We start from the raw sequence: 288,358 nt of genomic DNA on the forward strand, positions 1-288,358 counted from the left end.
ACTAAGCTTAACGGAAAAAAATGTGTTTACTTATATATGGCATGAATAAATACAGACTTACAGATCCTAGCATGCAAATTTATCATCTTATATGACAGGGATAAATTCTGCATCCAAATCATGCATCAAAGTCATGAAATGGGCTACAAATGCAATAAAAATAAGGTATTCAAAAGTTTAACAAATGGAGGGAGGGCACCAAAGATGTTCTTTGTCTGGGATGCCATTTGGCCTAGGGCCATCCCTGACCAAAACAGTACCTTTCCCTCCAAGACCAATTCAAATTGCTACATGACTAAATTCTTGCAGCTAAAATATAATCCATTCCTACACATCTTCCCATGCTTCAGTAAAAAAAGCAACTTCAGCAGACACTGATTCTCAAGACCCTAGATCAAAACCTAAATATACCATTCACTGGATGTACAAGATCAAAAACTACAAATTAGATTGCTATGGATCCCTGAATAAAATTTTCATACTTGCTGTATCATAGTGAAATGTTAAAAACTCAGATATCTGCCTACCAAATATAGAATCAGTGATTATAAACTAGGAGTGGAAACAGAGACAGTGCAATGCAACCCAGAGAGGAATGTCTGTACGACAACTGTAACAGCAGAGAGAGAAATGTAAAGACATTTTCTGCTCCACTGTCCAAAGTATGAGAGAGTGTGAGACAGATATTTTCACAAATTCTCAGAAATATAAAAAGTCTTCTACTAAAAAGTGATGAGGGGAGCCGTGCATAACTCTGGGGGAAAGGAAAAAGACGATACCATGGCCACCAGATTGGGAATAGTCAATGATAAATGACTATAGGTCATAAACTCCAAACATGCCTGTGAAGTTGCTTGATGTGCTGTAGTTACCTTTCAGAGACCCAAGATTTCTGTATTTGTTATTTTTTCAGTAACTCTTGTTTATGTGCTATTATTAAGTTTTATTTATTTGTATTCTGGTAGCACCCTGGACATGCTAGCCACTGTCAATGCACATGGGAAGACGCACTCCTAGACCTGAAGAGTTTAATATTCTAAGAGTTAGTGTGTTACTTGTCAGATCAATATAATACTTCAAAGTGATTTGAGAGGTTACAGGATTCTAGATGCTATTGTAATACAAATAACACTTCCCAGCAGGCACTCAATAAAGAGACTAGAATTCTCACAATGCCATAGGGATTACTGTTACCAGCAAATTATAGGTCCCAGCATATTTTATGGGACAGGAAATACGTTACACAGGCCTGTTCTACACTCAGCTGTTGTGTAAAATTTGCAGGGTGCAAATCACACAGAAAATACCAGAGCATCATACATTTACTGATTGTCACAGTAAAAATATCATGGAAAATTAAAAGTCAGTGAAACTGCTCTGGTGAGCAAGGGTTGTAGGAACATGCCCAGTGAAACTGACTATAAATGCAAGTGAAACTGACAAGCCTGGTTTTATTGTTTAAATTGAAAGTAATGCAAAACAGTGTAATATAATTCTGGAGCCCAAGCCTGCAACCTCGTCCCATTGAAGTCAATGAGACAGCTCATGTCAATACAATCTGTAGGGTCAGGCTCTTTTTGGGATATCTTTCCATACCAACTATACATTGACAGAGGCCTTGTAAATAATAAAATGTTGTCTATATTAAATAATAAAAGCAACGGAAAAAATAAATTATAAGATAAAAGAAAAGAGAGATGTTTTATCATGAGATTTTAAATTAGATGGGAAGTTGGCTAGGCAGGGACATACAGGGAAAACTATTCCAGATTAGAAAAACTAGAATAAATATTACCATTTGTCCTTGGGAACAAGCTAACAAGAGAAGTGGTGTATTCTCCTTCCCTTGATGTCTTTAAATCAAGACTGAATGCCTTTCTGGAATATACACTTATTGGGCTCAGTACAGGGGGAAAATTCTCTGGCTTGTGTTAGAAAAGAGGTCAGACTAGTTGATCTAATGCATCTGACCTTAAATACTATGAATTATGAATATGTTTTCATAAGTCTTTGGGTGAGGTTAGTACATGGTAATTTTAACTCTTCCTATGGAGAGTTTCACCCTGGTGTTTACACATCAATTACTCTTAATAAGCAAAACACCTTTCAACATAACACTTTGTTAGATTAAACACAGAGATCTTTAGGAAGGGGCTGTTCCAGTACCTCTGAAATCAATAAAAGCCTCTCATTGACGTCAATGTGCTCTGGATCAGACCTTAAAAGCCTAATACAGTTCTCAATGAAGTGGGAGCTGGATTGGGTCCTACATTCTCATTCATAGGCTTTTTGAAGTCAACAGGGTGAAACATATCCCCACTGAAGTCAATGTGAGTTTTGCCATTGACTCAATGATTGACTCCTCATTGATTTCATAGGAGTTTTGACTGAGTAAGGACTTCAGGATTGGGTCCATGTTTTTTAATTCTGGCAGTATCTTCATCCACATAATAAACTAAAAAGATTTTTTAATTCTGCAGATTTAAAAAAGCAATAAATAACTACAAATTGATTCAAGTGGGCCAATTTCCACACACACCAACATAATTCCAGTAAATTTTAAAAGAACAAACATTATTCTCAGTGGCATTGCTAGCCTATTCTAAGGGAGGATTGAGAGTGGGAGGGACCATAGAAATACAGTCTAGGATAGATCAAAACCTGTTGTAGGGTTAAATATTAGTTCTACATAATTATAGCAGCAGCATTGTACAGTTCCTCTTAGCTGTCACTTAGCTAGCCATTTGCACACTTAGGACATCCAGATGTAAATCCAAGACCCGATGTTTGCATCATCCCTTCAATGACCACTAAATTACTTTGTCCGTTTGTGGCACTGAGAGGATGAAGTTAATATCCCTTCAGATCAGAACCTTTGTTCAATTTTCTTTTGTATATGTCCAGTTGTAGACAGCTGGCCTCCTGGTTTGGATAATAAGAGCCATCAATAGCTGTTGTGCAGTCTGTGTGTGTTTTGTCTGATTTCCATCTGCCATCTGGACAGACAGTTTCTGCCACCTTTGATGCTAACTTATTTGTTCTGGGTTTAACAAAGCATTGGTGTCTCAGTGTTGGTGAATGCTGCTACCAGCCAGTGCTCCATCCCAGCACCATATCAACACAGAAATCAGGTCTACAATTTTACATAAAATATATGACATTTGATTTTGATACTATTAACATTAGTACTTGGCTGGTAATTCTATAGCAACATCCATCTGAGAATATCAATGAACTTTACAATCATGAATGAATTAAGTCTCACAAACCCCACTCATCATCAACCACTTGAAGAAGGTAAGTAAAACATCAAATCTGTGGACCCCAAGATTTCCCATACATTACTATGCTGAGCATGTGAAACTTCATAGTAACAGCACAGACAGAACTGAGATCCTCAAAAAACACAGGCACACACATCCCAACCAGAGCTAAAGGAGAAGTTCTATTAGCTGTTAGGTATGTAGAGCCTATGACACACAACTAAGCAATTCCATCCATTCCAATTAAGTGGTGTAAATACACACTAGGCAATTCACAACAGTATTATTCAATGGATTAAAAAACGTCTAACTTATAGATCTCAAAATGTAACTGTACACAGGGAATTTTCATTGAGTGGGTGTGTTTCCAGTGAGGTCCTGCAGGGATTGGTTCTTGGCCCTATGCTATTTAACATTTTTATCAATGACTTGGAAAAAACATAAAATTATCACTGCTAATATTGGGAGAGTGGCAAATAATTAAGAGGGCACATCACTGATTCAGAGTGATCTGGATAGCTTAGTAAACTGGGAGCGAGCAAACAATATATATTTAATGTAAATGTATACATCTGGAAACAAAGAATATAGAGCATGTTTACGGGCTGGGAGACTCTATCTTGGGAAGCAGTGGCTCTGAAAAAGATTTAGAGGTGGTGATGGATAATCAGTGATGCAGTGGCCACAAGAGCTGATGCAATTTTGGGATGCATAAATGGGAATTTCGAGAAGGAGCAAAGAGGTTATTTTACCTCTATATTTGGCAATAGTGTGATAGCTGCTGGAATACAGTGTCTAGTATTGGTTCCTACAATTCAGGAAAGATGTTGATAAATTGTAGAGGGTTCAGAGACGAGCCAAGGGAATGATTAAAGGATTAGAAAACATGTCATCTAGTGATAGACTGAAAGAGCTCAGTCTCTTTAGTTTAACAAAGAGAAGGTTAAGTGGTGACTTGATTACAGTCTATAAGCATCTACATGGGGAACAACAGGCACACTGATTGGGGGAGGAGGGCACAGAGTGCAATTGTCCAGGGGGCCGGTGATTTAAAAGGGCCTGGACCTCAGATAAAGCTTCCCCTTGGGAATTCTGGGGAGGCTTCCTGTCCTGCCCCTTCCGCCTGTAGACCTGCCCACACTCCACCCCTACTCTGCTGCAGGACCTGCCCAGCCCTGCTGCTTGCTGAGTCCCTTCTTCCCCCATATCCTGGCTCCCTGCTCAGCCACCGCATCGTTGCTCGCCATGTGTGTCCCTCCTCCCCTCTCAGCCCTTATGCCCTCGCTTGCTACCTGGGGGAAGGGGGTGTGTGGAAGAGAGCGAGCCGAAGGGGCTCGGGCAGAAGAGGTGGAAAGAGGAGCAGCCTCCCCAAGGCTTAGGGAAGCTTCACCCACTGGCGCCACTTCCCATAGTCGTAAACCTCAGCCATCCCTTTTGGGGTGGGCATTGACTATTCTGCCCAGGGGCCCGGAATTGCTGTCGGCAGGCCTGGGGAACAAATATTTAATAACGAGCTCCTCAATCTAGCAAGGTTATAATCTAGAATCATGTGATCCAATGGCTGGAAATTGAAGCTGTAATATGGAATAGAATCCAGGTACCTTCAGTCCCAGAGTCCTGTAACCTAACCACTAGACACATGCCTATTTTCATGAGGATAATTCATATTTAATTAAAGATTCATTAGTTTAAGATCAATAAATCTTGATAGAGAGCAATGGGGATATATAGTATTTGCATGCACGCACAGGTGGCTATAGCTAGTAGTGCATTGGGTTATTTCCAGGAGGGTATTTAGCTGAGTCTTAGGGCACTTAATTGGCCACACAAGGATATTTGCACAGGAGTATTTACTAGGAAGGGCAGAGGGGCACGGGCACGGGCCCCTGGTGTTTAGGCAGTTTGATCACATGCAGCAGTAATTGCACTGAACAGTCAACACGGATTCACCAAGGGAAAGTCATGCCTGACCAACCTGATTGCTTTCTATGATGAGGTGACTGGTTCTGTGGATGTGGGGAAGGCGGTGGATGTGATATACCTTGACTTTAGCAAAGCTTTTGATACGGTTTCTCACAGTATTCTTATCAGCAAGTTAAAGAAGTATGGGTTGGATGAATGGACTATAAAATGGATAGTGAACTGGCTAGAGCATAGGGCTCAACGAGTAGTGATCAATGGCTCCATGTCTAGCTGGCAACCGGTCACAAGCGGAGTTCCCCAGGGGTCGGTCCTGGGGCCGGTTTTGTTCAACATCTTTATTAATGATCTGGAGGATGGGGTAGATTGCACCCTCAGCAAGTTTGCGGACGACACTAAGCTGGGGGGAGTGGTAGATACCCTGCAAGGTAGGGATAGGATACAGAGTGACCTAAACAAACTGGAGGATTGGGCCAAAAGAAATCTAATGAGGTTCAACAAAGAAAAGTGCAGAGTCCTCCACTTAGGAAGAAAGAATCCCATGCACAGCTATAGACTGGGGACCGACGAGCTGGGCAGCAGCTCTGCAGAAAAGGACCTGGGGGTAACAGTGGATAAAAAGCTGGATATGAGTCAGCAGTGTGCCCTGGTTGGCAAGAAGGCCAATGGCATATTGGGCTGCATTAGGAGGGGCATTGCTAGCAGGTCACGGGAAGTGATTATTCCCCTCTATTCGGCATTGGTGAGGCCGCATTTAGAATATTGTGTCCAGTTTTGGGCCCCCCAATACAAAAAGGATGTGGACAAGTTGGAGAGAGTCCAGCGGAGGGCAACAAAAATGATTAGGGGGCTGGAGCACAGGACTTATGAGGAGAGGCTGAGGGAACTGGGCTTGTTTAGTCTGCAAAAGAGAAGAGTGAGGGGGATTTGATAGCGGCCTTTAACTACCTGAAAGGGGGTTCTAGGGAGGATGGGGCTAGGCTGTTCTCGGTGGTGGCAGATGACAGAACAAGGAGCAACGGTCTCAAGTTGCAGGGAGGGAGGTCTAGGTTGGACATTAGGAAAAAGTTTTTTACTAGGAGGGTGGTGAAGCACTGGAATGGGTTACCTAGGGAGGTGGTGGAATCTCCATCCTTAGAGGTTTTTAAGCTGCGGCTTGACAAAGCCCTGGTTGGGATGATATAGCAGAGGTAATCCTGCTTTGAGCAGGGGGTTGGACTAGATGACCTCCTGAGGTCCCTTCCAACTCTAATATTCTATGATTCTATGATTCTATGAAGCAAGGAGGGCTTTAGTTGTAAGCAAAGGTGTGATTGGCGCTATTTAATCATTCACTGTTTGGGGCATTTGCACAGGGACGCCTTAGGCAGTCGCTGCTTTGTGCTGGACAGGCTCCTCCTGACCCGTAGGGGGCACCCTGAGGCTGAGACCACAGGCCTCTTTCCCGGAGAAAGCTAGACTTCATAATTGACCCCTCCTTCACGCATGCGCACAAGTGAGGCATGCAGTGTGGCGAATTATCGAATGCGCATGCGCCTATCTAGTCGCGCGAGAGCCAGCTGAGCGTCCCCCCCCCCCACACGGTCTGCTGGTTCAGCGCTTCAGCCGGAGGAGGCCGAGAGGATGTTACCGCGCATGCGCAGAGTGGGCGGTCGTTGGCTCGGTCAGGGACTGGCAGGGGAGGCGGCTCTCACTTCAGCCATGAACGGGTTCCGTGTCGGGGCGACCCCTTTGGGCTTCTCCGCGGCGGCTGCCCGGAGCGGCAGCAGCGAGAGCCTGGAGAAGATCGACATGTCGCTGGGTGAGGCGAGCCGGGCTGCCCCGCCGTGTTGGGGGCGCGGGCCGAACCAAGTGCTAGGGCCGGGGCGGGGAGGGTTCGTTCGGACCAGACCATCTGTGGGTCTCACGGGCGGTGCGGCGGGAACGGGGGCGGGGTACGCGGACTGGACAGTGGGTGACGGGGGAAGGGCTCCGGGGGGACGGGGGCCGCTGGGCCTGGCTCGGTGAGCGGCTCCACGGGGTTGGGCCTCCCTATTGCGGGGGGGGGGGGGCGGCTCCAGTCCGAGACGGTCCTCTTCGTGGAGGCGGGGCACCTCCCCATCCCCAGCCTGCCCCTCCCCTTTGTGGGCGGGGCCTCGGAGTCGGGCCTCAGGTACGGACCCATTGCACAGGCGGTGGGGGAGGGGCGAGGCTCGTTGTCTTAGTGGGGAGGGGGCCAGTTGGGCCCCAGTCTGCTGAGGCTGGGGGGGTCTGATCAAGACCTGTTCTCCCCTCCCCCCCCTCAAGGGAAGAAGGCCTGGCCGGGCCTGGGATGGTCCTCTCACTGCAAAGGAGAGCACTCAGGGAGAGGACTGGGCCCGGCACAACTAGTCGGGGTTGTGGGCCCCCCCCCCATTTTTTTTGCTGCTTTCTCATATGTAAAGCCCTGGCCTTGTTCCCCTAAAAAGAAAAGTTGCTGCTTGGCTCTCTCACTTCTGCACTCGGCACTGGCCAGCCCTGCCTGTTTCTGCTACTTGACCCATTGGCAGAGTCTCAGCAATGCGGGTGGGGTCATCACTGAAGTGGCCAGAGTATCATGGCTTTAGCAAAGTGAGCTTTTTTGTTTTCTTGGATTAGGGAGTTAAGTGGGGTTAACCGAACAGCTGAGTTTAAACACTCCGCCTAAACAAATCATATCTCTTCTCAATTCAATTTTACTTCGGATCTGTAAGGTCTTAATCCTGTTAGATGTCCTATCCTCAAGTCTTCCAATAATCTGGGGAGAATAAGACCTCACTTTCTATTGTAAAAAAATTTTCTTGTGGGAGGGGGGGACAACTTCATGCTATTTTTTTCATTGCTGGTCACCTTAAAATATGAGGGTGGCTACAACTTGCCCAGTTTTATTGCACATCAAAGGAAGTAGGTGGAACTGATTGGTAAGAGTTAACACGTTGCAAGAAACCATTAAAAATAAAGTGGGCATTTAACACTTCTGCAGTCATAGAATGAATGAAGCAGTTAGGGGGTTAGAGCTTGTTGTAATGAGACATAAAACCTGTGTCTCTATTGAGAACAGGTCTACATTTAAAATGTTGCATTGGTTCAGCTGTAGTGCTTAGGTGAAGATGCTCCTACATTGACAGCAAAGAACTCTCCTGTTGGTATAGATAAGGGGTTCTCAAATTTTTTTTTGCTGGGACCCCCTTTGAAAATATTTCAGTCTGTGATGATGACTCCAAAAGTGATGACCCTCTCCTGTGACATGCCACCCTTACCAGCATGCGTGGGGGCTGACAGCTTGCGACCCCCCCCCATAATAACCTTGTGACCTCCAGAGGGATCATGACCCCCAGTTTGAGAATCCATGGATATTTAATCCACCTTTCTGAGAGGCAGTAGCTATGTTGATGGGTGGAGGTCTCCCATCAACATAGTGCTGTCTATATGGTGGGTTAAGGTGTGGAGGGAAAAGAAGATGGAGTCTCTGTTTCTTATAAGAACTGGTCTGTAGGAATGGCTGCAAAAGCCTGAGGTGGAATATGCCTTTCTAGCAGATGTTTAGTCTTAGAATGTTTAGCAGTAACAAGATAGTTATGAGGCCTGGGCGCCGGCAGGGATGGAATGCGAAGAAAGACCTTGTAACTTAGATAGGGACAGTGGAAAAGTACTAGGCCAAAATATTCCTAAATAAGTAGTTTTTAGTATGTATTGCCATAGAAACTGTGACGTAAATAAACTTGTTTGTGTAAGGCTATAAACATACATTTCTAAAAGCTTTTAAGGTCGCCCCTAGCATATAGGGACCACCTTCTTTACGTAAAGAATAAACTCTTGACTTTGTTAACCTGCTGTCTGGCTTATTTGGACTATCCGCTGGGCAACAGACGTATAAGTAAGGACCCCTAAGTTTGGGTTCTTCCACAAAGGTTGGTATAACTACCTACCTTGTGGATTTTTCACATCCCTAAGTGCCATAGTTATACTGACATAGGTCTGTAGTGTAGACCTGGCCTGAGGTCTGGTGTAGACAGAGGGCTTCTTCTCTCTCGGAGATGTGGAATATCACCAACAGTAGAAGCTCTCCCGTTGGCATAGGTAGCATCTTCACTAAGAGCTACAGCGGCGTAACTGCACCACTGCAGTGCTGTAAGTGTAAACAAGGCCTGAGTTTATGATTTTTGAAGAAGAGCTCTATGGTGCTTGAAAGCTTGTCTCTTTCACCAACAGAAATTGGTCCAATAAAAGATACTACCTCACCCACCTAGTCTCTCTGTTTTCAGAAGTATTCTTGAGCTGTCAGTGGATCTGCAGTCTAATATGTCATCTTTTTAACCTTTAATTTTCCAAAATGATATGGAAGGTGGTCATCTGCTTTAAAATATGTTTAAGATGGACTAAATAAATGTTTGAAAGCTTAAAATTCTAGTGATAACTTGGCTGCTTTGTATGAATGTCATATTACCTCATCTTTTCCTGATTAAATATGTGCTTATAATATTATATATTGTAACATATGTAGCATAAAACATATTGAACAGGCAGTGTTGTAGAAGTAATATTTTTGGAACATTAAGTTTGGTATTTTCTGACTTTATATGATTGATTGTGCTGTGTTCCCAGACACTTCATTTGAAACAGATTTTTTTTTTGAGAAGCAGATTCTTCTGGGTCCTCCATGCAGTCAACCCAAAAATGTTATGCTTGATCTGTTTCCAGCTATTAAAGGCTCTCCAGAAGTTGGATTACTTTATTAGCTGCTGCAAATATATATATAATGCACTCACAAAGGAAGCAGTCTATAGCACAGGAGTATTTGCAAGATTGTATATGAGGCTATTGTTTTATGTGAAAGTTTAATTGAAATTATTAAAATAGTAGCATGAGAATAATGTCCTAAAGCCCATAGTAAGGCTTTTTTTTTTAACCCTGTTGCCTCTTAAAAATGGAAAAAATGTCAAATTCATATATCTATACTGAATACAGCAGTGCCAATTGGCTATAATACTAATTTACCAATGTAAAGAATGAAAATATAATTGGCACCAGTTTTTCTGCATTGTACACTCACTGAGCACTAAGCTATCCAGCAGAGTCAGCAGTTCATAATTTTCATTATTGGTCTTAGAGAACCTAATGCAAGAGAAATACTGAAAAGGATGATGAGTTGCAAGCGACATCCCCACCAATAAATCTGAAGGGCCAATTGAGTAGCCCTGGCTCCATCTTTACTCTCCCATTGAGAATTATTCCTAAAGAGATTGACTCTGGGAATTCGCCTGAGTAAGGGCTACAAGGCTTAATTCAAAACGACTAAGATTTTATTGCTACTTAAAATACTTAAGTCTAAAGTGTATCAAAAAAGCTTTACTTTTGCAGATGATATAATTAAACTGAATAAGAAAGAAGAGAGAAAGCAGTACTTCCCCAAAATGAACAGAAGTCTTCAACAGAATGGAGCTCGACAGTTCAGGACGAGGTGGACCAGGTGGGGAATCCAACAGCAGACAGGTATGTGCTTTATGAAAATACAGCACAGTTCTCATCATTGCTGTGTGGTGAAATGTCACTTACTAAATAAAGCCATGTAGTGCTGCTTTTTGTACCTTTTGAAAAAGTTTGGGTTGACTTAATAGTTCACTCAAATGTCTCTTTCAGATACAGTCATTTGTAGAGTTTAAATTTATAATTCAGCTCTAGTTTGTGATCTTAAATAAGTTTTTCTTGTCAGTGCTTCCGTGTGGGATCAGCGTTTGGATCTCCATGGAAAACGGGCTATGGATGTATCGCACACCTTCCATGAGTCAAGAAGCCTTGCTCTTTGCTCAGCTTTCTCGTGGAAGATGTATTGACAGTATATTGTGAACTACATTCATTTGCAGATGGGAAACCTTGCCAATCCATAAAACCTTTTGTAAACCAGAACCAAACTGTTACATTCATTAAGTTGTAACTATCTATCAGGCCTTTCACAAAGGCAACTGCTACCTGTCTGTCTTGTGTTTCAGGACCCTATTCCAGTCTGTGATACTGCCCATGCATGCAAAGTGAGACTTAGTGAAATCTGAGTTCTTTACTCTCCACAGTGCAGAAAAGGATGGAGCAGAGTGTTTCAGAGAGCTACTGCTCCAGCTACCTTCTTTGTGAACAAAGAGCTTGTCATGTCTCACTTTGCAGGCGCACAATATTGCAGTGGACTAGAGGTGTGGGAAATAGACCTATATACAGGCAGTAAAGAGGAGGTTGGATGTACAACTTAAAAATTTGTCAACATTGCTATTTAATTCTATTAAAGATTTCATCAGTAATGATGAATGTTTCCTATAGACTGTATTCAGATGCTCCTGAGGTGCTACCTAGATCCTAGGTGGCTATCTAGACAAGTGGCTGTGACACTGGTGGTTTGAAAGGTAACTTGTACCTGCTCAGCACTGTGGATAATGGAAGCTATAAAAAGTTAAACTCTCTAATCAAAAGCTTATTACCTCATCATAATTAATAATGCACTAAAGCGAATAATGAGGCGTTTAAAATTCACTTTGGCATTTATTCATTTAGCAGCAATGAATTAATTTAAGCTTGCAGCTGTGTTTTAGGAATACAGTGGAATTTTAGTAAGAAACAAAAGAAGACAATTGCTAATACAAAAATGGGAAACGAAGTATTCTTGGATTAAAGTTTGTATATTTCAGAGTGTTTGATTCGTTCCTCAAGTATGTTTAGTGTATGAGTAATGGGTGATGTGTTTTAGTCTCAAAACAGATGCTTTGTATGAAAACTAAACCTAAATCATAAGATTGATAATCAGTGAAAATAAATTCATTTGCGAATCTTTTAAAATGCACCTCTGCGGTGTTTGCAGCCCAAACATTAGAATACTTTTGCTAGTTCATGAGAAGGAGTAAGTGACTTTGACTGGAAATTAAACATAAACATACGAGCCTCCTTTCACTGTTCAAGCTGTGCCAAGTGCAAAAGTTAATAACAAAAGTGAAAATTAGAACTGAAAATATTACAAGTATCTTAAATGACATTTAGTAATGGAAATATTGAATTTTTAAATACAATTGTTGTGACAGTCCCTTAGTCTTTTGGGGAACTGCCCTCTTTGGCTTGTGTTCACTATTACTAGAGCTGGCTTAAAGAAAGTAAATGTGTTACAAAACTTTCAGTTTTGAAATCTCAAAAAAAATGTCATCAGCTATAACTTTTTTCCATGCACAGCTAGATATTTTCCCCTCTAGTGGGAAATGAGCCCTACTCATTTCGCACTGATGCTTTTTCAGGCTCAGAGCAGTTCTTCTCTAAAGCATATCAACAGCTACTTATTTATTGACTCATTGTTTGGGCGTTGCTCAGGCACTGTTGCCATTCACTGATCTTATTGTGTGGGTGTTTATTCCTAGAATATTAAATATCATCTCAGCCTTGATAGATCAATAATTATTTTTAATTCACCTTTAGTGTCACTGTTACTGGACTAGCTGTACCATTTTCCCTTCTTGGGGTCTTAGGCCCAAGGCCTGACTTTTGTAGAGTGCTCTCTCGCTCTCTCTCTCGCTCTCCTCTTTCCCCCCCCCCCCGGATGTGCAGCTCTCCCACTCTAGATCAGGACCTGAGTTACAGCCCCTTGGATACCAACCAAGATTATATCAGCAGGTCCAGCTTTGGGAGTGTGTGACAGCAGCTGATCAAAGTGCCTCAAAAACAACTTCTTCAAAACAATGCATTTATTCTTTCACCCAAAGGTATAGAGTGCACGGAGCTGCAATAGAAAACAAGACTACTACACACACTTCCTGAAACTTAATCTCTCGAGCCAGAACTTAGGCAGGTCTAGCTTATTCCCCATTTCTGAGCTGGGAAAAACATGCTTCCTGCTTACATTATACTCCCTCTGTCTCTGAATGAGTCTCCCCAGCCTGTTAGCTTTTCCACTGACATACTAGGTAGCCTGTCTGGCCACTCACTCAACCCCTTTCTGTCCTGTCTTTCTTTCTGTTCTGTCCTGTCTGTCCTGCCTTTCCCCCTCTCCTTCTTTCTGTAGGCTAGTTTCTTTAAGGTTTTAGTGTACTCTTTGATGTTAGGCTCAGCCGTGGAAAGGGGAAAACAAACCCTACCTTGGATGGAGCCATCTAGATGTCCTCCCCTCCCACCAGTTGATGGCCCAACCATTGTTATCTTAACACCCGATGCTTTGTACCTGAAGCTCTTATCTTTCTCATTGTTTTTCCTTTCTTGCTTGACTCTTTAACAATCCTTTGACACCCTCTTTTGATTTAACTCTATGCACTCAGGCAGCAGCAATAAAAAATTGAACAGTGAAACCAAGTCACGTAATATTTAAAAAAAAAAAAGAAAGAAAGAAAAGAAAAGTAGACATTTTTCTAATTTGTCACATCTAGTTCTTGGGTATTTCTCATTGCACAGGTCCTTTGAAACCAAAAGAGGAACCTAATGACTTAGAATTTTTCTTACTGTTAATTCCTTAGTAACTTGAATCTAATTCCTTTTTTGTTATGCTCATACATCCCAGAGTTATTGTTTCAAGCTGACAGATTTAAGACTTGCTGCATTGGTTATACTGATTTCATTTTTTCAAAGTGATCTTTACAGCCGTGAGGACTGGAACTTTAAATGAAAGCTTAGATTCTGGAGCATAATTCTGAGGCAAGGGGCGGATTCCGTAGTAAACTGGGACTGTAGAATCATGGAATACATAGAGCCTGGTGCATAAGGCTGCAGCAGATCCTTTGCTATTCATGGGCCACAGAAATGAGAGAGAGAGTGTTTGACTCCCGTCTTTTTTCTAGGTCCCTCTTGCTTCTGGAGGTCATTGTTAGGGTGCTGCTAAGCTTCTTCAGAAGAAAGGTCTTTAAGGAGAGGGGAGCAAGAGGTTGCGGGGTGGGTAGAAGTTAGTGGAGGACAGTCTAAAAAATCTTAACCCATTTTCTAGCTTTCCATACCACTCCCAATAGGAAGGAAGCCACTTTCAGGCAATCCTCCATGCTCTGGTCATATGGTAACTGCTTTAAGTGCTTCTGACCTAAAATGAAAGGATCTACCTCTGGTTTCTAATGTCCAGTCTATCAAACACTGAAAAATCTGTCCAGGAACATATTTCCAAGATGGTGTCACCCTTCAAAACAGAGCAAAAACATGGTTTGTTTATTACCGTATAGGAGAGACCAAACTGTGTTCTGAAATCATATTACAGTCTTTGTCTTTGCAGGGTTTAATATTTGGGTATATGATTAAAATGTAGTTCAGTCTCATAGCATAAAACCAAATTGTGTTATAATCCTGTCTGTGAAGCCCACTGCTGTAACTGGGCCCTCCAGCATGGTAGATGTTGATAATGTAGACTGCACCTGAGTATAATTTCTGTTCAAGCTGGGACTTTCCAAACTGCTATAGCTGGCTGTATGATCAGAAAGTTGAAATAAAATATGCCATTTTGTGCTGTTTGGCTTTAGGCTGAGATAGTTACTGTTTATAGACACAAGATGGGATGCTTCTGGTTCTCTATACCCAGCAGCAAAATTTGTCATCCTAACAAATGCCATAGAGTAGGGATACTCCATTCTTTTTAGTCAAGGTCCAAATTTCTTGGTCAAGGTCCAGACTCCAGAGAAGAAAATAGTAATAAAAAAAATAACTAAAAAGATTTCAGGGTCTGTTCAAAAGCATCTGGCAGTCTGGATTTGGCCTGCATTCCACCTATTGACTATCCCTGCCATAGAGTACTCAACTTGCTGGTTCAGTGAAGTGCAGCAAAACTGCATGGTCCACGTTGGGAATTGGTTCACTTTTGTTCTTGGTTTAGGGCCAGCCTTGAACTGACTTACCTGATGTAGCAGCAGCATCTGCAACATGAGGCCAATAGCTTTTGCTTTAAGACAAAGGTTCCCCAACTCTGTTGCTGAGTTCTCCTTCAGAGTTCCATGTCCAATGCATGCCCCCCTCTTTTTAAGAAATGGGGGTGGTGCCCAGTACAGTCAGGAGAGGGGGAAGCCTTCCACTCTCTACAGTGATCAGGTGGCCTTGGCTGCCAGGACCTGGCTCCCTGCCTGTCTCACTCCCACCTGTGCAGGGGAAGTGAATGAGGTCACACTGAAGGGCTGGGGTCAGGAGGGGAACAGAAGGATGCACCCCCATGAATACAGCCCACCCCCACTGGACACAATATCTTACTGCCCCCGTTCTTTCAGCATGGCTGTGTCTGCTTCCCCTGCACAGGCTCTGTCCGGTGCCCTGAAGCTGTGCTGAAGGGCTGGGCTTAGCAGGCGGCTCTGTCTGGCAGGGAAAGGGCAGTACTTCGGGGTTGCAGCCTGCTGCTCCCCACTCAGAGTCCCTGCCTGCCTCTCCCCTCAGCAGAGGAGGGAAACTTCAAGTTTGTGGCTGCAGCAGTGGGGGAGCAAGATGGGCAGGGAGCCTGATCCTGGCAAGACCATCCACATAGAGCCCTTGCCCTACTGGAGAGAGCCTCCTGGTGACCCTGGCCAATCAGCATGGCCACATCAGGTCCTCACACCCTTCCCTCCCCCCCCCCAATAACAATGTTGTGTCCCCTCAGGGCAGCATGCCTCATGCTTTGAAAACCTGTTTCATGGCTTACATTGTAACTGAACAGCTAGCCTTCACTGAATATCATGTGCCCAAGGCCAAAAGCTGTGGTGTCTCTTTCTGAAACAGTTTGGTAGTGTTTCTTGTTTTTTCCATTGTAGGTTTTGGTAAGAACCGTTTGGGACGCAGAAGGAGGGTAACTGGGAGGAAACGTCCCTATGGAGTTATAACTGGCTTGGCAGCCAGGAAAGTACTAGGTTCACGCAAAGGGATTAGTCCTCTGAACAGACAACCACTTAGCGAGAAGGTAGGAATGCAATTTTTGTATCTTGTATACCTGTCTGTGCTTGGCAATGGGAGAGTTATTCCTAACATAAGAACTGAATAATTAATATGACAAGTGGGTTATAAAAGATTCAGAATGACTTGTTGTTAAAATATCTAAATGTCTTTGTATTAGTACAATCACACAAGTATCTGGTAAAACCCATCTGCGTTAAATTAGGTATTGCAAATCTTGTCATGAGTACTCGTCCAAGACAGATTCTTGGAAAGATTTACTAGTCCTGAATGCATTTATACTGTTACAACATTTGTGGCTCTTAACATTACATTAAAATAGCCTAACTTTGAATACTATATTGCTTCTCTGCCCATCCCCCTTCTTCCTCTCCTCTCCCCCTCCCCCCCCAAACTGACATGAGCTTAGAGCTATAATGTCAAACACTTAAGGCAAGAATGTAATGCTTTGTACCATAAGAGGTCATTTTTCAATAGTCAAGAACAAGTGCAGGTGGCGTAGTAACAGAAGTATTCAGAATGTGGCTATGCACATCTGCTTTCTTGTGGTGTGCAAAAGTTAAGAATAGAAACACTCTGCCATTCGTTCGAAGTCTGAGATTCTCCTTTCTACAATGGTGTACAGAACTTCTACCTAGTCCTGGTAGTTCGTGAAGTAACAGCCTCTAAACCTCTTACTGATCACTTGGGCTAGCAGAAATCTTCTGGCACAGGTACAGGACTGAATACAGCAAGTCTTAGACAAATGAAGTAGATTTTTTTAGTTTAACAGCAAGGTTCTAATTTTGAGTTGACCTAGGCCAAGCAGTATACTCGTCTCATGTGGCAAGTATGCTAAAGTATGGAATTAATAGTCACTTCCATGATTTTGATTGATATTGTGATGTTCTTACAGGATTCAGGCAGGAGGAGCAGCAAGTTGATTATAAGGGGAAGGGAAGTGTTTTTTTACATATTGAGAATCAACAGTAAAGAAAATATGGTTGACCTGGTGTGACATCTTCTATTGTGACTATTTGCTGAAATAGTGGTGACTCTTTAAGGGTCCTAGAACTGCTTGTAGTAATACATTTTCAGAAGTATACAACAGACTTAAGTATATTTGCTGAATTAAAACATGTAACAAGGCCTTGGATGGGTAGTCATAATTTAAATGTGATCAATTTTGAGGGCTTGAAAGAAGGAAATACATAATCTTGATAAGAGGTAAAACTGTTGATACAAGTCTCAGTCCATCAGCTTCAATGAAGTAATCCATGAGACATTTAGATTGATATCATTAACTTTGAATAAGTTGTGAAAGGGCACTATCTACAGAAGTATACATCAGAAAACTATTACTTGGATAGCTAACTTTTTTTTTTTAATTGTAAAGAACACACAGCGAAACTACCCAGTTTTGAAAAGGAAAATGACTCTTCAGAGGCCGTTTGAATTGCAGAGAAAACAAATGCCAGCTCTCAGGAGGCCTGTCCCATTAAACAGGAGGTGAGATTTCTAATTATGCTGTTTTGAGTTGTCTTTTCCAGCCCATCCCTTTGATAATGATATGGAGTTCTGTTTCTGGCAGTGCTGACTTGGAACCAAGAGAGCAGTAGTAGGATAAAATCTTGTACAATTAGTAGACTTTATGCATACCCTGATTTGTGTGCTCTGCTAATTGTATTAGTTGTTCCCTGGAACTGTTAGGAAGCAGCTTTCTTCACTTACACCTGGAACTCTACTGCCATTTGACACAATAAAATATGTAGCTCGCATGCTCTAGCTCTATAAAAATGGTCAACACATGGAATCTAAGGTTCAGGTAACTTTAAAAGTGACATCTTATTTAAGTAATTGAGCTCTCACTGCAAGACACTTTATGGGAGCTGCTAACATCTTCAGTTTCATGAAAACTATATCATGCTTTGTTTGTTCCGAAATTATCCCAATGTACTGTGTTAAACTGCAGATATGTGTGACTTATGCTTCCACTGAAAAAACTATTTACCACACAAGGCAATGGTCCGTCTAGCCTAGCATCCTGTCTTCTGACAGTGGCTGGTGCCACATGCTTCAGAGGGAATGAACAGAACACGGCAATTATCAAGTGCCCTATCCCTCGTCCAATCCCAGCTCCTGGCAGATTTAGGGATACCTGGAACATTTAATGTTTCACCTTTTGAATACTACCTTTGCTTAAAGTAGTAGACTTTCCATTGAGAACAGGGCATGCTAATGTAAAGACTGTGGGAGATTAAGTAACTTGCAGTGTAAAATGTATGTTGTGTAGTCTCACTCTATTGTGAGTCAAATTACTTTGTCCATCCAACTCCTGTTTGTGGACAAGGATCCTCTGGTTTTGGCCAAAATAAAACAGGCACTTCTACTGTTCTGTTCAAGTGGAAATGCTAAATATATGGACTGTTCAGTCATGAGATGATATTAGGCTAAATTTTTGTTTTAGTGTAGAACATTTATCAGATTACTTTCTATTTCTATCCAGATATTGGCAGTAGCACACACTTCATTAAAGGAAATCAACCTAGCCTTTGTTCATAGGTTGGTTTGTGTTTTGTCATCCCCCCCATATCACCCTGTTTTATTCAGGAGTACTTAACTATTTGTAGGTGTTTTTGGAGGTCTCCAGATTTCCATCATTTAAAAAAATAAAAAGACCTGCTACCGTCTTCCAAAATGGATTTGGCAATTAGACCATAATAACTTGGTTAAACAGCTTTAGCAATTTTAATATAGTTCATCTCACTTAAAAATAGGCTGTTTTCTCTATAGAGGGCACAGCTGAATTTAAAAGATTGAATTATATTGGTACGCTAATCTTGAATACCATTTAAACAGGGCACATTGCAGAGAGGCGCAAGGCTGAGCACTAGGAATTCTTGATTAGATACCCACTTAGACAGACTTATGTGGATTTAGGCAAGCCACTTAACCCTTTTGCACTGAATCTCCATTTCCCCTATCTAATTAGCAGTTTTTGGAAGGATTAATATTTATAAAGTACTGTATAAGTGCATTGCTTGCTTTTGGAGCCAAGGGTTGCCAAATATAGACACAAGAACTGGAAAATCATTTGTAGGCTCTTGAGTAGATCAGTAAATCAATAAATTTCATATACCCTTCATGTTATCTGTTGAAATCAACCTGCCTTACTTCCAGGATTTAAATCAGAGAGGGCTATTAAAGGAGAAACATGAAACAAAACAGTGACACAGATAAGAATCCTGGAGGAGACAATGGAGAAGCTGTTTGTTGGGGAATACCCCGTCTGGCTCCATGAATGCTAGAATGTCTTACTTTTTCGAAGGCTGAGCCTAGGGCAAAGGAAATCCCAAACTGGAGGAGGGGGGAAGCCAGTTGTCAACAGACACAAATTGACCTCTAGCTTGACAGACACAGAGGGCATATGCTTTGGGCAGAACAGATTGGCTCTCCAAATCAACTCGAACATATGGGGATGAGCTGGACCTCCCTGAGCTATGACTAGAGAGTTTAAGATTAAGTAAGGAGGTATACATCTAGGACTACCATTGTTAGCCCATTTTCCTAAATACTTTTAATGAATGAATAAATAAATAATGCTTTGTTTCTAAGGTCTTGTCTACACTAGAGAGTGTTGCTGACTCAAGTTACAGCGATGATCAAAAAGCGCTATAATTCTGCTTGTGCCTATTCGCACAGCACTCATTGTGTTGCCTAAGCGTGTCCTCAGTTGGTGCTCTAGCATCAACAGTGAGAGCAGTGCACTGTGGGCAGCTATCCCCCTGTGCAGCTCACCATCTTGTGCTGCTAGGAGTTGTGGGAAAGTGGAGAGGATCTCAGTGTATCATGGGTGCAGGCTCAGTGTCTCATGATGCAGTGATTTCCGTCCCATCATTCCATGGGTTTCCGACTGTTTGATGGCATTTTTCAACGGCCCCAGTTTCCTGTGTGCCTGCCTGAAAGGATGGATCCTGCACTGCTCTCCACTGTTGTCAGCGTTCTGAACTCATTATGGCTACTTATGCAGTATACCATTAGCTCCCAATTGGAACAGGAATACAAGCACCTGACCTGCTGTGTGCCATGCAAACAAACAACGTTGGATTATTGTTTGCATTCACGGAGCATCTGCACACACTGCACCCCTGCTTTTGGGCGTGTGAAACAAGTGTGGGATTGAATCATTATGCAGGTCTGGGATGATGAGCAGTGGCTGCAGAACTTTCGATTGCTCAAAGCCACCTTCATGGAACTCTGTGTGGAGCTCACCCCTGCCCTGGGGCACAAGGACACACGAAGGAGAGCTGCCCTTTTAGTGGAGAAGCACGTGGCGATTGCCGTGTAGAAGCTGGCAACTCAAGACTGCTACCGGTCGGTCGCTAATCAGTTTGGAGTCAGGAAGTCCACCTCTGGCGTTGTGTTATCACAAGTGTGCAGGGCCATTAATTGCATTCTGCTATGAAGGACTGTGAGTCTTGGAAATGTGCGTGAAATAGTGAATGGCTCTGCAGCAATGTGATTCTCTCACTGTGGCAGAGTGATAGATGGCACACACATCCCAATTTTGGCCCTGGATCATTTTGCAACAGAATACATCAGTAGAAAGCAGTACTTCTCCATGTTACTGCTGGCACCTGTTTGCGGTGGTTTGACTCCCCAGCTTTTTGGTATCCCTGTCGCAGTTCCTTAATTTTTGCACGGCATTCCAGAATGTCCTGTTTATAGCCCTTCTCCTCCGTGCCACGAGAAATCTGACTGTAGGCATCAAAGTTTCTTCGGCTGGAGTAGAGCTGGGACTGCACAGCCTCCTCTCCCCAGATGCTGATCAGATCCAGAAACTCCGGTGTGCTCCAAGCAGGAGAGTGTTTTGGGCATGGAGCTGCCATGGACAGTTGGGAAAATGCATGTGAGCTCTCTAGGCCAACCAAGCAAGAAGTGGAATTTCAAAAATTCTCAGGACTTTAGAGGAAGAAGGGCAGATGGTTGCAGAGCAGTGGAGTTCAAACTGATGGCCAGAGTGGTCAGGATGGGCACTGTGGAACACTTCCTGGAGGCCATTTACCACGACATAACCAGGCACAGTGTCTACACTGACACTCTGTTGCTAAAAGTTTCATGCAAAAAGCTCTATGCCTCTTGTTGAGGTGGTTTTATTTTGTCACAAAATGTGGGGAGTTGGGTTGGCGGGTGGGAAGGAGGGAGGATTGTAGTGTGTACACCACCACTGTTTGGTGCAAAAAGTTGACTGTGGTTGGCAAGTATGTAGTGTAGACCAGCCATAAGAGACTGTTTCTGTGTCCATGCAAAATATGCTGTCCTGAGGAAAAACTCTTACAGATGTCAGACATGAGGTACCCTGTGTCATTAACACAGTTGGAAAGCAGGGGGCTGTAGCCCAGAGATCCAGTCTGAGTGTGGTGAGATTGGATGGTTCAACCCAAAATGAGATGTAGGAAGCCAGGCCTGTCACCTAAACGGTGCCCTTGAGAGACTAAAAGGTGGTCTAAGGTGCAGTTTCCTCGGTAGCCATGACAACTCCCTGTGTCTTTTAAAACAAGAATGTAGATTTAATAAACCCGCTCTACTCCATTTAAATATTTAGTTGGGACAAAGTTGAAAGGCTCAGTCTTTAAATCAGGCCACTGTGACTTCTCTTCTTAATGATGTATTGGGGAATATGACATTTGCTTTTTGACTCCATTATCCACCGTCTTGTTCTATTTTTCTCTAAAAAGTGGCTGTCTGTACAAGCTTTTGATAACTATATTGACTTTCTTTTGTAAAATGTTACAGGAATAATATACCATCTACTTTTGCCAGAATTGGAAATAAACTAAACCAGCAGAAAGACATGCGTCAAGCAACTTTCCTCTTCAGGAGGGGTCTGAAGGTACAATAAAAAATGTCTTAAATAAAAAAAAATACGATGCACTAAATTCTAAAATAAATGCTATTTTCTTCCTCAGTGGCGCCCCCTCTTCCCCCCCCCCAATGGATTAGACTATTTAGATCAATTCTGAATAAATTCACTTGATGTGTTTTCTTTGATCTCTGAGAAGACAACACTTCAAGTGGACTTGGAACCATAGACTTACCATTTCAGGGAAACCCTGGTCCTATCTTGAGTTACAAAGAGATATTGTAAAGCAAAAGGCAAGTTTTGCTGTGCCCCATATGCGGCTGAAATGTTCTGAGGTGTATGGAATTGGTGCGTGTTTGAGAATTTCAGGATGGTGGGAAGTATGGGCAGCTGCTTCTTGAAGGTAAATTGTTGAAAGCTATGTATGGGCTCTTAAAGCTACCTTTAGCTGAAGTATGAAAAGCAGTTCGTTTCAGAATTGCCTGATTTTGTTTAAATCAGCTTAACCCATAAACTGATACAGATTTATATGGTTGAACCATAAATCTATAACCATCAGCCTCATAAGTAACAGTCAAATAACTAAGAATGTAGAGAGAAGTGTTTTTTTAATTTTCACTATATATGCTTGTGCCCTAACCCTGCAACTGAAACTGCATGGGTAGACAGGAGCGCCACTTTCTTCAGTGGGGTTCTGCACAGATTCAGAGGTCCATCTGTGTGGCATCACTGCAGGATTAGGGCTTTAGTGAGGATTTTTCAAACTGCAATAGGGGTGATTAAAAACCATAAAATCAAAATGTGGTAAAACGGCAGACTGGTAGGGGGACTCAATAGCATTAGATCAGAAGTCTCCAAACTGGGGGGGAGGGGGGGGTGTTGGAACAGCAGGGTCTGGACCAGTTCCCATGGGGGCAGGGACGAAGCGCCACCCAGCCCTGCTCCGCCCCCATCTCTGCTCCAGCCTTGGCTCCAGGCCACGGCCCCTGGCTGTGGCTTTGGCCCTGCTCCTGGCCCTGGCTACTGATTCCTGCTCCTGGGGGTGGGGGGTGGTCCAGGTAAGGGGGCACAATCACAAAAATTTGGGGACCACTTCATTAGATACAGATTATCTTATAGTTAGATGCTATTCATGGTGTCAGTCTGTGTCTTGTAGAATGGATCTTCAGAAATGATTTTTCTAAAGTCTCTTTTGACCACATCCCACATTTGTGGCTCTATCTTCTCTATTCCAGCCCTGTGTGTGGGTAAGCGTCTAGCCCGTCTGTTCCTTATTGGTCTTGATGGAATCTCCCTCATCCCTGTCTTGCTTATTGGGTTGTTGTTTTTGGCAAATTCCTTTATTTGAATTCCTCTATAAAAATGGCTTATGCTCTAAGGGAACATGGGAGTTTCTATGGCCTATTGAGACCCTCTGCAGTTGAACGGTGCCAAAATTGCAGATCTCTTGTTCTTGATATACGTTTTATGGATGTGTTCATGGATTTTTGTTCATGTTTTAACCTCAGACTGCAAGATCAGGAAGTGAAACAGTATTCAAATCCTGTACCCATCTTTGTGTTTTCAGGTGCAGGCACAAGTGCAGCCAGTAGAAGAGCTTCTAGATAATCAGGCAGCAAAGGGGACTCGTCAGTAAGTGTCACATTTCAGCTGAAGAGCTATAGTTAAGGCATTATGCATTTAAACTGCTTTGATTTGGTTCTTCTGTAGCTAACTTGTTACTGATGTGCCGACTGGAATTTTCTCTTGTGGACTTCTGAGTTGAGTAGTGATGATGGTGAATTTGGATGAGGTACCATGTGTTTGGTGGGAAACAGCTTTCATCCCTTTCTCCCTCCTTTCCTCCTTCCTGCCTGCCTGCTTCCTGCAGCAGCTCTTAGTTTAACTGGAGGGATCACTTGCACAAGATGTTCCTAAGAAAGAGGGATCTAGTGCCAGTTTCAGAGCTACTAACTAAGCTCTGCGCCCACTATCATTTTAAAACTTTCCCTTAGGCTATATACAAAACAGTCGTTTCTCCCCTCCTGTCACTGTAACAGCTACTGTACCTAATTCATAAACTCAGCCTGTAAACCAGTTTGAAAATCAGTGAGACAGGCCATTTGCCATGCTAACATGTGAAAAGGGAGATAAGATAGGCCATGCATATCAGGAAAGAGGGAATCTCACTTCCCAAGCTCTTCATGGACAAGCAAAAGGGATTGCAGCAGGCTATTCTTGGAAGAATACTCAGCTCATATGAGAGCAGCATATGTCACAGAATTGCAGACTTCCTATTGGATTTGATGGAAGGACCTGTTTGGTCTTGTCTGTACTGAATATTTCCAGAAATTCCCACCATTGCTCTAGTAATGATTGAAATGCTAGGTTGGAATGTGTGTTGGCACTCTTCACCAATGTCATCTAGAGCTGCTCTGAATAGTTAGACAACTTAGTAGCTACAAAGACCGTGCCCAGTGTATGCCAGTGATCCATGTAGATGTGTAGCTTGACGGTTGTAGGTTGTCTTGGTATACCACCCTATACTCTGAAAACTCCTGTTTAGAGTTCTGACAGACTTTTAAAATAGCGACTAGTCAGGAACGTGCTTTTCACGTAAAGCTCAAATGGGACTCTGGAATTTCAGCCTGCATAAGTGATTCCTGTGCTTGCAAACTAGATGGCGAACTTCCACCACAAATGGAGGAATTCTGACTGTATCTATTGACAACCCTGGAGCAATCCCGTCCCCAGTGTGAGTAGAACATTCCAAATGATCTTCTTCCTTCGTAAGTCCAGTTACTGTTTCTGGGCCCCGTCTAGCAAACTCTCCCCATTTACAGCTCCCAGTGACTCGAATGGGAGTTCTGTCTGTGGAGGCTTTGCAAGATCAGGCCCTTTCTGTTTTTCAATCTGTGTTCAGATAATGTGTAATTGTTGGGATGCACTTGGGGTTCCTCAGTTAGGAGCTTGGTGGGGGCTTGAATGGAAAAGATTTTGTGGCAGCTTAGAATTACTAGGTGAGTAAACTTTCACCTACACCCTATACCCCATCATAACTAGACTGATTTCCCCTTCCCTTATTGAGTTTGAATGCTTGAGTGTCGGTACCAGAATCCTCCCTAGTTTATAGAGATAACTGTAGAATTGAGTTTAAATCAGACACATTCTTGTGTTCCTTTTAGTAAATTAGTGTTGAACTTCAGAACTCTGAGCAAATCTTTGATCAGTGGAACCTAGCCTCAAAAGGGAAACGAATCAGCCTGGCTTTTTGTAGCTAAAGCTTGTAAAATTGACAATGAAAAATCACTATATATCAATAGCACTATAGGTTTAAAATAAATATTTAATATTTAATTTAATTTTTAAAAACTTCCTCTCCCCTCCCCTTCCCTTCCCTAACTCTTTTTTAACCCATTGAAACTGCAGATAGGTATTGTTTTCAGTTAAGTCATGAATGGTTATACTCTATTGTGCCTCTTTGAAATCAGACACTCTCAACAATCCAGTCAGTGTTTCAACCACATTCTAATAATTCTTAAATTGTTCCTTCCACTGAGTTATTAGCAGTTTACTTGGAAGTGTGGGCTCTGATCTTTTCATAGTAATAGACAGTACATCTGATTATTGTTATATTAACCTTATTCAATGTGCCATTTTAAAAATAGTCGTCTTTCAGTTCCCAGAAGCCACCGTTAACTCGTATTCCTATGCCCCCATTTCTAATGAAGAGGGAGCAACCAGAAGAGAAGAAGACTCCCAAAGGAGTTACGTTACAGTTTGATATCAACAGTGTTGGAAAACAGGTAAAAGCTATTTTCTATCAGTTACTTGTAACGATTCATCATATAAATAAAAGGGTGTATGGTGTCCCTTGTTAATAAAGTTGTCTAGGGCTAAAGTAGTAGTTAGACTTATTGATTCTGCTTCCAGTTTTGCCATTTGATTGCTGTGTAACTCTGGACAAGTACTTCACCTCTGTGCCTACTTTTCCCATCTGTTTTAAAAAAAAACCAAAAACTTGTGTCTGTCTATCTCACATAGGATTTAAAACTTAATATTTGTATTGCACTCTGATGTCCCTGGATGAAGGGGATTATATTCCGTAATTGAGAGGACAGCAGAAATGCTTCTTTTTTTCTTAGTGTCGTCTTCTGCACAACACAGATAACTGAATCTTACTAATTCAATTCCAGATGAGGAATTGAAAACAATGACTTCAAAAACTTCTGTGCATATGTATAAAATTGAAGAATCTCATTGGGAATTTAGTTACGTTCCTGTTTATGTGCAATGCCATAGTGCCATGGTTTCTGAGTCTACAGAGTGGAGAAGATCACAATCTGACATTTTGGGAAAACAAAATTGTGCAATTACATGGTTTCAGAATTTGGGCTTTTTGTATCTAGCAAAGTTGCCAGACTGAATTACATCACTATGCAGTTATGCAACAGCTGTCTTCAATGAAAAGGAAAACTAAATATGGGGGAGAAGGAATGAAATTCAGACTATCAGGAAATACAAAAGTAAAAGTTCAGAATGGGGTTAACTCATCAATTTACAGGTGGTAAAACTAAAACCATACTGTAAAAATACACCATAAAAATGTCATTATTGCATTGTATGACTTCAGGGTTTCCAGATCAAATCTTCTTGCTTTACAAATAAAGGTGCTTTTTCTAAGTGACTCCCTGTTATCTAGAATAAGAAGATCATGCTGGGTTCTTCTGGGAACAATCATATGTAATGAATATTGCAAGTGTTCTTGTGAACAAAGTCCAATAAATGAATTGTTAGCCAGAATAGAATCCAGTTTGCTCCCTCAGCTGTGTGGACTCTGAAACAACAGGAATGTAAAGTAGTAAAAACCTGTATTAGTCACTGAAGTTGGCAGATGTAACCGAATACATATGGAGAACAGATCTGTGGAGTAAAAATTCCATTTTCTGCTTTTCTGACCTTAACTGAATTTCTGCATTTCCTGACTTGACTTACAGCTTAACACTCCATTAATGTTCTTGCATCTCATAAATATATCTGTTAAGATATATTGTACTCATCTGTTGTTTTTAAATATTGCAAAAGAGGGAAAAGAAAACTAACTTACCTTCGATTTTTGTTTACATACAACTCTTAGATGCCAGTTTCAGTATGGATGAAAAAATCTGATCAAGCAGCATTAGGCAGAAGTGATTCTCATTGTCCTAACTTTGCTACTGTAACAGATCGGTCTAATATTTTGCAAGCTCTACTGAAATGATTTTGTTTTGCAGACTGGAATGACTTTGAATGAGCGCTTTGGGATCCTCAAGGAACAAAGAACAGCCCTGTCTCAGAACAAAGGAAGCCGTTTTGTAACAGTGGGTTAGAGGCTGTCGAAAGGACACACATAAAGACTCCACCGATCTGAGAAACTGGGATGAAAGTAGGCAGAAGAGTATAGCGTACGTCACTGAAATTCTCCAGACTTTTTGTTAGGATGCTGACAGAGCTAAATATCTTTATTGATTTTACTTTTAATAGTAAAAAGACATGATGACCCAGGCAAAAATGGGGAAAGTGATCTGTTTGGTAAGTGGTGTCCATTTTCTGATCTAAACAGATTTTGTGTAACCCCAACTGGTGATTAAGGCAAGAGATTTGTTTTAGTTTCCCTCACAGCCAAAGTACAAACAGCAGGTAAAAATCAATTATTTTAGTTAGTGACATTCCATATCTGCTCTTCAACTCCTACTATAGTGAAGTTCGTGTCAACGTTTTCTTTACAGATCTCTCTTTTCAGAGGATCAGAGAGAGTCAGAAAACATCCCTCCAGACTGCAGTTAGGCGTAAAGCCTGAGTTCATGAGTATTTCTGTTCAAGATGTAGCTGCCTCTTTCTTTCATGGGGGCTTGGTTGTAATTCTTTGTGCTTTTGACATAAGTTTTTTTTCTTCTTTGGAGACTAAATTTTTTGCATCCTCATTTGAAAAAGTAAAACAATTGTCTGAAAGGCCAAGAACTTAATAGGCATGATGACTATACTACTCATCCTTAAAAGTGGTCCCTCCAATTTAGGGTTGAGGCATGTTGATTGGGCAGTATGGGAGAAGCTTGTATTGCAGCTGTTCATACCGTATCAGCCTCCTCAGTAAATGGACCATTCAGTTTCTTACATTTTGTTTAAACTCTGCCCTTCTATTCCTTTTTTAGGTTTTATTTTTGTGTTTGGTGTCCCTCTAAGGATAAATACTGATTTTCTTATAAAAAAGTGTAACATGCTAAGTTTCCTAACCCTCCCAGACTCTGGATTTTAATGTAATAAATCTTGCCCCTAAAGGGTTTCCTCAGTCTTTTAAGAAAAAGTCAGAGGCAAGCTATCAAATGGCACCTGTTTGTATATACCAAAGAGAAGTCAAGGATAAGCCTCATCCGAAATAAAGTCAAGCATCTTTACATTATTGAAACTGGGGAAGAGTTGCTGGGAGAAGAGGTCAACATTTTGCAGACACTTAAGCGCATGCTCAACTTTATGTACATGAGTAATCCCATTGGCTTCAATGAGACCATTAGCATGCATGAAAGCTATGCATGTGCATAATTATCTGCAGGATGATGGCCAAATTGGAGCATCCTCATTATGCATTCACACCCTTAATGGAAACAAAGCACCTGTTCACAATTGTACAGGTAAAATTACTTTCAGTCCAGGAGTTAGTGGATTTTCAGCTGTTTCATAGCAATGGGACTTAGGTATAGCCCGATTTAAAAGGAATTATTGACTTGCTGCATCCATAAATGCCTATAGGGCAAAATAGTTTTAATACTCTTTTGCTTGGAAGACTACGGATTCAGTTTTTTTTAAACTGGTTTCTTTGCACTTTTTCTTAAATTCCAAGTAAACAAGTTGTTCACCCAAGAGTTTAACATTGAGAGCACTTGACGGTGGAAGGACTCTCTTTCATATAGCAGTTTTAAAGTCAAAATGCATCCTTGACACTGTTAAGTACTTAACCCTATATTTTTAACTTGGAAAACGTACCTAGCAAAAACTAAATTAAATTTCATGTGTTAAGGTTTTTTAAATTACTAGTAGAAATTTTGTTGAAAAAATGTCCCTCGGTTAGAATTTAAGTAGATAATGTGGTGTTAGTCATCCTGTTTCAGTGCATATGTTTCCTGTGTACCAGGATGCAACAAAAAATTCCTTTTGCATCAACATAGATGCAAAACATTGATGCAGTGCATCATGAAAAGCTAATTTGTATTTCACGAGAAGATGGCTTTACACTGTAGCTTTTGATATTTTTTTGGAGAAGTTACCACATTTGGATCTATTCTGAAGCTTGTTGGGTTTTTTTAAATAAAATGTTACAGGTTTCACATTTTGTGTCTGTTTTATAAACCTTTGGCCAGTATGTTGATAAATTATGCAGATTTCTAATACCCCACAAGGGGGAATTCAGTACTTAACTGTAGCTGTTAACCTTCTGTGTGTTCCTTGAAACCTTGAACTTAAAGAAATCTGCACTCTTGAATCAGCACAGCATCCTGAAAAATGACAAGCACTTCCTGATACTGTATTGTCTGAACTATGAATTGCATTTGATGAACACATTAATTAAAACTGACATTTCTGAGCCTTCTATTAGCAAGTACCATCTAACTGAAAAGTGATGTAGTCTGTGACACACTGCCAGCTAAAGATCTGTCGGCACATAAACCACTTTTCATGCTGCTTTAGTATGGCTCACTAATCAGAAGATAAACTTTAATCTAAACCAGTATTATAGAATCAGCATGTTTGTCCCTGACAGATTCCCATTCAGTCTCAAATGAGGTCACTTTTCAGTGAGATGCCAGCAGAAGATTAGATTGGCAGTAAAACTGCCACTTCTCATTCCTGCTGTAGACAAAACATAGTCTTTAGATATGGTTGACAAAATGTCAACTGTGGTGAGTACCTGACTAGGCCCCTGGATTATCCAAATTTCATGCTTTTCCATTACCAGAAGGCCTGAATGATGAGCTTGTTCAGATGATCTCTGAGGAGACACATGCAGTGGTTTTACTGCAAAATAGCACCATCCTGAAAGATCAAGATGAGCTCTTGTGCAGACGTCCCAATTTATAGTGCTGGAGTGAGTAATTTGTTATTGGGGTAGACCTGAAAGGAATTTTTTTAAAGGGTTGCACTTATCCCTAGTTCACAAAGCAGCACACCTTATTCACATGCAGAATTCCCACCAATAGAAGCAGTCTGGAAAGATGTGTTGACACTGAGTAACCTAATTCAGTGCCTTTGCATCATCTGAATATTGCTCCCCCCTTTTTTTTAAATGCTTGTGGACCCAATATCATTAGTAATCAATGGAAGAAGTCACTTGCAGATACTGATAGGTGCTAAATAAGTATGTATTGAAACTATCCTCCTAGTGTTTTTTGAATAGATAGAATGACAGTGAACAGATGGATCTGAACATTGATAGAGCAAAAGTTTAGGATTTGCATCAAGTTAAAATAATCCTTGTTACTTTTCCATATCAAAGCCTGGGCAGAAATCTTTGCCTGTGACTAAGGGAATATGTAATCACTTCTCCAGTACAGAGTTGATTTAATTTGAAATGCCAAAAATAACTGCAGCCATATAAGGACAGAGCTTTTTAGTGTTTGGGAGTTAATGTGCTAGAGGCAAAGAATCGTGTAGCAAAATCCCTACTTCTGATCTGTAGCCTGAGAATGCAGCTTAGTGTAAAACCCAGATTTCTGGGGTTGCATGTTCATATCTCCTAAGTGTAGAAGCCCTGCAGGTGAATGCTGGCATAAAAACAATAGGCCACAGCCTCAGCTACTGTAAACCAGCATAGCTCTGCTGGTTTGAATGGAGCTAATCCCGTTTATACTATTTGAAGATCTAGCCCGCTATTCAGAAGTACTGTGTGGCCTAAATCTGTAAGAAACCTTATTGTTAAATCAAACTACTGTATTCTACACACACGTCTTGTCTAGGCTATGGACACTATAGCAGCATAGCTGCAGCTATGCTGATGTAGGACCCTACTATAGACTCTCTCTACATTGCTGTAGTAATCCCCTTCCATGAAAGGTGAGAGCTAGGTTGCCAAGTTCTCTTCCTGTCTCAGCCATGTAGCTGGGTTAATCTAAATTTTAAGTGTAGACCAGCCCTGAATCAGACGTGGTGTGTCTCAATGTTGTTATGGCTAGAGACCTGCACAGATGGCATGGCTCTGGGATTAAGGCATAAACACTATAGGTTTATATTTAGAACCCCAGCACTGGATGTGAGCACCTCTGTTTTATTTAAAAGCAAAGCTTTCAACATTATCCCTGCTTTGGTTATGCTGGCTTATCTATGTGATGGGCAGCCACTCAGGCCCACTAGCTGTGACAGGTGTGAAGTGGCCCCTTCCATGGCTAATTGAGTGGTTAACTGCAGTGGTCCTCTGCAGCAGCAGTGTAAGGGAGGCCTCCAGCTCGAGGAGATGCAAAGTGCAGCGGCCCAGGCAGCTGCACCCTGGCTTCTGTCCCTCCCTGACTTAGAGGCCCTAGGTTCCATTCCTGGGGGAAAGAAAGAGGTTCCCTGGGGCTCCCCCTGTCTCTTAGGGAGGAGGGGGGGGAGCAGGAGCAGAGCCGTAGAAGCCTCCCGCGCACTAGAGTGTCTGATCACTGTCAGTCAGTCCCACAGTGAGGCGCATGGCTTGCCAACCACGCATGCGCTCTCCATGCTGTCTGGCCCCGGGTCGTTGACTCCGCCCTCGCCCGCCGAGCATGCGCTTTCGTTTCTACTCCCCGCCCCTCCCCTCCCCAACCGGGCTTCTCCGCGCCGGCGCAGTGCGCCCTGCAGGGCTCTGAGGGAGGACCGAGGAATCCGAGCGGCTGTGGGAGGGGGGGAAATGGCGGCCGCGGCGCTGCTGGCTGTGGAGGGCGGCTCGGGGTTGATGCCAGGCGGGAGCCCGGCTGCGTGTGGGGCTCCCGCGGCTGCCTGTGGGCCGGGCTCGTGGAGCCGCTCCCTGGACCGGGCCCTGGAGGAGGCGGCGGTGAGCGGGGCCCTGAGCCTGAGCGGCAGGAAGCTGCGGGACTATCCGCGGGGCAGCGCCGCCAACCACGACCTGAGCGACACCACGCAGGCCGGTGAGCGCGCGGCGGGGGCGGGAGAGGGGGCCGCCGTCTGAGGGACCGTAACTGCCCGCTTCGGAGCGCCACACCCCCGCCCCGCCCTGCCCCCGAGCCCGGGCTGCCGGCCGGGGAGCAGAGCCCGCCGCGGGGTGTGTGTCGCCCAGCCGCCGGCTCCGTACGGGGAGCCCGGGGCACGGGCCGCCCTGGGCTTCGGCCCCGGCCTGTGGAGGAGGGGCGCGGTCGCGCTGCCCGCTCCGAAGTCACTTCGGAGTCGATGCGCTGCTTGGCCAAGTTCAGCTCTTGAGCCGCTCCCCCCCACCCCGGCCTGACTTTCCGCCCCCGAGAGGCAGGCTGGGGCGAGTTGGCTCGGAGGAGCCGCGAGTGCCTTGGCAGCCCGACGAGTTGTCAGGCTCGCCAGGAGCGTCCTGGTTTGCTTTGCTTTTCCCAGTCGATGGTGCCCCTTTTAACTAGCTAGTTCCTCAAGCAGCTACAGGTCCTCGGAGGCCCGCTGCTGCCTGTTGTGGTTTTATAATCACACGTTTAAAAAAAAAAATTTCTCCCTCCCTCCCTCCGGCTGCGCGGAAGATTCACCCCGACAAGTGACACTGACAACACCGTCAGATGTGTTAAGAAAAGTACCTGCAGACGTGTTTCTTGCTCTCTTCTCTTTCAGTTGCATGTTGCTTGTAACCAGAGGTAAAACAGGCAGAAATGTTCGTCTTGTGCCTGTCTTTGTTGGGTAAAATAAAGCATTGGCTGGGGAAAAGGTTATCAAGTAATATTTTTTTTAAGGAATGCTTGTCAAGTTTTTGCCTTGAATGTAGAACTTGTGTTTCATTAAAGCATCGCACAGAGGGAATTTCCCTGTCATTTATTTTACTGCCTGGTTGTATAAACAGTGTCCCAGCTAATCTTGGAAAGCTTCAGCTGTGCTTATTAGCCTTCAAAGTCTTTTATGTATTCATTTTTGTTCATTGTTGATATTTGAGCTAATCTCTTCCTCATTTCTCCATACATTAGTTAGTGGTGCCTTGGTTCCAAGGCTACTGGCTAAAAATAATCTGTACTGTTTTATTTTAAATAGCTTCCAAGTCTATCAAGTACATTCACAAGTGTATGACTGTGTTGACAGGGTGTTAGTTTATTTAAATCTTTCCAAGTAGAGGCCCTCTTTCATTTCATATTCTGTATGCCATGTCATATTTGGGGAAAAAAATCATTAAGGATGATTACAGATAGTAATAGAAAAGCCATACTGCTCAGGGAAAAATCTGGCTAGTTTATTTCATTTGTATACCTCAATGAACAGATAAAATGTTCCTTATGGTATAAATAACATATTTAATCTGGTACAGAATAGTATGTAGATATAATTAGAGAATGAACGCTCAATTGTCTAGTATGTATGTGTAAATACAACTAATGCATAAAGTTGAAAAATCTCTGAAAGGTTTTTTCGTTTTATTGTTTAAAATGCTGTTCATTTGCTGTACTTTTAAAAACAGTTATGGGAATTCTTGTTTCCATTAATGTTCCCATTTATTGTGATTAATATTTGCATTGTATTTGTTCAAGAACCATTAAATGCTAATAAATAGCAGTACACGCCATACACTCCTTGCATTAGCATAACAATGTGCCATGAAACTTTCTAAATTGTAAAAGGAAAGCTGTGTATATCCCTTTTTTCCTGAGTGAAAAACTATTTAAATCTCATTTGGGAGGGCCAGTATAGGTAATTTTATCTCATTCCATTTTTGGTGAAGCGTGTTCTATGATGATTCTTTGTTTTGGATGAAGCTTGAGCATGGGAGAAAAATACCATACAGCTGTTTGTAACATCTGAATACCAGTTGTGCACTCTGTATAGATTTAGTTCAACTTCTCTCCTTTCTGTCTCTCATCAATTTATTTTGGGAAAAACATCATACTTAATTCTATTAGATTCATGTGGAATCTACTTATACCATATATAGTGCCCATAGTGTGCTAGGAGCTCCACGTATATAAAAAGGACACTTTTTGTACCTTGAAGATTTACGCCAAAGCCCCCCAATCTTAGCGGAGTGCTAGGATATAGAGATTGCAGCTGTAAAATCAAATTTATTTGGGTAGTCATGTAAGTCTTGATATTGGTATTTTTTTATGGTAAATGGGAAGAAATCATCAAACAAATGTATTTTACTACAGCTCTAATTTGCAAAAAGGAAGGTTCTGTGAAACCTTGACTACCTTTAAATATTCACTCTTTAAAACCCTGTTATTTCTCAAGCTATGCTAATCAGAACAGTAGATGCAGTTCATATAACAGTATGAATTCATATTTCCCAATTCTTTTCATGGATTGGGTGAATGTAATAGTGGTTTTACGTTTGTGTAGTAAGTGCAGTCAGTCATTATTCACACCAAGTCTTGAGCTAAAAAAACATTTTATTTCCTAACGTCCAAAAGTAAGCCATAAATAAATAATGGCTGTGATAGCACAATACTACTTTGGTTAAATTTCTTCTCACTGTTTTATGTATTAAAATAGAACTTGAGGTAAAGCTATTCTGAGGCAGCTACCCTATCATTGTTAGTTTATAACATTCTAATCTCTTTTCCAAAAGAGATGTAGTGCTGCCACAGAATAAACATGGTTCCTTCTCATGGGTAGTTTGAGAGGTTTTTGGGGAGTAAATTGAAAGCAGATGTTCCTATTTACTTAAAGAATAAACATTGAAAATGTTTACACTCTGAGATTCTTAATATATTGAGTACACCCAATAATGTGTTGTCTTTCAGTGACAGTTCAAGAAGTTTTGTCTTACCTGGGAAGTAATTGCAGGTCATGCCCAAACTACATGTGTAATGACACAAGTAATAAGAAATGTCATATGTATAATGTTACTAATTTGGAAAGCACAATGATTTTGCATGCCATTTTCAAAACATAGTTTAGCAAGGTCCCTGCCTCAAAGGGCTGAAAATGTAAAGCCCTGAGTATGTGCATAAGTGTCAGCATAACAAATCTAAATTAGATGGATTCAATATGAATGATTAAAGGATGAAGTGCAAAGGTGGTAGCAGATAAGGTTGCAGTCAATTTAGTGGTTGAAGGTTGAGCAAAGTGGATTTTAAGGAGAGATTTGTTGAAGGAAGATGTCTGGCATATGGGAAGAGAGAGGGAGGTTGTTCAGGGGTAGGCAATAGGCGGCCTGCAGTCCAAATCTGGGCCGCAGGATGTGCCAGGGCTTAGGGCTTCATTCCCGTGGGAGGCATGCTGGTGTGTCCAGCAGGGGCTGAAACCCTGAGCTCTGGTGCGTCTGGCTGGGGTCCATTTAGGGAGGGTGGGGAGTACCTGCCACCCTGAGTTACCAGTCATCCCCAGGTGCCAGCTTCCCCAAGCCTGCCAGCACATGTCCAGTCACTCCTCTACCTGAACTAGCCCCTTTCCCACACTAACTGCCCATGACCCTCCCCTCCCCCCCAGAGTTTTGTGATCTGGTCAAAAGCCTCTCGCTGTCTGGAGTTGGCCAATGGTCCACCTATTGACTACCATACAATAGGCCCTGGGTATATTACACAGTATTGTATGTGTTGTTTGAACAGGGGCACTTGCAATGTGAAAAATGTTTCTCTGGAGTCCAGACCTTGAACAAGAAATCTGAACCTTGACAAAAAATAATTGACTACCTCTGCTCTTATCCAAGCATTTAGTATGTATTGTTTCAAAGTGAATGTGAAACAATACCATAGCAAGTCCTTAATTGCACGAGGGAATTCAGTATCTAAATCACATCAGACAATATATTTGGTGAAACTCAAAACAACAATGAAAACTGTCATTGTAGATGGATATGGTTTTGAGCTAAATTAAAGCTTCCATTATTTACTTCCTTTATTTTGATAATTTAATTTATAAAACATGCCTGTTACCTAAGAGACTAGGTACATTTTTAAAATTAACTGAACACTAAGAATTTGAATTCCTGAGACCAATTAAAAAAAAAAAATCAAGCTCCTGGTAGCACTGTGTAAACAGCGTTTGCAGACTGTTTTACGTGAAAAATAACTTGGGTTTTTCTGTTCTCTTCTGATGTAGAGAAGAATAGCAATACCAATCATGTACAGGCCCACCTTTATACCCTCCCATTCTTGTCTGCGCATAATGGAACCTTGCTGCTGCTGTTACTAGTAATACTCTCCTGTAGGCACACAAGCTCCCCTCAGAACAATGTGGTGGTAGACTGTTGTCGTACTAGTTAATGCACAAGGCAGGAAGTGAAACTGGTCGTCAATAAACCTGTAAAACTGACAACACACAATGTAAATGCATTGAAAAAAATTCTTTTTTCTAACTTCTTTCAGTTACACTAGTCTTGGATATTACTTGTAACTCGTATGTACAAAACTTTCATGTAGAAAAATGATTTTCAAGTTGACAGTGCTCCTTTAATCAAACAGATTAGTTTAGCATTGTGCTGTTCTCAATTGGCTGAAGCAACATTATTCTTTAAATACAAAAATTTGCAAAGTCACATTTAAAAACACATGTGTGGGTAACATCCCCAGCGCACTCCCTGAGCAATCATAAAAACAAAACACCAGTCAGATCTAACTTACCACTGGAAAACCACAAGATAAACAGGTGGAATTTTCACCATGTTCTGGAATCTAACATATTTCTGTTTTGGACTAGTGAGAGAACCACATTCTGAATCCAAAGGTCATTTGCCACCAGAGGTGCAAATCTGTTAGTGAAAATCTGTCAGCTGATCCCAAATGGTTTGGCAGTAGGACGATGGTGGTCTTTCAGGTATTTGTGACCTACATAAGGCTTTAAAGATAGAAATCCACACTTTGAATTGTACCCAGAATTGAGCAGCAAACTAATGAAGAGTTTGAAAAAAAAAAGCGTGTTGCTATTGTTTGTTTTTTGTATTTTAATCAGGATTAGAGTTCTTTTGTTTAGGCAACATGCAATTTATGATCTCATAGTAAAAGAAAGAGTCTGCCCCCAAAAGCTGAAAATCTAATTAAAGATGAGTCTAAACATGTTAGTTGCCACATCTGCCTAGATGTTCAAGAAGGGATAGAATATATTGTAATGCTCCAGTCTGGTGGTCACAAAAATGTGGATGATTTTGGTAAGGTTCACATCCAAGAAAGAAAGTGTGGTGGCAATTGACATACCAACTACAGAAGAAAAAAGGAACTGTAGTCAGTCTAAGCTTTCTGAAATTCAATTGGGGGTCCAGTAATCCCCCAAAATTACAAACCTCATTGATGAAGAAAGAACAGATTACCTTATTAATAGGCCAAGCACCATCTCTGTTCTCTCCAGATCTTTCCCCCAACCAGCCAGTATCATCTTCATTTTATATGAATTAACATTGTCAGTTTATGCTCATTCAAATCCTGTTCTCAGCCAGGCACTAGGGAAGCAAGGGCAACAAACCATCTGGATCACATGAAAAGGAGACTTGCATGTTGTCGTCACCGATGGCATCACAATCCGTATTACATAGATATCTTTTCCAGTGGCCTCAATATATCAAAGCCTTGCAAGAGCCACAATTACCCACACCATGCACTAGGATAACTTTAAAAGGAAAGAATGGAAATAATGTGAGTGATTCTAACATCTGCTAGGGTTTGAAATAGAGTCAACAAAATAGTAATATCATTGTTGCCACAAGGCAATCAGCTAATGAGATAAATATGTTCCAAGTACCGAACTCCAAAAACAAGATTGATCGTGTCAGTCTGCTTCCACCTTTGCAATAATTTTGCCTGGCATGTATGTGTGTCAGTTTCAGGGTAACTGCAACTTTGATCCACCTTTGTGATCCATTCCAGGAATGCCCTTTAGCTCTGGCGTATCTAACCTTCACCTCTCTCTAGACAGGGACCTGTGTACCACTCCATTCTGGTCTAGGGTTTTAGACTGCAGCCCCACGTTCACTGTGATTTCCCAAGAAGGCCAGGCTGTCTAGCAGCCAGCACTTGTGCTTTGCTTTCTCTCCATGGGCTATGAGTCTTGACTAATGTATGGCAGCAGTTACAAGATACCACACAGCTTTTTCTCAGAAAGCTACATTGATTATTAGGATAAAGCATTATAGTGAAAACATAAAAAAGAAAAGAGGTTCTGCACATGTGCTAAATCTACCAGAAAATTATCCATCTCTCTTATGGGGCCCTAGAGGGCCAAAGTCTTTCCAAGCCTTAAGCAAGGATTGGGCCCCTCTAAAACCAAAGCTCCAATTCCTTTTCTGTATCAAAAATACTACTCCAAGTCTTTATATCCTAAGTTCTTTCTTTGACTCTATCTACTGGGACTGTCCTAAATCAATATATGAAAACCACCCAAGGGACTGTTATCTGGAGTATTTACAATCCTCAGGCACTTGACTAATCCCTCCTTCCCCCTACTGTTTTTTGTGGAAGAGCTGTGGTAACACCTCATGGAGTTGCATACAATCCCTGGCCCATAATGAGGTATAAAACATTTATAAACTTAACACAATATGGTCCCCAAAGATATTGCATGTGATTGCAATCTCTGTTCCGATTTATTTTTTGCATTTTTATTTCCAAACAGTTGCCCAGATATCAAATAAAACCTCTCCAGGGTCAGGGCCGCCCTTGAAAACTGTATACCATTAACAAAGGCAGAAAAAATATAAGAAACAGGACTAAAATGTTAGCAAAGCACACTTTTATACATTATAAGGTTATATGCTCTGAGGAGGATTAATATAATTGACTGGCTTCGTTCTACAGCTGTTGTATTGGGTGTCTTCCGTATTTTTATCAGTTGCTGATATTATAGTTGAGATTATTTAATGAAATATAAAGTGTCTCAAGAAACATAGTATGGCTTATGTAGTTAAGAAATGTTGGCAAAAATATTCATTCTTAAAGCCATAAAACCAGAGTCATAATCCTCCTAACATTAAATAATTGTTTTAAATAAAACTTCTTTGGGGTACTATATCATGAATATTCGTTTCATAATACTTCTGAGATGGGCTGGGCTGGGCTTGGCAGGAAGAAGTGCTGGTTCTCTATTCAAACTGTGTTCAAAATGCTAGGATCATGTGGGTCTAGCTCACCAAATCCATTCCCTGCCATTGCACAGGCTGTTGGCATTGGTGCACCATAGCCCCTCCTGTTGTCTGCCTTTGGCACATGATAGTTTAGTTTTCTGGTGGCTGTAACGCTTGAGCCTAATCCAGGCAGGGTGGATTGATTTAAATCAAAGCAATCTGAATCACTGATTCTAAATCACCATGTGGAAAGCCTCGATTTGAATAAACAATTTTTATAAGTTTTTCTGTTTGTAATTCCTTTATTTTCTGAAGTAAGGTGCATTCTCATTGGTTGATATAACCATTGAAACAGTCTGATTTACTACTAAATAGATCCTTTATGCTAGATTTGGTGTATCGTTTTGTTACCTAGAATATACATTTATTTAAGCTATTATATATTTTATTATTTTCAGATTCTTATTAATTAATTGTATGTTTTTAGTGTGATACAAAACAGTGAATGAAATATTGCTTATTTACTAGATACTTAACTTTTTGTTCATGATTTGTGTCAAGCTGCATAAGGATGATAATTGGAATTTAATTAAACACACAAAACATCACATAACATTTATTTTTATTAAACAAAACAAGTCCTTAATACACTTCATGAGCTATTGTGCCATATTTTTAAAGCTTATCCTCAAAAGTTAGATGTTTTTCCCTGATTCATTCTTTATATAGAAAAGCAGCTTTTACCTCATAGTTTTTGATAGAGGCTCATGGATTCAGCATATTTATTTTGCTGTTTATAGGTTTTAAGATATTATATGTTTAGGCCTTAACATATTTTGTAATAAATTCAGATTTCATTTTAAATGTTTATTTTTTAAAAGAAAAACATATTATAATTTAAATAATAAAATCAAAAAATAAATAAATCTGATTTAAAAAAAATTTTCAATATCAAACATTGATTTTTATCCACCCTAATCCAGGTTATTGAGCTCAACCCAGGAGTAACTGGATGAAGTTTAGTGGACTGTGATGTGCAGGAGGTCAGATTAGATCATCTAGTGTTCCCTTCTGGCTTTTAAACCTAAACAAACCTTATTTGTTCAGAGGTTCTAAGCATGATTGTAGGAGGGAAAAAATGAAGAAGGACCCCCTAATTCTTCCGCCAAACCTGGTAACTTAGCAAAGGACAACTGCATAGTCCTAGAACAAGAATATGGGCTTGAATATGGTCACACTGGGATCTGATCTCCACAGTGTCTCTAATAGTGCAAATTGCTTTCTCCCCTGTCATTGCTTTGTGTGATGCTTCCAATTTCTGCTGCTGTGGATAATATAACAGAAATAACCGAGGGTAATGTTTCAGTAACTTAGACTTAGTTCTCTTGATTTCTCCTTTTACACTAAGCGGTACATGAAGAGAAAAGTGAAATGTGAGGTTTGAATGTGCATTGGCACATTTATTTAATGAACCCATATCATATTACTGTTTACTAGAGAATTGAGCTTTGCATTACTAGTCTAAACTCCTTGGGGCAGAGGCAATCTTTTTTGCATATTTGTACAGCAGCTAGTACAATGAGGTTTTGCTCTATGCCTGGGTCTCTTAGGCACTATTGCAATATGATAATAAATAATAATAGTCTCACTTCTGTATATTGTTAAACTGACCATCTAAAAAAATATACTCTTCTAATAAACTTCCAGATTTCTCAGTTAATTTGATTCTAGGCTGTCCTTTATGATTTGGTGCCACTATATATCAAAACTGGTTTTCCTTGATCAAGTACTTGCTGTCTACATGGTTGCTATAGATACATTATTGGAAGCAATGGGACAACCACGTTGGAGGTGGGGAGGAAGGGGGGAGAATTTGAGGATAGTGAAACTGGTATGAAAATGCATTAGTCCTGCAGCCATGTTGAGTGGGATATCAAGAAGAGAGGGGAAAAAGTTGGGTGGATGTTCCTAGGGTGATCAGATATCCCGATATTATCGGGACTGTCTCGATATTAGGGGCTTTGTTTTACTGAGGCATTTATTACCCCCCATTGTGCCCACTTGTCCCAATTTTCACACTTGCTGTCTGGTTACCCGAGATGTTCCCCTCATTTTTTCCAACCCCCTTTCCCCTTTGATTGAACTTATGCTCGAAGGCAGCAAATTTGTGTTACTCGAGCACTGAATATTTACAGTGTTTTGTAGCTATTTATTGTTGACCTTTTGTAAGTTTCCTGATAGCACATTGTTCTACAATTTATATGCTCTGGGATTACGGGCCAATGAGACTTTTAAAGGGTCTCTGAACTGAGGCTATGTTTACACTGACGGTGGCAAAATCGCCGCCGCCAGATTGATCTTTCAGGATCGATTGAGCGATCAGTGAGACCTGCTCAATCGATCAGGAAGTCGACTGAGTAAGTCCACCCCTCAAGTAGCGTAGTGCTGAGTCAACGGGAACGCTGTTCCCGTCGGCTCAGCGCAGTGTGAACAGCGCGCAGAAGGGAAGCTGAGCAGTCGATGTCAGTTACGCAAACTACTCTGCGTAGTTTGTGTAACTTCCGTCGACTGCCACCGAATCACGCGGTCAGTGTGAACCAGCCTTGAGTTGCATTCAGTGGCATTTTACTGATGACTGACTTGGATCCCATATGCTCCCATTTAGCAAAATAAATTATCTTAAGGAAGTAATTTTAAACTGATGGTTTAGGTTTAGCTCTAGACTGAAGCTGACATAATTGGTTTCTTCAATAAAAGAAAACAGCAGTAAATAATAAGACGTTTGTGGCAAACATTGCAAATTATATTGAATGTGCTAAAAATAACAGTATGTGATGTGGTAGTTAACAGTAAGGGTGCAACTCTATTCAGGGGTGGTTCTTTCTTTAATAATTAATCATGCTGGAATATAATGGTTTATGATATCAGCCAAACCCCTTGAATTTGTAGCTATCTATTTACTTTAAAGTTATTGGCTGTGCAGTATACTTTCTCCTTTATTCACTGGTGTTCATGCCTCTGTAGTAAAAGAGAAAATTATTAGCATTCATGCCATAAATGAGTCTGAGAGGGTTTATAATTTGGCTACAAGGGGTGAAAACTGAGTTAAAATATTGCTTTAGCTTTCTAAATTATAGGTATTTAGAAAAGCCATATAGTGGTATCATACAATGTTCTATTTTTATAAAATAGCTTTGCATAGAGTTATACTAGGGTTTTTATATATCCTTGTGGAAGTGGGGAAAAGAGCACACTGCTTCTGCTCTGAAACCCTGAAGATTCTGCATTTTTTTTTCCTTCGTGCCATCATTGTTCCCTCACTTAAGGTCCCATATTGCCGATATCCTCCTTTTATCATCAGAGGCTAGGACTCTCTTTACGGAGAGAGATTTATGATCCTTCACCAATCAGCGGTGTTACTGTTATGTAGCTTAAGACATTTACTTATCACTCCCCGTAGAATAGAAGCATTGCCCATATAATGCTCCCAAAACTTGCCTGCTCAGAAGAGAAATAGTTTAATGGGAAATGAATTGCTCTTTGTTTATATTTTTTGCGAAAAAGATATTGGGTTGTTGAGATTTTGTGTGTGTGTGTATAAAAAATTGGGTTGATATTACAGGTATATATGATTTTGCAACTTAATGTTATTTTTAAAGCTGTGTGTGTGTGTGTGTGTGTGTGTGCACGCGAGTGTGTAAACACTCAAAGAACTTCTTAAAAGAACATTAAAATTGCAAAGTCAAGCATTCAAAATTAAGGAAATGCCAAAATTAAGTCTGCAACCTGTGCAACCATGAATTCCGCTCCCTTGTGCATATGCATTATGATATGATCTTTAGTTACATGATCTCATACTATTTTTTCCATAAGATTCCTGACTTATTCAATGAATGGGAAGGCAGTGCTTCCTCACTTGGGGGAGTTGTGCACTTGACTTTAAAGTGGGAATCTACATGACAATAAACTCAAACCATGGGACCTGGTGAGTTAACTTTTTTTTCTTGGAGAACTGATTAGAGCCATCAGAAATTATACAAAATAACACTGGCTTATACTTTAGAAATCGATCGTTATATTATTGGCAAGAAAATATTCAGATTTTTATTCTTGTAAAACGTTTGCTTCTCATTTAGGATGGCTGTCTTATATGATCATGATGTAACGGCATCTCATATGTTTTCTTGTGGCTGTATCATCTGATGTGCAAGGAGCAAGGTCATGAACAGATGTAACACAGGAATGTGTGGTGGTGTAGGAAAGCTCAGGGCCCTCCTAAATAAAGACTTGAGTGCATAGTTCTTTGAGGCAGTTTATTACGAGCAGCTCGGAGAAGTGTCGGTCACACTAAGGCTCCCTAGGACTTCTACCTTACAGACTCACGTCACTAAGTTTTATACAGTATTCAGACAGAGAACAAAGAAAAAGATGACGTATTGCAGTACATTTCCATTAGCTCAACCTTTTTTACACTAAGATATACTAAGAAATTCCTCCATATTGCTAATTGAACAGGGCCCCTGATTATCATAACAACTACTTTTTGAAGCTAGCTAGCAATATCCCATTATCTACTGACAGCTGCAAAAACCTGCAACATCTGCAAAATGTACCTGTTTCAAGGCTGAGGAAGCTACTAAACATCCAAGATGGAATCTTTAGCATATAAGATGGAGTCTTAAAAGCTTAATACAAAATATAATATATAACTAGGTATAAAAGTAGAATACAAAAAATAAAGTATATAAAACTGTTCCTTCCACAGTGGACTCCCCTTGAAGACTCTGAATGATGCTTGGCCTTTTTTTCAGTCAGTTTTTTGCATCATAGAATCATAGAAAATTAGGGTTAGAAGGGACCTCAGGAGGTCATCTACTTCAACCCCCTGCTCAAAGCAGGACCAACCCCAACTGAATCATACCAGCCAGAGCTTTGTCAAGCCGGGCCTTAAAAATCTCTAAGGTGGGGGATTCCACCACCTCCCTAGGTAACCCATTCCAGTGCTTCACCACCCTCCTAGGGAAAAAGTTTTTTCCTAATATCCAACCTAGACCTCCCCCATACAACGTGAGACCATTGCTCCTTGTTCTGTCATCTGCCACCATTGAGAACAGCCTAGCTTCATCCTCCCTGAAACCCTTCTTCAAATAGTTGAAAGCTGCTATCAAATCCCCCTTCACTCTTCTCTTTTGCAGACTAAACAAGCCTAGTTCCCTTGGCCTCTCCTTATAAGTCACATGCTCCAGCACCCTAGTCATTTTCATTGCCCTGTGATGGACTCCAATTTGTCCACATCTTTCCTGTAGAGAAGGGCCCAAAATTGTACACAGCACTCGGCACTGGCGAGGCCACATTTCAAATAGAGGAATAATCACTTCCCTCAATCTGCTGGCAGTGCTCCTACTAATGCAGCACAATATGCCATTAGCCTTCTTGGCAATAAAGGCACACTGGTGACTCATATCCCACTTCTTGTCTACCGTAACCCCCAGGTCCTTTTCTGCTGAACTGCTGCCTACCCGGTCAGTCCCCAGTTTGTAGCAGTGCATGGGATTCTTCTGTCTTAAGTACAGGACTCTGCAGAGAGGGTACCTACAACAGAAAAATCTTTGGAAAAATGTTTCACAACAATTGTAAGAACATACCAAAACCAGATATAAAACAGATGTGGCTTTAATCATTTTGTAAAATTTGCAGTTTAATGCAGTCCTATGATGAATGACATGATGGCACCTTGTACTGAAAATGGAGCTCAACAAACTCATGTTTAATCAAAAACAGTATCCTCAAGGAGAACAGAAACTGCAGAAAACAGACCCATCTGCGCCATTTTGTGTGTGTGCAGGGGTTGGAGAATATAGATGTTTCACACTGTGCACTAGCAATAAACATTTTCATTAAAAATGTATTGGATTAGTATTTCTGTACTCTCTGTTGTTACATCATCATCATTGTATTTCCCAGCCCTGCTTGCTTTCTCCTCGGTTCTTTAGTGAATAACAATAATAGAAGGAGGCCCTACCAGTCCTCGTCGGATAGTAACAAGGGCCCTGCAAAGCAGCCCCTGGGCCCAAAACAAAACTTTTGAGGGCGTGCCCAAGGGCGGCATAGCAGTTCAGCGCTCGAATCCTCTACTCCTATTATTTTCAAACCGTTTATCCCATTTCTACTGTGCGTGAACCCAAATTATTTCAGAGAAGTGGGTCCTACGAACGGTAGAACTGGAATACTCTATCCAGTTCCACTCCCTCCCACCCTTACGCCGTCCCTCTGCCCGATTCCCCATCCCTTTTCAGGGACCCCTCTCACAAGCAACTTCTAATTCAGGAAGTTCAGCAGCTTCTGGAAGTGGGAGCGGTGGAAGAGGTTCCCATGAAGTTAAGGGGAAGGGGTTTTTATTCATGGTATTTCCTAATTCCGAAAGCCAAGGGCGGTCTCAGGCCTATCCTAGACCTAAGGAACCTCAACAAGTTCATAAAGAAGCTGAGATTTCACATGGTCTCCCTGGCATCAATCATCCCCTCTCTGGATCCAGGAGATTGGTAGGCTGCCCTCGACCTGAAGGATTCATACTTCCATGTGTCGATAGCCCAAAGACACAGACGCTTTCTCAGATTCATGGTCAGCAGTCACCATTACCAGTTCGCGGTGCTTCCATTTGGCCTCTTGACCACTCACAGAGTTTTCACGAAATGCTTGGCGGTGGTAGCTGCCTTCCTGAGGAAGCAGGGGATATAGGTTTTCCCGTATCTGGGCGACTGGCTGATCAAAGGGAAGTCCAGACAACATGTAGAATCGGACATAGTGTTCATAAAGTTAACATTCACCCGTCTGGACCTACTGGTCAACATTCAAAAGTCTGTCCTCACCCCCACGCAGAGGATAGAATTCATAGGGGCGGTTCTGGATTCAAAGAAGTCTTTCTTACCAAACCCTCATTTTCACAATATCCTATCCATCATAGACGAGTGGAACCGCCACCCTATGGTCACAGTCAAAATCTGTTTAAGACTAAGATTCAGGTGGTTCAGTACGCCAGGCTACATCTCAGATCCTTGCAGACCTGACTGGCTTCAGTCTACCGCCCCTCGGGATTGTATAGACAAGGTAGTGTCAATCCTGACATCAGTGTTAACTTTGCTCAGCTGGTGGCTAGACCAGGGAGTAGTCTGTGCAGAAGTCTCCTTCTTGAGTCCACAGCCCACCATGACGCTAGTAACTGACACCTCGGACGTGGGTTGGGGGGCTCACATAAGCCAGATGAGAACTCAAGGCCAGTGGTCACAGGGAGACCTGTCTGCTTATATCAGTGTGAGAGACTGGAGAGCGGTACAGTTAGCATGTCAAGCCTTCAGGGATTATCTGGTGAGCAGATGCATTGCACTAAAAACAGACAACACGACAGCAATGTTTTATATAAACAAATGGGGGTGCATGGTTCTCTCCCCTGTGTCAGGAAGCCCTCGATCTCTGGCACTTCTGTATAACTCACAAGATCCATTTAGAAACATCCTACCTTCCCGGATCCCAGATTGTGTTAGCAGACTTCCTCAGCAGGTTAATAGCGGCCCACGAGTGGTCTTTATGCCCAGACGTGGTGAACGACATCTTCCAGATGTGGGGAATTCCCCAAATAGACCTGTTCGCAACGAGGTCCAACAGGAAATGCAGGAAGTTTTATTAGTTGCAAGGACACAGTCAAGGCTCAATAGCGGATGCCTTCCTCATTCCCTGGTCAGGTTGCCTGTTTTATGCTTTTCCACCAATCCCGTTGATACACAAAGTCCTTCTGAAAGTGAAGAGAGACAAATTGGTGATTATCCTGATTGCCCTGGCATGGCCCCACCAGTATTGGTTCACCACGCTGCTCGAGCTCGCTGTAGAGACCCCTTTCAGTCTCCCAATGCTCCCAGACCTGATCACTCAGGATCAGGGTCGCCTTTGTCACTCAAACCTACAGCCTCTTCATCTCACGGCTTGGAAGCGCCATGGCTAAACCAGCAGGAGTTGCAATACTCAGAACAAGTCAGGGAGATTCTAATGGATAGTAGAAAACCTTCCGCAAGAGCTACCTATGAGGCGAAGTGGAAGGGATTCTCCATCTGGTCCCAGCAGAGAGGAGTTTCCCTGGAGTTTTCATCTGTACCGCTGATCCTGAACTATCTTTTACACCTTAAGAATCAAGGGCTTTCAGTATTCTCACTGAAGGTCCATCTACCGGCGAACTCGGCATTCCATCCGAGGATGGAGGGGTGTTCAATCTTCTCGAACCACATAGTGAGCTGTTTTCTCAAGGGCCTCGACAGATTGTTCCCTCAAACTCATCAGCAGGTTCTTCAATGGGACCTTAATTGGTACTATCCACACTGAAGAGACCACCATTTGAACTATTGGCGACATGCTCCCTCTTGTACTTGTCATGGAAGTGGCCTTCCTGGTAGCCATTACATCGGCTAGGAGAGTGTCAGAGCTGAACGCTCTGACATTGGAGCCTCCCTATATGGTGTTTTTCAAGGACCAGGTTCGTCTGCAACCACACCTGGTGTTCCTCCCAAAGATAGTCTCTCAGTTTCACTTTAAACAGGATGTTTTCCTCCTAGTCTTCTTCCCTAAGCCACATGCTAGCGACCGTGAGCGAAGCCTTCATTCGCTTGATGTTAGGAAGGCTTTGGCTTTCTACATAGAGAGAACGAAGCCTTTTAGGAAGACCCCCCCAGCTCTTTGTGGCAGTGTTGGACAGAATGAAAGGCCTACTGGTCTCCTCCCAGATGATTTCATTGTGGATTACGTCATGTATTAGGATCTGTTATGAGCTAGCAAAAGTGCCAGCCCCTATTTTGACAGCCCACTCAACAAGAGCCCAGGCAACCTCGACCTTCATAGCCCAGGTCCCAATCCAGGATATTTGCAGGGCAGCGATGTGGTCTTCCATTCATACTTTCGCGGCACACTACTCCATCACCCAACAAGCCAGAGAGGATGCAGCAGTGGGCAGAGCAGTCCTGTAGTCAGTTCTACGTTGAACTCCGATCCTGCAACCTAAAGGAATGCTTGTGTGTCATCTAATTGGAATCGACATGAGCAAGCACTCGAAGAAAAAAAGATGGTTACTAACCTTCTGTAACTGTTGTTCTTCTAGATGTGTTGCTCATGTCCATTCTAAACCCACCTGCCTACCCCTCTATCGGAGTCTCTTGGTAAGAAGGAACTGAGGAGACGGAGGGTCGGCAGGCCCTTATATGGAGCGCTATGGACACACGACTCTAGAGCCAACCATATGGATACTACTGGGGGAAAATCCTTCCGGCAACCATGCACGAGGCATGCAGACACCTAATTGGAATGGACACGAGCAACGTATCTCCAATAACAACAGTTACAGAAGGTTAGTAACCGTCTTTTTTCTTCACATAACTCTCAGTCAACCTATGGAACTCCTTGTCAGAGGATGCTGTGAAGGCCAAGACTATAAAAGGGTTCAAAAAAGAACTATGTAAGTTCCTGGAGGATAGGTCTATCAATGGCTATTAGCCAGAATAGGCAGGGATTGCTGTTTGCCAGAATCTGGGAATGGCTGACAGGATAGATCACTTGATGATTACCTGTTCTGTTCATTCCCTCTGAAGCACCTGACATTGGCCACTGTCGGAAGATGGGATCCTGGGCTAGATGGACCGTTGGTCTTGACCCAGTATGGTTGTTCTTATGTTAAATAGAAAAAACTGTTCTTCTTTCAGTTTTAGAGAGAGAGAGATTGTCTAACAATACAGTTAGATTTTCAGACAGAAGTGTGACTTTTGAGTTGACTGTGTCCCTTCAGTGTACAATTACTTTGTTCAATCCCTGAACATATTGAACACTTAGTAGCTGGAAGTGTAAAATTTCCAGTGGTAGATAAGAAATTTGCAGAAATGCACCAGAGAGATCCAGGGACAGTGCCCTGTTTAAAGGACCAATCTCCCAGCCCTGTTAGCTCTTGGGAATGGGTAACGTGAGGGGATTTTCAGCAGGGCGCTTGGGCGCTCCATCTTTCATATTATCCTCTGGCTAGTGCTCTGAGTGTCTGATTATTCAGGCTGAAATTTGAAGTTTGGCCTGCTCTAGCTGCTAGAAAGGAGACTTGTCTCTTCTCTCCTCTCTTGCAGTCTACTTCCTGCTGCTGTGGGGATGGAGGTAGGGTCTCAGTTACTCTACTCCATTACATCTATTCCATAAAATTACTCTGTTTGTGGTCCTCCCCACGTAAATAACTTCAGTGCTTGCCACTGCAGAGCTTTCCCAAACAGCAGATGCATGAAATTAATGTCCTTCTTGACAGTTTTCATTGCTGCTCATCAAGGATCTGAATTGCAGCCTTGAAACAGAGTCATGTTAATTTCACTGTGCTGTTGCTTGGTAAAGTATGCACCTGTCTGCATGTTGAGGAAGTCAGCACTGCATCATTTTAAAATCAGTTAATATGTGAACTATTGTCTTCAACAATAAGAATTAGTAATGTAAGCCTGTTTTTAAGCTCCAGATCTTCAGAAACTGATCGTTTAAGTGTCCGCTCTCACTAATCTGAGTACATTTTCAAACCCTGAATATGTCAGTGCACTGGAAATCTTGTCTTTCTATTTTTTTAATCACATTAAGAGATAAAAACCGAAGTTCATGTTTAATGTCCTTGTATTCAAAACAAACTGAAATTTCTTAATTTCTTCTATTCTTTCTCCCTATTCACTTTTTCTGGCTGCATAAAGAAATCTTTTACCATGGTATTTCCTGTTTCTTCATATCTTCTTCCTTGTCCTCATTTGACTGGCCCATTCTGCTTCCTGGTTGCTAATGCTGAGGTGATCTGTGGCCGCATTTGATAGGTTCAAAGAGGAAAGTGTTTGTCTGATCATTGTTTGGCTTTTGAGGCAAAGGTATAATACAGGCTTGTATTCTTTAGTTTTGAGTTCTATCAGGAAAAATGAATAAAATCACAGGTCATTTTCCTTCTTTTAAGGCTGAAATTTCTTTTCATTTTACATTTTGTTGTACTGAAATAATTAATTTTACTAGTTGTAGTAGTACTGGTTTATTAGAGCATTCTAGACACTTTAATGTTTGCTACTTCACACAATACAACAGTTTGAAGTTACACCATACATGCTGTAATCTCATACAATTTTATAGAGTAATCAAGGTCAGGGTTGATCAATACTTGGATGGGACACTTCTAAGAAATATCCCGAGATTGCAGGAATTGGCTTTTGTGGCTAATGAGGTGACATTTTTTGTTGTGAACCAATGCTTCAATATGATGTTGGAGAACAATGATGATGGCGGTGTCCGTTCAGGTGTGAGAGAAAATAACTTGCACACAACAGTGCCTTTCATCCAAGTGTCTCAAAGGTCGACAAAGGTGGCATTTTTAGAGATGGGGAGATTGAGGCACATAATGCTTAATGAGATGTCCAGGATCATGCAGTGAGTCAGTGATAGGATCTGGAATGGAACATGGGTCTCTAGACTCCGAGTCCTATGCTTTAGTCACTGTCTGGGAGGCTTAAAAATGTACTGGGTACCTTCTAGCCCCACGAGCGAATATGAAGGTTGGGACCCACCTTTCAGGTTCTAAGGGCTGTACGTTGGTGAGAAGCTCAATATGTTCCCTTCATACCACACAAACTCATTAAATTGTAACTTCTTAATGCAGTAGTTCCCAACCTTTTTGGCTCGAGGGCCACAAATGCCATTTTTACAACCCTGAAGGGCCACCACTCTATCAACTCATAAAATATATATTGACGTATACACTATTAAGGACTACAAATCACTACATATTTAAAGTAAACATTTTGAGGCTACTGTGTTCAATTTTACATTCACTATTTTACACGTACAAATTACTGTTCTTGCTTTACATTTCGTTTTCTGGTGACTCCTTTACAAGTCTTCTCAACTTGCTTTTAGTTTCAGGTTTGTTTGATGTACTTCAGTTGGTAGTCAGATATTATTTTAATAGAAATAGGTTTGTGCTTTTTTGTGATCTTCTGCTAGATGTCTTTGAATTGATCTAATCCTTTACTTTAACAAAAAGGTCAGTCATATTTCAAATATAAGTTAAGGATCTCACTTTTCATTTTGTATGTCCATTGTTAAATGTCCTGATTGGCTTAAATTTCCTTGTCCTTATCTACTTTCTCAGTGCCAGATCTAGTGCCTCCACATTTATATTTAAATTTGATAAAATTAATCTGTTAATGTTATGCTGAGTATGTTTAAAAATATTGTCTTCTAAACTCTTGCATAGTGGTGCAAATCATCTTGAGCACATTTGCCTTATGCTGCATATGCTTCGCTGGCTTCCTCTTTGCTTCTCAGTACAATTACATTTACTGGAGTTGGTTTAAAACATGAAATGACCTGTACCTTCACTACCCCAAAGACCATTTCTTTTTCCATGCAGACTTCTGAAAGCTGAGATCAGCAGAGGCATACCTGTTAAGTCTACTGATTTAAATTGTGCAATATTTATTGTAGGGTGTTTTTCTTTGTAGCATTTTATGGTGCTAGAACTCACTCCCCTGTTAGTCCATCAGAGCTTGAGATTGTTGGCTATCTATTTATACACATGTTTGTCTGAATGAGGTTTTGGATGGGACTTGGATTATTTGAGTTGATATTGAATCTAGGATTTTTTGTTTACTTTGTAGTAAGTTTTTGGTATTAATTCTCAATTTTTAAAGTTGTATATGGGTTTAGAGGCTTATACAATGGGCATGTGTTGTGTAAATGCCAACATAGCTGTTCTTTCCCACTAAGTTTTCATGTCTGTCATGTGACATTTTATTTAAACCAAGTAACTTTAATAAGTTTTGTTGAATAACTTCTGCTCCAAAATGACAAGTAAAAAACCATAAATTTTCATATGGCCTAAATTTAAATGGCTGTGATTGAAGTGATTAAGTCTTCTGTAACCTAAAGAAACTTTTTCTGGGGAAAAAAGTTGAGTTCATTTACTGCACACTTACTCTCACTTCTAGCTTAATTGCGTGGCTCACTTGTAAATTGAAACCCTGCTTTGTTTGAACACAGTCTAGTATTTCTCTAGCAGTGGACCTGAAGGGGATGTCAAGTTGCTGAGGCTCATTAATATGTTTTTCTAGAGTCATTATACTGATATTTTGGAATGCATGAACTAATTTCCCTCTGACTTTGTATTTCAAGAGTTTTACTCTGGGCTTTTGTTTTAAAAAAAATATTTGAAGAATTGTATTTTATTTTACTTCTAATTTGTTTTTATAATGTTAAACTAGAATAGTAGTGAAAACTGTGCTCATGAAAGGTGCCTGATTGACAGCTATGGAAACGGAAGTCCTTTATCTGCAGAGCGTGGACATAGCCATGTATCTTTCCACTCATCACTCCAAGTGTGTCATAACCTTGACTTCAAGGGAGCATCTTTAGCAGTGAGACTAGAGTTCTCATTTTCCTTGTTCTTCTATTCCTTGACCCTTTGTGCTGAACCAATTGCTCTAATTGCAATCATGTTTTTTGTGGCACGGAATCCTGCCCCTAGGAGCTAAAGTGACACCACCAACCCATTTCATATGGGGCATCAAACAACTCTCATGGTAACAATTCTGTCCTGAGCTTGATTTGAATCAGTCCCCTAGAGGTAAAAAGCTTGTCATCAGGCCTTGAATCATCTGTTTTCCTAAACATGGAATTTTTTTAAAGTCTACCATCAGTAATGTTTTAAAAAGGAGATTTTACTGTTTGTGATATTTGCTGCTAAAGATTCATTATAATGTTGGATTTTTATGAAAGAATAAGTGTCAGTGTATTATTGAGAATGTAGCAATTATTTTGATTATAGCATTTTTTAAAGAAAATTTAGCTTTAAAATATTCTGTATGAGTGTGAGGAAGTGGTACTAAACTTTTATGCTGACCCCATAGTCTGTTGATTATTGCTTAAATCTGTCCTTTGTGTTCTTTAGAACGAAGGGGACCTTTATGGCTTCCAGAGTCTACATTTATTTGGTATGCTTTGGCAATTGCCTTAGTTTATCTCCCCTTCTGGACATGTCTCTGTTTGACACAGGATATTCTTCATACATATCCTATATTGTTAATTTATGTCTCATCATGTGGTTTGTATTATACAGAGACTTGGCATATTTTCAGCTTTTTCTAGCATTCTGGCAATAATTGTCCTATTAAAAATGGCAGCACTGCGTATGTAAAGCATAATAGGCTGTTTGTTAAGGATGATGTCAGCATATGGGATGGCCTCAAGGAGTCCATTAAAAGGACATAAATAAGCCTTTTGACTACTATCTTTTTTTCTTTAATAAAATACAATATTGTTGAATACGTCTGCTAGTGTCTGCAATGGAATGAGATCGATCTGATGACCTAGTTATGCAGACTGATAAGTAGTATCCTGTAGTGTCATAATTATGAAGACACTATGTGGTAGTAACCACATAGAGTTGCATTCTAAAACTGAGCATTAATTCCTGTTTTTCTCTATTAAGTACATGGTCCTCTCATGTAAGATTGCACACTTAGTTTTAGGACCCTTGAATTTTCTGTGCAGTTCTGATTGGTTTCTCTTCATAATTTTTTAATAGGAAGATTTTGGAATTTGGTTCTGACTGAAACTTTTCCTTGGCAGTCTGACCATGCATTGTTGATTTTAACATTTCTTCAAAAATATATGTATTTACACAAAATGTGCACATGAAAAGAGCCTGACTTTTGAGCAAACATGGCACTTTAACCAGCTTGGTAGAGGTGGAGTGTTATAAAGGGGGAGGGTTAATCTGGGCCATCCACAGCACCATTTTGGTCTTTGGTGTATTAAGGCTAAATTAACCTTAATACACTAATCTGTTTATATTAGAGCAATTGCATTTTATATCCTCTGAGAATTTAAGTATGTGGAAATTAGTTTTTAAAACCCACAAAATCTCAAACATAAGCATATCTGTAGTGATTATGGAGTGACTGCCAAGCCCACCCAGCCCTTATCGTGCATCTGGTGCAGAGTCATGGAGACAACAGGTCTCATGTGGTGAGGGTCTGTGGAAGAGAGGGGCTGTAGGAAGGCATAGGAAATGATACTCTGGTTGGGGGGAGGGGAAGTTTTCTGGGATGACATGAGGGGGATGCTGGGAGCAGACGGGCCAAGGGAGGGGCAGACACTTGTGAGCAGCACAGGCCTGCAGGAGGAGAGAACTGTTTGTTGTGTGGGACTGGGAGCGCATCCAATTATTAGTATTCATTCTGTAATACCAGTGCCCCTCTGCCATGTACATTGGCCAAACTGGACTATCACTATGCACAAGGATAAATGGACACAAATCAGACATAAAAAATAATAACATCCATAAACCAGTGGGAGAACACTTTAATTCCCCAGGGCATTCTGTCTCTGACCTGAAAGTTGCTGTACTTCTCCAAAAAAACTCCAAAAACAGACTTCAAAGAGAAACTGATGAATTAGAAATGATCTGCAAACTTGACACATTCAAACTGGGTTTAAACAGAGACTTGGAATGGCTATCTCACTACCGAAGGTAAATTACTTTGCTCACCCATTCTCACCTCCTACTCAGTGGTAGTCATTAGGACTTAAGTACCGGACTCCACCTCCCCCATTGTTCTCAATGCACCTGGAAACATATAAGATACCTCTGTGTTTCCTATTTTCTGTATTACTGCATCTGAAGAAGAGAGCTAAGTCTCTCAAAAGCTAATGTCTTCAAATATTAAATTTGTTAGTCTTTAAAGTGCCACAGAACTCTTGTTGTCTTTGCTGTAATACCTTAGTTGTGCAATGGTACTGTGCATCTGAATTGGAAAAATAGGTCCCTGCTCCAAGGATCTTGTATTCTAAATTAGATCAAGGATAGGAGGGAAAGTAGGCAAGGAGGTGATGAGGTGCAGAGTATGTGAAGGACAAGTGTTATATTTTAAATGCAGACTTTCATGTAACACATTCTAGAATTGAGGTGTTCAAATCTATTTTAGAAAACCTGATGAAGTTTTTATGATTCTAAACTAATGCTATCACAGCAAAACTCTTACCAACCAAGATTAGTTTAATCTCCTTCAGTTTTTGATGTGATGGTAGTTTAATGCTAAAAGAAAACTGAATTTTGCTGTACTAGGAACTTCAGTCCAATATTCATTTCCAAATAACTTATCCCTTAATAATCTTATCCCTTAATAATAACTTATCCCTTAATAATAATAATCCCTTAATAATAATAATAATAATAATAATTTCCATCCACCTTTTTATATTTCCTTTATGCAACAGGGTTCTGTGATCTTGTCTGCATGCAGAGTTGCACCAGTTTAATTTAGGGTGTAATTTTAAATCAGTTTCACTAAATGGATCCAAAAGGCTATGGATACACCTCTCATTTTGGTTTAAACTAAGCTTATTTCAATTTATCTTAAATAGACAAAGAATAGATTTAAGACAAATCAAAATAAGCCACTTTTAAACCAAAATGAGAGGGTGTACACAGGGGTTTTACACTGTCTTAACTAAATTGTTGCAAGTTTGTGTGTAGATGAGGTCCAAGAGCTTGTTTTCTTGAGATGATTGTTTTATAGTCATTTTATGCCCAAGTAACAGTAAATAGCAGTGAATAACAGGAAGGGCTGCAGCTCAGCCTTCCATCTAAGAAAAGAACCTGTTTTCTTATATAATCAGCCTTCGTGAACCTGGGACCCTTGGTTCATTTCTCAGTGAAGCTTTCTTTCAGCTTACTTATTTTAGCTAACTTGGCTCAGTGTTTTAATGCTGCATGAAGACAAAAGATATAATCAAACTGTTGGCTGGGAGCCATATTAAATGAGGGAAAGAAATGAAACTATTAAACTGCTAGAGGAGAGGGGTTTTGCTGGAATTCCATGAGAGAAAGAGCAAATACTGAATTTTGTAACTTCCTCCATCATAAGGAAAGGTTAGGATGAAGCTATGCTCTCCACCTCTGATACTCATCTCCTCATCACTTAAACTTTCACTGCTCTATCAATTCGGGGCATAAGAAACATTCTCTGGATGGTCTAGTATGTCACTGTGCTCAGATTCTGCAGTGAAGGGCAGCAATATAAAGCCCCAAGATAGGATTTCACCTGTAAAATTCTCCTATTTTATCCTGTTCTTTACGTAGCCCACTTCCAAGGCCCAGCTTTCAGGTCATCTTTCTTGTTAAGAAATCTCTTTCGGAGCTACTGAATTCTGTGCCCTAATCATTTTGAAGTGGTTGTTGGAGTTCAGCCTGAAACATTTTCTTTGCTCCTCCCACTGCCTCCCTTAAAGGCACATGCTCCCTATGCAAAACATACATCCCTAAGGAGCAAAAGATTGGGATTAAGTCCTGTCCACCACCATAAAATAATTGTGCTGCTCTAAGGAAAACTTTGTGTGTGTGTTAGTTAAGTGTGTACATGAGTGAAAAGTAAAATTCTGCAGAACAGTTCTCATCCAGGTTGCTTGCTTTCCTGTTCCAGGTCCTATTGAAACAGAAGCAAGTGATGTCTAAAGACTTTTAACAGTTTTCTTTTCCTTATAAGGACCACAGTTCAATACCCTTGCCTGCTGTGCTTGGCAGCAGTTATATACAGTTGCTTTAGCTTTGTGATGTTGATCCCATTCAACCTTCCTTCTTTCAGCAAACAGGAAACAATATTATTCTTTAACAATGGAAAACGATATTATTCCTCAAGGAAGAGAAATAGCATTTCTCCTGAGTTATGATTCTGATTTGGATGTTTACCTCTTCTACTATGGGTATTAATAGTGATTGCTGGGTTTGTTACTCTGTAAATTGCATTCTCCACTTCAACTAGATTGTCTTCAAACTGCTATACGTAGCATATGATTTTATGCATAGTGCTCTAAAATGCATGTTTGTGACATACTATATTTCGTATTTTTCCATGTAGCACCCATGAGATTTTCACTAATGTGGAAAACAGGAGGTTATACCACAGAAAAAGTCTCATTTAAAATCATTAAAAACAAAAAGAAGGAAAATCATAGTTAATGCTGAAACTCCATCCATATGTTACTCTTTTGGTGCTGGGTATTATAGAGTTTTATATAATAATAACTTTATATAAAGGGGCTGTAATATCAATACCTAATGGGATGAGACTTCTTATGTTTATTAATTTTTATACATAAATTGCATTGGTTTAATAATAAGTAGTGCTGGTTGGAAAACAAAAATTCCATTTCACACACAAAAAATGGAGGTTTTGAAATTTGGTTTTGTTCTGATATGGAACAAAGCTGAGACTGTTTGAAATTTTTCATGAAAAAACAAAGGGGGGGGGGGAGAGAAAGCGAGTGAGCGAAACCCTTCCCAGAATAGCCAATGGCCCAGGTGAATGTCCTAATCATTGGGCCACTGGCTATTCTGGTGTGTGTGGGTGTCTCTTCAGGTCATAAATATAGTACATTAACTCAGAAAGGCAGCATGGTTACATGGGTGAGAGTTGGGTCTGCCGTATTAGACACAATGTTCTATTCCCAGCTCCGCCAGAAGAGATTGTGCAATGTCTTGGTTACCCCACTGGGACAGTGATACTTGCCTCTCTCCAAAGTTAGGGGTGCATGGCATTGCTCAACAGTAAGGGCTGCGGAGGGCACAGAATTAACACCAGTCGGAAGAACTTGCACTAGAACTCATAGTTTTCTCCTGACTTTCAATTCAGCATTCCTTTCCCTGACTTAAAGCAACAGCTACTTCTGTGTGTTGTCTGGTGTTCAGGCTGTGTGGGTCCGGGAGCATATTCTGTGTAGAGGAAGGTCAATGAGAACTAGAGCATGCTTAGTGTTAATACAATGTTCAGAGTTATTAGCACAGTGGTTCCCAAACTTTTTATTAAGGCAACTTTTGTGCATTGTGTGTTTGTTTGAGGTGTTTTTTTTTTTTTTTTTTGGATCCACCATTACCTATATGCATCCTCTGCCCCAGCACTGCAACCTAATCCCAGCTCCTTGTGAAGGAGAGGTCCCGGAGAGGAGTAGGGGATCACAGAGTGAACCTATCCCACTGTAGTGGCTCTTCTCCCATGGGGCTGGGCCCAGCTTTCTGCTCTGGCCATTGCAACCTGACACTTGGAGTCACAGCACCACACAGATTTGGCCCAGTCATCCCTCCATGATGTCACAAGCTGGGACAGGAGCCACCACTGCAGGGTGAGTATTGGGTGGGACCTCCCCTCCCCACTGGACCAGGAGAAGTGCTTGCTTGCCTAGGGCCCAGGGATGTGTTAGTCTAGCTCTAGCTGTGGTGACCCATCTAGAACCTTTGGTTCTAGGACAGAACCTTTGGTTCTAGGACGGTGGGTTGGGACCCATCGTTTGGGAAACACTGCTTTAACAGCCAGATTCTAGCAAGCTTCACATGTGCAAATGGTTATTTTTTGGATGCTTATGATTTAGCCAAATCTGGATAGATTTTTATAGAGTGAAAGGCACCATCCTGACCCCAGAACTATCTCTGTGCTAAATGGTATTTGCAGAGAGTGGAGGCACTAGAGCTTTTCAAAGAAATATTTGGCACTTGTTTCAACATTGGCGTTTGTGCTGAAATGTCTAAAACAAAAATTCAGCCAGGGCAAAGAGCAAACCTGGAAAATGTAAGCACAGACAGTTAGTTTGTCAAAAAATGTATAAGCTACTGAAAAATAGGCGTTTGTAATGGAAAGTATTAGTATTAGGAGTTTATAATGGAATGTAATCATAAGCATCACTACTTGCTCTGCCTTTAATAAGGTAAACCAGCAAATGCCTATTTAAAAATGTAAAAGTATATATGTCTTAAATTTATGACTGACACACTATATAATACAGTTTTAATGGACTGTATTATAGTGGACTGATCATGGCACTTGGAGCTACTACTGAGTTCCAGCCACAGAATTGCTGCAGTTTCCATTTGGGCAGATTACTTAACCTTTCTGCTTCACTTTCCCTAGCTAAGACATAAAGCCCATAATGCCTTAGGAACCAGCATGTAGGAGGTATTTGGTTACAAAATGGTAGTCCCCAAAAGTAGCTGAGGCATAGTTCAGTCCTATCTCTGCTGGAAGATTGAACTGTCTTAACCACGTTGAGGGGGCACTACTGTGTTTTCACCATGTCCCCCAGCACAGTTGTTCCTGCAGCATCCATAGATGGTCTCCTAGTTTCTGAGTAGTGGGAGGAGGAATTAGTATTTACCTGAAACAGAAAGCTGGTTTTTACTTTAATTATAGCAGACCGGGCGGTCTGTTCTAATGCAGTACTTTGAAGATATAAAGTGCTGTGTGCCTATTACTAAGTTATATTTATGGTCAACACCTATTCATAAATATATCTGTATAACATTGTTCAATTAATTAGAATTGCTGTCTTCAACATTCTTCACAGCTCTATTCACATTGCTCTCTTCAGCACCTAATTGTGTTGTAATTATACAATATAGGCTTGCAGGATAACACATTGAAGTCAGTAACTTGCGGTCAGATTATTACTAACTACCTGCAACAAGGTTTCTTGTTCCTTTCTTTGAAGCTACTGGTACTGGCTACTGTCAGTGACAGGACACTGGTCTAGATGGATCACTGATCTGATTTAGGATGGCAATTTGTATATTCAGTGAGGCTCTGTGCGGAGGCAGGGATCTCTGAATATGGAGCAGCTTGCGTCAGGGCTTAAATTTACAACCCTGCTTGTAGTTAGAATCCAATATCAGGTTCAAAGCTCCGGCAGTTCTGATGTGGGTCAGATTTTGTTCCTAATCATTGGAAACTGTTTCCATTAATATGGATTACTTTTAAAAAATCAAATACAATAACTCTAAACAAATTTTGTGGAATATTCTCTCACAAGAGTCTAAATGAAGGAGAGAGAAATTTAAAGCAGAAACAAATATTCCAAGTTAACACTTCTTCTGTTTCTCAGTTGTCATTTCAGGACTGACCAATACTGGAAGAGTGCCCCAAATGAATAAACACCAATATTTCCATTACCAGTATTAAGTATAGACAGAGAGACAAGTCCAGTACATTCTGAATTATATGCCTGTTCCCTAAAGCACATGTAACTGGCTCTTGTGATTAGTCATTGCAGCATGTACAGTCCATAGTGAAGATTCTCAAAATGTTGTACATACTAGTGAGAAAAATATCTCTTTCAATAATATGGGCTACTAGACAAGTCAGAAGCAATTGCATGTGACATTTCCTATAGGATTACAAGTCATAACTTTTACTAATGGAATGTATATGCTACAATATCACATTATGTTGGCAACTGTCACTTTTTCAGTGTAAACAAGAGAACTCCCTTTCCTTTGAGCATTTTCAAAATCTGCTAGTAAGGAAAAAGAGCTTTTTTAAGAAATCAAATCCAAGTGGCACATGCTGGACTTAAATCATTTGTATGGAAGCTGTCCTTGCCCTGTCGCATCTTTTTTCTCTTTCAAAAAAGATTTGATTGTATTCCTGAAAGATCAGTGAGACACTTGAGGCAGAATTGTGTAGCAGTTTTAAAAGGAGATTTAGTAACAGGCATTTTGGTCCTCCTTTTCTAGGGTCAGTTCACACATCTGTGGTTTATATATAACACTCGCCATCTGCAAAAAGAGCAAGGAAATTGTTCCAGCCAAAACGGGAACACAAGAACAGACCAGTTGTGTGAATCCTATCTTTCTAACACTGTGGAACATCTAGAATTGAAAATTGAAGACAGTTTTGTTACTGAGACATAAAAATACTACATTTAAAAGGAACATTGAATGTGACCACTGTTTATGTATTGCAACATGGGTGATGTATAATATTGTACTCACACCTGTGCAATGCCTAGGCAAAATGAGCTGAATTAAGAATGAATTAAAGGTTAAACACTGTGTCAGATTCTCCCAATCATGCCTTGAATTCCATTTCAGATAGATGCCAAGAACTTGCAGAGTCTCTCATCCTAAATGATGTCAACAAGTGATAAATCTAACCTGAAGAACTAACTTGAAGAAAGTTCATGCTTGTGGGTGCTTGGTGGGGAGGAGTTGAGTTAAGGAGAGAACTTTTGAATACACTGAAGGTATTAGTATTAGATTTTAGTTTTAAAAAATAAAAGGGACTGAAAATGTTGCTGCAGTATAACAGCAAGCAGGAAGAAATGAGATCAGTCCTCTTGTGTCAGGAAATCCTCCAGGTGTGAAACTGGATATTGTCAACAGAGACTTTCCTACTGCTTATAAGGTAAAAGAAAATATTCTAGTAGATTAAATAGTTCTCAGATTGACCTGGATGAATGGCTGAGTTCAGAGACCAAGAAATGATGTCCTTACATTTGAGACCTTCCAAATAAGATTTATACCGTTCAAAACAGTAATCTCCCATTCTCATACAGAAGAGAAAGGAATTGGTGCCATAACATCAGATATAATCATCCTGTTAGGATTATGCATTCCTTCTTTTTGTTCCAGTATCTTTATGAGAATAATCCATAAACATTTATTAGGGACACAGTTCATTGTATCTAATGAGCCTCCAAACTGGTAGAAAGACTTAAAAACAAAACAAAAAATCCATAATGTTTATTTACAACTAGACCAAAGAAACATTGGTAATTTCGGTAATGGATTTGATCATTTTGTTTTAAAGATACTGTATCAAAATTGAACTGTCAAACATCAAGAAATTCTTGAAAAGGAACAATCTGTGACCTAATCTAGAGGATGTTATAACCTAGGCAGGTAATCCCCAAAGGAGCAGGCTGGTGGTTTGGCGAAATGGTCACAAATGAGTTTATTCAGATCAGCAATTGAATTCATCTGCAGGGTACATCAACTAGTGCATGAAAGTTATACATTAATGTTATATGAGAAGCTGGTAACAGTAGGGTCTGTTCCTAATTACTGTCATCATTGTGGAAATATTGAGTCAGTCATGGTCTTAAAAGATGTAAACACGAGGGAACCAAAGTTATTTCATGTAGTTCCAGACTTGGAACATGTAATTCCTCACAGAACAACTATACTGTGTTTCCTTTTAGATCTTCATTCATCCTGCTGTTTTCCTCATTCCCTCGTACTAGCCATCTACCATATAAGTTTAGTTGATCATTTGGCTGCTGAAATGATACCTCTTGTCATCTTACCTTTATTGTTTATAGTGACTACTTTGTAGCATTGTGTTCCTTGGGTTGTTTACTTTAGATTCGACTTCTTTGAGAGTGCTTGTGAACTGCCTGACATACTGCTTCAGGTAATTCTTGTATACTGATGATTTTTAGACAAAGCAGAACATCCTCTTGCCCTTAAAAGAAAGTCATCCTGCACTAATACATTTTGATATCTTTACACCATTCTTCTTCGAGTGTAGTAAGAGCTTTTATCCAGTATACATGAAGCAACTGTAAATATATTGTCTGCGTGTCACATACAACATTTTTGGCCTTTCAGGACAAGAACCTGACTAAATGGGAAATACCAGCAATCTGATGCCGACACTTTATTTTTTATTCATATGGATAAGTTTTTATTATTCACAAAGAACTTAACTTCCAAAAAACATTTCCCCTTTGCTAAAGTCCCACATGATCTTCCCAGAAAATGGACCCATTTTTAGCAAACTAGATGAGCCTATTGTATGGCAGATTTCTGAGAACAGTAATTCTAATCCATGAAAGGTCAACCTGAATAAAAGTAATTCCCATTCCAAATTGCGATAGCCATATTTCACGAATATATTCACTCGCATTAACTGATGGGCAGTTGCTCTTTGATCTTTTATAGAAGAATTGATGGATAGTGAAACTTCACTGATTTATATCAGTGACTGTATTTATTACATATTTAATTTTGTCAAATAACAAGGAAGCGAACAAACATTAAATTAAGTAAAGATAATGAATCATGTAATATATTTTGTTTGCTTAATTTGACTATTGTCATTTGCCAAATAAATGAAACTATTGTTTTAATAAAAGTATTGCAGTTTGTCTTGTAAAAATACTGAGGTTTCAGTAATAACAAGACCTTCCTAAAACACATTGGTATTAAAAGTTTTGCTGAGAAATGGAGAGCCAGCTGTTTGTGTGAATTTTATGATGTGCAGATTAGAGAGGCGACGTAATTTCTGCTCTTTCTGTTTGTTTTCTGAGTTTATTTTTATGTCATCTTCAGGAAAAGAGGAATATTTGAGATCTTATATAATGCCCTTAGATTTTAGGACACCCCCCCCCCCCAATAAAATCCCTTAGCCTTTGTCTGTCATATTCTGCCATAAACACACTTCTTCCTTTTGGAACTGTACCGTGAAGTGCTATATTGCAAATCAATTTTAATACATGTATGACCGCTTTTTGTAATTCTTCTCTCCTGTTGTTGCTAGAGCTGTTCTCTTCATGTAAGGGGTTTTGTTTTATTAAATTGTTTCATAAAGGGACTACTGTATTGCCTAAACCATTTCTGAGTCTGATTGTTCGGGGGGGGGGGGGGGAGGAGAGGGTAATTTTCCAGTTTTCAGAAGAATTGGACAATTAGACTAATGATGCTATCATATAAAATGCAAAATTCCACATAACTGACAAAACTGAGATGTGGACATTGAGCTGGTTTGGATTAATCTGGAAGTTTAAATTAAGATGTATTGTGTGTACATTTGTTAGGCCTTTGTAATTAGCAAGTGAAACACTTCATTTGCAGCTTTTGCATTCACAAATGGCTATTTTTGATTTTCTGATATAACCTTTCCCCTGTCTGGCTCTTGAGATCCTCTCTCCAATTAACCAGTTATTATTTTATAGGCATCTTGGTCTCTTATTGTGGCAGTTCCCTCCTCCCCTCTCAAAATGTAATATCTTTGTGCTCTTGCTGAGGCTTCTTCTGGTTTTTCCATAAAGCAAGTCTAGCACAGAGGGTTGCAAATTGGTGACTTCCATTTGAGTAAAACTGCTGCCGCCCCATTAACTAATCTTAATTCATCAGGCCGCCTTTTGATGATTTAGAGTCAATACTGCTGCCTCAACTCAATTATGTTCTGAGGGTCTTGTAAAAATAAATCAGATTTCTGTTGAATTCCTACTACTCTAAGATATGTAGAGTTGTAAAAGTTACTTTAAATTTAGGCAAGCCTTGTTGAAAAATGTGAAGTCTTTGTTTTATATATGCTTTGGTGACTCTGTCATGCTGTGAATGAATTTACTAACTTTGAATGTGTTTTGCAAGATTCCTTATTTTTCAGTATGATGTTTCTTTACACTTACTTAATCTTGCTTTTGCAATGATTTCCTCCTTCAGAAAATATGGAAACAAAGCTCTTCAGAACTTCAGTATTCTGTACTATTTACTCATATGACTTGTGACCTGAACAACAAATAAAGCCTGTTTTGATTTGTGTTTTTAAAGGCAGGTTAATAAAATTCAGATACAACCAGAATCAATCGAGACTTCTTATGTCAGTTGTCAAACTCATTCCATTGCTGCCTGGTCTCTTCTGCCAGAAAATCTGACTTGTTAATTGAGAAAGCTGTTGTTTTGTTAAAATGACTGGTTATTAACAACTTATTTTCCAGCACAGCTATATGAATGACAGAAAGAAAGAAATGTGTGTGGAAGGAGTTGAGTATGTGGTTGAGGTAATGACAGTGGGATCAGTGGGGAGCAGAGTTTGCCCAAGAATCAAACAAAGTGTTTAACTTTGTAGGTGGTGATGATTTTGTAGTAATTCTTTAAGGGGACTAGATTGAACATAAACTATTTTAGCTCTTGGAATGAGTGGATATTTAAACGGGTCTTTCTGTATTTCTTTTAATAATACTCTGCTCCTATTACTTATTTGAACTTTTTAGTAATTGGAGGCAATTGGAATTCCCTTTCTTTTCCTGTGTTATGAATGTCACAGTGCAGTTTTGTGTATCTAAAATATTTTTAGTGTACTTCAGATTTTAGTGATTTATAATAACATAATTGACTACCCTCATGTATCACTTATGTTTATGACAGTTTATGATATTTTCTGTTGTATTGAGACACCTTATTTGTTTGGAAATAGCTTTTCTCGTTACATTTTAGGACAATATTGGCGCAGAGGAGTTCCTAATGAGGATCTAATAGTTTGGATAATACGCAGTATTATGTATCTGTAACAATTATAGAGCTCTTAACAAGTTTTCTTAGATGGTTGCTATCATTTAAAAAAAAAATTACAAAGACCCACCCTATTGAGGATCAAACAAATTGTGGGAGTAAAGAACAAGAACTCTTTGAAAGGGAAATGTCTAAAGCAAGGATTCCAAAACGTGGAACTTGTATCATTGGTGATACATAAGTTTGATGTTCCTTCCATCATTCACTTCACAACAATTTTTTGAGAAGGTGGTACATGAACCAGTAAAATTTGGGAGCTGCTACAGTTAGCCATACTCATACCTTGAGATTGGATTACTATAATGCACTCTACATGAAGTTATATGTGAATACCATTATGAAACTTCAGCTTATACAGAATGTAGTGACCCACTTAAATAGCAGTTTTTCAGGGTCTTTTTTTGGGGGGGGCGGTACTTTACTTCTGTACCCTGTGATCTGAACTGGCTTCTGGTTTTTCAGGGTACAGTTTTAAGTGATGATTTAGAGTAGACCTATAAAATTCAAATTCGTTCAGTGCTGCCTACCTTAGAAACTCTCTCTCATCATAGGATATGCACAATTGAGATAAACAGAGGCACTGAAGCTAAACAATCTCCTTGTTCAGCCAGGAAGAATCTGGTGGCAGGACATTTTCAGTATGGGGCCCTGTACATTGGAAATTTCTCTCCTTGGTCTGAAAGTGACCTTCACGACACACCGCAAGGCCTGCCTGATTTGCTAGGTTTTCAAGAACAGACTGGGTTGTTGGGTGGGTTCTGGGAAAGTTGAAGTGTAAACTGTTGATCATGACTATGTGAATAAAGAAGTTGTTGTTCAGATTACTGTGTAAACTTTGTATTTGTTCTTTTAACTTTAATGTGCCTTGATTCTAGGATGGGCATATTTTATAATTCACAATGACTAAATAAAACGTCATTAAATTTGTTTTTAATCATGCACAATAATAGTTCAGATTAACTAGACAGTCCTGCTTTAGTAAATGTTTGTTTTCGTTTGGACACTGAAGAGGTGAAATGCCATGCAGCTTGTTAAATAGGCAGCTTCTCTAAAGGAAATTAGGACTGTCACCAAATAACTTATTTTGCGTTTGGTGGTAGATATACCTCACTGTTGAGAGTGAGGGTGTGTAAGGAAGCCATATGTTCTGGGAACTGTCCTTTGGCCTTTTATAAGCACGAGTTTTTCCTTCCCTTCCTTAAAAACAAAAGAACAAACAAATCCAAAAACTGTAACTAAATGATATGTCAGAACATACCTTTGAAAAGACACAATGCAAAGACTTGATGCTGGTGGCCATTATTATTTTATATTTAAAGCACCCACAATGTACCAAGTACTGTCCACACATATGAAGACACAATCCCAGACCCAAAGAACTCAGTCAAAGGTCATTTGGTGATCGTTTCTCTCTTCTTTTCTTTTTTCCCCCCTTCAGATTTGTCCAGGAACAGACTCTTGGAGCTTCCTGCAGAAGCTTGTCACTTTGTTTCCCTTGAGAGCCTTAACTTGTATCAGAACTGCATTCGTTACATCCCAGAGGCCATTCTGAACCTACAGTCTTTAACATTTCTAAATATCAGGTACCTTCACATTTAAATCTTGAATTTAATATCCATATTCTAGACTCTAGCAACCTTTGGAGCATTAGAAGGTAACACAAATATAGTATATAACCTGTGTGTCTTGATATTACATGCCATCAGATTCACCAGTCTGGACCAGTCTCTACCAAATTACCTCAGTAAGGAGACATCAGACAATAATAATCTTAATTTTTGATACTTCAGGATTCATGTTCACTACCCGAATTCTCCTTTTGTATCCTTGCTCCAAATCTTGCCATCCGCTGCTTCTCCTTTGTGATCTCAAACATATCCTATCTGTCTAGTATTATGGATTTGAGAGCATAGGAAGGATAAATTGTCTACTTGTCATCATTAACTAGTCTGGAATCCATTTGCTCTCTCTCCATTTTATTTTTTTCTCCAGATCTGTAATATGAAGGGATTTGTTGAGTTGTTTTTTTTTCCTCCCCCCCTTTCCTGCGGGATCTGTAAATGAGAGCTCTTGATGTTCTGGACCATAAATGGACTTTTCTGAGTACTATAAATAATGAAAGGGAAAAGATAATCTTGTGGACAAAGCACAGGATTGGGATTTAGGATATCTGAATTGTGTTCCCAGTTCTATCACAGGCTTACAGTTCCACTGCACCTTTGTGCCTCACTTCCCTACTCTATAAAATGGTGATATCTATCTCATAGGGGTATTGATTGATTAATGTCTGTAAAGTGCTTTGAGATTTTCTGGTGGAAGGCTGTACAGAAGTAAAAGGTCATTTATTATTATTAGCACAAGTGTTATAAACATCACCATCTATTTATTACATGTTCTTCTTTCTCCTGTTACTGTATAAAAGACCCATGCAAATGGTTAGCAGCCTGGCTATGAAGGGAAAATGGTAAAAATAACTGTACTCAAAGTGCTGTAAAGTGCTCAAAGTAAATAAACTGAAAATATAAGATACGATTTCCTCTAATCTTTCAGCTATAATTATTTTAGGTGTAGTAAGTCTGAAAATATTTTCAGGCATAATTTGTCATTTTTAAATTGGCCTTGTCCCTTTAACTGGAGTTGCTGTCTTTTCTTTGCAGCTGAGCTGATGTTAATAGTCATTATACTTAATTTCAAATGATCACTTCCTAAGATGTCAGGGCACCTGTATGTCTATAGTAAAATATCCTTGCTCCTTATTGATAACACTTGAGTGTTGATAAATAATTGTGAATTGTGCAAAGTGCTAATTTTAAATAAAGTAGGAAAAATAACCCGTGGCTCAGTTTTTCTTGTCCTTTGAGACTTTTTCATATTGACTTTAGTTAGTATAAACAACGAAAATTCTGTAGCACTTTAAAGACTAACAAATTAATTTCAGCAGGCATAAACTTTCGTGAGCTTCAGCTCACTTCCTCAGATGCAGTTAGTAGTATGCAACTTTTATTTTTCATTGAGCCTTGGTAACTTCAATAGTATAACCAAAAAATCAGGCTTGGATGAGGAATGGCAGAAATGAGCTGCAGCTTGAATAATGCAGAAAGATTCTGACCCAAAATAAATGCAGCAGATTCAGTGGTTAAAGTCACATGGATGAATGCCTTTGAATCAGGTAGCTACCTGAGTAGCTGGAGGCCTCTCTTTTTTAACCACAACATTAAAGCAAGCAACTTTGGATCATTTTACACTGTGTTTATATCAAATCTTTGTAATCCAGTTTAGACTTAAATAATCAAAGCAAAGGTCATTCAAGAGTTATTAAGCATTATTAAGAGAAATTGGCAGCTTTGGCTTACATAATATCAGAAAATGGATGTCTAATTAGTTCTCAGTATGCAAAGACTTTTGATAAGAGAAGTGTGTAAATTTAGATATTTTACAATACATCTTTAATACAAAGAAAATAATTTCATGCTTGCTAAATTCCTAAAATAAAAGGAATGGACTAATGCTAGTAAAAATGCTGTTTTAAGAGACTAATTTGAAAATAAGAGGTCACAGACTGACATTGGGGAGATGACTAGCAATTGAGCAAATTGCTCAGAATTTCTTTATTCTAAAGCTAGTCGGCATATGGAACAAATTGCTGAAGTCAGAGGAAGTAAGCAGTATAAATCTACTCAAGACAGCTGGACAATCCCTTTTTGTGTGTGAATGAATAATGAGCAAGGATAGAACCAGTAATTAAATATGTGAGGCTGGGAGAAATAAATGTTTCTTGCGTTTGTAAGTTTCACATTGAACAGATCAAGGATATTTGCTCTTTTAAAACTGATGTAATTCAGAAGTAGTTTAAATTGAATGAGCAATGGAAGCATAATCTTGCCTGTTTCCTTTCAATGGAAAATGAAAATGGCTGACATAGTTAACTTAAAAAGCACTTAACTTTAAAAATAGTGGCCATTGACTATGTTTTAAGTACATTTTAAATTGTGAATACCCACCACATGTATATTTCAGAATGTAATCAGTGTTAGCTGTACATGCAATAAATGTTCTTGAATGCACAGTAATGATTGCACAGTATATTGTTTGTGTACCTTAGGCATGGGATAGGTGCACATTTTATATTTAATCAGCGAACAGACACCCAGGATTTATTGGCTAAAATATAGAATCTGGTGCTATTAATTTCACACATTCTTGTAGGTTTCCTTTCTTGCTTTAGAAAGCAAAAGTTGCTCTGTAAATAAGGGCCATTGCTCCTTGAATAACTAGATAAAGATCGGAAGTTATTGATGATAAATTGAGGGGTATGATAGGAAACTAATAACTGACAAAGGCAACACAACCGAAAATTCAGTTTAATTCTAACTGTATGGCATCTCTCTCATGAAATAGAATCCAGTAGTCTCTGGACAAAATCCAGATATATTGGTTTAAAAGAGAGAAGACTGATTCATCTGTTAGCCTGTTAAGTGTCAACACTTATTAGCTGTCAAGAGGTGTCCCAAGAAAGAGAAGTATTTAATTGCAACTTCTAATAAAGTACAGAATTTTCCTTTTAGTACTTTGTACGGATGGCTTTTTAACACTTCTTTACAAAATATAAATACTTTTGTCTACCTGTAATAAAACTTAATTTCCTGACCTGTAAATATACCCATGTTGTATCCTATTATTGACGTTCACCTGTATACAGCAACCTGTATTAAAACCAATGTTTTAAGAGGTATGTAAGAGCTGGTAATGATGTTAGTCATGAAAAAGATATTTTGCATTATATCTGGTGTTTCTCTTTTGCCAGATAAATTTTGCTTTATCTTCCTTTTTTGCTTTATGGCGTGAATTGTAGGAATAGGATCTGAGTCCGAGATGGATTTCCTATTGCTGTGATCTCTAACAGGTGTATTCCAAATTATTATCCCTTGGTACCAGTTGGCATTGGTTCATCTACTGCTCAAGAGTAGGATTTTATAGTGGGAAATCTAGACTCCATACACTAGAAGAACAGTGCCACATTTTGATAAATTTGAGTTTAATATCTTGTTAAAACCTTAATACGGTAACATTAACTTTCCCTTAGTTTTTCAGTCATTTTTCAGACTTGATAGCTTCCGTTTACAAATAAATCATAGCATTCTCATTTTATAAACCAGCCTCTTCCTGTCTGATTCATTCACTGAGGTTGCAGTCCAGTTACATGACCTCACATTTGCTTTGACGGTAATAAATTGTGATGTGTCAAATACTGGATTGTAACATATTTAAATTCATTGTAACAAGGATTTCTTAAATGCTTATCACCATGATAATTGGCCCTATTACAAATTAAATAATTAAAACACACTTAACATTTCTACTGAGCAAATAATAAACTGATTCTACCCTAAGCTGTTCCCAACCTGCTGACCCACAATAATAATAATAAAAAAGGTATCTACATGATGCTTAAAAATGTCCAGACTCTGACAGAGGAAGTAAGCTCCAGAGTCTAAAAGCCTCCTACAAAAATGTCTTATACCTCCATCCCCAGGAGTTCAAAAAAATCTCATACTAGAAGACTCAGAGCTTCTGTTTACAACACACCTTGGTTTTAGCAAAGGATAAGAAAGATTTGTAAAGAAGAGACTCCGAGTACCAGCTCACCTGTAAATGTGTGTTGAAACTGACTTGATGCTCTTACATCCTGTCAAAATACATTACATGATTTTGGTATTTTCTTATGTTGTGTTAAAATTGGTAAATGATCTCTTCCCATATTCTGACTTCCTTTTTTTCCTACTCAAAAGTCGAAACCAGCTTTCAACATTGCCAGTACACATGTGCAGTCTACCATTGAAAGTTTTGATAGCAAGTAATAATAAGTTGGTCTCACTACCTGAAGAAATTGGACAGCTCAGACACCTGACAGAGCTTGTGAGTATATACATATTGCTAATGATTGCTGTTCAATCCTTAATTTATAAATGACCCCTGCAGGCAACCATTTGAAGCCCTGAAACGTGAAATTTGATTATAGTTGTTATTTTAGTGCAGAGCTGGAAATGTTCTGAGTATGTTGAGTGCAATGCAGAGCAGTTCTCTCCATGGCCCATGAAGGGGAGGGAATGGATTCATAGGCTCTAAGGCCAGAAGGGACCACTACAGCCTTCCAGCCTGACACAGCCCTCCCTCCAGAAGCTGGAATTAAAGCGTATATTTTAGATAGATCCCTAATCTCATTGTAAAGACACCAAATGATGGTGAGTCCACCCCCACCCTGGGAGGCTGTTCCAATGTTTAATTACCCTCACTGCTAGAAAATTGTGGGGGGGTTTTAAGGTTGCGCTTGTCTAACTTAAGCTTCCAGCTGTTGGATATTGTTATGCCCTGGTTTGTAAGACTGAAAATCCCCAACTAGCAGGTCACTGTATCTAGGTACTTTTGCACAGAAAAGTTATCAGTCACCTCTCAGCTTTCTCTTCGATAAGCTGAATAATTAAGCCCCTTAAGCTTCACATCATAAGGTTTATTTTTCAGTCCCTGTATCATTTTTGTGGCCCTTCTTTAAACTCTCTCCAGTATTTCAACATCCATCCTGAAGTGTGGACATCACTAGTATTTGTAATGAATGCCTGAAAGCTCTAGCTAGAAATATTGCTCTGATACTTTGAAGTTATACTTACATTATTTTCCAGCTGTTCTTGACATGATCTGGGATAGCTTACTCCCTTGCTTTGTTAACTTCAGCAGCCTTTGCCAAGTTACAACAGTCAAAGCCAGTTGTGGTGAATGTCTTAGCCTTTTTGGGTACACTTGACGTGGACAGTAGTTCACATGAGTATGTCTGTTGGATGAACTTTACAGGTTGGCTGTCCAAACATGACACCTTTGGCTTGGAATTGGAGTTTTCTTTCTCCTAAGTGAGTTAACTTCCAAGGTTGCCGAGCCCCCTTTGCCTCAGCAAAATTTATTTTAAGGCAGCCTTTATTTGCCTGATCATCCTGATCTTAAGGAGTGATATTTTATAGAGATAGCCATGCCACCAGCTACCCCTGCTGTGATGTCTGCAGTTGGTCCGTGATGGCTTATTGAATATTCGCAGGTGTCCTGCATAGCTACAATCCGTTCCACTTATCTGCCACCCAGGGATGTGCTTGGTGGGAGTTGGTCACTCCTATACAGATAGCTGTCTTTTTTTTTTTTTTTTTAAATCAGTTTTTAGTTTAGTTTTTTCAGTGTATTTATAAACTTTTGGATTTAAAAAATAATGTAAACAACTTGACATGTTAGAGACAACTGCAATAGAATCTTGATGAGTGTGTAACTCATATTTGGGAATGGCATAGAATTATAGACGTACCTGTATTCTTTAATGAGAGAGACAAGAAAGGCAAGGTAATATCTTTTATTGAACCAACTTCTGTTGCTAAAGGGGACAAGTTTTTGAACTTCACAGAGCTCTTCTTCATGCGTGGAGAAAGTAACCAGAGTCTTTGAGCTAAATACAAGGTGGGACAGATTGTTAAGCATAAGGGATTCATACATGCATGTTTCAACCCTACAAACATATTTTCTTTAATGACCTACTATAATTATTCCTAGTGTGTGCGTACATTTGAGGGTTGTTTTTTTTAAAGCTCGGTACTCTTAGTGAAAGTAAAATGGCGATAGGTGAGGTGCACTGGTAGAGCTAAGGGCAATACCACATAGCTCTACCAGGGCTTCTCACTTTGTTCACTGGTGGTATGCTGCATATTGTGGATTTGTTGCCTGATAATGCCCAGATGTGCGTGGGGTTAATTTTATTTTGGGTGGATTATTTAGTCTGGACTGGCTTTTATATTGGCAATTCAGTATGCATTTTATCCTTTTGTATATTCTAAATGTTGTAAATTTGCCAGGAGATCTTGAGGATAGGCCCTTGAAAATATCCAGATAAAGTACATGGCAGGTAGAGTGTTTCTCCAGGCTCTCCTGCTTCAGACTCCACTCATATTCCTTCAGAAATGGAAAGTCTGTGGAGGAATGATTTAAATTTACGCTAATGTGCTAGTTTTCTAACTTAATATACATGGAAATATCATTGTATCTGCACTTTTTCCATAACATGTAACTTGTCTAAAGAGCTTTTATGATCTAGTGTCATTTCTCCTAGGTTCCTTCTTTTCTTCATTCTGCTGTTGTTGGAAGACTGAAAAAAAATTATTTTGTGCCTGTTTCCCTATCTGTAAAATGGGGATAATTAATACTTTGTCACCCATGCTGAAACTTAATGAATGTTAGTAAAGCACTTTGACAGTCTTTGGTGTCATAGAAGTGTGTGTTTATTTCAAATTTATAAATAAAACACAGCTGCCTGTCAGAGTTAATGTACCTACATCTACAATGCCAGAAGGCAGGAAATGCCTGTTATTACTGGGATTTATTTAAACTGGCTGACAGTATCAAAACAGTGGCTCACTTCATAGTTTCATATTGCAGGATGTGAGCTGTAATGAAATACAGACAATACCTCCACAGATTGGCAATCTGGAGTCTTTGCGGGACCTGAACATCAGGAGAAATCATTTGGTGCATTTACCTGAAGGTAAGATCAGCAAATGAAAGTCTGTCATGTGTAACAACTGAGATTTTTGACATTTTTATTCATTTTAAAGCTTGTTTCCCTAAGAGCTAGTAGTAAGCATACTGTTTGTTAAAGCTACTAGACTGAATGTTTTTTTTTTTCTATCCCCAGAGCTTGCAGAATTACCTTTGATTCGGTTAGATTTCTCCTGCAATAAAATCACAACAATCCCTGTTTGTTATCGGAACCTCAGGCATCTTCAGACGATCACACTAGATAACAACCCTCTACAGTCACCCCCTGCACAGGTGAATTATAGTTTGGATTTGGAATGACTACTATCTTCACCAGAGGGTGTAAAGTGATATTAGAAACGGAAGGGTTAAAACTTTCTTTTGTGAACAGTAAGATTTTAAAGAACCTGTATTTCTCTAGAGATTTTAAAGAAACCCATGGCAGAAATACTCTTCCGCTTCCCTTAATTTAGTTCTCCTATTGGTATTAGATATGTGGTTATTGCAGGAATTCCTTCATTAGCCTTTTGAATAAAATTCTCATTGTACAGTATAAATAAAATAAGCAAGTGTCTCTAGATCAGAGTAAGCTTTGTGGGAGAGGAAGAGCTATGAACAAAAAACATTTTTTGCCATTCTATTATTGAAGTAGTGAACTGGGAACCTAAAACTGCAATGCATTTTCATTAATTTTACAGCAGACTGCCCAAAATGCAGCCTGCAGTCTAAATACAATGTGGTCAATGACTGACTTCATCTTTAATATTTATGTATAGCCGTTGGAAACTACAGGTCCTGTTATGACCTCCTTCCTCTGAATCAGAGTGGGAAATGCTGTGACCTATAGTTTCCATAGATTCTGCCTCCATATTACTGATGGGAGGAAGCTGGAAGAGACTTCACTTGATTCAAATTAGGCCTGACTGGCAATCCGCCATAGCCACCCTAGGTTGGACAAGGCTTGGGTGCCTCTGCTATAGTGCCAAGTTTTATCCCTTACAAACATGTATAGATCCTTGGTCACATGATAAACCCATATGAGCAAGTTTACAGCAAGGGTACCACATAGTCCAGATGCGTTAGGAAGAAAGCTTCCAGTTTTTTATTATACATATATTCTGACACACTTCAGTATGATGGTTTGTTTGTAATGGGGGAAACTTAGAAACATGGATGAAGAGCTGTAAGGATGTTGTGAACATTTAAGTATTGACCTATTAGGCTGGTAATACATTGTTCACAACAGCTAGTCAATGTCTGTACAGTGCGTTGAAGAAATAAAGTGCTAAGTATGCGTATGGATTTCCTTTTTTGTAGATATGCATAAAAGGAAAAATCCACATATTTAAATACCTGAACATAGAAGCATGCAAGATAGCTCCAGACTTGCCTGATTATGATAGGAGGCCCATGGGATTTGGCTCTTGGTAAGTGTGCATATTCTATTTGATGTGGATTGGGGAAAACTTGTCCACTCTCCTGAATTCAGAAGTGGCAAAAAACTAGGTCCACTGATTGTTGGTCAGTGTACATTTCACCAGTGATTGTGGCCTTGAAAAACAATATGGTGTGTGTCACCCTGTAAGCCAGTCTAACAGGGATCCAGGTAAGACAGTTCAGAAGAAAAAACTAAGGGCTGGTCTACACTACAGCATTTTGTCAACAAAAGTCAGCTTTGACGACAAAACAGTGGAGGTGTACATTCAGCTTTTCCCACTGATGTAACTCCTCTGCTATGCTGACATCATAAAACCACCTAATAAACTAGAGGTGTACGGCTTATGTCGATGTAGTTAGGGTGATGCAGTGTCAGTTTAGACATTGCATCCCTTACATTGTCTGTTGGCTCTCATTCTTGTCAATTCACAGCTCCGTGAAATTGACAAGAAAGCTGCCCCTGCTCCTGTAGAATGAGAAGGAACTCTTCTCCTGGCCAGCTGGACCCCACTCTCAGCAGGGAATGGGGAGGGGAGAAGCCTGCACAGCTTCTCCATCCACTTTCCCCTCTCCTGTGTTCCGCACCTCACCCCTCCCCCCACCCCAGGAGCCTGAGCAGCCCTGTCAATTTCAGGGCTGAGCCATGAAATTGATGAGGCTGCTGGACTGGACAGGGAGTGGGTGGGGAGAGGAGGACAAGAAGCCGAGGCAGCTAGGCCCCATTCCTTGGGGGTGAGAAGCTCCTCCAGGCAGGTTCTTCCGGCTCCCAGCAGGGAACAGGGAGGGGAGAAGCCTTGGGTGGCTTCCCCCAGCTCCCGTCAGGGAACAGGTGATGGTGGGGGGCAGCCCACCAGGGCAGTCAGGCTCCTGGCAGGGAGCTGCCAGCGGAGCTGAGAGACCAGGCTCTCAGCTCCCCACACTGCCTCTCTTAGGTCAGTGGAAGTGCTCCTGGTGAGGATTCGCACCACAGACCCAAGGAGGGGAGTGTGAACATCAGCCACCCGCAGTAATTAGTGCAGTAGCTGTAAGTCGACCTAACATAGGTTGACTTATCTTTGTAATGTAGACAAGGCATGGGTAATATCACAATTCAGCTGGTGCTAAAGGGCACACTCTCTCTCGAGGAAAAAAAAAACCTAATATCTTCAGTCTATGGTAGAAGGAATTTCTATTTTTTTAAGACATTAACCTGTGTTTTTACTTAATAAAATCTTAGCGTTTTCCCAGTGTTTACAGTATAACATTGCTGTGATTTTTAATCTTTTGTACAGGATTGTATAACTGGTCTTCTCTAACCACGGGTGTAAGTGCTGATCCCTCCCCCTTAGTAAACTATTATTATTGGCAGGCTTTCATTTGGCACAAATGCTTACTACAGTAACACAAGTATTAGAATAGTCAGCTACATCAACTTCTAAATTAAGATGTCTTGAGATAAGTAAGAGTACACTGTATATTTATACTGCACATTTCAGAGAAAAAGTAATGAGATAAGAGGCTAAATAAAAGAAAAAGAATGTATTCTTAATGATCTTACAAAGTAACTCGGAGCCAGAGGGAATATATATCTAAAACTTGCACCACAGTCTGAACACAATTCATTGATTCGTAAATAAAACAAATAAGCCAATGTAGTTGTACCAAAGATTTATGAAGGAGAATTTGCATAACAGCTTCTCATCAAGTCTAGAATCCACATATGATGAGCACCTTTCTGGATGGGGTCAATATAAACACTTCCCGAAAGTCACTTGTCTCTTTAGAGTGTGAACTCTTTGGGACAGGGACCATGTTTGTACCACACCTAGCACAATCAGGTGCTATTCGAAACAAATAAAGCTGTTGCATATAAATCTTAGTATGTGATTCTAGCCTGTATGTGGGGCTAGTGAGGCCACATTTGGAATACTGTTTAGGTTTAATATTATCTAGGTCTCCTGTTAGCTATACAGGCTTGGTTTCTTATTATAATAAAGCATGTATTGCAAAAATGAAGCTGCTACAGGGATCTAAAGAGCATCTGTATTCAGAAAGGCTAAGAAAATTAGGGCACCCTTATTGTGACATAAATTGCTGCGTCCAGCCAACTGTATCTAAAGCTATTGATCTCCAGTGTAGTTTATCATTTCTTTTGAAAAGCATAACATTGATAAGTGGAGCATGTGCTTATTTAAAATACTTTCGTTTCATGTAATGAAAGAATTCACATATTTTACCATTACTCACAGTACCAATATAAAAGTTTGGACAGAATGCACTCATGATGCTTCCTCCAGACTGTCAATTTCACTTCACGCTTGTGTGGACTGTGCTTAGTTGGCGTGCTTTTGTCCATGTCTCCATCCCTGCCAGGCACCATGAAAGTAGACGTGAAGAGGATAAGAAAGATGGTCATAGAACTCTTTGTTGTTCATGTACTGATTATATCACTTACCAGCCTGTTTTAGTGGCTCCCATAGTGGTTTTAATGCATATTGAGTGAATATGTGTGGAAGAGAATAGATTTCTGTAGGAACCCACACAAAGGAGTCAATGGAACAGATTGCTCATTGGAATGAGATGCTGCCCAAAATCAAAAACAACAAGAGTCCTGTAGCACTTTAAAGACTAACAAATTTAATTTCTGCAGGCATAAGCTTTCGTGGGCTGCAACCCACTTCGTCAGATGCCTGGGTTGCAGCCCATGAAAGCTTATGTCTGCAGAAATTAAATTTGTTAGTCTTTAAAGTGCTACAGCACTCCCGTTGTTTTTGCTGTATACCGATTAACACAGCTACCTCTCTGGAACTTTTTGCCCAAAATCAGAATTTCTTCTAGAATTTCTGAGGTGAAAGAACAGAACAACTCATGCACAATATAGTATACCCCAGTTAATGTCCACAGGCAAGTCAACAGAGCCTTTCGTCAATGGTGTTAAAAGCTGCTGACAAAACTAAGTAATCAGCATATATATCTGACTTTTGTCTCTTGCTTCATTGAGGTTATACTATGACCCTGGGGAATTCGAGGAAGGATGGAATTAAATCTGAGTTGATATAAAGCTGGTTTCAAAGTTAGTGTGACAATTACCAGGCTAACTGTACCACTGTCCCTTCTCAGGGTCTCACTGAGTGCACCCCAACAGGTGTCAGGCCTTGGGGCTTTACCCCTTCTGGGGTGGAATTTGGCAATTTGCCCACTTGTAGACCAGGTGACCACAAGTCCCTTGGGTATCAACCAGCTGGGGTTTGGACCCTGCTGTTGACTTCTTTCTTTGGGCTGTGTCTAGTGTTAATACACAGGAACCACATAGCCTTCTCAAACAATATTATTTAAGATTAACAGTAAGAATACAGCATTCAGAGACATGGGTTAAAATCATACAAAAAGAGGCCTAACTTCATGGATCATACCTAGTCTGTTAGCTGCTCCTGTCCCAGATGCTTAGGTCCTGTTTAGGGAGAACCTGCCAGCTTGCAGATCCCTACTTCTCTCACAGTCTGTGTTTCAGCATCACAACACGTTGACCACTTTTCACCACTCCCTTCTGCCAGGGCACTTTTTAATGGGTCATGGTGTTTGATCTTCCGGGTTTTCGCCTTTTGATTTTAAGCATCTGCCAATGATAGCCCCATTGTTTTTTAGCTTCTTTAAAGGTGTGTGCCTATGGCAGTCTTATCTCTTAGGCCTTGTCTACACTGCAGCTGAGAGGTGTAACTCTCAGCTCAGGTAGACCTCCTTGTGCTGGCTCTGCTTGAACTAGCATGCTAAAAATAGCAGTGTGGCTGCATGGCAGTGGCTTGGATTAACTGCCTGAATATGTACATAGATCTCTGATGGATTGTACCTAGGCAGCTAGCCCAAGCCATCACCCATGCTGCAACTGCCACATTGCTATTTTTATTTATTTCTGCTCGAGCTGGCATGCCTACATCTACTCAAACTGGGAATTATGCCTCCTAGCTGCAGTGTAGATATAGCCTTAGTCCTTGTTGCATTTCCTGCCTAGTTCCTGCCAACCCCCAGCTCTGATCTGACTTAGCCTTTGAGTTCAAGTTCAAAATTGAAAAGGGAAACTGAGTCTCATACAATATTCATAAGAATAACACAGATATTTCCCAGTTCATCACATGTATTTTTACTGCAGTATTACACAAATGTAAAATTTTCTGATTAAGTGGACAGCCTTGTAGTGCTGTTAGTAAAATCAGAAGCACTAAATCATTGTAGATTCTGATAGGAGAAGATTTTGGCTTCTTTATATATAAACATTTCTAATTGAGAATTTTGCTGCTGGCCCACACTGCCCTTTTTTTTGTTTGTTTTTGTAGTCATGTAATGTAATCCTAAACACAGTGCCCTCTCCTATGTTTCACCAAGTTTTTAGAACTATTAATTTATTTAGCTGTTACTACAGTTTTCAACAACCTGGTTCCCAGCCTTTCAGGTGATTGTATCAGTTTCCCAAAGTAAGACACTGACTATACCGATCAGTGTCTGTAAACTCCTGGTGAGTTATGTGATCTTTAACTTTGGGCTGTTCCAGACCACTCTCTTACCTGTAAGACTGAAAAGTGGAGCACACAAGTTCAATATTGGCTCATGCATGACTAAATGGAAGGGAGACAGCAGCAGTGCCTTATAGGAGCTTAGAACTAGGTTCAAGGTTGAGGTAGGGAGGGTAAGTCTGTAATGTAAGACATACATGTTTGAAGTACTGTTACGAGGCTCAGTGGCATAGGAATCATTTGTACTAATTAGATTCTGAACGGCTCTGCTAGTTCTATTCTCTGAATAAAAAGCGAATAATGATCTCTTCATATCAGTGGCCACTAAATGAACATCTTATTTCTCTTATTTTTATGGATAAATTCATTTTCATTACAAAAAGGTACTTTAGATACTGCATTTCAGAATTAGTATTGCACTTCTCAGATGGTTAGCTACTTTGCCTTCAGCTTCATGCCTTATGCATTGAAACCCAGGCATGCTGTAGTCACATAGAAATGTACTGTCCACTGTTTTATTGCTTAATTATTGCTGCTTGCTAGTGAGGTATAGTATCTGCAGTCTCAGCTGATTTCATAAAGGCTGTTGTCTGTCCGCTATAAAGCCCTGAGCAGTCAGTAACCTTCCATTTTCAGATTCTTCTCAGAGTTCTGGACACAGACTGCGTCTTTCAAATTTAAAAGTAGGGGAGAGCGTGGGAACTGGGAACTAGTCTGTGAATTTTTGAGTTAGCAGACGATCTCAGTGATGGATGACATGCTTTTCAAAAGCTCTAATTGAATAGGAGGGATAGAACATGAAGAAAATGGAATCAAACAGTATTTTTCCTGTTGGATTAAAACTACTGAATCGACTAATAATTTTGACCCTCTTCTTCAATTTTAAATGCTTGTTCATTGCAAAATTGGTTTCTCTGTAGAGTCTGAGGATTCCGATGTAGTCATGATTAAAATGAAATTATTGTAGTGTGCCATGTGGGAACCAGTTTCTCATTTTTTTCTCCTTTTATAACTTCTTAAAAACAATGTTTTTGATCCAGTATTTGTGTTGTGAATTACTGGCTTAAATATGGTCACTGGGTAGACACAGGTTACCTGTGCTATCTGAAGTTTTCTTTCCCCAACTGATCTTTAACTGAAAAACAATATTACCACTGTCTGCATAATGTGTAGTACTTACTGTGACTTGTATCTATGTATTCCAGGGGCCACTGGATGCATTGTTAACTTTTTATAGAATGAAAGGCATGACACAGCTAATGCATTTAAAAATCCAGAGGGTTTTTTAAACTACACTGAGCAATTTCATGATTATTCTTTTCTCCTCTCACCCAAAAGTAGTTAGTTGTAGTTCCCTTCCCATCTTCGTTGCGAGAAGATCCCTAACATGAATATTATTTTTGTTTAGCATCGAGTTCCACTCTTGTCTTCATTTCAGATGCCCTGCCCAGGCTTTAGTACATCTTAATTCTTTCACAAACTCAGAGGAACAAACATAGTGGTAGATACTGCATATGGTACATACACTCAGAGCCCCATTGACTTAAATGAGGCTCTGTGTAGGTTTCAAGGTCTGCCCGTGTGGATATTTTTGCAGGGGTATACATAAAAATAAGCATATATCATATTTTGCTTTTGCAGCTCCTGTTCCCTCATCCTTTATCCCTCAGTTCTTCTTTGAGTAATGTCCCTCTGGGTGCTCCATTTTATGTGTGCTCACATCCCTTTCTCCTTACATTGGAGATTTTAGGTTGCAGTGCCTGTTCAGCCCATGCATGTGCTTCCTCATGCCATGCTCTGAGGCTATATAGGGCTGTGTGGGCAAAACGCCCTCGGTTCTTTTTCCGAGTCTCTTAGCATAGTTACCCTTTATTTTACTGTTTTTCTTCAATTACTTGATTACTTTTTATTTAAGGATTATGGGGATCTTTTTCTTGATCCCTTTCCCCTTTGTGGAATGGGACCTTCCCCTGCTAGACATCACTGCACTGGAGAATGCCAGCCTCTCTGGGCTTCAAATGGTGCATCTGTTGCCAGGAGCTCTAGGCTCAACAGAGAAAAAAGGCAACAAGCATGCCTTGGTACCGAGACCTTCAGTGCTGCACAAGCAGGATACTGCATCATCAAAGCATTCCATCTCTAAGAGAATGGTACCCACGATTCCTTTGGTACCATCGACATCTAAAACTGCCTCAGTTTTGGGGAGACGCCATGCCGCTCATATTGTCTCATGACCTTCTAAGGCATCCTCATCAGTACGACTACTTCAACCAGAGTGAATTTACCGGAGCAGCATATGGCCTCGGTACTGACCGTAGCCCCACTCTTCAAACAAACCTGGTGCCGTAGGAGTTCAGATTTTCAAAGAATCTACTTATTTCGGAGGAGCTGAAGTCTCCCTTGTTAGGTGGTAGCGAGAGGTAATCAGTTCCGAGCCAAGCACAGTCACTGAGGTGGAACCTTTTCTCAGTACCATTTGACTCTCCACTGCCTTCAGAGAGTGTTGAGACTCCCCCTCTTGAAGAGGAGGAATTTTCCTCCAATTCAAATATTTCAATCCAGGTTCCCTGACACTTCAGACAAGGAATTTCCATCCTGACACTTTTGACAAAAGTGGGGAGTTGTACTACAGATGGACCCATGTTCCCCCAACCTGGTTTGAGCATCAGTGGATGCCACCTGTGATACCTTTCAAATCTCTCCAGTGGCCATACTGGCTTCCTTGGGCTGCATATCATTTGCAATTGTCCCATGCCCCTAGTTTCTCTCATGGGGAATATAAGGGAAGATGCTCCCATACTCCAACTGCTCTTCTTCTGTTACCTCAGGCACAATAATCCTTTGAGGAGCAGGAGGCCAGAGCAGATAAAGAGATTTCTCCCAAAACAAATATTTCTTCATCTTCCCTGGAGGAAGCAGTTATGCCTCCCCAACCAACTGTAGCTGATGACTTCAGACACATCCAAGAATTAATGAAGTACATTTCGGATTTCCTCCAGATTCCTTTGGAAGAGATCAGGGAGTCACATCATAAGCTCTTAGACATCCTCCAATGGATTCCCTCCATCTGAGTTGCTCTGCCTATTCATGAGGCCCTGTTGGGTCCTGTCAAATTCATCTGGCAGACACCTGCAATGATTCCACCAACTTATAAAAGGGCCTATAAGAAATATTATGTCCCAGCTAAAGACTCTGAATTTCTGTTCACCCATCCAACACCAAACTCCCTGGTTGTGGAGGCAGTGAACAAGCATGGCAAACAACATCATGTGAAGATCATATGGTATAAGGACCAAAAATGCCTTGATCTATTTGGTAGAAAGACCTACCCATCCGCGACTCTTCAATTTAGGATTGCACACTACCAAATTCTCATGGCTAAATGCAATTATTCAAATTATGCCAAATTCACCACCTTTATTGAGCATCTGCTGGCTGATGAGCATAACCAGTTTCAGACTATTATTAACAAGTGTCAGCCGTTAGCTAAAATATCACTAAAGGCCTCATTGGCTACAGCCAAAACTGCCACTCTGCGGCAGTATTCATGCAGAGGGCTTCCTGTCTATACCCTGATGACTGGCTGGTCGTACAATCAGGTTTTTGATACCAAAAAGACAACAAAATCCCTGTTCCACAGGTTTACGGGTTTAAGCTCAACATCGAGAAATCCACGCTGAGCCCTGTACAAAGAATAGAGTTCATAGGTGCCTCCTTCAATATTCTACCAGCCAGGGCTCATCTTCCTCCCCAACAGATTCTTGGCGTTAGCAAATCTTGTCTCAATGATTCAAATCAGCCTACAGGCATCAATAAGAAATCATCTTCAATTAACTGAACATATGGCAGCCTGCGCCATTGTGACAGTATGTGCCAGACTCCACCTTCTGTGTTTCCAGGACTGTCTCAGACTGTTTATACTCCAAACAAATACAGCTTGATCAAGTCAGTGTTGGTTCCTCACCAGGTTTTAGACTCTCTCAAATGATGGGGGTACCCAGACAATGTCTATGTGGCGATTCCACCCTCTGTCACCATAACAGATGCATCTCTGATGGACTGGGACTGTGCACTTGCAGACTCTCACCATCCAGGGGGAATGCTCTGCCCAAGAGAGACAACTATACACCAACCTCATCAAACTGAGGGCACTCAGGAATGCCCGTATCCACTTCCTGCTTTTAAACAGGAACAAGACCATAAAGATTCTCATGAACAGCATAGCTTTCATGTTCTATATCAACCTAGAGGGATGGGCCAGGTCCCCTTCCCATTGTGCTGAAGCAATAAAGCTCTGGAAGTGGTGCATAGCCAATTACACGCATTCAAAGAACCACAATTACTGCACAAGGTGAGTAACCTCTCCTTAGTATGTCTACACTGTAATTAAAAACCCACAACTGGCCCATGCCAAATGACATGGGCTCGGGCTAAGGGGCTGTTCAATTGCAGTGTAGATGTTTGGGTTTGGACTGCAACCCGGGCTCTAGGACCCTGCAAGGTGGGAAGGTTCCAGAGCTCAGGCAGAGCCTGACCCTGAACCCTCCACCACAATTAAACAGCCCCTTAGCCTGAGCCTCACAAACCCAGCCACGGGTGTCTAATTGCTGTGTTGACATACCCCTTGTGCTAACTAGGACTGCAAACTCAGGGCTGTAGCCTGTCACTTTTTCTGTAAAACACCATGAACTCTATGGTGCTGCATAAATAATAGCAATAACAGTCATTTTAAAATAAGAGTTTCCTGGATGAAGGATTTTAAACAGAGGGATAAGTAGAGATCAGTACCAGTGAGAGAATGACCTGCAATTAGCTATGCTTGGGTGGAGCAATCAGCTTCCTGAAATTCCTACTTGTGTATTATGCAGTAATTGCTGTTTGGTGCAGTTTTCCCTCCGGCATCAAGTGCCAGCAGGACAGTTGATCCATTGTGAAATGCCATCTGCAGTGCATCAGACAAGTCCCATTGTTATATTTCTGCTATAGCTATCTGCAGCAGTTGCCAGATTCGACATCTGTGATGGCCACGCTGCTGAACTGTGTAGTCTCTGTACTCACTTAGAGCAGGAAGAGCACCATGCCGCCCCTTATGTTGTGGTTTATATTTCAATCCTTTATTGCACATATGTAATGTCTGTGTCTAGGCATGTCATTGACAAGTCAACTTAATGAGTGAAAACTAAACTTGTATTATCACTTAAGTAGGGATGTATTTCATTTGAAACATGTGTGATGTCTTTTATGGAGTATTTTAGATTAATAATGCATGATACAGAAAAGAGAAGTATAAAGTATACGTTTTGAATGTTGTCATACTTCTAAAAGAGGTGCATACTCTAAAAGAGGTGCATACATTTATATGTGCTTTATGTGTAATAAATATCCATGTATGGTTGTGTGATTTCCTCTGGGAAAAATGGTTTTGGGAGTGGGGTTTGTTGGAGTCATTCAACTAAAATACCTGAGTAACATAAAATGAACTGACTAGCTAAAGGAGAATTTAATAGGTCAGTTTGCAAAGAAATTACATTTATCAGGATTGTTTGGGGCATAGGCTTAGACCAGCTCTTCAAAGAACAAGGCAGCTGCATCATGTCAAACAGTTGGCTAACAGACGGGAATGTTTGTATCCTCTTAGATATCCTCTTAGAGTGTATTATGCATGGTGAATGCAATGTGACAACTTCTAATGTATTGAGTTGTGTACACCGCTCAGCTCTGTTCAGTAGTTTATTCTGTTTTCAACTTAGTCACAAATAAGAATTTTTCAGTGACATTTACATTATAGTAACTAAAATTATCTGCTTGACAGCCATGAGGAACTGTACTCCAGTCGTCCCTATGGAGCACTAGATTCTGGCTTCAATAGTGTGGACAGTGGAGACAAAAGATGGTCAGGGAATGAAGTAAGTGTAGTTGCTTTATTTTTGTTGGCTAGCAATATTTCTACAGGAAACAAATAATGAAGGCATAGATTTGGAAGAATATTCAGTGAGTGATGCTTATGCATAATAAAAAGTGTAATTTCTATATTCACAAATAACTTTTGATTTATATCCTGGAAAAAGAATAAGCACCGTTTTTATGTTAAATGGATCATTTGTCCTTTTACTAATATTTTTATTGAAACATTTTAAAAAATCAAAACAAAAATGTAAATCCAAGAGAAAATATAGAAGAGGACTTGGTAGAAATGAATTAATACAAACAATTTATAAGAAAAAATACAAAAAGATGAGCTAATCACTGCATTATATTATCATATATACTCTTTATCCATTACTCAAGAGCTTCTGTTTCACTAAAACAAAATCAAGTAAACAGAGAGATTAAAATTAACATGGATTTTCCAAATAAGAGTTTATATGTAGCTTTTTCAAATGGCCAAATAGATTATCTCTTTACCATTTAAAAGAAGCAAGATCAGATCTCCAAGGAAGAAGGGTACTAGGAGGAAGAGACAGGAGCCAGCTCCTTCTGTCCTTTTGGGGAAACTGTGCAAATGGCTGCAACCAGGTCTGGAGAACTATGTTCCCAGGCTGGTGTTTACAAGGGCCTTCAAAATTCCAGCCTGGGATGTTTTTAGCATAAGCATTTGTTTCAGAGGGAAAATGAATTAGAAATATAGACAGGCTCTTCATGGAAGAGAGGTTCTAAATAGACCTTATTTAAAAAAACAGTAAATTTCAGTTGTGTCCCTTTAAAATTAATAGTTTTAGGGAGCAAAATCCAGCAGGAGTGGTGGAGTGGAGGCTCAGGTTAGAAAACAAACTGAAAGATGATACCCAGGATGACAGTGTGTTTTTGTCTGTTTGTTTTGTAAAGCCTACAGATGAGTTCTCAGACCTCCCTGTGCGAGTGGCAGAGATCACTAAAGAGCAGAGACTGCGAAGAGAAAGTCAGTACCACGAGAACCGAGGGAGCACAGTTGTAACTAATGGTGGAGGTAAATAGCAATCTTTGGTAGCTATTTATTCAGGTGGTTGTTATAACTGAAGTCCCAAAATGTATATCTGGCTACTAGAGATAATTCACCATTTTCAGGGAAAGTGGTGGGGGCACAATATATTTATAATTATACACACAGACTACATTAAAAGAATATTATTCAGGTTGCAAAATCAAGCACTGAAAGGTTAGGAAAGACCAGAAGGTAAGGTTGCTTGTACAGCCTTAATTCAGCCCCTTTCTTGTATGCATTATGATACCGTCTTTAATTACATGATCACATACTGTTTTTCCATGATATTGACACTCTTAATGAGTCATCAGCAGGGTTGGAACCTTTAGATCTGGCGCACAGACCTCTGCCACTTGAGGTGACACAGAGTAACTGATAACAGTAGTAGGTTGTCATTCTCTATGAGGACTGAGAGAGGGACGGGAACCTTTGACCGTGTGTTTCACAGCTATTTGCTGACAGAAGAGGAATGGTGAGATGCAGGAATCTTGGGTTTAATTCCAGACTCTGGAGGGCAGTGTTCTCTCATGGGTGGTACGGACCCTCAGTGTCTCCCCTTCCCCTCCATCCCCAGTATTACTCCTTCTATCCTCTCCCTTCCATCCTGTCCCTGTCCCAGTCCTGTCTCTTCTCCACCCTGGTTTCTTGTCCCAGTTCTATTCTCTTTGCCTACCCAGTCAGTCGCCACTCCTCAGGCTTGTCCCTTCTCTGATTTCTCTGTCTCTTCCAACCTGGCCTCCAGTAACATCACTGAATTGGTGGACACAGCCACAAAATCTAATTGCAGGTATCCCATTCGCGCAAGAAACACCCTCAATCATGATGACTACCGATGCATCCCTCATAGGTTGGGGAGCTCATCTACAGGAACATATGACGCAAGGGAAATGGTCAGTACACGAAACGACTCTGCATATAAATCTATTAGAGCTACACACAGTTCGCAATGCCTGTTTCCACTTTCAACCTTTCATAGCGAACAAACATATAAAAATCATGACAGACAACATTGCATGCATGTTCTGCATCAACCATCAGGGAGGAGTGAAATCCAACTCCCTCTGCACGGAAGCTGTAAAATTATGGAACTGGCTTATACGCCACAATATCTTAGCAGCCTACTTACCTGGGATCCAGAACACAATGGCAGACTTCCTCAGCAGGACATTCACCAACGATCACGAGTGGGAGCTACACTCTGGACTTCTGGAAAACATTTTTCAACAATGGGGTTATCCCCCTTTAGATCTCTTCACCACAACATACAATTGCAAATGTCCTCTTTTTTGCTCACGAGCGGGTATAGGCAAGGGGTCAAAAGGGGATACATTCTTCCTCACTTGGAGCTGGAATCTCTTCTACGCATTTCCACCAATCCCTCTAATAAACAAAACCTTGCTCAAAGTACGACAGGACAAAGCGACGGTAATAATGATAGCCCGAGCATGGCCCAGACAACCATGGTTCACTTACCTAATGCAGATGTCAGCTCGAACACCAATCCCCCTCCCACTCCTAGAGGATCTCCTATCCCAGGACAGGGGACGCATTGTTCACCCAGACCCAAGCAAGTTACACCTAACAGCATGGTTTCTAATTGGTTCCGACAGGCGGAACTACAATGTTCAGAACCAGTAAAACAGGCCCTACTAAACAGCAGACAACCTTCCATGAAGAAGACTTACCTTCAAAAGTGGCGCAGATTTACTTCCTGGTTCCAAAAGAAGCATATCTCTACAGCAGCCGCATTGATCCCGTCCATACTCAAATACATTCTTAACCTAAAGGAAATAGGGCTGTCAATTCATTCTATAAAAGTGCACCTAGCTTCTCTCGCAACCTTCCACAACCATATAGATACCGTTTTACACACCCAATTGTGAAACATTTTATGACAGGTATACAAAACTTATATCCAGAGATTTGTTCCCCTACACCACCATGACACCTGAACCTTATTCTAAAAACCATCACTAAACCACCATTTGAACCACTAGCAACTTGCTCCTTAGCGCACATGTCTGTGAAAGTCTCATTCTTGGTTGCTATAACATCAGCAAGAAGTGTGGGTGAACTCAGAGCTCTTATGGCACATTCACCCTACACAATATTTCACAAGGATAAAGTGACTTTGAGGCCCCACCCTAAATTTATCCCCAAGGTCACATCATCCTTCCACTTGCATCAACCTATCCATTTACGTACCTTTTGTCCAAAACCACACACTAATGCAGAGAATGCCCTCCTCCATGCTCTGGATGTGAGACGTGCTTTAGCTTTTTACCTTGATAGAACTAAATAATTTAGATCATCTCCTAAACTGTTTGTATCCATTGCAGACAGTTGCAAAGGAACGGCCATATTCACACAAAGGCTTTCAAAGTGGATTTCAGGTTGCATCCAGGCATGTTACAATCAGGCATTCCACCACGGCAGAAGATCAGAACATATTCCACAAGAGCGGAATCTACATCCACAGCCTTTCTAAAGAATGTACCGATTACAGAAATTTGCAAGGCAGCAACAGGATCTCGACCCACACTTTTATCAAACATGCCCTTGACCAAGCATCGCGGGCAGATGCAGGGGTTGGTGTCTCAGTACTCTCCTCCATACATCCTATCAACTCCGAAGTCCCTCCAGTCACCTAAAGTGGAGCACCCACAGGGACACTATTCAAAGAAGAAGAGAGGGTTATTCACCTTGTGCAGTAACTGAGGTTCTTCAAGATGTATGTCCCTGTGGGTGCTCCACTACCCACTCTCCTCCCCTCTACTTCGGAGTCAAATCCTTAGATTTCATGGTAGAGAAGGAACAGAGGCGGTCGGGTTGCACGCACGTCGAAAAGAGCACCAACAGCACTGTGAGACACCCATGGCTCATGTGCGACCCAGACGAGCACGGCTAGCAACTATCTCTGACCAACAACACGAGGATGTGCCAACACCTAAAGTGGAGCACCCACAGGGGGACACATCTCGAAGAACCTCAGTCACTGCACAAAGTGAATAACCCTCTTTTCATTCTCTCTCCTCAGGCTCCTCAGTCATTCAGTTTCTTGTCCCAGTCTCTTCTCTCAGCCATTCCTAGTTCTCCCCCACCACCTTGACTCCACATGAGATGTCTCCCTTCCTCCCTATCCCATTGGTTCTCAGTCCCAGTCTTCTCCCCTGCCCCTCATTTGAGCTCAGTCTTCTCCCAGTCCCAATCTCCTTGTCTAGCCCATCCTGATCGTCCTACCCCATCCACTAGTCCCAGTCACTTCCCTCTCCCCACCAGCTTCTTGTCCTGATCTATTCCCCCTGCTGCAATATATTTTTCCCTAGCTTCATTTTCATAAATGACTAGGCCATTTTGTCTGAAATTTAAAAAAAAAATATATATATATATATTCTGAGGTAGACACCCAGCATGGAAAATTTCAGTACAGACAGCTTGGCAAAGTATAAGCAACTGAAAACAGGATCTTATATGGGAAGTGCAGAGCAGCCTTAATATCAGACAGTGCTACTAGCCCTGCCTATAATATCAACTTTTTGTTAATTGTTAATTTTGTTAGTTTTCACACAAATGACCTTTCAGAATGCTTTAGAGTTAACAATGCTGTTAATTTTTCTCACTCTCCACTATACTATTATTTATACTATTATTATAGTTAAATAGCCAAGGGAGAAAAGAGGTTTTCACCTAAGATTTTAAGTGAGGTGGAGAGTCGGTGAGGCAGAAAGATCCAAGGAAGCTGTTTTGGATGGCTGGAGTTTCAGACGAGGTGGCTCTGGCACAGTAGCCAGATTGTGTGGTGAGGCAAAGGAGGCCTGTTCTAGACAAGGAAGAAAGGGGAGTAGAGAGGGATAATGTATGGGGGAAAGGCAGGAGCAAGTTTTTGCAGGATTTTAAAAACAAGGAAGCAATAATGTTTGAAGTAGGTAAACTAAGTTGAGCTTACGCCTTCCATTTCATCCTGGGCAATATCCCTTTCAAAACACCTGCATCTTGACCCCATTATAATGACCTCTCTTTCCCCATGTCTTCATCAGTGCTAACATGAACTTTCTGGTAAGAGATGATGAAGAGTGACACATCAAGACCTAGTGTGCAGTTGGGGGGGTGGGATGGAAGCCCTCAGAGTATTTTTGACTCTGGATGTCTGATCTGTCAGCACAGTCTGTTTCACTAGGCTGTTTTTTTTAATGTCATGACACTTGAAATCCCCGTGCAGAAACTTACAAGAGCAGTGATGAGTAAAAAATGCCCCACATAGCAACATGGCCATGGGCAGAATCAATGAGAGCAGAACTGTGCCCTGTGCTTCAGACTCATTTTATTTCAGTGGTTCCCTGATTTTAATTCGTTCCTTCCTCTTTGGTTAATGACATTTCTGTAGCCTGAGGTTTTTTTTGTATTGCTGTCTGTTTCTTTTCCACATACCTTTTTCATATTTAAAGCAATCTCATACAATTAACTTGGTCACACTCTCCTGTTTTATCCTCATCAGACTCTAACATTTGATCCTGAACAAGTGTTTAATAAAGGCAGCTGAGAAGAGCCTAGGTTATGAGGAGGTATCCAGCTAAGTGGAGCCCAGATAAATTAATTGGCATACTCTACTTGTATGTTTATTTTGTTGTAAATTGACGGTAATTGCTTGCTTCTCAGATACGTCCAAGATTAAAAATTGCAGCCAAGGGCCTTTGTTAACAATAAATTGGAAAGTATGAAATTGCTTTTGCAATAATTAAGACACTACATATAATCAGCTCTTTTAAATTGTTACGTTTGGCATGTTTTTTCTTACTGCTTTTAAATCTGTATGTTTAAGATCTGCCATTTAACAAATATTAGTGTAGCATGCAGAATTCAAAAGATGTCAGCTTGAGCTTTCCCAGGGGGAAGAAAAGTGCAATCAGACTTCAGTTGCTGAGACTGCTGCTATGCTTTTTCTACCACTGGTTATCTAATGATGGGTGTTTCCTTTGTGCATGTGTGTCTAGTGGAACATGATCTGGATCAGATTGACTATATTGATAGCTGTGCCACCGAAGAGGAAGAGGAAGAGGTGAGGCAATCCAAGTGCATGGAGTCAGAGAGCCTCAGCTCACAGTTCATGGCATATATTGAACAACGGCGAATCTCCCATGAGGTGGTGCTTTTATTTAAATTAGTTAAGTTAATATTTCCCAATGAAAGCCTTTGTGATGGTGTTAATATTTCTTGTCTAAAGGTTTACTTTGGTAAAGAATGTGAGAGCTGGGTTGGAGCGACAAGCCCAGTGCTTTGCCTTGTGGAGGAACTGAGTTTGAGTCCTAAGCTGCTAAAAACCACACCTGGCTCAGACACCCAGATGGTTCTACAGGCAGCTGTATTGAGTTTTGCTCAAAGGCAGGATTACTGCAATGTGTGGGGGAAGTAAATGGGGCTCCCAGAGGGACCTTTCTCTCAGAAAATGTTGATGTTGAAGCTTCCCATAAATGCTGGCACCCAGGCAACCACTCGTGTCATTCAGTTGGTAATACCTAGTAAATGCTGGCTTGTTTGAGGTCAAAACTTAGCTAATATGTTGCTCTCTGTCAGCACAAGGACTTATAAGAATCCTTCAGCTATGTTAATATGGTGGGACTTTCCTGTGGATTGTGAAGTAAATGCCAATAAATTTACTAGTCTGGGCATCCCTTTTAATTGTTGATTTTAAATAAAAAAGAGGGTTTGCTATAAAGTATGATATTTTGTAACAGATGATGGCTTGCTCCATGTTAACATCTTGAGTAGTGCTCTGTGAAATCAGGGATACAAACTGGGAATGCATATGCACACAGTTTTGAGCAAAAATTCTATATTTAAGTATGTGACATGATATTTTTCTGAGTCAATCCCAGGAGATAGTAAATGGGCAATAAATAAGGGTTATTTAAAGTTTGTTAAAAACTTATTAGGAGAATTGATTACAAGTGGCTAAAAATAAGTATAAGCACCCTTAGGCTGTAGCTTTTTTCTTAAAAACCATAGTCTTTGTGCTTATTCTTGCAGACAAATCTGAACAATGTACTTTTTGTTTTTGTCCTCGAGTAGCCTGCTGTTTTAAAGCTAGTCTGCGGTATTTGATCTGGAATGGCACGCTTGAGAAATCTGAGCAATAACACTCTTCCAGCAGTAGCACTTCAAGTTGCTTTGTGGGTCGGACCTCAAGCACCTACTTCCCCAGAATGGGTCAAAGTGGCTCTTATTTGCTTTCATGTAATTGGCTACATAATTTGTAATATCATTTGTTACTAATTGCTGCTTTTACTTGCTCTTGTTCTGATGACACTAAAATGGGGGGAATGGTAGGGATAGGAGACAGAATAACCTAGACAAATTGGAGGATTGGGCCAAAAGAAATCTGATGAGGTTCAACAAGCACAGGTGCAGAGTGCTGCATTTAGGATGGAAGAATCCCATGAACTGCTACACACTGAGGACTGACTGGCTAGGCAGCAGTTCTGCAGAAAAGGACCTGGGGTTTACAGTGGACAAGAAGCTGGATCTGAGTCAACAGTGTGCCCTTATTGCCAAGAAGTCTAATGGCATATTGGGCTGCATTAGTAGGAGCATTGTCATCAGTTCGAGGGAAGTGATTATTCCCCTCTATTCGGCATTGGTGAGGCCGCATTTGGAGTATTGTGTCCAGTTTTGGGTCCCCCACTACAGAAAGGATGTGGACAAATTGGAGAGAGTCCAGCGGAGGACAACAAAAATGATTTGGAGGCTGGAGCACATGACTTACGAGGAGAGACTGGGGAAACTGGGCTTGTTTAGTCTGTAGAAGAGAAGAATGAAGGGGGATTTGATAGCAGTCTTCAGCTACTTAAAGGGGGGGTTCCAGGGAGGATGGAGCTAGGCTGTTCTCAGTGGTGGCAGATGACAGAACAAGGAGCAATGGTCTCAAGTTGCAGTGGGGAAAGTCAAGTTGGATATTAGGAAAAACGTTTTCACCAGGAGGGTGGTGAAGTACTGGAATGGGTTACCTAGGGAGGTGGTAGAAACTCCATCCTTAGAGGTTTTCAGGGCCTGGCTTGATAGAGCCTTGGCTGGGATGATTTAGTCGGGGTTGGTCCTGCTTTGAGCAGAAGGTTGGACTAGATAACTTACTGAGGTGACTTCCATCCCTGTTCTCTGATTCCAAATGATAGCCTATGGGTGCAGGGGTGATCACTACTATACAGTTACAATGCAGTTGTCTTGATTCCTCGTTTCATTTTAATACCTTGTGATTGAACATAGATTAACATGCACTTGACCAAAATTCTGTGATTGTTTCTTTAAGACTGTATGACTCCCTGCAACCGGAAAACATTTGCTTTGGTTATGGCAGCTATTGGTATACATAAGGCAAGAGAAACTGATCCCTACTTTGACAGTCTGGACATGAGGAAGTGGAAAATAGTAAAGTTTCTGGATAAAATTAAAATTAAATGCAGGAAATATTAAGCAATGTGACATTGCCTTCTCTATGCCATGCTTGTCTAAATTCATCCCCCTGAGTGTAGGTGTAGTTGGCATCTCAGCACAGAGGTCATCTTGCATACTGCATAAGGAACCTGTTTCAGATAATCCTCTACTTTGCTTGGACCACTTAAGCAACACACATGGTGCTCAAATTAAAATGTATGCCTTCATAAAGGATAGTTTTAATGCTTGAGTAGGTAAAGATCTTCCTTAATTCTCTTGTTTTATTTATTTATTTATTTTTGTTAGTTGGGTTTTCAGTATCTCTTTAGGAGTCCTAAAATCGTGTTCTTATTTTTGTCCACTTTGTTATTCCCTGCTTACATTAGTGAAATCTGCAGTGAACAAGATTTCCATTGACAGTATATATGTTCTGCAAGTGCCACAAACCCAATAGCAAGTCAAGGGGACAGTGATACCATTTGAAGTGTAGATTGAGAAGTGAATCTTATGAAGAGCTACTAGTAATGCAAAATAAACTTTTCTTCAAAACTAAAGAATCTCTTAATAACTAATAGTGAGAAAGCATTGGTCCATTTTAGAAATAAACCAACATGAGTACCATTTTCCTTTATAAAGTTAAGCTATTTATTTTTAATTCTAGCAGTAGTTAAAATAACAATCAACCAAAATCACTTTAGGATCTCAGTTTAGTTGGTTGAATCTATTTTAAAGGATTAGAAACTATATTCACTATATCAGTGCCCACTTCTACGTATACTTGGTCTTTTATCACCAAGGGGGTGGGGAGAAGGTGGACTGGATGACCTCCTGAAGTCCCTTCTAGGCCTCTATTTCAACAACTCTATGATTCATCCAGATGTGAATTAGTACTAGCAAGTTAGCCCTGAATATCTGTATTTGGTAATACTGACGGATGTTGAGATGAGTTTTATAAAACTGACCAACAGGGGCAATATACCCCTGCTCCCGAAAGGATGACTGACTTCATATCCAAAACTGAACAGTCAGTGTTCATTCAGATCCTCTGACTTATTCCTAGCATTTTCCTTCCTGTCTCTCTGGTTTGTCTGTATGATATCATCACAGAACGCCAGCTGTTGAATCTTATTGCTCTGAGAGTGCCTGGAATACACTGCGCTAAAACTGTAGATGTGTACTCTGCTCTCCAACACCATACCTCTCATAAGTTACATTAATTATTTTTATACCTATGCTTCATACACATAGCCTGGTGGTTCTGTTTTCTACATTATCCCTTATCAGTAGCTATGCTTAATTGTGAAGTTCAACTTTCAGTAAATTACATGCAAGGTACAAAAATGATTCTGCATCATTACCAATATCCTCCTTTTGGTTGTGTTTTTGTTTTGTTTCTTTGTCAGACATTTTAAAGACCAGTAATCACACATCTGGATCTAGACAGAGTGATGGAACCTACACTTAATTTGGTACAATACAGAGATTCTTAGACTTGCATGTACAGTATTCTGGATATATTATTAACTTTGTTGTCTTCTGGTTTGTTTTGCTTAGGGCTCACCAGTAAAGCCAGTACCCATCAGAGAATTTCAGAGAACAGAAGACACAAGACGATACTTGCATCAAAATAGGTAGGAGAACTTGATGAAAGTATGTTTGTTTATAATAGTGCCAGTGGCATACATGGTGTTTTATAGATGTGTAAGACAGGTGCCCTACTCTGAAAAATATATGATCTACATGATAATTTGAAACCAATACTTGACAATTAAAGTTTCATTGTGATAATATGGCCGATAATTATACCTGTATAAACATTCCTGTTCTTCTCATAACTAGGCCAAATTGGCAGAAGAGCATACATTTCTTTTGCTAAAATACTGTATATTGGGGAAAATTATAGCTGAAAGTTACATTGCAGATTGTATTAAGTGACATTGAACAACCGATGTTGTTTTCTACCACCTCGTCAGAAATGTATGTGACACTTGACAAACATGGTATTGTTCCTGTCCCAGGAACTTACAGTCTAGTTAAAATGAGGAGTGATGATGTAAGCTGACAAAAGAATTGCCTATAGTAGAAAAGCTCACAGGTGTAACTGAATTGACTTAAAAATCTATCTACTTAAATTCCTGTACATTTAAACTTGTTTAACTCATGCTTATATCAATTTTTAGCTTAAATCGGCAATTTATCAGTACAAGCTAAATCTATATAAATTCTGAATTTAAGATAAATTAATATAAGTAAGGATTAAAATGGGTTAAGTAAGACTATATTAGGAGTTTGCACTGGTTTAGCTAGGTCAGTTTTTAAATCGATTTAGTTGAACAGGTGCACTTTGTTAGTATAGACAAAACCTCAAATGCTATGGAGGAAGGGAGATTAGAGGGAAAGGAAAGCCAGGATTACATCAGTAAAATCAAATGTTTGTTTAGAATGAATTAATAAAGGATTACACATATTTTTTTGATAGTCACCGTTGGAATAGTAAAGTTAATACTTGTCGTGGAAGAAGTGTGTGCTAAGCTAAAAGTCGGAGAGGATGGTAACATGGTGTGTGGGATGAAGAGTATTCCAGGCTTAGGGAATCATATGGAAGGATGCCCAGAGACAAGAGCAGAAGGAAGAGAGAAATAATTCAGTATATCATAGTGTCTCATTAATGCAGTTGAAGTGAAGGCTCTGTCAGTTTTGATATGTCATTGAATGGTTTTTGCTTTTGGTTAAAACTGGGTGTGCAGGGACTGAGCAGAAAGTTGTGGTTTTGTTTTTGTTTTTTGACTTGCAGAATAAAAATAGTCTTGGCAGTATATAGGAATATTAGAGTAAGACATACACTGGTTTCAGATACTTACTTTTTGTGCCCTAAGTAGAAGCAAATTTTTTAATGAAATTGGCAAGTCCCTTAAATTGGACCTATCTTTTCTGGCTATTTTAGGGAAACTGAAACTAAGAACAACAAATGTATTTTTCATAAGCTGTTAACGTACATGGGAAGCAACTACCCTGCATGGATTTTCTAAGGAATTTTGATCCATGTAGTTAGTGTGCATGTGCAGTAGCTGTACTGACATCATAGATGGTAACTGCTTCAGCATGTGTCAGCATTCCTTACCCTGTAGTGTCCACAAGTAAACCTTGAAATAATAGAGCAGCCTGCCGTCTCCTCCACAAATGATGAGAATGCCATAGTCTGAAAGACTCTCTTTACCCACCTTTTTATTTGTGGTCGACATGGAAATAACTTAGAGACTTCAAAAACATTGGACTGCGTGACACTGTTGAAGGAAATAGAACAAGACAAGTCTAGTTAGACAGGAGAGGCTTTCTATTTACGTATACAAATCTTGGCAGTCCACAGTGACGATAAAGGAAATTATATAGTTCAATAGGGTTCAGATGATTTCAAAGTTTAACACAGGGGCAACAGTTGATCTTTAAGCAGAGGCATGTAATCCAACATCTAACTAAATTACAGCACATTTTTATTACACTGCCATGGAATGGAATTCTTAATGAGTAGACCCCTGCGCAGATTAAAAAAAAAATGTGGATCCGCATCTGCCAGAATCAATTCATTCAACCTGCCATCCACAGTCTTCTAAGTCATAGGTGCCTGCACGCATCAGCAGCTCTGGGCCCCCCAATCAGCTGTTTGGAGGCCAGCCCTGTGGCCGGCCAGGGACCCCAGCCAAACTGCTGATCTGCTGCCGGCAGAGGGAGCCCCCACCCCCAGATCTGAAAGGCGGCAAAGTAACGTCAAAGGCTATAAGCTGCAGACAGCTGCTTCACCACCTTTGAGATCCACATCCGATCCACAAAAAATGGTCTGTGGATATCCAGATTGGGGATGCGGCTATCCATCGATATGAAGCGAATATCTGTGGATTTGCAGGGCTCTTTTAATGAGATACTAAAAAAATCAGACCATACTGTTGTTGCTTCCAAAATTAAGAAAATATCATCATCATAAAATTAAATAGTGTCTTTTTTTGTATTATGAAGTTTATAGTACTGGAATATTTCACTTGTGCCAACCACATAAGCTGTAAACTTCTCCCACAACAATTTTCTGTAAATGCCTTGGCAGGCAGCCTTTTTTTTTCCCTCCAAAGCACACTGGAGCCATTAAAGCCCTTGTAAAGCTAGATGTAATTCAGACTTTTTCATCTTAAGCGTAGCTGGTTAAATACAGCTTGTATAAGTGTGGAGTCTGTAACAAGTCCCTGACTCAGCAATGCTAGGTGCTACTTATGGAGCTTGGATTTTGGTGCTCACTTGATCCAGTGCTGTTCTTTCCAGCCAGCACAGTAATGGGTGCCTCATGTATAGCGTCTGACATAAAGAGCTTCATTTTAAAAGTAGGCATCTTAAGTTGTGTACACAAAATACATCCTTGTGGAACATGTGTATGAATGCAGTTCCCTGTTTTGCCCATGCAACTGTAGATGTTGTGAGTTCAAGTTTGTTTGTACCTGTGGAGGTATGTCTTGCATATATTACATAAATGCCTGTTTTAAAAAATATTTTGCCTTATGTTTTAACTGGAGAACAATTCATAGTGAAAGCTCAGATGCTTTTTGCATATGCCTTCTTTTGTTACTGATACTGCATGCATAATTGAATGGATTCTTTTCAAGTTGTGTTCTGTTCTCCCTCACTTACAATCAGATTATTAGCTCCTGTCTTTACAGAATGTCTATGTCTAGTGTTCATGTATGAGACAAAAAGGACGCAGATGGAGTTTGCAACACTAGCTGTTAGAAAATAATCTTTTGATCAACAAACTGAGCAGCTTTGTTCTAAAAGTGTTTGAGAAAGAATAATGAAGTTCCTTATTCACTTTTTTTTTAAACTAACCCTCTTTCCAGAGTATAGCTGCACTTCAAAATCCAGAAAAGCCAGGAGGTCAGCGTTAAAACAGAAATTCCATCTTTTTTGCACCTTTTAAAATTGTTGTTCTTAATAGTGATATTACTCTAGACATGATTTAATATTTATAATATAACAGTTATTAGCTTAGCCTTAAACCTGAACTTTCTTGCTTTGGTCATCTTTAAATTTAGTCTTGAATGTTATGGGAAGTTAACTATTTAGTCATTTACTTTTATAAACAGCTGAAAATTAGGGGGAAAAACGTTAATTTGTTTGCCATTTCTGTACATCAATAACCAACCCCCAATCCGTGTTTACTTTCAGGGATACTGATGAATTACGAAGACCAGAAACACTAAGTTTGATGCAGGACAGAGAGCGACACCAAGGATTAAGGAGTTATGTGGACAGGGCAGACAGGTAGTGAAAAGAAGCATGCGATTCCTCTTTTAAATTCAAGCATCTCTTCACTAATAGGCCTGATAATCAATTGCTTCTTGATTTGGGGATGAACTAAAAATGTCTTAGTTAAATAATTAACTTACTGAAAGTTATCTGATAGTGGTCATTAAGATCTGAATATAGTTTTGAGATAAGCCAGATTTCATACTATTGTCATTACACTTCCAGTTGTAAAAGGACTTTGGTTTTACACTGGAACCGTGACACAAACTGCTGTCCATTGTTTGTGGTATAATAAGAAATTATTAGATGATATTAGATCATTTATCACTACAATTGGATTTAACAACTTGTGTGTTTAATTTATAGAACATTATTATTTGTCCAATGTTGATTAGAAAATCTTAGCATTGTTGACAGTTGATGTGTGAAGAATGATTAAATTGAAGGAGAAAAGTATACTTATTTTCTTTATGGCTGTCTTTTTATTTGTCAGAGCCCCAGCTGATTCATCTTACCTTCTGTCTTTATCCAACAACCACACTCAGGTAATACACTGTAAACCTTTGCTTCATGCTTTTGATTATGCTTTACTGCATAATATGCTGTAAACCTTTGCCTCATGCTTGTGCTTCTCTTTTATGACTAACTAACTTGTTTTTAGCCAGTTGATTTGCATAAACAGGTGCTGTGTCTCTGTAATGTGCCTGCTGCTCCCTTTGGAGCTATCTCCAGTCTCGCAGCTTAATGCATTCCTTTTGATATGCAGTGGATAATTATTTTGCTTCAGATCTCTCATACAGACATTGAACTTCACCGAAGGAGAGAGCACGTAGTGGAGCGCACTCGGAGAGAGGCCCAGCTCGCAGCACTTCAGTATGAGGAGGACCGGAGGAGAACGAAACAGATCCAGAGAGAAGCTGTGCTTGACTTTGTCAAAGTAAGTCATTTTAGTATTTAGCTGATGTCTAATATGTACCTTTTTGGGTCCTCAACAAAATGAATTGTGTGGATGATTATTTAACATTTGTCTATCACTTCATAAGTGTGCATGACATTTTACACAGAGACCAAAGAAATAGTCTCTACTTTTGGAAATTTCCAATCTAAGTTATAACTATAACTTGATGCAGGGATTGTGATGATATTAGACAAACAGGGAGAGGGAGGTTTACAGTTATGAAATGTCTTGTTTTCACAGAAGGTGCATTATATTCATCACCTTTCTCATTAATTTAGATTTGATAAGGTTGGCCTAGGAGAGGGTGGATTCCTGTTTGAAAAATTAGAGAAAAAAGGCTTTGAGGAGAGATTTAGAAGATGAGGAGGTGGTTGTACAGATGAGGGGACTGTGATCTAACCAATTTCCATACCTTAGATTTATCTTGGTATCAGTGATTAGCTCAACCCACTGCTGTTATGACCCACATTCAACCCTAGCTATCAAAAAGAAAATGCTACAGTTTACTTTGTGGTTAAGGGTGACCTACAAAGGAAGAAACTTGTCATTTTGCTTCTTTGTAGTGTATGAAGCTATTGTAAGGAAGGGATTTTAGTGGACTGTTCAAAACTCTGGTTTCTATTAAAACCTATTTAGCTCAAACTCTTGAGAAATTGAGAGAAGAGCTGTCTTTGTTAAAGATGCAAGCCCCTCACCCTTTCAGCTGAAAACTTGATGTGTTTAGTATGCATGCTATTGTGCTAAAATTCCACACAAGTTCCACAAAGTTGTAGCATGAGTGATTGTTAGCAATGCCACCTTATTACTGTTTAAATGGCTTACACAAGTGCCCAAAACAGTTAACTCGCATACAATAATCACTGCCAGATTTAAAGAGAACTGAATGAAAAAATTATTATTCATGAGCAATTAGGTATTTTCAGCTAGGTTCCTCCTGTTTGGGAAAATGTTTTGGATTTATTGCATAGCTTGAATATGGAAATGTTTTTAAAATGGTATAAAAGTTTTAGACTGAGAATATTCACTAAGTTTAGTTTAGTGAAAACTTGATATTTCCTCAGTGCCTATTGTATTTAAAACTAAGGTATCCAGTGTTTAAAAACACCTCCAAATGTTGCTCTCTCATTCCTGTTATAATCAAGTTTATGCTTGCCTATCAAATCCTATTAACTCATTTCTTTGTTTATTCTGCAGCAAAAGGCATCCCAGAGTCCTCAGAAGCAAAGTCCTCTGGATAATGAGGTAAGAGCAGCAAAGCACGTTAAGGTGTGAGCTGACTTTATCATTGATTTTTAGTACCCTCTGTTGGAAACGTTTTGTTGCTTCTGATGTAACCTTCAGTAGTTACTTTAAAGAAAACTGTGCAGGAGCTAAACAATGATAATTCTACTTTTTGTTGCTTATCATAGCAGTATTATATCATTTTTCCTTCTGTTTCATGTATGATTGCCTGCCTCTGTATTTTGTGTGTTTGTTTTGTTGTGTTGCTTTTGGGTGCTTTGCATGTTTATATATAAAATCACTTCATGTTCCATTTAAGATTCTCTTTGAAGCCGTATAGTTAGGTTAATTAACTTCCTATTGGGAGTACTAAAATAAACACTTATACTTTTGTTGCAGTCATTTCTATCTAGTGTCCTCTTTTCCCTTTCTTCACGTTTCATTATCGTTAGATTACTGGTTACCCCTGAAAATGAAGCATTAGAACTTTTTGTGTTACTAATCATTTTTTTGTTTGTTTTAATCTTCTTATTACCTAAACTCGAATAGCTAAATTGTACTTGAAAAAATATTTTTAAAGGGTCTCACACTGTGTTGAAGAGGATCCTGGTTTACAAGCAGACCAGATCCAATGGCATTTTCCACATCAAATTTCTGTAGAGTAATAATTTAGATTTTTGTCCTACTGGAAGATAATTTCACTTGGTGGTATTAATCAGCTCAGAAGCTTTAATGATTGCAGTACACAAAAGACTAGTTGTGAAGCATTTTGCAGTTGACTGTTTCATGTGAAAATTATGCACACTGGATTGTTTGAAATAGCTTTTCCTCCTTTACTTACCTGATGTTTTTCTGATTTTAATTTTTTCTAATGATTCCCTTGCAATTCAACAGTAAGAAAAACAACAGAAAATAAAATAAAATAGTTCTTGAATTGGTATGAACACATTATAATCCACAGATCACGTAATTATATATTAATACATTTTCTATGATTTAGTTACATATACTATATTGCATTGTAAACCATAAATCAAAATTGTCCCAAAATGCTATCAATGTAAAGAAACTCACCGTATTCCAGAATGTTTGTGTGAGTTTGTATATTATGTCATTGTGTTGTATGTTTCTGACATTCCTCCATCTCTCCCGCCTCCTCAGTGTCCCTTTCCATCCAGAAGGTCTCAGCACACTGATGATAGTGCCTTGTTAGTGGTAAGAACCCTGCACGAAATAGCCTGTTTCCGTGGCAGAATCTAGAACCTAGAGTTAGCATGACATTATGATTCACTCAGATTAGACAGACTTGTTAGAGCTAATCTGAATAGCATAAAACATGGCGATTTTCTCAGCAAAGTGATTTTGTTATGAATTCTGGTGCTATAGACTTCACATTTGCACTGCCTTCTAGTTGCCATGCATCCAGTGTTACTATACTGAAATTTGTCCATCTTTGCAAAAGCTAAACATCTTAATAAGAGTGGAATGATATAACTGTTGCTGAAGAACAATTTCTAAAATCCAATGTTACCTGAAGAAGAGCTCAGTGTAAGCATGAAAGCTTCTCTCTCATCAACAGAAGTAGATCCAATAAAAGATATTGCCACACACACACACACACACACACACACACCCCCTTGTCTTTCATGTTACCTCATTTAACAGTCCAAACTTTAGTACATCCTTCTCTTTGTGTCACCTGCACATTACCTAACACTTTAATTTCACAGCCTTATATATGTGGAAAATATAAGCTTGGAAATGTGTCCTACTACCTTATCTTGTTTGCATACCAGTCATTGTCTGATTTGTTGGATCTAGGGTCTTAGTCATATCATAGTAGACTATCATAACATAAGAGGAAGTTCACAAATCACAGATTATTCTTTGTCTTTGTTTCACTGTTTATCAGTGAAAGTGTATGAAATCACCGATTTTGAATGTTTTAAAAAAGTTTAAAGGTTAATAGAGCTACTTCATTCATGTTTTATGCTATTCCTTTCATAATATCTTGGAGAGATTCATAGTAACTAAAGAGTTGAATTAATGCAGTAGTTTTCTCCTTTCATTGCCTAGAGAAAATGCATCAGATCTGCCTGCCATTGCATGACTGCATGTCTCAGATTTATTTTCTTATTACATACCCTTCAGTTGTCTGTCTGAGTGTTCCTGTGTACAGAAGGGTTATAAAGTACAGTTCAGGAACATGAAAACTTGATCGTAAAGATGTAAAAACTTAGAAGATTGTCTCTATTCAAATTGTTTGGGATTGCTGTTAAATCATAATGCTTCATTTCGTATTAAACTGATTAGATGTTGGAACAATAGGAAATGGGGTATGTAATAAATTAAGGTGCTAAATTTCGCTTTTGCTTTTAGTTGTCATGCCTAGAACTGTCTGTATAGATATTATCTTGTAGTGTAGAATATATTTTTCTCTAGTTCTTATATAATAAATCAGGGGAGAAAAATGAAATAGAAGAGGTTATTTTTCCCCCCAGTTGTTGATATTCAGTTGTCTATGAACTTGAAGTGTTTGGAATGTATTTATAAGGCATATTGTAGGGAATCTTTTCTATTTGATGATGATGTTCAATTGGTGAATTATTAAATTATTCTATTGCATTTTATATGCTGTACATGACCACGTGGAGATTTCAGAAATGTGTTTTCTCTGTTACGTTACTGGGACTCTCATCACTGGGACTTCTTTTAATACCTTTACTCATGTTCACATCTTCATATTTTACCAGGCTAAAAGGAAAACTTTTAAATCAAACTCTTAAATTGGTTACACCATTCTGTTGTTTTTACTATTTTGTAGAATTATTAAATTATAATAATCCAGTGTTCTTTGCCTGAAAATACCAGTTCTAGTGGACTGTTCATCATGCTCTGCAGATTGTTTTGTACTGAGAATGATCATGAGAATGATTATATAAACCAGGAAAACTGTTTCTAATGAGTAATTGAAACATTGACCTTTGGAAATTACATAAAATGTAGCATTTATGTTTATAAAAATTACTTTAAAAAAAAAAGAACTGATACTTGTTATTGGGCAAGTTATCAGTCTGCTTCAAAAGAATAGTTTGTGATTGGAGTTAAAATGACATTAACTCCTGTTATACTTCATCTGTCACTTTCACCAGCCTTAGGGATTTGGAATGTAATTTATTTTTCTTTCGCAGCTAGCTTCTGTACATTCTGGGAGGGATTTCTTCTTCCACTGATGTGCAGGGAGCATTACATGCTTAACTCCCTCTTCTTGATGCGAGTTTAACAGCACAAGTGTTCCACGTGTCTGGGGAAGAATAAACACCACTTTTCTTTTCTCTGCTTAAAAACTATAAGTATGGATCTCTGTGAGTTTGACCTAAGTAATTACTGTGCACGTCTAAACTTGCAGATAAATTGTACTTAAAAGTACCTAATCTATTCCACTGGAGAATCTAATAATTACTCTTGCTTCCTGGGAGTAGTGTGCTGTTTTAAATACAATGGAGTTTTATATAGAACTATAATAAAGGCTTTTTGTTTGGCATTTCCCTCATTACATCAGAGTTCTGCAAACTGAGAAGTTGCTTTTCTTTTGCTCTAAACAATGGTTTCACCTGCTTGTAAGGAAACTGCATGAAAACAGGTTATTGAAAAACTTTGTTTCAGTTTGCTTTTTTTCTCCCTTTGTGTTCTTCCTGCATGCATAGAACGTGGTAATGGAAAAGGAATTCAAGTTTGCAGCCTTCTTTTGAAGTCTCACATAATGGATTTTTGGGCCTCTTTGTAAATGTTGCCCTTCATCAGAATGGTTGCTGTAAAGATAAACTTTGCCTAATTTGTGATTTGTGAAATGCTGTAGACTTTTAGCTGTAGTTACTTTATTTTGTTTGTAAACTTCCCTTTTCTAAGGATCTCTTGTCCCGGCAATACACACTGTTCCTGTGAGCGCTAATAATAGTACAGATTAGTTGCATGTTTCTTCTAAATGTGTGTTTATTAAGTTTTTACAAGTGGAGTTAGGCTGTTATGTCTGAAATGTGCACATTGTGTTGGACTTTGATCTTGTTGGCTAATTTCAGCTAGACTGACTAAAACCATGCTAAAAAATGAGAGAGAGAGAAGTGGGTGTTATCTGAGGCGGGTAGAAGGGGGTTGTTATCCATGTGTCAGTTGTAGACTAGAACCAAATCCTGCTTGCCTTACTCACAAAAGTAGCCCCATTGCCTATAATTGAGGTTACTTACATTGACAGTACCGAGGCCTCAGCCTCTGCTGTGACCACTGCTTTTTACTGTATTCATCATCTCACTATTGCCTTGCCCTTGCCCTGTTGTATTCACCTGTCATAGCTCATCTTAGACTTGGATCATAAGTTCTTTGGATCAGGGACCATCTTTTCATTGTGTGTAGAGCACCTGGTACGTTGGGGCTCTGAACCTCACTTAGTGCCTCTACTGTAATGCAGAAGTGATTATATGAGTAAAGTGAACAGGATTTAGCTCTGTCGTAACTTGTACTTCGGATTTTTCTGACTGTCTGATAGGTGGTGTCCTTTTCAGTATTTAATTATTGAAATCACCCATAATATAGACATTTAATTGTGATTGGTTTAGGGAACAGTTCTCCTTTTGATTCTGCTTGGTGCAATCCCTGTATGCTGCAGTTAGTCCTAGTGAGGGAAATTCTTATGACTTCAATAAGAAGAGTTGGGCATGGGGGCCCAGGGAACAGTTCACAATGGCATATTTTAGGAATGAATCGTTGAGCGTGTCACCAAGAGCAGTCTCCTGGTTACTTTGTCTTTGAATCTACATCTTCTCAAAATGTTTCTTTGCATCATTGTACTTCTTCCTCTTTTCCCTCCCTCTCTTTCCTCTCTTGTCCCTGACAGAATGGCTTTGAGCCTCTCTTTGTGTTTGAAATTGACAGTAACACCAATACCATTAAAAGGAGGCCGGGGACTCTCAACCAGGTGAAGAGCATGCAGTGTGTTACTGTTGTGGCTGTCTTACTCTTTTGTGTACCACTGCTTCCTCCCTCTTGCCTGCTGGTGGGTGTGTTGTTTGTGAATAAGCCCTTCTGTTAGCCTGTATCATGGATGACTGGCTCTTTTCTTATAGAAACAAACTTTTACATTAATGTTGTGGGTCTGTGCAAATCCCTTTATTTAGATATTATTTGAAAGCCTATAGGTTCTTTACTTGTTTGGTCAAACGATGTGTACCCTGTGCCCCAAGCAAGAAACAGGCCTCATAATATCCCTTCCCCCAATATCAGTGTGGTATTAATGGGAGGATAGAATTGTCTTGTGAGCTAATAAGGCCACCAAGATACTTGTGCTTAAGGCTGGCCCTGCATGTAGCTTCTGTAAGATATGACTTCTTCTTGTCTGCTTTCCAAAAGGGGCAGTGTGGTAACAGTCTTGTCTAAGACATCAACAAACCAAGGTGTGTGCTTTACACCTAGACAGTTTGTTGGATGTAGGAACCTTTTGTTGTTTTTTATATGTTCAGTTGTCAATCGAAAGCAATTTTGGAAAGTACTGTTCCTTTCTTTACTCATCCAGCTCCTGAATTGTGCTGCTTTGAGTATACTCTCTAATAACTTGAAGGATATAGTCTAGTCCATGCCACTTAAAATCTAAAGGCCCAGTTCTGAGTTTGCATTTCATGTGTGCAAGAAAAGGTAGGACTGGGTAGAGCCACAGTGAAACTGTTGTGCTCTGATCCAGACTCCCCTGTAAATTGCAGACACACTACAGGCCCTCTGTTTATTGAATCATGATCAAGCCTTAGTGGTCAGGATGCATAGTCAATGTGTCTTCATGTAGACTCTCTTTTGCTCTCCAGCAAACTATGTAGGCCGTAGCCTTTTCATCACACTGGTTGTACACATTTGAGAGCAGAAATAACAGCTGAGAGGTTCAGAGCTAGCCAGCATAAGGGCACCAAAGACAAAGAGACAGATTTTTGGTCCTCAAGCTGCACCTATTGGTTTAAAAACTTGTACAGGAAAAAGCAAGAATCATTGTATGAATGTGAAGAGTAGGTCATCTTCTGCCTCTTTGACATCTATTAAAATTGAAATATGGTGATGCTCACTAAAGCATTGAAAAGCTTCATATTGGACATCTTCTCTGATAGCTAGTTTCTGTCTCTGGGATCTTATTTACCTTGTTTGCTTTTAACTCACAAATATCACTTTTAATTCTTTGTTGTGAAAATATTCAGATGCTGGTGTGTGTTTCCTTATAGGCACAGTAATGTTCTTGTGCCTTGGAGCCAATTAGATTGTTGTTTTCGACATATTTATGAAGTTACTAGAGAAACAACCTGTTAAATACAATGTGAAATTTTTATTTTAAAAGTGTACAAAAATCTGTTTATTCTGATTAGTGGTTTAAAATTAACTGTTACAAAAAGAGTACTGTTTCTTCCGTGTCAGTGAGTGTGGTGACCAGAGCAGTATATCACTGAAGAGCTTTCTACCATTATGATTGTTCTTAGTTCTGCTTTTGATATGATTGTGTACTTGTTTTAAATTAAACATCCCATCTCTCAGGTTTTTGAGGGTATGAGGATTTTAATTGTATTTTAGTTTTAGCAAGTAAATATTCTGGCATTTTTACCTGTTTCCACTGAATATTTTTGCAACACTTGAAAATGTATAAGTATCTTCCCCTTTTTAATCCTCCTGGTGCATTCGGCCCATGCACATCCTGTCAACTGTTTGCTAACATAAGTACTGCCTTCTTTCTTTCTGTGTTCAGTCGCTGTCAGGGTTGAATCAAGAGGGCTGTGCTCCCACCCTGCCTCATGCCTTTGCCTTCAGATCTGTCAAGGTATCTCTAGCTATTATTTACCAGTAAAGCCAACAACAAATTCTCAGATCTACAAATCTGTTTTAGTATGTGTTAGTGTATCAGCTTCTAATCTGAAATTCAGAGATTATGACCCTGACTGATCTGATTAAATTGCAGTAGGTTTACCTTGCTTTATCTTTTGGTCCTGTTTACAGTGGTTCTAAACCATGCAAACATGTTAGTAGCTAGCAGGGTTTCAATCTTTGTATGGATTGGTTCTTAGATTCTTGCTGCCTGTCACCATTTCTTTTTACAAGGTTATTTTCTCCACCCTTAAGCCATCTGCTGGCTTGTAGTTTACTGGAAAATTGCTTTTTTCATTACAAATTTACTTTTACCATAAAACGGGATTAATTCTGTATATCATCTTCTGTTGTGGAAACTTTATCATATTGAATAATAAAAAGCGCTAATCACAAGAAATCATTAATCCATCATTAATTAATCTTCAATCAGCACATACATTTGTTAGAACTACAATATTACTCTGAGGGGTGGGCAGGAGAATGAAGTTCAATTAATGCTAATTATACTCTGGCAAAGATTTAGAGCGGACTGTGTATTCAGATCAAAGCTACTGTCTTGCATGTTTTGCATGATATTTAATTGAAAAAAGAGATATTCCCACCCTGAATAAAATATTCAAACATAGCACTGTTACTGTCCTTTCCAGCAGCAATACCTCTTTCACTGTTTTAGTCCTTGAAGATGACAACTTGTGTCAGTTCTGCAAAACAAGTGCCTATTGTTCATCTTTTTTTTAACAATAGACTGTTTTTCCCTTATATCTTTTTTCTGAAATGTGTCTAGGTGGACGGTAACTTCTGACAAGCTAGTCACAGTCTGTCTCAATAAGGATCATTAATGCTCTTCTACTTATTTGTCCACAGAGTGATGACAGGTCTACTGTATCACCAGGTTCACCTACTACCCAAACAGGTAATGGGGGAGAGCTGCAAAAAGTCTAAAAAGTAGGGATAAATTAGGTTGAATTGCTTGCTTGCATAGCTAGGCTAGACTGTTAAACATGTCATTCCTGTCTGTAAGCTGGACTGCTCTATCGGTGGGTCTAATTTGTTGTTCTCTCTCGAGTCACATAAGTAAATAGAGTAAAGAGCTTTTGGCACATTCTGTGGGATGTATTTGGGGCCCCGCATTTTCCAGGCTCTGGCATAGGCATTGCCCTGGTGACACATTAAATACAAACTGGAACAATTGTTGGTAAAAGTGCCTGGAATGTGCTTTGCATGCCAGTGCCCTTGAAGGTGCGTCTTTTTGTCCTATGCTTTTGTCGTGCATGGCTGTAATGTATCTTGTTGTTAAGTTATAATTTTATTTTGTTCTTTTAGTTACTACAGTGCTGAACTCATTTCCTATTAAACTCATAACCTTTTTCTTCCTCCTCCTTTCCTTTCCTTTCCACATGTGTTCAGTTCATCTTTCCTCTCCATATCCTGGCCCTGCTGCTCCTCCGTCCTATAGAAATCCTTCCCAGCGACCTGAGAGTTTCCTTTTCCGAACAGCTGTAAGGGATGAAATGAACAAAGGTAGGTTATGTAGCTGGAGAAGCTAGACTGTGTTACAAAATTATATTAACTTCCATGTTAACCAATTTCTGCACAATTGCATTATCTTGGCAATAGCTTTATTCTCATCAAATTAGCTTTAGAGACCTATCTGTGGACATCAACCATTAAACATTCTTAGAATAAAACCGTTATACTCCTATTTGTAATTAGTCCAATATTTTTGTCCTGGTAATAAAGAAATGTAACAAATATCAAATAATATGATATGGAGATTTGTGGAGTGTGGTGAGGATTCATGCTTTGCTCTCCTGGGTTTGTACTTTCACCTATCCAGGGGTGGCCAAATTTACTGACCCCCCTGAAACTCCCCTTCCCCCTGGGCAGAATCCTCTAGCCTCACCACCCTGCTGCAAGGCAGAAGCTCCAAGCTCCCTACTCTAGTCTGGTAGGCGAGGGGGGAGGGGGCATAGGGGCCTCCACAAGCCGCACTTTAACTGTAAGAGTTGCATGCAGCTCACAAGCCACAATTTGGCCATCCCTGACCTATTGTAATGCTATTTAAGTCCCTTGATAGTGATGAACGCAGCTTTATAGATTTTGCATTGTACTGTAGTGCATACCAAAATTCACACTTTTGTAGTAAGACTGATGAAAGTTATACAAAGCAACATTTCAGCTATCTAAAATTAATCCTTTTTATATGAGTGTTTATGGGGCAAAAGAAAATTAACTGGGATCAGAAACAGCATCTGGACACAGAAGATGATACAACATGAAAAGCCTTGCTTAGATTAATGATCTAACAAAGGAAACAATTTGTGAATAGAAACGTATTGTACCCAAACTTGCATGTTATGCATGTATAATACTGCCTTAAAGGAACACCTCCCAACCAAACTCAGTGTGCCACTTTCCTTTATTCTATTTTTCTAGCTGTTGTTTCATCTCCCGCTTCTACCTCATCTCCTGCAAATGATTCTACAGAGCCTAGAGCAAGGCAGAACTCCAAGCAACGTGAGGAGGAGTTAGAGCTAATAGAGCAACTGCGGAAGGTGTGTACTAGCAGTGACTAGTGTACAGATGTTTTAGCAAATTCATTGCAAACATGATACAGATGTTTCTCTGTTGTTTGGAACTTGCTTCACTTATCCAGTGCTAGCCATAATGGTTTGGCTAAATTAAATGTTCGTAATTTCCCAATCTAAAATGTTTCCATTCAGTTGGATACAATAGTGTTCATCTTAATCCTGTTGCATAAAATCACTTCTCAGACACTTTTGAGATGTCAGCTTTCACCTGACTGCTAGTGAAGTCAGCTTTCTTCACCCACCTGTTTGAAGATTTAAAGAGCATCTTTGTGCTTTCCCCCATGGTGCCCCTCACACTCCCTCTAAACATCAGTAAAGCCACCTCATTGTCCTCCTTCAGATCCCTTCTTAAAACTCTCCTTTGCCATGCTGTCTACAAAAGCCTTGGCAATGGTTAGGCAATTGGTGTGCTCATACCACTGCCCATCATGCTAACTAATATTATGTTTCCTTTTATTACCCATCTGTATCCACCTGTTGTCTCCTGTCTTATGCTTAGAGGGTAAGCGCTGTGGGTCTGTCTCTTTGTTCTGTGTCTGTATAGCAGTTAGCACAGTGGAGTTGTGGTCCATGATTGGGACTCCACAGTACAAATAATAAAAATGCTGTGTTCTGTTATGATGATGCTGTATTTCACCCCAGAGAGGTCTGCATTTTGGGAGGGTGGGAAGTGACTCCTAGAAGTGCCTGTAAAGTGGTTTGGGATGAAAGGTACCATAGAAATGTAAGTTATCATTGCAGTTGTTTGGGACTTTGTCAGGAAATGAGATTCGTTACCCATTCCATAAACGCTGATTCTAATACAGTAGTACAGTGGTTCCCAAACCTATTTAGCTCAAGGGCCACAAATATCACTTTTACATCCCTGAAGGGCCACCGGTCTATCAACTCATAAAAAATGTATTGGTGTATACACCATTAAGGACGACAAATCACTACATGTTTAAAGTAAACATTTGGATGCTACTGTGCTCATTTTTACATTCACTATTTTACACCTACAAATGACTCACAGTATGTCACACACTCACCAACAAAGCACTAGTGTAGACAAGTGACTGTCACTACTCACTGAAGCACATGGCCTGGCAGCTAAGTCATGGTGGGTGGCCTGCTAAGTGCAGGTCAAACCGGAAGACACTGATTTTTAGAGTCCTGCCCCTCCTCAAGTATAGTAGGTCCTGGCTGCTCCAGCAGCCACCTTCCTCCCACACCCACTGCAGCCAGACGGAAGGAGTTACTGATCTCCCGTCCCCCTGGCTGCAGCAGGGAAACCGCACCCATCCTGTAGCCCTGTGCACTCCACCTGGGTCCCTGGGCAGTGGCTCCCTTCTGCAGCCAGGTGGACAGGAGATCAGTGCTCCCCTCCCTCTGGCTCCAGCAGGGACCCCAGCACCTATGGACCCAGGCAGAGCGCTTTGCTGTGCTCCCTGCTACAGCCAGGGGGAGGGCAGCGCTGATCTCCCGTCCCCTTGGCTGCAGCAAGGAGCCTGCACCGGTCATGTAGCCCCACGGCAACGCGCTCCACCTGGGTCCTTAGGCAGTGGCTCCCTTCTGCAGCCAGTAGGAGGGGAGCAGCGGGCCACTTTGAAAGACCCTGCAGGCCACTTTTGGCCCCCAGGCCACAGATTGGGAACCCCTGCAGTAGTGAATGTAGGCACTTCACTGGGATGGATTTTTTCCCTTCCACTCATGAACTTAAAGTAAACCATAACCCAGCATCTTCTCTAAATAATATTTTGTACTGATGTAGCACCTTTCATCTGTTGATCTGAAAGGGATTTGCCTATATTGAGCCTCACAACCTACTTTCCAGGCAGGTTGCGGTTTTCAGTATAAAACCAAACTCATTTTGCAGATATGTAAACTGAAATATAGAGGAGTGATTTGTGAAAGGTCATGCACTGAATGAAACAGACAGGCTGTAAGTTCTGTGTCGCTTGAAAGCTTCTCTTTCACCAACAGAAGCTGGTCCAGTAAAAGCTATTACTTCAGCCACTTTCTCTCTAATATCCTGGGACCAACACGGCTACAACTAGGCTGCAAATGATACATTGAATGAGACAGGAATAAAACCCAAGAATTGGGACCCTGTTCTCTTCTGCTATAACCACTAAACTCCATTGCCTTTTTCTGATTACGATAATTTAAACTGATTAAATGTAGTAGTTCAGTTTTCCTTTGCAGGGAAAACTATTATTTTTTGTCTCTGGTGACTACATTCTACTCCTGCATTTTAAGACAACTATTTTTATAGTACGTCTACTTTCTGAGTGCCTGGAGGATGTGGAATATATTTCTTAGACGTTGATTACTCACCCTGGGATTTGTGATTTTCATCAGTTTTGAGTAATTTTCTTTTTCTCTCACTTGCTGGATTTTAATTCCATGTGCTTCACTGGAAAACTCCATTTATCTTTTAGCTCAGTAGCTTTCAAACTATGGTCAGATGTGAATCCTGGTTGTCCACAGAATGAAAACTTTTGAGAACGAAACCCCAGAGAACTGGGAGGGATGCTGGTCTGTGAGAGGTTCTGCTGTTATGAAATGTTCTGCAGAATAAATACGTTTGAGAAGAGCAGCTCTATTTAATCATTTAACTGAATTCTTATTTGTTTTGCATAATACATATTTTGTTGGATGTTTTTTATTCTTTTGTAGAATATTGAGTCACGGTTAAAAGTGTCTTTGCCCAGTGATCTTGGAGCTGCTCTTACTGATGGAGTTGTTCTCTGCCACTTAGCCAATCATGTGCGGCCTCGATCTGTTCCCAGCATTCATGTCCCTTCGCCTGCTGTAGTAAGTATGCAGAGGTATAATAGTGTGTTGTAGTGTCTGTTTGGGTCTCATCATAGCACTTCATAGTCCATGTGAGTACTACATGCAGCAATTTCTTCTGATTTTGGGCAGACCTGACCAAATACCAGTCTCCCCTCCCTAAACAGAATGTGTATCCCAGACATAAAAAACTAGTGAGATTTGTGTTTGTCTATTTTAAATAATTACTTCTAACACAGATTGAACACAGATTGAACTATATATAGGACTTGAAAACTTTATATTTTAGTAAAATGAAAACCAGGATTCAACATGAGAATGAAAACCGGATATTTCAGAGGGTCAAAATGTCTTAGAAACAGAGAAGAACAGATAGCTGGGATATGTAGCATTTAAATGGATGCGTGACAACACAATACAGAAAACACTAGAAAGAAATGGTGAGTCAGAATCCCATCTGGTCCCCACCACCATTCCTGGTCCCATTTAAATTACCATCAACTCTTTTTAGGTAGGAATTTTGTTAGGGCATATTAATCAGATTGTTCAAACTCAGATAAGCCCCAGACACACACTTGTGGAGAGAGAGAGAGGAACGTAATCGTCATGTGTTCTGGGTGTGTTTGTAGCAGGAAGTACACAGCAATAGAAACTGCTTCAGAAATTACTTCTATGTTACTTAGAAATTTTGGAAAGTAACGCAGGAAAAGTACCTCTGTCTGTAACTTCATCAATGACAACCAAAAAATGTGTACCACCACAATAACACATGTGGCTAGAGAAAGTATGAAATGCAGGGAAAGAAAAGGAGTCACTTACAGTAATGATCCTGTTGTTGTGGCAAGTTTGATCATTTCTTTGGGGGATTTTAAGGCAACCTAAAAGACTACTTGAAGATCACTGCAACATGGGAAATTCCTTGCCTTCCCTTACTACTTGTACGTAGCAAACCCATGTGAGCGCTTCATAAGTTAGACTCCAGCAGAACTATACAAGACACGCCTTTGGGCTCTTCCAGACTTGAAATATACAAGTATATTTTGAATATATAACTTGCGTTTTGCTATCATGTTGGCAAACTGTTTACTTGTTACAACTTTAAAACAATGTGATTGACTACATAAATAAAAAAGGAAAACCAAAGGGAGTCATTGGGGAAAACGTTGAAAAATGCAGGTTAAGTTTTGCTTTGACTTATTTTGGAGGCAGTGCTTGTGTCAGAACTCTAACGGGCACTTAGAGCATTGCGTACCATCTCATTATGGTTTCTCCTCTGTGGTCTCATTTGATCATGCAGATGTCTCTATAGTTTAGATAACAGACTAACTAAATTTGATGGCATTTTAGGCAGAATATAGAACCCTCAAAAAATATATGCGTATAGCTGCTACTCATTAAACTCACTTCATAAGGAAGATATTCTCTGTGCCCCATCTTCTATGGAATTGGATGGCTCCGAGTCTCCGTTATGAGCTAAATCATGGCATTGTCACAAGTCCTGAGTAAGGGGCAGCATATAGTAGCACTGCCCTGAGAGCAGAATGGGGTTATATTGTGACTCTGCCATAACATGCTCTCTGTTTTCTCTCTGTACTCCATTAGGTAAAAATCTGTATCAACCCTTAACCTAGTGCAGATTATTTACCTCTCTGTACCAGTTTAGCTGTGCTGTCTGGCACATTGAGGGTGTGGAGCCAAAGCTCCACCAGCTTCCCACCCACCTGCTTAGAGGAGAGAGTATTGGCCTCACAGAAGCTGCCCCTTTCCCTGCTACCCACAATATGGGTAGCCAGCACAAGGGAGAAAGGGGGCATTTTATGCCTTGTTTCTGTTTGTCTAGCGATTAGTCTTTTTTTCAGTAGTCAGTCTCTGTAAAAGTGTTGAAGTTAACCAGAAAATAAATACCTATTGTTAGAAAAATCCTATAAATACAGTTTAGAACTCTGTTGTTAACCACATGAAACACACTTGTAAGAAACTTAAGCAGCAGTTTACATTTTCTCTGGTTTCATTTGGCTCTTTTTTTACCTCTTTGTTAACTGAAATATGTTTTTAAACATGCATATAATTTAATAATTCAGAATAGGCTCCAGATTGTTTCACATCATAAAATTGCTCTGAAATTCAAATTCATATTAGAGCAAGGTATGTATGTTTTATTCTAAATTTATTTTTAAAATTAGATTATTCAAGCCACTCAAAATAGACACCAAATGTGCAGCCTATCTTATAACACTGTGTGTGTATATTTTGCACAGATCAAAATACTCTTTTCATTAAAATGTCTATCTCAGCACTTCATGAGTTAGCTTTTCACTTCATGCCTGCCTTTCTAAGGAAATGTCCAACCACCCTATAACAAGCTCTGTTTTGAATTAGACAAGCTTATGTCATCATGATGCATTTTTGGCCTGCAGCTTTATTATGACTTGACTTAACTCAAAAGCTTTGTTTTTAAAAATCCTGCCAATTAAGAACTTTGTATGCCTTCTTCCCGCTTCTTTGCAGCCTAAGCTAACAATGGCAAAATGCAGACGAAATGTGGAGAATTTCCTAGAAGCTTGCAGAAAGATTGGTGTGCCTCAGGTAAATCCCCTCCTGTTCCTGTCTCGTGTTGTATGCTGTCTTGTAGGGTACTTTAAAAATAAGGCTTTTCTGAAATGTTTGGGGACAGTGCAAGTGCATAAAATTTAGTAGGTTCAGATGTAAGGTACATATAATAAGAAGAGAGCTGATTTGGTTTTGCATTGTTTCAAGAAGCAAAAGAAAGTTGCTATAATTGGTTTACAAAGGGTATGCTTCACTTACTGGGATCTAGAGAAAAGTCATTATAGTTGGATCCAGTTTGATTCTCTCAAACAGAATGAGGAGGTGCATTAAGAATCTGGTTTTGAAAAAAGTCATTCGGGTTTTCTTGAGACAATATGTTTGGTGTTAATCCAAGAGGCTTTGCAAATTAAAGAAAATATGGATATTATTTTGAGTGTTTGCTCTCCAGTCTCCCAAGGTTTCTATTCTGCCTTCAGAGAAAACCTACTGTTCAGTTATTTTATGTGAACACTGTGATTGTCTGAGAAGAACCCATGATATTGGTCTGTTCTCTGATGGGTAGTCATCTGTGCATAGATCTCCACTCCTTTTGTTATATATCCTTGCTCTCAAGCTCTAGTACCTTCTGGAATTCCTCTTCACCTTCCAAAACACTGCACATTCTCTATCTCAGCAAGAGCTATGAGATGGATATATATACACAATATAGCACATCATAGTCCAACTGTCTTTTGTTTCTCTTTCCCTCCCTCTCCACTTTACTTCTGACAGCAGCTGTCTCAGTGTGAAAGTGACTTTGTTATTTTAATAGCTACTTCCTATGTTTTGCTGCCGTTTTTCTCTCTAGTGCATGAATTGGTATGTTTCCTTACATTACAAAGTAAGTATTAGAATTTCTGTTACGGTTTTGCTTCATGGGTTTTTTTCCTGTTTGCTTTTTGAAAGACATATCTGAAAGGGAAAAATGGTCCCAGAGACTCATAACTACTTCTGAAAGTGATTCCTGGACAGTCACTGCTAGAGCAGTATTTGCCTGGATTGATAACTTCACTTGCAAGATGTATTATATCTGATTGCCTTGAGCCATCAAAAAATTGAGGATAAAAACCTTATTTAGCTACCCATTAATCTCTTAAGTCTCATTGGTGTATGAGGTTGGAACACTGCAGTGAGGGATCCACCATTACTTTGAAGTGCTGCACTACCTAGGTGTGTTGAAGTGCATCAGAATCACTCACTTTTTCAGTCTCAAAGTGACTTTGTATGGAGTTGAAGGGACGGACCAAGTGAAATAGTAGCCATGTCTATTAAGCTGCTCTAGTCTGTGCACTGAATGCACAGCCTCCATTATGCTAGACCTGCCTTGGTGCATGTAAGCACACAAAGACAGACAAGACTGACCTACCTAGAATCTTATTATGTTCTCATTTATCCTGCACTGAGCTTCAAATTAGAGTTCCTGAAGGACAAGGCCTTTGTGGATACTTAGCTGAGTGACTCCCCACCTAAACTCTCTAAACTTACCCTCCTATGTCTTCTATGCCACTGAGGAGAGAAAGTAGGATGTCTGCATGAGAATGTCAGTCTAGTGTATTTTTATTGAAAAAATGCCTGTGGGTGTCTCCTTTCATTTAAATTCTGAGATTACAGAATTAGAAGGATGTCTCAAAGTATGGACCTATGTAGAAATACTTACCTTTTAAGAGGGCAAACCAGTTACCTGTAATTATTGTTCTCTAAAGGTAGTATCTTGCATAGAGCCACACTCGTATTCCAGTATAACAGTGGAATAGTTACGTAAGGCTGTGTGACTTAGAGGTCTTGGATCAAAAGAAACTGACAGTTGGACACTATGATATGCTATATTCGCACCTATTCATCATTGCTTACAATTGGTGCCTCTGTTGGAGGGAGGTGAAAGGTCCAGAACTGTTGATAATTTTAGAATACTTAAGTCATATGATGAAATATTTGGTATTTATGCAGGATACTACATTCAGAGATCAATTACAGGTAAATAATCTGCTCTGTTTGTACCGTTTTGAGTAATTTCACTAAGTAAGGTGTGGATTAAGTATAGAGCATGAAGACTCATACTGAGTCAGTAGTAGTTTAAAAATACCGTATCCAATTTATTTCTGACTTCCAAAACAGAATGGTTTTGAACTAAGACTTGTGCCAAATGTTAGCTGTTTTACTGAGGAGATTTTATTACATGTTTAAACTAGACAGACTGACACACTACCAAACACAAAATGCTCTTTAGCACAGGAGTCTTGCAGATTCCTTAGTGAGAATTAACCAGTTGTAATATACTCCTTGAAATTGTTGGATGTATTTGAGATGTCTGATGACTGACTACTTCATGGATGCTTGCACGGTTGATCAACTGACTCTGTTTTTCTGTCTTGTTTTTCCTTGCTGCTCACACACTTTGGACAGGACAATCTTTGTTCCCCTTCTGACATTCTTCAGCTAAACCGCAGCGTTAAAAGGACAGTTGAAACTCTTCTTTCCCTGGGGACAGATTCAGAAGAACCCACTCTTGTCTCTCTTTCCATCCAGATTTGGGGCTTTGTGGCATTTTACTGTACTCTAATGCTAACACTCTGTATGTTCTATCGCTGGGTCTTTTTCCTCTAGCTGAAGGACAGTGGTGCTGCTGACTCTCTACATCACCCCAGCAATGGGTAAAAGCTTTTGTTTTTGTCAAGAACTTTTGTATAAGTGCATTTTTTCTGATCACTAGTTGGAGTTGACATGTACAATGTAATAACTCTCTTTGGTACACCCACGTGACAATCTAGGACATTATTACAAGTTTTCATTTGTATGATGTTTAGCAAACATTATACTTATGTGGGGAGGCGTTATTGTCCAATGGCTAGAGCAAGGGACCAGGGGTTAGTGCACTTGGTTCTAGTCACAACTGTATTGAATGGCTGTGTAACATGGGAAAATCACAGCTCTACTGTGCCTCGGTTTCCCCATTTGTAAAATGGGAATACCACCCACATTTATAAATGCTTTGCGTTCCTCTGATGAAAAATGCTATATACATGTGCAAAGTATTATTTTTTCTTTAAATGTCCATGTGCCCGGTTATGTCCTACTGTCTTAGGAGATGTGACCTGTGATTCTTTTTATCAGGAGTGCTCCAGGTTTTTTTTTACATGCCAGTTTCCTTAACCTTTTTCCTAAAGTCTTGGATTTCCTGTTTTGGTAAGCTCTGAATAGTGTCCCGTTTGACTAAAAATAGACACTTAGGCTGACAGTGAATCCTGAGCTGCTTCGCCTTACTAATACATCAAGCATGAAGTTTGTAGAGGAGCTGAACTTTTTCATCAGCACTGGGAATTATCTGGTTCCTGGTGCAAGATGAGCAAGATGGTGACTTTCCATAACCTCATAGTGTTATGGAATATCCTCAGATCAAACTTCTGGAGCAGCCACTTCACTGGTGTGAGCTCAAGCTCAGCCTTATTCCATAAGTCTTGTCCTCCTGCCCCATCATGATCAGAATCTTTGCGTCTTAGAATCGTGGAGCCATAAGCTCTAATAACTTATTTGGTACTCAGTGTTTTGCAAAACTCAGGTAGTCTTCCATAAAGCTTCAGAATCATTCAGCTGCACACTGCATTCTGTTGCTTTCATGCATTACTCAGAGAGACGGTGATCCACAAATCTGATGTCAAAAGGAGCAGACAAAGTCCATCCAACTTTTTCTTTTGACACCAAACCAATTATCTGCCTATCTTCTTCGAGTGCTCGCTCATGTCGATTCCAAGTAGGTGTGAGCACGCGACGTGCACAGTTGTCGGAAGGTTTTTCCGCTAGTGGTACCCATCGGGTCGGTGCAGGCGCCCCCTGGCGTTGCACCTCTATGGCGCCATATATAAGTCCCTCCTGACCTGCCAACTCTTCAGTTCCTTCTTACCACCCATGGCGGTCGTTGGAGCTATGTGTCTCTTCTCTTGCTTCGGCAAGCGTTTCCATTGTGGTCTGAATTTTGAACCTGTAAATAGTTAGATTAGAAATAGTTGTTAGTTCTTAGTTAAGCTTCTGTTTAGGGGTCTTCCCCCTCCTCCCTCCCTCAGGGCATGCCTCGATCCCAAGGTTTTAAACCGTGTGGGATTTGCCACAAGCCCATGGCAAAGGGCAGTCCCCACAAATCCTGTTTGAAGTGCCTGGGCAAGTCCCATCAGACAGATCACTGTAGGATCCAAGGACCAAGAAAGAGAGGAAGGTCAGGCTGAAACACCTCCACATAGAGGCAGCTCTTCGTCTCCAACCACCAGACCAGTTGGACCCTGGCACCTCGGTGCGGAGTGCACTGGCCTCAGTTAGGGAGTCTGCGGTGCCGAGGAAGGACTCGGCACTCAGAGACACTCAGCACTGCCTTTCACCAGTGCTGCAGTCAGCCTGACACCGCTCCCGCTCATCAGCGCCGCACAAGAAAACAGACAGAAGCACTTGCTCGTGGTGAGATCAGTGGGGAGAGACAATAACAGGGCACATCTTGGGCTGTGGTGCCTGGCACCTACCCCTTCGAAAGCGGCACTGTCGACTCCGGGCCCACAGAGGGTCCATCGAGTCCAGTGCCAGTGGACTCCCCAGTGGGGGAGAGCCTGGTGGAAGAATTGGATCTCCCTTCCACTTCAGACACGTTCAAGGCAGCCAGGGACCTGATAGCCATGATGCACAGCAGTCCCCCGCCAGGCCAGAGAGAGCACTGGATGCAAGACCTTTGCTGCGGTGCTGTCTAGAGGCAAATCAGCCATGATGCGACACCGGTTGCCTTCTCCACGATACTGCTCTCCAGCACTGTCTTGGTCTCTGCGTTTGGAGTCGCAGTCGTCAGACTCAGAGGCTGAGTCATATATCTCCCAGCATAGCCGGCACTGGTCGAAACGGTGCCGGTACAGACAGGAGACGGGACAAGCTCCTCTCATAGACTTTAAGGTCAGAAGGGACCATTATCATCTAATCCAGGGGTGGGCAAACTATGGCCCGTTGGCCGCATACAGCCTGCCTGAGCCTTTCATCAGGCCCTCCAGCTGGGCCTGGCAGGAGCACAAGAGCCGCTCCCCCCTCCCGACCCCGCCCCTTCCCCCCACCCTTCTCCCACCACGTGGGCCCAGCGGTGCCCTGGCCGGAGCATGGCGGGTGCTCCCTCCTCCCAGTCCCGCTCTTTACCCCCACCCCTCTCCCACCATGTGGCCCCTCATACAATTTCTATACCCAGATGTGGCCCTCAGGCCAAAAGTTTGCCCACCCCTGATCTGATCTGACCTCCTGCAAAACACAGGCCACAGAACCTTATCCACCCACTCCTGTAATAGACCCCTGACCTCTGGCTGAGGTGCTGAAGTCCTCAAATCATGGTTTAAAGACTTAAAGGTACAGAAAATCCAGGAGCAAGTGACCCGGGCCCCATGCTGCAGACGAAGGTGAAAACCCCCCAGGGTCTCTGCCAATCTGCCCTGAGGGAAAATTCCTTCCCGACCCCAAATATGGCGGTCAGGTAAACCCTGAGCATGTGGGCAGGACTCACCAGTCAGACACTGGAAAGAATTCTCTGTAATAACTCAGAGCCCATCCCATCTAACGTCCCATCACAGGCCATTGGGCATGGTTACAGCTAGTAGTCAAAGATGAGTCCATTGCCAAACTAGGCTGTCCCATCATACCATCCCCTCCATACATTTATCAAGTTCAGTTTTGAAGCCAGCTAGGTTTTTTGCCCCCTCTGATCCCCTTGGAAGGCTGTTCCAGAACTTCACTCCTCTGATGGTTAGAAAACCTTCATCTAATTTCAAGTCTAAACTTCCTGATAGCCAGTTTATATTCATTAGTTCTTGTGTCCACATTGGTGCTAAACTCAAATAATTCCTCTCCCTCCCTGGTATTTATCTCTCTGATGTATTTGTAGAGAGCAATCATATCTCCTCAGCCATCTTTTGGTTAGGCTAAACAAACCAAGCTCTTTGAGTCTCCTCTCATAAGGCAGGTTTTCCATTACTTGGATCATCCTAGTAGCCCTTCTCTGCACCTGTTCCAGTTTTAAATCATCTTTCTTAAACATGGGAGATCAGAACTGCACACAGTATTCCAGATGAGGTCTCACCAGCACCTTGTTTAACAATACTAACACCTCCCTATCTCTACTGGAAATACCTTGCCTGATGCATCCTAGGACCGCATTAGCTTTTTTCATGGCCACAGCACGTTGGCAGCTCATAGTCATCCTGTGATCAATCAATATGCCCAGGTCCTTCTCCTCTGTCACTTCCAACTGATGTATCCCCAGTTTATAGCAAAAATGTTTGTTATTAGTCTCTAAATTCATGACCGTGCACTTTCCACTGTTAAATTTCATCCTATTTCAATTACTTCAGTTTACAAGGTCATCCAGATCTTGTATGAAGGCGGGCCCTTGGCTAGCGCAGTGGCAGATGTCTGCACAATGGCCCTTTTGGACCCCTTAGGTATACTACCAGACCCAGGGGGCCTATTCTAGAGTCCCTCAGTTGTTCGCCTCAGAAGGAAGGGCGGCCCCTCCCCCCCCTCCCGGCCCGAGGTCTGCTTATCACCGTGCAGCACGTAAGCGGGCACCAAGGTCAGCACCGATGCAAGGATCGGCACGTGGGATGACCCTGGCACCAAGCACAACATCTCCATGCAGGGAGAACTCCGCGATCTTGAGGGTCAGGAGGACCTGACTGCTCAGAGCATCATCGTCGTCGTCATCCCCTGATGAGGCGGTGGCAAGAACTTCAGCTGCTTCCCTCCTCCCCCTCTCCCCCCCGTGGACATCAGGGCCCACCAAGAGTTATTTTGAAGAGTGGCCCAGAACCTAGAGCTCCAAGCAGAAGAGATGATGGAGTCAGTAAATCCTGTAATAAACATTTTAGCACTGGAAGGACTCTCAAAAGTGGCATTCCCTCTAATAAAGACCATCCAGACCACTACCAAAACTCTGTGGCCTCCACCTCACAGCATGGAAGCTTCATGGCTAAACCCCATAGAATCGACATGCTCGGAGCATGTTAGAGAGGTCCTCCTAAGCAGCAGGAAACTATCCACCAGGATTACCTACTTGGCCAAATGGAAGAGAGTTTCGTTTTGGGCGATGCAGAAGAGCACCTCTCCAATGCAAGCATCAATACCTGCCATCTTGGACTGTCTGCTGCACTTGAAGCAGCTAGGTTTGGCGGTGTTGTCCCTAAAAGTTCACCTAGCAGTGATCTCTGCGTTCCATCCCGAGGTGGATGGTCGATCAGTCTTTGCTAATCCAGTGTTAACTCATTTTCTCAAGGGCTTGGACAGGCTATACTCCCAAGTCCGCCATCCAATACCAACTTTGGACCTTAACCTGGTGCTCTCCAGACTGATGGGGACCCCCTTTTGAGCCTTTAGCAACATGCTTGCTCCTCTACCTACCTCTCATGGAAGGTGGCGTTCCTGGTCGCAATAACCTCAACCAGGAGGGTGTCTGAGATCAAGGCTCTGACATCCGAACTCCCATATACTGGGTTCCATATGGACAAGGTCCAGTTGCGACCTCATCTGGCCTTCCTCCCCAAAGTGGTATCCCAGTTCCATACAAGCCAGGACATTTTCCTCCCAGTATTCTTCCCTAAACCACAAGGCAATAGCAGGGAACGAAGCCTCCATTCCCTGGATATCAGGTGGGCACTGGCGTTCTACATTGACAGGACGAGACCATTTTCTAAATCAAACCAACTCTTTGTCGCAGTAGCGGACAGGATGAAGGGTCTCCTGGTGTCGTCCCAGAGGATATCATCGTGGATCACATTAAGACCTGCTATGACCTGGCAACGGTGCCGGCCCTGACACCAACAGCACACTCCACAAGAGCGCAGGTCTCCTCAGCAGCATTCCTGGTGCATGTCCCTACACAGGAGATCCGCAGGGCCACAACATGTCATCGATCCACATGTTCACCTGGCATTATGCTATGACCCAGCAGGCAGGGACGATGCAGCATTCAGCAGAACGGTGCTTCAATCAGTGATTCCGTGAGCTCCAACCCCTCCTCCTAGGGCAGCGTGGGAGTCACCTACTTGGAATCAACACGAGCAAGCACTTGAAGAAGACAAAACGGTCACTTACCTTTTCGTAACTGTTGTTCTTCAAGATGTGTTGCTTGTGTCCATTCCAAACCCACCCGCCTTCCCCTCTGTTGGAGCCGACCGGCAAGAAGGAACCAAAGAGGTGACAGGTCGGTGGGGCCCTGTATATGGCGCCATAGAGGTGCCATTCCAGGGGACACCCACACCAACCCGACGGGTACCACGAGGGGAAAAACCTTCTGACAACTGTGCACATGGCGCACACACCTACTTGGAATGGACATGAGCAACACCTCTCGAAGAACAACAGTTACGAAAGGCATGTAACCGGTTTTTTCCTGTTGTTTGTTTTTGTTTTAATGGGACTGTCATATGAACTCTGTATTAGAGCCCCATCTCTCTCAAGGTTTGTCAACAAAAGTAGCTAGACGCTGATCAGTTCTGTTTCGTTATTTGCAGAGTAGCTACATGGTGCTCCCTGTTTACCTTTTTTTCTGGGCAGTATTGCCTAGCCTGGTGCTGCTCAGTCACAGGTACTTCAGACTCCTGTGACTTCCACTCCACACGCCTCTTCCCTGCCTGGATGAAGAGCTTCTGTGTGAGGTGCCAGGGCACCACTGCCACGTGTCCCATTCGGCACGGTGGCAAGTTTGGGCTCCTTCAAAGACCAGCGTCAGGTTTGCAAGAGTGACACTGGGAGCCACACGAGCTCTGTTCCAGGTTAGACCGATCACGCTTTAATGGGAAGTAGTGGCAATGAGCCTGGTATATTGATTCTTACTCACAAAGGCTGGGAACCGATCAGCCTGGATTTTAAGCCATATTTGCCGCATCTCTCCTGCTCAGTTATCCACGTTTGGGCTGAGTTCCCATTCTGCCCTCCCACTTGATTCAAGTCAGGGTTCCAAAAATGTCTTAGAGCTTCAGGGCGCTCCTGATGCTGTGTGCAAGAGACCAGTGTAGACTGATTCAGGAGACTATGTTCAGAGACAGTTACAAGTGAGTATTAAGTCATTTGTCCTTTTCCAAATGTGTTTCAATGCATTCCTCTTAATCCGAAGAAATATGGTAAATGGCTCTTAAACCCCGTTTAGCTGCTGCCGTCCAGTATTTCAGCAGCATTAATTAACACAGCAGTAAGTCTGAAGAACTGCATCATACATAGCTGAGCTGCAAACGATATAATTGTCATTGAAAATGTTTCTTAATATTCATGGTCTGCTGAGCCTTGTCATAAAAGGAGTGCTAATTAACATGAGAGTAGGTTGAGGGGAGTTGCTTGCCTCCTTTTCAGATCACATTCCTGTCTCGGGTATTCTGCCTGAGGAGAACCTGCTTGATTTTTTCCCCACAAAAGGCAGGGTTGGAGTTATTTAAACAAATTGACCATTGGAGCTATTTTTGCACTGTTTGCTGGTATGGACTAAAATTAACTCAGTTGCCTATATTAACTTCTCTTAATGAACTGTGATTTAAAACTGCAGGGGTTTACAATAACAGTGCCTTCAAGTTGTAAGTCTTTTTGTCTGTCATGATTATCTCTGGGATATGGATTCACTCCAGATCATTTCCCCTTATTTGTTTATATACTTTCAAAAGGCTGAAATCCACAGATATTTTATCAGTAATTATACTTCTTTAGTCTGATAGGGACACCTCCTTGTTTGTTGGACCTGAAATGTGTGGGTCTGATACCTGTCTTATCTCAAGAATTGCAGGTTGCGCTCATTCAGTGTGTCTCCATGTGAGGAGTCAGGATTGCTCACACATTGCCAAGAATTTGAAGATTTTCTTTTAAAGTCTTCACATAAGATGCAAGCCTTGTAAAATCAGGTTGCCGTGTGCATATGTAAAGAAATGTATAAAGATTCCCTGGGTTTTTATAGAGTGGCCAAATTTCAGGTATCAGGTTTTTTAAAGTAAAAGTGCAAGGACCTGATTCTGCATTTGACTCCACGCGGGTGGACCCTGTCTGAAGGCTCATTGAGGAGCCTGCATGAGCACAGGGACAGCCAGTGCGGTGTTGGTTGCAGCATGAGGCCCTAAACTCATCGTATATACACAACAGCACAACCCAATAAATGCCTTGAAAGCGCATTCCACACTTGATATTTTTAAATACTGCTACTTAACAGGGTGCTTCTCTGAGGTGATTTGTATTAAAAAAGAGTGCCTGTGAAAGATGAACCTTTTTTATTCATATATTGAGGATATTTGTCTTTAAAATATTCTTGGTAACTCCTCCTTTTATTCTGTTTAGCAGTAAGAAGAGCACTTTTTACATTTCTCCTTTTCATAGGCCATTCAATCACACACATAAACAAGTCCCTATTTTTGCCATAAAACAACTTGTATGCTCTGCTGTTTTCTTCTTTCGCGGGGCTTTCTGCTATGTCTCTAGCAGGAAAGATCAGACCAAATATATGGTTTATTGTTTTAAGAGGGTTTCCCTGCAGGTGATATATCTCTTGCTGTTGACAAGAACTGCTGTTAAGCATACAGATACTTCTCAGATTTATTGCACAATATTTCCAAAGCACATGCTAGTATCTCAGTATCTATTAAAAGCTTTAAAAAGTGTGATTGCGTATTCACATCTGGTAGCTGAACAAGGGTGTTGTGAGGCCTTCCCCACATCCCAGTTGTGTTATGGAAAGGAAAGCATTATTCCTATTGTCCTTTTGATCTCTGAGCATGTTTACCAGGTTGAAGTAAAGACCCCTCCCCGCAGTCAGTCCAATTCGGATTTCATCAAGTAATGTCATTGACGTCTGAGTGGGTAGGGGCGAATGTAGGACTCCCCTCTTCTCACCTGCTCCCCTGAAAGTTCTCCCTATTTGTACGTATTTTTTCCTGAGTGCTGATGAATAAACAAACAGAACGATTGCCCTGGAGTTTGCTGGTTTGTTACGTTGCTGTCACATTTGCAGCTGGCTATCCATAGGTAAAGATTTACTTCCATAGATATTGTTCTTTAGGTGTCCATAACATTCCATATTTCAGTCTCCACCTGCTTGTTTTATTTGCATTTTTCTTTTCTTTTCAGTTGAGCGTTTTTCATCCCTTTTCTTTGGTTTTGTCTTTTTGTCATGTTTCCCATTCAGGAGCGATTATGTTTGCCTCTGCATATTTTAGAAGAGAAAGGTTTGACACAGGTAGCAGTGACTGTCCACGCACTTCTGGAGCTTGCACCCCCAAAGCAGCATCACCCCTTGTCTGCTGTGTAAAGATCTCCAGGACCTTTGGGTTTACCTTGGCTAAGCAGAAGAACATGAAGACTTCACTGCTGAAGCAGTGTATCCACACAGAGCTGTTATAAGAAGGAAATTAGCTTCTGTGATTCCTGACAGGAATGTTTTGCTTCATTTCTCCACTTTTTTTGGAGATCACACCAGTTTCCATTTCATTTTTTACCAATATTTTTTCCCCTTTATAAAGATAGGTTTATTCTCAGGAAAAATTCTCGGGAAAAATCCTTTCTCTGGTGGTTTGGAAGCATCTGTTAAAACTGACCATGTAGATTCAGGGGATTTATACACACACACCCACACACACACACACACACACACACAGAGTTTGAAAACCTGTAAGATCCCTGCTAGGATTTATTTACAAAGGGTGTTGCAATGGAAACAACATCCAGTGATGGAGACTTCTTGTCCTCCCCAGGAGACCCAAAGAAAAAGTTTTCCCTGCTTCTAAGAAATGCCAGTTCTTTCCATTACATATAAAGATCATAGGCTCAGACTCTGTTTTGAAGCTGATGATTCACGTTTTTCAAAGCAAGACTGAAACTGATGCTTTAATCTGCATTGGCATGTCCTCAATATTAACAAAAAAAATAGTGCTGTTGTTTTTTCCAGGGAAAACTTACTGCTTGTTACCTCCATAAGGAACACAGGTTTCAGTGGAAGATACTAAATCATAACTCTTCAAATATTTTTATTAAACAAATCAAAATATTTACTGGCTTTAAGCTTCTGTTGGTTGTAAATCTATTTTCATATGGGAAACCTCTTACCACCTTTCATTGTCTTGCCTACCCATCGTAGGAGTGGGGACTCAGTTACTAGATGGTAATGTTAAATTGGTCTATGGCTTGTATCTGCTGCAGAGAATGACTGAAGATTTTCCTCTGGAGAATCGTGTACCTATTTTCATTCCAGTGCAAATACTCAGAAGCTGTCAAACCGTCCATTTGAGATCATTACCCAATTCTGTTTCCAATTGAAAACAAGACACAACTGCCCCTGTACACCAACGAGGACCCCATTTATGTAGGAACAAATCATTGTAGGAAAGAATGAGATGATTGAGTTCCCAGATCGGTTCTGTGTGTTGGCATAACACTTAGCTTTCAAAGTGCCAGTCTTTTGCAAAAGAAAACTTCTGAGGGTGGGTTTGACACAGTGCTTTAATAAAGCATGTTTTCTTGCTGTTCATGCAGTAGTAAAAGCTGCCTTTACTCCCTGCCCCCATGTGCTTTCCCCCAAAAAGTAGAAATTCAAAATACGTGAATGAAGGACTGAAAATAAGATGTATTTTACTTGAAAGGTGATTTGCAAAGTCCAGACTTCTGTGCTGTATGGGCCCCACTGACTCGGCTGGGTCACATCCAGCTCTGCAATAACTAGACACAGACACACACAGACAGACACGTTTTAAAAGTTCTTTTCTCCCACAGTGAAATGCTCTTGATACTTCCTGGTGTATCCCAGAAGGCACCGCTGCCATTATCATGGATTATACAGTGTGAATGCATTTTGTGGTGCTCCATTTGGGATATGGTTAATGAACCAGTAACACCAAGAGGTTTTCAGAAGGGATGACGTGAGAGGAAGAAATGGAAAATAAAGTTAGTTAAAAGTTTTCTTTGCTGTATCAAACCTGGTCAGGGAAACATTTGAGCACAGAAGTCTGGGCTTAGCTGGCTTTTCCCTTTAGATTTGTTATTCCATTCTCACCCTGAATTGTTTGCATGATAATTATTCCATGATCACTTGTGGTAACTGTTGCCTCATTGATTTCATATAAGGATGTATTTTGCTTCATATTGGTGTTGACCCCACTGATCACACCATAAGTCTAGAAGAACACGTGAAGGATATTTAAAAACTAGAGTCGCACAATTAATGAGAGAAAAGTTTCATCATGTGTAAGTGGCTGCCTTGGTTTCTGGAAGATCCGAGCATGCCAATAACGTGCATCATAAAAAGGAAGAGGACAGCCGTGTGTGCACAGACCTTCCCCCAGCAAACGGGGAGACTGTATCTCACAGCACCTTGTTCCAAGTGAAGGCTTGCAAAGGATGGAGCTGGTCCTCGACGGGTTATGTGGAAGTGAAAGGAGAAATGTTTTATTGTAGTCGCTTTGTTGAATGGAAGATGTAGTGGTGCCAGTTCAGATATTTCTGGGGAGGAGGGCAGATTTTTTCAGCCCTGGGTGCCCCATCCCACAGCCAGCCCTGCTCTCCTCCAATCCCACCCCAGCCCAGTCCCACAGTCAGTCCTGCTCCCCCCCATCCCAGCCCACCCTGCTCCCCCAGCCAGCCCTGCTCCCCCCCATTCCATCCCACAGCCAGCCCTGCTTCCCCACTCCCCAGGGTACCTGGGAAGGAGTTGCCATTGCAGCCTGGAGCAGGCAAGAGCACACAGATTGGGCGCCCCGCCCCATCAGTGGTGGCAGCACAAGCTCCCCATCCCTCCCCAGTGCTGCAGCTCCCTGCTGGGCTGGGCGGCTCATTTCAGCATCACCAGCCCCTTGGATTCTTCTGCCAACGGCAGAGACAATCCTCTCTGCAGCCAGCCCCATGCATCCAGGATGGAACCAGCAGCGCCCTCCCTGCTGGCTCAAGGCTGCCGGCAGTGCCAAGTGGAGCTGCCATGGGTTCTGGCTGCGGGGCCCAGCAGGCAGAGCAGGACTGGGTGCCAGGCGCGTCCCCTCCAGAGCCCCTCCTCCTTCACCCTGCTCCTTGCTCCTTACCCCTTCTCCCTGATGGCTCAATATCTTGCAACCCCCCGTTTGGGAAATGCTGATATAGACAATTCTGCCACAGACCATAAAGGCTTCCTTATGGAGTGTCTACAAATCCTTGTTAAAGAGGAATAACACATTAATTTGAATTCTCAGTACTAGGTATTTTGTATTCTGTGTACCTGGGTATCAGGTTTTGTTTAAATATTGCACCCTCCTTTAATCTAATAGATTTAGCCACTGTAAGAAATCTGTTAAACTCAGTGTGGAATTATGAAAGTCTGTTATTTGCTCCAGCACTGCCCGGACCTATGGAAGGGAACCGTAACAGCATTCAGGTTGGTAGAAGTTGGACATTTCATAAATGTTAGTTTTTAGAAATTAACAATTTGGGGTTTGGGTCTGACCTTCAATAAATGGCCGCTTCACACTGTGCGTTGTAAAACCAGCCACTGTCACACACGTGTGTAGCCAAATTTTACATCAGCAGCTGTGCTTGCCTGCCTGTTCAGGCATATGTCCTCTTATTTCCTTTGCAGCTTTGAACCAACTTTTCACTCGAGCAATTTCACATTTGTGTGGTCACGTCAGTTTGACTCTTTAATCTTGTGTCTTTCGTGCTGGCAAACACTAATCCTTGGCCAGACGTTGAGGATGAAAATCAAAGTCTAAAAGTTCAAGATACTGTTTCTTTTTAATGTTATACCAAATACCACTTCCTGTTTTCTGTTGTAATTTAATGGGTTGGATTTTTTGGTATATTTATGTGCAATTTTTGTTATATCCAGTGAAAAAATATTTTAAAGAAAACCTTGGATTTCATTTTGTGTGCTAAAGCAAGAATCCAGTGTTGTCTTTCCTTTTTGGGCATTTGTGTTAGGGAAAAATCCATTTCAGAGTTCAGTGCTTGCTAGTACATTGATATTAACTCCACTTGACACAAGCACTGAAGAATACTGAGGATCGAAAATGTTACAAAATAGAAATTCAAGTGGCACAGGCACTTAATGTTGAAGTGATCTGGTCAGGAAATAGAGGATTTTGATTTCTCCTCTTTGGAAGCTAATGACGGGGAAGCTTGTTAGGAAAGCCCCTTTGTTGCTGGTTTATTAAATTCTAGACGACGTTTTACAGCACTAAGAACACTTCTGTTACACTTAGCAGTGTTGTGATAACTGGTGATGTTTTATCCTTTTATAACTTTAAATAGTTCTTTGACATTTTTGTTTTAGAAGCAGGAATTTTAAGATGAATTTGAACATTTAAAAAATACTTTGTATAGATATTGTGACATTTTACAAAAGTCTAATTTTGTTTCTGAAAACTTTGTAAACGTGTAATTAGTAAAGGATTTTTAAAGCTCCCTCCTCTACTTGTATGTCTGTAAATACATTCCATAATTTTTAAGACTAAGTATAAATATGTCAGAATATTGTGTACTTTATTTGAAATTGCCTGTATGCTGCTAGTAGTGTGAACTTCTAGCACACGGATCATAGAAAACAAATATCTGGGTAATTTGAAATAAAGTTTTAAAACCTACATGAGCGGAAATATTTCTTCCTCATATTGTTATATTTGCATTGGTGATTGTCACATCCTGTGTATCAAGTGTGTATTTACTTTATGAATTACCAAATTTATTAGGAGAATGGATTTTTTTTCTGGTCATCTTAAGAGCTTGGTATAGGAAAAATTGTTCTTGAAGCATAACCATCCAAGGACCAGCGTAGGAGACTGCATGTTTGCAGTCAGCATGTTTCTCTCTTAGTGGATGTAATCAGACCTTGTTTCTCTGCAGCCTTTCTAGCTCTCCCTGTGAGAGTAACTGCAGTGTTCCTCGGAATCACCCCCCCGTCCATTCTGAGAACTCGGGGTGGAAAATATTTGAGGTCACGTGGGCCGTTAACCACAGCCAGTGCACAGCTGCTCTCTGCATTACGTTCTCAACTATTTACCCTGTCTGGTTCTAAATTCTGTGACGTTTGTGCCAGTATTCCATCCCCTCAGTAATAGGAACGTTTTCCTGATGGCCCAAAACGTTTGTTCCTTCTTTCCTCTCTCCCACAGAACTAGACTTTACAGCCAACAAGTGACAGGCCTAAAGCTTGCCAGCAGCCACACAATTACCTTGGTTCACACACTCTGCCCTTCCCCTCCCTCCCCCCAGTTGGTCCACAATCCTACCACATCATCCGCGTCTCCCACGCCGTGTCCACTCTTCCGGTCCCTTGACTGGCTGTCTCTTGTTGAGTTTTTCCATCGGTTTTGAGACTCCTTGTTTTCACCTTCAGGACCCTGTGCAGCGTAGCTCCAGCCTCCCTCTGCTCTGCCCAAGCGGCATGATTTAATCACCCCTTGTGTGAAAGGCCAGAGGGGACCAACCACCAAATTATCTCATTTGACCTCCTATCCCACAGTCCATTCTCCATGCTGCCTGTCTGGTCCTCTATACCTGGCATCTCTTCTTGACTGCCTTACTCACCCTCTACCCGTTCCTCTCTGTGCCTCCTTAGAACACGCTTCCCCCAGAAGGCCTATTACCCCTCGTCGTCCCCATGGAGAAGTTTTAGGGTTGGATGCCTGACCAAAATCCAAACAAAAATGGTGGCTCTACTGAGAACCACGCTGGACCCCATCTTTCACTCATGTAGCTCTTTGCTGCACTCTGTTTCCCTGCTTTGTTATATGTATGATTGTAAGATTTTCAAGGCAGGTGCCTTGTCTTCTCCTGTCTGTTAAGCATCCAGCTTACTGTTGGGATGTAGACAAGTGGCGGGGAAGAAGCCGCTGTGGAGTTCACAGGCAGAGCTGGCTATAAATTAAAGACTCAGAGATGCACAAGTTCTAGCTTGTTATAGAAGCGTTGACAGTCTTTTCCCAGCAATAATAAATCTTTCTTTCCTTGCTCCAAGAACTTCTTGGCTTCATTTCTTTTAAAACCTTCTTTTAAAATTGTTATGAACTCTAATGCTAAGTAAAGCAGCAGAATTGGCAGCCCTGAAGACTGAAGCTCTCCATTTTTATCCACAGATGAGGTACTGCATACGCAGCAGTAGCATTCATCTTCCCCTCGTAGTCCTGTCCCTCACCGGGACCTGGGGAGCCATTGCTGGGCTGCAAGGGTCGTTGACTCTCCATTTAGTCCTTGAGGTCTCTGCTGAGTTCTAACAGTCTGCACAGCTGCCATTGGGAGGTGGTGATTTTTGTGCCGTAGATACCTGACTGCTGAGAACTGCCTGGAGACCTGCCATGTTGTTTTTATATAGGCCACTGAAAAGTCATTGTACGGTAACTCTCAGCTGCTTACTGAACGAGGCTGCATTTGAACAAGTAGCCTAGAAATGGCACTGCCTGGCCCATGACTAATACCATCCTGAGCCATTCAGCCACCAATTTGCTGCATGACATTGGGCAAGATGGACTTCGCTGTGCTTCAGGTTCCACATCTGTAAACAATGGATAATACCCATCTCAGTAAAGAACTCAGACACTGTGGGATTTCCTGCCCGGAGTCCTCTGCCCCAGTGACTGATTCTGGTGTGGATTCTGTTTCTCTGGCACCTGTGCAGTAACAAGAATTAAATAGCAACAAAACCACTTTCTGAGAAACACGCAGCCTTACCACTGCATTTCCTGGGTCTGTAACCTTGGATGTCTTTTTAAACTCTGTACAGAAATATACATGCAGACCATTAATATGCACCTGCAACCTTAACTCTGTCTTACAGCTTGTGTGGGAATTGGGTGTTAAGCTTATTAACTTCTCTGTCAACTGAAGACAGTCACCAGAGAGCAGCCCCTTCTGTGCACAACAGATAGGTACCTGAGAGCAGGGGCCAACCGTTATTAAATATGTATTGTATGTCCTTTGACCAGCTTGATTCTGCAGCTGTGTCATGACACAAGACAGACAATGGCTGTAAAGAATATGGATTTGCCTACAGACCGTGGAGGGCTGGACCCAACCTTGAGCTTGTTGTACCTTCCAAACTCCCCTGACTACAGTATTTAATAAAGCACCTTTAGTCGCTATTGATGCTTAGAGACTGAACAGTCTTTGAGCTGAGTCAGCATATCCTTTCTGCTCTGATGCAGTATATACTTACCACCAGCTCAGAAAGCCACCCTGCTCCGTTTGCCCTCTGTTGGGTAATACTGAGGCACTCTGGTCCTCTGATCCGGAAAGCAGCATCCCTTTCACTGCTCCAATTAATTTTCTCCATAGAAACTGGAAAAGTCATTTTGGTTTTGAACCTTCTTTGCTGGAGATGTAACCTAGCAACATTTGGCTTTGACATTTGGGGGAACCCTTAGTTTTCCCCAAGGAGATTCACTCTGACATATCCGAGACCGCCCTTGTCAGGGAACAGACGCTGTTAAGTCCCTGCAAATCTATCTTGAGGCAAATCTTCAAAATACGGAACTTAGCGCAGAATGATTCCACAAATCTGCGTCGCTAATCTTACCACTCAGACCCACAACTTCCTCCCTGCCGAATTACTTACTGGGAAGTATCTGATATCCAGGCCTGCGTGTAATGCAAGTGTGCAGCCATCAAAACTTCTTCTTTATATTAGTGGCACCTGGTGACGCTGATCAGGGCCTTCTGGTGCTATTGTACTTTTTGCCAAGACGCTCACAAGTCCAGGTTCCAATGCCAAACTCCACCAAACTGGCTACTTTTCTGGGTAGCTCAGCTTGACCACTTGTCCATTTGACCTTTTCCTCGGAGTCTGTTTCCCCCAAACAATGGGGGGAATTTAGATGGTTTAGGACAGAGTGGGAGGCAGGGAGAGGGAGATTGTTCACAATGCAGAACAGCAAGCAGTGAGGAATGAGCTGGTCCTCCAGTGACGGGCAGGGCAGATGTGACTGAAGCACGCACACTGGGGATAGAGGGAAGGTGCCATCCAGGCTCTTCAGTTACTTAGGAGCAGGGCCCTGCTCTGTGGGGCTCAGAAGCTCTGCCCAGCAGGTTATCTTCTCTGAAGTAGGGGAAGGCAGCTGCTTTGAGGAATTTGTAAGAAGCCCTGTAGGAGCCTAAGCTCTGTTCCTCTCCTGTTAGACCTGGCCTCCCCCAACAGTTCTATGACAGAGCTTCGGCCCCTCTGCACAGTTGGTCCCAGTTCTACCTTCCAAATGGTGGAGAAAGGGTGGGCAGCTGCACGGGGGGGTTCTTAAGCATTTGGCAAACTGCAAAAGATGCTTGATCAGCTGTGTCCTTTAACATGCAGAGAGGACATCGGACCTTTCTTAAAATAGGGGCCATTTCTGCTTTTTTTACATTAGAAAAAAATATTGTTACATTGGAAAGATTAGAAAAATCGGAACGTAAAGTCTGATCTTCCCTGCTTTTGGTGCCCCTTTTGTGTCTCTTGTGAGTTCTCACACTCAGCTGAGAGGTAGGACTGTTGAGCAACACAATCAGGTGTTCATTTGGCATTTGATTATAGAGGCTAACGAAGGTAAAACACCCAGTTCTAAACAATCTAACTGAAGCCCCTTTCCCCACGCATTTGCTTAGCTTTCAGTCTCTTTATAATTTGAAGGGACTGTGGTATTTATGTAGGTTTTTTTTATGAAAACCATTCAGACCCCTTTTTTTTTCCCTTTTGAAACAAACTAACTTTATAATTTGAAGGGACTGTGGTATTTATGTATTTTTTCCCTTTTGAGACACAGTCAGAACCATTTCACTAAAACTGGCGATCACCCTCATTTCCAGTTTGCATCATAATTCACTGCAGCTGGGTCACATGATGGGGGCTTTGCATGTAATTTACATCTTGCACCCAGCATGTGATACCCACTGGCTTGCAGTGTACCTCCTGCAGTAATCCTCAAGGGTCACAACACTTGAAGAGCCAGGGCAGTCCCACTGGATTCATGCTAAGGAACTGGAGGCTCCGGAACAGACAATGTCCTTAAAACGAGAAGTGATTTTTCACTCAACTTTATTTTCATGTGCTCTCTGCCCCGAAGTATGCAAAGGTTCTGCTCCCTGCTGAACGCTGCCCAGGCTGTGTTTCAAACCTTGGCTGTTTTTGTGGTAGCTGTGTCTCAGAGCGTATCGTGAGAACTTTTTTACAATAGGAAAAGTGCATTTTCCCTACTTTTCCATAACTCAAATGTCTGAAGGAACATTGCTCAAACTTCACCCAAAAAATGTCACCTCTCAGCACAGACCAAACCTGGAAAATGTTAGTCTCAAAATGAAACGTTTCTTAAAGTTCTGAGTGCATTAAAGGGGGAATTAAAATTAAACTTCACTGCAGTGGTTGCTGTGAGGCGCCTGCTGCAATAAGGAGTTCTGCTGCAGACGTGCGATGGGAGCTCGTACACGAGTGGTGCCGGTTCTTACCACAGGAAGACAAGCTAACGTGTTCTCATTTCGTATCAGTGACTTAAAGGGGAGTGCGTCCTGATTTAGTTACAGTAACGATGCCAATGATTGTAACTCCAGCTTGCCTGAAGTGTGTGAATTTTCAGAACGCCACTGACAACCAATTCCATGATCTATTAAGGCAGAATAAATTACCGGCTGATAATCAGGCACCAGCCACCACTGAACTCAGAATTCAGAGCCAAACAGCTTTGCCACTTGCAACTGAAGTAATTTTGCTTGATCTTAGAACTTTTGGCACAGTTTGACTCGTAGATATGAATTTGGACAGCTAAACGCTCCTGATCCAGCTCTTAAATGGTCTCAGAAAGTGAGAACAGCCCCTTTCAGATTCTGTATGCTCTGAGCTGTGTGTCTGGGTGGGAGTATTAAAAAAACCAAAACACCCTCAGCCCCTAGGCTGTTTGGCACTGCATAGATGGCACTAGTGGTGGTTTCCATTGAATACGCTGACTATAGTACAATCTCATTTAAAAGGATTCAACCCAGAGCGGGAGAGCCCTCTTGGATAACAGAGCAGAACTCTGCCGCCTCACCTCCCATTCTCTTTCAAGGTAACAGCCAGGCTGTCATCACTTCGCTGCACTCTGGGGCCGGGGCACTATGGATGCAGCAGTTTGAGAGAGCTGCTCTTCTTGGGCACCAGCTGTACAAAGGACACGTCTTGCTCTGTACCGAGAGCGACACCCTCACTTGTGCATTATTCTTTCTTCATCTCCTGCAGGGCCGGAGTGACTTCTGGCAGGAGGACTGTGAAAATGGAAACAAACACAAACCCTCCATGCACAGGGCTACATCTGCACTGAGACTCATCAGCAGTTCTCCTACCAGTGATCTAGCTCTGGCACTAATGGCACACAGAAGGGACCGGACTGCCACCAAGCTGGCAGACCTGCTCCAAGCAGCGTTAGCCAAACCAGTGGTGAAGGCCGAGTGCCCAGCCTACCTAGCACTCCCACCAATGCCAGCACAGTGACGGGGAGAAGTGGTGAACAGTCTCAGCGCAGAGTGCCTTTCAGACTGCTGCATTTTCAACCCAGTGAGCAGGGTGTGAATTAGACCAGATGACTAATTAGTTTAAGGCTGCAGAAAAACCTGGAGAGACATGCCATTCCAGCTTCCCGGGCTCTCAGGGCAATAGTGTGTCTGCACAGCACAGGGGCAGATCACAAATATTAGTAGCCGATTGCTACGCTCTAACGTTACCTTGAGCTGGTGAGGTCAAACCTGTGCAGGAAACTTCATCTTAAACTCTTCCCTGTCAAGAAAACGAACTCCAGCCTGGCCCAAAGCCATGGCCCTGAACTCTGCCGAGGGCTTTATTTCTTACTCTGTGCACAAAGCCTGTGTTTCTCCCCCATGAGAGCCCAAAGCGTCCAGGGCCTGGAGGTCTAACCAGAGCAGAATTCTATGCACATCACTTCTTTTTCTTTGCTCCTGCTTTTTCCTTTTTCCCTTTGTCTTTGCCCTTTGGCTCGTCCTCTTTAGGCTTCTTGATGATTTTATAGGGGCCAATGTTTCGGCGAACCATTGTGCCTCTCCACCAGGCCTGTAGCTGGAAGCAGAAAAGAGGGAGAGTTAGTTTTCCAAAGCCAGAGTCAGATTCTTCCCTGTTGAGAGCAGCTGGTCTTGGGGAAGTCAGCTGCCATTGCGCACACGGCTTCCCCTCCATGGGGGTGTCAAGTACCCCCAGGAGCTCAGTGCTGTAGGAAAGGGGATGGGCTTTCTGATTGTCTGAGGTTACGTTTATGTAAAAACATTACATAATTGTGAACTTGAGAGTACCAGGGAATACTGCTCTGTGACGCTTTCTGATCTCCAGCCCTTCTCCCAAGGCACCTGCTGGGAGTGCCTGAGCCCACATCCTGTCTTAAGTCTGCTGTCTGCCAGCTTCTCCTCGGCCAGCAGCAGCGTGTCAGCTGCCAGTGCAATCTTCAGCTGGCTCCATATGCACAAACCCTGCGCCTTGGAAACGTTCCAAACGCAAGTGCAACCCACCCTCTGTGGTGTCATCCTTGCTACACAGGTGGTGTGATGGACAAAAGGCCCCCAAATCTCCACTCTGGGAGCCATGACTTTACCCTTTTATTTCCTTCCTGCTTCGGTAGATGGCTGTTAACTTTGTGACTGTTCTGCCCAGAGAGAGAATAAAGGGGTGGGGAGAACAAACAGCAGCTTGGACACGCAGCAGACACCTCTCTTCTCCCCACCCACAAATGGAAGCCCTGGCTAATCCCAGCCCATGCCGGTCAAACCTTTTTCTACGTGTTGCTCACAGAACACAGCCCTTTCCCATGCAGATCATTAATAAGTCACAGCACTGGTAGCTCTTTCCCTTTTACCTTCTGGACGCTCTTTAACTCCCGTGCGTCCTGTTCTACCTTTCTTCTTGCTGCCTCCTTTTCCACCCGATCCTCAATGATGACTTGTTCAAATAACCGGCACTGCAGAAATGCACAGAGACTCTTTAGAACATGCACCAAGGGCATCATGATGTCTTTGAATTCCAGAGCTCCCTGCACAAGGCTTGTCCCTGGGGGCTGATGTGTGAGCCATGGGCCTTCCTCCCTCGGTTCCTTTCCATCTGGTCTGTCCCAGCTCTGCAGTGCAAATATTGCTCATAACTGTGTTGACACTCGTAAAGCAGCGAGCTGAAACCTTGCATTGCCTGGACATATTGAACCCTTTGATCTTGTCATGCAAAAAGGGTGTCTTGTGTGGCTTCTAGTGGAACAGATGTTGGTAGGAAGCCAATCAGAGCCGATGGTAGAGGAAGTGGTAGAATGATTGGGACACAGGGATGACAACTGATGTTGTAAGTTTCGCATGCAGAATGGAAGATGAGTCCCTCGACAGCACAAAGAGTTGAGTGTCTAACTCCACAAGCAGGCGCTTAGTACTCAGTAAACTTAAGCTGTGTCTACCGAGGTGGGAGGGGGAAATAGCAGCGCGCACCAGTGTAACCTCCTTCATCGGGACGCTGTTAATGTGAAGTAGGACCCTTGTTTAAAACTATGTATTTAGGAAGTTATAACATGTTCACAAATCCTTGCCATGTAAATGTCAGAAACAAACAGTCACTACAACAGTGAGCTTTTGTTTAAAGAGACATTATACAGGAATATCGTCATCAGATCTTTCCGTTTTACAAGGTTCAGAGTGAACATCAGTACAACACCTAGAATATGTTGTTTCTAGTGATTTTATTAGAACTAGGGGCCTTTTAGTTCACACCCGCAGTGTCCACACGGGAGTTACACACAGCACTTTGGTGCAAACTGCTATTCACACCCCTGTCGTCCAAAGTGCGGGGCAGTGGACGAGCCCTTACAATGACAGCCCAGTTAGCCTGCAGCATCCAGCTGCCACTGGCAATGAAAAGAGCGCCTCTCCCCTGGACTAGCAATAGCTTTATGCGATCCATGATGGGGCACACACTGCGAAGGGCCATGTCCTCACACAGGCTGTTAATAGCCCTTCAATTCCGTGCCAGTCTCTTACACGCAAAGCAGCCCTAGGGAAAATAGCAAACAATGGTATTTCTTGACCAGAGTCACATGCAGAGAACACAGGACCCATGACTCCTGTGGCTCTCTCCCTGACACCATTCCCTACTGTGTTGTACCTGCCTATTCTGTTGAATGCTTCCAGGGTTACTCTAAATCCTCTTCCCTTGTTCTGAGTGAATGAAAAGAGTGAGGGTGGGGAAGGGCCCAGGCTCCAGCTTTTGGAGTGCTGCCTGGGCAGTGAAATGCTGGTTCACTGAATCCTTCACTCGGCTGCTGATCTCTTACCTGCTTGGCAAGTTCCTGCAGTGCTGCTAAATCGTTTGCCTTTGATGCTTTTAGAGTGTTCAGTTGTTGCTGTTTAGACTCCGTGTCCTTCTCATACTTCTCCATCCAGTATTCTAGCTTCTCTTCCAACTTCTGTTTGGGAGACACACTGACACTGAGCACGGTAGACAGAATGCATTGGGAAGGATTAGTAATGCTACTGAAAACTTTCTATCGTCTGATCGATCTTCTGTCTTTCTGTAAAAGTAACACTGATGTTACACAGCACAGCAATTCCTCAGCATGCCCTAACCCTTCAAAAAGCCAAAATCCTGGAGCTAGTGTTGAGCCACTAGTGGTCCGCAGAGCCCTTCCTAGTGGTCAGCAGGTTGAAACCTTTGGAGAGCCAAGCCATGGAGAATTAAGGGGCTGTGGGGCCATATCCCTCTGAGTGGCCTGGAAATCTGATCTATTTGCAGTGAAACTACATTAACTTAAAGCCCGATCATCTGAACATCTTGTGGCGGGCAGGAAGAGAATTCACAACATTTGGATGAACAAATCTCTCCTGTTTGAATTTTGATTTGGGGGAAATGTATCCAAGTTTTACAGGTAACCGGCGTTGTGTTTTATGGGCAAAATGGTAATTCCAGCAACAGTCTTGAAGCTGGTCGAGGGATAGATGAACATTAACTGTTTTGCTCAAGACGCTAATTGCTACCATAGCAATAAGCGGATGTGATTTTTATAAGTTGCTACCTTAAACGCTAATTGAAAACATTTGAGTCACCCACCATTTGTTGTTGCCTGAGGAAATTTTCAATCTCCACGTGGACTCTAACCTCCTCATCAGTTTTGATCCTCAGCTTCTGTGATCAATAAAGACAGAGCAGGTCAGAGGCTGTCATGGCATGCACGTATGCATACATTGCTACGATGTGCGCTGGTGAGCGACTGCGCGGAGGGTGAATGGATAGCACTTCTGAATGTGACAGGGGTTGTTGCACTGCAGGATCTATAAGAAGCCGCTTGTTCTCTAAAGGAGAGTGAACTCTAGGAACGAAAGGGTAGGGCAGCATTAGCAGCTTCACAATGACTGTAGTATTGGATGGTGAGGGATGTGACATGGCATTAGCACAGAGACTTGCACTAAAGCATATCCAGCATCATGGCAGAGAGGGGTGTACCTCATGATCAGCCCCTCCCCCCAGAGCCAACCCTGGCTTGTATTGATGCCCTAGCAACACACATTGACTAGCCCCCTACACCTGCGATCTGCAAGTCGAGTCCTTTTCCCATTCGCTGGTGCAGCCCATCACTTTTCGCCCCTCACCCTCCCAACTTCCATATGCTACGCATCCTCCGGCATCGACTGCAGCTGTGGAGAGGCACTGGTGCCTGGTTAACTAGCCTCTTGCTGTGGTTTGTGTCCTCGGGGTGGCGTTCCAGAATGCAGAAGGTGGAATGGGAAGAGCCCAGCACTGCAGGTGCCCATTAGCACAGCTCACGACACAGGGCTGCCAGCTCCGAATGTCTTAGCCGCTGTTCCTCTTACTCCCCTCTATCAGGGACTGCCACTGGGAGCCCAGAACTGAATCAGAGCCTCTCTCTCACGCACTCTCCTTTGGACTCTGTTCTGGGTGCAGAAAGCCAGAAGCTGAGGGCAGGGAGATGAGGCACTGAGGGGCAAAAATATATAGGTATATCCCACTTGACGTAGAGATGGACTATACTGTTAGCTCTCACGCCTGAACTGAAGGGGCAGGGATGCTGTCTGTTCAAGATTCATCCTTTCTCCTGAGTGTTCATTAGGCACCGAAGATAAACAAGTGTTAACAAAAAACAGTCCGTCTAAAAACTCCGTCCCCTCTCAAATGCTCAACTTTCACGCTTGCTTCTTGTCATGTCATCATTTCACTAGTTGTACAGGCATCCACCAGAGAACCATCCAGCCTAGACAGGACCTGAACATCTAATGTAAAAAAATGAATGGAAAAGAAAAGGCTTTGATCTTTAAAAACCATCCAGACGACCTTTATCCATCAGGAGGAAGTCATAAGCCCATTTTTTCCACTTGAAAGCCACTTCTAATGGAGGTGTGTGTGTATGGGCCTGCCTGACTGTGTGTGTAGATGTGCATATAGGAGTTGGGCCTGCCTGGGGGCTCCTCCAGAAATCATTCAGTCCTTGCAGCAATTCTGCTGTTGAATAATCTCTTCAGCCTGCATCCTTGGGATGGGCTCCTGGAGCGGGGGATCTTTCCAACCACACACCTTCTTCCTGCAGTACAATTCTCCTGTCCGGTGGCACCCCGTGCAGCTATCTACCAGTGCTAATGATTAATGCCATCCCATTCACCCCATTATTTTTGTGAGCTTGGTGAAGTAATGAGCAGTCTCTTGCCTGTCCCCTCCCTGCATAGCTGAATAGAAGTGGCTAGCTGACTGAATTCACCAACAGTGGAAACCTGCAGTTAACCAGCTTTGTCCTTGTCCTGTAATTACAGGGAACAGCAACATACGGGTTTAGAAAACAGGAGGAAAATATGACCTAACAATGAGGTACTACAACCATGGCAGTACCAGAGCCATCAGAGAGTGAACCTGTGCTCAGCAGCTCTGCACTGCGCACTTAGTCCCAGTTCTGTCTTACTGTTAACTTCAGGAGCCAAGGAGGTGGTGGGATGGAGGAGCCTGTGCCCCCTGTATGTAAAACAATCCCCTCTGTGCAGCGTGAGTTATATATTGGCTGAGTCTGGTGGCAATGCAATCTGGAGTCAGCCAGCTCTCCTTAGGAGCTGGAGATGTTTTACGAACACACCTAAGGACAGTGCTTACCTCTGTTTCATTGAACAGGTCGTTCTCTGCATTGCTGCACTTCTTCTGGGTCTGGTAGACCTGGAGCTCTGTGTCTTTCTTCACATAGCGGCTCTCCATATCTGTCTTCGCCTTCATCTCTTGAAGCTGGTCTTTGAGGTACGCAATCATCTCATTCCGGTTCTGAGGAGTAGGCAGGAGAAAGGGGTATATGGGGGGAAAGGGAGCTAAAAGCAAGCTCCAAAATGCAAGTCTCCTCCCCATTTCTTGTACCACTACTCCAGGCAAACTCACCCGTGTCCCACCCCGCGTGTTTAACAATCATAGGGCTGAAAGCTTCACTTTCCCCCAGAGTGTTGTCCAAGAGCAACTTGAACTTCAAAGAGAAATCTACATTTTAACCAACAGTATAGAAGGAAGCAAACAAATAGGGAAGGAGTCATTATCTGGAGATCGCAGTGACACACTGGGTACCAGGACACCTGGCCTCTAGGGCCCTCATTCAGGAAAGTACTTAAGCATGTGCATAACTTTCAGTAGTTCCATTGATTTCAATGGCTTAAAATTAGCATATGCTTAAGTAATTTCTTGAATTGGGGTCTATATCTGGCTCTGCCACAGATCCCTGTGTGCGCTTGGACAAGTCGCAACCTCTGGGCCTCAGTTTCCCCATCTATAAAAAAGGATGGCATCTCGGTCATGAGGGTGCTAAGGTTTAATTCTTTAGTTTGCAAAGCATGTTGGGCTCCTTGGATGAAAGTTTTTGTGTAACCAGAAAACCTGTAAGCAACTGCAAAGCAAATTTAAGGACAGGAGAAAATTGAACCTTGCTCTGTTCATATGTGCCACTACTTCTTTGAAAGCGTATCAGGGTGGACAGTATACATTTTGTTACAAAGGCACACACTTTGGGTGCGTAAAGGGTGCTGAGGAAAAGCAGCTGGCTATGTGCTATCACCCCTTCCTTGCTCCCTCTCACTACAATGCAGAGCTGAGATTTCCAGATGCAAGTCATGTCTGAGGGAGCTGCTCTGGCAGCAGGGACTCCTGAGTTGAAAGATACTGAGCTGATGTCAGCGGCTGAGTGTGTTTCAAGATGTTTGAAAGCACTGGGGAATTGAAGAATGATTCGGTTTAGGGTTGGGTTTTTTAGTTTGACTTGGTTTCTCAGGGTAACAGATGAAGATTAGAAATCCAGGACTGTAACTAAAGGCAAATTCTCTTGAATATGAAAAGCACATGACATTGTGCTAAGAATCAAAAGGTCAGAAAAGCGCATTTGCAGTTACATAAGACCGAGCCTCATGCATCTGGTTTTACTTCTTGCGCCACGTGCCTTTAATTACTCCATCAGATTCTTCCTGTTTGCTTGCTGTCATGTTACCATGGGGTCAACATTCGTCAGCTGAAGCCTGTGGCTGAAGAGGAAACACCGAAGTGCTGGGATTATTTAAATGATTCGAAGCCCATAGAAAGGCTCACATCTTGTCTCTCAAACAGTGCACCATCACATTTCTTCACTGAGTAAACATAGGAAAATCCCACGGGGAAAAACCTGCCCCATACGACTGTGTTTAAAGGCTGGTGCCGCATGAGTCATTTGAAGAGCGTTCCTTTTAAGAAGAATTTGGAACAACTGAAGGGAAAATCCTCCCTCCACACACGCACTCACTGTCCCATCAGGGATAGTCAGGGAGAGCAAACTGTGTTTATAGGGCTTAGGTTTGTGTCATGCATCCACATTTTTTTCAGGTCTCTCAGACTGAAGATCATTTTACAGCCCAAACTGTCATATGGCTTGAGACAAATGACTTTATAATGAGCAGAGGGTTTTTGGGTAATGGCTTATATTTTCTTCTGCATGAAACGATGTGGGGGACGGGAGGGTTATTGTGCTTCCAGCTGACAGAAGGGGGAGTTTGTCCCATAGCTGCATTATTTAGAATGGCCTCCTACACCACAGTGGATAAAGGAATAAAGCGAGGTGGTGCTCGTACAAAAACACCACTTACAAGTAAAGTTGAGAGCCTAACAATATCAATAGCTACCCAAACGCACACCATCGGTACCCTCCTGGTGCCTGGTAAGGATTTGGAAACAGGTCAGAAAAACAAGCTCCTAGGAGGATGCAAGGCACTCAGGCACCATGGTGATGCACACAGAATAAGAACCTGAATAGATTTCTTTCTTTATTCCTTAACTTCCAAAAACAGAAGAGAGTTCTTATTCTAAAGCCACAGGGTTTAGATGAGATGTGCCAGACTGCTGTTTTTATTGTCTTGTGCGGTATGGTGTGTTCCTAGTTTTTATTCACTTCATTGTGTTATAAAACATATTCATTATAACTAGAGCATCTGGGTTGCTGCTAGTAAACAAAGATTATTCGTGGCCTGTAAGAGCCATTCTCAGTGCATATTGCATCCAAATCTTCTTAGGAAGGGAGGGATCAGGTCAACATTTATTTATTTTGATTTATAACAGTGAAGTGCCCATCCTAAGCTCCATGCACTTCCACAATTAACAGAATAAATCGTTGGGCCTTTTTATTTGTGATGTTTTTCAGCTCCATTAAAAATACAGGTGAGTGGGGAATCCATGTTTGCCAAAAGGACAAAATCAGTAGGGAAGAATATTTTATACTCAGTACAGAGAATGAGGAGAGAAAAATAGCTGAATAACCCTGTGAGTTATTAATTAGTGTCATGTTAAGAGCTAAGACAGCTCAAAACAAGAACAGACAAGGAACATACCCTGAACAATGAACGTGTTTTTCTAAACCTATGATTATATCTGCTTGTTTTTGTTTCCTTTTTCACACTCAATATAAAGAGTGGAAACTGCCATGGGGGCTTTAATCCTCTGCTCCATCTATTGTTGCTGCTTAAAGTCTCCATACTCAAGGTTTCTTTTTTTTTTTTTGCAAATTAGTTGGCAGGATGCCAAATCATGAAAGTCTCTGTAAAGCTGCCTATTGGAAATTCCTCAGTGAAATGAATAGAAATCATTCTCCCAGGGGGACCTAATCGGAGAAGGTTATTTTTTAGCAACGGGAGGAAAGCAGGATCTGAAATAAAAACAACAAGAGTTCTGTAGCACTTTAAAGACTAACAAATTTAATTTCAGCAGGCATAAGCTTTCATGGGCTTCAGCCTACTTCCTCAGATGCAGTTGGTAGAAATAATACAGCAAATATTGGCAACATATATAGCTCCATCTTGATTTATCATCATGGATCAAGCTATGAGGAAAGCCAGGATGAGGACTTTAAGCTAGAAAGAAAATGACTGCAAGCCACACTTTGTGAGGCTGATCACAAAGGTGGAAGGAAGATACTCGGAGATCAGAGGGTAAAGGCTGGAAAACAGAGGATCATCACCTACCGCAAAAGGGTTTAACAAAGTCCCCGGGGGTTGAAGCATTTTTCCTAGTACTGGAAAGAGCTCCATCTTTGGCACCAGACCAAACCAGAAAGCCAGTTCTCCCTATTCATTTGTTCTGGAATAGCTGCTCCTTATGTTGGTACAGTGCATAGGGTGTTTCCCTGCATTATCCTAGGGGTGACCTGAATCTGAACTGAAAGGGACAACATACACTAAATTCTCAAGTAACTGCCACACTGTCAGAGGCCAAATAAAACAACTAACATTTCTTCTAGCTGCCAAACAGAGGTCAACAGACTTGTAAACTTCTGTTTCCCCCTTAGGGCCTATGGGATATAGGTTTGAGTCCCAGTTTCAGCAGTAGAAGATAAGAATATATTAAGCCCACATCTACCTTTTGCAGACCTGTCTGTGACCTCAGATTCTTTTAGATGCAATGCCAAACTGAAGACCCTAAAATCCTCTAGAAAAAGAATCCTCTCCATTTCTCCTGGAAAACCTTTGAGCTCCTGTGACTGTATTTCCTTGGTTCACCATCTTACCTTGTAACCATTTGTTCCTTCAATATTGCCTTCAGTGGTTCCTCCTTTCTGTGAGGTTCAGCAAGACTCTGTCTTTCATCTCCTCCTTTTCTTCCTCCAACACCTATCCCAATTGATTTCATCTGCCCCCATTTGTCTCTTCTAGCACCTCTATGCTGATGACTCTCAAATCTACTTTCCACACAGCATTTTTTCATGTCTCTCTGATATCAGTTCTGGAGGTTCTGTTGTTTCCTCAACTTATACATGGTTATATCTGAGTTCATCCTTTTTACTCACAAACCATCTCTTCTCTTCTCCAATGCCAATACTGTCCTTGGCAGGCTTGGAGCCATGGGGTCATTTTCAGCTGCTCTTTCTCTTCCATGCACATCTAAGCTCTCACCAAGTCCTGTTGCTTCTTCCTCCCAACTTCTATAAAAAGTAGCCCTTCCTCAATGTTCCTTCAACGTGAAACGCTTTTCCATGCCCAAGTAATCTCCTGGCTCAACTACTGCTAAATCCTCCTCTCTGGACTCCCTGATTTCCATCTCACCCACCTCTAGACCATTAAGAATAAAATGACCCTCATTTGCCAGTCAATCAGATCACTCCTTTATTCAGATCCTCTGCTGGCTCCTCCTCACCTACTCTGTCAAGTGTCAGGCTCTTGTCCTTGTCTTCAAAGCTCTGCATAGCTCTGCCTCTATCTCGGCTTGTTTCTTTACACACACCCTTAACTCCATCAGTGATGCAGCATCATCACTCCCTTCATTTCCTTCTGACTCTCTCCTGTTCATGCATTCTCCCATGCCAGCCCTTATGCCTGGATCCACCCTTTATCACAGTGCATTTTGTCCCCACCATCTCTATTAACTCCATCTTGAAAACCTACTTATTCCACTAGGCCTTCCAATGCTAATTCCTGTCAGTATTATGTCATCCCCCTCCCAATTAACATCTTCCTCTGGGTCTCCCACTGCATTCAGATCTGATCTCTCTCTTAGATTGCAAAATCCCTGAGGAAGAGACTATTGTAGCTGTACAGCACCTATCGGTGCTTTAACAGTAATTAACAATCATTGAACCCCCAGAACAATGGTGATGTAGCTACAGTTGCTCTTGTTTTGTTTATATTTTTCCCAAAAGTAAATTCCCTGCCTGCCCCGAAGTGAAAATGTTACATGTGTGCTCACACCCTTCCATCAGACACTGTGAACCTCCCTAGGAATGGGAGATCACAGTCTGGGCATGCTCAGTAACACACTTCCTCTCTAGCATGATGCCCATCTCAAATATTCTCACCTGAAGTTCTAATTCCTTTTCTTTCTTGACATCTTGCAGCTGTTTCTGGAGGGACTTTATCTCCTTCCTTCCTTCCTCCTCCCTAGAGAAAAAAACAAAAGGGAAAAACCCTACGTTCTCTTGGATACAGCAAGAGAGTAGGGTTTGCTTTCCCCAGGAACAAAACTTCCTGCCTTCTGATGCAGTTTTGCACCTTACAGAACACAGCCCTGCTCAAGTTTGCCCTGAGAGCTTGTAGGTAAGAAAGCTCAACAGGACCATAGGGTGAGCCACCTTTAATTGGCCAGTTGGCAAACAGACAATTTTTTGTCCACATTAAGCTTTAGGGAGGCTACATATCTGAAAGTCATGAACTGGGATGTCACCGTGCAGCTGACGACTTGTTAAATAAATCCACAGTGAAGTAATATACGGTATGTACCACTGCTGAGCCAGACAGGGGAACTGCTTGGGAGAATGAAGCAAAAAACATAGGATTCTCCTAAAAAAGACTTGTGTAGACTCCACAAAGACTTGGTTTATTTGGCTGAGCGGGTAGGGGAAGAAAGCCTACTATCTGGGGACAGTTTCTGTACTAAAACTCCCAGAGATTTCAATGCAGGCTCATGTCCCTAATTAATACTAGTCATTTCCAGATTACACAGGCTTTCGTTTTTGTAAGATGCTATTTTTGTGAAGGGTGAACTGAAAATCTATATATTTAAAAACCAAACGTGTTCAAATTCTCAAATCAGTAAGGGCAGACCGAAATCCACAAAGATGTTTACATTTTAAACAAAATCACTGTACTTTTTGATGCAAGCATGCAGTTTCTGTTATTGATGGGCAATTGGAATAGATTTTATTTTCACAGACTTTCCACTTTCTATTATTTTCTTATTTTATAAAGGTAATCTGTGCCTTAAAATGTGCAGTCAGTAGCTTTCCAATTTGTGTGGCCCTTGCCCATGTCACTGATTTTTTTCTCAGGTTTTATGCTTATGATCTAATATCCATACAGGGCGATGGGTGCATATAGTACCTCATTCATTAATCGATTTGATGGGTCCTTGCCTTAAAGATCTTATACTCCAACATATATTCCATCTTGAAGAGTCGCTATCTGGATCAATGTGATAGAATGAATTTCCATTCTGAGTACAGGATAAAGGCTATTTTTAGACTAACAGGTTGACAGTTAAAAATCAAACGTATGTAAAACTGAGGGCTTCTGGTTTTCAAGTTTATTAATTTTATTTTTCAGGGTTTATTTTTAATAATTTTGAGTTCTTTGTAGCTGTCCAAAAATCAGGCAGGTTCAGGGCTTTCTCTTTGCATATACTGTAATGAGTAATTTCTTTGTAATGTTCCCTAATCCACTTTAATATAGTACTGTTTCAAACAGCGCTACATTCAGGAACACTAAGGAACCTTTAGTGCACACCAGCAGAGTCTACACAGACCAATTAATCCACAACACATTGGTGTGCTTTAGAAATCACACACCCCCCCTCGTCCACACTACTACTCCATGTAGACAAGCCCTTAGATACATGTAACCATTGCTGGTGTTTGTCCGGTGTTTATTGGTGTGGGGGTTTTTTCATTGGGTGTTTCATCGATTTTAATGGACAAAACTGAAAATCAGCAGCCACGTTTTACAGGAAAACGTATAGGGCTCACTCCAAAAGAGCATGCCCAGAGAGGTGAACCTTTAGCACTGATTAGATACATTTGATGGGTGGAGAATAAACTGAGATGTCCTTTTCAGGTGTCACAATTTGTCCATTTTCTGCTTGAAATATTTGATGGTTATTCCACAGACAGTTACCACTATGCATTTTTCTTCTGCCCCCTGCATGGGTAAGCAGAACAGATCATTCTAGTTTTAGATAGTGTTGTACGCCGCAAGCATCCACTTGAGGAAATTAGACACTTCACACCTAGGCCTCTGCTGCACTGGGGAATTGCCTCGATCACAGCTATTGGTAGCCACCACTGTAGCTGCTTAAAGTCATGGTGTGCACCAGTGGTGCTTACCCTTGCTTGAAATCAAGGTAAGCTTCACCCATGCAAATCGCAGTTTTGCCAGCCTACACTAGATGCAGGATTCTCCCGTTTGCTGTATAGAACAAAGCGGCCTTAAAAAAGTGGAAAATACTCCTGATGAATCCCCCTTGTCTCACAGCTGCCATTTTGGCTGATACACCTGGGATTGACTGAAGATATCCAGAGTAAAAACATGAGCTGCTACAGCTTGAGCTAAAACTCTCTATCTGGGACTGTAACAAACTCCTATTTGCTGCAGATCGCCAGAGGGGAACCTGTAACTCACTCACCAGTGGTTTACACTTGTCTAAGGTAACTCTCTGCTGATGGAGGCAGCTCTGCAACCACTGTGCCAGCTGCTTCCTGTCCCCAGCATAAAGGGAAGGAGGGGGCATTCCCACGGTAGATAAGGTGCTAGGCCCAGAAGTACTTCTCTCCCTAAATGTAATGTAATGAATCTTTACAAAGTACACGGAGATGCTCAGATGGAAGAAGCTGTGTTCTCTTGTATATTTTAAGTAGGAACATGTGCTCAGGAGCAGTGGCGAATGAAGCTGGGAAGCTGCCTAACACAACCCTGACCTGACGATGATGGTGTGGAAGTTAGACTTCTTCTCCTCCTCTCTCTGCACAGCTCGCAGCAGGCTCTGAAACGTTCCTGAAGTCTGCATCTCCTGCAAAGTTTCTGCAATCACATTGCTTGCATATTGCCTGCCAACAAAAACAAGGAGGAACACAACCGTTACTTAGACAAAGATGTTATTTTCTGGCAGTTCGTTGCCTGGCTCAAATATACAGGACCCTTTATTGGTCCCTGCTAAAAAGTTACAGTAATGTAATGTCCTGCATCTCGTCTGTTTGGATTCTTGCACCAAATCCAAGGCTTTTCATCTGCATGACACAGTTTTTCTGGCATTGCTAAAATGGCTAGGAGTGTGGAAAAAAACCACTCCCCTCACCCACCATAGTTATGCTGGCAAAACCCTGGTGTAGACAGAGTTATGTTTCCCACTGTAACTCTCACCTCTGCATTTGGATTATTTTGTAGTATGATGGAAGGGTTAAGTTTATGCCTTAAGAAGGTGCAGTGTGGCTGAATTATCATAGTTTAACATTTATATTAGAGTAGTACCAAGAGGCCCCACTCAAGATGGAAGCCAATTGTGCTAGGAGCTGTACAGACATTTACAAAGATGTGATCCCTACCCTGAAGAGCTTATAATTTACCAGTATGTACAATTTCCTGATGCATATATGATTAAATTCTCAGCAACCATTTTGCATTCATTTGGGATTTTTTTTGCACTGAATTCCCTTGAAGTCCTTCATTTGATTTTGCTGCTTAATTATACAAGCCAAGATTTTCTAATACATGTGCCTAATGTTAGACTCCTTAAATCAATGAGAGCTGCTATGTGTTCAGCACTCTTTCAAATCAAGCCATCTAATTAGGATCTTAAATGTGGATTAACATCAGGTTCCCTTTTTAAAAAAAATCTTGGCCTTTGTGTTCATTATCTGTTTTGTAAAGCAGGATAAAGTGGCATCGTATGAAATACTAACTCACTGAGCTCAAGAGACAATGCTCAGCCTTTTACCTTAATTTCACTATATGTATTTGCTAGAGGAACCTTGATCCCAAATATTAAAACACCAGTACTGGATGGATCCAGGGATGAATTATTGAAAGGTCATCACTTTGGATTCCACTAGAGTGACCAAAAGTCATTAGCACTGGGCCCTACGTTGCAGACCTTTGAGAAATTAGTCGGTTGTGTCAGTGCATTTCCTACTAGATGGGTATCCTAGTTCCCAAATCACAGTAAATGGCCTCCTTACTGTTAAGCAAAGCAGAGGCCAGATCTGAATAGGTCTTGAAGACTAAACACCCTCTTCCCTCCAGAGATGGTCCCACCAGGTCAGGGGTGAAGTACATCTTCAGGAAGGAGAGAGGGAAGCTTATACTGCTTCTATCTGATCTGGAGATAAATGAAGACTTCACAGCCTTCAGATCTGTCATCTGGCACCTCTCAGGACAAGTCACAGTCCTCTCTGATCACTCACCTATCAGCTTGAACTTTTCTGAGGTTATCGGAGGACACAGCACTCTGTTTTGAAGCCCTACTAAAAAGATGATTGGCCCTTTTTAGATCTCCACTTGTCTCCTGCAGCTGCTGCTCCAGTTCTGTGAACTTCAGTGACTCGGAGGGAACTGTTGGCCTGTTCTCTGACCTTGCTGACATGAGCTGTTCAAACTTAACCCCCAAATCCTTCTGGCTCTTGATGATTTCACTAATTTCTTGGCTATCAATCTATAAGGGAACAAGAGATTTATGTGCATAAGGGACAGAAGAGAAATGAAGAATTCTATATAACAGAAGAGGAAAAAGTTGATTAAACGATAGATTAGAATCACACCCACAGCCATTATGTAGTGTATTAAGAGGCGGGAGTCTGAAATCCAAAACAAGATCTTGATTTTGCAAGGATCTCTCTCCCTCCTTAACTTTAAGCACAGGGGCGTTGGCTCATTGAGGTTAATGGGACTATTCACAGTGTGTAAAATTAAGCATGCGCAAAGGGCTGTCCAGGACCAGGACCAAGGTGAAAACTGAGGAAAGAGGGTCACCCTATCAGCTATTTCTCATTTAATTGCCACCAGCATCACCCGGAGCTTTGTCTACCTTATTTCTATAGTAATCACTGTATGATGTGCTCCCTTCTCAACAGAAATGTAAGAGCTGGATGAATGTGTTTGTTCAGCTGTTTTGTGTGGTGGAGGAAGTACAAGGAGAATCAGGAGGGGAAGTTGAGAATACTGACAGCTACTGTTGTAACAAACTGCATGGAAACATTTTGGATATTGTTTGGCAGTCTAAGGTGTGACCTGGAAAACAAAAGATAAAGATCCTCCACGGATGTAAATTATCATAGCTCCATTGAGTTATGACAATTAACCAGCTGATGATCTGCCCCAGATGTACTGTGTGTATGTGTATATGTGTGAATAGATATATAAATTGTATACACTAAATGTGCACAGACAGGTGCAAATAAAAAACCCTTGACTTGAAATGAACAACATTAAAATAGCTTGCATCTCAATCTCTTAAATGACTGTACTGCAGAAAAACCTAATGTAGTATCCTCAGACACTTTGTCAGGTACCTTAAAATGCCTAGGATAGTTGAGTTACCGAAGGAGAGAGGGTTTGTAAATTGCATGAGGTGCCCTGTGTTTAGTTGGCTAGCAGATTATTTTTGAGGCAATTGCACCAAATTTAGCAAATGGAAACACTCCATTCTTCTGGGGGGGCACATGAAAAGGAGCAGTGCACCCTAGTCATTGATTGAGAAAGTTAATGAATTATCAGCTGCCACTGTGATTAATGTTATATAAACTGTCATAACTCTGACTGACTTCTACAGCTCCAGCAGCATGCTAAGTGGTTGGCAGAAGATAGGGTCCCTTGAAATGAAACTGACAATTTAAAAATGAAAAATAGGGGATGGAGTGCAGTGGCAAAATGACAGAGCAATGGTGTTAGCACACAGATTGCTACTCCCTATACATGGGCATAATTTTCACTGACACTATCACAAACTGAACATGGGTGTCAGAAGGAGAACACCCCCACAGAATCCTTAGAAATGTGTTTGCTCTGTGGGGGTTCGCTGCTAATACATCAGAATCTGTCCACACGCTATTCAATGAATGAGAATCCATATTTGGGAGCAGGTGTGTCTAGCTCATAGATCTCATTTCAGGGAAGGAATGCCCTCTACTGTATGGCTTAAGCATTAGTCAGGCTCTGAATCCAGTGCACTTCAAACTTCTTGAAAATGGGTGGGAGAGAAAGGACTGGAACATGAAATTAAATTTTACTTTACTCTTCCTCTCTGCTGATGCTCTGGCATGGTGAATAGAATGAAGCATAAGACTAGATACGCTAGGTTCCAGTCATTTATGCCACTTCAGTCATGAATGATGCTTCAATTATATCCAGTTCCTTCCTTATAAGGAAGAAAAGTTTTGTAACTGCTTAGCCTGGAAGTTGGCTGCTGCCTTGGGTAAAGGTAAGATTCTTAAGATAGCTTTGATCTCTGTCACCAGTTATTTGCCTCTCAAGATTGTCAGGTCCACTCGTGTCCTATCACCCTGTTTGCCACTCCATCACCTGCAACTGCCTCTTTCTCCACAAACATCTCCGCACCTTCCACTAGGCTGTCTCTAATGCATGGAACATCCTCCCTGTCCCTGAGCTGCCCTCTCCTTCAAATCTCCCCTCTAGAACCACTTATCCTGTGATGCCTATTATGAAATCAGCCAGTTAATGAGAGCTAGGCTGAGGAGCAGTTGGTTAGTTATAGACTTAGGCTGAAATTTTCAAAAATGATCAGTGTTGGCCCAACTCTGTTCTCCCTGAAGTTAATGGGCGTTTCTTCTATGTGAAATGGGAGTGTCACAACGGGAGTGTCTTCTATGAGAGCTGAATTACATCAGTGCTAAGTGCTTTTGAAAATCCTGTTCTTACTTGCTTTTTAAAAAGAAAATGCATATCTGTATATATAACTTAGTTATGCTTGATCAAATTTCCCTTTCCCTATTCCTTTTCATTGTGGCTGTCATCTTCAATTGTAAGTTCTTTGGCTTCGTTTACATTCGTGCAGTGCCTGCCTGAATGGGACACCAATCCTTATTAGTGCCTCTGGGTACTACTGCAATATAAGTATTAAAATCAGGCCCCAGCTGAACAAGATGATGCATTTATAACGTTCCTTCGCTGTGGGATACTTTACAATGAATATTTATCAACATTTATTTTTAAGAAGAGTCAAAAGAACGTGAGAAGGAATAGCATACAGGCAGAAAGAAAAACAAGAGAATTTTAAAAATAGAGGTACCTACATTGCTGATGTCTGTCCTGCCCTCATAGGAAACTGGCATAATATATCCAAGAATAGCAAGCTGATCAAGACAGTCCTCCAGCACAGCACAGATTTGCACAGCTTCCAGAAGGGAGAATATTTCCACCTTTTTATTTGCCATGTTCTTGCTAAGAGGAACAAGCACAGCACGTGACAATGAGAGAAAGCATGGAGTTAGTAACAACGGTTTAGGTAAAACTAAATACTGAAATAGCCTTAAATCTGCAGCATTTTATCTCTTTTCTAACTTTCTGTATAACCTGCCCTGCACTCATTACCCCAGAAATCATGCTCCCCTACCTGCTGCATTTGAACATGGTGGGACTCGTGAAGACAGAGAGCTGTGCTTAACTCACATAAAACAAAGAAGATTCACAGTCCTCGTCTTAGAGATGTATGGGCAGCCTGAATCCTAGAATGCAATTCTCCAAATTGGGTCAAGTGGCCTGGCCACCCTGCTCAAATTGAAGCATCTAGTGCCAAGATTTGTAGACTCCCCATCCATATTCAAAATGAAGGTGCCTGTTAGCTATGTTGAACTCCATAGGCTGCACTCTTGCCAACTTTTGCTTTAAACTGTTCCTCATCATTACATTTAATAGTGTTGGGATCATCCCACTGACCTCAATACAAGCTGTTGGGAGCTCAGCGCTTTTCAAAAATCAGACAGGAGTCTACGTATGGACTTAGGAAATTAACTTTCGCCTCCTATTTTTGAAATTCTGAGCAAGTTTATTTCAATTCAAATGGAAAAAGTACTTTACTATATAAATAAGCATACCCATGCCATGTCTGCAAATCCAACAGCGCAGCATTAGACCAAACGGAAGCTAAATGGACTAGTCAATTTTCTTCATCGAAGCTGAGCCAAATGCATAAGTAAACATCACCATAAATAGTGAGAAAAGTAAGTTAGAGGTTTTTCAATTTTGAGTTTGTCATCTGAACTGTAATATAGGTGAAGACATTTTTATTGTACATACAGTACAGATTTTTACTCACACTATCCCTTTTAACAATAAAACTTAGGAGGAATGCGTGTCTTAGGTTTTGCTTTTTGCAGCCAGTGGGGTTTTTAGAAGGCAAAATAAACATGATGGTGCTGAAACCTTCATACAATTTAAACTATGGATTTGTGCAGGTTATTTTTAAAGAAAAAGGAACAAATGCCAGTCAAGATCTCACACAAACTTTATTTTTGCTTAGTAAGTTTCCAGAATTATTATTTGGTATTTGAATAGCAGCTTCTGGTCCCACTACAGCCTTCCTTCCCACGCTCCACAAACAATAAAAACCCACCACACATGCGCACGCATACATACATGCACACAAGAGATTGTACAGCAACACAGCACAATAGGACCTTGATTCTGGTTGGGGCTTCTGGGTAATACAGTAAAGTCTAATAAGAGAAGTCTCCACTCATCCTTATCTGTCTATTGTTGGACTTGGGCCATGTTTAAAATCTCATGAACAAACACTCAAGGTCTGCAGAACATTACAGCCCCAGTCCGCAAGCACACTCTGGAAATGGATCAGACCATGCCTGTCAATGTGATAAACAGGGTTCAGGCATGGTTACACTCTATGCATACTAAATTGGTTTAGATTCAGCCATACTCTGCATCTACACTGGAATTAGAGTGAGTTACTTTCTTCAGCAACTTCTGGACTTGAAGAAACTGTAATTATTTAATATAAAAATGTGAAATTAGTTTCAAATAGGCAGAAGATTAATATAATCTTGAAGGTTTACCAGGTTTCCAGCATCCCATGCTCCTGTTAATACACTTGTAGTATGCTATACCTTCTAGCACCCCCTTAGTGAGAGGGGGGGCACTGCTCTGGTCTCTCAGTCCAGGGCACAGCCCTGTAGCTGTGCAGTTCAAAGCATCAGCCAGCCCTTTGTAGGGGCAAGGGGAGCTAAAGCAGTCCAAACAAAAAGTCAGTTTGCTTCCACAGCCAAAAAAGGCAGAATCTGAGGGCTTTGGGAAGCCAAAGCAGAGAAGATTACCAGCCCTTCTCTGTTCTGAGAGGACGTGGGCAGCCAAGCCATTTCCCCAGTCAGCAACCCCTGCTCTTAGGGGGCTCCTTCACAGTACCACCCTGTGCTTTGTCTTATATGAAGCTATCATCACCACCTTCCTCATTCATTTTTAGCCAAGTTTCGGGGGGTTTTAATATTTTTCCACAGCAATTTTTTTTTTCCACTATTCCATGTCCCTGACATTCTCACTAGTCCCTTTAGTGAACAATCTTGGATTCCAGGCCGACTCAATTACGGTACAGAAACTTTCTTTCCGTTGAATATTTCCCACAATGCCATAGAACATGATCAACAGTTTCTTTGGCTTTGCACACATTACACAGCTCATCTTTATTTCTTTTTAATAAGTTCAACTTATTTAAGGCACAATGACCTGTTATCACTGTAAAATTGACTACTTCACTTTTTCTAGAACGACTGCGGAGCATGGTGTTATCTTTGATTTTTGAGCATCCATCCTAAAACCTTAGTCCTTTTGTTTCCTTAGACCATAGTTCTTGCCATTCCTTTGTAAGCTCCTTCATTATTACACCTCTAAATTCTTGTCTACTTAAGAATATCTTAATATCCACCTCCGCATTTTGTCAGAGCTTGTTTTGCTGCTTTGTCAGCCATCTCATTTCCACATATTCTGATATACACCAGAATCCATGCTATTGTTACACAGATACCTGCTTGCATTATATCTGTAGTCAGGAACATTATTTCCCTTATGTAATTTCTGCTTTCCAAAGTCCTGTTCTGATTGTCGTAATGCCTGACAAGGAATCAGATAAAATTACAGATGCAGCCAGTTGCACATCTTTTATCCAGGTTAGTGCCAACATTATCCCTATTACTTCAGCCATCAGAATGGTCACGTAATTTGACAGCCTTTTAGATTTAGTTGGGTTTGGTCTTGCTTTGAGCAGGGGGTTGGACTAGATGACCTCCTGAGGTCCCTTCCAGCCCTAATATTAGATAATTCTATGATTTCTCAATTCCAAAACAAGAAACACAGAAGGCTGTTCCCATTTTACTTGTTCTGTCATCTTCTGATCCGTCTGTATAGACTTTGCAAAGCTGGCCCCATTTTTCATAAATAAATTCAGAAATGTCATTGGTCATAATGAATGGGTTTTTTCCTTTTCTCATTTTTTTCATATAATTCCAAATCTGCAAATGGGGGAATAACTGTCCAGCGGTAATTTGATTTTCCATAACAAACATTTTTTAGTTTTTTTTTTTTTTTTTTTAACCTATCTCCTTTAACCATTTGTTGACCCTGATAGTATGAGGTAGTCTGTAGCAATCCACATAACTGCCTACTAAGCTTCCAGCAATCCTCATAAATCTGTTGTGTGCTTTTGTTTTCATTATTCCCTTTTACCTTAGCCCAAAAGGTTAGATGTAGTAGTTTCATCCTTAGATTTATAGGTTCTTCTCTAGCGCGTATTTGCATCACACACTGGTGTTGTTATCATTGCACCACAGGCCAATCGCAGAACTTGGGCCTGGAGTAGTTCCAAGTTTCTAAGGCTATGTCTAGGCTGAAACCACTACTGTAGCTGTAGCTAAATCAGTGTCGCCACTTACTACAGCAAGGGGAGGGTTCTCCCGTCACTGCAGTTAATCCACCTTCCCGAGATGCTGCAGTTAGGTAGACAGAAGCATTCTTCCGTCGACCTTGTGCTGTCTTCACCAGCGCACACCCTTGAGCAATATAGCTGGGTCAATTTAACTTTTTAGTATAGAGCTGGCCTAAGTTGTTTTTGAGGCTGAACCAAAAGCTTGGCATCTGTAGTCTAAAATTGATCTTAGCAATGCTCTGTACTTCATCAATACCTTCTTTTTTGCACCCCATTTGTTTCCAGCTACACTTTTGAGTAAGTTCATCCTACTTTCACACTTTTGTATATTATCTGTGACCTTTCCAAGTTGATTTATTATCAAACAGTACTTCTACAAACATAAACTTAAATTTTTTCACCATAAAGAAATAAGTTCCAGTCTTCTCTAATTTTCTTTCTGGTTAAACGCATTCCCTTAGTTTTTGCAAGTGAGAATTTAAATCCCCAATCATTTCCTTACTTCGAAATTCTCTGGAGTGCCTCATTTGTGTTTTCCACGTCTACTTTAAGTCTGTTATGCTTAGTCTATATAGCACAGTTGTCTGCATGCTTTTGGGAGGTTATTTATCATAATGGAAAATAAAACAAGGCTGATAATACTCCTTTGTGGAGTTCCGCTTGTAGGCTTTTGATAAAGCTGTTCCCATTTTGACTTGTATAGTTCTGTCACTTAAAAAGTCCCTTATCCACCAAACCATTCTCCCTTTTATTCCAATTTTGGCTAGTTTATATAGGAGTTCTTCCCTCTATAGTATGCCATATGCTTTTTCAATGTCTAGGAAGACTGTTATCAGAAAGTTCTTAGTCCTTATGCCTTTTTTTACCTCTGTTGCTAGTCTGACTATATGATCAACTGTGCATCTTCTGTTTCTGAAACCACTTTGTACCTCAGTTATATTTTTCTCCAAGTATTCCACTAGTTTTACATTGATCATTTTTCCCATGATTTTACTCCACAAGTGATGGGAGGGCAATAGCCCTATAAGCATCAGATCTTGTATGTACCTTGCCTGGTTTCCTAACTGATATCACCAATGCTTGTTTCTGTTCTACTTGCAGCAGTCCTTTCTCCCATATATCATTATCCACCCTACACTGACCAGGCACCTTCCCTTTTAAGAACCCGCCCATCTCTAGGCTTGACAAGACTCACAAATGCACCTGGTTGAAGCTGATTGTGGCCAGAGAAGCTCCTTAATCCCCATGAGAGTGGGGATCTGCCCACCCCCAACGCCTCAGAATTATATTAACCTGTTTTGCAAATGAAACATACTGAATAATTTTCTGCAGAATTACAGAGTAGCTAGTCATTTCCCATTTTGTACTTGTGCATTTGATATTTCCTTCCAAAGTGAAGCAGTTTGCGCACATCTCTATTGAATTTCAGCTTGTTGTATTCAGACCAATTCTCCAGTTTATCAAGGTTGTTTTGAATTCTAATCCTGTCCACCAAAGTGCTTACAACTCCTCCCCGTCTTAGTGTTGTCATCTGCACATTATATAATTATAATACACTCCATTATCCAAATCATTAATGAAAATATTGGTTAGTAAGAGACCCAGGACTGATCCTTGTGGGACCCTACTAGATACACCCTCCCAGTTTGACACTGAACCATTGATAACTACTCTTTGATCATAGCCTTTCAACCAGTTGTGCACCCACCTTAGAGTAATTTCATCTAGACCACATTCCTCTAGTATGCTTATGAGAATGTCATGTGTGATGTGTCAACAGCCTTACTAAAATCAAGATGTCATGTCTACTGTTTACCACCATCCACTAGGCCAGGAACCCTACCCAAGAAGGAAATTAGGTTGGCTTAGCATGATTTGTTCGTGACAAATCCATGTTGGCTATTATATATTATCCTATTATTCTCTATGTGCTTACAAATTGATTGTTGAATAATTTGTTCCAGCATTTTTCCAGATATCGAAGTTAGGCTGACTAATATATAATTCCCCAGATCCTCTTTGTTCCCCTTTTCAAAGACAGATACTATGTTTGCCCTTTTCCAGTACTCTAGGAGCTCATCCATCCTTCATGAGATCTCAGAGATAATCACTAATGCTTCCAAGATTGCTTCAGCTATGTCTCTTAAATGAACACTATCAAGGAGAAATCATATTTTGAAAAACGCCTTTACCACTGTTACTAATAGGACGTTGTTAAAACAAAGAATGTCAAAATACCTCCCTTTACTTGTCACCATTAATGATGTCGTTTATTCTTTTGACTTAACTCTGACAGTGAAATTAGTCTAGGAAACCAAGTTAGTAAAAAAATAATACAAACTTCTTTTTTTTATACTCAGAAACAAGTAATCCAAGGAAGAAGTGGAAAATACAAGTCCTTCTGACTGAATTTTTCTTGTAATAAATGCCTTAGATAGTTTCCTTTTGGGTTAACAGGCACTAGTACAATGTTGTGGTAGAGATATGTTTTAAATTAAAATTTTGTTTTATTCATATTGACATTTTAAACACAACCGAATTTTTGGGTCTAAACTAAATGAGACAAGTCCATTTGCATCTGGTTTACATAAAATGTGTAGCCACATAGATGATAAAATGCTTCAAAAGATTCTCTGTGAAAGAGCTGTGACAGATTATTATGCCAGGACTTTTAAAAGAAAATAGTTGAAGGCTCCTTTAGGAAAATAAAAAAAACTTTTTTGGATACAAAGGCAGAATTTAATAGCCTCACCCTCCTCCCCATCAGCAACTTCTATCCAGGAGAGATATTAATGTCTTTGAAGAAAACTTAAAGCTGGAATGTAATGTTTCTCTAAAGCCTAATGTTGTTTTTGCTCCTTCTGTATGCTTCCTCTTATATCCATGTACTCAGCAGATGTTGATGCCAAACCCGTGGGCTCTGCCAGGGTTTATGTTCTAATATAGATACGCAGGAAACCACTGTCTGATGAACTGAGAAATATTACAAATACGGAGCCCCTCTAGTTGAATTCTATTTTTAAAGCAATACACACAAAAAGTCAATCCTGATTCAGTCACTGCCATCAACACTAATTACTGTATTTGACCAGATTCCTTGATCAAATCTTAATTACAAGAAAGGACAAGTTATGTGAAGAGACTGAGCATCCCCCAATATTATGGGGTGATGAACAAATGATCATATGCTCTCCCTGCTGTCCTAAAGGGAGGGGAAGTTTTGAAATAATTTTAAAATAACGTTATAAATGGTCTGGCCTGGTAGCCCTTTGGGGACTGCAGACCACACACTGCCAAGTGAGAGCCCTGAAGTCATGTCTTTCTCCATCCTGCCTCCTGCCACCTGGTGGATTGAAATGGCTGAGGATGCAGAAAACTCAGGAAACACCTTGCATCACTCGGCAGGGCAGCCTCTTTGAGCCACTTAAGGAGTGATGATAGTCATGGGTACCAGTGAGGAAATTCAAAGCAGAGGCTGCCACTTGACCCTTAACTCACTGAGTTTTGCAAGCGTATTGGCAGAGTCAGATGGGTGAGCTCACATAGCAGCTGAACCTTAAATCGGAAATGCCCTTGCTTTTACTGGACAAGGACTGTACAGAAACCTGACTAGTACTACAAAGTTAGAAAGCAAGTTACAGATTTTAAAAAATAAATATTGATAAATTAGAATAATCTCACTTCTTGACTTTTTATATGACTCACTGTAAATTTCATTCTGAGTGAAGAGAGAAACTTTTTTAGCCTCTAATTTCTATGGTTGGAGGGATGAAAACCTAGTGAAACTGAGTGTGGGCAGCATGGAAGCACCCCCTTTGTAGAAGCTCCTACACAGAGTTTAGCATACATAGCATATGTGACGACAGGGCTTTGGTGACATCTACTCTCTGTGGCACCAACCCCCATGGAAACCTGTGGGATTTTGCAGGTAAATTAAGTTTGCCAAGGCAGGGGTCACATCCTTTGGCTGTACAGGGAGGTACCTAGCATGCTTTTGGGTGTTGTTAAAATAAGAATAATTAATACAAAGATTCTTTCAGCATTAACTTCCTTGTTCCCTCCCCACTGTAGAACGCAGTGACGGGAATCCAGAAGCAGCAGCTGGGCCAGAGTTCAGTGGCTGCAAAGCTCTTGCAGGAGTCATATTATCAGGGCAAATTAGCACAGAGGCACATGTTCTCTGTATAGTTGGACCTCACCACACTGGATCGCCTCCAAGATCCAATCACTCTAGAGCTGAACCCACTGATGCAGACAAAATAAGTAGGATTTGGCAAAGGGAACATCACTGATTTTCATGCTCCCTATGTGGGAGCAGCCCTGAACACAGCCAAACCTGACAAACATATTCCATATCATATTTTCAGATTCCTGAAAAAGTTCCTCCAGTGCTTTTTTAAAAATGTCATTAATAGTGCCAGATCTTGAAAGATGCTGAGTGTGGTACAGCAACTGGGCCAGAGTGCTCAGCTCTGCACCTTCCCAGATCAAACCCTCAGCCTCCAGGGGTGAGGAACTATAATAGAGTCCATTAATGTTTTCAAAAGCACATGAGCTATTTGAGAGCCTAAATCACATTTTCAAAAGTGACTTAGTCAGTAAAGGTATGTCTACACTGACGGTGGCAAATTCACTGCCGTCAGATCGATCAATTGAGTGGAAGTGAAGACACGCTCAATCGACCCAGAAGTCGATCTATTAAAACCATCTCCATAAAAAGCGTAGCGCTGTGCCGACGGGTATGCATTTCCTGTCAGCGCAGCACAATGGAGATGACACGCTAAACAAAAGTTACAAACTCAATGGGAGTTATGCAACCTATGCAAAATAGCTTGCGTAATTCCCATCAACTGCCACCGAATTTCGCTGACCATATAAACTAGGCCTTAGAAGCCCACGATTCAGCGAAAGTCACTTTTGAAAATGGAGTTTCAGCCACTAAGTCACTTAGGGCACTTTTCAAAATTTTACCCTAACTCCCTACAATGGCATTATCTGCATGGGAGGAAATGATAGACATCAGAGATGAGGCCCTGATTCCGAAAAGCAGTTAAGCACATGCTTAAGTCTGTTCCTATTCAGGAAAGAATTTAAGAATGTGCTTATGTCCCAATGAAGCCCAAATCCTCAATCCAGGCCTAAATGAAGGATTAAAGTTAAATTTTAAAGTTACTTACGATTACGGTAGCATTGAAGAAGCACCAGGGGCTATCCAGGTGCATAGGAAGACACAGACTCTTCTCCGAAGAGCTCACTGCCTAAAAAAGGCCAAAACACAGAGGAAGGTTGTGGGTACAAGACACAAGCAGCGTGACTAGCGTGATGGCTCGGGCACAGCATTCTTGTCATCACACTTGTCTCTATGACACCCCCCTCCCCCTCCGCTGCCCCTCAACCCAACCATCCTTCCTTGCTGCTCTTTGCTCCTTTTTAATGATGGCCCGCTGGGGTTTAATCCTCCCCGGGTGCCTGGGTGTCCAGCGTAGCCGTGGCCCGGCTGGCAGTCGGGCTGGCCTCGGCTCAGCTGCGCTTTGCCCCCTTTCTCATCCAGCCCAGTCCTTGCGCCCCGTTTGTCGGCGGTTTGAACCCTGCCCGTTTCCCCTGTTGTGTGTCGCAGCAGAGGGGGGAGGGGCGCGAGCTTTCAGGGTGTCGGGGGCGCCCGCCATGGCCTTGGCAGGGGGGAGCCCCCGGGCAGGGGAGACAGGGTTGCCCCTGTGGGTGCTCAACAGGAGGGGGGGCCTGGCTGGCTACGTATCGGGCCTGCAGGCTCCCTGCGGCCGGGGGCTAATGGGGCGCCCCCCCCGGCTCTGCCATGCTCTCATGGGCTGCCCACCCCTGAGTTGCTCTGCGCCTCAGGGGCCCCGCTGCCATCCACGCGGGGGAGGGGCCGCACTGGGGTGGCCATTGCTCTCCCACCCCCCCGGGGGTCTATTAGCAACGGCGCGCGGGAGACTCACGAAGAAGCCTCAGGCATGGCAGAGCTGGTCTCCATGGCAACCACCAAGCTCGGGGGGCCTACCTCCCCTATTGACTACGCAGCTGCCTGGCTGTCAGGTTAGTTGGCCGCTGGACCAGGCCCTCGCGGGGTTTTTGCCCGAAGAGAAAGGGGCAAAGAGGGATGACAGGGCCGCCGTTGGATTTTATTCCCCTTCCGGAGGGCGTTTTCTAGTCAGGCAGTAATTATGGTCGCCTAAAGGGTCCTTGCGATATCATTTCCCGGCGTGCTTCGCGCCCCTTCGCTCTTTCGCCGCCATCTTGGGTCGGAGGCGCGGGGGTGAGTCCGTTAGCGGCGGTCCCGGGGCTGGTTAAGGGGCCTTCTCCCTCCGCCGTGGGGCGGGGGCAGGTGCGGCGGAGGCCGGGCTGCGGAGGGCTGGCGTGCGAAGCGGGCAGGGGGTGGGATGGCGCCGATACGGGGCGGATGGTGCAAGGCCCCGGGCTGAGCCGGCTCCGAGCCCAGGCGCCGCCCGGCTCTGCCTGGCCCGAAGGGGGTCCCTGGGGGAGGCTCCTTCTTCAGCCCCTGACAAGGCCCCGGCGGCCAGGCCTGGCTAACGTAACCCGGCCGGTGCAGAGCTCAGCCGGCCGCGGTCCACCAGCGTGCCCCTGCTGCTGCTCCCCTCTCCCGCCGTCTGGCGTGTGCGGGGGTCGCCTTGGGACGCTCCGGCCGCAGCGTGGGCGGGGATGTGGCGGTTCGATGCCGGGTTCCCCCGTGCGCACGCTAAAATCTTTGTGCTTCACTCTCAGGCCTGCTGGGAGCAGGACTTCAGGACGACACCATGTCTGGGAGGTGAGCGACGGTCCCTGAAAACTTCCTTTATCCTTTGCTACGGCTGGCCGATGTTACACTGGCCGGGGGTCTTCATAAATCATCCACGTTTGCTCTTTGTACCACCATCTAAGCAGCCGAATGGGCTGTGTTACGTGTAACTCAGCTCTCACCCAGTGTTGTGTGGCTGACAAGGCCAGTGCTGCTATTCCAGTCCCAAACATCTATCAACTGTAACATCTTGCTGTGTCTGTTACACTGCAAGTTGTGTTTGGCCCTGTCTGTGTGTCAAGAGTTGTTAGAATCTGGTTGCAACCTAGTGATGGTGTTACAGTTGGAAGCTACTTGTCAGTTGTGTTCATGGGTGCAAACTGCATATGCAATTACCCATGGCACACTTGTAGCCTGGACAGATCTGTGCTGTAAAAATAACTCTGTTAAAAACATTCTTTTATAGCATAATTGCTGAAACATAGTTTCTCAGGATCTTAGACATATTTTAAGTGTCCTGCTAAAGACTTGGATTGTTCGCCATGGACACAGTTATGTTCTCCCCCGCCTATCAACTCACTGTTACTAGGATGCAGTTATGATTTAACCATGTTGAGAGAGAACATTTTAACTAAGTAGTTTGATTTCATGTTTTGTGTGGTGTAGCAGCTCTTTAATCTATTTCACCATGTATAGAATATACTTTTTATCCCTTGGGGATGTTGAGACAAGTATTTGTGGGGAGAGGGGTGTTTAGGGGAAAAAAAAAAAAGAGAGAGAAAGAAAAATGTAACTTCTTGTAGTAAGGGTTCAACTACAAAAAGGAAAGAAAGGAGAAAGCTATTGCAGGCTTTTTGTAATTGATACCTTGTGCTAAAGAAGCTGCACTTTGCTTTTTACCATGAATTGTGAATGTGGGGATATATGCTCATGTGAAGTGAAGCACTGTTCCTTTGCCCCCTGCATGCTCTCTACTAGCATTGTATCTAATTTTTTCAGAAAGTTTTGTTCAGAAATCTTGTTCAGATGCAATACACTGTAATGGAAGGCGATTAATTAATATTCTTAATGTTTCCTAGACTGTGGTCCAAAGCCATTTTTGCTGGCTATAAGCGTGGCCTCCGAAACCAGAGGGAGCACACTGCCCTTCTGAAAATTGAAGGAGTTTATGCCCGTGACGAGACTGAGTTTTACTTAGGCAAGAGATGTGCCTATGTATACAAAGCTAAAAAGTAAGTAGTTGAACTCCTTATTGTTATGGTAAATAGGCCTTGTAAAAATTGTCATGAATATTTACCAGGCCGGGTTCAATGTATTTGCATACCAACTGCCATGATAATGATAAAACACACACAATGGCCAAGTGGGATTCTGCTAGGCTGGGTTCAGTTTGGGGATTTAGTTTTCACTTTCAAAATTCTAGGCACCAAATTAATTCAGTTCTTAAATGATAATGTTAAAATATCAGTTTGATTGCAAAAAAACGCCTCCCTGAGCGACATAAATTTTGCCAGCAGAAACGGTTGTGTGGACAGTACTGACATAGCTATCGCTGCTCGTTTAGGTGGTTTTATTATGTTACGGGGAGAGCTCTCTCCCGTTGACATAATGTGGCTACACAATGTCGCTCAGAGGGTTGGGTTGGTTTTTTTTTTTTTTTTTACACCCCTGAGCAGCAAAAGTTTTGCCAGCATACATGCTAGTGTAGACAAGGCCTTAGTAGGCTAATGGTTATGGTAAAAGTGATGGGTTGGGCATGAGTCTTCTCACCTCCAGGACACTGGTGTGGACTGGACTGAAGTGTCTTTCACTATGGTATTTCGGTGCTTTAAGTGGCAGAATTAATATCCCCTTCAGTGAGAGTTTGGCTTGTAACCTAAACAGATTTAATAAACCCTTGTCTGCTTCTGGACATGCATATATCTGAACATGATCATGGCTGCTGCTACTACTATGGTGATGGATGCCCCAGAAGAGCTCTAGGTTTGATAAGTTTGGGATTGTTCCCTTCTCTGCTTGCTTGGGAGGTTGATTTTTTCTATTGAGGTGGATCTTGCTATAGATATCTGTGTCTTTGTTACCTCCTGATTGGATTACTGCAAGGCATAGCTAGTGCAGAATGTGGTTACCCATTTGTAATGTTTCATAGAGAGAGTGTTTTTTTCTTTGTGCTCCAGAGACTATTGTGGCTTTCAGTGTGTTTTTGGGTGCAATTCAAGGTTTTGGTTTTGACCTGGAGATCTTGGAAACCACTCTTTTTCCTCTACTGTAGTGGGGTCACTCAAACTTCTAGATTAGTACATCTAGAGGGCTGGGGGCATCAGGGCATGCTCAGTGGGAAGCCCTCTTCTCCCCTCTGATAGTTTGCCAGGCACACACAGCAAAGCTTCTCGTGTTTTAATAGAAGCGGATTGGGCTGTGTGAGGGTTTTGATTTTTCTTGCAGGTGACCTGGGGATGGGTTAGTATCTTATTACATAATGTGAAGTCTTAACTACTTCTGCGCATGGCTTTAAATTGTGTTGTGCTCCTAGTGGTTTAGACCGTTTATATTTGGCACCCTAAAAATAGTGACATTCTTCATTATTGTACTACAGACACCTCAAAAGCTATGTGTTTTGAGTTATAAACAGCTGTTAGTCCTCCTTTGTAAGCTGCTGAGGTATATGAGAATACTGTGTTTTGAATTACAAAAATAAAATTATGCTGTCATTCTGTTAGGTTTACATGTACCAGTTTCACCCACGTGCATGTAGAAATAGAATTCTAATGTGTAATATTGTTTGTGTGAGAGCCTTTTGCAAATCATCCAGTAAATCACTAGGGAGAATACTTTCTCATTTACCAGCAGTATTTGAAATAGATAGTGTTTGGGATGGATGAGAGAGCAGTGATTGAAGCCTGCAAATCCCAGACATAGCAGTTCCGAAGGGTAAATTTAAGATAGGAGGCTGAACTACACACACTGATTTAACTAAAGTTGCTTTTTCAAATCGATTTAGTTAAACTAGTGCAAAACTGTGGTCTCAGTTCAACAAGTGGCTTATATCTGGTTAGTTTAATTTAATTCTGCAAATTACTGAATTAATTAAGGAAACGTCTTTTAAAAGATGGTGTTTATAACCTGCCACTGTCACTTTAAGTAGGCTGGCACTTAATTAGGAGAGGAATGCCCAAGAATTAATATTCTTCTGTTCGTTAGCAATACCGTGACACCTGGTGGCAAGCCCAACAGAACACGAGTGATTTGGGGGAAGGTAACACGTGCCCATGGAAACAGTGGCATGGTTCGTGCAAAGTTCCGATCCAACCTTCCTGCCAAGGCCATTGGGCACAGAATCAGAGTGGTGAGTACAGTTATTCTAGCAGTAAATTGTTTTTCTTAACAGCTTTGAACCAATAGTGGTGGTTTTATTTTAACTAAATTATGCCCTGTGGTACTGAGAAAATGTCATGTTCATGCGGGGAATACACAGAAATCCCCTTTCCCCTGTTTCCAGAGTGCATCTTCCACAGGGTCATGTGAGAGGTGCACCTCTTGGGACCTGGAGGCTGTTGATAGAGCTGGACTCTGTCCCTGAAAGATTTAACTTCACTGTAATCTCCCCACAAAGATTCTTTACTCTTTTTTTTTTCTTCTCCCTCAAACGTTGTACACCTAATTTTCTTCTCCTCTCCCTCACCAGTTTTTTTTTTTCTATCTCCTGATCCACTCTCCCTTTTTTGGGGTGAGGATGTTCTGGGGTCTTTATTTTTTCTTTCCTTTACCTTCCCCGAATGCCCTCACCCATATTAACCCTCCTGGCTGAGGGCTAGATGAATACCAAGTCCAGTGAGGCCGCCACCTGATTCAAAACTCCCATGTGCTGTTACCCAGACACCTCCAGGAGAACCTCCTCCATGGCTGTCTGTGACTTGCCACTTAAACTATTGCTTCTCTACACCATGTCATCCTAGTGATATGGTCAAGAACAGCATCAGAGTGAGGTGTGACCCCACTCAGCTTTTATTATCCTGTAGAAGCCCCATTGTAGGAAGAGCATGGGTACGATCATTCACTGCAGCTGGGCAAATGGAGCAGCTATACTCTCATTTCCTCAGCTAGGTGGGAAGATGTTGCATGGGCTGCTCTTGCAAATAGCACTTCCCAAAGACTTGAGCCGCATTCTGTGCTCTTTCATTTTTCCTCATGGAATCAGCATAGTTCATAGAAATGTAGGGCAGGAAGGAACCTTCAGAGGTCATCTAGTTCAGTGGCTCTCAACTTTTCCAGGCTACTGTACCCCTTTCAGGAGTCTGATTTGTCCTGCGTACCCCCATGTTTCACCTCACTTAAAACCTACTTGCTTACAAAATCAGACATAAAAATACGGAAGTATCACAGCACGCTATTACTGAAAAATTGCTGACTTTCTCCTTTTTACCATAGAATTATAAAATAAGTCAGTTGGAATATAAATATTGTACTTACGTTTCAATGTATGGTATACAGAACAATATAACCAAGTCCTCGTCTGAATGAAATTTTAGTTTGTACTGACTTCACTAGTGCTTTTTATGTACCCTGTTGTAAAACTAGGCAAATATCTAGATGAGTTGATGTGCTGCCTGGAAGTCATCTGCCTACCCCAAGGGATATGCATACCCCTGGTTGAGAACCACTGATCTAATCCAGCCCCTGTTCTGTGGCAGGAACAAGTGACTCTAGACCATTCCTGACAGGTGTTTTTCCAACATCTTAAAAACCTCCAATGACAGGGATTCCACAACCTGCCTTGGACGCCTATTCCAGAGTTTAACTACCTTTATAGCAGGAGTTCTCAAAGGTGGGGTCGTGACCTCTCAAGTGGTTGTGAGCTGACAGCCCCTGCGCATGCCAATAAGGGTGGCATGGCATGGCGTGGGGGGAGGGGGGGGTCATCACAGCCTGAAATATTTTCAAAGGGGATCCAAGCAAAAATGTTTGAGAACTTCTTCATAGTTAGAAAGCTTTTCCTAGTAGCTAACCTAAATCTCCCTTGCTGCTGATTAAGCCCATTACTTCTTGTCCTGCCTTCAGTGCACATGGAGAATAATTGATCAGTCCTTTTTATAACATCCCTTAACATATTTGAACAGTGTTGTCAGCCCCCTCCCCCTTAGTCTTTTTTTCTGAAGATGAAACCTGCCCAATTTTTTAACCTTCTTTCCTCATAGGTCGGGTTTTCTAAATCCTTTATAATTTTTGTTGCTCTCCTCTAGACTCTGTTTTGTCTACATCTTTCCTAAAGTGACATCCAGAATTGACATGGTACTTCAACTGAGGCGTCACCAGTACTGAGCAGCTTACATACAACGCTCCTGTTAATACACCCGAGAATATTAGCTTTTTTTCACAACTGTGTCGTGCTGTTGACTCTCATTCAGTTTGTGATCGCTATAAACCAGATCCTTTTCAACATAACTGCCACAGCTAGCCATTTGTTCTCCATTTTGTAGTTGTGCATTTTTCCTTCCTGAGTGAACTACTTGTTTTTATCGAATTTCATCTTGTTGAATTCAGGCCAGTTGTCCAATTTGTCAAGGTTGTTTTGAATTCTAATCCTGCCTTCCAAGGTGCTTGTAGGTGAAACCAAACTCAGGGGGGGTGCAAATTTATATAACATGTTTTTGGATGCTCCATTATCCAAGTCATTAATAAAAATATTTATTAGTGCCTGACCCAGGACTGACCCCTGCATGACCCTCATAGATACAGCTTCCTAGTTTGATAGAGAACCATTGATAATTACTCTTTGAATACTGTCTTTCAGCCAGTTGTGTCATTTGCCTTACAGTAATTTAGTCTAGACTGCATTTTCCGAGTCATATGAGACTGTCAGAAGCCTTATTAAAATCAAGATCTATCACGCTTACTGCTTCACTCCATCCAGTAGGCCAGTAACCCTGTCAAAGAATGCTCTATGCAAACTGAAAGCTATCTGTATGGGTACATAGAGAATGGCTAATTAGAAATGTCTGTATTAAAATTTTAGTTTATAGATTGAGTTATTAATCTGATTTTTTTTATTTTTGTTTTACAGATGCTGTATCCATCAAGGGTCTAAATTTTTACTAAAAATAAAATTCAGAAATTGTTCCTTTTTGTATATTTTGTTTTTAATCATTTCTAATGAACTTTGGTTGGTATGGGGGATAATTCACCTTCAGTCTTTTCTGCAAGTGTTTCATAATCCACAGAACAGGGCATGGATCTAGTAATAACAGCAGATGATAAAGGGAGGAATTGGGTTTGTCACTGACCAAGGCATCAAAGAAGATTACCTCTTAAAAGAAAATAGATCACAATGAATGTGGTTGTTAGTTATATATCTGGGACTTTCTTCCGATAACTCCCCATTATGGTATCTAAGAGTGCTATGCAATAAAAGTTTAACGTCTCAAAATTGTGAAAACAAATGCAACTTACAGGATTTGAAAATGTTTTTCCTGCTTATTGAAATCAAAGTTCTGTTTCTCCTGCACTACTTGATGACTTTATTGACACAAAGTAGATAGTACAGTTCTGTACAGTTACAGGTTGTAATTCAGGTGAAATAATACAGAACTCAACTTATTTGTCAAGATTCAAATTCATTCAGCTCACATTTAAAGAGGTAGTGGCTTCTTGGGATAACTAAGAAAAGGACCTCAGCACCCTGAACAACCCTCGTTTGCTCTGAGCTAGCTCTTAGCTAACTTCTCTTTTATGTAGTTGAGCTACATACCTGTCTCCTGTTTGATACCCCTTCCTTCTCCATCACCACAGTGCGTGGTCCTTCTGTATAGATCTTGATTTGTTGTTGTCTATTGGTTATCATCGACTTGTACCAAGAAAAAGTTCTTATTTAAAATCATATACTGCAGTTACTTTACTGACTCCTTCATGTATGTTTAAGACTGGGTTTGTTAAACATGCCGGGAAGAAAACCGATTGTAAGCTCTCTGGGGCAGAAGTTGTCACTGTCAAGTGCCGAGCACAATGAGGCCCTGAATTGGGGCCACTAGGCACTAACTATAATACCAATGTTTAATAATTTAAGTTTGGTTTCAGGACTAACAGGTCATTTTGGGAAAGGGTGGGATTGTGACATCAGAGATAGCATGGCCAATCAACATACAGTTGACTAGCAAATTTGCCTATTGCAAACATTTTGACTGCAAAACCATTAGAAAAAGCTTTCCTCTCTAGATGGTAACACAGGTAAGTCAGCCAGTGACCTTAGAACTGGCCTTGGTTAACAGGTACACTGTAATCCTTTTTAAGATGCTAGAAATCGATATTCTGTCACATTGTGTTAGTGAAATGTAGCCCCCCGTTCATGGCTGTGAAATTGGGGACTTTTTACTTGGCAGTGGAATTGCTGTTAATCTATTAAATATCAATTATTTGTCCTTTTCCCGGTGAGGAGTGATACACATGTATAATTCCCTTTCCTGGCTATTTCTGGTTTGAGAGAAGTGTGAGGATGTTTCTCTCAACCTCCCTTGTTAGGTGAGGGTGTATGTAGAGGCAGTATTTCACATCTCTTTCCCCCCCGCCCCTCCTAGTGCAGGCATGGTAGTGTAGTGAATACAATAGCCAGTTTACACCTTGTCTGAGGCCCTGAAGTGAGAATTTCTGGGCTCTGCCGTTGTCTCACACTATTTAAATGCAATCTGTTTAAAAAGATGCAGCAGAAATTAAAGCTGGTCTGAGGTGACAAAGCAGATGATTAGATGCATGGCCTGTGAGGGCAGAGTGAGAAGTTTAAGGTGTTTAGAGGCAACAAAGAGGAGGAGACGTAGAAATGAAAAATAATGGTACCAAGAAGGTAAAATCTGCTCTCCCTAGTTGGTTTCTCTTACCTTGAAAACGGGGGGACACTCAATGAAACTGAAAGGCAACAATATTAAAATGGATAGTTTTTCTTTTAAGCAAAACAATTCTCCCAGAAGAGATCAGAGTCCAAGAGCTTACCAGGATTTGACATGCATGACATGACCATCCTCCATTAGCGGGACAGAGAGAGAGGTAATGTGCTGCCAGCCAAAAGCCAACCTCTACCTGAAGAAGTAAGAAACTTCCCAGTGGTTGAGTTATTCCATATTTCTTCATATCACTGGGACTCTAGCCCCTTTTGCTGCTGCAGCTGGTCCTAGACACTGCCTCCCAGGGAGGGGGGGTGTAGAGTAGCAAATCCATGCACTGCGCCTCCCCCCCTCAACCATTTTCTACAATACAGCAGCCCAATACTGCGTGAAGCACCGCTTCCTGTTAAAACAGCCTAGATAACTCTCATCAAAAATGGCCAGTGGCACCAAGTTTAGATCCTCATGAAGTGAAAGGTCACATTCATTCTGATTTTTCCTCTGCTTTGCACGACTTCTAAAAACCCACAATATTTAAACTGCTCACCAAGAAGCAGGTGGTTTACATCGCAGGTGAGAGCAAGCTGCCCAGCCCAGCCTCTGCTACCTCAGGCAGAACGAGCATGCTAAAAATCACAGTGGATGTTGGGCGTAGGCAGTGGCTTGGGCAAGCCAGGCAGGCTTGGACTCACATTGGTAACCTATGCTGTAACGCTCACACTGCTATTTTATGAACTAGCCTGAGTCTCTATCTGGGCTGAGAGGCACGTTCCCAGCTGCATGGCGGACATACCCACAGAATCTTAGCTGTTCGCTGTACACGCTTTCCACTCCCACAGAAACATTGGCATAGGCTTCCCTTACGTTCCCTGTAACGAGCCACTTATCATTATAGGGACGCTATAGTCTGGGTGGAAGATATGGAGTCAGAGCTGCTAAGGGAGACCCCTGTGTGCTCCCCAGCAGAGCCAGTGCACTGGCAGTTCCTGACACTACTGGACACTGTGGGTAGGCGGAATGGACGGGTGCTGGTGATGGAGATGGATGATGTCCATGTGGCAGCCCCGCTTGTGCAGATGGACTTTGCCCAGGAACTCTTCAGAGGGATTGACCTAATGGCCAGACTCCACGGAAAGGAGGAGATCAAGCAGGAGGAGCAGGAGATGCAACCGCAGCTGGTCTTCATGCTGTGGCAAACCACTACACTGAGGCAGCTCATGCAGTGGGAACACCTGGATGAAACACTCTGGAACTTAAGGAATCTCTTTCCTTGCATGCCAGCTGCTCTGGTACTGGTGATGATCCAGCCAGACCTGCAGCACCGGCAGGTGGAACAGGAACAGGCCGCAGGGGCACTACGGAGAATGCAGTGCTTGCTGGATGGTGGCTTCCAGGAACTGGTGGTGGAAGCAGCAGTTTACAGCCCAGGCCGGCCAGATGGGACCCTTGAGGTCAAGAGAGCTGCCTGCAGAGCCCTGAGAGAAGTGCTGAAGGGCCAAGAAGGTACTGTAGGGGCCAGAGGTCATGCATGGCTAGGCATCATGTGAGGGGACCGTGAGAACTGGTCTTGCTGGGGAGGGGGGACAAGAAAAGCTAGGGGTGTGGAAGGAAATGTGGAAGCCTAAGCTGGGTGCAGAGAGGGAGCAGAGCCAGGGCTGGGGGACAGACCAGATTGACATGAAAATCAGGGTTGTGGGCGTGCAGGGGGGCCCATGAGCTGGAGATTAGAATGGGGAAGAGGTCAGGATGGCACCCGGGATCCAAGCATTGGGCTACAGGCGGGGCGGCAGGACGGAGCTGGCTTCACGTTTTTAGGGGAGATGGGACTTGGCATTTCCGCTTTCAAGTTGACCTGTGGTGGCTGTTGCTCCCTGCCCGAGATTCAGGTGGGGTTTCGGCGGGAGCCGTGTTGCGGCTGCAGGGTCTGGCTCACCCCTGTACGTCCTGCGGCAGGTCGGGCAGCCGTGACTTGCTGCTTCAGCCAAGAGGCTGGCGGCGTCTGTTCGTACCGATCCGTCCCCTGGTTTTGTTCGATTCCAGCCCTGTTCAGCCCCTGTTGCTAACTGACGGGAGGCAGCAGCTCTGGGAAGCGGAGCTCATGTGCTAGACCTCGAGCAGGAGGCGGGAGAAGAGGTGTCTGGCACATGTGGGAGCTCGGGCAGAGATCTGGAGCGTTCATGGGCCATCCAGTTTGTGTCCTTGGATCTTCAGGAAATGATGTAGTGGTGTCAACAAACGTGTGGGCCTTTTACAGTAGGGGCAACCTGCCCCAGTCACCTCAGTCCACCGACCCAGCTTGGTGTGATGGCAGGGGGTGTGTTAGGTCTGGGGCAGGGAGCTTCTGTTTGAGCAGGGTCGGGGGGAGGTTCGGTCATCGCCCAGCAGGCGGGAGAGAGCTGGAGTCACGAGCCAGACACCGCAGGTCAGAGACAGAACGGGGAGCCAAGCCACGGGTCAGAGCCAGTCAGGAATCCGGCCGAGGGTCAGAGTCGGGGTGGTGGGGGGTAGCAGCAGGGATCTGGAACAAGGCCGGAGGCCAGGAGTAAGGCAGGCTTAGAAGTTAGTGGAGACGGCAGGTTCCCATGTGCATGCCAGGGACCCCCCTCGTTGCTCAGACAGCTTCCTGGGACGCCTCCTGACTTAAACTGACTCGGAGAGGCCAGCCGTCTCCAACAATTGGGAGCTTCCATGGGCGGGGCCTATGGTGAGCTGGGGTCCACCAGCCTAGACGCCCGCCCGGTACCAGCAAGCCGCTGGGTGGTGCTGGCAGTCTGAGGATCGCCTGGGTTTGAGACCTGCAATTCCGCACAGATACCCGGTTGGTCTGCGTGGTGAGTCCCTTAGCCTGCCTGGATCCCCCTCCGTCCTCCACTTGACAATCTCACAATGTCACAGGCTTCCCGGCTCAGTGGTTCATGCTCCGCACAGCCTCAGCTGGCATGGCTCGCTCATCTTCCCCCCTGCTGCTCCTCTGCCAAGCCAGCTGTATTTACCTGGCATTCCTCCCCCCCAGAAATCGCTCCCCAGGATCCAGTTACCATCTGGCTCAGCTTGGGGGTATGCAACGCAGGATATGAAAGACGGTTCGAGGACGGGCTCCCTTAGGCCGCATTGCGATGTGTCTGGCAGGTGGGTGCATCTCATCTCGGGTGACCAGATGTCCCGTTTTTATAGGGACAGTCCGGATATCTGGGGCTTTTTCTTATATAGGCGCCTATTACCCACCCCCCATCCCGATTGTTCACATTTCTTCACCCTTCCTTCCAGATCTCCCTTCATAGCAACGTCCCCGTGCTACTGTTCACCTGGGATCAGCCGGCTGCTCCTAGCCCCTATGTTGGAGGAGAGCTTGCATGCAGCCCAAATCCTGCAAATACAGCTGCCTGAGATTCCCTCCCCCCTTCCACAACTCTCCCCTGCCCTGGAGTTTGGGAATTCCCCCTCTTCCTAGCATGTGCCTGCCAGCTGGCTGTGCTGGGCTGTGCTGTGCTGGGGGAAGAAGGCTAGGCGGAGCAGCGTATGGGTGCTTAGGTGCTGTGTTAATGGTGCTCTGGGAAACCCTAGGGCAGACAGATCTTTATAGGACACCCCAGCCACGCACACATTCCTGCAGTCTTGTGCAAATCCCTGCTGGGCCATCTGCACCTGCCATAGGATAGCAGAGCCTGGAAAGGGACCTGCTAGCCACAGGATTCTCTGCATGCCTGATTGTAGTCAGCAGGGAGAGCTCTTAGCGCAGCAATCTAGCTACAGTCCATCTCCCCTGTTGTTCACCTGTCTGTAGTTCTGTTGCCATCCACTCTTAGCATGCTGGCGTTCACCAGGTTGCCCTCCACACCAGTGCTCAGGGCTGCTTGTAGACAACAACAAACGTAGCCCTGTTTGTTACACTGCATGCTAGGGGGGTCTGCAGGTGGGGGGAGATGGGTCAGAAAAGCTGTGGCAGAGTGGCAGCATACATGGTGATTGGGTTTTCTGGCTGGACTGGAGCGGTCTTGCATCTTGATACGTGGCTTTGTGTGAATCCGTTTTGCTAGCTTCTTGTGTAACATGGAGTACAGATAGTGCAGGCATCTGAACTCCCTGTTCCAAGTCAAATGGACTGTGTATAGCACATTCAAATATATGTTACCCCCTCCGTGGAGTTTATCTCCATAGAAATAAAACTGATGTCAGCATTTGTACAATGATCATTTTAAATAGACGTTAGCAGTGACGCAACCTGCCTGCGGTTCACAATCCGATGGAGAACGTCCCCGGGAGACGTGAATGTCTAGATTTTTGGTTTTGAGGGCTGAGGCCATGTGAGATGCAGGTGATTTGAATCTAGCATCCAATGACCTCATGGAATAGCTGCATCCTCACTGGTGTGCTGGAGAGGTTATGATTGGAGCTGGCTGGGAAAGTTTTTCCCGTCCCCTGTAAATGGTGAGATTCCAGAAGTTTTCCCATTCTGCTTGGGACAAAATTGAGACCTTCTGAAAGTTTTCACCAAAAAAATGAGGGAGAAAAAACCCACTATCCAAACAGCCCTCCCCACTGCAGAATAGCCAATTGTCTGGGGGCTGGGGCACACCCCTTAGATACAGAAAACCCAGCTTCCAGTCTTTGCTCTGAATTGGGCAGAACGGGCACCTGAATCTGGGTTCCCCCATTCCAGGTGAAAGCCCCAACCCACAGTCCATTGGCTCTTCTGGGATCTCTGGGGTGTTTTGTTTGAAAACTTTCAAAAAAAACCCTCAATCCATTTAACTGAAACATTCCCAATCAACTCGAGTTATGATTAATTGACGATTCACCTGACCACAGTTGGGCTGCTGCTGCAACCACTGCCTGTCATGCTGATTAATATTGTCTCATTGCTTCCCTGTATCCCCTTTCTGTCTGTGTCCCTCTATCGTCTCTTGTCTGATACTTAGATGATGAGCTGTTCAGGGCAGGGAGAGTCTTTTTTTGTTCTGTGTTTTTACCACCCCCAGCAGGACGGGGTTCTGGACCATTCCCCAGGGTTCCTAGGTGAGGCAGTTATATAACTTTTTGGAATATGCATTTTTGCATTAGAGACTAAATGTTTGTCTCTTGGTTTTGTTTTTTTCACAGCTCCTGTATCCATCTAAGCTCTGAACTGTCACCAAAAACAAAACAAAACAAAACAAAAAAAACCCCCAAAAAAACAAATCCAACACATTAAAATGTGGAGTTTATTCGCTGTTTGCATGCCTGTGTGTATGTATAAACTTCATAGCAGGGCAGACAAAGCACCCTAGGACAGTTTTCATGTAAGGATTTACGCAATGACATTGGACTCTTCTTTGTTTACAGCTGCTTAAATATTTATTTTAAACTCTTGACATCAAAAATTAAATATTTTTTTAAAAATATTTTCACAGCCCAAAAAAGTGATTTTTTTTTTCTCTTTTAGTTGTATCGTTCTTGCTGTCTATTGTAAACTCATGAATGCTTCCGTCTGGAATCTACGTCTACATGGCAAAAAAAACCCAAACTCACGGCTGCAAGTCTGAGAGCCCGGGGTCAACTGATTCAGGCTTGAGCTACAGGGCTAAAAAGAGCAGTGTAGATGTTCCTACTCGGGCTGGAGCCCGGGATCTGAGACCCTCTCCACTCGCCAGGTTGCAAAGCCCAGCTCATGGGGAACATGTACACTCCTGTTTTTAGCCCCATAACACCAGGCCAAGTCAGCTGACCCGGGTTCTGAGTTTCCTTGCTGTGTGGGTTTTTTTGCAATGGAGACATACCCTGTATGTTTTGCAATGCACCTAGCACAGTTTTAGGAGCTGCACAAGGGCAATCCTGATTGTTCTGAAGGAGACTCTCTGGCCTTTAGTAGCATATATTATCATTTGCTTCCATGGTTTCATTTCTTGTGGTTGGTTTGCATTTTAAAGGAATTGAATCCACAGCTGTGGGCATCGGAGGGTGTTGAGTGCCAGCTAATGTCCATATCATCAACCCCAAGCATTCGGCACTCACGAGTCAAGCTCCAGAAAATCATGAGATTGGCTTAAAAATCAAGTGTTTAAAAACCAGTAACTGCCGTCCCAGGTCACCCCGCAGGCCGGTGGCAGAGTAAAATGACCGAGACGACGCTTCGCTGTGTCCTGCGCTTCATGATGCAAGTTCAGCTCAGTTCCTTGAGTAGCACAGTGGGAGTGGGTTTCCAAGAGGGTTTTGAATACAGAGAGGAAGAGGTCACAGAGGCTGTACCATGCAGAGGGGGCAGCGTGGAAGAAGGCACGGAGATGTTTCTGAGAGAAACTGACAAGCGTGGGCAGAGGATGCTGGCATCGCTGCCAGAGCGGGTGTGGCGATGGCCGCTGGGGCAGGGAAGTAGGGCCGGGCAGAGTACCACAGCGCTGTGACAGCGGTGAGGAGAAGCTTGAATATGATGTGGTAGTGGAGGGGGAGCCAGGGGAGGGGTTCAAAAAGTTGATTCAGCAGCAGCATTTTGTGTGGCTGGGTGGGAGTCATGTGAGTGTCCGGGGTCCAGAGAGGAAAGGGGGTGCAGCAGGTGATGGACTAGAAGAGAGCTAATAGGGCTCTTCCCTCTCTAACTTTTAGGATTCCTGCAGAGATGTTAGCACAGTTTCCAGAATGCTGGGAGCATATTAGTGGGGATCAGGGTGCTCCACCCCATCGACATGCCCTGGTGAAGGCTGCACCTTCCCAAGGGACCAGGAGGCAGAATCCCAGGCTGTGAGCACTGTCAGAGGGAGAGCCACCGGGGCTAGAGCCCTCCTCCTAGCTTTCTCTCCACCCTGTTATCCTGACAACTTGGATCAAAGTGGGAAATGTGCCCGGGAGGCTAGACAGCCCCAGCTTTATCTGCCTCCAGCAAGACCTTGCCAAATCCCTCTCCCCATCGATCCGGCACTGTTTACTGACACAACAGGGCAAGGTCCAGTCGCCGCCTCCTTTTCAGGTAGTGCTCCGGGAAGGAACAGTTTCCAGGCAGTTCTCTCAGCCCTGGTCCCACTTTATCACCAGGCCTGTCTGTTCCAATCCGTCATTTTCAGCCAACGGGGGGCAACCGGGGCCTTGAGGTGCTAGCAACCGTAATAAAATTTGGGCTCTACTGAGTCTGGGTTAGGATCAGCTTTGTATTTGGACAAGAGTGTGATGGAGCTCAGATACATGCAGCTTTTCAGGATCTGTTAGAGATGGAAGCAAAAGCCCCTGGGGTGTGTTATCTAGAACGGCTTGGAAAACAGAATTTCCATCCCAAAGGAAATATTGGTATTTCAAATGTTTGTTTTTGTCCAAAATCAAGACAAAAGTTAAACAAAAAGTCCAGAGAAATATCTATGTGGAAATGTCAAAATTGACATTTTTTGACTGAAATTAAAGGTTTCAAAATGAAAATATTTGTGTGTTTATTTCCTAGGTTTTTTATTTTGTTTATTAAATACAGGGATGGATATACTTCCGGGGATGGGAACTCTGGGTCAGGGAAGGAGAGGAGGAGATGGCAGCTGGATGAATGGGGGTGGAGGCTCTGACCTGTCCCAGGCTGGGTACATACTTGCAGGTGGTAGGAAAACAATATTGTCAGCTCCAGTCATGCCTAAATCAAGAGCCAGGCTCCCAAATAACTTGAGGTTGGTTTCAACAGCGTGAGATGTATTAAATAAATAAACAAATCACATTTATTTTCCAGCTGCTGCCTGATTTCTGAGCCCTTAGGGTGAAGCCCCACTGCAGTTTGTGTCTGATGCCTTCACATCCAACTGTAAATACACAAGCACATGTGGGCAGCCACCCAGGCAGCTCCCAGAGGGCCCCACTCCGAAGCGCTGGAGTGGGGAGCTGCTGTTCTATGGCTCTCCACCCCCTGCCTCTCTTGCTATAGTTTCTCTCCCAAACCCCCTCAGAATCTCCCTCTAAGCTCCTCTACTGTCTCTTTTCCCCCCACCTGCACTCTACTGACCTGCCCCCCCATATTTCCCCTCACAGGCTCCTGCAACTCACATTCTTCCTCTGCGCTCCTTCAGTTTCCTTCCTGCACCCCACATCCTGCTGCACCCCCCTCAATCTGTCCTGCCCCCTCACTCTGCCCTGTACTCCAGCCCCTCTCTCCCAAACACCACATCCCTTTGCTTCTCCCCCACCGCCACCCCCCTGCTCTCTTCAGTCCCCTGTCTTTCTAACCATAGAGCCCAGGGGGCTAGGGTGACCCAGTGTCCCAATTTTATAGGGACAGTCCCGATATTCAGGCCTTTGTCTACTAGGTTGCCTATTACTTCCCACCCCCCTGATTTTTCACACTTGCTATCTGGTCACCCTCCAGGGAGCTGCCATCCCTGAAGGCCCCCCCTCTTCCGCCAGTCTTCTCTCGCTCTCGCCACCTGATCCTGACATCAACTGTACTGCAAGGCACCAGCTCGCTGAGACAAGACAGCCCACCCAGCTCTGCCCAGCCTGAGAAAGCCCAGTGAAGGAGAGGGACCTGACCAGACCACCCAGGAGATGTGCCTGGATCCAGGCACCAGCTGTTGTGGCCCACCTGCCAGCCCAAAGCATCCATCTGTAACTGACCAGCCACTCTGTATCCTGAAAGCATCAACAAAAGCTGTGTTTCCCTCTCCTTTACTATCCTGTCTGTTCTCTCTCCTTGTCTGTGGGTCTGTTTTGTCTGAAGCAGGAGAGTGACTATTATTCCCGCTTCAGAATCAAACACCATTAACCCTTTCTTCCCCCACCAAGAAACACTGTTTGACTGAATAAGAGACTTTAATCCAGGGGTTCTCAACCTATTTACCATCCTGGGCTGCCTATGCAGCTCTCTGTGTGTTACGTGGGCTACATCTACACAATATAGATACAACCTGTATGGCCCTGAGGATGTCACACGGACCGCAGCTCTGTGCTGATTGGACCGCAATGAGACCCACTGCTTTAACCAGTATTCACTGCCTCCAAAAGAGACTTTGATAGGTTTTGATTGTTTTGTTTTGAATAATTAGCCCGTTTCCTTTTCAGTGTGCTATTACCTCCTTCTAATTATTTTCCTTTTGTGTTTCAGTCCATAAACTTCTGACCTTTGGCATGAATTTTGTGATGTGTTTGCCATGGTAGTAAGCAAGCTGAGTTCTCTGTGTACCAAACCCTGAACGTTGTTTAACTCCGTTTAGTGTATTGGACTGTGATATTCCATCTAATTTAACTCTCCTCCTAGTCCCTGCTGTATTAACAAACTCGCTTCCATTTTGTCCATATACCTCAACTGGAACCAAGGACTTATTGGTTAGATTAACTTTCCCTGCTCACGAGGGATCCAGGCTGGGAATAATTGGAAAAACTATATCAGATCTATTTAGTTCAGTGCTTAGCTTTAATCAGTACCTCACTTCAATTGTTAACAAAATTCAATTGCTAACTGTAGCCAGTGCAGAGTGGAAGAGACCTGTGTTGTCTACAACGTCCAGACCGCATAAGCAGCCTTGGTATGATACCTACTGGAGCACTGAAGAGATTTAGTCTGGGCTATATGAAAGTCACTTGCAAGATACCACTCCATTGGTCGCTGTTTGTTGGGTGCTAGTTCTGTCTCTTTAAAAATCAGTAGGAAGAGAAAGCTGGACTGGGAACTAGATCTTACCTTTGTTAATGAATAGAAAAATGTAAACACACTTGTTTGGAGATGGTGGAGTACGTTCACATGTCCTGCCAACATAGTGACAATGGAACATCTAACCAAAAGGAGCTGTAGAATTACAGCTCAGCGTAGTAAAAAAACCTGGACCTTTACAGGCACTTGCATTTTCAAAAGTGGTTGTTTTTTAGTCACATAAGCCGGGTAGCCATGACCAAACAAAATAATCAGTGATGCTCATCCAATTTAAGTATGCAGTGTTGTTTTATCTTTGCCTTACCTACATTAACCGCAGAGCTTCCAGCTGGAGGGGTTATAATCCCAGAACAGGTCAGGGGTTGGATGCTATTCACTGAAAAGCTATATAAGAGCTAGGTTCATACTCCAAAGAAGGATTATTCTTTTAGCTTCATGTGCGCGGACTCGAACAACCCAGGAGACAATTATGCATGCTCAGGCACAGTTTAAACACCTGTGTGTGGTGGGGGGCTTTATCAATAAGTGTAAAGACTGTCCTGCCTCTTTAACGCCCAAACAAGTAGAGAAGAGCTTCCATCAGTCAAAGTCCAAAGCAAAGGCAGAAAGCATAGTTCACTCCTGCCAGGTCTGGAGAGTGAAGAAGACGACCCTAGAGATCACTCCTTCCTGACTCACTGCTGGATTAAGTTCCCAACTTCCCACACCACCTCCCTCAGTGCTATGGCATAGGGGTGGAAGGAAAGAAGAAATTCCCCCCAACTCCATCCGTAGATGGAGTCTCTACCCCCCCCCCCCCCAATTACATGCATCATCCAAAGGAAAACGATAATAAATCACGTGTTGGGTCTGGAGTTCCTAGAATCTAGCAATGAGACGTGAAAGTCACAGGGTCACCTGTGATCCCTTCTTGTTGTTTTCAGAGTCTGTAGTATTAGAGACAGAATTTATCTATGCCAGATTAGATAAAGGGTGACTGGCAAGACTTGAAATAAATGAAAAGAAATCCTTACAAACTCTAACTAAAGGCCACGCCTGTCTGTTGGATTGAATCTGATTTTATAGCATTAGTGCATGGCCAGTTCTTGTCAGAAGTGGGTTATCTTGCTGTCAGTGAAGTAGGTGAACACACAGTCTTATGACAGCAGAAGGTGAGCCCTAGTTAAGATTCTCCCCTCTTTATCGGTGCTTGTCAATTATTAAGTTACTTTCACCAGTCACTTGCCTATGACTCACCTGGGCTAAGCCAGCTCCTCCTGACCTAACGCAGGGGGCAGGCCCCTGTAGAAGAAAGTATGCCTGGAGCAGAGTTGTGATGGTTCAAAGTGCTCACAACCCTGGCTTCTGTAGCCAGCACAGTTGCAGCCTGGAATGGCACGGGCCAGGATACGCAAGCAGCCATAAATTTTACAGCCCTTCTTTTGTTGCAAATGTCATGGAACTCCATCCAGCTCGGAGGTATTAAGGGTGACGTCATTGCCACAACTCAAACTTGTGAGTCCTGGCAAGTCCCTCCACTGTTTTTCACACAAGGCGCAATTAACCTGTGGAACTCCTTGCCATGGGATGCTGTGATGGCCAAAAGTATAACTGGCTTAAAAAAATAGAACTAGATAAATTCATGGAGGAGAGGGCCATCAATGACTATTAGCCAAGATGGTGAACATGCAACCCCACACTCAGGGTGACCCTAAACCTTGGCCGGCAGGGGAAGAATTCCTGTAACTACCCTGTTCTGCACACTCCCCCTGGTACCAGCCACTACAGGGGGCTAGATGGACCATTGTTCTGACTCTGCCGGGCAGCTCTTATGTTCCTAGTCTCTGGATTTTCCTTTTCTCCCCCTGTGGCTCTTGCTCCCCTGTGAATACTGCAACCCGGGCAGGTCTAACCCCCGGCCCTCCCTGGGTTCCCAGCTTCTACTAGAAGCTTTGGGCTGGTGCTGGGGGACCTTTTGCGCGCACAAGCTGGTGGGTCATAAATGTTCTGGGCTCCTGTTTCCCCCCTGGGGAGTTAAGGGGCAGGAGCTGAGAGGGGAACAAGTAGGGTGACCAGATGCCCCGATAGTCGGGGCTTTTTCTTACATAGGCCCCTGTTCCCCCCCTGATTTGTCACACGTGCTCTCTGGTCACCCCAGGAACAAGGCAAGGCGGCCGGGTAATAAATAACCTGCAGGGAAGGGAAAGGGGCGGGCGGTGCCCGGATCCGAGGCGGGGCAGGGTCTGTGCCTAGAGCCGGGAGCAGGGCAGGAGGCAGGCGCTGGCCCCGGGGCAGAGGCGGGGGGCGGCCGGCCGGCTGGCGGAGGATGGAGGGGGACCCCCCCGGGCCAGGCCCCGGGGAGCAGGCCCTGGCGGAGTTCCGGGCGCTGGTGGAGCTGGCCGGCGGCAAGCCGGAGGTGCTGCTGGTGGGCGAGGTGCTGGAGGGGGAGCAGACCCCGGCGCTGCTGGGGGGCTTCGCCCGGGAGCTCTTCGGGGAGCAGCCGGGGGAAGCCGCGGGGGAGCCGGCGGCGGCGGTGCCGCCCGGGGGGAAGCCGGCGCCCCAGGTGCGGGTCTGCCTGGACCCCGGCGGCGCCGGGCGGGCGATCCGCGGCCGGCTCCTCTTCCTGCTGTGCCGGCCGGCCTCCCTGCGGCCGCCGCGGGGCCGGGCCCGCCTGCGGGAGATCGCGCGGGACCTGCGGAGCCGCCTGCCCCGGGCCCCGCCGGCCGCGCTGGTGGGGGTGATGGTGCAGCCCGGGCCCGGCCCGGCGGCGGCGGAGCAGGAGCAGCGGGCGGCGCTGGAGGCGCTGCTCTGCGAGAGCTTCCACGGAGCCCGGCCCGGCCTGCAGGAGGCGGTGCAAGCGGCCGCGTACAGCCCGGGCCGCCCGGAGGGGCCGCTGGAGGTGCGGAGAGCCGCCTGCCGGGCGCTGCGAGCCGCCCTGAAGCACCGGCCAGGTACGGGCAGGGGACCGGGGTGGGGGCAGGGGCAGGAGCACGTGCACGGGGGGGGGCAGGTGCATGGGGGGAAGGGGGGGGTCAATATCCCTGGTGCATGGGGGGGGTCAGTACCCCTGGTTGCTGTTTGCCCCCCTCCGGGCTGGATGAGCCGCTGCCCGGTTCCAGCGTCCGGCTCCCAGAGCCGGGCACCGGCTGGCAGCAGCTGTCCTCCCGCCTGTCCCCACCCGCTCTCAGCCCCTGACACGTGTCACACGGGGGATGGGGGGGGGGCTGGAAGGCGGACAGGCAGCAGCAGCCCCTGGCTGGGGTCCGGAGGAAGCGAAAGGCCCGGCTGGGCTTTGCCAGGGGGAAGGCGGGTGGGTGGGTGGGTGGGTTGGCAGGGGCCAGGGCTCCGGTGCCTACCCCGTGTCCCTTCGGGGAATGGCGGGGAGCACCCACGGACAGGCTCGGCCTGGCACAGCTTTCCTTGCCACCCTGCCCTCCGGGGGGCACTGGCTTGGTATTGAAGCGGGGCCTCCTGCTTAGACTCGGGTGCCCCTGTCTTACGGGGTCGCGGAGGATACCCTGTCCAGACCCGTCTTGCCGGCTTCGCTTGCGAGGTCTGATGCGACAAGACAGGACTGCGGGTCTGGGCGGATTCTAATAATTCATGGCCGTAAGGGACACCCGCTGGGTGCAGCGGATCGGTGCTATGCTCTTGAACCCCCTCCCTCACCCTCCTGCCACACGCTGGGGCTTGCCCCGAGTTGGACTGTTTTACTGCCCCGCTATCATGCAAGCAGTACAACCTCCCAGTGTGAATGCAGGCCGTGTCTACACGGGGAATCTTTTACCGGTATAGATATTCGGCTGTGCTCTGCCAGGAGAGCACCTCCAAAGTGGATGCAGTTTACACTAGCATAATTGTGCTTTTCCTGGTATAGCTTATTAACACCCCTCCCCACACACACACACGCATTCTCCTCACGGAGCAAACCAAGCTCAACACGGTATAACTATGTCCCTGTTAGGGGCTATACTGGTATAAACACTGCTAGAAAATCATACCCCCCTAAGCAGTGTAGCTCTCCCAGGACCCCATCTGCGCGCAGAGCATGCCTGGGAGAGCGGAGGTTATTCAATAATGAAACACAAATCGTGTTTCCATGCCCGTCGCAGCAGCTCACATCCCTTTTGACGGTGCTGGTCTCGGTTGGTCCAGTTTTCTCTCGCGCCCTCAGTTTCACTGCTTTCCCCATGGCTTGGTCCCGGCCAGCTGCTCCTCTCTGTCCCTCTTGCCCTCAGGGGTCCCTGCAACTGTCCTCAAATGCATTTTCCTCGGATCCTCTTCAGATCCATAGGGCCCCAGCCAGGATTCGTAGGCTACCCAGAGGGAGCAGCCCCCCTTTATTCTCTATGGTTCCACTTCCTGCCCTCCCCCTCAGAGGATACATCCCTTAACCCTCCCTGCACCCTTAGTGGTTTTATTTTCCCCTTTGGGCCAGTTTGCTCCTTCCCCTAGAGAAATCCGTGGGGGCAGGGCAGGAAAGTTCCCCCGCTGAGTTTCCTGACAAGGTCTCTCAGTTTCCCTGGGTCAGGAGCCAGATGCATGACTGGCATAGGGCAAGGGAGACCTTTGCAGGAGTTTGGGGGGGGGTTGTGTGATGTTTGCCTTTCTCCCCTGGTCCCCACTTCAGTGCATACAGGAGGGGACACCCGTGCCTGGGTGTTTCCACCCCACGTCTCAGATCCCTGCTCCGTGTTATGTCTTTTCCCCTTTGCTTCTCCTCTGGTTCCTGTTGATTGCCCTCCTTGTCTTGTCTCCAGTTTCTTTTCTCCCTCTGGTGGAGCTGCCAGGCCTTCGCCCCCTTCTGACTTCTTTCGTTAGCTGCAGCTGGGGGGCGAAGGGGACTAACACTGCACGCACAGCAATTGTTGACATGGGACCTCCGCCCCCACAAGCCCTGGGACAACTGGCTTGGCTGCTCCCTTCCTGTGTTCTGCAGGACCACATTGGGGTGATGTTTTGTACCTTCTGTCCAAACCCTCATCCTAGCGTTCTCCTTTGCCCCCATCACTCCACATCACGGCTCTCAGACAGTTGTAGGTGAAACCTCCGTGAGGTGGGTGCCCAGACTGGGACATTGGATCCTGCACCCCATGAACCTTGGGTTGTAATGAAGATCCGGCAGTTTGGTTGGAGCCGGATTTGAAACTCATGACTCGGGCCTGTCTAGATCTGAGATGGAATCAGCAGCAATCAGATTATTACTCGCACCTTTCCCTGAACTTTAGGTCTGAATGAATCCAGCCATGGGCCATTACCTTCGTGGTTCAGATGTTGGCTCTATAATGAGCTGATCCAGAACCCTGAATCTGAACTTGGGGGAAGCTGGGATCTGATTCTGCCCTGGTCCCTTCACCCCTTTCAAGCCTGTACTGTCCCCTTCTGGTGCCCCAGGCTGCTGGCACTTCAACCTTTGCACACGTGACTTTGTACTGAGGCAGGTACACATGGCCTTTCCCTCTCTTTTCTTTTCTTCTCCTCACTTCCAGGGGTCGGACGCTGCTCTCCTTTGCCCATCTCTCTCCCATTCAGGGAATCCTGCTGGGGTCACGCCATTTGCTTTAGACCCTCTTCTTCAAGTCACACTCCCAAGTGTCCCAGAACGTCTTGCTCTTCATTCTGGTTGTGATGGGAATAACATGGCGATTAGCAAAGAAGATAGCAGTGTCTCTAGGGGCCTTCGGTGGGAGCACAGGGCCCCTTGTGCTCATGTTTTAGGTGTCTGGAGGATGCTTATCCCTGCGGCTGGCCTCCTTGATCCACCTATGGGGTGGGGGAGGTGGTCGTTTTAAACTGGTGCGTGTGATAACACCGCGGTACCGATCCTACCCATGCTAGAAGTCCTGATGAGCTTACTCGTGTGTGTGGGGAATGCACAGGAGGAAAGACGGCAGGGGTTGGCCTGAATTGCTTTCACCACCAGTGCAATGGGGAATAGTATTTTTAAACCTGTGTGAGGGGTGCCCAGCAGTGCCTTGAGCCTCTTGCAGTGTTATGAGGGCATGTCTACGTGGGAAAGTGATCCCGCCATACGCGAAGGTGGGAATTTAAACTGTTGTCCTTACACTGGTGTGACACCCCGAGGGGAGCAGGGAGGAGACGCTTATTCTGGAATAAGTGTGTTTTGGTTCTTGGTTTACTTGAGGTCACTTTGAAAGGGGTGTAAGCTACTCTGAAACAAACCACAGGAGTGTCCCCACAGGGAGTGTTCCCAGTGTGACTAAACCAGTATTACTGGTACAACTTTCCTGTGTTGACAAAGCCTTATCTTTTCCCTTTCTTCTCAGTTCTGCTCTACAGCCCTCTGCTATTCACGCCTTGCCACCACCCAGCTCCTCACAATGCAGACCTGAACCACTGCACCCCTTTGCTCTTCTGCTCCCACACCTCTCTTGAACTACCGGCGTGGTTGGACTGGGCTGACCCAGTATGGCTGTATTTATATTCCTGTTGATGTGGGATCCCTCTGTCCTCCCGAAAAACCAAACAAACCCCTGACAGAAGCACTCTTCTGTCAGCATAGCTGTGTCTGCACTGGCGGTTTTGTTGGCATAGCTGTATTGATTTGGGGTGTGGGTTTTGTCGTGCCCTGACCAACGTAGTGACGTTGGTGGCAGTTTAAGTATAGACCACGCCAGAAGCTGTGATTTGTGTTGTAGAGTTGGGACATGGATGGAGACAATGGATTTCCATGTTCATTTATGACATTAACTAGAGTGTGCACCCAGGATTTAAGAGAGGAAGTGCTAGTGTATTAACCTGCTCTCCCTGAGCATGATATTAATATATGTTCACCCGGGACTAAAACGGGAAATCAGCCATTTTGTGAACATTATTTATTGGAGGGTTTGTTTTATTAGTCAAGAGGAAATATTAATCACTATGTGCAGCTTAATGTTGCTTAAGATTGATTGACTTAGTAAGGAGAATCACAACTAAAGCGGCTGATAACTTACGTTACCAGGAGACAAGGTTTGATTGGTGGATGAGATATCCCGGATCTTAGAATTTGGGGATAGCTGATTGCTGCAGGAATCTGCCTGTCAGGTGATACTGTATGAGAGTAAAACAACCCTCGTCTAATGCCCTAGTGTTTTTACAGTAATGGCTCAAGACCTTATAGTAACTCACACTAAGTTGCAGTGTTCTTTTCATTATACAGATTATACAAATCTCTCTGTTTCCAGCAGGTCTCCTGGGGGGGGGGGGGGGAAGAACTAGTCAATCAGTAAGAAGCAGTAATAGAAGTTGATGGGGTAGAAGCCCAGCCACAGGCTGTGAGGTCTCTGTCTGCCCTCTCTCTTTGTTTATGTTTTAGTTTTCACAGTTGCTGTGTGTGCGCTCTAGTAAATCCGCACCGGCATCCTGGCTGTGTCTCGTGAGGCTGCCAGCAGTCACCGTGTTGAAGCAAACACAAAACCCAGCCAGACCCCAACTGTTAGTGAAAATCATTAAAGAAATTCTTGGCAACAAGCAAGTGTGGATAAATAGTTAGTTTTTAGATGGGACGTTTCCAGACTAGGTGAGAATTTTCACCAGGGAATAATGGATTTCTGGTACCGCTGAATGAGTCACAGGGTGATTTCTATACAGAGGGGCTGATTTCCAACATACCAAAGTTGGAGAGGATGGCGTACCACTGTCCACCTGCAGCAGGGAACGGCCATACTGTCCGTGACCCAGAATAAGGCAGGACCCCCGACTGCCATCAGGGAGTTGAGAAAGCCCCCTCTCTTGCTGATAACATTCTGAACTCCTCCGTGCTCTCTTATTTCAAAGGTGGGGAAGAGAGAGACAGGCGGAGACTCCCTTCCGTCCTGCGGTGCATCCCCTGGGGCAGGAGGAGCTGGAGAAGAGGCTGTTCGGCTAATGCTGCTAACAACGTTCATGAGGGTATGCTGAGCTCCCTTGAGCTGCTGCTTGTCTTTTCAACACTTCCAGTAGAGGGCCCCTAGCCACGATGGCTGTATCTTCTGATATGTGGCAACCAGTGTTTTCTTTTCCCCCCCAGCAGCATTCCCAGGTCCTTCCAGCTTAAGAAATGGTCGGTCCGAACAAGCCTTAGAACCTGAGTCTCCCCTATGATGATGCAGAGTGCTCCCACTAAGCCACAAGGTCTGGCCTATGGTCCTTTGCTAGTGAAACCCCAGCAGGCCGTGATTCCCAAGCCTCGTGTTGGCTGGCTTCCTTAGGAGAAAGTCTTTTCAGTATATACGAGCTGAAGCATCAGAGCTAAATGCCCCTGGAATCTATCTTCTGGCTCTGGTGTTAGCACATATAACACCATAGGCACAGCCATCTCCACAGCATCCAAACCCTGATGGGCAATCCCTGGAGCACACTGGCTGGGATGCTTCTTTCAGTGTTGTCTTCCCCCAGGATTTTATGAGCACACCGCTGGCTCCCTCTCTCTGCCTGTGCTTGTTGCAGGGTCCTGCATGCGGTGTCAGTTGTTATGCGGCCGTGGAACGGCAATGGGTTTGTCAGAACATGTCCGAACTACAAATTGCTAACTGGGTCCCTGCCTCATAATAACGAGAGTCCTGTAGCATTTTAAAGACTAACACATTTAATTTCTGCAGGCATAAGCTTTCGTGGGCTGCAACCCACTTCGTCAGATGCAAGAAATAGAAATCAGATAGAGGGTGTATATATACATCTGAGGGTAGGTGTTAGCCTCATAATAGTGTTCAGTCCTTGCACGGTGCTGTGTGACCATGACCTAATACAGCCGCCTGCACAGTGCCAGGGCATACCCCCCCCTGCTAGAGGTGCATTTGTACCCACCCGGTCTCTGAACTGGTATCCACACTGTTCTGACCACGCGTTGTCTTCAGTCTCACACTGTTTCATCACCAGCAAAGTTCCAGTGCGTCCTCTCCCGTGTACTCTTGTTCAGCTGGTGCGCCTGACTCATTCCCTCTCCTATCCCCTGTCTGTACGGCAGCAGCAGAAGGCCCTGAGGTGTTAGGGGCCTTGCCAGCATCTTTTTGATATTTTATTTGGTCCGGTAAGAGCACAAGGGGCCCAGTTCTCTCTCCATTTACACCCATGTAACATCACGGAAGTCAGTGGTCTTCCAGGGGTGTAACCGAAGCTTGGTCTAGACTTACAAGTTTTGCTGGCAAAGCTGTGTCATTTAAGAGTGTGAAACAAAATCACACCTCTCACTGTGCTGGCAGAAGCCCTAGTATAGAGGGAGTTATATGCCAAAGGGTATAGATGATTTTGTTCACGGAACTGGTGCACGCTATACCTGCTAAAGAACGCTTTTGCCGAGATCAGCTGCATCTCCACTAGGAAGGTTTGCCGGTGTAGCTATGCCACTTTCTAGTGTAGACAAGGCCAGAGACAGAACTTATTCCTGTTTCCAAATAATGACTCAGAGCCCTGCTCCAGAGCACTCTTGATGTTCTTTGAAAATGCAGTTTCATGTACGATTCCTGCAATTCTTACAGTTCCCAGCAGTGATCCCCTTTCTGCAGGGACACCATTGGCCAGAGGCTACAGATGGCTGCAGAAGGAGTCCTGAATCGTACCTTTTCCATAATAAATGTATTTTTTGCCTTGCCGATTTCCAAACTGATCTATGACCAGTGGTGAAATGGACACCCCACGTGGAGGGAACCTCTTGTTATAATAAATCTCAATGTGACAGTGGTACAACTGGGAGCTTCAGATTAAACAGGGGCCTACGTGGGCAAATCACTGAAATGCACAGTTGGCGAAAGGTTAAAATTTGGTCCCAAAAGGGCATTTTCTCCATTGAAAATTGTAGGGGTAAGAAAATCTGGTCCAATAAACATCCACAGCCTCGATCCTGCAATTGGTTTCAGGCAGCTTGGACCCTCATATCTGTGTGGAATCCCATGGAAGCTGATGAGGCATCACACAGGTATGGGGGTTGTCTGAGTGGATCAGATTCCAGGATTGGAACCCAGAGAGCCTTCCCCATGAGCTGTTGAGGTGAGTCACCTTCGGGTGTTAGTTTAAAATCCTGTACGCTGCCGTAATGCCCAATTTATGATAGAAAATTAGAACCGATTCTAAAAACAATCCACAATTTTTGGTTCATTTATTGCTTAAAGCTTGATCTGTACTTAAAAATATTAGTATAAAATGAGAGTGCTGGAAACCAGGACTCCTGTATGCACCTTCCTCAGTGACCTTGGTCTGTCTCCCTTTCCCTGCTCCTTGTAGGTGGCCTGCAGCACCCCGATGAGGGAGTGGCTCTGACAAGCATGTCGCCTAATGGAAACTGTGAAGAAACTGGTGGCGGCCCGGGCGCTCAGAGCTGCTGGCAAGCTCCGGCAGAGACGGCTGCAGGGTTGCGTTGAGGAACCATCCTGGCTGATTTCCTCTTGTAGCATGAGGACGACGGGCTGAGTTCACCCAGGCAGCCTCTCGGAAGCCATCACGCAGCTCTTGGGAAATGCTGCTCATCTTAATTCACAAAGGCCTTCTGTAGGAACAGTGTCCGAACCAGATAACCTTCCCCCCAACCATTGCTGCAGCAAAACCCTTGGTTCTACCACCCGATAGAGTTCATTTGTAGATTCTAAAATGGACTGTGGGCCTTTAAGAAATCCTGTCGGATGCATTTCATTGGGGGGGTTTGACAGTGCCGGAATCCCAGGTACAAAATGTGCTCAGCTGCTAAAAGAGAGAGTCTCTCATTTGAACAACAAAAAACAAGAGGCCTTCCGGGTTTCTTCACTGATGAAACCAATCTTCTGCCTTGAACCTCATGCTTGATTGCTGTTCTACAGCTCCAGAAAACGGCCTCAAGAGACCTTCCGGTTTCTGTTATGGTTCCCCCGTTAGGAAAGGACAGGTAAGTGGGGGGACAAAAAAACGATAGAGCTGCTGGGAGATCACGGTGGGGCTGCTCATCTCCAGGTCCGAGTCTTGGGACATACCGGCGAGTCGAAGAGGATTGAATGCAATAATCTACCATGAAGAAAGGCAATAATTGCCACAGTCATGCCACACAATTCACGTGCACAATGCAGAAATTGCCGCTGATCATGTCAATAGGAGAGTGGTCTAAGAGAGCAATTCATTCCATACGGCTAATCCTGGTGCTAAGTGAGTTGCACTGGGGGCAGAGCAATTGACAGTGCTTATAGCATTTCCACGTTCTGATGGGGGATGACAGATGTCCAGCTGCCCCCAGCTTCTTCACCGTGGGATCCCAACAACCACATGGCTTTTAGGCCCTAAAGACCACCGCATACATTTATCTCTCTTAAAGATGTGACTTGTTAATATATTGTTTTTAGAAAATAAAATGTACATATTTAATAGTTTTCAAAGGTATATTTTTAACCTGTCTGACAGCCAACTGTTTTAATGAGGTTTTTATTTACACAGAGTATTAATGAGACACTGGGTATGTCCAGACGCCAAAAAAAAAGGAGTCATATTTTACGTTGCATGTGTTTCCAACTCTGAGTTTGGCTTGGTTGCCATTGCTCTCCGTTGCGAGTTTTCATCTAGATCAGGCTGCTGGCAGGACTGAGTGTTGCCAACGCTCATGATGTCGTCATGAGGCTCATGATGATGATTATTTTCCTTAAAGACCCAGCTCCTGGAGCCAAGTGGATATGTGATGATTTCAGCCTTCATTCTTAAGGGAAAAATAAGTTTCTAACCCTTGTGGCTGTGGAGAAAGCTTCAAAATGTGACCCCAGTTCACCCTAAAGGCTCAAAAAGGCAAATAAAAAGAACACCACATCTATTATTTTTACATAATCGCATGATTTTTAAAGCCAACCTTGTGATTTTTAGCGAGCCTGACTCATGATTTTTGGCAACACCTCAATTCTGTCCCGTCTCACTCTCCTCAAGGCTTGCTGTGAGGCTCTTTCATTTGGGTCGGTCCATCTACAATCATTTTGCCATCCTTTTTTCAACAGCTCTTCCTTTGTTCGTCTGTTGGCAGAGAAGCTGCTAATAACTGAGTACTGTGTAATCCGAGCAATTCCAAACTCCTGATCAGCTGAAAATTGGTCATGTCTGTCCTGAGAGCAACGTGCCGTAGGCATTCCTATCTATTGTTTAGAGTAGCAGGATAGGCAGTCAGGACTCCTGGGTTCTTCACCCAGCTCTGAGCGTGGACTAATCATGTCACTTCTCTGTGCTTCCATTTCCCCATCTGTAAGACGGAGATTTTGATATTTACCTACCTCACACAGGAGCCGCATGGCCTAATTATCTCTGAAAAGTGCTGGGAGAAGGGCAAAGGGGACTGGAAGAACAAAAGCGTACGACAGTCCATATGTGAATGTATTCCCCTTCTGTGGTCTCCTTGATGTTTTTTTCTGTCTGAGAGCAGCTCACTGCATCTGGGGAGATTCAGAGACTGCTGAACAGTGGAACAGAGCATTAGTTGTAAGGGCAGGGGGGAAGCGGGTGAAGATTGGAAGTGATAGAGTAGTTGGAGAAGGGGGGAAACGTTTTCTGATTCTCGACTGACTGGTGTTGTGATTGAAGACATTGTTTGGTGGAGTTTTATGTTGTAATTCAGGTCACTTGAGAACTTTGCTGCTGAGAGTCTTTGTGGCTCGTGACTTAGGCTTTGTCAACGTGTGTGTTTTTTTTGTTTTGTTTTTTTCAGTAGAACCTGAGTTATAAGAGGAACTCGGTTAGAGTTATCCCAGAGTTACAGTTCTGCCAGTGGACACTCTTATTCTGGTATCAGAGTGCCTTTTTTTTTTTTTTTTTTTTTTAATTTGTCACTTGGGAAGGGGTTTAAGCTGAAAAAAGCCACTCTTGTCCACACTGGGCATTACCTGTGCAACTGGCAAAACTTCTCTGTGTAGACAAGGCTTTAGAGAGAACCTAAAAGGTAGATGATAGTGGCATAGCTTGTAAATGTCTCTATAGGCGGGACCATCAGCACCCTGCTTCCAGATCACAGGGTACTGGGTAGATTTAATTTGCCTTGAGGGAACATGGTTACAAGCTAGTTGAAAATACAAATGTAATATGATTTAGTAAAGTCATTTGTGAGTGGCTGCGTACATGATGTTGAATTTCAGCACTGAGTGGGAAACAGCTGATTGTTCAGTTGCTTGAAATGAAAGCTAGTTAATGCGCTATCTTCTAGCACAGCTCATCTGGGGAGCTGTGCAGGTAGATTGAGTCTCTTACGTATTTAGGTCTCTGCTCATCTTCCAGTTAAAAGCAGGTCACTTAACATTCAAATTCTTCATACTAATTGAAATGTTTAATTTAGTCCCATAATAGTGGTGACGGTGTTATGCGAATCTTTGTGTTGTGTTAAGGCCTGATGAATTAACCTTTTCAAATATCCCTGTAGAGACCAACAAAATGTATGTAGACTTGGGGCCAAATTCTGCTCTGTTACTCCAGATTTACACATGTAGTGACTTTATTGAAGTCAGTGGAGTCACTCTGGATTTATATGGAAGTAAACGGGAACAGAGCAGGCTCCATATATCTTCCATTGTACATTAGTCTAAAGAAAGAAAGTGATTTTGATTTTTTTTTTTTAATGGGTTAACTGGTCTTTTATAGTTGAAGCAGGTTTTTTATGTATTATTTAATTGGGGGATTAATTTTGGGACATTGTTACCTTAAATACTTGATGTAAGGAATAAATAAACAGATTTAAATCCTATACTGTAGGTTGCTTCTGAAATTTTATTGATGTCTACCAGACTGTTCCCCTCAATGACAGATATGCGGCATAGTTTGACTTGCAATTGATTTGGTTTAAGCTGAGATAAAAGTTACCCTTTGAGCACTGAAGGGAACAGTGAAACCTGTCTTTGGTGACAATCCATGGAGCCAGCAAAATTGGTTACCTCATGCAGCACTGGTGGGCTTTAACTAGTGACCCACCAGTTATACCAGGATACCTTGAGGATACATGGTGATGATCATTTAGGAGTGGGGCTGCTCTGCTGCCTTTTCAGACGTGACCATTATCATTCCAGTGCAAGGACTTGATTGTGTAGGATGCTGAGCACTTTCAACTGCATTGACTTAGATGCTGTCCCCCACAACCTACTATTTTTTTTAAGATAAAACTTTTCCTTCTAGGTTAGAACCTGCAGAAATCGACGGTGCTAGAGAAGGGCCAGAACTTTTTTTCCAGATCAAACTTTGTGACATGTCAATGTTCTGTTTAGCCTGATTTTTTCCTCTAATCCAAATTTCACTGACCTGAATGTCGGATCGATCCAAACTGGAACCAGCGCGTGTGTTTACAAACCTAAATGTTATGCTGATAACCAGGGCATTACATGAAAAGCAGAGGGGGCGTATGGACCTTGCACTGTTGTGTCAGCAAACAGTACCAGGTGGATGGGGAGACAGATTTGGTAATGTTTTGTTAGAGGCAGATAGCTGGAATGGATGCTTCTCTGGGCAGGTTTCCCTTTTTCACTTTATGAATTTAGATAACATGGGAGAAAATCTGACATGAAGGCTCGTCCTTGCTGTAGCTCGTCTTTGCCCTGTGATTCCTGTAGGTGTGTGGTTTAAAAACAACAACACCAACAACAAAAACCCACCTCCTTTCTTCTCCCACCCCCAACTTCTCCTGGGGAGACCGTTCTGCTGCTGGGAGCATCTGTCACTGGGCAGGTTCGGCCATGCACAGGTCGTGCACTAATTTCACTATATATGTAAATAGCAGAACCCCCATAATGTGATAGTCTCTGCCCCAAAGAGGTTACAATCTTTTTGTTGTGTCTGTACAGCACCTAGCCCACTGCGGCCCTTTGCCACGACAGGTATATTGCTACACAAGTGTTTATAGCAGCAAAGCTTGTTTCAGTGAAGAGCTTGGGGGGCGGGGGGGACAAGTCCTCAGGAAGTTTCCCTGATGTTCAGCCTAAGCTGTCTCTTTCTTAGCGTCCGATGCTTGCCCCATGTTCCTTTTCTCCTCCACATCCCATGGCTCCGGGACTATAGGGATCCCGCTGGGCTGGGAGCCAGGAACATGCCGAGGTGCAGGATGGTGGAAGGACAGTAGCTCTGGCGCAGCGGTTCTTAAACTTCATTGCACCGCTCTGACCCTCGTCTGACAACAAAAATTACTACGTGACCCGGGGGGGCAAAGGGCTTCAGCCCCAGGTGTGGGGGAGGCAGGGGGCTAACCTGAGCCCTGCTACCAGGCCAGGCCTGCAGCTGAGCCCTGCCGTGCCAGGCAAGATGCGGGCAGTGGGGCTCGCGCTTCAGCCCTGGGCCGCAGCCAGTCTAAGGCCAGCCCTGGTGCCCCGTTAAAATGGGGTCGCGACCCCCAGTGTGAGAACCACGGGCTCTAGCGTGTTGGGTGCAGCCGGGTCCCCATTTTTTTGGGGGGGGGGGGAAGTGGTGTCAGCAGCACGATTCCCCTGCGTGACACGCTGCATCCTGCAAAGTTGGATTGGTGTGGGGGTGTGTATAAACCCATGAAAAGTGGGGGGGTCACAACTGCCCCCCCAGTGCCCCATGGGGCGGGTGACCTGCTGTGCTGATTTTATAGGGGCAGTGCCTGCCTTATACAGGTGCCTATTTACCCCCCCCCACCCCCCCGCTGCCAGGGGGCTAGGGCAGCACGAAGGGGGGGGGGCGCTGCCTGCTGTGGGGGCAGGGCGGGGCTGTGCATGGCCATCCCCAGCGGGGAGCGGGACGCATCGCTCCCTCCGGCCCGCCTGCTCCTGGGAGCAGCCCCGCCCGCGCGGGCACCGCGGGGGGGAGGGGGGGAGTAGAGCTGTCTAGCTCCTGCCTGACACTCTTGCCGGGCTCCCGCCCGCAGGCCGACTCGGTCTCTGTGCCCGCCCCTGCTCCCCGCGCCCCAGCGCCGAGCCCCCGCGTTTTCCCAGGGGCGCTGCTGGCGCTTTGTGATCGGGCAGCGGCGAGGGCAGCCCCCCCCTTTCGCCGGGGTCCTGCGGAGTGGCCTTGTGCGACACTTCCGGGCCGGAAAGAGGCGACGGCGGCGGCAGCGCTGGTCACGGCACGGACCCGAGCAGCGGCGGTGGTGGCCTCCCCCGCCCTCCCCTCAGCCCCCACCGCGGAACAGCGAGCGCCGCGGGCCGGGCGAGGCCAAGCGACAGCATGATCACCTCGGCCGGTGAGGGCCGGGCCGGGCCGGGCCGGACATTTAGCTGAGTCAGGGCCGGTGACTCGGCATGGCCGGAGCCTCCGCGGGCTGCGCCGCCCCTGCCCCTGGGCTCCGAGCCCGCCTCCGACCCCTTCCCTCCCGGGGGCGCCCTCCGCGGCTCCCCCCCCCCCGCCCGGTCGTAGCCGAGCCACCGGCGAGGACATCACCGTGTAACCGCCCCCGCTCCTGCCTCCCCCGCGGGCTCACCCCTCTCGGCCGTCGGGGGACTGGGGCTGGTCAGACGAGGGGAAACTCGGACTCCTGGGTTCTGTCCCCGCCCCCTACCTGCTGTGTCCTCTTGGGGCAGGTCACTCCCCGCCTCCACGGGCCTCAGTTTCCCCGTCTAAACCGGCGCGTGCTGGTCATTTGAGTGGTCGGGGGAGGGGGGGGGGGCTTGGCGGGTGTTCCCAACGGGCTTTAAGGTCTCGGCTGAGCCTGGCTATGGAAGGGAAACGTGTTTGGTTTCCCCGGGGGGGGCAGCTTTCCCCCTTGTCACCGCCGTGCAGGTGGGCTTGCGAAGCACACGGTGTCCGGAGCTGAGGTTGCGTGCTCCGACTTGTCGCCGGGCTCCTTCCAAAGAGCTCACCCTCTTTCGATCTTGCTCCATTTGGCTCCAGGTTTACTGACATTTAATCTCAAGACACATTTATTTGTCTCAACGTTTTAGTAGCGGGATACGGCTTTGGGCTCTTCCTTTTAACTTTCTGTAGTTACAGTAACTCGCTGCTTGAAGGATAGACGTTGTAGGGACCGGTGACAGCCATCAGAAAACGTGTTTAGAGATTGTTGCTGTCAGTGTCTGCTGCTGGGGGAAAGATCCACTCTCACTGGTACTCCCAACTCCATTGTGACTTAGTAGGATTCCCTCCTGAACTCCTGGTGCCACAGTGTTGATGCCTATTCATAGGCAGACCATCTGTCCTATATTTAAACCATGGTCCTGCTTTTCTAATGATATTCCCCCATCCGGTACCGAGCCAAAACTGGACCTGGCTTTGTCCGGTATCGTATGGGGGGGACGACACCATTTTGAAGAGTGTATCACTTCGCCCCAACTGGCATGAGCTTGCTCACACCGTGTGTGTGAAGTCCTGCCAAGGGGAGGTGGGGGTGGTGAAGTCATGCCGGTGGGCATAGGCCCCCATCATTCCTGGATGTACTGGATTCTTTGGTATCCCTGGAATGTGTGAATGGCCACCCTATCTATTCAGTGGGTCCAAAATCAGGCCTTACTACTACTAGTCAAAATCTTAAATAACACGGACTTGGTCTTAAAGCAATAAATTACCCCTTTTCTTCTTTGTGGCAAATGGGAGATGGAATCAGAACTGCTTGTCCCTGGTTATGTGGATGGCTTCACAGTGTGAGAGGTGCTACTCTCTTCCATCTGACTGCTCAGGTTACCTGAAGTTCCAGTGCTGCTGCTCATCCTTTACAAAGTGTCACTGAAATGAATAGAGGACTTGTGCTATGTATCTGAATGGGGCGTGATACAATAAGAATAATACTGTTGGTAAAATCCTGGAGCATAACAATGTGGTTTCTGGCTTAGTTTTACAGCAGCAATTGTTTAACTTGATTTATTTTAAATTATATAGTGCCATCATTGTCCACTGTATGCAAGTGACTTTTCCAAACCAGTAACATATCACTGTCCCAGGGAGATTATTGTATAGAGATACAGGTCTATTGTTCAGCATAAACACGGGTGTTTTGATGTGACAGCTGAAAACTGAATAGGTGAGTTTTTATAGCTTTCTTGAAAGCAATGAAGGAGGTGAGCAGTGTCCTTTGTGATTGGGAGCCTGTTTCAGATCTATGGAAGAGGTGTGATTAAAGAGCTGAAGTCTGGAGTGGGTGAAGGAGATGAAGGGTGAGGTCAGCAATTAGCAGAGTATAGGACTCCTCAGGAAGCATAGGAGAGGAAGGGGGAGAGAGAGGCAGTTGCAGAGCTGAGGAGAGCTTTGACGTTGAGGAGACGCTTGCATATATGGAGGAAGGGAAGCCAATGTAAAGATTCTAGAATGTGGGAGACATAGGCAAAGCCAGCAGGAAAGGAAAACATGTATTAATGGTTGAACCTGGTTTTTGCTATTGAGGTACTTGTTGCCTGAATACTTTTCAGGAGAAAGAGAGAGTTTAGGGCCAAAATGAACGGTTTTCTTTTCCAGTTTGCAAATATGATCTCCTTCCCCCAGTGGTTTAAAGCTCTGTTCCTGGTCTAAATCCAATTTTTGACTGGGGAGAATCAATTGGGATCATGTTCTGAAGGGGTCATTTTAAGAATAAAATATTGGCATGCATTGGAGGAAGATGTCATAGGCTTGCTTCCTGCCTGTTTTTTCTGGTAAATCGATAAGGTACGGAAATTTACAAGAATCCTGTACGTGGAGTAGGATTTTAAAAGATTCAGTCCCCTACCTGTTCTCCCCTTCAGGAAGGGCATATGCAGGCTGCGTAGTGCATACATCAAAGATAAAGGATACATTTTCAAGTGTCCTAGTGATTTAATATTGTCATCAAGAGGTTAATACAATTTTATATGCTGTTTTAAAGGATAAATTTGCTATACTTTTGCAGTCAGTCTTTAAGTTCTATTGCCTAATAACTAAACCTATAAGCTAGAACCATGCCTTTGCTTTTCACCATGTTGTTTTCTGACTCATATTTTCTGTTGTAATGCATAAAAGTTCACTCCCGATAACAAGCTTCTTGTTTTGCAGCTGGAATTATTTCTCTCCTGGATGAAGAAGAGCCACAGCTCAAGGTAAGCTTGAAAATGCTGATTAGACCTAAAAGCAACAAACCACATGTTGAAACTTTGTACCGTTTTTTTTTTTTTTTTTAAAAACAATAAAAATAGACAGATTCTAGCAACCAGAAAGCTGCATCCAGTCAAAGGGACTCATTGTCAGAAGCCTGAGACACACAGGCAATTCATGTGACATGCCGCTGACTACAACCAACCTCATCTTTCAACATGGATCATTCTGGGGCCTCTAGTTTCATGGATCATTCTGGGGCCTCTCTGATGATGGCAGGGTTTTGTAGGCTACATGTGGCCCAGGGGTTGCACTTTGAATGGTCTTTTACTCTGTATTTTACTGTTTGAGTCCGAGTTAATCCTTTCTCACAAGTCTATAATATAATTTGGGAGAGGGAAAAACCAAAATAATCTAATGTCTCGATATAGTCTTCTAAAAAGTGTTCAGTAACTCTAGTGGAGGAAGAAGAAAATAAGCATGGAGACCTTACAGTTTGCGCAATATACATGTAGACTAAAAAGGCAACAGAGGTCATCGGAACCCAACAGACAACCCAAAACAGCAGAACAAAGAGAGCATTTGGCAGGCTGGTGGCATCATCCTGCCCACAAGATTGTAATCAGGGTCCTCTGTATTCCCTATGGGATGTGTGTTTTCCAAAATAGGGTGTTTTAGCTAACCTGCAAACAAACAGGGACAAAGACAGCTGTGAATCAGTTCTGAAGACTCCGAGCATTTTAAGGAACCTCAGTAAATAAGTTAGTTTGGCCCCATGCCAGTGAAGTCAGGGGAAGCAGGATCAGGGTTCCATATGCCCACCTATAAAATGGGGCTAAATAACTCTTCATTTCCTCCAGGGGAGTCATAAGAATAAATTTTGTTTGCAAAGCATGTAGATGAGAATGTAGATGGATCTGTAAGCAGTAGTGGTGTTAACTTTGAGATCTTATTGTAGGATGGCACTCATAAGGAGAAAAATAGAATGAATGCAGCTCTTTAACAAAGAAATTTATCTTACTTTCCATAGGAGTTTGCGCTTCACAAACTGAATGCTGTTGTCAATGATTTTTGGGCAGAAATCTCTGAGTCAGTGGACAAAATGTAAGAAAAAAAATAATTTATTCCTGGGAAGGGTGATTAGTTGAAACAGAACATGGAATATAATGCATCTGCCTTTCTTCGGGCTGTTTGATCTTGGTTAATGTAGCAGTTAACTCCCCATTTTCGAAAAGGTGTTAATTTTAGCTGGATTTGGGTTGAGAATCTACCCTCCCAAAAATGCTGGTGAGATTGAAAATTTCAGCTTGACCTGTGCCTTAAGGGGAAGCTTTGCGTGCTCAACAGATTGTCTTTTCTTTGACTTTTTCAGTGAAGTTCTCTATGAAGATGAGGGCTTCCGGAGTCGCCAGTTTGCTGCCTTGGTGGCTTCCAAAGTCTTTTATCACCTGGGAGCCTTTGAGGAGTCTCTGAACTATGCCTTGGGAGCAGGCGATCTCTTCAATGTCAACGACAATTCAGAATATGTGGAGACTATTATTGGTAATTGACTGTAGCTCTAATTGGAAAGCCCTCTAGTTGGCAAAACTACTATAACTTTGAGATCCCACTAGCCTTTGCTGCTGTCCTCCAAGTTCTCTGATCTTTGCATAGAATTATCTAAACGGATGCTGTAGCTGCTTTTTTCATTCTAGTATTTCTTGACTTTCTCTGTTTGTAATTCTATTTTAGAAGACCGAAGAATCATTTTACCTAGGTGTTGTGATAATGCAAATAATAAATATTATTATGATGTCAGAGCAGCCCTAGGAATAGTATCAGTTAATAAGTGTGGCTGCACAGTTATATGAGGGAGAACACAACAGTTATTCCTTTACTAAAAGAGGGTCTGTTTTGTGGGTGATAGGTCTATGTCGGAGAGGGGCGGGGAGTGATCTTCAGAATATAGATCACTCAAATGTCACTGGAACTTTACTTAGGCTAGCTTGTTGCTGTTAATTGTATTGCAGTAGCACCCATAATTTAGGCACTTTTAAAACACATACAAAGAGATGGTCCCTGCCCCAAGGAGCTCGCAATCAAAAAGACGAAAAAGAAATGCACAAGCGGAGTAATTTGAGTGCTGAGTGTTAGTTCCATGGTGGGTTATTTTAGTATGAAGACTAAGGTCATGGGAAATGGCTGGAAGAGATGAGGTAATAGGAGCAAGAAAGGACAAGCGGGCATGGGGCTTTGAGGGATTCTGGGAAGAGGAAGTAGGGATGGAAGGCAGTCGGAGTGAGGCTGGCCAGGGTGGGGAATGAGGGAGGAGAAAAATGGGACAAAAATCAATCAGCAGATGGAGAAGAATGTCCAGAATTCAAATGGCAAGTTCCAGTCTGCTGATACCATTGATGTTCAGGGACTGTGATGGGCCAGGGACCGTGGCTGGCCTTCACTCTCTGCCTCACTGCTGCTCCCAGGGCATCTGGGACATCTCTAGTTGTTTGAAACTGTCATGTAAAACATGTATATGCCTTCAGCACTGAAATCAAGACTTCGGGGCATATAAGTGTCTCCCCACTTTACAGAACTGGTGACCAAATGATTTCCATGTCCCTGGCTATTTGTGTTCCCATATGTAACTGTAAAGTAGGTTGATACTGAGATGTAAATGACTTGATAATATAATCCTAGACTATGGTCATGTAGTGGGTCAAGTAACTATAATTTCACTAGTACAGATGGATTTAGACAAAGCAAAGGTGATGTTAAGTGTTTTTCCTGTATATGTAGACATGCATGTTCTTGAAGGGTGCTTATTTTTCTTCCCAAACCTTAGTAGTCAGGTGTTCAACTGTCTTGTACTACTTTTAAAGCTGTGTGCATCTAGAAAGCTGAAGGTGATTGTTCTTTATGTTCTGTCTCAGCAAAATGTATTGACCACTACACCAAGCAGTGTGTGGAGAATGCAGAACTGGCCGAAGTGGAGAAGAAACCTGTCGATGAAAGGCTGGAAGGGATTGTTAATAAGATGTTCCAGCGGTGTTTGGATGATCACAAGTACAAGCAGGCCATTGGCATTGCTCTGGAGACACGCAGGCTGGATGTCTTTGAGAAAACCATACTGGAATCGGTAGGTGGAGGATTCACATGTAGGGTTTAACTGTCCCCTTCAGGGTTGGATCAAGAAGTAGAAAGGGAGATGCAAGTGACTATAAAATTACAGCTTTTTCTTGGGGCAAAATAAGAGTGAAACTCATTGAGAAAGGTTTGGTGAAACCCAGTTGCGATTTGAATGTTGCGATTTTCCTTATCTTGTCACATCATGTCTATTTTATTTGTTGCCTCTTTTTAATATTTAAAGGGACACTTAATATGCTGTCGTGGATAAGCATCATATAGATAAGTTTGAGTTCTAGTAACATTTTAATTTAAAAAATAATTTACAAAACTCTTTTCGTGAGCAAATCTGAGAAATAAAGTGTTGGCAATAATTGAGCCACCTCTTCCCAAAAAAGCTCTTCACTAGGAAGTGCAAGAGCCTCTCTTTGTTTAAAACAATGTATAACCTGCCTATTGTCACTGTGGATGGATGTTGGTTATTCACATAAATGGCTCATTCTTTTTTTGAATTCTTCTATTGAACACCATGTAATCATGCAGGAGTTGGACGCATAGGTTGATTATGTATTACGCAAAAAAGTATTTCCTTTTATCAGCTTTAAATTTGTAGCCTTTCCATTTCTTTGATTGTACCCTAGTTTTTATATTATGACAGAAGGTAACCAGAAGTGCCAAAATTAACTTCTGTTCCATTTGTTATTCCGTATACCTCTATTATGTCCCATCTTATTCATCTCTGTCTCTTAATCTAAATGGTCCTGATCTTTTCAGTCCTCATATGGAAGTTTTTCCATGCATCTAACTTTGCTAATTTCTGAACCCCTTCTGTTTTTGCTATAGCTTATGTCACATGCTCTGATCAGAGCTGAATAGACTTTTCCATTCTTATTCTCCTGCATGAAGTATGTGTACAAGAGGGAATGTTTTTGCTAGATGGTCCATTTTGTTGACATTCTATGTTGAACACGTGCATTTCACTGGGTTGAGTACCTGATACTCAAGGAAAAGGGTGTGGGACAGAAAATTTAAGTATTGCGCTCTCAAGGGACATTTGTGCTGTCTGAGGTTTTTAAATTGGAGTGAATTTGGGTCTTTCCATCAGTGTTGTTCCTTGGTGGTGAGTATCTTTATTTGGTTATAAATCATCTTCTCTTTGAGTCATGTTTTGTGCATGTGGTCTTTGAGTTTCTATAAAAGAGAAAAATAAGAGACCAAATGTCAAGTTGTGTGTGTCTTTCTGTCAACATAAAAAACAAGGTTAAGGAATAAAACCACTTACATGTAATTTCTTTTAACACCATCTGTTACAAAGTGTGGACTGTGTCTTTTACTTCAATTTCAGAATGATGTTCCTGGAATGCTAGCCTACAGCTTAAAGCTCTGCATGTCTTTGATGCAGAATAAGCAGTTCCGTAATAAAGTGCTGAGAGTTCTGGTTAAAATCTACATGAACTTGGAGAAACCAGACTTCATCAATGTGTGTCAGGTAATGTGTAGCTCTGCTTTTTATGAACTCTTTGCTTAATAAAAATTACTATCTTCTAGGTATGTCTAACTCAGTTCCCACATGAGTTTTGATCATATTTAGTTAAACAAATGAAATTCTATTTCCTCTGTGTGTGTGTGTGTGTGTGTGTGTGTGTGTGTGTGTGTTTGATCATATTTAGTTAAACAAATGAAATTCTATTTCCTCTGTGTGTGTGTGTGTGTGTGTGTGTGTGTGTGTGTGTGTGTGTGTGTGTGTGTGTGTTATGCATCGAATGGAGGTCAATATTAAAGGTGGACTCTAATATTTCGTACTCAGTCATAGTCATTCTTCTGAAATGAAGCTTCTTCTAAAACACCTTGAGGAGCTAGTACATTTATATCAATGATCTGGAAGTAAATATAAAATTACTGCTGATTGAAATTTGTGGATAACGAAGATCGGTGGAATGGTAAATAATGAGGGTAGGGCTGTCATACAGAATGATTTGGATTGCTTGTTTCGCTGGTCCTATTCAAGCAAAATACTTTTTAATAGAGCCAGATTAAAGTTCATGCATTTAGGAACAAGAATTGCAGTCCATACTTACAGAACAGAGGACTGTGTCCTGGAAAGCAGGGACTCTAAAAAGGATTTAGGGCTTATAGTGGACAGTTATCTGAACATGAGCTGTGATACTGTGGCAAAAAGGGCTAATGTGATCCTTGGCTGTATAAACAAAGGTGTAGGAGTGGGGAGATGATTTTTACTTCTGTATCAAACATTGGTGAGACTGATACTAGAAAAATGTGTCATGTTTTGGTGTCCACATTTTGAAAAGAATGTTGAAAACTTGGAGAGGGTTCAGAAAAGAGCCTCAAATGATTTGAGCACTGGAGAGAATACCTTACAGTGAGAGACATAGAACTCAATCTGCTTAGGTTAACAAAAAGAAGATTGAGAGGTGACTTGATTTACATTGTACAAGTACCTTCAATGAGAAGAAATATCAGGTACTAAATGGCTCTTTAATTTATCAGAGAAAGGCAGAAAAAGAGACGGGGGCTTTAAGCTGGAACCAGACAAATTCAAAAGAGGAATAAGGAACACATTTTTAAGTGAGGGTGATTAACCATTGGAACAAACTACCGGGGACAAGGTGTATTCTCCATCTCTTGATGTCTTCAGATCAAGACTGGAGGCCTTTGTGGAACTTGTGCTTCAGTTAGACACAATTTATTGGGCTCAATACAAGTGTATCTGGATGAAATTCTCTGGCCCATATTACACCAGAGGTCAGACCAGGTGATATAATGGTCCCTTCTGATCCTACACTCTCTGAATTATGACTAAAGATTCCATGCATCGTTCTGGAGATCAGACAGTAATCACACCACTTCGGATCTTAAGAGAAATTAAGAACGTCCTTTCTTTTCTCCAGAAAATAAATATGGCATTTTGTTTTCAGAAAGCCATTTCATGATCATGTTTACATAGCTGGGTGTGACGATGAGAGATGTCCTCATGGCTTAGGCCTTACGCTATTGCAGCTTGTCACAGGTGTGAGCCTTTAAGCGCATCAGTCCCTGTTCTGTTTTATCTTAGATATTTCAGTAAAACCACACATGTTCATTTGGTAAAATTTGTCAGTCTTGTTCTAGTGTTGGGATGAGATCACACCATCATTTCAGTAATGAAGTGGATGTTCTGTAGGTTATGCCCATGCAGCTTCAGAAGATGCTGTTGTTATACATAGGAAAAACATTTAATTCTTAAGCTTCTCTGACAGTATCTTGTGTTTAAAATGAGACTAAGGAAAATATTAAGTGTACTTACGAGAACTATTGTAAAACTCTTAGTATCTGCTATGGGTGAGGGAGATGCCTGTCCCAGAGAAACAATACAGAAATTAGTATGGGGAATTGATGCCTGTTCTGTCATCTTGTGATATTTTCTATCTGGTGGATTTATCTTTATTTTTTATTTTTCAGTGCCTGATTTTCCTGGATGACCCACAGGCTGTAAGTGATATCCTGGAAAAGCTGGTGAAGGAAGACAACCTTCTCATGGCTTATCAGATCTGCTTTGATCTGTATGAAAGTGCCAGCCAGCAGTTCTTGTCTTCTGTGATCCAGAATCTCCGCACTGTTGGAACCCCTATTGCCTCTGTGCCTGGATCAACCAACACTGGTACCGTCCCTGGATCTGAGAAAGACAGGTGGGGATCTTGGCTTGAGTAGAAATATAATTGTCATGTTCAGTTGTTGTTGTAATTTTTTTTGTAAATTACTTTACGCAGGAACATTTGAAGAGCATGCATCAATATTCTTATACCTGTTTTAGTGTTCAAGAGAACTAAAAAACAGGGTCCTGCCTAGGTCAAATGCCAGTTATAGCTATGTGTAAATTTTGTGTTTTGCTTTGTGAACCTATAATGTAATCAAAATACATTTAGGGGAATGTATGGCCCAGCGATTGGTAATCTGCAAGGCCCTTCATTTTCAATTTTTGTTTTGCTTACAATTTTCTGGGAATTTAGCAGCATTTATTACAAAAGTTTTTTTAAAAGGGTGAAAATTGCTGGAAAAAATGAATGACACTGTTTTCTGGGTAAATATTGGGGTTAATATTGAGGGACAGGAGAACAGGAAAAAAAGCAATAGAGAAAGGCAAGAGTATTGAAAGTAAAAGCAGTTTAATGCTGTGGTAGTTTATTTCATGAACTGTAGTTAGTTGCTTAATATGTAGTGCTATTAGATGGTATCTGAACCAGGGTATTGGAGCCATGACCTACTGTAACAGAGAGAATTTAATTACACTTAGACTACTTGTTTATGACATAAACACATCTTACCTAATGTGCTATATTGGATTTTCTCAGCATAATCCGTATTTTCATGTACTTGAGTAGCCCACAATTTGGGTAAAAACTGGTAAAAACTGAATAACTTCAGTAAAACCTGGGAATTTTTCAGTAAAAATCAAAACTGAAGAGCCTTACTATTACTGATATGGTAATACAAACAAAGCCTTTCATCCCTTGGGCAAAGCTCAGTAGTTCAAGTCCAGCCTTGAACTGTGTTAACAGAAGCGTATCACCATCTGAGTCCTGTTCAGCCGTCTGTGACCAGATGTCCACATCATACAAGGTGTCCCCACAATAGGTGCTAATTAGTCGCTTCATTTCATCTCCCCTTTGGTCCCTCAGAAGGCACCTGAATGTCATGAAGACGGAACTACTCTCTCATTCTTAGAGGTGGCCTTCTCCAGGTTAAGATGGAGGCTTGTGGGTGCAGCCTTGAGGAGGAACCTTGTAGTACCTGCTGTTCTTGCTGTGCCTGTTCTTTAACCTCTGGAGCTGCCAGACAAGCACCCGCGTCTAATTAATTAGCATTTAATGGGGACTGTGGTCAAACCAAGCCTACCGAACACAAGGGCCTATGGAAATGTAGGAAATTGGTTCCAAACACCTTCGTTTCTTCAGGCAAGAATGCATCTGTAGCAGGTAGATGTTCCCCAGTGGGGGTATCCCATAGTAAGATGGACTAGATACCCACAAAGCAATTTAAAAGTCAGTCTGTGCAATGGCTGGCCTTGCGCAGTCCTCTCTGAGCTCTGAAGATTGCATTGTGAGGGCCAGCAGCCCTCTCCCTTGAGGATTGGAAATTCAGATTTTGATCACTTGGAGAGACCTGGGTAGATTCCTCTCCCAACATCTTGTCATACCATTGGCAGAGTCTTACACTTCTGAAGGTGCCATTGCTCGGTGAGATGTGAAATAATTGTCCCTTGCAACTTGCTTTTAATGCCCATATAGCCATGTCAGTGAGAGATACCGATGATGCCTGAAATGTGCTGGCTGGCACGGCACTCCCCAAAAGAGACTGAAAAACAGCCTGAGTTTGCTTAAAAATGTCAGGCAGAGGGAATCTGTACGGCATTGGGATATAGTGATAAATGGAACATTTCCCTCCACTACACAAGTGTATCAGGACCTTGTCTCAGTGACAGCTTAATGACTTTGATTGCTTTCCCATCCATCACTATGTCCATCCTTACTGACAGTGGTGGCCCCTAGGCTTTTGAGTATGGATGTAATTCCCTTGCTACGTCTCACTCCCAAACTCATTTTCACCAGTGGTTTTCTCTTACATCTCCCCTGCCCCATAATCCACTCAAGCTTCTCTAGCTGTGCGCTTTCCAGCCAGCAGGGGGGCCAGAATTCCTCTAGCCTTTTATCCTGAACTCCCCTATGGCTCAGATTGCAGGAGGAGGCTGCGATTCCTGTGTGTGTCAGCCCTGTGATGTGCCCAAGGTCTTTTATCCCCGGGGATCACCTTCACACACCAGTCTCCTGTGTTGGGATGCAATATTCAGCTGCTGCCAAAGCATTTGGCAGTCTCGAGATGTGAATTGTTTTTTCTTTTTAATTTCAGTGACACTATGGAAACCGAAGAGAAGCCAAGTAACACTTGTGCTGCGAAGTCTGCAGAATCTGTGAGTGCCACTCTGTGAAATCAAATGTGCTGTGTTCAGCTTTGCAGACACATTTTGCTTAGATCTCCTCTTCTTCCTCCCTGTCACAGGATGGGGTGACCCTTTAAGGGAGTTGGTCTTAGCCCTGCCTGCAGCTAAATTAGCTTCCCCCCCAGGTGATAGGTTGAGGCCAGAGATCAGGTGATAGTCTGCAGGTCATCTGGTCTGAAGGTAAAGGGCCAGCAAGCAGCTCAGAGAGAGGGAGCAGGTAGGCTCCTATGGGAGACCCTGGGTCAGGGGAAGGGGTCAGGTAGGAGGACCTGGTTTATCTGCTTGATTTGGACTGTATTGGTATTGAGGAAATAAATACCTCCTCAAAGGAAAGGGCTGCAGTTCTGCTGCTGTTGGGAGCTTCGTTCTGATGCACTGGCCGGTGAATCGGCCTTCTCGCCCCCAAGCCATTCAGCAGCAATTTTCTGGACTGAGACAGTTTGGCCATTGCTTCTAGAATGCCAAAAGGAGTCTAGAGTAATACAAGGCACTCACTTTCTCTGGGGGCTGTACCCTCTGCCCCTGCAATGCTTAATGGCCCAAAGTGAAGGACAGAGCTTGGTGCTTGAGTTCTGATCCCTGTTTGGGAATAGTGCACATTGTGCTATTGCTGTGCTACTTGGCTGGCTTGTTAGATTTCTGTGGTGTACAGCTTGCTCTCTCAAGTATGTTCGAAGACAGGAGCACTGTAAATATACATACACATCGCAGTTCAACACACTAAGCAGCAAATGCAGCGGCCTACCCTGCAGTTTCTGTGGCTGGGGAAAGGAAATAAATAAAATGCTACCCAAAGGTGATAACCCCTCCCAAGATGCACACATGAGAACTAGTTTTGGGAATCTTTGAGCTTTTCTTGTGGATAGCTGAAAGGGAGAAATTCTGTTAGTTCAAATGTAAGTAGAGAGATTTGCTGAAATTAAGTTCAGGCAAGGAACAAAAGGGTGGAGCTCCTGACTTCGTCCAAGAGCCTGTGAGTAGCAGGTGCACTCTGGGTGCAGTGTGTCCTGAATTCGTTTCTGCTGCATGATCACCTCTGGTTGTGACACGGGGCAAGCATGCAGAAGCAATCTTTGTGGCCTGAAGCATTCCTGAGCTTAATCTGCCCTAGATCAGAAAAGAAATAATTGAGGAGATTAGTTGAAGGGCTAAACTAGCCGTGCTCAGCAGGTGTCTTTAACAGAAAGCTGCTACAAAGAGACCCAAATGTACTTTCCGCCCTATGCGAGAGAATGCCAAACACAGACTTACCCTGCAGATGTTATCTAGCGCTGTGGGGATGGGTTACTCCAGCAGAGCAATGGAAACATGCAGGCAGTGGAAATGCAGCAGTGACTGGCAGGATGTTCCAAAAGTCATAAGCTTGGGCTTCTCCCGCCCCGGCCATTGTAAGTTGGGGCAGGGTGGCTTCAGCCCATCCGCTTCCATTGACCTTCTGCATTGAATTAAGGTGTGTTCTGATTTCTGGAGCAGTTGTAGCCACAGGTTGAGAAGCAGTCTCTGACACCCAAAGTATTGTTGCTTTGAGTCCTTTCCAAATATAAGCACAATGTTAATATAGATGACTGCTTCTTGGGGGAGATTCTTTTCTCCTTCTCATCTGTTGAAGGTATGAGAGACCAAACAAAGCAGCATGGTGAGCCACTTTGGCATTTGATGCGGGTTTCTTCACAATATCTTCCATTCAATTCAGTGGCTGCATTTAACCTTGGGGGTCTGTCTCCTACCCCCGTACATGGAAGCACTTCCATTAATATTTCTGAGAGCTGGGTATATGCATTGAGGGAAGAATTCATGCCCTTTTCTCTTCCCAGAGGTGCCGGTCTCTTAGTGCATGACAGGGAGCATACTGTAAATCTGCCTGTCTACTAGCTGTCTCGTGGGCCAGTGTTTTAACAGAGCTTGATTTTGGGGGAATGAAGGGATTCTGATGACCTATTTTTTTTTTTAATTTGTGCATGAAGAACCCAGAGCCTAAGGACCAGATTTCAAAAATGATAAAAATTTTAAGCGGCGAAATGGCTATTGAGTTACACCTGCAGTTTTTAATACGAAACAACAATACAGACCTGATGATTCTCAAAAACACAAAGGTAAGAGACCTTTGGATTGTGTCTTCTTTCTGGACTCATCACAGGTTTTCTGGTGGCTGTGTTTCAATACTGAATGTAGTCTCTCTCCTTGGAGCATTAGGTTTTAGCAAGGCCTGTATGTCTCTTGGAGGAGTCTTTTTATTCTGTTTCTCTGTTTCCAAAGATCTAGTTTAGTATATTGGTCACAACAGATTATTTTACAACTTGAAACTCCAAGACTAAGGGAGGGCTGCTTGTTCCCACTTTCTGGTCCAAAGCTATCAGCCCCCAAAGTGTGGCCCAGGGAATCCTGAGGTGGGGTTTGTGGGCACCTTTCCCTGCAGCTGTAGGTTGAAGATAAAGCTGTTCAATTGCAGTATTTTAATGCAGGGAATGAACTGAATGTACTGGTGAACTCAAGCAATTTCTGTTCCACTATGGAAGATACTAATGAGGGTCTGGGTCTGTGTGTTTTAAAATTTATGTGCAAAGTAGGTGCAGCCCTTGGGCTCATGGCAGGTTTTGTCCCCTCCGTTCTTTAAGACAAGTGATTATTGTAAACCACACAACAGAGAGATTATTTGAATCTGAAATGTAACTTCTGCCCTCAGCAGAGGGTGGTGTGAAGCTGTTGCTATAAGCAGGTAAACCTCTGTTGGGAAGGTTCCATTTTAAATGCACTGGAAATGCATAAAGCTCTTTTGAATAGTGGTTCAGCATGGCCTTCTAGGAAGGGCTTGAAATTGCTGCCAGCAACACTTACTGTGTAGCAGTAGGTTCCTGGAGCTCCTGGCCATTTGAGAGGATTCTCTTCTCAGTTTGTGGTGTTGTTTTGTTCCAGGAGTTCACAGACAGGATTTGTCTGCACTGGAAGAAATGGGTTGAGATTAGATAGTGTGTATTAACCAGCAATGCATCCCCATCAGGAAAAAGATCCTGGTTAGGTTGGGATTATTTAATACAACTCAATCTAATCGTACTAGAAAAATAAGTCTCAAGTCCAAAGTGAGCAGAGCTGTGCATCTTAGTCGTGAATCTCTCTTACTGCAACCTGTTTCTTGCTTCTCAGTAATACTCGCCTGTTTTGCTATTTCAGGATGCAGTGCGGAACTCTGTGTGCCACACAGCAACGGTTATAGCGAACTCCTTTATGCACTGTGGGACAACCAGTGACCAGTTCCTTAGGTAATACATTGCAAAGAAGTCCAGTTCGCATTCCAAGAGCTAGAATGGTGTGCGCAGTACTGGTCTCCCCATCTCCAAAAGGACATTGCAGAACCAGAGGGGGATCAGCAAAGTGATGGTAATGATCAGGAGGCTGGGAAAAGTTGTCATGTGAGGAGCAGGAAAAGGTTGGAATTGTTTCCCTTAGAATGGAGATGGCTAAGCGGGGATGTGATAAAAGTTTGAGATAACGAATGGTCTAAAGAAGGGAGATTAGGAGCTTCTAATCTCCTATCTCATAACACAAGAGCAAGGGGGGACATTCAATGAAATGAAAAGGTGGGAAATTCAAAACTTATAGAATGAAATATCTTTTCCCACTTCATGTAATTAGACTGTGGAACTCACTGCCACAGGAAGTCATTGTGGCCAAGAATTTAGCAAGATTCAAAAAGGGACTGATATTTACTTGGATATCAAGACTATTCAGAGTATCTACACTTAATTGTAATTTTGAAAGTGATATTAAACTTTGTGCTTTATGGCTTAAACAGTGTCTGACTATTAGAGATCAAGATGAGACTGAGTGTGAGGGTCAGATTATTCCACATCAGCTTGTGGGAGGTGAAAAAAGAAAGTGATTGTCTGATCAAACCCCTCCAGCTGAGCAGGAAACAGCGCTGATGGGCTGCATGGTGAACAGTATCCACTGTCTAGAAGGATTGCTCAGCCTGCAGCAAGGTCTTTGGAGATGTTGAAATCAGGGCTGTCAAGCGATTGAAAAAATTAATTGTGGTTAATCGCGCAATTTAAAAAAATCAATCAGGGTTAATTGCGCTGTTAAACAATAATAGAATCCCATTTATTTAAATATTTTTGGATGTTTTCTACATTTTCAAAAATATTGATTTCAATAACAACACAATACAGAGTGTACAGTGCTCACTTTATATTTATTTTTTATTACAAATATTTGCACTGTAAATAAGAAACAAGAAATAGCTTTTTCAATTCGCCTCATACAAGTACTGTAGTGCAGTCTCTATCGTGAAAGTTGAATTCACAAGTGAAGAATTATGTTAAAAAAAACCTACCACCTGCTCTCAAAAACAAAACAATGTAAAACTTCAGAGCCTACAAGTCAGCTCAGTCCTACTTCTTTTTCAGCCAATCACTAAGACAAACAAGTTTGTTTACATTAACGGGAGATATTGCTCCCCTGCTTCTCGTTTACAATGTCACCTGAAAGTGAGAACAGGTGTTCGCATAGCATTGTTGTAGCCAGTATTGCAAGATATTTACATGCCAGATATGCTAAACATTCGTATGGCCACCATTCCAGAGGACATGCTTCCATGCTGATGATGGGTTCTGCTTGATAATGATCCAAAGCAGTGTGGACTGATGCATGTTCATTTTCATCATCTGAGTCAGATGCCACCAACATTTTCTTTTTGGGTGGTTTGGATTCTGTAGTTTCTGCATCGGAGTGTTGCTCTTTTAAGACTTTTGACAGCATGTTCCATACCTCATCTGTCTCAGATTTTGAAGATACTTCAGATTCTTAAATCTTGAGTCAAGTGTAGTAGCTCTCTTTAGAAATCTCACATAGGTGCTTTCTTTGCGTTTTGTCAAATCTGCAGTGAAAATATTCTTAAATTGAACAACATGTGCTGGTTGTCATTTGAGACTGCCATAACACGAAATATATGGTAGTATGTGAGTAAAACCACAGAGCAGGTGGCATACAATTCTCCCCCAAGGAGTTCAGTCACAAATTTAATTAATGGATTATTTTTTTTAACTACTGTCATCAACATGGAAGCATGTCCTCTGGAATGGTGTCCGAAGCGTGAAGTGGTGTACAAATGTTTAGCAAATCTGGCATGTAAAGTCCTTGCAAAGCCAGCTACAACAATGCTATGCAAACACCTTCTCTCACTTTCAGGTGACTTTGTAAACAAGAAGTGGGCGGCATTATCGCCTATAAATGTAAACAGACTTGTTTGCCTTAGCAATTGGCTGAACAAGAAATAGGATTGAGTGAACTTGTAGGCGCTAAAGATTTACATTGTTGTTTTTGAGTGCAATTAAGTAACAAAAAAATCTACATTGTAAATTGCACTTTCAGGATAAAAGATTGCACGACAGTATTTGTATGAGGTGAATTGAAAAAATACTAATCTTTTTTACAATGCAAATATTTGTAATAAAAAATATAAAGTGAGCACTGTACACTCTGTATTCTGTTTTATAACTGAAATCAGTATATTTCAAAATGTAGAAAAATATAAAAAACATAATACGTTTAAATTGGTATTCTAATATTGTTTAACAGTGCTATTTAAAGCTGCAATTAATCACTATTAATTTTTTAAATCAAGTTAACTGCCATTAATTGACAGCCCTTGTTGAAATAGTAGTTGTCATGCTGAGCTCCTGGATACACCTCAAGGGCCCCCCTTATCCAGCCAGCGTGACTGTAGTTATATAGTTCTGTGTCGTCACTTAATGCTGCTGTTCGGTATGGTGATTGCCAGTGTTCAGCGGATGAGCTGGGACCAGCCAGAAATCAGGGCTGCTCTAGGGAGTGGTGAATGGAAGCTGCCTCTCTCCATCTCCAACAGGTGCCGGTTTTGACAGCAGTTTTTCCTGATGAAATGTGTCATTGAGTGTTAAAGAAACTGTATTTAACCCGTGACTTTTCTCCTTCCAGAGATAATTTGGAGTGGCTGGCCAGAGCCACTAACTGGGCTAAATTCACTGCTACTGCCAGCCTGGGTGTCATTCATAAGGTAATGCTGCATTCATTCTGTGTGCCTAAATGTGAACTCTTGACATGCCAGTGCTGGGATTGCTTCTTGTTCTTTTGGATTGAAATGGAATGGGGATTCTGTGTTATACACCAAGGTCCTGTTCACGCTCCAACTTGTAACTGGATTTGCAACCAGTCACTGATAAGGGTGGCTGTTAATGTGGTTTGTTTCCTTGCATGGCCTGATTAATACTTGGCTAGGAACCAAGGCAGCTAATGGTACCTGACCCATGCCAGAGCCCTTGGCTGGCCCATGGTTGTCCTTCTGTCAGTGGCTTGGTACTTTTTTTATTTGCACTGCAATCCAGACAATTTAACCATGTGTTTGTAACCAGTTTGGTTGAACCTCAGGATATCTCGGAGTGCATTGCTCCATGTACTGCTGGTGCCACCCTTTGTGTATGTTCTCCAGACACACACTCCCTGCTGAGGCAGTATAGGAGAGCCGCCCGGCTTTCCCCAGATGTACTGGTACAAATGTACGTAGGAAGCCTGTGGACATGCAAACATGTCTCTGATGGCAGAACAGTTGCTGTGTGGACACAAACTGAATCATGTTACCTATAACTAATTTAGGTGATTGGACCTTTACAAAACCACTGTTAAAACTTGTGCTGTAGACAGGGCGTAATGTTTTAATGAGCATTTCCAAATACCATAAACTGGACATCTAGTTTTTAAGAGACATCAAATACACATGGCAGCAGCTTAATCACAGAGATGTGTGAAGACTCAGCTGATTTCCAGTTTTTGGTTTTTTTCTGACGTATGTGTACACATGCATATACCATAATGTCTACTGGGCTAGACAAGGTCATATCATGTAAGCAAAACCTAAGTGCACAGAAGAATACAGTGAATGAACAGATGATTATGATCTTCCAAATATATCCTCTTTCTGTGGAGCAAAGCATTTACGAGGACCATTTGGATGGAAGGGACCTGTGAATACTACATTGTGGTGGGGTGGATTTAATTATCTGTCTCTAATCCAACCCTGATAGGTCATGTCTAGCCTTGAATAGGTGCAGTGAAGCTGTAATCTAGACAGATGTTTGTCCAATTTAATTCAGATGGGGGCTTTTTTGCTACTATACAGTCAGAGACCACTCTTCTCCCCTCCTCTGCATCCGTTGCAGGGGATGGTGGCTTCCATTTACCTAAATTATGTCTGTGGTTTTATTACTTTATTTTGTGGCTTCATGATGTTGCTGAGCCTCGTATGATGATATGTTCCAGAGGGATGTTGATGGTGGAGACCTTGCCAATTCAGATCTGGGAAAAGCCAGTCTGAAATAGTGGGAAACTATTATAATTGCTTTATGGGACTAGAACCTTTAATTAAAGCATCCCGATTGTTCGGCCAGATATGGGTCCTGTGCCAAATTTGTTTGCACTGGCTTTGGATAGTGACTATGTGACCAGAGTGTAGTCACATGCTTCTGTGTAAATAAATAGTTCAGAAGTGTAAAGAACCCAGCATTAAAAGGTTGAACAAGTTAGGTTTGTGAAGGGTTGATGTGAGACCACATCATGGAAATTGGTGGCTAATGCAAATGTTTCCTGCTGAGTGTTTAAACTATTATAACAATGTCTTCATAATTAAGCACTGTTTTCTTTCTCCTCTCATTTTTCCTTTTCCTTAACCCGTTTGGGCAATGAACTTGCAGGGTCATGAGAAGGAAGCTCTACAATTAATGGCAACATACTTACCCAAGGACACCTCTCCGGGGTCAGCCTATCAAGAGGGCGGAGGTCTCTATGCATTGGGTCTGATTCATGCTAATCATGGCGGTGACATCATTGACTATCTGCTGAACCAGCTGAAGAATGCCAGCAATGATGTGCGTACTAGGTTTAACAGAGAACCTAATTGTGTTCTCTGATACCCAACAGTGCCCTAGGTGCTTCATACTAACCAGGCCTTTAAGCACTTACACTTTAAATCAGACATGATACAACAATTGAGTGTCATACACAGCCTGGTAACAGGAGAAGGGCATGACTAAGACAATGGCTACAGCAAATAACCTAAAACCCTTCTTGTTAGTAATACAAGTGGGATTTTAGGAAGGATTTTTATATTTGTTTCAGAATAAATGTTTATTGTTGTCACCTACAGCATAACTTTATCCCATCCCTCCTTTGTTATAGTGGTAGATTTACTGTATTCTCTGTTTTTGGCTAACAATTACCTACCAAAGGAATAAATTGCTGAAGTGACTGTGCTGTAAACTAGGTTTTATGTATCTTACGTGTAAACAGAGCTTCAGCAAGGATTTGCTCCTGACCCCTCCCAGGCTTCTACAACACTGACCTTTATGTTTGGAACAGCCTCCTAATTAATGTTTGCCCAGCACACTTCCTCCCTCTCTCCTTAGGAAAGGGATAGATGATAAAACAGAAAAATATCATACTGCCACTATATAAATCCATGCTCCACCCATGTCTTGAATACTGTGTGCAGTTCTGGTCGCACCATCTTAAAAAAGATATATTAGAATTGGAAAAGGTACAGAGAAGGCAAAGAAAAATGATTAGGGGCATGGAACAGCTTCCATATGAGGAGAGATTAAAAAGACTGGGGTTGTTCAGCTTGAAAAAGACGACTGAGGGGAGATATGATCGAGGTCTATAAAATCATGAATGGTGTGGAGAAAGTGACTAGGGAAGTGTTATTTACCCCTTCACATAACACAAGAGCCAGGGGTCACCCAATAAAATTAATAGGCAGCATGTTTAAAACAAACAAAAGGATGTACTTCTTCACACAACACACAATGAACCTGTGGAACTCATTGCCACAGGGTGCAGTGAAGGCCAAAAGTATAACTGGGTTCAGAAAAGAATTAGATAAGTTCATAAAGGGTAGGTCTATCAATGGCTATTAGTCAAGATGGCCAGGAATCCAACCCCAGGCTTTGGGTGTCCCTGAACTTCTTACTGCCAGATGCTGGGTTTGGACCTGAGAGGATGGATCACTTGATAATTGCCGTGTTCTTTTCATTCCCTTTGAAGCAACTGGCATTGGCCACTTTCAAAAGACTGGATACTGGACTAGATGGACCATTGGTCTGCCCCGTATGGCCATTCTTAATTTCTTTATGTTCTTTGAGGGTATCTCCTAAGTTTCCCACTAGGTCTGTGAATCATTTTAGCTGTAAAGATCACACTCATTTCTGGGCTTTATTTTATACTGTATTGTTCCTTCATGTCTTCAGAGAGTACAAGGTGATGAGGGCCTTATGAATACCTGTACACTTTTCCAGTCAGGGTCTATTTGTGCAACACAGTTTGCCCATTGCATATCTCTCTATAATTGTGGCCCTATTTAAATAACTCTTTGGGAAGAGTGCTAAGAATATTTCATTAGAAAATTTGTTGTACTGGGCTGGTAGCCCCCCCTTACTGGGCAGATCTGCATGCTGTCTTTGGGAACATAGCTTATCTCTTGATCAGAGAAAGCGATTGGCTGCATCTGGCTGGAAAAGTACATTTGGAATTCATAAATAGGAGGCAACCGCTCATTTTAGGTATTTTGGGGGTAGGGTCATACACTAATGGTTTCCAGCTTAAAGCTCTGGCTTCCTCAGCCGAAGTAGACACCTTTCCATTGTAATACATTGAAAATAAGAAGGAAAATGGTTATGCTTCTCTTTAGATTGTGCGACATGGTGGTAGCCTGGGTCTGGGTCTGGCTGCCATGGGAACTGCACGGCAGGATGTGTATGATCTGCTGAAAACAAACCTTTATCAGGACGATGCCGTGACAGGTAAAGATGCTTCATCTAAAACAGCCATCTGAGACCTTGCTAGTAGTATAGTCTATTTCCAAGTTGCTTCTGTGTCCCGTGCAACTCTGCCTTTGCCTTTTCATGACCTACAAGGCTTTTTTATTTTGTTTATATGACAGTAATGCACATTGGCCTTGTTGTATTGGATAGTGTACAGACACCTAGCAAGAGACAGCCTCTGCCTTGAGAAGATTAGCGGAAGCATTGCAGGGACTATAATTGTGACCTGATGCTTCTTTTTAGGCAGTCCTTTATAGTATTTCCCAGTGAGTGATCTTATTATACTGCTGTCTATTTGAGGCTTCTGCTAGCGTGGCTCTGTGCAAGCATCATGGGTATACATTAGCCATTTTCCTTTAGAAGTATTCTTCCTTGCATTCTGTAGCTTTGGGGAGTGAGCAAACACCATTCTGAGCAGCAGGTCTGCTGGGCACATCAGTGTCTGGAAATCCTGTATCTCAGTAGGATGAGAGGCCTCTGGATATTGTATTTACATAGGAATTGAGACATGAACCTGTTTTGGGAGCTCTGCATGCTTTACTGATTCTTTTTTCTTCTGTGCAGGTGAAGCAGCTGGTCTGGCCTTGGGGCTGGTTATGCTAGGATCTAAAAATGCTCAGGCTATTGAGGACATGGTTGGCTATGCACAGGAAACCCAGCATGAAAAGATCTTGCGGGGCCTGGCTGTCGGCATTGCTTTGGTGATGTACGGGAGGATGGAGGAAGCAGATGCCCTCATAGAGAGTCTCTGCAGAGATAAGGTGAGTGTGACTGCATTTCGATACCGTCGTAGTTTGTTTCAGAGACTTCCCCATGCCCCCTTCTGAAATCTCCAGCTTTGGTTATGGTAATCACTGTCACTCCAAGTACCTGAATGCATTGATGCACCTGTTGGTGATGTGTGGCAGTGGTCAGTAGAGTTACTCTGAAGAGGGTGGACAATTTACAGCTTATGATGCTTTTTACCTCTAGATCATTAGTGCCAATCCTACTGGGGTGCGAGTGACCAAATGCATTCCCACCTGGCGTGTCCCATGCCTACTGGACAGGTGCTCATGCTCCATTGTCCCCCTTGTCAGCAGCTTAAGAGCTCAGGAATTGAGTAGACTTTGAATCTGAATTACTGAATCCTAGTGGTGTCTGTAGAAAGTAAATATTGAAGCACACTCTGTCTTCCAGGATCCAATCCTCCGTCGTTCAGGAATGTACACTGTAGCTATGGCTTACTGTGGCTCAGGGAACAACAAGGCAATCAGACGTCTGCTGCATGTTGCCGTAAGTTCTGCGAAGACTGGGGCAGGTAATGGGATAGCCAGGGCGGTGGCAGCAAATAAACACAGTCCACTGACAGAACTTGGTAGCTGTAATGTTAATATTCTAATGTAAAGCAGTGATGTAAAGGGAATGAGTGGCTTCTCTTTGCTTACTGGAAACACTAGGATTAGAAATCATTGGGTTTGCAAACATTAAGGCTAAAGACATTCAGCAAAAGAATAAACAAACTCCATTATTGCTTAAAGCAGTACTGGGCTAAAAAGTACAACATAGCCCCAGAGTTGTTGCTAGCTGGACCTAATAATCCTCTGCTCCCAATAACCCTCATAACAATTTATTATGCTGAGCAGAAACAGGTTAGCCGCTAAAACATGGAGGGTGTCAACTCTTTCTGACTAATAGGTCTGTGATCTGAAAGAATAGGGCTTAAAACATGTCGCAGTGTGGGAATGGTAGATTTTTGTGAGTCTATTTCAGCCAAGGGTAAGTACCTTGCTGAATGTAACTGTTAATTTTTCTATCTCTGTAATCCCAGGCCTATATTTCAGATCAAATCAGATGCATGAGAGCTGACCCGAAATGTTGCCGAGTAGTTGGGGGTTTGAACCGTTCTCTTAACTTCCTGTTTCCTCTTGTATAGGTGAGTGATGTCAACGATGATGTGAGGCGGGCAGCAGTTGAGTCCCTTGGATTCATTCTGTTCAGGTACAATTTCTAACTGCATCAGTTCTTCAGCCTTCAATTTGATTTGTCCGGGAGATGTGTTTTGAAAGTATGCGTTCTTGATCCATCTCACTGTCTGAATCAGTTGCTAACTAAATGGAAGTTGGAAACATGTAGATTAGAAGAGAATAAAATCTCAGTCAACACTAGAACCCCTCTCCTGTAATTATGGGGCTTAATTTTACTGAGGAACCATTGTGTGCATTTCACAGGCCAGTGGACATATGGGTATTTACTAGGGTGAGATATCAATAGAATTAAAAATGACTCGTGCGACTTTGCATTGTGAATGGTGGTGTTTTCCCTCGTGAGAAGTAATCTGAAACTGCCCAGTACCCTGGTATGGTGAAGCTACATGTGGGAAATGGCATTTTGGGGCAAAATGTGTACTTTGAGCACAGATCTGTTCAGTATAAATCTTTGACTGATATAGTATTTTGAATTTCCTCTCAGTGGCTTTGACCCACTTTTGGGGTGTTTGGAGGGTAATCATACACTTGAAGTGAAAGTTGCAGTTTCCTTACACGTTTTAAGGAGAAACTGGCCTAAATCTAATATGCCAAGTATAGAGAAAATAAAAAGTGACCCTTTGAGCTGGTACCAACTCTTACGTGCTTTACAGGAACCATTGGATATAACATACGTAGCCTCTGACTCATTGCGTATGAGGGAAATAGGGGATTAAAGTAAGTTTCTGAGAAGCTCTAGCATGTAAAACTTCTCTGTGTCTTTCATTAAACTCTTATTGAAATTTTCCACAGTGAGTTGCCAAGTGGAATTAAGCAAGTGAAGTCTAGTTACAGGGAGTGTGATTTAGGGAATGTATCTGGTTGTATCAGATAATGGATGAGTTACACTTGAACAGCAGTTTTGCTCAGTGCATATAGGATAAAGTAACATTTTTTAAAGAAACCGCAATCATTTGTAGCACTAGACTTCCTGAATAAATATTCAGGAGACCACTTAATGAGCTTTTCAGGAGATCTCTAGATGTATGGCCCAATTACCTGAACAGAGTGAGATGAAGTTGGCAAACTTGGATTCCTTATTCCATTTGCAAAATAAGTTAATTAAGAGTCAGATATACTGTCTCTTACCAGACACCCTGGAGATGACACTTCCAAAACAAATGTGTCGGCTGAAAATATTACCGGAAACAGTTACTTCTCTAGAACTAACTTAGATGACAGGATATTATTTTGAAAATAAGCCTTTGTTAAAAATAACCTCCACATTTTAAAACCACCTTTTAGTTATGCAGCGTGTTATGCCAAGATGGGACATGTGCTTTCAAGTAAGTCTTTCATGTTCTGAAATTGTAGGAGCAAATATTTTTTAGCTGTCTTATCTAATGTCAGATCACTCTTACTCTGATTCTGTGGGTAGCACGTTATAACGCTGTAGGCGTGTGTATTTATCAACTTGGGAAGATGGAAACGTGGCCTGAAATTTTCATTCATATGTTAACCATGGGAGGCAAAGTTTCAGACTTGAATTTATCATTCTTGTATGTCGGTATGCTAATCCCTTTCTAGGCACCTAAATCCCACCTTTGAGTGCCCATGTCTAGAGTGGGTCTGCAGTCTGCACAACACATAGGGTAATTCTGAGTGAAATGTGTTATACTAAGCAAGATTTTATTACTAATACTTTGCTGTACTATGTTGCCTTTTGTCTGGCAATCTCAAAACGCTTAATGAATTTGGACTAGATCCCTGAGAGTTAGGTATGCGTCAACCTAATTTGACAGTCGAGGAAACTGAGGCACAAAAGGGTGATGTGACTTGCCCAAGTTCATCCAGCAAGTCTATGAAAGAGCTGAATCTGCTGGCTCCCAGTCCTGTGCTTTGCCATAAACCCTTGTGTTTTTTCACCTAATGCTCACACTAATAGTGTATTAACAAGAGTAGGGTGTTGGGGATAATGAGTGAAAACAAGCTCTGCTTATTAATGAAGAAATGAGAGAGGACGATTGCCCAGTTACTAAGCTTGCTGGTTGCATCATAGATACAGGATGTGATGTGAGCTAATGTCCCATCTGTGAAAGTATCCAAATAAACGAATAAAAGTTTTCAATGTCAGCCTTTGCATGCAGGTACTCCCATCACTTTCCCCTGGGCAGCCTCTCTTGTGCTTTCTGGGATTCCCTGTTTACTTACCCACACTTCCTCATTGGAACAGCTGTCTTTCTGGCTGAGGAGAGTGGGCAGCAGACATCTCCACGAGCAGCAGTAATGCAAAGCATTAATGTAGAACAGTTGCTGTCCCAAGAGCTGAGTGTGTCTCTCTGCTTAACTCCAAGCCCCCAAAGAATCAACTCCTGGGAAGGCAAAATATTTAATTATGGGCCTTCCATCTGGCTGTAGAAGAAACATGTTGTGAAGAAACACAGTTTCAGGGTTATCTGCACCTTTGACTCCCCCTCCCCTTAACCTCTGCAAGGGAGCCCAATTAACATTTCAGTGTCTTAGCCGTCACCTCTCTCCAGCAGAGACTGGTGTCTCTACATTCAGGTCGGGGGGGTTAGGCTTGCAGTACCTCTGCATCTCACTGTGATTTCCCCAACAGATCAGACTAGGGTCCAGCAACTGTGGTTTACTTTTTCCAGGGCCTCCACAAGTTACCAAGCAGCCTTCACAAACAGATTACATTTCTTCTTAGGGCAAAAGCATCACAGGGAAAACATTTAAAAACAATAAAGGGATTTACATGTTTACTAAACATACCCAGTAGTTATTGATCAGTCCTATTGGGTCCTGGTAGGCCAAAGGCCTTCCAACCCTTCAATAAGAGTTCTTCCTACCCTCTTCCTCCCCCCAGGACCAAAAGTCTTGTCCATTTGCTGAATCAAAAGGAAGACTCTGAGTCTGTTTAAATTCAGCATCTTATGCCAGAAGTCTTGCTTTGACTCCTGGCCTCTTGAAAACAGGTAAACCAGTTCTTTCTCCTATCTGCTAGGTGGCCAAGCTTCAAAGCCAGCCTTGGGATTTTGCTCTAATTCCCCGTGATTCCAGGAACATACAAATACACATAGATCATCTGTATTGGTACGAAGGGCTGTGAATATTCTATAGCTCGTACTGTCTGGCCTATCTCCATATAATGGCTTTTTGAGGCTTTCAGGTTTTCAGTGTAAAATAAGATCTGGTCCTGAAAGATATTGCAACCACACGCAGTATCTGTCACAAGGAACTTTATCTGTGGTTTCACACATGTTGATATGAAACCAGAAGAAGCTAAATCACTGTTAGCTGCCTCTGCTCTGCTACGTCATTGTAAGCTTCACCAAAAGATCTGCTGATCACCGGGTGGATGTCCTAGATGCAGTGTTGAGGAGTCTTCATAGGGCGCTTTGCAGGTATTTCCAGGGAAATTAGTGGCAAAAAATGCAGGCAAGAATAGAGGGTTGTGCATAAGGGGGATAAGCACTTTCTTCAAATGATACAAAGTAGCACATGGGCTGGTTTGGTGACATAATGTTAATGCTCTGCCGGGTATGTCTACGCAGCAGCTAGACGCCCACGGCCAGCCTGTACTAGCTGACTTGGGCTGCGGCTCTTTTTCATTGCTGGATAGACATCTGGGCTCGGACTGGAGCCCGGGCTTTCGGACCGTGGGAGGTGGGAGCTCAGGCTCCAGTCTGAGCCTGGAAGTCTAATCAGCAGCGAAACTGCCCCACCACCCAAGCCTAGTGAGCCCAAGTCAGCTGGCATGGGCCAGGCAGCCTCGGGTTTCTCTCTGCTGTGTAAACAGACCTCCAGAGGCCTGGGTACAGCACAGTCCCCAGTTCCACTCTAGTTCGGTCACTCAGTCTGTTAGAGGCAGCGTAGCCAGCCCTAAGGGGAGAGGGCCATGCCTTCTTTCTGAACAACAACTATTTCTTCTTCTTAAAGGAGATAAACAGCATGGTATTTCAGTAAAAAGACCCCTTAAAAATCACTGAACAGTCCATGGTGAAGCAAGAGAGTTACTGTTCAGACAGTTAGTGGAGCAGGCCTTGGTGTGAATGACAGCTAGAAGGACTGGAAAGCCATCTGGATTCTACTTCCTACACTGCCACTGACTTTCTGGTGTGTGCGTCCCATTTTTAAAATGGGGATAATGATATTTGCTTTTGTAAAGTGCAGTGAGAGGTGGAGGTGAAAAATATTAAGATGTGAAGTATTATCATGTTATGGGCTGTTTTAAGGAGAAGAAAAAAATACATGCATCATTATTTAACGCTTGTTGCGGTATGTATAAAGACCATAACTAGATTGCGCCCCATTTTGCTCAAACGTATCACAAATATCAGGCCCGGTTTATAAGACAAAGGCATAGCAGTTGGATGAGACAAAGAAGTTGCGGTGGTGTCTGGGAGACAGGATAACAAATATAATAGGGGACACACAATTCTTAGCCGGTCAGGAGAATGATTGCAGCTTTCCCCTGCCTTGCATTTGTCAGGTTGCTGTTTCCCCAAACACGCTATGGAGACAGTGAGTTTTGAGGAGGGACTTGGAGGAGAGTAAGGGGCTAGCTTTTTGGGTTTTGACTAGGAACTTTCACCACTCATAAGGGACGATGTAGGAGAAAACAGAAGTGCTTATCAGATAATTGGGCAGCGGAGGCTCGTGTCCCTGATGGAGCGAAGGCTGGAATAGACCTTCCAATAATAGGGCACACAGGTAGGGTGAGGCAAAAATATGTAGAACTTTGTCACAGAAGACCAGACATTTGTGTTGATGTAGTGGATTTGGGAGAGCCAAAGGAGGGATTTAAAAAGAAGAGGTGATGTAATCAGAGCAACGAGCCAAGAAGACTTTAGCAGAGACATTTTGAATAGATAAGAAGGGCGTGAATTGACATGCAGTATGTTGTCAGATCTAATTGCGTGGTCATTTTAATTTTAGGAGTTTACCTTTTAAGCTCTTTATTTACAGAATGCCAGTAAATCAAAGAAGAATTAATCCACACCTTCTGAAGTTCAGGCCTCTCAAAAGTGCCTAAAGCTGGGTGTCCAAAAACGGGGTTACCACAAATCACTAGTCACATGAAACTCTTGGTCACAGGTTACAAAATAGACCTATTCCTAGTCTGAAAAATACTCATTTTAGTTCTTGTGTGTGTGATCCAAGACTTCAGTGCTTGTTGGTTGTCGTAGTGAACTCAATCAGTTTATAAGTATTCTGAATTCCTTGCATGGGCAGCAGGTGTCTCCCAAGAGCGGTTCTACCATGCACATGGGCACAACCCATTCTTTACCACACAGGGAACCAACTGGTACTGTTTAATTGACCTCTTTCTGTATACAAAAGAAAAATTCCACACGCTCCTTCCATTCTTGAAGGGAACTTTCATCCAAACAGGTTCTGGCAGAACATTTTTGCTTCCTGATCTCAGTGTTGTTTTCCCTTCTCCACCAACACAAAACATAATTGGTAATGGATAACTTCCTGCCGCACTGGGAGGCTTTCAGGGCTCTGATCTAAACCATTTACTGTATCCTGACATCTCTGTGGGGCACTAGATATTGGCCTGTTTCTGCAGGTATCTTTTTATTTTCTGTTGTTGCGTCCATCCCTAAATTTGACATGCCACAGCACATGCTCCCCTTTCCCCTCTCCCCAGTGAGCGGTAAGAATAGGACCACCTGCATGGCACATGGCATTGCTTTAAACTACGCTACAGATCTTGTGCATGCTAAAATCTAGTCAGGTGAGCTGGAAATCTTGAACCTGTTCTTACCTTCATTCCTGTCCTTAATCTGTTCCACGTCCTTTCCCGGGTGCAGCATTTGCCCTGACTCTGAACCAATATGGTAGTGGGGAGCCCTAAATACTAGGCCACCAGGCAGGGCCTGGCCTGGCTTGGCTCCTGTTCTACCAAGAATTGGATGTAGTCCTTGGATGCTTAGCAGGGGAATCTTGAGTAGGAGCAGAGGTTATTTTACCTCTGTATTTGGCACTGGTGAAACTGCTGCTGGAATACTGTGTCCAGTTCTGGTGTCCACCATTCAAGAAGGAAGTTGATAAATTGGAGGGGGTTCAGAGAAGAGCCACAAGAATGATTATTAAAGGGTTAGAAAACATGACTTATAGTGAGATTCCAGGAGCTCAATCTGTTTAGCTTAACAAAGAGAAGGTTAAGGGGTGACTTGATCACAGTCTGTAAGTACCTACGTGAGGAACAAATATTCAGTCACGGGCTCTTCAGTCTAGCAGAGACAGGTAAAACACAATCCAATGACTGGGACTTGAAACTAGACAAACCCAGACTGGAAATAGGGTGTACATTTTGACAATGAGGATAATTAACATTGGAATCATTTACCAAGGGTTGTGGTGGATTCTCCATCACTGACCATTTTTAAATCAAAATTGGATATTTTTCTAAGTTATGCTTTAGGAATTATTTTGGGGAATGTCCTAAGGCCTGTGTTAAACAGGATGATAGACTAGATGATCACAGTGGTCTCTTCTGCCACTGGGATCTGTGAAAACCCGTCAGCTAGAGATGAAGAATTGAACAGAATCAAGATATCCATGCATGTACCCTGAAACTACTAGAAATCCTGTCCTGCCTCTGCTCTTACACACTGGAGGATTAAAGACCAAGATATTCTCACATGGTATTAAATAACATTTATTTATAAACTGTGGCTTCTGCTGTCTTAGAAAGCAATGACCTGAGTTAGCTTGCTTTATCAACTCCAGAATTGTAGGTGCCCAGCCCCTCGGAAAATCAGGAATCCAAGCCCTTGCGTGTTTATGTGTTACACCTATTTTGTACTCAGTGGAGGTGAGCAAGCTGGACTGCAGCATGAGGGGGAGATCAGTCTCTAAACTGCTAAAACTCAGCTTGCCCTTTATGCTGAGGTAGCCGGTTCAGGAGCTGGTTACTGCAGCGTGCCTTTGGGCTTGTTGTGGGAAGGAGGAAACAGTGATAGTGCTTTGGACAACGTTAAGATGCCTTTTAGGTAGTGCTTTACACACTTCTTAGCCCTGTTTCCTGAGCTGCAGCACCTCTGCCATTCCAGACGCTGGCGTCGGTTAGAATGGCAGCATCAGTCTCATCTTCTGATTGTTAGCAAAGGATGGGCTGATCTCTCACTGCCTTTTGGAGGCATAAAGCTTATCTACTGGCCCACTCTAATGCTGAGCCCCTTATTTAGCAGTTTTTAAAAAATGGTATAGTCAGCCGCCTTTTCCCCCCCGCTCCCCCCCCCCAGTTTAATTGCCTTTCCCCTTTGAAAATATCGTCAACTTTCTGCTAACTCTGTTCTGTGGTCCTTGCAGCATCTTCCACTTGTAGATGTGCAAAGAGCAGGTGGGCTGTTTCCTAAATCTGCATAAATTCAGACCTAAAGTAACATCAGTGGGTTGCTAGAGGCTAATTGGATGTGCTTGCTTTGGAGAGCCACTAGAGAAGTGGGTACCAACTACTAGCAAGGTTCAATGAACTGTTGGGTTCTCTGATGTTTCACATGCAGCTGGGAGTTGTTGCTCTTTTGCAAGTTAATTCTTAATGGGAGCTGTCCCCTGTTTGACTTGAAAAAGCCTTAACTTTTTATTAGACCTAGTCTCTGAGTACATGGGTCAAGCCCCAAGCTGGATAAGACATGTTTCATCTTAAGTGCTGGAGTATGATCAAGGCTTTCACAGGAAAAGGGCATGTAGAACTCTCTACACATCTGACATGAAAAATGTGACAGTGATCTCAAAATAGGAAAATGGATTTGCCTAATGATTTGTTTTCCCTAGGCATTTAATGCTACTAGCGTAGGACAATTATTGTTAATAGTCCCGTCACAGGACTCCAGTCAAGCTATTAAACATATTTTCCCCTTAGACTACAAGTACATCTGTAAACAAGTCCTACAGCGTATTCTTAACAAAGATAAAAACAGCTTGACTTTTCTTTTTTGAGTACATGATATTGTGTTAGCTATCCGGTCTGAAATGACGTCACAGTTAAACATTTGCATGATGCCAAAAAGATTACTGAACAAAGGGAAGTTTTATCATATAACCAGTATGCAGCAGAATATTGTGGTTCTCAGATTAGTTCATGTGTCATGTATTCCTAATTAGTTGTTTTTTCAGTGCTTGAAAGGTCGTTGGTTTAATAAATTAACTTTCCTTAAGATCACAACCCTTGGTCAAATGGATACTTCCTTTATATGTTTTATACCTAGGAAAAACTGGGTGTATACAGTAGGATGTGTATAACAGATCCCTGAAAATAATTCTTCATGGAGCTAATTCTGACATTGGTTACTCCCTGTGAGTTCCGTATGGATGGGGGGGTTGGGTGTGTATTTGGCTTTTGTACTGGAGGCACTGTAACTGCCACAGTGAAATAGAATAAAATGTATAGCTGACATTAAATTTTTTGAAAGTATCAGCACTGAGAACTCTAACTCAAAATAATTAACAGATTTTGTTTTTTGTTTTTTTTTAAAAGCATAACCTGTTTGTGATCCAGGAAACGTTTAACAGCAAGGGTAATTAAGGGGAACAACCTATGGAAGGAGGTGGTACATTCTCTATCACTTGAAAACTTTAAATCAAGATTGGGTGTCTCTTAGAAAGAGATGCTCTAGTTCAACCACAAGTTATTAGACTTGACACAGGAATTACAGGGTGAAATTTATGACCTGTTATACAGGAGGTCATACTCAATGATTACAGTGGTCCGTTCTATCCTTTAAAATCTATGAATCCCTTTTTTCCCACCTGTAGTGAGTTTGACTTTCGTAATAGGTTCCAACATAAATTCAGACAGGTGGAATTATCTTGACAAATATTTTTGCACAAAAAACACTGTTGGTGCGGGGTAGGGAGAAAACTCCGTGCTTAAAGCAAGAAATAAGGTAATGGTTATCAGAAAAGGTGGCATCGCCACTGGAGAGAGTGCTAAAATATTACTCTGACTTCAGGATGACTGGTGACCTTGTAAAGTGCATGTAAATAGTTGTTCAAGTACTGGGGGGGGGGAAAAAGACATTAGTAGCCAAAGCTGAGAGAGGACTTGCTCCACTTTAAAAGAATGCCTTTGTCTTCATTTGAAATTGAAATTCATTATTCAATTGAAATAATGCCTTTGTCTTCATTTCTGTAGCAAGAGGGGCCGGTCTTTGCTCAACAAGTCCTTTTTTCCCTGAAATCAGATGGGGGAGAGATACTCTGATCAGATTAGAGAGCAAGATGTCAGGTCTCAGGGAAGCTGTGCGTTATCGTGGGTGTAACTGTTCTTATATATTTGGATGACAGTTGTATGTTTGCATGGCATCTGTAGGAATGTAGCAGTATCAGCCTCACTGTTTGGAACATACAAAAACAGATTGGACAAAGCACCAGAGAATATTGTGTAGGGCCCAATCCTGCAGTGGCTGGGCTGAAAGGAAGAGAGAAGCTATATAACTTGATATGGCTTTTTCATCTGCAATTTACAGCCTCACAACGATGGGGCATTTATTACTTAAATCTTATTTTTTTTCCCAAGGATTTCATGTTACTGTGTTACATTCTAAAAATAAACTATATACTGGGAAATCTTTGTTTCAGTGTAATGAGCATCTGTAGCTAATAAGGCCAAAAATGGCATGGGCTTGAACGTTTTGGATTTTACAGCTTCATTTTTAAAATGCATGAATCCTTAAGGGAGGCTCTGTCAAAGTAAAATATTATTGTAAAGCAGCTTGGAGGCATGAATAAAGTCTGAAATATTTTCAAGGTCTTTTTAGATAGTGGAATTCATGTAGCTTACACTGAACTCATCCTAGTAGGGGCATTTAATGAATGATTTCTTGTTTTTTTGGTATTTTTTATAAATAGCCTCAACATCTTGACAATTTAGGACTGGTTTAAAAAAAAAAAACCAACCCAAAACCCAAACACCTGACTTGCTCCTCAGGATTTGGAAAATCTTTTTTTCTGGGGCGCATGTAGCCTGCCTTTGTGCAAAAGGCAGATGGTAACTTTTCTGACTAATTGAATGCAGACCTAAGTGACATTCTATCATAATCTATACCTATTATGTTCTTGATACGTTAATCAGGAAGGGAAAACATTTGGAGAAACTAATTTTCCCAATTGTTAAATCGTGCACAGAAAAGGTTAAAAGGGTTTTATTTACCCTCCCACCTTTCAACCTATTTTATCTTTGTTTGTCTTCATGATTCCCTTTAAAAGAGACCTTTTTTTCTTAAAAACAAACAAAAGCTTAATAGCAACAGACATGCCTTCATGACTTAGGGGAAAAAAGATATTAAAACTATTTGGATTTAAAAATTCCTTGAGCGTTTGTAGCTCTTGCCTTATATTAGTACAGGAGAACCAGAAACTGAAAATGATTAGAAACTAGTGTAACTGACTAATCTATTTTCAATAACCAAAGCAGAGTGTCTTGCAGAAAGTAAATAGCATTCATCATTAAAATGATCTAGTACTTAAAAAATATATCAGCTTTAATAATCTGAGTCCATGTTAGTAATACAAGGAAACTTATTCCAAAAATTGGATTTTTAATACAATGGGTAACATTTTCAAAAGTGCTAAGTGATTTAGGAGCCTGACTCTCACTAAAAGACAATGGGATTTACTCTTCTAAGTAGAGATGGGTGACATTTTTCGACTGAAATATTTTTGGTGAAATATGCAGATTCAGGTCAACTGAAACATTTCCTGAATTTGTGTAGTTTTTGGTGAATTGTTTTATTTGAAAACCACTTTAAATAAGTTTCATATTGACATTTTCAAAATGAAACCTTTTGACTTTTCATTTCTAGATGACTTCTCAATTCTAAATCCTCTCATGTTATCACTTAAAAAAAATAAAGGAAAAAGAGATCAAAACAAAATATCTCAGATCAAATTAAGCATTTAATTCAACTCAGAACAAATGTATATTTTTGACTTTTTGATTCACCAGAAATGTTTGAAAAAGATCTGCTTTAGGTGAACCCACAACTAATTCTTTTCCCTGTTTTTTTTTTTTTTTTTCCTTTTTGGGGGGGGAATGCCAGCAAACTAAAATCTATCATTTACACAGCTGTTCTCATGAGTGTCTAAGGTCTAATCTACATTTGGAAGTTCTATCAGTAAAACTTTGATTTAAATCAAAATGGTTATATCGGGATAAGCCCTAGTGTGGATGCAGGTGCAGAGATATAAAAGTGCTTATGCTAATATAGCTTATTCCAAGAATAAACTATACTGGTATAAGCAATTTGATTTTGGTATAACTGAATCCACACTGGGGGAAATTTGTGTGTAGACAAGACCTTTGAAAATGGGACTAACACTCCTAAATCACTTATTCATTTTTTGAAAATTCTACTCCGTGTCTTCAACTCCTGATTGTAGGCTGGACTGTCAAGGCTGCATAAGTGGACTGATGTGAGTTTAAACCCAAGCTAGGGGGCTCAGAGGTCTGTACCTGTTTTTATCCCTTTGAGACCTGAAACTGTTTCTTCGTGGAGTAACACTCTCCTTTATATTTTATAGCCTAAAATATTCTCTTGAGTTGAGGTCATTCCACGTCTCATAAATCTTTTAGAATTGCTAAATCCTAGCTTGTATAATGGGAGGGAAAGAAACACTGTCATGGTTATGTCTGGTATGCTCCTTTTTTTTTTTTTTTAAATTCCAGCTAGTGTTTAGTATTTGTGAAAGAACTTATGTAAGATTGTAAATGTGAAATTTCATTACAGTGACAAAACAAAATGTGAGGCAATGGATTATAATGCATGAAATTAGCTAGCAGAATTTTTTTTGTATTTGATAATTTAAAAATGGACTGTTCAGAAAAGGAGGTTCCATGGTAAAGTTGGGAGAAAATACTGAGATACTTGAACCGTGAAATGAAATGGTTTGGTGCAGAATTAATAACTTTTATTTGGGGGAGAAAAACTTGCTGTTGGATATTTACTGGAGAATATTATACCCATGTATTTTGCAAAATAAAATTAATTTGTTATGCACTGTTTAGTGACTTTATGAGAACTGAACCTCGCTCTTGTAAAATAAAAGTATCCTCTTTTTAGAAGCAAGTGTATGTAAACAGGATTCATTATAGGATAAAGAACTTTCCATTTAAAGGGACACTGTTCTTTTTATTTTTAAATGTCTGGGAAGGACTCTCATGAGATGATGGGGGGGGGGCAGAATGTTGTGCGGTTTCATGTTAAAGATTTGTTTTGTGTATTTTTGTATGGAATTATTTATTTTGGGACCATTTGGAAGTTGAAGCTAATGCAGAATTCTGTAGCCCCCTTAAGTGGAGTTCATATTGGGAGCACACAAGACTTGTGGTCTGTGAACTTCCCTAGCTTCCAATAAGCTTCTGAATAGAATTCAGGATATTGGGTTTTAACCTATGAAACCCAAAATGGCATGCCCCTGCTTGCCTGAGATCCCTCTTTCCTCATAGTACACCACCACAGGTGAGATCAGCAGAGGTGCTGAAGATGCTGGGAGGACATTCTCTATTGTTCGGGGTAGAGCGTGTTTCTTGAGTTTAGAACCTGTTCCCCTTCCCCCCCAACGTGGGCTGCAAGATCCCAGATCTGTTAACTGCTGAACATTCTGCAAAGCTCATAATATCCCCCTCTTTAAGGTTGTTAAGGAGGCTGTGGGTGGAGGTGGATGTTTTTATGAGGAGTCCTTTTGTCTTTGTTGATGTTGTAATTTTTTACTTAAGGGATATGCTGCCAGAGCAGTGGATAAGCATCTGCAGATGTATTTTTAAAAATGGAAGAAATAAATAACAGTATGATTGAGCATGACAGTTCTGAAGGAACAGTTCTGAAGGTCCAGTGGGTATTGTAACTCAGTTTTAAGGTTTTCATCTTGTTTGTCTTGTAACTGAAAAAGAGAATTAAACTACCAAATCTGAGTTTCAAGTGACAGAGAAAAACGTCAAGCAAACTGGGAATTGCGTAACTTAATATTCCATTTTGTACCTGAGACCAATAGGGGTTTCCAGATTGTTGATTTAGCGTTACATGGACCATATCCTGTAAGAATTAGGAGAGTTGCAGCCTAAACTCTGATTATTTTTTTGGTACTGGTGTAGGTTTCAGAACTTAAGGGTTAAATGGAATTTTTAGAAGATTTTTTTTTTTGTTAAACAAAGAGGGTAGCTTTCATCCAAAAAAGGGCTTGAGTTTTGCTGGTGAGTGATTAACTGCATTATAAACCTTTATAAATCACTTTTGTTTATGCAGATACCTATATGTACTAGAAGTTGAGAATTGCAAAGCTTTCTCACTTGGAAATGTAGCTATAAGAAAATGTGCAATGACAGCAAAAGGATTCTTTTTCAAACAAATTTATTCTACTTCAGGCTGATGCTAGCAACTGGACTGTCTATGCATATGACTAGTCTGCGCCATGCACAGTGTAATATTTAGCTGCTATTTAACAAATTGCTCACCCTCCAACAATAACTTGTAGCAGTTCCTTCATATCAGAGCGTATCTTACTAGTGGAGGTAATTGTTTTAGTTCTTCTGTAGTCTTGTAGATACTGTTGCTAAAATGAGAACTCGTCTATCCACTATATGACTTTTTTTATTCCTTATCCTTGTCTTCATATCCTCCCCTCCACCCATACCCACACTCTGTGAGTATGTCTACACTGCCATCAGACACCCGCAGCTGCCCGTGCCAGGTGATTCGGGCTCACGGGTCTTGGGCTAAAGGTCTGTTTAATTGCGGTGTAGACATTCGGGGTAAGGCTGCAGCCCAAGTTCTGGGACCTACCTATCTTCAGGGTATTACATCTAGGCCACAGTTGAGGTGGTTGGTAGAATGAGAGGAGAAATTTCTGTTGTTGCTGCCTGTGCTTTTGCTGTATTGTCTCACTGCCAACACTTCTTCTTCTCCTTCTCCTTCCCCCCCCCCCCCCCCCAGATTAGGGTATACACGAATAAATAAAACCACTTACTTTGCTTAGCCATCCAATAGCTTTCATCAGAAGCACATTAGAGGGCTGTGGTTTGTTTTGTTTTTTTAAATCTAGAACAGTTGTTCCTGAAGAAGGGTGAAGAATTTCATCTGACACGCACTTTCAGCATGAGGGATGGATGCAGTTGTCTGCCATAGGACTGTTTTTTATGACTTGCTGATTTGTACGAATCCCTGCTTTGCTCCTCAAATAGTTAGTTTGGGTGCCTCTTGTCACTGTTACAATGCTAGACAGTGGTTCCAGAGTGAACTGTTTGCTGGATTAGTTTGTCCTCTTAAATGTCCCCCCCTCGCAAAGGTTGATATTTCTTTGATTGCAAATTGTTCTAGCATATCTGCTTGCCTTCTGTGATCAGTCCACCTATGAATTTGACCAAAGAGGAGCTCTGTGTAACTCGAAAGCTGTCTTTTTCACCGGTGGAAGTTGTGCAATAAAAGACATTACCTCACGCACCTTGTGTGTCTAATATCCTGGGGGCCAACATAACTACCACAACACCGCAAATGTGAATTGGATCACATTTCTGCCCCACTGTGGTTTCAGAGCATCCTCCTTATAAGCTGGGTGATAGTGTGCAGTATTTTCCATCAGAAGCTTTTGGGTGTAGACATGAAATTGGCTGATTTTTTTTTTTTAACCTTCCAAATATTTTTAGAAGAAAAATTTAGTTTAAAATAATGCAGATTGAATTGAGGCTATTGATTATCAGTTTTTCTCCCTTAAAGTTTGGCTGCCATTCACAGCTATGACAACCATTACTACTAGGCTTTATGATGACCGACATTTCTAGCAGAAATTTTGAGTAGTTAGAAAGGGATTCCAATGTTTGATTTTTTTTATTTATTTTTATTTATTAAAAAAAAAAGCCTGCCTAATGGGTGGAGGGAGGAAAAATGTAACATAAGTACCACTGAAGCACATTTTTAATACACTTTCCTGGAATTCTCTGTCAGTTATTTCAGGTTCTCTTTTATATAAAATGTATGTGAAAGGACATGTTATCTTTAGTGCTTTCCATTCTGTGGCTAGCCAAATAATTTTACATAGGCTTTAGTAGCTTATAAAAGGAGCTTTAAAAGCTTAAAGAAAGAAAAAAGCTTTGAGCTGGAGTTGAGACAGATTATAAATGAAAACTGTGAAAAGATGATGGAGGGGCTGCAGAATGTAAGAATTAAGATACCTTTGGGGAAGATGATTTCCTTCCCAAGAAGAAACAGTGGAATCATTTGGAGCCGTCAGAAGTTTTTGAGCCCCCAGCTAGGCAGTAGCCATTGCGTTAGTTTTTACAGCTCTTTGAGGGAGGTGAGGGACTCCCTTTCTTTAGCAGAACATACTTGTAGATTTGTGTCATGTGTGACTGTGTTGTAAAAACTGCAGAAAGTTGTTAGATGTAAATTATTTCAGATTCTTTCATTCTCATTAAGAATCCGTGTTTTTTTCTAATTGAGTCGAGGTGCATTTATGTACAGGTCTAGGCGATGTGGAAATGTCCCGGTAGGTCCATCATTGGCGCCGGCTTTTGGAGCCACTGACACCATTTTAAACGCCATGTCATCTGAACCTGATCACTGGCTTGAAAGGGTGCAGGAATGAGTCCTGAAACGCCAAGTTGTCCAATTCCATTTGCGCTTCCAACGTTACTCACTCTGCAGGAGCTGAACTGGCATTCCCACCATTGCTAACTTCCCTTTTGTAGGCAATGCTCGGACATTAGAGCAGGATGCTGGAATTCAGGAAGGTTTGGGGTTTTCTTTCATACTCTGCCACTCACTCACTCTGTGTTCTCTGTCCCAAATTTCCTGTTTGTACAAAAATGACATCCCTATTTTGAAGGGTTTTGTCATCCTCTAACGAGTTGCTGTATAAATTCAAAGTCGCAATATTATTCTCTCCTTTTGATAAATTAAGGCCTTAAAGGTCTAAGTGCTTTGAGTTTCACCCTGATTTATTTCCCTGGTAATTAATAAATATTTAAATATGCTTGTGGGTGCATTATCGTCATTAATGCATGCTCGTGTAGCTTGAAGTCTGAGTCAATAATTGCATCAAAATGAAGGAATAGGCTGTGGTTAGAGAGAAAAGAGTAAAAACCACTTTACTAGTTTTAGGTTTTATAGTTCCCTATATCTGTTGGATCTTAATTTTAAGACTGCCTCTTCCCCTTGCTCTTAAAAAAAAAACAAAACAAAAAAAAACCACAAACAAAAAAACCCTGAAGAGCTTTAACTGGTCAGGAACAAAGCTATCAGCATTACTAGTTACTCTTCATACTAACTTGGTAACCAAACTATCTGCTCTCTTGGTACCAATCATTTTAAAAGGTCCTTGCTTCGTGCACCGCAATTTCACAAACTTTATCTGAGGAGGTGAAAGGCTGAAACCACCAAAATGCTGAAACCCCATTGTTCGTTTGTAGGTCTTGTTTGTTTTTATGGCAATACCATAACACAAATATTTACATAAAACATGAATATGGGCATTACAAATAAGCCTGCATTATATGTCTAAAATTCTGCAAATACCTTAAGCATTCTGTTAGAATGGGAAAGCATGAATGTTCAGGATAGATGGCAAGGTTTGTGCTGAATCTTCTGGATTTCACCCCTCTTCTCCACCCACTGAAAGGATCTCTGCCTGATCCAGTACTGATCAGTTGATTTCAATGATACCTTTCTCCATCAGCTTGTTATTAAGGCCATCTGACACCAGTTAAGGCGATTACATTTCTGATGGGCAAATTTTAGCGAAAATCTAGAGTCAGTTTGGTACATCTTGTGTATTCAGACTGAAATCTTAGCCCTCAAGAAGCCTTGGGCAGAATTCCATCTACTTCATGGAGGCTAGGATTTCACGCATAGGGTTTAAAAGGTTCCCTATCCGCACACATCCCTTTGTAGGTAAAAATTCTCCCAACATCACTGTTATTTTTCCTACCAAATAACTATTGGAATGGCTTGCCAAAAGGCTTTTCTACCTTTTTATTTGGTGGCTGTTAATACTGGGTCAGCGAGGGGGGAATTAATTCATGAACAGTGAGCCAAAAAGATAATTTGACTTATTAAATCAATTATAACTAAGGTAACGTTGAAACATTCTCAGATTCATGACCCTTCCCCCTTTGCTGAGATAAAGTAAAAAAGTGAAATGTCATCCTTTTAAAAAAAAAAAACTCAGCTTTTCTTCAAATAAAATAAACTGATAACAGCTCAGTATTCATGAGTAACCTGAAAATAACATACCCATGTGTGAGAGCAAAAATAATTCCATAAGGCAAGAGATTTTCCCCTATGCAGGAAAAAACACGGGTGTGATTTCAGTGTGTGGAATTTCCATCTCGTTATACAATGGGCAGGGATAAATTTGTCTCTGATATCAGTGGATATTCCTATGGTACCTTTCCTCCCCAGCACGATAGAAGTGAGGAGAACACATGTGGGTTACTGCTGCTAGAACAATGTTACCTCATAGTTGGACACACAGAATCAGCAGAGGAGTATCTCAGTAAGAAGCCGTGCTGATCCCTTGTGTGCTATTGTAAAGTCATATGCAGGGATCCTAGTTTTCCATGATAAAAACCCCCAAAATTCTCCAATTAAAAAGATTTTCTGTGATTAAAATGAAACACTGAACTTTAGTTTCCCTAGCCACGATATATATAGATATCAGCTGAACACAGTGTTTTGCTGATAATACAGTAGAACCTGCTTATCTAAGCCTTCATAATCCGGCTCTTCGTATTAACTGAATCACCAGCTGCACATGGCTGACAGCAGCAGGGGCTCCGGCAACGGGGGCTGTCTGCCCTCACCCGCATCTTAAAATAAGGGATAGAAAGCTCTTAACCAAAAATTCGGATAACCAGGAGAATTGGCAATCTAATCTGGCCCCAGTCCCAATTAGATCAGGTAAACGGGGTTCCACTGTAAATTTAAAGCACTTTCAAAAAGCAACCACAAGAGGGGGAGGTTGCGTGCATTGAATAAGTGACACTGGTGCTTTCAGTAAAATTTAGTTAATGTTTTTATTTTTTCACAAAATTTAAAAACTAAAGGTTCTCTTTAAAAATGCAAATTCCATGTTTTTCTGTGGCAAACTGATTTCTAGGATCCCTGGTCATATGTTCTGTATACTTTACACGTTTCAATCAAAACTCTGGCATTTCAACAAGCGTGTGCGCACTTGTTAGTTTCATCCCTTCTATATTAGGCAGAATACCAGCCTATTTGAGTCCTGTCTGCTTTAGGCATAAGATCAAGGAGACCATTAAAGTGGTGTTTGTATATAAAACTCTTCATAGAAATGTACTTTGAAAAGGCTGGGGATAGTGGAAAACTAAAGTCACACACTCAAGAGTTGCCTCAGCTTCTTTTATTTATCTCCCACTATTTCTAAACTACAGTGCTCTGATATTCACTGTTTATAACTGAATGAAATTGCTATCTCTTCAGTGGGATATTTGTTTAAACTGATAAAGTAGCGGAGAATCTGGATAAAGGAGCCATAGTCTTAGAGGAGATGAATTAATATAATATAAGTTCAGTAAGATTTTGCTTGTTATAAATAACAGAAGAGTATTTATATCCTCATATAGCATATTTACCTACAATACTTAGTAATATAATTAGTTGTGGGCATGGTTTTCATTCCATTATACATAGCTCACTCGTTCTTCTGTTTTTTCAACTTCATTCTCTGTGAGCAGCAATGTGTCCAGTAGAATGGCTGACGATGACTGGATGGGTGAGCTATGAAGCCTCATTGGGCTCTGGTACATAACGGGATTAATCCCATTTCGCATCCCATGCATCATAAAGAGTTTGGAGTTTTCTGTCATTGAATTTCTGAAAGAGATCCTGCTGGAGCATTTCCGAAGAGCCTTCACTGACTTTGTGGTCCGATAATTGCAGGTGATGTACCTGCCAAATGCCTCCCGGAATGTCTTGTTGAAGAGTGTGTAGACCAGAGGGTTCACCCCTGAGGATACATATCCTATCCAAACAAATATCTCCATGAGCCTTTGAATAACTTCCTGGCTACAGGATTCACACAGAACCGAAGTTATGTTTGTTATAAAGAACGGGCACCACATCAATAAGAAAAGAAAAAATACAATCCCCAGGACTTTTGAGGCCCTTTGTTCATTGGTGATGGTCTGCACGGACCTCTTTCCAGCAGTGGACATTCTGCGTATGAACATCTCTTCATTTGTGTTGGGTGAAACTTTGTCCTTTCTGGAGCCATCTAACATGGCCACTTTTTCAGGCGATGAGCCAGATGTTGCATCCCTTTGGAATACGGTAGACACAGTAGACCAGGTTAGGCGCTGAGGTGGCCTGTTGATCAAGTAGGCCTTCTTACGTAGCACTTGTATGGTCAGAAAGTAAGTGACTATCATAATTGCAAGCGGAACAAAGAAAGCAGCTAGTGACCCGTATAGGATGAAGTCACCGAAACGTTCGGGTGTCAGGACACATGTGATGTTTGTGGAGTTGCCGTCTCCATCCTCTATACCTCTGATCGGGACTGGAATGGCAATGCCTAGTGAAGAAAAACAGAAATAATTCAGCTTGGTATCATCTGCAATCTCTCCCTTGGTTTTGCAGCTTCAGAGTGCGTAAGGGAGCGTGATTTCTGAGAACTACAGTAAACAAGTGAGCAGAGCAGTATCTGTAGTTAAGAGAATTAGCTTGAGATTTGGGTAAACAGAGCTTTAATTCAGCAAGCTCAATATTAAAAGCTTGCCCTCTTTAACTAAGGGTGACCCCAACTCTATAAACAGTATAGGAAGTAGGATAGACCTTAATATTAAATTAAACTCTGGAACAGTTGCAATAGTGAAGTAACATTTTTCTTACTATTTCCTACCTTTCCTGAATGCAATTTTTGGGGTTTCTGAAGACCTGATCAGGAAAATACACAAAATTTGTCTCTATTTAATCTTAAAGAACATCGAGTGATCAGACTCAGTCAACGAGCAGCCTTTCACCCGAGTTGACTCTCTTGAATATACAACTGGTTAAAGAGATGCCGTGTGTGCTCATTAGAGATTTGTTGTTTAAAGTCTCCTAGCTATTTAGAATCTTTAAATGAAGCTTTGTTGTTTTTTTACTTTTTTTTTTTTAATTAAAAAAAAAAAACTCATAGGGTTTGTCGTAAATGAACTTTCTCTAACTGAAATTACAGACAGCGTTTCTGTCGGTAAAGGTCTATCTAATGACAAATACAGGTTCTTGTCTGTCTGATGAAGGTTGTTTATGCTACTTTCTCCAACATCTTTCAGTGAAATCTTAGGGATTTACTGTATTCCTGCATTCTCCAGCCCTTTTAGTGGTGTCTGTCGAAAGCGGCAAGCAATGAAATGGCCTAGCCTTCAGTCACTTGATCCCTCCCTTAACAACAGACACACCTTCGGAAACAGCAAATATTTTAAAACAGAGACTGAATCAAATTAACCTTTGAGTCAAGAAACCATGGTACTTTTTATGATAAGAAGAAATGAAAAAGTTCAGTGTTGATGAAGAGTAAATCAGGTATTAAAAGGTCAACTTCTAAGTATCTTGCCTCCACTGCAGTTCCCTTTCTCAAGTTAAAAGAGAGAGAGATCTTTTCTCCAGTCATCAAAGTACTCCTCTAAATGTTTTCATATTGGGAGTTCCTGTTAGGAGTGCATATATAGGTCAAGAGCACAGTTATCAAATCTTTTCACCTATGCTGCTTTAATAGCCTAAGTTAACCAGAAAAAAAACTGTTCCTGCTCTTGGCATGGTCTTGCTTGTTCTGTACGGCATTATTTGCTTTTCTAGCACTGCCTGCTTCTGTATCTTACTGTCATTGCAAACAAGTCATTTGGACTAAATGCTTTTGCTCCTCTGATCTCTGAATCTGATATGGTCTGATATTTACATTTTATGCCCAAACTGATTAAAGATGGGCAACATGCCATATGCAAAGAGTTCAGAAAACACTCAGAAGTGTAATATAAACCATTACATTTGCCCCTCACTTATACATTTTTTTTTAAAATTAAAACACTTAAACTTTGCCTTTTTTTTATCTTGGCAGCACACCTCAATTTCTGAAATGAATGTTACTGGCAGCTCACTTATTTGAATCAGTGAATGAAAGATGAAATTTTTACATAGTTATCCTGCTTTCTGTACAGCATTAAAACAAAATTCTCAATCCTATTGTCCAGCTTTTTCTCCCTGGGTAGTTTTAAGTGAGGCAGCAATTTCAACAGCAGCTGTTTCAAGGTTTAAAATTAAATCTGTTACTGATAGGTGTCTGTCTGACGGTGCTGGAACCTAAAGTCTCGCATCCCTAGGAAAGATACAGCATCAGCAGTTGCAACGCAAGCTGCCTCATCCCTTAGTGTGTCGCATCCTTCTATGGGTGGGAAAAAAAGTTTGAACTTCATTCCCATTCAGTCCTTAACCCAATAAGTCTGCCAGCTACTACCTGTTAAATGGATTTTGTGACGTAGCCACCTGCTCACTAGGAAATGGACTGAGATCAGCTCAGTTGATATAGGCTGCCGTCCACTAGTACTTTGCCATTTGCAGCCTTGCCCCAATTTTGAACTAATGACTTGGAATCCTTTCCCAATCTCAGAAGTCCCACATACCTATTGAAATGAGCCACACTACAGTTATTTTGATGAGAGCTGTTGCCCGTGAGTTGTACTGACTGGCCTGGATTGGCTTTTTTATGGCAATATAACGATCCAGGGAAATGGCGCAGAGATGCATGATGGATGCTGTGGAAAAGAGGACGTCAAGAAATAACCAGACAGGGCACAAGTCAGGTGGAAGAGGCCAGGCGTTATCTGAAAGAGAACAGGAAAGTGATTAGATTTGTTTCCAATGTCCTGTGAGTGCTCAGTGTACATTTCGTCCTTCATACTTTTCATGGAAGGGTCTTAATAAACTCTTTGGAACCATACCTGTTCTCATACTTTTCTCTCCATTCCTTCCTTTGTTTTTCTCTTTAGCTAATCCGTCATGCCCCCAGCCCCCCATTCTCCTTTGGAAAATGATAGAGCTAATGCTTTGTACAAGACTTGATGTTATATCCCTTTCCCTTTTTCTTTGTCTTGAGTAGTTAAGTTGTGAGCTCTTCATGGCAGAGACTGTTTACAACTTTATACAGTGCCTAGCCCAATAGGGTGCTCTGATCTTGGTTGTCCTTAGATACTGCTTTAATAAATATGATTAATAACAAACCACGTTGATTGTATTTCACGTGTACCGTCTCCATAAAGCCCACTGGATTAGAGGTTTATTAAACAAAGGAGAAAGTAAGCAGTGGCTTGTCTAGCATAATGATTCAGAGCCACGGCTTGAATCCCAAGATTTGGGGATGTCTTGAACAGTCTAGTGCAGTGTTTCTTAACTTGGGGGTTTAGAGGGGTCGCAAGTGCAGAGCTGGTATTGGGGGTGGCAAGAAAGGCAATTGCCTGGAGCCACAGGGGTGCCATGAAACTAAGTTACATGCCTCAGCCCCGTGGGGGTGGGACTCAGGCTTCAGGGGTACAGTAGTTTGGAAAGGTTAAGAACCACTGGTCTAGTGCATATAATTTTATAATTAAAGGGTTTGCTGTGTCATTGTATCACATCAGTGATGAGTAAGCAGGACTCTGCCATCAGCGAGTGGATACTTACTTTTATTCAAAAGAAATTGACAGCTTCCCCTTCACATCATTTTCAAGAGCAGTTGCTCAGGCTTCTAAATGCAGGCTTAAGTCATGTTTTTGACTGGGGCTAATCTGTCTTTAATGCTATCTGTGTAACAAGTAAAATAATCCATCAGCTGCTTTCTGTTTGGGATGGTGAGATTTACTTTGTATTATTTTCACCTTCCAAAGGGTTGGTATTTGAGAGCTGTGTCATCCCCAGTGAAGATCTCATAAATATTTACTCTGCTGAACGCCGTGAATGGATGTTAATGAAGCTCTTTTGAGGTTTTTCATAAACTAATTGATCTCACTTACCAGTGGTTTGTGTCACAAGCCACTGCTTCTGGGTGGTTGTTGAGTTTAAAATGCACGTTAGTGTTCTGTATGTATATGAACATGCTGATCTGTAGGTGCAGCTAAGGTACTGCCAGAAAATTATCAACTCTTTGTAGAATGATGGGTTTTTGTGGACTTTCTAACAAGTCAGATTTGTTTTAAAGCTATTTAGTTTTTAACACCCTGCTCTGAATAAACGACGACGGACTGCCCTAAGAATGTTAAATGAGCTGGTCTAGTACCTGAGTCCATTATCTGATCAATAGTGTAATATTGCAGCAGTTTAAGATTGAAACTTCATTTCATGCAGAGACTGTTGTGGTGAATGACATGGTGATGTAGTGATTTTGAGTTTCAAGCAAGAGAGGATGGAAAATTGCATTGAGACAGGCAAAGCTTACACTGGTCTGCCCTGATGTGTAGGTTGAGTCTTCCAGCCATCTACACGGGGAGAGAAATGGATGGAGACTGAGAATATTACTTCACCTCTCCTTAAGCAGTGAGCTCCAGGTGAGATTGCATAAAGGAAAAAGATTAACTACTTTTAAATAAACCAACCACACATCTTGATATTCAGTTGCATGGTTCCTGAGCTGAAACTTCGTTACAGAAAATAATGTAAGTTTGATTAATGAAGTAGGGTGCAGCTATATTACAAAATACATTACTGGAGCATTCAACACACACATTCACTTTTAATTTTTCTGTCCACAATTTCATTAGGTCGTAAGATGAACCTTTTTTTTAATCTCAAAGGCCTTTAATGCAGTCATTCAACCTCCTATGTAATTCAGCCTGCCAGAAAAAATAAGTAGTTAAAACAACCAATTAATTTGGTATGTTTGAAATATTGAAGGTCTCTATAAGAAGGCAAGAACTTTTCTATGGCTTTAATAAGTGAAGTTAGCACAATTATGAGGGTGAGGTGTGAACTGGGAAAAGTGTTTATTTTGCATAGTAAAGGGTTTCCTATCAAAAGTCCTCTATCCTCCTTATATGGATGGTAGCCTTGCATAGAGGGAACATGTGCATTGCACTGAAATGGATTTTCTTCATTTGCAGTTAACCTATTCCTGTCAACGGACACCCTTTGGTGCTTGATAAGGGAGCTGTGCTTTCCTGTTTCTGAACTCGTGTTATTTGTTAGGTATCCATCTGGTGCAATGAAGCCTTGTATAATTTTTCAAGATCTGCAAAGCTTAGTATTTGCTGACTGCAGTGTAAATGTAGAAACACTTTTCTGTTTATATTTTTGTTTTTCTTTGAAACAGGTGACAAAAGCCGTAGCAGCCTTTCACATTATGAACTTTTTGTGTAAGAGATGGTTTTTCCATCAAAAATTACTCCAGAGCCTTTGAATACAGTAGTTGATGAGGATATAGTCACCCTAAATCTTTGTTGAAAGACAATTAACAGTTTTAGTGTGGTTATTTCTGTAACTCTGTATTAAGAATTACACAATACACTAGGTTAATAACATGGCATCTCTTGCTGTTTTCCTTAATCTTATTGACTTGCTTGCAGATACATGTGTTAAAAGATAAATGCTCTGAAATGAGTGTTTGAGAACCATTTTTGGCTATGCTGTTTATGCTTTGCTGATCTTGTGACTTTGTGCTAAGGTTTGCTTCCCAGTCCGGCCCTTTCAGTTGACTGATCCTGCCATTACTGAAGTCACAGTGGGCATAGGTTCTGTAATCTGTATCCTGTAACATTATGCACATACAATCACTCATAGTTTAAAAAACAAAACCCTGCACGATTCTCTACAATTTGGGGGCAAATTGTCCTTTATAAAATCCTGACCAAAACTGGTAGACATGTAAGCAGAAGGTCTTGAAGAAAAATATTTGTTACAAATAAATCTCTGCCTTCCAAAAATATATTTAATAGTTGTGCTGTCGTGATAACCACCTCTTCTAGTACTTAGTAGAGTGTTCTTTCTGTCAATTGTCATTTGAAATATTTTGGAAACTTGGGGAAGTGTAGAGGAGATAGCCTTCCTGCAGTGCTCAAAGAACAGTTTTTGATCCTTGAACATTACAGCAACCTGTTGGGTAACTGTACTGTCCTTAGGTATAAATATTCATAAAATCTGGTTTGAAATTAAAACTTGAATATATAAAATAATGGAGCAGGGAGGCAGAGTTTTTAACAGGTCAGGTTTAGTTTGGGGTTTTGTTTTTTTTTAAAAAACATTGATTTCTCCCATCACAAATGTCTGTTTTGTCTGCTATTATGAATGGTGTAAATAATTTACTGTGTGTGTTATTCTGTAATACTGTCTTTTGGTAATAGGAATGTTGATTTTTTTTTTTTAAAGGTATGTAGATTTTTAAATGTCCCAATTGTTTAATAATATATTCCTGATTTTGGTGCTCCAATGTTGGGTTTTTTGGTTTGTCTCAAGTAAATGATGAGTTTTTACAGACAATATGTGACTTTGGTTTACTAAAATGAGGAGGAAAGCTTTATTTACAGGGAATATGAGTTTGCAAGGTAATCCTTAAAACTAGATTCAGTATGGAGGAGCTGCTTCTGATTTAAGCAAATGAGAGATTCTTTGAATGCTTATGATTAGAAGGCACTAATTATGTATTCATGTAAGTGAGATTCAGAAACTCCTTCACAGAAGGATTGAAAATTATTAGTTTTTTTCTTTGTTGTAACATTCTCTGTAGTCTATTGAAATTTGTTGTCTGTAAGGGATTTCATTACACGAGTAATTTTGTTGATGTGAGGTTTTTTATTGAGATGGAAGTTTATGCCTTTTTTCCATATCGGTGTAAGCTCAGGCTTTATTTTACAAGTTACTGTGTGTATAGCCTTTCAGGTACAGTTTATCCTGATGACAATACTTGATGGAGTGGACTTCATGGACTTTGATTTCCCAGCTGCTCTTCTTGCTTTTATATTCAGCTTGCATGCTGGATCAGTTCAACTAAAATTGTAGTTGGGGAGAAGTTATTCACCAAACAACTTTTATTTTATAGTTAACTAAATATGTTTTTTATTAAAATTATTCTAAAACTTTTGTAGTTTCCTTCAGTCTTGCAGATTTTGAAAATAGTGAGCCATCCATGAAACTGGTCTGATCTCTTCTGGTGATATTTCTATAGTCTAGTCAAAATTAAAAGTGAATGATTTGCAATGTAACCTAACTATAAGTGGTACTAGAGAGTTTGAGATTCCCAATTTTCTTGGGTGATAGACATAATAGTTAACAGCTCAGAAAATCAACATCACCTTTTATTTTATGTAAAGGATATATTTCAGGGGCACAAAATATCAACACCAGGAACACTGAAATTTTTTTTTAGGACAATCCACTATATACTCTCAACCAGCCCTCTCCCTAAAATCTCAGGTGCTGATCTTCCAGCTGCAAACTTCATAGAAAAGAGAGAGATCTTTACACAACAAATCTTCTAACCTTGTGGTTCTAGCCCTTCTCCCACAAGTACTTGCTGATTCCAGTAACAAAATTTTTCTGCTTTAATGGTTTCAAATGTTATTAATGGAGACAACTCAGTTTTTTGAAAGCTAAATTTTAAAGCACACTTCAGTTTCCTAATATGCTAACCTTTTAATGAAAAGATGAACAATTTAGCAGCTAATAAAAGCAATGAATGGAACTGTTCACACATTGACATTTCTAAGCATTTTTAAAAATTAAAACCACCATATGCATTCAGTTGATGCTGAAATATGGTTTGCTCACTCACTTTGAAGTTTACATCATTTCATTTAAGCACACCACTAGAACAGTAAAGTGGTTACAGGTAAAATGTGGAAAATGAGCCTGTATTACTGGAACAATTAAGTTTCTTAGTGTTAACTTTTCTAAGTATTCTCTCAGAGTAGAGTCAGTATCTGTAGTGGATTTTAGGTTTAAACATACTATTGCACATTGCCAGTAAACATGAAAGTGATTAATGCTGCTGGTTTTAAATAGTTCACACAATTCCCCACATATCTGCCATATAGTTAGATATAAATCAAAAAAGAGAGAAGAAATATTTGTATTCTTTATCAAGAGATGGCACACACTTATTTCACTATTATGGAAATGGTCTAGTCTGAAAACATGGGAAGGGTAGATTTTAATTAGCTGCCTCTATCTCTGTTGTTCAAATAGTTATCTGACAAACAAACCTTAGATATTGTTGGTCTTGTTATGTACTTAAACATCTTGTTCCATTCCCACAACCCCTAGCATTTTATTCCTGGTCTGAACTTTCTATAAACACCTCAGCATCTTCCACCAGCTGCTGAGGAGGCAAAATGTTTTTCTGTTTGGCTGCCAAGGAGACATTTTATGGAAGTAATTTCAGTGTTTAGCATTGGTCAGCAATGTGAAGCGCCTGCCATAGCCTTACCACACCTATTTAATTATTTTTAATTTTACTTTTTTCTTTAAAACTTCCTGCAACATGAAAGGTGCTTTTGTTCAATTCCAAATTAAGATTCCTAGCATGTTTTAACCTTGGTTACGACATTTTTAGCTTCGGATTAATTGAGAGATTAAGTAGCAATAAAAGAAAAAATAGGAAAATTAGAAAGCCAAAATATGTTATTGGGAGACTAGTAAAGTTCAGAAAGACACAGTTTAACTTCTCATTTTATTGACTGCTATTCAGATTTTTCTTATTTATGATAATTTTATTAATTTTCTGATTCTTTAAGATGTCAACTTTTAGCCTGTATTTTTCTGTTTTCTGTTTTGTTCTTTTATAAATGAGGAATTGGGAAAGGGGATTGGTCTTATCTGAGATTTGTTGAAAGAAAAACTATGAAAATTTTATATTAAGGTCTCAGAGTTTGTGTACATTTTGACACAGATTTTTCTCTTCCCATTTAGAAAATTGTATCCTAGTTATGCATGGTCATTTTCTGGAAACTGTTGCTTGAAAAGAGCAATGCCACTTATCCTTACTGTGTTGACTGTGTTTTGTAGTCAGTTTGACATCTCCCTATACTGAGTAACACTTGATCTAGAGAAACTAACCGTGAGGCTTTTTATGATTTGAAAGAAATTGTCACCAAATTGACACCAGTCGTTTGTGGAGAGGTAGGTCTGCTTATTGCCTGTATGCATTTAATACTTTAAATTTGTGTCCACTTTCCCAAGGCAACCCATAGAGATTTAATATAAAACACAGAACTCCTGCTGTTTGCCATTAGTTATGGGTCAGTACACTTTACCTCAAAGGTTGAGTTATCAGCATGGGGGTATTGCATAGGATTTACTGAAAAAATAGACGCAGTCTCTCTGCAGCTCTTATATGTCCGAATATATGCCAAATAGATCATTTAAAAAATTACAACTCAAAAGATGGTTTTAAAGCAACCTTAGTTTCTTTTTGTTTAGTTTATTCAGAAAATTCCTCATAAAGTTGTTACCAAATGAGGTATAAATACAATATTTGAAATATTGGATCCCTGAAAATATGAATTCCAGAGGGGTAGCCATGTTAGTCTGTTTTTAGCAAAACAGCAGGAGTCCTGTGGCATGTTGAAGACTAACACATTTATTTGGGCATAAGCTTTCGTGGACGGAAACCCACTTCGTCGGATGCTTATGCCCAAATAAATTTGAGAGTCTTTAAGGTACCACAGGACTCTTGCTGTTTTGAAAATATGAAGATATCTTTGTTTGACATTTTCTTGTTTATTCCATAATGACTGACTTTGTGTGTAATCTTATCAAAATCTGTTGTATTCCTTGTTAGTCAGAGGAAAAGGTAACCTGAATCTCCTATACCAGGTGCACAGATGGCCTGATATTAGGCTAGCTGGACAGATGGATCGTTTCTCTCTGGAGTGCATTATGAATTTTGCCATTTCCCTAGTGCAGTTGAAAAATCCATTTTCCTGCAAGTGACACCATAGAATTGTTGCCATTAGTGATCCTAGAGATTGTCTGAAACACACGCCTGGGTTATATAAATGATACAAAAAATTATCCACATTGGGTGGAACCAACTCCTTGTAAAGTGGTGAAACTACTCAGTCAAATGAAACTATCACAAACTGCTTAGGACTTTCGAGGGAGAAAACGTCTGTTATGAGTATAATATCTAACAGTAACAGATGTTCAGCATTGCTCTGCCAATAATAATTCACCCTATCCCTTTTTTCCACAGTGTGCTATCTGTAGTTAATCCTTAGAAGTGTGTAAGTCTTTGGAGTTGTTAATTTCTATGGTAAGGGAGGGAGGGAAGGAAAACGATATTCATAGCAGATATGTTTAAGCTTGTCTTGAGAAAATGTATCTTTTCATTAGAGGTAGGGGGAATTGGGAAGTGCTTAGCCAGATGGTCCTCACAGAAAATAATGTTATTACAAGTAAGTGGTAAAGTAAATAAGCAGTTGTCCTACTTAAAGTATATTTAGCATATTTGCTCCAACTTATGGGAGCTCGATGGCAGGAACAAAGTGAAATACTTACCAAACAGTATGATAAGAAGGGCAATCGGCATCACAAATAATCCAACCAGCAAATCTGCCACCGCCAGGGACATTAGGAAATAATTTGTGGCATATTGCAACTTTTTCTCCAGAGACACGGCCAGTATAACAAGTATATTCCCCCCAATGGTGGGAATTATAACCATTAGGATCAGCAGAGCTGCCCAGCGTGGTCGGTTCCCCTGCTCATCTTTCAGGTAGTTCTGTTTGAATTCCCCTGTTACTGAGAGCTGTGTCAAAGATCCATTGCCAGATCCAAACCCGTTAAAGGGATAGAACATCTTTGTGCCCAGCAGGATGTATTCAGGAATTGTGTTTTGCTCAGACATTTTGTATAGTATAGCAACTGGCTGTTCCTCTCTGGTCCGGTACGATCCTGAAGAAAGGCCAGCATGGTCATCTGATGCTGTGATATGCTGCACCCATGCCAGAGTGTTGGATTTAAACTTGTATCCTGTTCCTTACTGGTTGCACGTACCTCTTAAAAATGAAAGTATTGATTTGGGTCCATCTCTGGATGGTAGGGTCCAGTGATCTGGTTCCTCTCGTAGAAAAGCTTAGGTTTCAGAAGGGTTTATGAGAGAATTCAGTGGCTGTGAAAAGTCGACAGTTTTTTAGTTGCTTGCGTCTTCCTACAGCAGGAAATATGGTGTGTGAACTTGCATGCCGAAAGGTTCCCCCTACATACAAAATATGCAGATTGCATCATTTTTTATTTACAAAGTGCAAAATACAAGATGCTTGTACTGTGTATGTACAACTCCTCCTCTGAATGTCTAGTCTACATTAGCATGAGTGTAGGCAGAGTACAATACCTATATTTTCCCTATTAAGAATATTATTCCCCCAAGAAGCTATTGTCCCCCAGAACATCGTTGTGAATGACATAGAAGATTTCTTTAATGTCTACAGTCCCTCTTTCATTAGATGAAGATCAGAGCGCTGCTAACAGTAAAGGGAGTCATAGACAATTTATGGAACTGAAACATCTAAAGTTTCCCATTATTTAAGTGGGAGGGACAAGTAAAATCCTCTGTGTGTTTGGAGCTCACTTTCTTGAAGGCTTGAGCAAGACTAACTAAACACAGTGTCTCCTAGGTCTAAACTCTGCTCAAGACTTAATACTTGCTTTTCCCTGGTACAAGCAGATACTTTAAACAGCCACTGCCACATGCCCAGCGATATGTTTTAATATTTGCTAGATTTGGTTTGTTGTGATTTTTCTGTGAAGAAAGCCTTACCTCAGATTTTTCTTGGACTTTTGTTTCCCTGGGGGTTTGGGAGGGATAAATTTCTTCTGCAGTTTGATCTTCTTTTTCATCACATGCCGGATTTCAGCGCATAATTTTTAACATCTCTTTCTTGAAGGCAAGTTTTTCTTTCCTCTTGGAGTATGCTTAAAACAAAAACCTTTGTCCGTAGCTTCCCATTTGTTTTTATACTTTGAGATTGAAATTTTCACTTCTTCTGTTTTTAAAGTCAGGTTTCTCATGTATGTATTTTCTTCAGCTGGTATTGAATGGAGGGGAAAAATAATTCTTGCCACATTGATTTTTTTTTTTTTTTTTTTTAATCTTTTTCTTCTCCAGTTCTTTTGGGGAATCTTTCTTACATACTTAACGCATGTCTTTTCAGTGTCTTACAGCTCTTCTCCTGCATCTCATTCTGTGTGCAGTTTTCTCTGTGTTCGCTAGCAAAACTTGCAGTCTGCTGCTATCGTTGTTTGGTGATTGACTCATTCCAGTTCATCCAGCTCCAAAGATTGAAAACAAGGAAATAAATGAGTGGGGTTTCTTTAGCGCTGGAAAAGAGCCAACGAAGGTTATTTCCTTTTTTATTTATTCACTGCTCCAGACCTATAGCGTACATTCCTTGTCCCTGTGTCTGGATGTGCAGATGCAGTATATGACCACTCTTCACACTACAGTATATAACTGTGTTCACAGTAGTTCGCTCTCTCTCTCTCTCTCTCTCTCTCGACATGAGCACAGTTAACCCTGGAAAGTTCAGATTTAATGTAAACTCTTCTGTTAGTTTGTCAGCTTTGGAGTGTTTTAGAAAAGTGTATGCTAACACACCCTTTTAAATGCATGCACTGTCACTTTAAGCCTTCCTAGATATAGCTGCTTTTTATTACTCAAAGTTTTTTCTATTCTTACCTTCCAACACAGTTGAAAGTTGCTAACTTGATCATACACCCCATCTATAACCCAGAAATTGAATTTACTTCTGAGGACAGTCGCATGGGCAAAGTGTGTAATAATCAGATGTAGGTGAGGTCATAGATTCATAGTTTAAGGCTGAAGGGACCATTAGATCATTTAGACTGACTTGTATATCAGACCATTACATTTTGTGAATTGCTGATGCTCACAGGTCCCCAATGAGTCATGATTCATTCCATATTAATTTTAAGAAATTGCATTCACTTCTTGGAATGCACATAGGTATGAGGTGAAGAGAAAATTATGCTGTTAATAAATTATGGACATATTTTTATAAATAGGTATGACATTTCTTGGACCTGAACAGTGACCTCTTAAGAATAACAATGCACGTTACAGGTAAAGTAGTTTAGGATAGCTTTATGTCAAAGAAGATATTTTTGATTTAATACTTCCTGATTAATAGGACCACAATAAAATATGCATACTTGTTGCATATTAACCATTTCATGGTCCTATAGTCCAGTTCATAGAATCTGTTTGTAGTGCATTCTTTCCTCATTGTTCAATATGTACATTAATATTTTATTACCATGATTGTTATATAGTACTAATAATATGCTGATATATTTTGTACTGATTTCACCAGGGTGAATGGAGAATTAAATGACATTGATAACATGATAGCTTGTTCTTCCGTCTAGGAACCAGATTAGGCTCCTAGTAGTAAAAAGTGAACTGTTTAAGAGATGATCAGGCCAACACAGCATCTATTTATAGTTAATTAAAAATCCCTCCATTCCTACTTTGCTCTGTAAACTTTAAATTTAACATGGAATTGCTTCCCATCATGTGCCATCAATAACTTTTTCAACTATGGTGAACAATACACCCTAGCAGATAGAATGGAGAGTCACAAGCAACCAACTTCTTAATACAGTTGCCTATGTTATGAAAAATAAATGTCAGAGAATTACTTGCATTTTTTCTGACACATCTACATGGCACATATACATTATAGCTGCATTTTAGACGGTGGAATAGAATTTCCAGCAAAATGTATACTCCTTATTTTGTATTTTTACGTTTTTAAAGGGAACTGGTCAGAAGATCACGTTACCTCAGCCTCTCGGGGTCTCACTGTGACTCTTTTTGACATTTTATCTTCTCCAAAAAAATTATTTTAGGAAATGAAAACAAATTGAGTTCAGTAACACCCCCCCCCCCCCAACCATTTCTTTAAAGTATCACAAGAATAAACAATATCATGCCCATGAAAATAAAACTGAAATTACAAGGAAATGCTATACTGCACTATAGTGACCATTTGGACCCCGTTTTCTCAAGGACTTCAGCTAGGCCTTTTGTTTTATGCCTGCATGTAATGGCAGGTATGATTTTATAGGTGAAAATAATTGTGGGGGAAGTTTTTAGCATACTTGGTGTGCAGGCCTCATCAAGTGGAGATTAAGTATTATAAAATGCACCTCCATTTATTTATAGGGACAGAATGGAGGCTGTTTCTGAAAATCCAGCCCTATTTGTTAGTTACTCTGATTTCTTGAGTTACTTGAAGATTTAAGAGTAGCAAGACAGAATGAGAAATGAAGGAAGAGAGGATGAAAAGTAGAGGACACTTCCATGTGCAATCTGAAGCCAATTTATGCTGTGTTAGCACTAGCAAACTTCATAGTCATAAATTACCATCCTGAGAGGAGTTGGTTGACAGTGATGAAAATGAATGAGTCTTGTCTACCCTACAGCTTCAAATCCATCATTGCTAGCTTCAATGAAGCTCTTTTTGGATGACCTATGGCTATGAAATGTGCTAGTATAGACAAAGCTATGCTGTATGTTCGCTAGGAAAGGAATACATCACATATGGTGTAGAATTGGAGTCCTTTTGTTGACAGGAAAAGTAACCTTGTGGTGTGCCACTCACAAGGTCATAGAATCATAAAATCATAGAATATTAGGGTTGGAAGAAACATCAGGAGATCTGGTCCAACCCCCTGCTCAAAGCAGGACCAAGCCCAACTAAATCATCCCAGCCAGAGCTTTGTCAAGCCGCACCTTAAAAACCTCCAAGGATGGAGATTCCACCACCTCTCTAGGTAACCCATTCCAGGGCTTCACCACCCTCCTAGTGAAAAAGTTTTTCCTAATATCCAACCTAGACCTCCCCTATACAACTTGAGACCATTGCTCCTTGTTCTGTCATCTACTACTATTGAGAACAGCCTAGCTCCATCCTCCCTGGAACCCCCTTTCAGGTAGTTAAAGGCTGCTATCAAATCCCCCCTCATTTTTCTCTTCTGCAGACTAAACAAGCCCAGTTCCCTCAGCTTCTCCTCATAAGTCTTGTGCTCCAGCCCCCTAATCATTTTTTTTGCCCTCCTCTGGACTCTCCAATTTGTCCACATCCTTTCTGTAGTGGGGTCCCCAAAGCTGGACACAATACTGGAAATGTGACCTCACCAGTGCCAAATAGAGGGGAATAATCACTTCCCACGATCTGCTGGCAATGCTCCCACTAATGCAGCCCAATATGCTGTTAGCCTTCTTGGCAATGAGGGCACACTGCTGACTCATATCCAGCTTCTTGTCCACTGTAACTCCCAGGTCTTTTTCTGCAGAACTGCTGCTTAGCCAGTGGGTCCCCAGTCTGTAGCAGTGCATGGGATTCTTCCGTCCTAAGTGCAGGACTCTGCACTAGTCCTTGTTGAACCTCATCAGATTTTTTTTTGACCCAATCCTTCAATTTGTCTAGGTCACTCTGTATCCCATCCCTACTCTCCTGGGTATCTATCACTTCCCCAGCTTAGTCACGTCTGCAAACTTGCTGAGGATGCAATCCACTCCATCCTCCAGATCATTAATGAAGTTGTTGAACAAAACCAGTCCCAACACTGACCTCTGGCGCACTCCGCTTGTTACTAGCTTCCAACTAGACATCGAGCCGTTGATCACTACCCGTTGAGCCCGATGATCTAGCCAGCTTTCTATCCATCTTACAGTCCATTCATCCAACCCATACTACTTTAACTTGCTGATAAGAAAACTGTGGGAGACTGTATCAAAAGCTTTGCTAAAGTTAAAGTATATCACGTCCACCGCTTTCCCCACAGAGCCAGTCATCTCATCATAGAAGGCAATCAGGTTGGTTAGGCATGACTTTCCCTTGATGAATCCATGCTGACTGTTCCTGATCACCTTCCTCTCTTCCAAGTACCTCAAAATGGATTCCTTGAGGGACCTGCTCCATGATTGTTCTGGGAACTGAGGTGAGGCTGACCGGTCTGTAATTCCTGGGTTCCTCCTTCTTCCCTTTTTTGAAGATGGGCACTATATTTGCCTTTTTCCAATCACCTGGGACCTCCCCCAATCATCACAAGTTTTCAAAGGTAATGGCCAATGGCTCTGCAATCACATCAACCAACTCCGTCAGCACCCTTTTCTCTCTCTGCTGACTTTTCTGATGTACACATCTAGACTGAGGTCACCAACACCTTTTTACACTGACCATCAGACAGGAGATGTTAATGCATTTTGCATTATCACTGACTTGGGTTTAATTCAAACCAGTGACATCACTTGTAGATACTCCTTTGTGGCTCTTGTTGAACAACATGAGATACTCCCCATTTATTCCAAGACCTCAATAGCTCTGCATATTATCTCCATCTTCCAAGCCCCTGCTCAGCTTTTATTTTATTTTTTATTTTTTAAATCTTGAAAAATGTCTTGGATGGAATCCTGGCCCTGTTAAAGCCATGCCCAAGGTGAGAATGTAGATAAGTCCTGGATTCTTCCTTTGTTGATACAAGACTGAACTATTTTTTCTTTTACAAGAGTGTTTGGAAATATTACAATATGATGATGGCACTGTTGCTAGTGTCGGAATCACCACCACCACCAAAAACCAGAAGAAAAGTACCCAAGTACATTAAAAGATACCATAGGGGTGAAATTAATCCCATTGACTTCAGTTTGACTACTTGTGTGATTATAGGAAGTTCAGGACTTGGTCTTACATGTTCAAATTCAAGAAACAGAAGTAAAGACTCTAGAGAAGAATACAAAGTAGCGATCGTAAAAATCTCCTGGATGGAGTCACGTAAGTTACTGATATCAGCCTATATTGGATCTGCATCATTATTTTCAAAGGGGTTTATTTTTCACTTGTCACATTTCTAAATTTTCTCTTTCACCGCATGTTAGAAACTAACCTTAAATAATTTAAAAGGGGAGAAAACGTCTGTGCGATAAAAGCATAACTCTGTCAACCTATATCCTCTCTTTCCTCTTGTGAAGGGACTCGCTGTCTTCAGGTGGCTTTAAATAAATCACTTCTGGAAATTTCCATTATGAATCCTACATGTCTGAGAAACCTCTATTTTTGACTTGTGCGGTGAGGGCTCTGTTTCTTGCTGAAGTGAAAATTAAGTGTTTGTGCTCTTCTGGAGTGCCCAGCGTATGATTATAGCCTGATGTTATGCCACACACATGGCTCTTGCTCTCTAGCTACGAGACTGGGCTCACTTGAGAGAGACACTTCTCTTCTGTCCTGTGTTGTGGTGCTAGCTGTTTTGCACCTTAAAAAAAAAAAAAAAAAAAAAAAAAAAAGCCTTTGTGTCTTAAGGAAGTAGTGGTGACTGTCTACTGTGATTGGTGTGTGTGTGTGTGTGTGTGTGTGTGTGTGTGTGTGTGTGTGTGTGTGTGTGTGTGTGTGTGTGTGTGTGTGTGTGTGTGTGTGTGTGTGTGTGTCCCTCTCTCACTTATGCACAGTGGAAAGGACAGTTTTTACATAAAGCACAGGGAAAAATAAGCTTTCCTTGGAAGGCCCATTGATAAAAATAGTGTCAGTATAGTGGTGTAGTGGCCTGGTACAGTGGATCGTCTCAATAGTCCAGTCTGTGGATCCCTGATTCCAGTTGGCTAGAAAGCTGAACTTCATGTGTAATGGCTTTTGGATTTGTACCTGCCCAGGTCTGAATTGTTTTCTAAGAAGCATTTCCTTCTGCAGGTTCCATTAGGTACCAACAGAGACTCTCTAACTGAATACTTACTACTTTTGGCTAGCCTTCCTCCCCTGGTAGTTTGCCCCAGTTTGGTGCCTAACTCTTTCTCTTAACACTTAAACTCACATTTGCCTAGGGAGAGGGGAAATCTAATTACAATATATATGTGTATTTATTTTTTAAAAGCTGTTATCATTTCTACAGTCCCGTAGCTATGCTTGATAATTACAACCACAAAGTTAAGCTAAGGATCTAGTTCAAATAGGTTCTGAGTGCTCTCAACTTCTGTTGAGGTAGTTGAGGGCTCTCTGGACTTTGTAGATTCAGGCCATTAGACCTATTATAGTAACAGATAACAAAAAAAAAAGATCCAAGAGCTAAGGGGAAGGGCCACGGGGAGCAGAGAAATACCCTAAGATAATATGCTTTAGTTGTGTACAATCTTTTTTTTTTTTTTATGTGTCTTTTAGATCTAGTCATTTTCCAATCTTTAAAATAAAGCTGACAATTTGCGGGACAAATGGAGCAGAAGTGGAGTTCTGCACTGAAAGGCTAGCTGTGAAGGAAGCGAGTCTTGAGGTGAAACATAGGAATTTCCATCTGAATAAAATTTGTGGTCCATCTAGAATCATACAATCAAGAAATGTAGGGTTGGAAGGGACCTCGAAGTCCTCGTGTCCAGCCCCTCTGCGCTTTGTCAGGACCAAGGTAGCCCTAGACCATCCCAGACAAGTGATTTGTCCAACCTGTTCTTAAAAACCTCCAATGATGAGGATTCCACAGCCTCCCTTGGAATCCTATTCCAGAGCTTACCTACCTTTATAGTCAGAAAGCTTTTCCTAAAAATCTAACCTACGACCTGGTCTCTACTGCCGGCGAAATTCGGCGGCAGTCGACAGGTGTTACGCAAGCTACGCAGAGTAGCTTGTGTAACTCCCGTCGACTTCACAACTTCCGTTTAGCACGCCGTCTCCACTGCACTGCGCCGACGGGAAATGCGTACCCATTGACACAGCGCTATGCTTTTGGGGGAGGTGGTTTTATTAAATTGACTTCCGGATCAGTTGATCCGGATAGATTGATCTGACGGCGGAGAATTTGCCGCTTTCAGGGTAGACATACCCTGAATCTCCATTGCTGCAGATTAAGCCATTACTTCTTGTCCTACCTTCAGTGGATATGGAGAACAATTGATCACTGTCCTCTTTATGACAGCCCTTAGCATATTTGAAGGCTGTTATCAGATCCCTCCCTCAGTCTTTTCCCAAGCTTAATATGCCCGTTTTTAACCTTTCCTCATAGGTCAGGCTGTCTGAACCTTTTATCATTTTTGTTGTTCTCCTCTGGACTCTCCAATTTGTCCACATATTTCTTCAAATGTGGTGCCCAGAATTGGATACAGTAACCCTGCCGAGGCATCACTAGTGCCAGGTAGCATGGTACTGCCTGCCGTGCCTTATGTAGGACACTCCTGTTAATACAGTCCCAGAATATCAGCCTTTTTCACAGCTGCATCACATTTTTGAAACATTAAATTTACGGTCCACTATACCCAATTTCTTTTCAGCAGTGCTACCACCTAGCCTGTTACATATTTTGTAGCTGTGCATTTGATTTTTTTCTTCCTAATTGAAATACTTTGCGCTTGTCTTTATTGAATTTCATCTTGTTGATTTCTCCAATTTGTCAAGATCACTTTGAATTCTAATCCTTTCCTGCAAAGTGCTAGCAACCCCTCCCACCTTGATATCATCCTCAGAATTTATGAGCATACTCTCCACTCCATTATCCAAATCATTAATAAAAATGCAGAATAGCATGGGACCCCACTAGATATGTTTTCCCAGTTTGACAGTGAACCATTGATAACTCCTGAGTACAATCTTTCAACAGTTGTACACCCACTTTATACTAATTTAATTTAGACTGCATTTCCCTAGTTCGTTTATGAGACTATCAGGTGGGACTGTGTCAGAAGCCGTACAAAAATCAAGATATATCACATCTGCTGCTTCCCCTATATTCATTAGGCCAGTAACCTGTCAAAGAAGGAAATTGAGTTGGTTTGGTATGATTTTGTTCTTGACAAATCTGTTCTGGCTATTCCTTATAATTCTATTATCCTCCATGTGCTTACAAATCAATAGTTTAATGATTTTTCCAGTATCTTGCCAGGTATCGAAGTTTAATTGATTGGTCTGTAGTTCCCCAGGTCTGCTTTGTTTGCCTTTTTAAAGATGGGTATTATATTTGCCCTTCTCCAGTCTTCTGGAGCTCACCCATCCTCCAGGAGTCCTCAAAGATAATTGCTAATGGTTCCAAGATTGCTTCAGCTAGTTCCTTAAGTACCCTAAGATGAATTTCATCAGGCCCTGCCATCTTGAATACATTTAACTAATCTAAATATTTTAACCTGTTCTTTCCTTATTTTGGCTTGCATTCCTTCCCCCTTGTTGTTAATATTAATTGAGTTGAGTATCTGATCACCCTTCAGATTTTTAGTGAAAACTGAAGCAAAATAGGCATTAAACATCTCAGCTTTCTGTTATCAGTTATTAGCTGTCCTTCTCCACTAAGTAGAGGATGTACACTTCCCTTTGTCTTTCTCTTGCTCCTAACGTATGTAAGAACCTCTTTATTGTCTTTTATGTTTCTTGCTTGGTGTCACGCATTTTGTGCTGTCGCCTTTCTGATTTTATTCCTACATGCTTGTGTTATTGTTTTGTATTCCTGTTTAGCAATTTGTCCATGTTTTGACTTTTTGTAGGATTCCTTTTTGATTTTCAGGTCGTTAAAGAGCTCCTGATGGAGTCATATTGGCCTCTTCCTATTCTTCTTACCTGCCTCTCGCGTTAGGATATTTTGTAGTTGTGTCTTTTTATCAATGCCTCCTTGCAAAGTTGCCAGCTCTCCTGAACGCCTTTTCCCCTTCTGTTTTCTTCCCATGGGACCTTACCTCCCAGTTCTGAGTTTCTGCTTTTTTGAAGTCCATTGTCCTTATTCTGCTGCTCTCACTCCTTCTTTTCCTTAGAATCATAACATCATTTCATGACTGCTTTCACTCAAATTGCCTTCAGATTTGCTACCAATTTCTGCGTTGATCAGAATCAAAGTCTACAATGTTCTGTCCCTTTGATTGTTTCTTCCACTTTCTGGAATAAAAAGTTGTCCCACAGTATGTTCCAAAATTTTACAGCAAAACACAACATTTCTAGTAATACTGATCCACCATATCTCTGGGTAGTTAAAGTTCCCCGTTACTACCAGGTTTTGTGTTTTGAATATTTCTGTTGGTGGTTCTAGAAATGTCTCATCCACCTCCTCTTCCTGATTTGGTGGCCTGTAGGAGACCATGAAATCTCTCCTATTTTTACCCCATTTATTTTTATCCAGAGACTTTCATCTGGTCTGCCTCCCACCCCCTTCTGGGCCTCAGAACAGGCGTTCTGATGGTGCCCAATATTAGATCCTTCAGAGGAAAGAGCAAGTAACCCAGTAATGGATATTTTACGGCTTATCCTGCCATTGAATTTCCCTTTGCTCTGTATTATGTGGGAGGATAAGAGGAGCACATGCTTTACCTTCTCTACACCCATCAGTATTCTGTATATCTTTCACATGTTCCTTGTTACTTTTGTCAGCTCCAAAATACAATCCAAGTCTCATTTTCCCTTCATACGGAAATCTTTCCATGCATCCCATTATTTTCTGTCTGTCTCCAAGTCTTTTGTATTTCTGATATCTCTTTCGAGGTGGGATGACCAGAACTCAATACAGTATTCCATGTGAAGTTGCACCATTTATTTATATAATTTTATCATCCTAACATTTCATGTTCTTGTTTGTATAGTAATTCAACAACTATATAGTAGTGTGTACGATGACGACAATATAGTAGTTTGTATAGTAGTTTGTATAGTACATTAGTTCTCTGCATAGTAGTTCAAATTATTCCTTCCAAAGTACATTACTTTGCTTGTTCCAATATCTTTCAACATGGATTTGTTAAGAACAGATCATGCCAAACTAACCTAATTTCCTTCTTGGACAAGGTTATTGGTCTGGTGGAGGGGGGAGAGCAGTAGAAATTATAACTTTTATTTTAGTAAGGCTTTTGACACAGTCCCACATGACATTCTCATAAGCAAACTAGGGAAACTGTGTTCTAGATTAAATTACTATGAGGTGAGTACACAACTGGTTGAAAAACTGTACTCAGAGTAGTTATTAGTGGTACACTGTCAAACTGGGAGAACATATCTAGAGGGTCCCAGAAGGGTCTGTCCTTTGGTATTATTCAACATTTTCATTAATGATTTGGGTAATGGAGTGGAAATTCTGTTATAAAATTTGCAGATATCAGTCTGGAGGGGTTGCTAGCACTATGCAGGAAAGGATTAGAATTCAAAATGACCTTGACAAATTGGAGAATTGGCTTGAAATCAATAAGGTGAAATTCAGTAAAGACAAATGCAAGGTACTTCACATTGGAAGCAAAAATCAAATGCACAACTACAAAATCGGGAAGAGGTGGCTAGATGGCAGTACTTCTGTAAAGGATCTGGGGGGTAGAGTGGATCACAAATTAAATATGAGTCAACAGTGCAGCTCACAAAAGGCTAATATTCTGGGGGGGCATTAACAGGAGTGTCGTATATAAAACACAGGAGGAAACTATCCTGCTCTGCTTGGCCGTGGTGATGCCTCAGCAGGAGTACTGCAACTGATTCTGGGCACCGCACTTCAGGAAGGATTTGAACAAATTGGAGAGAGTCCAGAGAGAGCAACAAAAATGATAAAAGGTTCAGATGGCCTGATCTGTGAGGAAAGATTACAAGAACTGGGCATGTTTAGTCTGGAGAAAAGAAGACGGAGGGGAGGCTCTGATAAGTCTTCAAATATATTAAGGGCTGTTATGAAGAGGACGGTGATCTATTGTTCTTCATGTCCACTGAAGGTGGCAGAAGAAGAAATGGGCCTAATCTGCAGCAAGAGTGATATTAGATTTTATATTAGGAAAAATGTCCTTATTATAAGGGTAGTTAAGCTCTGGAATAAGCTTCCAAAGGAGCTTGTGAAATGTCCAGCATTGTAGGTTTTTAAGAACAGGTTGGACCTGTCAATGATGGTCTAAGTTAACTTGGTCTTGCCTTAGTGCAGAGGGATGGACCAGATGACCTCTTAAGATCCCTTCCAGCCCTGCGTTTCTATGATACGTTAGTTTCATCTACTTGCATACTTCCCCCTCATCTAGTCTTGCTGGATCCTACTCATATTCCTCACAGCCTTCTCTAGAATTAACTATCCTAAATAATTTTTAATTTCCAGATTTTTCCACCTCGTTGTTCATTCTTTCCGAGACCGCTTATACTATTTTAGTGAATTAGTCCCTCTCCACATTAGATAAATTTGCACAGGTGAAATAACAGCAATGTCATCAAACTGGTCCAAGCCTCTAATGTAGATGTGATACATTAATGCAAAGGAGGGCTCACCCAGTGGTGGATGACTGCTAAATCTCACAGAAGTTCCTCTTGTATATGCAGTGCCAGCTAGATAGAGAGAAGTGTTTTAGGGGAAGCTACTGCAGGGAAGGAAGCTGCAGTGTTCACAGGATTATGGAAGGTTATTCCAGGCTTGGGAGTGAAATGTCAAAAAGGGTCTGGAGATGCTTGAGAAAGGAGGAGATGAGCAGAATTAGAAAATTCATGCCAAACATAAGCAAACTGCATAAAATCCTGTTGTGTTCTCTCTCCCCATCCTCATTGTCTATTTTCTCTTCAGTTGCTTGCTTTTTGGGGTAGAGACGGTCTTTTCTTGTCTGTAAAGAGCCATCAATACTTCTCTCTAGAAATGACCCCAAATCTTGTGATTGGATTTCAATTTTTCATTATTGCTTGAATGAAATTTCTAACTTTTTATGTGTCCTCTGTCATGGCAGTATGAGTGTGCTGGGCATTCACTGTATGGAAATGGTTCCATAATGTATGATTTATTAAGGTCAAATAGTTAGGAAAAATCATAAATATTTGGAACCTTCTGAAAAATAAACAGGGAGAATTAATGAAGTGGTTTTTAAAAGTATATTTGGCATTGTTCTTTAATTTTCAAAGGTCTCATTTTTCTCTAAATTGTAAAGTCCTTAAATATTTAGAGTCCAACAAAAAATGTTTGCATAACTTCACTGATGGTTCAGACACTTCCATTTTTAGTTCTTCTCACACATGATGTGATGGTTTACTTTTGGCAGCCTTATGTACCTATTGCTTGCCTTTTATGTATATTAATTGTTTATTAATTAAGTGCTGTAGAAATGTACCAGGGAAGTAGTCAGTCTCTGTCCCGATGGGTGCATAGCGTAGAAAACAGATACAGAAGAAAGGATGCACTGAAATGCTGTTACTGTGGTGAATAAGCATAATCTAAGAATCTGGGTAGACTAAACAGTGGAAGACCCCGGGGAGGGAGCTAAGTTTGTTTTAGTTTCTATTATCTTACTACTTACACACTTCCTGCAAGCAGGGAGTTTCTAGGAAGAATGTGAATGAGAAGAGGGTGCATACACCAAAAAGTGTCCCAATGAGATTCTTCTAAGTCAAGTCCACTAAGTAGTTACGCTGCTGCATCCTGCAGTAGTTGGGACCTGTAAGTGGTCTTCAAGGGAAGCCCCAAATCAAGTGCCTTAAAATATCCTAGCATAAGTGTTATGAAAAATTGGATCGCAGGGGCAAGGGAAGGAATCTTCTGATAATTTTGGAGATCCAGGGAAGCCATTCATGACACTCACTGAAACATGACCACCCTTGTTCAGCTGATCAAAATGTCTTTGTACTCAGACCACCCTGTGTTCTGACTGGCTGAATTCTTTGCAAGGCCTTTATTACAGGCTTCCCATATATCAACTTTCTGCTTTTACTTTATGACGTTTTGTTTGTGGATTTAGGATAAGCTCCGTTCCAACTCTCCTCCCTAGGAGCAGTGGGAATCCCAAATGATTGCTCCTCTGAATAATGTTTCTGGGCATATTCAATGCCATGTTCAATTGCTAATCGATTTATCTGTTTCTAGGACGTCAGCATCTCTAGGAACTAATGAGATAATAGTTAAAATGGACCAGGCCCTTTGGATGATAGTTAATAGTCTTTTCTGTGCTTTCTCTGTTCTGGCCCCATGTTTCAGTAAAGGCTCAGAATCCTTAGCTGCATGAACTATTTGTTTTTCTTTAGAGGTTTTTTTGAGGAACCGACTGGTGAGTAAAACTAATAAAATATCGGCCATTTTGTTCTGTTGAGAATCTTTTCTTGATGTCCTGGTAGACTGTCTTAAATCTTTTTTTTTTTTTTTTTTTTTTTTTTATTGGCTTTGTTTATTACTCATAAAATGAGCCAATTTGAGACCTGGAAACTGATGTCCTTTATCCACAGAATAGAAACCAAAGCAGTAAAATCTTTTCTGACTGTCTTCTGCAAATTTGTCTCAACCCTAACCTCGTGGGGTCAACTACTGGACTGAGAGGGTAGCTTGCTCTCTCTGGCCCGTTCAGTCTCTGGCCTTTCTATTGAGACAGGCAACAAAGAGGTGTCAGCTGTGTTGGTGTGTTTTGGGATATGGACACTGGTTCACCAAGATCTGAGCTCCTTGCTCCACAGAGGAGCAACTGAGCAGTCATCAGCTGGTAATGAGCCCAAGCCATAGATTCATAACTGGTGATCTAGGGCTGGAAGGTTCTGTATTGCAGTACTTTATTCTTTGAGTCTACTTGGCCGGTGACACAGGAAAAACTATCGGCCAGGACCCAAATAAGTTTTCATTCATTTCCTTTTTACTAATGGTGTAAAGTAACATAAGGATGTCAACTCTTGTAGGAGAAATGCTAAACTCTGGATTTAAGCCTGGAGAGGTAAAGAGCTTTACAGCTGACTTTAAAATAATTGCATAATATTTTCCTATATGGAATTGGTAGGGAATAGAGACTAAAGTTTTTGAGAAAGTTTGGTTTTGGGAAATTTTAAGTGCAGTGCTTAATTTATGCCAGGGCTGAGCCTTGTTACCTCTAGGCTTGCCACATCAGTTATGAAAGTAAAAAAAAAAAATTGCTTGAGTCCCAGCACCTCTTTCATGACAAATTTAGCACTGGGGATGTGGCTATATATGAAGATATAAGGTGCTGGCATTGAAAGCTGTCTTGAGTTCTGTTCACGGTGGGAACTTCATAAGAAAACTGTATCAGAAGGTGACAAAGATATGCTACCATGGCCAGAGTCTGTACTGATGAAGTGAAAAGCTTTAAAACTACAGAAGAAACGTATGAAACTAAGATTTCAGTTCAGCAAGCATTTAGCAGATGTGTCCGTGAGTAAGCATGCATTAAGAGGGCTCCATGGTTTTATTAAATGGTTTTGCTTCATAAGGTAAGTGTTAATTCAGCAGATTTATTTCAAATAGCAGGCAAGAATGTGGCTTCCTTTGGGATGTTTATTCTTTTAACAGGTTAGTTAGAGCAACATCTGCTAGTGCTGTTAAAGTGACGATTTTTTAAAATTGTCAGGCAGTATAAGACCAAACTCTTTTTTGTTTGTTTAAAAAAAAAGATTGATGGTAGTTGCTAATGCGAAACCCATATTTCATATTTGTTAGGAACAAAAGGAAGGAACAGAGATGATTTAATTTAAGAATAAATATTTTTTGTCTATCTAAAATACATGTTCTAATTTAACCACATTTTACTGGGCTCAATGCAGGAATTACTGGGCGAAATTTGATGTATGGCCTGTGTTGTGCAAGAAGTCAATCAGATTATCATAATGGTCCCTTCTGGCCTTAAAATCTGTCAAGTATGTCTGTTTTCAGATGTTTCCCCTCTAAAAGTGGTAGTGCAAAATTGAATCCCCCATTGAGATTTCTACCCACTGAATTTCAAGATATTATTCTGCTGTGTCATGTTTACTTCCGTGTTTAAGATTTAGACTTGATACAAATCTGGGTATTACTTGTTAGTCTCTCAGATTTTCATCTGATCTCTAAATACAAAGCCATTCTGCAAAGCGAATAGTACTAAACAAGGCCACCATTTTGTCCCAAATCAAAATGGGCCTGAGTCTTTATGATAAACCTTAGAATGTTGTAAGCTTATTAGCCACAGAGAGACTGGCAATTGTTACTCATTAAACATAGATGCTAAAACCTGTTCTCCAACACTTTGCTCTTTTTTTCCTCAAAGTAGTTTTATAGAACCTTGTTTTATAGTTTCAGTCATCTACTGATCCTTCTGTTTCCTGGCTTCCACCTTTTAACTCTTCAAAAGGTGGGAAAACATGTTCTGGAGACTCTAATGTGGAGCACATTGGGCTATTGAGAGGAAACGGGATTCTCCAAATGGTTAACCTCCATCAGGTTGATTGTCACCCCCAAATTCCCAGTCAGCTTGAGTTTTTCTAGGCTTAACAGCCTTGTGCTCAGCAAAATGGATGTGCATGCAAATAATTCACAACTTGGTTCTGTGATGAAGCTGGTCTGTATTGAGTGCTCTAGTTACTAAGAGATAATGCTTTCCCTGTGCATGTCTATTAATGAAAGACTTGATTTAACCAGGAGTAAATATTTTCATCAGTTTAATAGCTAAAATTTTTTCCTTACTCGGACAGGTATATTTAGCTTTGGACATTTCAAGTGCCTGGAAAACGTCATCAGATTTCATTACTGGCTGTTTCACATTTTGTTTTCCAAAAGTGGGTCTACGTAAGACCACCTTTGAGAGCATTTGACTGGTTTAATAAAGGGCTGTAGATAAAAGCATTCAAAACAACTGTCAGAAATCAACTTGATTGTTGTAGATCTGTATGAGAATTCTATAATCCATTGGTTTAAAGTAATTCCAATTTTTAGTAGCAAACTATCATAGAACATCTAGTTCTGAGGCATTCGTCATTAAACTCAGGTTCAGAAAACTAGGTTTTACAGCATGATTAATGCATGTGGCTATTGGTGCTAGCAAAATGTATAGTCCTATCTTTTCCCAAAGAAGTTTTCCTACTCTTTGGCTTGCAATTTGCCTGTTCAACAAAAGTTCAAGTAAAGCAAACACAAAGGTGTTGAGAACCTTAGTACACCAGCCTAAGTTTTCTGCACAGCTGAATGCTTAAGCTCATTTATTAAAGGATTTGTCATTCCCTGTCTCCACAACAGCTCGTTTTTTAAAGAGACTGTCAGTGTTTGAGCTGTTGTTTGAGCTGGAAGATGACAAGTCATTTAATGCATGTTCTTATAGTTTATAGTCGTTACTCCTGCTGCTAGCTTGCAAGGTAGGATTCAGTGCTGCTTGCTTAACTGACCCCCAGTTCTTCCTCCTCCTATTTACATTCCTAGTCAAGGTTGTGTCTTGAATACAGCAGAGCTTCCAGCCCTGTTTCAAGGAATAAACTTGAGTCATTCCCCTTTTGTTGGCTTTTCTTCTGAGCCGTTGTGATTGCTCTTCGGAAAGTGCTGGACTGGATCATCTCTGTGCTGTCTAGAGGTGTCAGCGAGGGAGCCTCGGAAGCAGAATGGGATGTTGATGGAACGTTGTGATCTATGTGAGGGGAGTGCACTTGCTCAGAATTCATGGCTTTCCCTCCTGAATTATGAGATCCCACCATCTTGCTGCCGTTACTGCTGGAGGGTTGAGGGTCTTGTCAAGCTGAGCTGCTGCAGCAGCATTCAAAGCAGAAATGTGGGCAACTGCGGATGTTAGATGGCAGTGGGAGGCAACGATGGGGGCGGAGGGGAGTGCACAGGAGAGTTTAGAAGATAGCAATGAGGGGTATTGGGAGAATTTGTGAGGGGAAGGTTAGCAGAGTAGAAGCTTTTTGAGTGTCTGCAAACAGTGGATTTGGGACCTGGTGTTGTAGTTATTTAAGTATGGTCAGTGACGTCAATGATATCAGTCATGACATCAGAACAGAGGAAGACACGGTCCCCACGCCCTGATTTTAGGTGTACATTAAAATTAAAAAAACAAATTTTGAATTGTAAATAGTCCTTTCGTTCTGGCGGCTCACTGGTATCTCATGGTTTGACCTGAATGTCTTGATGTACTGCTGACCTTTTAATTACTCTAGATATTGTTATGTATTACTTGTGTGCAAACAGTAACCACAGTAGTTTTCTATCCCCATTTTTCCAGAGAGGAAGCTGTTGCAGAGAAATGAATTGACTGGCCCAAGGTCACACAGGGAGTCAGAACCAAAAAGTAGAACCCAGGAGTTCCTGGCTCACTTCCTTGTCAAATTATTAGACGCTGCTGCCTCTTAATATAAATTGGGTTAAGTATCGTGGTGGTAAATCTCGGTTTAAAATTACAGGCATCTATACAAAGAGCAGTCTAGAAGAGAAGGTATAGTGAGATGTGCCTAGTTAATACAGTGATAGGAACTATAGAAATATCTAGATGGTCATAATTCAGTCACTGCAGCCCATGGTTTGCCTTCCCTCTCTTTCAGGAACATGTACGTGCTAACTATTCTCATATATTACCATTGTCATCAGTGTTGTCCAGCTAGCTAAATTTAAAAGATTAGCCTTGACAGATGTGAGTGCAGTTTGTAGTGCTTGTGAGTTATGAACTCTGGGTGTGAAAAGAACGCTGTCTCCTTCTGAATGGAGAAAGTTCACTTTGATAAGTTTGCTTTGAAGAACTTTTGCTTTTCTACATCTGTAATGTTAAAACTGGCCGCACACAGTACTTTGAAGATTTGTGTATGTGTCCGATTAATGGAATGACAAAATATGATCTGTAAATACAGGAGAGAAATGAATATCCCCCCAAATGTGAGTAGCTTGTGTACTGCTTCTTAGGTATTAAATGTTCACAGTCCTTTCATTGCCACAGGCGGCGGATTAGAAATTCCACTACTGTAGTGACTAGACAGGCCCAGTGGACTGCTGGCATATTTGAAATGGGCTGGTGGTCTGTCCCATTTTTAGTCTGTAGGGGTCAACTGACCGAGACGCAGTACTGAATAGGTGCAGACTCCATAATCTCTCTCCCCCTGGAAGCAGTCCTGTGCTACTGTTGTCACTGGGGTGTGGGTTTGAGAGACAAAGAGGACTTCTGTCTTCACAGATGTCAAGATATGTTCCCTTACCCAGCACCCTAATCATCTGAAAGAAATGCTAGCCTTTACCCATGGGACTTGTGTCTCTCATCTGGTGTGCACAGTAGAGGGATGTTCACAGGGTGTTCCTGTCCTTCTCTAGCACAGTGGTAAAGCTTAATCAAATATGCAGTGTGCAAATTATGTGGAAGGAGGATTTATTTTTTCAGTACAGTCAAGAAGTGAAACCTCTAAGTTCTCAAATGACATAATAATCCAATCTATTCTTTTTGTCTTTTCCTAGGACTCCTGAACAGTGTCCCAGTGTAGTTTCTTTGCTGTCTGAAAGCTACAACCCACATGTGCGTTATGGGGCTGCCATGGCTCTGGGCATCTGTTGCGCTGGCACAGGAAATAAGGTAAGGCCAAAAAGCCAATGATAGCCAATCCGAGACATGTCCTGCTGTCTTTCCTTCTACAGATACGTTCATGAAAAGTGTCGCAAAAATAGAGCATTATTTCACGCATATGCTCTTCCAGCCAGTTGGAGTGTGTCAGCATTTCCTCACATTCTGTGCTTTATTACATTGAGTGAAGTAATCTTTTTTTTTTCTGCTTATAGGAAAAGCAAATAGATGAGGCAGAACAAAATGCATTTGTTCACAATTTCCACCCTCTTAGAGTTTGTCTACATTGGAGGATTTTTAACTCTAGTCAATTGATTGCCAATTAACTTGTTGGGTTACATGTTTGTAAATGTCTGGATATGTCACAAACATTTGTTCCAAGACACAAACATTTGTGGTTTACCCGAGAGTTTGACCTTTTTTTGGCTTACATTTTTTATTTTTGAGCACTGAGTGGGGGGTGGGGGAAAACACAATAGTGTGCATTATCCTGACACTCCTTTTCTGTGTTTCATAATCGGCATGATAGCCACATAGCAAAGTCACATCGCACAAATGAAGCTTCATCGAACGTTTTTGCACTTTAAATGCGTGTACGTTGAGGATTCTTTTTCTTAGGGGAGAGGGCATTGTGTACGGCAGCACCAACCTTTTTGGTCCGGCTCCTGGCAGCAGTGCGCGCTGTTGCAACATCTCGCAGTGTGGTAATCTCTGGCGGCGTCGCACGCTGCCGCCAGAGAGAACAACACCATGAGACGTAGCTCTCTTGTGCCACCTGTGCGATAAGACAGCATACTCAAAAGCTGCAATGCAAATGGCTGCACAGCCATTATGAGCCGCCCCACTGCAAGATTAGACGTTGTCACGCAAAACCTGCCTGAACATCTTGATCTCTGCGCTTAATAATTTCAGGGTGAGCAATGGCAGCGAGAACATGCTGAGAATTTGCCAGGGTCTCTCTCATTTGCACTTACCAAGATTTTTTTTTTTTTTTTTAAAGTACCTTTCCCTGCCTCGGTGGAGGTTGCCCCAGAGCTGTCTTATTTATTCGAGGGACCCAGCCCCAGAGCAGCCCAGGAACGGGAGGGCGTTAAGGCAGCTTAAAGTCATTTCAGTCCCTGCTTCACTGGGCTGTGAGTTCTGTGCCGGAGCTCTCAAAAAGACAGCCCAGAATCTGATATATCCGAATAGAAATCTAAGAAGGTGGCTGTCTGTCTGATTAAGGATTTATAACCTCAGGATTTTCCTTATGCCAGCTAAATCTACAAATTCAGTCTGGTTAAATGGACTCAGCACCGAAAACCAATTATTACAAGTTTTAGCCAAAGTTCAAATCACAGCTGCAAAGCCTATTAAAGCTTCTTTACATTTTAACCCTGATACCGTGGCTAAGCTTTCCCCACGCTTCTGCCAATCTGTGGTACAACACACATCGAAAAACTAGATAAACACATTTTAATAATCAAATGTTTCAAACAATGACATTAGAGTTTCTAAAGTTTAGAAGTACAACACATTAAACTCAGAGCATCCTTGGGGCATTGCGCAGCACTATAATTCTTAATCATTGATTGATTCTTTTAATCGTAAAATAGTAGTAGTCGTAGAAGTGAATTTACTGCAGTTTTTATGTCGCTGATATCTAGCAAATAAAATATAATTCTACATAAAAATGATTGTGCCGAGTATTTCGCGATATGGTATGTATGGCCCTTTTGAAGTATATTTAATTCAAATCTGGCCCGCCATAGCAAATGAGTTTGACACCCCTGGTGTACAGTGTTGAGCTGTTCCAGTTGGTGTGGAATAGTTAGGAAATATAAATTGCTTTACTGCTACAAGGAGTAAGCTTTAACCAATCAGATTAGCTAGCAGATTTCAGTCTGGTATGGTGCAAAGTTCTTTCTGATGGATCATAAAGGTCAGTAACTTCATCCATTGTTTCCAGTTTTATCACCATCTCCACCCCCCCCTTCCCACCTTTTACTAAAAATCTATTCCTAGATTATCATATGTTCATGCACACTCATGAATATAACCCTTGTGTTTAATGTGCACATAGTTATGATGTTCTCTGTCTGCACTCATAAGATGACTTGCATGTAAGTCTTGTTAGCCTGAAAGCAAATTGGAAGCCATGTTTTCTTCCAAGTTCCTTTTTTCAGATGGAAATGTGGCATTGAGGAACTAATGTTCACTGACATGCCGCATCTGACAAGTTAATTTAATGGAAATGCTCTTAGTCATACAATCCAGGTCTGTTTTATTTCCAGATAATTTATACGATCAAGATAATAGAACCTGTCTGGCTGAGGTTCAGTGCTTTATTTGTGTTTCTGAAATAAAGATCTGAAGCATCTGTTTATGTTAGACTGTGTTTTCTGGTGCTTTATATCAGCATCTTTTAAAGGCTAAGTTAATATATTGTAACGAGAGATTGGAAATTAAGTTAAATTTTTTGTTAGGCTGAAGGGCAATTGAACACCTCCAACGTTACTAGTGAGGCACAAATTCATACAGGCAATAAGACACAGCACAGCCTTTTGAAAGGAGACGGCATGGATTTGGAAAGTTCATATGGCAAAAAGTAGGGCTGATGTCGCAATGTAATTTGTAGAAGTGGTTCTTGACATTAGTATTCTGGTTAAAATCAAATTGCTTTTGAGAGTCTTTTTTATGTATTCCTAGGAAATTGCATCATTGGTGGAGACATTGCCAGTATGGAAGTCCTGCACAAGAGAGAGTTAAAACAGGATGGAGTCTAGTTTACAATCAGAAGATTGTAGTGCAATAATTAAGTTGTAAAATTCTTTGGTGTTTACCCTATAGCAGGGTGGAGTCCTAGGATTGCTTATGATCAAATGTTTCTACATTCACCTGGATGTATGCCTTTCAGAAAGACATTCCCATAATATTGTAGAATGCCCCATAGATGCCTATGTGGGATCTATCCTTGGAGACCTATGGGCATACAAGTAGTTATGACACCTTTTTCCATTTAGTTTTACTCTCTCCAAGAATCTTGAAAAGCCCTATTGAAAATGTAATTCTGACCTGTAGTAACTCTGTGTACTGTTTTTAGTAAGCAATTAGAAGAACACTTTAAAGGATTATTTACAAAGTGGACTGAGCTTCTGTGGAGAAATTACAGATGTACATGGTGCTTAGTTTGCAGGCATACCAAATTGACATCTGCTCTACAGAAAGGAACAGCAGCACTGGGTATCCATAAGCAATATGCATACAATAGACTGTTTCTTCTGGACAGTTCTTGCTTCTTTACATAATCCATGTGCAATATTGAAATACTTGTTGAAACATGCTTTAGAAATGTTTAATGATAGATCTATTGCATGTCAAGTTGGCTTTACACTTGTAACTGTCAAAGAATTTTCTGACCTCAAACCATGGAATCTAAAGAAAGCAATCATAAGTTCCGAAGCAGTGTATCTGTCTTCAAAACATAGCTTCACTAAATGATATACCTGTGGAGATAGTACTACTTGTGTTGGAAGCGAGATATATTCTTTCTTAAAATTAAAAGCTTTGTAGTCTGGTAGATAAAGCACAGGACTGGGAGTTAGGAGACCTGTGTTGTATTACTGGCTCTCATGTTGACTCACTGTATAACCTTGGGCAAATCATTGGACAGCTCTATGCCTGTTACACCTTGAGTAAAATGAAGCTAAAACGTAGCTTCCTTAGTGCTCACTAGAAAGGGAAGCACTGTAGAAGTGAGGCAAGAGCAACATATATAAGTGTAAAGTATGATATTTTTATCATTATTGTCAATAATTCTAGCTTGCCAAATATTTTTTTCACATTTCTGCTCGCAACAAATACAGATTTTGGTAATTCTGGCATTGTTTTGTTCAGCAAATTCTAACCCCTCTAGCTTTGAGCAAAAGTCTACAGCATAAGTGCACATTTCTGTAATATTTGCCCAGATATCACAGTGATGGGCAAAATAGAAATAATAGAGTAGTAAACTATAACTCATTCCCCAGCCTGCCGATGACCCTAATCTAATCACCCTTCATTAGACTGACTGAAACCTGGTGTTTAAAAAGTAATAAGGTTAACTTTGTGTGTGCATTTGTTTTTTTTAGGAAGCAATTAATTTGCTTGAGCCGATGACAAATGATCCTGTGAACTACGTGCGTCAAGGAGCTCTGATTGCATCTGCCCTTATCATGATTCAACAGACTGAGATCACCTGTCCAAAGGTGAGCGATAGGTTATTATTCAGCTTGTATTGGGAGAAATGGCCTTGGGTAAAGATGATGTTGCAGGGACCAGTTGTGCTAGGTGCTGCACATGCACATACTAAGAGAGGGCCTGTACCCTGAAGAGCTCATGATCGCAAGAGTGAAATTTAGAATAGTGTAAACTCCTGGCGTGGTGGAGCATGCACTTTTGAATGGGAGATGAGGCCCTGAATGGCACACATCTGGTAACCTGGTACTGTTTTAACTATTGGTGATATATAAATAAATCTACATTTGCTCAAAAAGATTGGAAACCCTGGGCAAGGGGATGAAAATGAGATTGGAATTGCTAACAGGCCCTTAAATTTATGCATGCGTAGCATATGTGAACATATTTTCTTCTCTACTAAAAAGACTCATGTGTTAAACATTAGCTTTAGTACTGGGCGACTCTTGATGTACCTGCTCTCAGGGAAGTCCTGTTACGTTGCATGGTTGTAGCTCCGCTTCTGCTGGGATTTGTCCTTCAGTTTCACTTGGGGCAATTTTGCTGTCCTAAGAAGTTGCAGCAACTAAAAAATGAACTCGTTTTTTCACTGTGAAGGCAAATTGGTTAATATGCACTATTAGTTTTTAAAACTAGATTGCCAGTGAATATGTCCGGTATTATTATGCAAACTGCTGTGTAGACTAACAAGTTCCACATAAGAAGAATCAGACACTGACAGCTTGGCGCTTCCACATTTGATCTGCTCGGTCAGATACTGATTATACTGCATACTGCTAAAACTGCCTTGTGCATGGTAACTTTTAATGGCATTGTTTTGCAGTGTAGTTTAACTTTGAAAAAAATCATCCTTTTATTGCTTCTTTTATTGTACTTGGTTGCTGAGACAGCAGAAAACTTTTTCCAGAGAAAACATGCATTTAACTGGAGTGGAGGGCAGGGAAGGAACAGGTAGTTCCAAGGGAAAATCCACAAAGACAAAGGGGTTTGTGTATTTTCAAACATTTCTGTGTCAGTCTGCTGGGGATTGTGTAGAATTTGCTGGCAGACATTACTAGTATCCTATCACTATTACAAGAAACACTTGGGCTTCATTTGGAAGAGGCTGAATGTTCCTCTTATCCCCATTATAATTCTGCTAGATTTAGTCCATGAAAAATGATGTTTTAGCAAATCCCCTCATCCTCAGAGACCACGTAATATGAAGTAAATGTTTCTCTACTATGGAAATAAACTAAGGAAGGGAAAAGTTTAGATACGATAAAGCAATCTCTAACTCTTGTGGAAGGATGGGCTGAAATTGAGGGTTCTAGACTGAGACTTAAGAAGGCATCAATTCTCTGCTCTGCGATAGACTTCTTGGGTGATCTTAGGTGAATCACATAGCCTCTATGTGCCTCAGTTCCCCATCTGAGGATAACAATACTTACCTACTCACAGGATATTGTGAGGATAAATACATTAAAGATTGTGAGGCACTCAGGTACTGTGGTGATAGGGCCAGATAATTATTTGAGAGATTCTGCAAATGAACTACCTACTGAGTCCATTTGTAATGCTAGCAGTTTTTGAACTGTTATGCAAAAAAACTTTGAGTATCCAAAGAAAAGTGCAGCCAGGAACATAACTTGCATAATTAGAATTTTTTAGGGTCAATGAAAATTGGGAGACTTCTTTACCAAAAAAGGATTGAAAACTGAGACTTCAGAGGTGCATACGCAGATGTTTTTCCCGAGGTCGTCAAAACACGGTTGGCCAAGCAGATGTAGGATGAAAGGCATAAAACTGGGATTGAGTGGTTTATAAAAAGAAGCAGGGGTACCATGTGACCATTATATTTTAAAACAGTAAAATTCTATTTACAAGGCAACATTTATGACTGCTCTGTTACATACTTTCGATGTAGAAGGTAATTTAATTGCCCAGCCATAGAGGGGTAGGGGATGCAAACAAGATGGAGACATTTCAAAATAACAAGTGCTCCCTGAAATCATCTGCTAATTTATAAACAAAACCCAGAGTCTACCAGCTTCACTCTTCTTCAAGGAAGAAATTCAGCCAAAGGTCCTGGCAGCCCTTGCCGCTGATCAGACAACTGCTCTAGGAAAGCAACCAAGATTGGCCTTCATGAAAGATTAAGGTAGCTTCTCTTTATGAAACCACTGAATGCCGTTTCAAAGAACATTTTCTGACAGATGTAATAAACTGGGGGATGGCCGCCTAAAGAAAACGAGTGGAAATCTTACGTATTATAGGAACTAACATGCACTGGCAGGGAGGTGGACTAGATGTCCTAGTTTCTCAGATCTTTAATTTTTATGGTTCTAGGATAATGGGAATAAGAATTCTCTGTATTTTACCCGGATGCACAGGGGATGATATTGTTAGTTAAGAAGTTATTATCCTTGAAAAACTTGTTGAGTGCTGTTTACCAGTCTGAAGAGAGTCTTTTAACCAGATGTTAAAGGTCTGAGTTCAAAGAGTGGCACTAGCCTTTAGACCGTTGTGATGCATTCTGTTTTGTTCAGATTCTTATACTGCACTCATAGTTAAAGTGGTGTTTGCTCCTAAAGGCCAATGAAAGTCAAGGATGAGAAGGAGCTGAGACACATAGGCCTGGGCTTGAATGTTTTTTAATTTGTGTAGTTAACACCCAGAGCTTCCAAAGTCCTGGGAGGAGAGAACCCAACAATATACTCTCTTACAGAAAGTCTAACAGCTGAAAAAGAAGATGGGTGGGTGTGTCAGTCGGCATGGAGCCCACTGTAGGTGTGCATTCAATACCGGAGGTTTTTTAATAGCAAGGTCTATCAGCATTGTGCATGCGTCTTCTACCTTCTTGTGCTCCCATACCCAAGGACATAAGGGCCGGGCAGCTGTCACCCTCCCTCAGTTCACTCTTACCACCTATGGCAGCAAGACGGAACCTGGCAAGCGTCCAACCTCGTAGTTCTTAGCTCATTCTAAACTTCTTCAAAACCTTCCAGAATCTTCCAAACCACTTCTGACCTACTAATCTGTGACCTCCATGAACTGATCCAATCTGTCTAGACCAAACTGTGTGTGTCAGACCCTGCCCTCATCCCTCTATACAGGGCTCCTTGTGTCAGGCTGAAAATCTGGGGCTTCAAGCCAAGTTCCCTGCAGAATGGATTGATTCCCCTAAAGAGAGTCAGTAGTTTCTGGCTTGCCTGAGGATGTTTTGTATGCTTATCCTCTGTTGAAATGCATTCGATGTGAGGCTCCATCTTCTGGGTGAGTCCAAATCCTACTAGTGAACAAGCCAGGGTCATCCAGCATCCTGTCGAGCATGACGTCTCATGAATAGGATCACAGTTTAGTTCTCATGAATAGTTCTCATGAATAGGATCACAGGTCCCGCAAGAACTCGGCTGGTGGCTAGACCTGGTAATTGTGAGAAAGGGGTGCCGTGCTCGGTTCCCTTCACAACAATGACTCTTATCACAAATGCATCAAGAAGAGGATGGGGCACACAGCTGAACCATCTTGAAATGCAAAGCACATGGTCTTGAGACAACCTGAAACTTCACAAGAACATCCTAGAACCAAGGACCATCAGGCAGACCTGTATAGCGTTCCTAATTGTTCCACACTAAGGTGGTCACAGGATTCCACCTGTTATTTTAACAGTCTTCTTTCTCAATCTGCACTCACAAGGAGAAAAGAAGCTTTGGACATCTCCAAAGCTTTGTTCTATTATTTCACCAGAAAAAAGCTTTCAGGCTGTCTCCCTGCCTCTTTGTGGCCATATCATGAACATCAAGAGGTCAGGCTATCTTGTTACAGAGACTCACACTGCGTGATCCACTTACCATTTTCACCTGCTATCACTTGGTTGGTGAGTCTCTCCTTGTGAACATCAAGGTGCAATCTACCAGTGCACAGGCTGCGTCTTCCACCTATTTCAGAAATGTGCCAGTCTCTGAGAGCTACAAGTCAGCTGTGTGGAGCAGCCCACTGCTCTTGTTAAACATTACACGCTTGACATGGCAGCCTGGTTGGATGTCCAGTTTGGGAAAGCAGTACTTCAATCACTGTTGGTTGCAGCGAAAACTCCTCACTCCGGCTGTCCAAGGAGGACACCTACCATGGGATCCACAATGACACATATTTGAAGAAGTAAGAATGGTTAATGACCTTGAAGTAATGGTGGTTCTTCAAGATATTGTATTCAGTGTAGATCCCATAATCCACCCTCTGTCCCCGCTTTTGCAGTCCTCCACAACATGGGTTTGAATTGAGGGAACTGAAGGAGGGTCATGGCTTTTCCATCCTTTATGACCTCATATGAAAGCATGAGGAGATACAGGGCATATGCCAACTCCCCATTGACAATGCTATTTTAAAAAACACCATCCAGTCGCGTGCCTCTGCAATGGGTTCCACACTGATTACAACCTTTCAAAGAACCACATATACTGTAAGGTAGGTAACCATTCTCAATAAATATGTTTCCAGCAGCAGCCCTGGGCGAATGAACTTTGAGAATGAATGGTTCAGCAAGTAGTTGCTGTACACAGTGTACTAAGCAGAGTCTTGATTGAATGGCATTGTGGTTATTCCACAGCTTTGTTTGTTAAATGAGTTCATCTGACCGCTTAATTATCCCCTATTATTTGGAACTTAGTGATTGTTATAAATTATATTTTCCCTCATCTCCCTCCAAGTGCTGTGTACGAACCATATTTTGTTATGTTGCTGGCTTAACACTTCAAGACTGTCTCAAAAGCAATCATCTTTCTGTCCTTTTAGTAGAATGGGACAAACTGATTTTTTTTTTTTACGAAAAATTCTAAGGCTATGTATCAGAACAGTACATAGCTCCACTTCTCTTTGTTGTATCATTGCCTTTTTACTTACCCATGAAATTAAATTAAATTCTGTTTTGGAGGTTGAGAGAGCTGTAGTTTATAGCCATAACTGCACAGTTTGTAGTTTGGCTCTCTTAGTGTTAGATGTGTTCATTCCATCTCTTTTGGGAGGAAGCAAATCTATCACCTTAACACATGCATAAAGCTCTGTCTAACAACCCCTTCCCCGCCCCCAGAAAAACAACAGACTTTTAGATGTTCACTGTTTACTATCTCTGCACGGGACTGAGTCCTCTTTGACTTGGAAGGGGGCCGCCTAATGGAAATATAAATTATGGAAGCACCACACGCATTCTTCTGGCAAATGGGCTTCAGTAGTTTAAATAAAATCTTGGCTTTGTTTGGACTTCTCGGGAAGTTACAAACTGTGTAGCAAACATTGTGCAAAACTGAGATGATTTCTTTGGAGTCGAAACTTGAATTATTCCCCCACACTGGATGCAGCACTGGGAAATTATCCAACATGCTTTTTTAAACCTCTGCTGCTACTTAAGTAAGTATAAAGAGCCAAACTAGCTATGTACCAACACGGAGCTCCACTTCTCTCTTGATTGTTTTACATGAAACCCACCTTTTCACTTAACCACGAAGGCAGCAGGAATGGGTTACTTTGTGAAACACAATCTTACGCTATAGATACATTGCAATATGAGTATGTGACAACTTCATTATATGTGTTGTTAACCTGTAAGGCTGGTTAGGAAGGCAAAGGGGGAAAACACGACCAGTCTGACATTAAATCTGATTTACTTTGGGTTAACCTGGACATCTTCACAGAACAAGACAGGACAGAGCTCGGGTGAAACTGAGAACTCCAGCTTGGACTTGTTGCATTGTATTCTGACAGCTCTTAGCCCTGCTATCAGAACTTCCAGTCTTACTTCTGGCACTTCCACATCTGTCTGAGACTCTTCATCTAGATCCAAAAGCTCTTAGCCTGGAAGTCTCATGTTGGTATTTTGTTGAACTCTGACTTCGACTGTTTATAATAGGGTGCAGAAAGTCTTTCTGCGGAGACATAATTATTAATAATAAATCCCCAGGATGGAAAATCTGCACTTAAAGTAAAAACTTTCCATTGTAGGTCTCTCACAACAGCATTATTCAGTGACATAAGTCCTCCAATCCTGGACTCTTACCCTGGGCCCTGCTAAGGGCCATTTGACAATCAGTTCTGCTTACCAGCCTCTAATAGAATGATCTTCAGTGTTCGCACATTCTGTTGTGAAGAAATTTTCAAAAGCACTAAAGATGTATTTTCATCTTCTTGTGAGTTGCCTCCTTGCTGTGACTTAAATCCTCATGCTCGCTACATTAATAAAATCGCCATTTGAACCTTTGAGAAGATATTCTCTGTATCCTCTGTCCCTCAAATCCATATTCTATGCAGTGATGACCTTAGCCAGGAGAGTCTGTGAGATCCAAGTCTTGAGGGCCTCTTTTGTACAGAGAGCCATAAGGGGAAGGTGGTTTTATGCAGCATCCTAGATAGCTGACTAAAGTGGTTTCTGATTTCTATTTTAACCAATCCACTAATCTCCAAATATTCTTCCCTAAACTTCACTTAGCACCTGGAGAGGCTAGGTTGAATAGCTTAGATGTTAAGCTCTTAGCTATTATTTAGATTGGGCAAAGCCATATGAAAATAGTCAAGATCAGATTTATGTGGATAAATCTGGAGGGGGATGGGAAGCAGTAGTATAATGTCTCTGGTCAGGGGTTTTCTGACTGGTTAAAACTGTGTGCTGTCTTTTCTATTCAGCATTTGTAACACCATTGTATCTAGGGTCTTCATAATACACAAGCATTATGGTCACCTACCTTGCAGGTGTCCCTGTGTCTGAACGTCTTAAAACAAATATTTCACCTTGTCCAAAGCAACTTCCCTAGAGAGTCTGATGAATAGTTACGACTAGATGCATTTCCGCTACCCAGAGATCTATTCATACCTTTATGAAGTGTTCCTCTAGATTTGACAGCTAGGTCTGATTCCGAATGCTGGAGAGCAGTTCTGCAGTCTTTAACTAGCATTAACAAATCTGTAAAGGAGGGAAGTACAAGAAGAACTAATTAATCTCCTCAGCTGTGGGATCTGTAGTGACACTACTCGAAGGAGAAAGGTTTACATACACAGTAATTTCAGCTCTTCAAGAAGACTACCAGTATTGATCCACCCAATCCCCATTTTCAAAGCCTTACTCTTTTCTAAGTCTGATAAGGATTATGACTGCATGGAAAGAAATTGAGGTGGGTTGGAGCCACAGCTCCTTAAATAATCTTGCACTTGAACATTTGTTTGGTTCTGTGAGGGGGATCATGCACTTCACACTGGCTACTGCTTTCTTCAGTGTGCTGCTCAATGACTAAGCATCCCCTCCTTCATAGTAAACAATCTTGCAAAGTTTGTTTATTACGCATGATGATCATTAAGAATGGGGGGAGTTGATTTTCATGTATTTAAACAATTTTATTTACCAGAAAGTTAGTTGCAAATGAACCATTTCATCTTTGCATCAAACAAAATGTCAGAGTTCTGTGGTGTTCTTGTGTTTGAAGCAATTGTCCTCAGGGATGTTAGCCTGGGTTATCGCCTCAGCATTTCTGATGTTGCTTGTTGATAGTTTAGCCGTCAGTAAAATGATGACCTATAGTTTTTGGCCTTTTTTAATGATCAAGATGTCGTATGTTATTATCAGGAATGAAATGAGTCACTTGCTCAAATATTTTGGGTTACTTCCAGGAGAACACTAAATAAATTTCAAGCAGACCTTTCTAAATACTATAAAACTTGAAAGTGCCGGGCCTGGGAAACAAGGCTCCTTGGGCTTCATACAACATTTTAAAAACCCTGTGTAATACTTGTCACATGCTGCTCATTGTGGCATCTGAGAACATGATTTGAATTGAAAACAAGGAACAGACGACAGTAAATTGCCCTCAAGAGCCAGCACATACCCCCTCACCGTACTGCTGCAGTCCATCATGAGATAAACCTCACCAGCAGTGATCTATAGTTGGTCAGTCCTTGACCAGAGAGGTGAGCCTTTCACTGCACTGCGAAGGTCAGCAAGCTTTTGCCCTTGTAAATCATTGGGGTGAGGAAGTTCTATAGCTGAAACCTCTGACTGAAAACACCTTGGTGGAGTCCTGCCATCAGATGTTCATATCTTGGAACTGCCAGCCAAGCGCCGAAACCCAAATACTATTGAGGATAATGATGCACATAAACTGTCAGATCAGCTTCTGGATAAATAAATAAGTAAATCTCTATCACCCGTAGTATTTACACAAGGCCTGAATGGCTCCTGCAGTAGTAGACCGTGTCTTGCATTTAAGATCGTAAACAGCATGTAATGACTTGATCTGAAATATTTTCGTTCTAGCTCATAGACATATTAATTCATAAACAACTGCTCTCTGTCCATTCCACAGTGGCCTTCTTGCTTCACATGGAGCTTCATTCTGGTAGAACGGACCTGATCAAGTTAGTGACAACAAGATAATTTTTACTCTAGTTTGGTTCCTGGCACTTCTTCATGCCATGCCATGGCTAAACCTGCCTGACCGGCACTGCTCCCATGATGCCATTGCTCACAGGTTCTTCGTTCGGGCTTGGGGCCAGTGACATTTGATTAGTATGTTCTAGTTAATTAAAAGAAATGTATTTAACATCCATGAGTGTCAGCCGTATAAACCATCTTCAGATAGTGTGCGACTAAGGTTCGCCGGACTCTCATGCGCAGCCGGAAGTGAAGAACTTCCTCCCTGCCCCAAGAGCTGCCTCTCATTTCCCAAACCAGTCCTTTCTGGCCTGTACAGTGAGGCATTTCACTATCAGACTTCAGACGCCAGTGTGAACATTAGCAGTTCTGCTGAATGTCTCTCTGCTTCATCCAGGATCTGTTTCTCTGAAGATTCGATTACCGTGTAAATTACAGATTATAGCCCACGTGGCTAGCAATTTTGCAGAGTTTTGTAGCAGCTGTCAGTTTTTATAAATGATCCGAACCCAAAAACCAGGGTGTGGAGCCACAGGAATGAGGTGATAATACTGTGTATGAGAGGCAATCTAACACTCAAACTAGTCTCTTCAACATAGTCTTCTGCTCCATTTTCTATAGTTCTGTGTATGTCCCTGTTTGTTTCAGACAGCACTGACAGAGGCCAAAACCGGTGCTTGCTGCTTCCTTTTGTTCACTTTCCCCTACTGAATGCTATTGAAGCCACATTTCTTATAATTGAAAACCAGGGTTGTTTCCAAAGGAGACAGCTGTTAAGACACACACATTATCTCAGATCCTGTGACTAGGAAGAGCAATTGGAAATATTACACTAAATGCAAACGGATGTCTTTTTGCAGAGCACAAGAGATCTGGCATAATAAACATGAGTCAAAGCATTTATATTTAAAAAAAAAAAAATTTCTAAGTCTTGATATAAGCTTTTATATTTATAAAACTCAAGATAGCATGACAAAATAAAATGTAAAATACAGGGGATTTTTTGGTCAAAGGTATCTTAAATACCGAGAGCAAAGTGCGTGAGTGCGTGCGAGTGAGAGATGATTATATACATGAAATGACCTAAGTTTCCTTAAGGCTGTGAAAGCTAAAACAAGGAAGCAATATTTTTATATATATATTTATAATATGCTTCCTTGTTTTAGCATTCACAGCCTTAAGGAAATATATATATATTGCTTCCTTGTTTTAGCATTCACAGCCTTAAGGAAATATATATATATTGCTTCCTTGTTTTAGCATTCACAGCCTTAAGGAAACTTAGGTCATTTCATGTTTTTTAGGATAAATCGTATTAACGGGAACTCAGCTTGATTTACTGTTCTCTTGGGAAGAGTGAATAACAGGAGTAATTGCATCCTGCTGAAGTCTCTACCTTCTATCCTTGTTGAGAAATGCTTTGTTGTTCAGGTTCATTGCCCTTTGTTTAAAGATGGCTGATCTTTCATTCCACGATTATGAGATTGTAATGTGTGTGGAGAACAAAAGGAAAGTAGTAATTGCTGTTACATCTGTATTTGACAAATGATGATTACCGATGTGACTGTGTGTGTCCTTCACCATGCTGATGATTCTTTCCTATATTGGTCTACAGCTCCTCCAGATTAAATCTGGTTACTTCTCAAGGAGCTGATTGCTATTTTAACCAGAATTAATTGTCAGAAGGGAAGGAAAGAGGACGGGGTAAAAGATGTAAAGTTTACAGTGCATTTTTCCTTTAAGGCAGCTGTGATTCAGACAGCATAGTGCGTTTTTTCTGTCTGAAAAAAAAACCTTTTTGTATGGAACAGTATGCTGGCTAAATCATAGTTTCTGAAACAAAACTTGACACTTCCACAGTCATGGACGAAACTGTTTAAAATGAACTGGCCTGAACCAGTTTTAAAACCAGCTCAGGTAACATGGGTTTAGTTCCAGTGTAGTGGGGCTTCTGTAGATTTTGAAAAACAGTAACTCGAAGAAAACAAATAGGCCAAGGCCCTGTGGACCTATGCAGTGGCAGTTCCATGCTGCTCAGCACTGAAGTCAGTGGGTGTAGAGAGGTGGTGCCGTCAAGGGAAGTTGGCGCGGCGAACAGCTCTAAAGAGGAGGAAGGTCCAGGCACCAAGGTGGGACCCGGATGCCTGTAGAGAAGTCCCGGGTAGGGAGGACCTTACAGGCCAGGACATTTCTGAGACTGAGGTGGGACCCAGGGCCTCATCGTCTTTCTCCCCTGATGAAGCAGTAGCGGGGACATCAGTCACCGCGATACCCATAGACAATAGAGCCCACCAGGAGCTCTTGAGAGGGTGGCCCAAAACCTGGGTCTGCAAGCGGAGGAGGTTCGTGAGTCCAGAGACCCAATGGTGGACATTTTGGCTACAGGGGGTCCCTCGAGGGTAGCTCTGCCTCTGATTAAGATGGTCCAGTCCACAACAAAGAGACTGTGGCAGACATGGACCTCTATCCCACCTACAGCAAAAGAGAGAGAGAGGAAATATTTTGCTCCCTCCAAAGGGTATGAGTACCTTTTTACTCACCCTCAGCCTGGTTTACTCGTCGTGTCTGTGGCAAACGAAAAGGAAAGGCAGGGGCAGCAGGACCCGACACCGAAAGAGCCTAAGAGACTGGACTTATTCGGGAGGAAGGTCTACTCCACTGGGGGTCTGCAGCTGAGAATTGCCAACCAACAGGCGATCCTCAGCAGATATAACTTCAACTTGTGAGACATGATGGCGGAGTTTAAAGACCACCTTCCGGCTGAGTCCAAAACAGAGTTTGGAGCCATGGTGGAGGAGGGAAAAGCTGTAGCCAAGACGTCACGACAGGCTGCACTAGATGTGGCAGACTGCAGCAAGGACTATGGCTTTGCGACTGGCCATGAGAAGAAGTTCCTGGCTGCAGGTGTCAGGCCTCATGCCTGAGGTTCAGTCCACCATCCAGGACCTTCCCTTGGAAGGAGTGGGGCTATTTTCAGAGCAAACAGACTCCAAGCTCCACAGCCTCAAGCATTCTAGGGCGACTTGAAATCCTTGGGGCTGCGTATGCCTTCTATGCAGAGGAAGCACTTTAAGCCCCAGTCCAGCTAGAGGTTTTATCCACAGCATCCTCGGCAGGACTTCTCCAGGAGAAGGGGCAGGAGTAATAGGCGCGGGACCCTCCAGGAGCCCAACCCTGGCCAAGGCTCAGGGAAGCAGCTGCCAGGGCCAAAACAAAGTTTTTGGAGGTGCGCCCGAGGGCAACACTCCAGGGCAGTTACCGGATCCTGTCCCCCTTTTCCACAATAGATTATCCCCTTTCTACCATGCCTGGGTCCGTATAACATCGGACAGAGGGGTGTTGTGCACGGTTGAAGTGGGATACTCCCTCCAATTTTGTTCTACCCCACCCCACTTCCCAGTCCTCCTTCAGGGACCCCTCTCACGAGCAACTTCTCGTAGGAGAGGTGCAGGAGCTGCTTTGCACTGGAGCTGTAGAAGAGGTCCCTCAGGAGCGAAGGGGAAAAGGGTTCTACTC

General features: G+C 42.0%; 8 protein-coding genes across 17 annotated transcripts in view; 6 read left to right on the forward strand and 2 right to left on the reverse strand.

Moving 5' to 3' along the window:
• Positions 1–6,760: 6,760 nt before the first annotated feature.
• Positions 6,761–29,210, forward strand: FYTTD1 (forty-two-three domain containing 1). Its single transcript, XM_067561100.1, has 9 exons — positions 6,761–6,984; positions 10,542–10,673; positions 15,890–16,035; positions 17,404–17,516; positions 21,804–21,900; positions 23,438–23,502; positions 24,530–24,604; positions 25,529–25,655; positions 27,123–29,210. Exons 1-9 carry the CDS (start codon positions 6,807–6,809, stop codon positions 27,216–27,218), a joined length of 1,029 nt encoding a protein of 342 aa, XP_067417201.1. The 5' UTR covers positions 6,761–6,806; the 3' UTR covers positions 27,219–29,210.
• Positions 29,211–30,600: 1,390 nt separating this feature from the next.
• LRCH3 (leucine rich repeats and calponin homology domain containing 3) lies at positions 30,601–131,902 on the forward strand. Of its 7 annotated transcripts, none has more exons than XM_067561107.1 (22): positions 30,601–31,979; positions 66,586–66,730; positions 70,937–71,063; positions 73,611–73,716; positions 73,867–74,003; positions 75,027–75,136; positions 85,446–85,539; positions 86,459–86,579; positions 91,586–91,734; positions 95,574–95,650; positions 99,225–99,320; positions 99,799–99,850; positions 100,093–100,242; positions 101,458–101,505; positions 102,646–102,699; positions 108,254–108,325; positions 109,237–109,285; positions 109,780–109,893; positions 110,809–110,927; positions 113,625–113,762; positions 116,250–116,327; positions 118,734–119,386. In XM_067561107.1, exons 1-22 carry the CDS (start codon positions 31,331–31,333, stop codon positions 118,932–118,934), a joined length of 2,886 nt encoding a protein of 961 aa, XP_067417208.1. In that variant the 5' UTR covers positions 30,601–31,330; the 3' UTR covers positions 118,935–119,386. The 7 variants fall into 7 exon arrangements, with proteins under 7 accessions (XP_067417208.1, XP_067417207.1, XP_067417202.1 ...); XM_067561108.1 differs by lacking the exon at positions 118,734–119,386 and adding an exon at positions 127,492–131,902 and having other exon boundaries at positions 30,606–31,979; XM_067561106.1 differs by lacking the exon at positions 108,254–108,325 and having other exon boundaries at positions 91,586–91,650.
• Positions 131,903–138,052: 6,150 nt separating this feature from the next.
• IQCG (IQ motif containing G) lies at positions 138,053–165,274 on the reverse strand. Of its 3 annotated transcripts, none has more exons than XM_067561112.1 (11): positions 165,152–165,274; positions 164,310–164,390; positions 155,498–155,645; positions 152,654–152,901; positions 151,172–151,300; positions 148,562–148,643; positions 143,377–143,538; positions 141,334–141,405; positions 140,561–140,692; positions 139,109–139,210; positions 138,053–138,321 (listed from the first exon to the last, which is right to left on the reverse strand). In XM_067561112.1, exons 3-11 carry the CDS (start codon positions 155,636–155,638, stop codon positions 138,184–138,186), a joined length of 1,206 nt encoding a protein of 401 aa, XP_067417213.1. In that variant the 5' UTR covers positions 155,639–155,645; positions 164,310–164,390; positions 165,152–165,274; the 3' UTR covers positions 138,053–138,183. The 3 variants fall into 3 exon arrangements, with proteins under 3 accessions (XP_067417213.1, XP_067417211.1, XP_067417212.1); XM_067561110.1 differs by having other exon boundaries at positions 141,334–141,408; positions 165,152–165,266; XM_067561111.1 differs by lacking the exon at positions 165,152–165,274 and adding an exon at positions 165,090–165,107 and having other exon boundaries at positions 141,334–141,408.
• Positions 165,275–165,296: 22 nt separating this feature from the next.
• On the forward strand, positions 165,297–172,003 carry RPL35A (ribosomal protein L35a). Of its 2 annotated transcripts, XM_067561113.1 has the most exons (5): positions 165,297–165,406; positions 165,874–165,916; positions 166,966–167,118; positions 169,088–169,232; positions 171,948–172,003. In XM_067561113.1, the coding sequence occupies exons 2-5, from the start codon at positions 165,906–165,908 to the stop codon at positions 171,969–171,971; spliced, it is 333 nt and encodes a 110-aa protein (XP_067417214.1). In that variant the 5' UTR covers positions 165,297–165,406; positions 165,874–165,905; the 3' UTR covers positions 171,972–172,003. The 2 variants fall into 2 exon arrangements, with proteins under 2 accessions (XP_067417214.1, XP_067417216.1); XM_067561115.1 differs by lacking the exons at positions 165,297–165,406; positions 165,874–165,916 and having other exon boundaries at positions 166,955–167,118.
• Positions 172,004–174,674: 2,671 nt separating this feature from the next.
• Positions 174,675–176,859, forward strand: LOC137161647 (uncharacterized protein C2orf72 homolog). Its single transcript, XM_067561030.1, has 2 exons — positions 174,675–175,257; positions 176,768–176,859. The coding sequence occupies exons 1-2, from the start codon at positions 174,675–174,677 to the stop codon at positions 176,857–176,859; spliced, it is 675 nt and encodes a 224-aa protein (XP_067417131.1).
• Positions 176,860–185,556: 8,697 nt separating this feature from the next.
• On the forward strand, positions 185,557–196,964 carry CUNH2orf72 (chromosome unknown C2orf72 homolog). The gene is made up of 3 exons (XM_067561116.1): positions 185,557–186,270; positions 191,099–191,212; positions 193,520–196,964. The coding sequence occupies exons 1-3, from the start codon at positions 185,646–185,648 to the stop codon at positions 193,654–193,656; spliced, it is 876 nt and encodes a 291-aa protein (XP_067417217.1). The 5' UTR covers positions 185,557–185,645; the 3' UTR covers positions 193,657–196,964.
• Positions 196,965–199,250: 2,286 nt separating this feature from the next.
• The window catches only part of PSMD1 (proteasome 26S subunit, non-ATPase 1), a 111,220-nt gene continuing 22,112 nt past the window's right edge, over positions 199,251–288,358 (forward strand). Inside the window, exons 1-18 of the mRNA XM_067561117.1 lie at positions 199,251–199,406; positions 202,160–202,203; positions 203,229–203,302; positions 203,571–203,740; positions 205,108–205,313; positions 206,646–206,789; positions 208,760–208,986; positions 211,205–211,265; positions 213,260–213,388; positions 214,464–214,552; positions 217,248–217,326; positions 219,017–219,190; positions 221,008–221,119; positions 221,705–221,901; positions 222,320–222,415; positions 223,056–223,120; positions 272,133–272,247; positions 276,345–276,461. Of these exons, the coding sequence (XP_067417218.1) occupies positions 199,391–199,406; positions 202,160–202,203; positions 203,229–203,302; positions 203,571–203,740; positions 205,108–205,313; positions 206,646–206,789; positions 208,760–208,986; positions 211,205–211,265; positions 213,260–213,388; positions 214,464–214,552; positions 217,248–217,326; positions 219,017–219,190; positions 221,008–221,119; positions 221,705–221,901; positions 222,320–222,415; positions 223,056–223,120; positions 272,133–272,247; positions 276,345–276,461 (2,115 nt within the window). The 5' untranslated portion in view covers positions 199,251–199,390. The remainder of the gene's footprint in view (positions 199,407–202,159; positions 202,204–203,228; positions 203,303–203,570; positions 203,741–205,107; positions 205,314–206,645; positions 206,790–208,759; positions 208,987–211,204; positions 211,266–213,259; positions 213,389–214,463; positions 214,553–217,247; positions 217,327–219,016; positions 219,191–221,007; positions 221,120–221,704; positions 221,902–222,319; positions 222,416–223,055; positions 223,121–272,132; positions 272,248–276,344; positions 276,462–288,358) is intronic.
• HTR2B (5-hydroxytryptamine receptor 2B) lies at positions 241,669–252,921 on the reverse strand. Its single transcript, XM_067561031.1, has 3 exons — positions 252,552–252,921; positions 244,715–244,915; positions 241,669–242,628 (listed from the first exon to the last, which is right to left on the reverse strand). Exons 1-3 carry the CDS (start codon positions 252,898–252,900, stop codon positions 241,739–241,741), a joined length of 1,440 nt encoding a protein of 479 aa, XP_067417132.1. The 5' UTR covers positions 252,901–252,921; the 3' UTR covers positions 241,669–241,738.

This window comes from Emydura macquarii, unplaced genomic scaffold (assembly GCF_026122565.2).
Source record: "Emydura macquarii macquarii isolate MOO-44397 ecotype Brisbane River unplaced genomic scaffold, CSIRO-AGI_Emac_v2 contig_2365, whole genome shotgun sequence".
Taxonomy (NCBI): domain Eukaryota; kingdom Metazoa; phylum Chordata; order Testudines; family Chelidae; genus Emydura; species Emydura macquarii.

What these genes read in the sequence shown, in the direction of transcription:
- FYTTD1 (XM_067561100.1), top strand. Translation starts at nt 6,807, where the DNA reads ATGTTACCGCGCATGCGCAGAGTGGGCGGTCGTTGGCTCGGTCAGGGA. An exon ending in GGGAATCCAACAGCAGACAG is followed by an intron (nt 10,674 to 15,889) that starts GTATGTGCTTTA and finishes TTTCCATTGTAG; the next exon opens with GTTTTGGTAAGAACCGTTTG. An exon ending in GCAGCAAAGGGGACTCGTCA is followed by an intron (nt 23,503 to 24,529) that starts GTAAGTGTCACA and finishes CTTGCAAACTAG; the next exon opens with ATGGCGAACTTCCACCACAA.
- LOC137161647 (XM_067561030.1), top strand. Translation starts at nt 174,675, where the DNA reads ATGGAGTCAGAGCTGCTAAGGGAGACCCCTGTGTGCTCCCCAGCAGAG. An exon ending in AGTGCTGAAGGGCCAAGAAG is followed by an intron (nt 175,258 to 176,767) that starts GTACTGTAGGGG and finishes CCTCCCCCCCAG; the next exon opens with AAATCGCTCCCCAGGATCCA.
- LRCH3 (XM_067561107.1), top strand. Translation starts at nt 31,331, where the DNA reads ATGCAAAGTGCAGCGGCCCAGGCAGCTGCACCCTGGCTTCTGTCCCTC. An exon ending in TCAGACACCTGACAGAGCTT is followed by an intron (nt 71,064 to 73,610) that starts GTGAGTATATAC and finishes TTCATATTGCAG; the next exon opens with GATGTGAGCTGTAATGAAAT. An exon ending in TTTGGTGCATTTACCTGAAG is followed by an intron (nt 73,717 to 73,866) that starts GTAAGATCAGCA and finishes TTCTATCCCCAG; the next exon opens with AGCTTGCAGAATTACCTTTG.
- HTR2B (XM_067561031.1), bottom strand. Translation starts at nt 252,900, where the DNA reads ATGTCTGAGCAAAACACAATTCCTGAATACATCCTGCTGGGCACAAAG. An exon ending in CCTTCTTATCATACTGTTTG is followed by an intron (nt 244,916 to 252,551) that starts GTAAGTATTTCA and finishes GTTCTCTTTCAG; the next exon opens with ATAACGCCTGGCCTCTTCCA. An exon ending in AGTGTGGCTCATTTCAATAG is followed by an intron (nt 242,629 to 244,714) that starts GTATGTGGGACT and finishes TTTCTTCACTAG; the next exon opens with GCATTGCCATTCCAGTCCCG.
- IQCG (XM_067561110.1), bottom strand. Translation starts at nt 155,638, where the DNA reads ATGGCAAATAAAAAGGTGGAAATATTCTCCCTTCTGGAAGCTGTGCAA. An exon ending in TTCCACACCATCATCGTCAG is followed by an intron (nt 148,644 to 151,171) that starts GTCAGGGTTGTG and finishes TTTTTTCTCTAG; the next exon opens with GGAGGAGGAAGGAAGGAAGG. An exon ending in AAAAGGAATTAGAACTTCAG is followed by an intron (nt 143,539 to 148,561) that starts GTGAGAATATTT and finishes CCTACTCCTCAG; the next exon opens with AACCGGAATGAGATGATTGC.
- RPL35A (XM_067561113.1), top strand. An exon ending in TATGTATACAAAGCTAAAAA is followed by an intron (nt 167,119 to 169,087) that starts GTAAGTAGTTGA and finishes TCTGTTCGTTAG; the next exon opens with CAATACCGTGACACCTGGTG. An exon ending in TTGGGCACAGAATCAGAGTG is followed by an intron (nt 169,233 to 171,947) that starts GTGAGTACAGTT and finishes TTTGTTTTACAG; the next exon opens with ATGCTGTATCCATCAAGGGT.
- CUNH2orf72 (XM_067561116.1), top strand. Translation starts at nt 185,646, where the DNA reads ATGGAGGGGGACCCCCCCGGGCCAGGCCCCGGGGAGCAGGCCCTGGCG. An exon ending in CGCCCTGAAGCACCGGCCAG is followed by an intron (nt 186,271 to 191,098) that starts GTACGGGCAGGG and finishes CTTATTTCAAAG; the next exon opens with GTGGGGAAGAGAGAGACAGG. An exon ending in TGCTAACAACGTTCATGAGG is followed by an intron (nt 191,213 to 193,519) that starts GTATGCTGAGCT and finishes TGCTCCTTGTAG; the next exon opens with GTGGCCTGCAGCACCCCGAT.